Source organism: Muntiacus reevesi, chromosome 17 (assembly GCF_963930625.1).
Source record: "Muntiacus reevesi chromosome 17, mMunRee1.1, whole genome shotgun sequence".
In the NCBI taxonomy this organism is placed as follows: Eukaryota; Metazoa; Chordata; class Mammalia; order Artiodactyla; family Cervidae; genus Muntiacus; species Muntiacus reevesi.
In genome coordinates, this window is record NC_089265.1 from 36,390,265 (window position 1) to 36,678,622 (window position 288,358).

The 288,358-nt window shown below is 38.7% G+C and overlaps 2 protein-coding genes, 1 non-coding gene and 1 pseudogene across 6 annotated transcripts; 1 reads left to right on the forward strand and 3 right to left on the reverse strand.

Moving 5' to 3' along the window:
- The first annotated feature begins 30,840 nt into the window (after positions 1-30,840).
- On the forward strand, positions 30,841-97,903 carry ERMP1 (endoplasmic reticulum metallopeptidase 1). The gene is made up of 15 exons (XM_065908327.1): positions 30,841-31,236; positions 32,567-32,868; positions 36,580-36,707; positions 37,334-37,439; positions 58,220-58,366; positions 59,046-59,138; positions 61,504-61,716; positions 64,222-64,442; positions 67,251-67,425; positions 67,797-67,987; positions 72,007-72,159; positions 74,249-74,451; positions 75,045-75,160; positions 94,884-95,047; positions 95,173-97,903. Exons 1-15 carry the CDS (start codon positions 30,890-30,892, stop codon positions 95,335-95,337), a joined length of 2,724 nt encoding a protein of 907 aa, XP_065764399.1. The 5' UTR covers positions 30,841-30,889; the 3' UTR covers positions 95,338-97,903.
- On the reverse strand, positions 68,406-68,560 carry LOC136148811 (U2 spliceosomal RNA; annotated as a pseudogene).
- Positions 97,904-98,053: 150 nt separating the features above from the next.
- Positions 98,054-242,735, reverse strand: RIC1 (RIC1 homolog, RAB6A GEF complex partner 1). Of its 4 annotated transcripts, none has more exons than XM_065908324.1 (26): positions 242,359-242,735; positions 200,942-201,049; positions 181,786-181,865; positions 165,969-166,076; positions 157,931-158,073; positions 157,503-157,636; positions 151,441-151,532; positions 146,118-146,206; positions 139,981-140,125; positions 139,267-139,315; positions 137,501-137,653; positions 135,493-135,696; positions 130,874-130,912; positions 130,457-130,567; positions 129,413-129,502; positions 120,652-120,812; positions 119,536-119,671; positions 113,768-113,884; positions 112,566-113,294; positions 110,233-110,391; positions 110,004-110,143; positions 108,082-108,368; positions 106,897-107,088; positions 104,179-104,356; positions 103,837-104,025; positions 98,054-103,053 (listed from the first exon to the last, which is right to left on the reverse strand). In XM_065908324.1, exons 1-26 carry the CDS (start codon positions 242,500-242,502, stop codon positions 102,765-102,767), a joined length of 4,266 nt encoding a protein of 1,421 aa, XP_065764396.1. In that variant the 5' UTR covers positions 242,503-242,735; the 3' UTR covers positions 98,054-102,764. The 4 variants fall into 4 exon arrangements, with proteins under 4 accessions (XP_065764396.1, XP_065764397.1, XP_065764395.1 ...); XM_065908325.1 differs by having other exon boundaries at positions 151,441-151,529; positions 157,503-157,639; XM_065908323.1 differs by having other exon boundaries at positions 157,503-157,639.
- Positions 242,736-281,776: 39,041 nt separating this feature from the next.
- Positions 281,777-281,883, reverse strand: LOC136148792 (U6 spliceosomal RNA). The gene has a single exon (XR_010659563.1). It is a non-coding gene; the product is annotated as a U6 spliceosomal RNA (small nuclear RNA).
- Positions 281,884-288,358: the final 6,475 nt, after the last annotated feature.

Here is a 288,358-nt window from a genome sequence, read left to right on the forward strand (position 1 = left end):
CTTTGTGACCCCCATGGACTGCAGCACACCAGACTTCCTTGTCCTTCTTCACCATCTCCCAGAGTTTGCTCAAACTCATGCCCACTGAATTAGCGATGCCTTCCAACCATCTCGTCCTGTCGTCCTCTTCTTTTCCTGCCTTCAATCTTCCCCAGTATCAGTGTCTTTTCCAATGAGTTGGCTCTTCACATCAGGTAGCAACATATTGGAGCTTCAGCATCAGTTCTTACCACTGGATGTTCAGGGTTGATTTCTTTGAGAATTGACTGGTTTAATCTCCTTGCTGTTCAAGGGACTCTCAAGAGTCTTCTTTAGCACCACAGTTTGAAGGCATCAAGTCTTAAGTGCTCAGCCCTCTTTATGGTCCAACTCTCACATTTGTATATGACTACTGGAAAAATCATAGCTTTGACTATAAGGACCTTTTTTGGCAAATTGATTTCTCTGCTTTTTAATGTACTGTCTAGGTTTGTCATAGCTTGTCTTCTAAGGAGCAAGCATCTTTTAATTTCATGGCTGCAGTCACCATCTGCAGTGATTTTGGAAAACAAAAAAATAAAGTCTGTCACTGTTTCCATTGTTTCCCCATCTATTTGTCATGAAGTGATAGGACCGAATGCCATGATCTTCGTTTTTTGAATGCTGAGTTTTAAGCCAGCTTCTTCACTCTCCTCTTTCACCTTCATCAAGAGGCTCTTTAGTTCCTCTTTGCTTTCTGCCATTAAATGGTGTCATGTTCATATCTGAGGCTATTGATATTTCTCCTGGCAATCTTGATTCCAACTTGAGCTTTATCCAGCCCAGCATATCACATGATGTACTCTGCATATGTTAAATAAGTCGGGTGACAATATACAGTCTTGATGTACTCCTTTCCCAATTTTGAACCAATTTATTGTTCCATGTCTGGTTCTAAGTGTTGCTTCTTTACCTGCATACAGGTTTCTCAGGAGGCAGGTAATACAGTCAGGTATCCCCATCTCTTTAAGAATTTTTTCCACAGTTTGTTCTGATCACACAGTCAAGGGCATTGACATAGTCAGTGAAGCAGAAGTAGATGTTTTTCTGGAACTCTCTTGCTTTTTCGATGATCCAGCAGATGTTGGCAACTTGATCTCTGGCTCCTCTGCCTTTTCTAAATCCAGCTTGTATATCTGGAAATTCTTAGTTCATGTACTGTTAAAGCCTAGCTTGAAGGATTTTGAGCATAACCTTGGTAGCGTGTGACGTGAGTGCAATTGTGCAGTAGTTTGAACATTCTTTGGCATTGCCCTTCTTTGGGATTGGAATGAAAACTGACCTTTTCTAGTCCTGTGGTCACTGCTGAGTTTTTCAAATTTGCTGGCATATTAAGTGCAGCACTTCAGCAGTGTCATCTTTTAGGATTTGAAATAGCTCTGCTGGAATTCCATCACCTGCAACTGGCTTTGTCTATAGTAATGCTTCTTAAGGCCCACTTGACTTCACACTCCAGGATGTCCAGTACTAGGTAAGTGATCACACCATCATGGTTATCTGGGTCAGTAAGACCTTTCTGTACAGTTCTGTGTATTCTTACTATCTCTTCTTATTATCTTCTGCTTCTGTTAGGCCCATACCATTTCTGTCCTTTATTGGTCCCATCTTTGCATGAAATGTTCCCTTGGTATCTCTAATTTTCTTAAATAAATCTCTAGTCTTTCTCATTCTATTGTTTTCTTCTATTTCTTTGCACTATTCACTTAAGAAGGCTTTCTTATCTCTCCTTGCTATTCTTTGGAACTCTGGAGTCAGATGGGTATATCTTTCATTTTCTCCTTTGCCTTTGGCTTCTCTTCTCTCAGCCTTTTATAAGGCTTCCTCAACCATTTTGCCTTGTTGCATTTCTTTTTCTTGGGGATGGTTTTGGTCACTGCCTCCTGTAAATAAGTAGCCTCCATTCTGTTTTCCATAATGGCTGTATTCATTTACATCCCCACCTCATGGGCAATAATTTAATCCAACTTGACTATATAATGAAACCTCCATAAAACTGCTAAATGATGGGGTTTGGGGAGCTTCTGGGTTGGTAAACACAGTGCTGGGAGGGGATGCTTCTAGAGATAGCAGGAAGCTTCAACCCCTTTCCCCATAGCTTGCATCTCTTCCATTTGGCGGCTCTTGAGTTGTATCTTTTATTTAAAAAATCAGTGAATTTAAATAAAGTGCTTTCCTGACTTGTGTAAGCCACTCTAGTGAGTTGCCAAACCTGAAGTGGGGGGTCATGAGAATCTCAATTTAGAGCCAGTTAGTCAGAAGTTCAGGTGGCAATCTGGGACCGGTGACCAGTATCTAAAGTGGGGATGGTGTTAGAGCCCTTAACCTGTGGGGTCTCTCCTAACCCTGGGCAGTTAGTGTCAGAGTTGAACAGAATTGTTGGATACCCAGCTGGTGTCCAAAGAACTGCAGAACCAATCACTGTTGGGAAAAACACCACACATTTGGTTAGAAGTATTGGGAGTAAAAACAGCTCATCTTGTTTCCATGTAGCTGAATCAGAATGTTTATTTATGATCTACCTGAATGGCTATACATGTAGCTAAGCAGCCTGTGCCTGATAACTAGTAGTCACTCAATAACTGTGGTACTTCTCTGTACTGAGCATCAACTTTGTGCTAGGCTAAGGGAACTAACAAAATTCTTCATTAAAGTAAGAGATAAGGCTTAGAAATAGTTAGGTTAGGTTGGGTTAGCAAAAACGAAGCCCATGTGCCTCCATTTACCTATTCCCTCTCCGACAGCAGACATTACTAATCAATTAACAGATATCTTCTCCTTGGAGCCAGAACATAGCCTCAGAAGCCTTCTATTTGTCAGAGATTTAGCCCATTTGCCATTCTCATCCTCAGTTCAGTTCAGTTCAGTCGCTCAGTTGTGTCCGACTCTGCAACCCCATGAACCGCAACAGGCCTCCCTGTCCATCACCAACTCCCGGAGTTCACCCAAACCCATGTCCATCGAGTCAATGATGTCATCCAACCATCTCATCCTCTGTCGTCCGCTTCTCCTCCTGCCCTCAATCTTTTGCAGCATCAGGGTCTTTTCAAATGAGTCATCTCTTCACATCAGCTGGCCAAAGTATTGGAGTTTCAGCTTCAACATCAGTCCTTCCAGTGAACACCCAGGACTGATCTCCTTTAGGATGGACTGGTTGGATCTCCTTGCAGTCCAAGGGACTCTCAAGAGTCTTCTCTGTGGTGTTGGAGAACACAGTTCAAAAGCATCAATTTTTCAGTGCTCAGCTTTCTTCACAGTCCAACTCTCACATCCATACATGACCACTGGAAAAACCATAGCCTTGACTAGATGGACCTTTGTTGACAAAGTAATATCTCTGCTTTTTAAGGTGCTGTCTAGGTTGGTCATAACTTACCTTCCAAGGAGCAAGCGTCTTTTAATTTCATGGCTGCAATCACCATCTGCAGTGATTTTGGAGCGTAGAAAAATAAAGTCTGACGCTGTTTCCACTGTTTCCCCATCTATTTGCCATGAAGTGATGGGACCAGATGCCATGATCTTAGTTTTCTCAATGTTGAGCTTTAATCCAACTATTCACTCTCCTCTTTCACTTTCATCAAGAGGTTCTTTAGTTCTTCTTCACTTTCTGCCATAAGGGTGGTGTCATCTGCATATCTGAGGTTATTGATATTTCTCTTGGCAATCTTGATTGCAGCTTGTACTTCCTCCAGCCCAGCGTTTCTCATGATGTACTCTGCATATAAGTTAAATAAGCAGGGTGACAATATACAGCCTTGACGTACTCCTTTTCCTATTTGGAACCAGTCTGTTGTTCCATGTCCAGTTCTAACTGTTGCTTCCTGACCTGCATACAGGTTTCTCAAGAGGCAGGTCAGTTGGTCTGGTATTCCCATCTCTTTCAGAATTTCCCACAGTGTGTTGTGATCCACACAGTCAAAGGTTTTGGCATAGTCAATAAAGCAGAAAAAGATTCTCATTCCTAGGCTAGGAGAAAGAGACTAAGAGTCCAGAGAGTCTACTTTTTTTAATCTCAGTGTAGGGATGCACGACTTTGAGGTAAGTCATTAAATTCCTCTGAGCATGTATTAATATTTATTCATCTGTAGAATGGAGACCATAACTTCCCCTATAGACCACTGAAGGTTTAAATGGTGTGAGGGATGGGAAAGTGCTTAAAAGGTTAAAAGAGCAAGGTTCTCCTAAGAGGGTAGCAAGAGCACCCAGAATTCACAGAAACAAAAATAGCATCTTTGCCAGGTGACAAAGCTCCATTAAGGTCTGTTTAGAACAGAAAAAATACTGTTTCAAAAGGATTTTCTTCTTATGAACAGAGAAGTAAAGGAGAAGAGGAAGCAAAATAGAAAAGGAATAAGGAAAGAGGACATGAATTGGAGACAGAGGCTTAGCTTCCAGTCTCAGTTCTGCCTCTGACAGAGCATGGAGTTGGAAGATGTTACTCAGCTTCCTTGGGCCCCTCATTCCTCATTCAGTGAACGGAGGAAGCAGCGTCTCCCTCTCAGGGTTATTGGAAACCTGAAGTGAGTCCATTCCTGTGTGAGGGCCTGACCCTGAGCCAGGCACACAGGACCGGCTTGGTGAACTCACCTACCTGATGAGTAGAAAGAACCACAGCTTGGAGCCGGCTCAGTGCCCCAAGTGTAGAGAATGTTAGGTTTTACTTGTTACCATTCATCCATCAATTCATCTTCTCTCCCTCCCTTCCTTCCTTCCTACTTCTACGAGTGCACTCACTTGAAGCTGAGCAAGGAGAATCCATGCAACGTTGTTGAACAATTTATGGGGGTAAAGAAGACCCTTTTGCATGATGTGATTTGAACATTTCCCCAGCATCCCAATTGCCCTGCAGTTTTACCCCTTTTAAGTTTTTGAGGCTCTCTTTAAGGAACTTTGCTTACAACTCTGATGTTTGAATTCCAGAGGGGGCAGTGGCCTGCCCTGGGCAATTCAAGGCAGCTGCAGGCTGGAAGAATAAGTACCATCAGTGCTGCCCTGTGCATCCTGTACGTGGCGGGCACAGGGGACAGGTCCTTGCTTTTAGGAAATTATTACAGTGAGCTAGGAGCTCTAGAATAACTTGCCTGGTGCTCCAGCCTCCTGAGTCCTCATGCTTTCAGGGCCAGTGCAGTGTGACCTTGCCTTCCTGTGAGCTCTGACAGCATTTTATCTCTTGCTCTCACCAGCACTTCTCAGCATTTCGACACACGATGTAATCACGTTTGTGCACAGACATGGCTTCACTTCTCGCCTGTCTTACTTCCTCTGCTCTAGGCTCCTGGCAGTGACTCAGAGTCCGTTAAAACACTCATTCTTGCCTTTAAAAAGCTCTCCCTGACTATTCCACGGTCATTCTTTCTGCCCTAATTAGATCCAGGGCCCTCATTGTTCCCTTGACAGTAGAGACTTCTCTGCTCCACTTAGGATCCCAGAGCAGGGTCCTTCACTCACGTGTCTTTCCCCTTTCCTGGTCTGTAAGTTCTATCAGGGCAGGGATGTTTCTTGGGTCCTGCTATATCCTGGGCACCTAAAACAGGGTCTGGAATGTAGGAGATGCTTAAATAGCTCAATGGGAACTGTATCTTTTATTTAGTTATTTGTAGTATTGTATTAGTTCCATATGGGAAACTATCTTCTAACCTTTTTAACCTTCTCCTACACAGATCAGAGTGTATAGCCTAGTGCTCTGTGCTCAAAAAAATCCATAATGAATGAATGAGAGAATGAATGAATGAATGGCTTATAAAATAGTCATATCCCTTAGGGTTTCAGCCAAGTCTGTAAATAATAAGAGATGATGCACTAATATTCTCTAGGTCCTTCCCAGAACTGCTCACCACTTTTTCCTCATCCTTCTCAGTATCCTTGAAAATTGACCTTTATAAGACTGTATCAAGGGTCCTTGTGCCCTCTGGTTGGGTTCGGTCAATGGGAGGCACCAATGGATTAGAGGGAGGAGAAGAGTGAAGTATATGTGGAGTTGATCCTTCTTATTTGTAGATTCTACAGCTGCAGATTTGCTTACTTGCTAAAGTTTATTTGCAATCCCCAAATCAATGCTTGTGGTGCCTTTGTGGTCATTTGTAGACACGCTCAGAATGGTTAAAAAAAAAAGTTTGCTGCCCAATGTGCACATTCCCAGCTGAGGTCAGACAAGGCAACTGCTCTGCCTTTTTGTTTCAGCTCTCATACTGTGAACAAGCATTCATTTCACAGTCCATTAACACCATGTTTTCGCACGTCTGTGGGTTTTTTGCTGGTGATTTCAGTTTTAAATGGTCCCCAAGCATACTGCTGAAGTGCTATATAGTGTTCCTTATGGAAAAAATATGTATGTGTGTTTTATAAGCTGCGTTCAGGTGCTCATGGCTGCGAGTTCAAGGTTAATGAATCAACAATTTATATGCCAGGTGACTCAGTGATAAAGAATTCTCCTGTCAATGTGGGAGACCTGGATTTGATCCCTGGGTTGGGGAAGATCCTCTGGAGAAGGAAATGGCAACCCACTCCAATAATCTTGCCTGAAGAATTCCATGGACAGACGAGCCTGGCGGGCTACAGTCATGGGGTCTCAAAAAGTCAGACAGGACCTAGAAACTAAACAATAACAACAACAACTTACCTTTGAAAGAAACAAACATTAAACAAGGATATGTATTGATTGGTTGATGAAAATGTTGTGGCAGCACCCTAACTCTGGATCTCCCCTGGGAACGAAGTTTCAGTGCTCACTAATTCGGTATTAGCAGCTACTTCGTGGAGCATAACTGTCTTGAATTATGAGAATCAGCTATTTACTCCCCAGGCGGTTTCCTGCCTGCTCTGTTGACATGAGGTTGATGCCACCCATCTGTCAAACGTCATGGCTCCCATCCGGGCAACTTCTTTGGAGCTACACTGATTGTTTTAGACTTCTGGCAGCAGCTGCCTCTCCTTGCTCCTTTAGGTGCCTGGGGTGGAGACACATCCCCACTGCAGCTAGCCCTAGAGTGCTTCACTGTCCCTTGCTGAATTCCCTGCATCCTGCCCACACCTTTGTAAACAGTCCCTTATTAAACTTCCTTCCTATCCCGTCTAAGTGTACCATCCTGACCAATACTCAGTTGATGGAAAATCCCAGCTGTTTTCTTTTTAGCACCTAGATATCCACAGGAGCGTGGCCCCCTCTCCTCCCTCCAGTCTGGAGGGGATCTTCACCCACAACAGCCCCTGTTTCCCCACATCATCCTGACTGGAAGGTCCTACCTCTCAGGCAGTGATACTGAGTGGGATCCCCTGACCAGCATCTCTTAGGAGCTTGCTAGAAATGCAAATTGCTGGGCCTCCTAGATCTATTGGAGAGAGCCCTGGAATTTGATTTTAATAAGACCTCCAGATGATTCTTATGCACACTCAAGTTTGAGACCCACTTCCTGGAGAACTGGGGGTGAAGAGTGCTGCTTCTAGGACCCCTGCCAGGGCCTCTGACGCCCACCTACCTGGCTTTCCAAGGCTTCCCAACCCTTGTTTCTCAAGGTTGAAGCACAGTTAGGAAGACACACAAGCTGGGGTGCGGAATCCTTTGAACCCCATGTGGTGGCTGTTTCTTAGCTGGCAGAGTGTGATTCCTTACAGGACAAATAAAACAATCCTGGGAGCTCAGCCCTGAAACCTCAGGTATCTCTGAGCGACAGTCACAGGGCGAGAGGGAAGACAAGTGATGTGGTTCCAGATAAGCTATGCCAAGAATGCCATTTTGGCATGCTAATTATCTTGAGCTGAAGCAGTTGAGAAATAGCAAATGCAAGAGCTCTCTGCCCTTTCCTCTTTATAAAGCAGAGCATAAATTTCCCTCTTGAAGGTAGCAATAATTTTTCCCACTTCTTGTACTAGGATGGGGAGAATGATACTTATCATTGTAGGCGGAAGGCTGGCACCAAGATGTGTCTGCATAAATAGACCTTACTAAAATAACCCTACCTTCTACCTTCTAGTAGTTTCCTCCATGCATTTCCTAGTCACTTTCCCATAGGTTATTGCCCCTAGAATAGGGGCAAACCCTCTTTCCTTTTTCTAGTCACTTCTCCACTATTTATCACTTTGTTGAAATAATATATAAGTCTAGCTACTTTTTTGAGTTTTCACTTGTTTTCTGTGAAGCCCCTGTGCACATAAAATTTGTATGCCTTTTCTTCTGGCAGTGTTGTTGTTGTTGTTTGGGTGCTTTTGTTTTGTTTTTATATTTTGGCTGGCATATGGGATAGTTCCCTGATGAGGGATCAAACCCAGACCTCTGCAGTTAAAGCACCAAATCCTAACTGCTAGGCCACCAGGGAACTCCCTCTCCTGTCAGTTTAATTTGCAGGTCTGAGTGACTAAACTGGAGAATAGAGGGAAAAGTTACCCCTCTTCCTGCTTCAGTGGAAAGAACTGACATGTGGCATGGCCCTGTGGTATTGAAAGAGGAAAAGATTTTCATCCCACTTATAAAACACTTCTCTGTGGTGAATGGATTCTCTTCTGTCGCTGTTATTTTTTGTAATCTCCCTTATTTCAAAATGTGGATTTGAGGCAGTATATATATATCTATAAAATTATATGTATATTAATATATATATATATAGTACTATATGTATATATAGTACAAGGCTAAAAAATAGACGACAGAGGGGTTTTCAAATTGTTCATTTAAAACATTCTTAAAATGGTTGGCTGCTTTGCTGGAATGCTAGCAACCAAAGGTTCCAGTGTTCGAGCATATGAAAGCCTCTGCTAGTCACCTGTGCTGGAAATAGCATCTAAAGTAAAGACTTTAGAAAAAGTTAGTGACTTTGAGATTATCCTTCTGGTTCTGCGCACTCTATGTTGTTCTTAGCTATTAAAAAGCACTATGTTTTTATGTTAAAAAGCTGTATGTTCTTGGCTATTTAAAAGTTCTATGTATTACACACTCTATGTTGTTCTTGACATATTTATTACTGAAATGTAGTTAACATCTTACCACTGAATTATGTATGTCACTTAGATAAATATAATTGCTATAAATATCTATATGGTCTGGGATTCAGTTTTTATTTTGAAATGGGAGCTTTTTTGTTTACAGGATCGTCAAAAACTAAAAAATGTTTCTGTAAGGCAATGAGTATCTTTAAATGATAACAAAAATGCCTTGTTGACTCACTATGTAAGCAAAATCTCCCTAATTTGTTATCTGACTACTTCAGGCCACTTGTAAAGAAAACTTCCTTTGCAAATCATTTTAGATGTAGTGTTATAACTTTTTCTCAATTTTTTTTATTTTTTAATTTATTTTTTAATTGGAGGACAGTTGCTTTCTAATGTTGTGTTGGTTTCTGCTGTGCAACAACACAAATCAGTCATAGTTATACATCTATCATCTCTCTCTTGAGCCACCCTCCTCTGCCCCCACCCCACTCTTCTAGATCATCACAAAGTGCATGGCTGGGCTCCATGTGTTATGTAGCAACTTCTCACCAGCTATCTATTTTACACATGGTAGTGTCTTTATGTCTATGTTACTTTTTCCTTTTGTCCCACTCTCTCCTTCCCCCATTGTGTCCACAAATCCACTCTTTCTATATGTGTCTCCATTCTTTCCCTGCAAATAGGTTCAAAAATAACATTTTTTAAGATTCCATATATATGCATTAATATACAATATTTGTTTTTCTGATTTACTTCACTCTGTATAGCAGGCTGTACATTGATCCACCTCGTAGAACTGACTCAAATTTCCTTTTTTTTTTTTTTTTATAGCTGAATAATGTCCCATCGTGTGTATGTACCACATCTTCTTTATCCATTCATCTGTCAGTGGATGTCTAGGTTGCTTCCCTGTCATAGCTATCAATTTTTCATTTTAAAATAAGTTTTTATGTGTGTATGAATAAGCAAAAAGGAAAGACATTCATTCTTGTCCTTTTTTAAATAATTTTTTAAAGTACTTATTTGGGCATTGGGTCTTAGTTGCAGCAAGCAGGATCTCTGTTGCATCATGCAGGATCTTTCCTTGTGGTGCACAGGCTCTATGGTAGTACATGGGCTTCAGAGCATTCGGGCTCAGTAGTTGCAGCACATAGGCTTAGCTGCTCTGCATGTGGGACCTTAGTTCCCAGACAAGGGAGTGAGCCCCATGTCCTCTGCATTGCAAGGCAGATTCTTAACCACTGGACCAGCAAGGAGATCCATGTCATGTTCTTTTTTAAATGACTCATAATACCTATTTCCCAACTGCCAGGCCTTGATATTGTAAGTCCTACTGCCAATGATGCAACAAGTGGCCTGATTTTAAATAAGAAGGAAAGTGTGAAAGGGTTTGACCACAGAAGTTTTAAAAACCCTTGTTAAGTGGCTCTGAGCAGATTAACTCTCACTCTTGGAGGGCATCACACTGTGCAAGGTTCTCACGGGAGCCTCTCTCCCTACCCACTTCCTTTCTAGTATTATTTGCATGCTCTTTTATTTTTCTATGACCTAAGAGAAAGAAAAACTGTATTGATAATAGCTCTTTAAATAGTGATTTACTCACTTATAGCCTGTCAGAATAAATTAAGAGAACACTTGTCCAAGGGAAAAAATGGTAAATGCAGAAACAAGGGATGAAAAAAAACCAAAGAAGGGAAATAAGTGGCTCAGGGCTAAGAAAATACACAGAGCATGCCATAGGTGCTGTATTATTGCTCAAGGTGAGTCTCAGATTTGGCTCTGAGTTTCAGAGGAGAACAAAGGAAAAAACAATTATAAGATTCACTGTGTCCACAAAATGGAAACAAACACTCCAGGAGCTTTGCTTGGTACCAACAAAAAGGGAACACTGGGGGAATCTTTGGGAAACATCATTAGGGAAAGACCTAAGGGTTTGAGCAGTTCTTTCCTCACTGATTTGGGAATGAGATGGGCTTCCCTGGTGGCTCAAATGGTAAAGAATCCACCTGCAATGAAGGAGACCTGGGTACGATCCCTGGGTCAGGAAGATCCCCTGGAGAAGGGAATGGCAACCTACTGTAGTATTCTTCCCTGGAGAATCCTGTGGACAGAGGAGCGTGGCAGGCTACAGTGTAGTGGGAATTCCTAATAATGTCCTTTCACAGCCTTGAGAAATTCCACAGAAATAGCACCTGGCAAAACAGCATATATTAAGAAAATGTATTAATAATTATCTTTCATGTTTTTCTGAAGAATAATCTCCTTGTTACAACCCCCAAGGCCAGACCCAGAAGGGAGTATGACTGGGATCATGAAAGCATGGTCCTTGGAACACTGGGGTCAGCGTCAGGCATGAAGCTGCCTACACACTTGCTGCTTGTTCCTGAGATTAGCCCAAAAGGGAACGGCCTGGGATAAAAACAAGGAGGAGTAGTCAGTGTAGTGTCTTGGGAAAGATAAGATCAAAAAAAGTCTTGTGGTCTGCAATTAGGAATAAAAGCTGGACTCAGAGTGGACTCTGCAGCTCAGTCCAGTAGAGGCTGCAGGTCCCCTGACCTATTGCACCAGGTTTCATGTTCTGTCTTTATTCTCCTCACTCGCTCCCGGGCCATCAGGGCAACGCTACAGTCCGTGGGGTTGCAGAGAGTCCGACACAACTAAGCAACTAGCACTTCTACACTTATTTCTGACCCAAAGCCCTGGTCTTCTCAGGGGACCCAACCTTGCTCCTCATTCCTTCTCTATTCTCTCTAAACCCCCACTTCCTCTTGGGAGCCTGCAAGCCAGAACACAGCCAGAAGGATAGGGTTGACTTCCTTGGGGAGTTACCTTGACTTTGGGGTGTAGTATTTGTTATCACTGCTCACAGAGTTGTGGATTTTGAACTCTGCACATTAGAATCATTCTGGCAACTTTCCAAAATTATGTAATTGCCTAGGCACCACTCAGATGAACTGGATATAGGCCTCTAGGATTCAGCCCAGAATTCATATATATTTTAAATGTTCCAGCTAATTCTTATGTATAGCCAGTTGAGTAGAGACACATAGACAACTGGGTATACTTGGAAGTCTACAAACCTGAGGGTGTATCAGTCCCCTGAGGAGCTTGTTAAACATTAAAATTCCTCAGTCACAGTATGCCTCCTAATCCTCCCAGCCTCTGAAGGCTGAGGAATTCGACATTTTCAATAAGAACCCTAGGTAATTATGAGGCAGCCTATTCACAGATTCACACCAGCTTAAAGGAGGAACACCCTGGGGTCTAGTCTGCTCTGAAAACAGCAGGCTGTGTGACCTTGGGCCTATTAATAAGTACTCTAGTTTTGCTCCTCATTGGTAAAATGGTTATAGAAATAATCTGCTGTACCTACATCTATTAATACCTAGCTCCACCAATCAGGGACTGGGGTGTTTTGATTTTTGTATTCCCCGCCCCAAACCTACATCGATTCCTGGCACACAGTAGGGACTCAACTAAATTGAAGATGTGCTCCTATATAGGAAAGCAGATTTTAAAAGGATTAAGTATGTCTGTGGCCACCAGGTATGCATTTTTATTGGGTGGGAAGGTGTGTGTGTGGCAGGGGGGTTGATATGTGTACAGAAGACTAGATTGAAATTCTGGAAATCTAGGTCTCTAGGTTCATTCATTTAATCCTGTGTGTGTGAATTTAGGGCATGGGTGGAAGGGTGCCCTTTGGCCTGGTTTCGCCTATCTTATGTTAAAATTTGCATGAATTTAGATGTAATCCTACAGCCGCTGCTGACATAGGCACTCCTACAGGAATGGAACTTGCAAAAGACATGTTACACTTCAATGATTTTGTAACACCTGTGGCTCTGAAATAAACCTGTTAAAAAGCAGCATGGGTTTTATTGGACAAGTATAATAGGACAATTTATTGAAGTATGAAAATTTCTTATTGATTTAAGACAGTGTCTACAAATACTGTCCTCTAAACAGTGACCAAACTGTGAATGTTTTTATGTGAAATGCCCAATTAGTGTACAAAAACTACACTACGTGCCAAGTCAGGGGAGTGGGCAGAGCAAGAGACTGGATCCAGGAGCCAGGTCTGCGCTCTAGTCCTGCCCGAGGATTCACTGTGTACCTTGGGCAGGTTGGCTCTCCTCCCTGGGATTAAGTTCCTCTTCTGTAAATGAAGTTTTGGATAATTACCTTGAGGGTCCCTTCTGTCCCCCACAGGATATGGCTATCTGCTTGCAAGACTGAAGCACTGAAAGTCTTCTCCATTCGTTCTCTCTGCTCAGAATCACCCCATGTGATCAGAGTAAACCAAGTGGGTCTTTCTGTCCCTTTCGGCCATTCAACCTGCATTCAAACTGACACCTCTATAAACCAGTCCACACTATTCACTCTTAGAAAGGTGATACTCAAGAAGTCTACCAGTAATTTCCAATGTAAATAAACTTGATAGTCTTTATTTCTTTAATACTCTGTATTAAACCAGAATTCTAGCTACACACAACCACTTTCAAATAATAAAAGGCTTGCTTGGGGGTGGAGGTGAGGAGAGGCTATTTCATTCTATGGTTAATAGTTCAGGATCTGAGCATTGAAAAATAATTACAGTTCCCTAAATCTATATGTAAAACTAGAAATGTCTAACAGCAACATACATATGACTCATTGAGAAAACCAGACTTTTCTTTCCACTCTTCTTCCTGTTGGTACAGGAAGACCTTGATTTATTGAGCTTCACTTTATTGCACTTTAGAGAGTGCACTTTTTACAAATTGAAGGTTTGTGGCAATCCTGTGTCAAAGCAACTATTTTGACACCATTTTTTCAAAATGTTTGTTCACTTCTGTGAATACTTCTGTGTCACATTTTGGTAATTCTTGCAATATTTCAAACTTTTTCATTCTTATTTGTTATGATCTGTGATCGGTGTTGTTGATGTTGGAAACAGAATACCACTCACTGAAGGTTCAGATTGTTTTTAGCAGTAAAGTATTTTTAAACATATATGTAATACATGTACATTTTTATATTTAATGCTGTTATTGTTCAGTCGTTAAGTTGTGTCTGATTCTTTGTGACCCCATCAACTTTAGCATGCCGGGCCTCCTTATCCTTCATTAACTCCCCGAGTTTGCTCAAACTCATGTCCATTGAGTCAGTGATGCCACCCAAACATCTCATCGTCTCTCACCCTTTTCTCTTCCTGCCCTCAATCTTTCCCGGCATCAGGGTCTTTTCCAAAGAGTTGGCTCTTTGCATCAGGTGGCAAAAGCATTAGAGCTTCAGCATCAGTCTTTCCAGTGAATATTCAGGGTTGATTTCACTTAGAATTGACTGGTTTGATCTCCTTGCTGTCCAAGGGACTCTCAAGAATCTTCTCCAACACCACAGTTGGAAAGTTTTCATTCTTTGGCACTCAACCTTCTTTATGGTCCCACTCTCACATCCATACATGACTACTGGAAAAACCATAGCTTTGACTATAAGGACCTTTTGTTGGCAAAGTGATGTCTCTGCTTTTTAATACACTGTCTAGGTTTGTCATAGCTTTTCTTCTAAGGAGCAAACGTCTTTTAATTTCATGGCTACAGTCACTGTCTGCAGTGATTTTGGAGCCCAAGAAAATGAAATCTGACACTGTTTCCACTTTTTTCCTGTCGATTTGCATGAAGTGATAGGACTAAATGCCATGATCTTCATTTTTTGAATGTTGAGTTTTAAGCCGGCTTTTCACTCTGCTCTTTCATCAAGAGGCTCTTTAGTTCCTCTTCACTTTCTGCCATTAAAGTGGTATCATGTATGTGCATATCTGAGGTTATTGATAATTCTCCTGGTAGTCTTGAGTCCAGCTTGTGAGTCATTCAGCCCAGCATTTTGTATGATGCGCTCTGCATATAAGTTAAATAAGCAGAGTGACATACTTCTTTCCCAATTTTGAACCAGTCCATTGTTTCACATCTAGTTCTAACTGTTGCTTCTTGTCCTGCGTACAGATTTCTCAGGGGGCAGGTAATGTGGTCTGGTATTCCCATGTCCTTAAGAATATTCCGAAGGTTGTTGTGATCCAGTCAAATGCTTTAGCATAGTCAATAAAACAGATGTTATTTTTTTTTAGTTCCCTTGCTTTTTCTATGATCCAGCGTATGTGTATATGTAGTACTACCGTCATCCATTAAGTGCATAGTAATGTAAATGTAAATCTAACTTCTTTATGCATTGGTAAATGAAAAATTCATGTGACTCACTTTATTGCCATATTCATTTTATTGTGGTGGTTTGGAACAAAATCTGCAGTATCTCCAAGAAACACCTGTATGTGTGTTAGTTTCCTATTGCTGCTGTAAGAAATTACTGCAAATGCAGTGGCTTAAAACAACCCAAGTGTATTACCTTATCGTTCTGGAGGTCACCTGTAGCTGATTCATGTTGATGTACGGCAAAAACCACCACAATATTGTAAAGTAATTAGCCTCCAATTAAAATAAATAATTTCTTTAAAAAAAAAAAAAAAGGCCAAAATGGCTCAGCTGGGCTGTTCTTCTGGAGGCCATAGGGGAGAATCCATATCCTAGCCTTTTCTAGCTCCAAGAGGCTGTCGGCATTCCTTGGCTTGTAGCTCTGTGTCACTCCAACCTGTCCTTCTGTCATCACTTCTTTAATTCTCCCACCTCTCACTTTCCCATATAAGAACCCTCATGTTTACATTAGGCCCATCCAGATAATCCTGGATAATCTCCCATCTTAAAATCCTTAATTTAAGCAATCTGCAAACTCCTTTTTGCCAAGCAAGGCAATATATTCGCAGGTTCTGATATTAGGGTGTGGACATTGTTGGGGGCTATTATTTTGCATAACATGCAGATTTACTTTCAAATCCCACCTTAGCCACTATGTGACCTTTGGTAAATTATATCCTTTCTCTGGGCTTCAGTTTCTTCGTCAATTAAAGTGGGTTAATAACCAATCACTGTATGGTTTTTTGTTTTGTTTTAATTGGTTGGTTTTTTGAGGATTAAATAAGAAAATGCTTAAGCCCGTGGCATACTGTCTACTGTGTTATACTTAAGAGGAAGAAAATTTGTTATACTGTCTACTGTGTTATACTTAAGAGGAGAAAATTTGGAACTTTAGTTTAAAAACCAGTCTGGAGCCTGTCTGCAGTCATCTACACCTTAGCATCATGTGTAATCAGTGATGATATTCAGGATGATGACTCAGCTGCTGCAAAATCGTAATCTTCAAAAGCTTTAATTGTTTGAGATATTCTCCTAATTAAGGTAGTAAATTGGAGAGTACTGTCTTAGAGAAATTTTTAATTATAAGACTTGGGGAAGGGACCTTCATATTTTCTAGATATAATGGTGAGTTAAACAGAAAATTCTATTTGCCAGAGTCTCTTCCCTTCTCCCCTTGGTATTTGTGGTCCTGGAGGCCTGCCTAGGTGGGTGCCTATGCATTGGTGCTGAGGTTGTGCCCCAAGGAAGGTACTGAATCTGGTGGGAGGGGCCCCGTCACACTGTTTGGCTAGCTGGGAAGAAAATGAGCCCTGTTTTCAGGAGAAGTATTTGTAACACATCTTTGTGGGCTACTCATTTGGAGTTTCCTAACGAAAGGGTATCTAGTTTCACATCAAACAGGAAAATCAACTTTTGCCCAAGAGTGTAGGTGAAATGTGAGACAGCCCAAAATAGAAAAGAGAAGTCTCCATCAACACAAACACTTCCTTCATCTTTTCAGAGAGGACTAATCATCCAATGAAACAGATGAAGTGATTAATATTGAACCAGAAGGATAGCAAAGGCCTGGACATGGACCAGTGAACATCACAAAGGCTTTGAAGGATGATAAAACAGATACAAGTTCCTCTTTTCCAGTCTCATGGGAATAAGTGCTTGTCCAGTGCTCTGAGAAAAGTAGTTAGAGTTAATGTTAATCATATGTGGGTGAAACTTTGCAGTGGTATCAGCATAATCGTAGGTTACATTTGCAAAGTACTTTGGGGTCTATAAAGAGTTTCCTTATATTTATTTCATGTAATCCTTAGGGTAACCCTGGAAATTGGCCAAAGCAGGTTTTACTATCTCCACTTTTACAGATGCAGAAACAGAAGCACCAAGAGATGAAATGATTTCCTTAAGGTCAGACAGCAGGGTAGTGGCAGAGCCAGAATGTCAACCTACATTGATCTCCACTGGCTGTCTTGTTCTGCTCTTGGCTGCCTCACTGGAAGGCTGTCCATCTGTTGCCTTCATAGTGAAGTGGTAGCAGACTTCTTTTTGTTCTCTCTTGCCTCTACCCCTCACTGCCCCTCACCTTTATGCTAGTCCCTAGTTCCCAAAATACTCTATCATTTTGCTTCTAAAAGAGTAGCAAAGTAGCAACACTGGCATTGTCAGGAAGCCTGTTAGAAATGCAGAATCACCCTCCCCTTCCCGCAGACCTCCAGACTCAGATCCTAGGTGTCTCCTACACACAGTCAAGTTCAGGAAGCCCTACTCTTCCATATCTGTGTACCTGGTAATCCAAAACGACTCCTTCTCTTCCCTTTTTTCCTGTCCCAAACACCACGAGGGTTGTAACAATGGAATTTCACTGATTTCCTCTTTCCTTCTGGAACTTCCGCCTGTACCAGTTGATGGCTTTATGGCCTCAAAAGAACTTCGTAGGCTTGTTCATTCCCCACAGTTTTTTCTGTCAAGCCCTTCCACTTTGAAGTCCTGGCTCACTCTAGCAAGAAGTTCATTCTAGGACGTTTTCTCACAGAATGCTCAAAGGGCTCTCAGTAAGATGTACTCCCTGAGAGGTGAGAGCAGACCCCATTATTTGCTTTAAGAGAGATCAAGATAAGTCCTGGGCCCCACAAACATCTCTTGGGTAATCAAAGAGAACTAATTCGAATTTTTTCTTTTTCCTCTTCCTTAGCAGAAACAACAAAGATACTTGGCAGTGAAGGGAAGGGTGAAGTATTGGTGGCGGGAGGCAGGGAGGGCATGTGTGATTAACCTGCAAGCCAGGAAGAGCATAGATAATCAGTCAATTAGGAGTTGGTTTTGCCAGACAGAAGAGAGAGAAGATAAATAACTTGAACAAATTAGTTTCTTTCACACTTTCTCCTCCACACTCCTCCAAAGTTTAAGAAACTTCTTTTTTTAAGAGCACAAAAAATTGTCAGATTCTCTCAGGGTCATAGGTCAGGGGCATTACAGGTTTAAAAATAAACAATATTTTTTTTAAGCCAATACAGAAAGGGCACTGAAGGTCACCTGATGAAACAGAAACAAGCAAAATACCAAGATATAGGTTTTAGGCTCAGCAAGTGGAGTTATAAAAGATTCAAAGGCCAGCCAGATGCTGTTCCTGGGGAGGGGGCCGGCCAGTGGAAAGGGGCATTTCCCTCTGTTCGTGTCAGCAGGAAACCCAGCTAAGCCGCCAGTGGGGCCAGGGAACAGCTAGGACTCCGGAGAAAACCAGAAGGCTGACACGCTCAAACCGGCCATAATTTATGATAGACCAGTTGGAAAAAATGTGATATTTGTTGAATTTTATCTCTAGAGTCACGATGGTGTCTCTGGAAGGAAGAACTGGGGCTGACATAACCAGAATGCATGAGTGTCAACTGGAGTCTATTTATGGTTTCCTGCAAGGCTATAAAGCTGAAAAACCCACTCAGTATACACAAAATCAGGGGAAGAACAGATGCAGGTAGCTTGCCTGGGTTTCTTCAAGAGAGGCAAGGGCCTTTCAGCATGACCCAAGTGGCTTTTTGTTAGGTCTCAGCAAGACGGACTGCAGAGGTTTCTCTTTAGCTCTTACAAAAGTTGAATTTAATCTCTCCTGTTGGGTCCACTTATGTCCGAACCTGGAAAAAAAGAGCTCGAAGTTGCAGGAAGGAAGGTGCTGGGATGTAGGATGGCAGTCTTTTTTTAGGACAGGGATCTAGTTTTAAGAGGAAAGTGTTTTTGTTTACATCAGAACTGATTTGTAGGTTTGACTGAGTCTCAACTCCTGGAAGTTCCCTCCTACTTTACAGAGGATTCCACTTCAAATCAAAAGTCAGGGACTTTCCCGGCAGTCCAGTGATTAAGACTCTGCCTTCCAACCTATGGGGTGAGGGTTCAATCCCTGGCCAAGGAACTAAGATCCCACAGCCATGTGGCATGGCCAAAAGATTAAAAAAAAAAAAATGTTGCTACTGATATTGGCCACTCTGTGGAGAAATGCTGTTTCCCACAACTATGGGCTTTATCCTAGACCCACTCACTCTCTGCTCTTCCCTCCCGTCCTTCCCATGGGACACACGGAAAGTAAACACAGTGGCATAGCCCCAGCTTGGTCCAAATCTAAGAGGGTGGAACGGGGCTGTAACTGCAGACCAGTTTCATGCTCCAGTGTGTTGAAAGCAAAATAAAGTTGGGTGTGGTGAGGAGTAGAATGGGGAAGCACTAGACAGGACTCACCTGTCACCTGCAAAGAAAAGAAAGAGGCCTAGCTACACTGGCTCCAACTGATCCACTCTAGCACTATAAACTTTACCCTCAATTGAGAGCTAAGAATTCAGTGTATAATCTGATTCTTACTCAGGGAAATATTTATCTTTGGTAAGGGTGTCCTTGAAGGCTTAAAGATAAGGGTTCGGAGGTTCCAAACTGGCAGCTGGCAGGCGGGATCATTTACAGACCTTTGTTTGGTGTGCACAGTGACCTTCTCTTTTTAAAATTAGTTCTTGACATTAGCAGAGCAGAAACTTTCAAATAAATATCTGAATTTCTGCCATTTCTTGAAAGATTAGAAGACCTGGCTGTGCTGGGCTTCCCAGTTCCACAGAGCAGTCGTCACAGATTTAGATGGGGCTTGGGGGTCACAGTTCACCCCAGTTCCTACCACTCCCTGCAACCATAATCTGAACTGTTCTAATCTTACCTTATCTACCCATATCAGAAAATAGTTTATAAATGCTCTGTTCTGTCACCCCAAATTAGTCGAAACCATCCTGTGAGCACAACAGCACAAAACCTTGTGGGTTTTTATCTCTGAATCTCTCTACTTGGCCTCCCGATCTTACAGGGGTCCCTTAAAAATTAGCGTTACCTCTGACCAGGGTATTTGGGTAACTCTTTCTGTTAAGTGAAATTAGAACCTTGGAGGAAATGGTTTTAAAAATGAGGCCATGAATTAAGATCCTTTCTTTGTTTCTCTGAAAAATGAGCATCTCTGCCACAGATCTGTCTGCTTATCTTAGAAATAAATTAATAAATAATCCTTGGGTGAGAAATCCTAGTTTGAGTCGCTTGGAAATAAGAGGCTATCGTAACCCACAGATTTTATTATCATCACAATTTATAACAATAGCATTGATGTAGAAAATCATTGTACTGTAGCTTTGAACTTGGACAAGCATCTGTTTCTGGAGCTAAGAATTCTTTTTAATTCCACTTACTATCTGGTCAGCTGTGTATAATTTATAGTGAATATAACTTTATTATTACTGAAGTAAAATTCACATAGTATAAGATTAACCATTTTTAAAGTGTACAATTTAATGGCATGTGGTACATTCACAATATTGTACAAGCTGCCACTTCTGTCTAGTTCCAACATGTTTTCATCACCCCCAAAGGAAACTTTATACCCATAAAGCAGTTGATTCCATCCCCCCTCCTCCCTATCCCTGGAAATGATCAATCTGCATTCTCTCTGTATGAGTTTACCTATTCTGGATATTGTGTGTGAACAGAATCAGACAAAAGGCAACTTTCCGTGTCTGGCTGCTTTCGTGTAGCATAATGCTTTCTCGGTTCATCCGCATCGTAGCATGTATCAGCACTTCATTTCTTTTTATGACTGTATAATATTAATAATAATTTAATGACTGAATACTCTTTATTATTAAAAAAAAATAGAGTACCTATTCTTGGTACTTCTGGTTTTTTGCTCATTGACTGCTTTGTACCATAGAAGACGAAGACTTGAGACAAGAAAGGAAAATAGTTTTTCCACAAACCCTCTCACCAAGAAGGTGGAGATAGAGAAAAATGTACAATACTTGCAAGGATGTGAATGCCTGTATTTCAAGGTTAGGCGAGTTTCCCTCAGGCTAAGATTGCAAACTGCCTTTCACAACTTTGTTGTCGTTGTTCAGTGACTGCAACCCCATCGGTTCAGCACGGCAGTTAGCCCCTTTTAAGAACCTCATCTCTGAGGTTTATGCCAAGATTCCCTGTCCTTCACTATCTCCCAGAGTTTGCTCAAACTGAGTTTGTCCTCTGAGTTGGTGATGCCATCCAGCCATCTCATCGTGTGTCGTCCCTTTTTCCTTCTGCCCTCAATGTTTTCCAGCATCAGGGTCTTTTCCAATGAGTTGGCTCTTCACATAAGGTGGTCAGATTACTGGAGCTTCAACTTCAGCATCAGTCCTTTCAATGAATAGTCAGGGTTGATTTCCTTTAGGACTCACTGGTTTGATCTTGCTATCCAAGTGACTCTCAAGAGTCTTCTCCAAAACCACAGTTTGAGAACATCAGTTTTTCCTTGGGTGCTCAGCTCACTCTTCTTTAAGGACCAACTCTCATATCCATACATGACTACTGGAAAAAACATAGCTTTGACTAGAGACCTTTGTTGGCAAAGTGACGTCTCTGCTTTGTAATACACTGCCTAAGTTTGCCATAACTTTTCTTCCAAGGAGCAAGCACCTTTTAATTTCTTGGCTGCAGTCACCATCTGCAGTGATCTTCAAATTTAAGTTTCTATAAAGGGTATATCCGAGTTCTCTCATTTCCTTTCACTCACATAGCCACCAGCAAAAGAGTGACCTGGAGGTTTTGGAAACCAGGTCAGAGACCCAGAGATGTCTCTTCATCTTGTGAATGTCCTGCAGAATAATTTCAAACCACAGAAAAGAAGCAACAACTCTCACACCTTGAGCTCTTGCCAGGTCTCATTCAAGGCCCTCAAAATAGCCCTATTAACCTTCTCAGTTGGAGAAACTGAGGCACTGCAAGGGTAAATAATCCACTGGAGGTCACACAGCAGGCTGGTAGTAAAGAGCCCAAATGGAAGCCATTTGAGTGCAGAACCCGTGCTCTTAACCAGAACACCTTCTGGGCCTGACATTCCTAACTGCTAATAAGATGTGACAAGTGCTACACTGTCCTTCTGGCCATGGCAGTTTGGGAGACGGTGGCAGCAGTGATGCTGACCCAATCTTCCTAAAGGTGAGAGAAGGGGCATCTGGCCCAGGCTCTGCTCACAGTTGGCCTATGTGCCATCTTGGGCTTGTGGACCAGAGATGGAAGGCCCTTGACTGCACCATGGTTTATCATTTCAGTGTATGCAGGAATCACAATTCCAGGGCTCTACCTGCAGGGAGTCAGATGGAATAGGTGGGGAGGGCACAGGAGGATGTTTTTTTAGCAGGTACCCAAGTGATTCTCATGACACGTGGTCCTCAGACCACACTGGGAGAGAGATTTGTTATTCTCATCCCAGATCCGTTGTTGTCCCTTTTCTCCTTTGGGCGTCTTGGAGAAGCACAGTTGCAGAGGTCCCAGCGGAGGTCACAGGCCACATGAAATGGGCCTGGGTCAGAGCCTGCAAGAGGGGTTCTGGAGGCTGCAGGTGAAGTAGTTGCTTAGAGATGGTGGTCTCTGGGCGTGCTTTCTTAGTTGCACTGAACACTGGCAACATATATGAACATTAATTTTGTTACACGTTCAAAACAGCTGAACTTCGGCCTGGAGTCAGCTTCTTCCACCCCCTAAACTGCTGAGTCACCCACCTCTGTCTCGGCTCTCCTGCCCCTACAGCCCAGGGACAAACGCAAACAAAGCCCTGGGCATGTGGCCCTCAAGTAAATTCCTAGAGACTTCCAGCTCTCTGGGTTCTTTTCCTCTAATACAAGGAATGTACTATGGATGAGCGAAGAGAAAATGCAAAATCCAAAGCCATTTAAAAGTCTAAGCATGAATTCTTCTCTATTGAAAATTCTCCCCTAATTTTTTTTAATTGGTTCAGCTATTCATTAATTGTTGAATCTTTACCCTAAAACCTTTTAGTCTAGAAATGTACTTGTGCTTAGGTCAGAGATGAGGTTTTGACATTGCATTCCCCTGTTGGATCACATCAATGCTGGAATCAATTTAAAAACTGCCTTCTAAAGTGCAGCAGATTTTAAAGTGTCATCCTAGGCACAGGGTTGAGGAGCCTGACATCACAGTCGGAGGCTCTGAAAGGGAACACTGAGATCATGATAGGAAAGGTGGAAGAGAGAGAAATGAATGAAGAAGAAAAAAATCACCCACAGAAAACCACTGTCATTGTATCCATGTATTTCCTTCCATGTATTTAATATTCTTAAGTATATCCTTTATTCAATTTTGACTATATATTTCCTTTCTGTTAGTATTTACATGAGCATTTCTCCTACATTATCAGATAGACTTTGGCAATGTTGTATTTAATACTGCATGATGTCCTACACTCTGGATGTACTATAATTTATTGGACTTGATTTTTATATGCTGAAGTCATTTCCACATATTTGACTTTAATAGATGAGCAATCCTTTTGCATTTAAGAAAATCATTATTTATTTTTGGCTGTGCTGGGTCTTCATTGCTGCACAGGCTTCTCTCTAGTTGTGGTGCATGGGTGGGGCACGTGGTTCATTGTGTTGGTTTCTTTTTGTTGTGGAACACAGGATCTAGGATGTGCAGCTTCATTAGTGCTGGCACCTAGGCTCAGAATTTGTGACGCCCGACTCTAGAGCACAGGCTCAATAGTTGTGGTACACAGGCTTAGTTGCTCTGTGTCCTGTGGAATGTTCCCGGATCAGGGATCAAACCTTTGTTTCTTGCATTGGCAGGTGGATTCTTTACCACTGAGTCATCAGGGAACCTGCATATTTCTTTTTTTTCTTTCTTTTAAAGTTTATCACATCAACACATTCCTTCATATGAAAATACTACATCAAAAATTGTGAATTCTTTTAAGGCTCCTGGTACATCTTACCAAATTGTTTTCCAAAAAGGCATTCTGATAGTTATTCCACCTACATCATGTAAGTGCTTATCAACCAAATTTTTGCCAGCATGCATATTGTAATTAAAAGTAGAATGCAAGAAGCTTTTACCATGTGATAAGTTTAAAATGCTCTACATTTTCACATGTGTTCCTTTGATACAAAGGGTGAATGGTTTACATATTTTTCTAATGAGGCATTGATACTTTTCTTGCTGACTTTATATATATTAAGTTAAATATAGCTATTAATTTATAATTATATATAATAATATATAATGAAATTAGAGATGTACATTGAACCTCTCAAGACAGAGGGGATGAGAGACAGAGTACACAACATATTAGTCTCTTGTTTTAAAAACTTGTTTAAAATAATGTTTCAGGTTTGTCATTAGACTTTTCATTTTTTTGGTGATTGCTTTTGATATGCAGAAATTTTAAATTTTATTTGCTCAACATGTGATTTTTTTTTTTTTTTCACTTTGTGATCTCCTCTAAATCTTTTTTGATTAGAGTCCTTGGCCATTTTAAATCTTAATCATAATTTTAAAATTATGTTTACCTTATTTTTTATCAGTCAAAAAGTTGTTCATATTCTGATTTCTACTAGATTTTGGGGGAGTGTAATGTGGCACAAGTTTCCAATTTTATATTTTCCTCCAAAAGAGCCAATTTTCTTACCCCGTTGGTTTCCAGAAGGTCTTTTTTAAAAAATTATTTTTTATTGAAGCATAGTTGAATTACAATGTTGTTAATTTCTGCTGTACAGCCAAGTCACTCAGTTATACATAATACACATTTTTTCACATTATCTTCCACTATCTTATCACAGAATATCAAATATACTAATAGTTCCCTGTGCTATACAGTAGGACCTTCTTGTTTATCCATTCTCTATACATATCAGTTTGCAAGTGCTAATCCCAAACTCCCACCCACTCTTACACTCTCCTATTTCCCTCCCCATTGGCAGTCACCAGTCTATTCTCTATGTCCCTTATTCTGTTGCTGTCTCATAGATAGGTTCATTTGTATCATATTTTAGGTTCCATATATAAGTGATATCATACAGCATGTCTTTTTCTTTCTGACTTATTCACTTAGTATGACAATCTCTAGTTGCATCCATGTTATTGTAAATAGCATTATTTTGTTCTTTTTTATGACTGAGTAGTGTTCCATTGTATGCATATGCCACAGCTTTTTCATCCATCCCTCTTGCTGATGAACGTTCAGGTTGTTTCCATGGCTTGGCTATTATGAATTGTGCTGTTATGAACATAGCAGTGCATATCTCTTTTTGAGTCATAGTTTTGTCTGGATATATGCCCAGGAGTGGGATTGCTGGATCATATGATAATTCTATTTTTAGTTTTCTGAGGAGCCTCCATACTGTTTTCCACAATGGCTGCATCAACTTAGATTCCCATCAATTCCCATCAATTCCCATCCCTTTTCTCCTTCTCGCCAGCATTTATTATTTGTAGACTTTTTAAGATGGCCATTCTGATGGGTGTAAGGTGATACCTTATTGTAGTTCTGATTTGCATTTCTCTCATAATTAGTGATGTGGAGCATCTTTTCATATGTCTATTGGCCATCTGTATTTCTTCTTTGGAGAAATGTCTCCTTAGGTTTTCTGCCCGTTCAAAAGGCCTTTTTAGTCAGATATAGGTTCTTCCAAAATTAGAGCATCTCCTTTCCAATTGGCCATGGAAAAAAGTAATTGGACATGGTGGCTTCAGCTATAATGCAACTGGACTGGTTTTCTCTCTCCTGTGTGGCCACCAGTGACAGGACACTAAGGAACAGGAGGGACCGGCCTGGAGCTTGAAGGGGAGGTATGAGTGGTGTACTATCACCCTCTTCCTAGGCTTCAGGGACAGCTCAGCTCATGGGGGTAGAAAAACTCTGAACAAAAGGGAGATTTGCAGATCTGGCTTCCATGCCTTTGAGAAAGCTCTTTTCCACCAGCACTGTTAGCTCCCAGGCTGCCTGACTTATTGCAGGTGCTTCCTGTAGCTGACCATTGTCATCAGCTCTCAGATGCTCCCTTGCAGAGTGGCATAATTGGGAAGACCAATCATCTGTTAGCACCCTGAGGCCCTCTCTTAAACCTGATGGGACCTAAACCTGCCCTCTGAGCCCCAAATAAACAAACCAGAAAACAAACTAATGGTGTCTCCTGAACCTTGGCATAGCCCTATTCCTGCATGTTTAAACATAGTTGACCCATCCTCACACCACCTCGAGTACATCTAATCCTGTTGCTGTAGCAATAGGACCTGTCTACAGTATTTATCAAAGATCTCTTTTGCCTTTGGAATCACTGTTCTTGATTTCTCAGTCTTTGATCCTGTGTTAGCCTCTGACATCTGCTCTGTCTTTTGCAAATAGTTTGGATTCTCTTTTCACCTCTTGGCTTGGCACTTCCCTTGATGTTAAAGTCAGTCCCAGAGAACTTCTACCATATGCCCCCACTAACCCCTCTTCCAAGGAAGGAGGCACACAGGCCATGAGATGACCTCTGTGGAAGACAGAGACTGGCAATTCACCTGAAACCTGACAACTGGCATGCCCTTCCACTCGCCTTGGCCAGGTTAATAGGAAATACTGGAGAGATGGCAAAATGGGGACTTGGGACTCTCAATGCCCGTCAAGTTGGTTTAACTCACTTTGTCATAAAGGGACACATTAAGAAAAATAACATAACTGTCTGTCGGGCCAGATGAATTGAGTCAGCTCCACCGATCAGTTCTATTTGACTGACTAACAGGCCTTTTTTTCCTACTATGGTACATTGCCTCCCATGGAATATTGTCAGAAATGCTTAGCAAACATTATGTGTTCAGAAAAAGAAAGTTTGAATGACTTAAGTTGTAACACATCTCCTGAGAGGTAGAACTTATCCCTAGGTTTTCTGACATCCACCCAGCTCAGCAAGTCACAGTGTAAAGTTTAAAAGACCAGGAGACATTTGAGCCCTACCCCTAGGAACTAGAGATCTTCACATCTTGTCATTCTGCATTGGATAGAGGCACTTCTGAGGTTTTACCTTCGAAAGACAATGGAAGTGCTGACTTTTTAGAAGGAGACAAGACAGCAAGAGAAGTGGTTCTTACAAAGGACAATATATACTCATTTCCTCATTCCGTAAACATGTATTGAGCAATGACCATGGGCTAGGCACAGGGCTAAGCACTGGGGACACAATAACAAAGAAAAAAAATAGACATTGTCTTTGGTCTCATGGGTCTTAAAGACTAAAAAGGATCTTATTGATCTAAAATTATGCTTCTGCCATAAAACTGTTTTGATTTCATTTATTCACACAATCAAGAAATATTTATTGATAACATACTACGTATCATGTTTTGTGTTAAGAGAAGGAAATAAAATGGTGAGCAAAGCCAGATGATTCCTGCCTTCATGGAGCTTACAGTATAATGAGGAAGATACTAAATAATTACATGCATACAGGGAGCTATTTAGTTTAGTTCAATCACTCAGTTGTGTCCGACTCTTTGTGACCCTATGAACCCCAGCATGCCAGGCCTCCCTGTCCATCACCAACTCCTGGAGTTCACCCAATCTCATGGTCATTGAGTCAGTGATGCCATCCAACCATCTCATCCTCTCTCATCTCCTTCTCCTCCCGCCCTCAATTCTTCCCAGCATCAGGGTCTTTTCAAATGAGTCAGCTCTTTGCATCAGGTGGCCATTGGAGTTTCAGCTTCAGCATCAGTCCATCCAATGAACACTCAGGACTGATCTCTTTTAGGATGGACTGGTTGGATCTCCTTGCAGTTCAAGGGACTCTCAAGAATCTTCTCCAACACCACAGTTCAATTCTTCGGCACTCAGCTTTATTTACAGTCCAACTCTCACATCCAAACATGACTACTGGAAAAACCATAGCCTTGACTAGATGGATCTTTGTAGGCAAAGTAATGTCTCTGCTTTTTAATATGCTCTCTAGTTTGGTCATAACTTTCCTTCCAAGGAGTAAGTGTCTTTTAATTTCATGGCTGTAGTCACCATCTGCAGTGATTTTGGAGCCCAGAAAAAGTCAGCCACTGTTTCCACTGTTTCCCCATCTATTTTCCATGAAGTGATGGGACCCGATGCCATGATCTTAGTTTTCTTACTGTTGAGCTTTAAGCCAATTTTTTCACTCTCCTCTTTCACTTTCATCAAGTGGCTCTTTAGTTCTTCTTCACTTTCTGCCACAAGGGTGGTGTCATCTGCATATCTGAGATTATTAATATTTCTCTTGGCAATCTTGATTCCAGCTTGTGCTTCCTCCAGCCCAGCATTTCTCATGATGTACTCTGGATAGAAATTAAATAAGCAGGGTGACAATATACAGCCTTGACGTACTCCTTTTCCTATTTGGAACCAGTCTGTTGTTCCATGTCCAGTTCTAACTGTTGCTTCCTGACCTGCATACAGGTTTCTCAAGAGGTAGGTCAGGTGGTCTGGTATTCCCATCTCTTTCAGAATTTTCCCCAGTTTATCGTGATCCACACAGTCAAAGGCTTTGGCATAGTCAATAAAGCAGAAATGGATGTTTCTCTGGAACTCTCTTGATTTTTCGATGATCCAGCAGATGTTGGCAATTTGATCTCTGGTTCCTCTGCCTTTTCTAAAACCAGATTGAACATCTGGAAGTTCACAGTTCATATATTGCTGAAGCCTGGCTTGGAGAATTTTGAGCATTACTTTACTAGCGTGTGAGATGAGTACAATTGTGTGGTAGTTTGAGCATTCTTTGGCATTGCCTTTCTTTGGGATTGGAATGAAAACTGACCTTTTCCAGTCCTGTGGCCACTGCTGAGTTTTCCAAATTTGCTGGCATATTGAGTGCAGCACTTTCACAGCATCATCTTTTAGGATCTGAAATAGCTCAACTGGAATTCCATCACCTCCACTAGCTTTGTTTGTAGTGATACTTCCCTAAGGCCCACTTGACTTCACATTCCAGAATGTCTGGCTCTAGGTGAGTGATCACACCATCGTGATTATCTGGGTCATGAAGGTCTTTTTGTACAGTTCTCTGTGTATTCTTGCCACCTCTTCTTAGTATCTTCTGCTTCTGTTAGGTCCATACCATTTCTGTCCTTTATTGAGCCCATCTTTGCATGAAATATTCCCTTGGTTTCTCTAATTTTCTTGAAGTGCTCTCTAGTCTTTCCCATTTTATTGTTTTCCTCTATTTCTTTGCATTGATCGCTGAGGAAGGCTTTCTTATCTCTCATTGCTATTCTTTGGAACTTTGCATTCAGATGCTTATATCTTTCCTTTTCTCCTTTGCTTTTCGCTTCTCTTCTTTTCACAGCTATTTGTAAGGCCTCCTCAGAGAGCCATTTTGCTTTTTTGCATTTCTTTTTCTTGGTGATGGTCTTGATCCCTGTCTCCTGTACAATGTCACGAACCTCCTTCTATAGTTCACCAGGCACTCTATCAGATCTAGTCCCTTAAAACTGTTTCTCACTTCCACTGTATAATCATAAGGGATTTGATTTAGGTCATACATGAATGGTCTAGTGGTTTTCCTCACTCTTCAATTTCAGTCTTAATTTGGCAATAATAAGGAGTTCATGATCTAAGCCATGACATCTTACAATTAGAGGAAACTGGATTCATTAGATTAGGAGGTTCTTGCTTGAGGAAGTTCCACTTAAGCTTAGACTTGAAGGAGAAACAGGAGTTAAAACAAGGCAATGAGGGGAAGGAATAACATTCTAGACAACTCAGCATGGGAAAAGATCCTCTTGCGGAAGGAAAGATGGTGAGCAGGAAGGACTTTGAAAGGTCAGTGTGACTGGAGAATTGGGAATAAGGAGTGCCCTGGTCTCAAGTGGGCCTAAGCGGCCAGCAGGAGCAGGCCAGTCAGGTACTGCACCTTCCCAGTTGTTCTCTAGGTTAACAATCAGGATACTGCAGCAACTCCATGTTGGAGATGTGGAGCTCTGAAGCAGACAGGCTCCTTGCAGCAGTACGCAGGAAGAAGACTAGATGCTCACTAGGATCTGCTCTAAAACCAAGCTCTACCTCATCCCCCCGCAGGGTGACATGGAGAGAGGAATACTTTTCTAAACCTTCCTTTCCAGAGTGCCATAAGCAATAGGTTGTTTTGGGAGCCCACTAAATTAGATTTAAGCCCTTCATCTGTTTACCTGTAAGTTCTTTAGCTAATAAGTGGGAATAAAAATACTTTCTTTTCAGGATTCTTCTGAGAACCAAATGAGATAGTGTATTAAAGCACTTAACACATTCCTTGGCTCATGGCAGGTATTCAAGAAATAATAGCTATTATTTTTCTTAGTCTGTTAAATGGAGACAGTGGCTACCTCACATGGTTATGATGATCTGTGATTAGATCACAGTACGTGTAAGCACGAGGCTAGGCCTCCTCTGTGCAGTCCTATTTCTAGTCAGAAGAGCCAGGAGCCTACTTTTTTCAGAGCCTGTCCAGAGCCTGTTCTAATGCTCCCTGCGCAAGCTGGGCCATTGCCTTCATGAAACATAAATGATGACCCTCGTGCAGTCTTTTAATTCATGTCAATGTATGACAAAAACCACTACAATATTGTAAAGTAATTAGCCTCCAACTAATAAAAAAAAAAAAAAGCAGTCTCTTTTCTCACGTTTCCAAGTTTATGGTTATCTTTCCATTTATTAATCTGTGTCCCAATACCAGGCAGGGAAGCCCTGCATAAGAAGGCACACCCATCACACCCAGTGGGGTGTGGGCCCTGCCGCTGAGCCTCAGGCAATCTGCCCAAAGAACCTGAGGCGGGCGCCGCGGGACCGGCCAATCAGAAGAAGTTTGGCCCTCTGCAGTTTCCGTCCGCTCACTAGGAGGCGCTGCGGCCGCCGCGGCGGCTCCCAGAGCTGTCGCGGGCCGGGGCGGTTGGACTGGCTGCTGATTCTCGTGGCCATGGAGTGGGGTTCGGAGTCGGGGGCCGTGAGGCGGCACCGCACCGGAGGGGAGCGCCTGGACGGCCCGGCGGCCGCGCAGCAGCCGGAGAGGGAGGCCCTGGCGCAGGAGCCCCTGGCGGACGCGTGCGGCGGCGGCGCAAGGACGCGGAAGCGGAGCGGGGAGGGGAGCGGCGGCGGCGGCGCGAGCCGGGGCGCGGGGACCGGACTGTCTGAGGCGCGCGCCGCGCTGGGGCTAGCGCTCTACCTGCTCGCGCTGCGGGCGCTCGTGCAGCTCTCGCTGCAGCAACTCGTGCTCCGCGGGGCCGCTGTGGGCCGCCAGGGAGAGTTCGACGCGCACCAAGCCAGGTACTGCCCCTCTCATCAGGCCGGTGCTTTCCTTTTCGGCCCGGGGCACCTCACCTGAGTGTACCTGCTCCAGCGGGACCGCCCGGGCTCGCCGGCCCTGTCCGGCTGCACGTGGGGTGGAGTGAGGGTGGCCTCGCGCATCCCCTTTCTGGAGGTACAATTTAAGGGACGCGGGGCTCGCGTTGTACCCTGTTAAGCTCGTGTTGCTGGTAGTCAGGGCGATTATGTCGGCTTTTCCACCCACTTTCTGGTTGTTAGTCGTCCCCCGTGTCTCAGAGCAACTTACACTTTTTACTTGGCCTCCTGCTATACAAACGAAAAGCTGTGAAATTTGTGAACCCAGTTAGGTTTTCGGGGAGGGTTCGGAAGGGAATAATGCAGTGATCTAAGTTTTTTAAGGTTCACAGGTCTCAAATCTGAGCGCTATGGAGGCTTTCTCTGGAACACTGCACATTCACAATTTTACAGTTCCAGAAGTTCTGAGATTCCTGGAGCTTGTCCTTGGTGTGTCAGGTTTTTTTGTTTGTTTGTTTTAATTAAAAACAAGTTTTAACTAAAACTTTGCTCATTGGTTTCTTTTAAGTATGCCAGAAAACGTGAATTAAGTCAAAGGCAGTGTAAAAACCTAAGTGTAAAAACGAAAGCTCATAAAATCATATGCTTGCAGAGTTTTAAACAACTATTGTGTTTCAAAAAACTTAAGTACAAAGCACTGGAAGCTTATTTTTTTAAAGGCTTCCTGAAACACACCTCTGCCCCATGCAATGAAAAGACAAAAAAAAAAAATTGTTTGTTTTAGGGGTAGAGTTGGTTTACCCTGAATTGAAGTTACTAGGCCCTCTGTGCACACTGGGAAGACTGAGTCCATTCTTCAAAATCAAAAGTTTTTCTTTGCTTATTTAACCTCTTGACTAAATTGTCTTTGCTCATTGGTTTCTGCTGCTTAGAATCAGTAACCCAGAGTCAGTAACCCTCCAGAGTATGACAAAATAAAGTTGTATGCTTTCCCATCTAGCCATCAGCAGTTACCCATTTTGAATAAACTTCCTGGTCCTTGTATTGATTCTGTGTGGGTGTTGGGAGAAGTTGGGAGTGGTGTGGGTGGAGAAAACTGAAGGGATGAATTCATGGAAGGCAAAAAAAGTGATGGAACTTAGCAAGTGATTTTCACATGTTACCTGAAATACTAAAGGCAGCCTTTTTTGTGTGAGAAGAACTTGTTTTATGTCAAAGAACTTGTCTTTTGGGTTGGGGGAGTGTGGAGGGAAAGTTGCTCTGTTAGTTTTCAGCCAGCACGCCCTGTCATCATGCTTCTTTTCGTTGCTTTCAGGGATTATCTTGAACATATAACATCCATTGGCCCCAGGACTACAGGAAGTCCAGAAAATGAAATTCTGACGGTACATTACCTTTTGGAACAGATTAAACTGATTGAAGTTCAAAGCAACAGCCTTCACAAGATTTCAGTAGATGTACAACGGCCCACAGGCTCCTTTAGCATTGACTTCTTGGGAGGGTTTACAAGCTACTATGACAACATTACCAATGTTGTGGTAAAGCTGGAACCCAGAGATGGAGCCCAGCATGCTGTCCTGGCTAACTGTCATTTTGACTCAGTGGCGAACTCACCAGGTATGTGCCTGTTTTTTGGTCATTTTGAGGTCCTCATAGCCCAAAAAGTTGGTTAACTCCAAACTGCTTGAGCAATTGTGGGACACCATTTTCTGAGACAAACCCTTTTTTTCATTGTGGTGGAAGACAGGATAATTAGAATAGTATAATTTTATTTAAGATTCTACCTTTTAGGATTCTCTCAAGTGCTTTATTTACTTAATTTTTAAACATTAGTGCCAGCAGCCCAGCTACAGGGTATCAAGTGTTTCTACCAGACTGAAATAGCCTTATCATTGTTACCAGTGTGTGTTCTTGAGTCCTGGAGTTAGGTTTTGCCCCTTCAAGTGTTTACTCAGCTAGGTGTTGTGCTAGGCTCTAGGGATATGGATGGGATTAAGGAACAGTCTTGGCCTTCAAGGGACGTGTAATTGGAGACTCATTCTCCTAGCATTTTCTTTCTTTCTTTGAGAATTTTGGTCCATTGGGGATGCCATACTGTTAGAGCACTTTGATTATTAATCCATAAATCTTGCCCTGAAAATAGTTTACCAAAATAGAGTACTTGATGTTTAGGACAGGGCCTGAAACAATAAATATTTGTTGAATGAGTATCTCCTAAATTCAACCTCAATTTTTTAAAGTAAGATACCTCTGAAAAAGGTTTTCAGTAGCAAGGGAATGTACATAGGGAAGAATAGAAAATAGCATTTTACAGTGAGATGGCGTCTGGTTCAGTCCCCTCATTTAACATAGGAATACACTTAGCTGACACCACTGATCTTAGACAGGGCCTGGACCTGGGTTTTCTGACTAGTCAGTTCTTTTAGCTGTATTTGAAAGAAAAGAGAGTATTAGGATGTAATTAAATCTCCCTTTGGCAAACTACTTAACCTCTTCTTTCCTCAGTTTCTGATCAGAAAAATAGAGATATAATAGTACTTTCTTAATGGTATTGCTTAGAGGATTAAGTGAGGATTAAATATGAGTGAAACAGAAGACTAGCAACTGGCATGAAAAATCCTTTTTTTGTCATTAGTATTTATTTAATATTAGGTTCTTCCAGAATGTTTAAACTTAAACCAGGCTCAGTGTAAACATGCAGAGTTATACAAAGTCTAAACTAAAATTTATGTGCTTGATAAAATTTTTCAAACTAGGATATCTTTAGTTGGAAATCTTGCCAGGTGCATTTAGAATGTAACATGCTTTTTCAAAAATCAGCGTGCACTCATGTTTTTTACAAAATCAGAAATACCTTTTTGTGTTGGGGAAATTAGTGGTCTTTTATGTCCAATTCAAAGCAGTAATAAGCATCACCCTTTGCTTACTGTTGTGATGCTTAAAATCTATGAAGGGACAAATTAACACCATGATTATTTAAGAGCATTATATAAGAAAGGTGTGTATACAAGTGTCAGAAACAGTGCTACATGTTAGAAATCATATATGGAGTCCAGGCATAAGGATGGGATCAATTGGTTACTGGAACCCATTTTTAACTAAAATTTTGTAAGGATACCCATGCCAACAATCTCAAGGAAATTTCTGTCATTAATAAATTGTTAGAGATAGTTTTAAAGACATTGTATAAAATAGACTATCACCTAAATTTTTTTGGTGGATGAACAAATTGAAGTATGAGTATTTTTTAAGAGTACTTCTCAGCGAGATATCTGAAACTTAGAAATTGGTACCAGTTAGGAGTAATGTTACCCACAGAGAGGCCTATTTTAAATACCTTGTTGGGTTTGCATAGTTCCAGGCTGTTATTCTGGAGGTGGCTGCAGTTTCAATGTTAATTCTAAATGGAAAGGGATGTTGGTTAAGCATCCAGCCCTTTTGATACTGTCCTCTAACTTTCCTTGTCTTTCTTAAAGATGTCTGACCCTTCTCTAGGTTTGTTCTCAGACACCAGAGCTATTAAAATAGATGATGAAAGTACAGTTTAACTTTTAATCCACCCTATAGAGATGTGTATCTTTCAACTTCCATTTGTCTTCCTTTGAATAAATAAAACTTTTACTGCTTTTTATTTTAAAGTAAGTCACAGTCTCAAAGACCATTTATTTCATTTGGTTCTTGAAAGATGGCACTTTTTATTGATAGCTATGTGTACTTCCTGCTCGATAGTAATGAGGTAATTATTACTTTGTTTCACTTTGATTAAATTACAGTCCAGTAATCACTACTAAGACAAGCATAGCTAACAGGTAGTTTCTTCTCAAGCAGGAATGAGGTCTTGAATTGAATAGCACCAAAACAAACACTTTAGCTGGCTGCAAAGCAGTCCATAAATGTGTAGAGAAAAGAAGGGAAAACTGACACTGAATGCCTACCACACACACACTAGACACTCTACATTGCTTTGTCATCCTCACAGCACATCTGTGAGTAGGTGTCATTAATTTGCCCTCCAGTCCAGGAAGGAGAAAAGGGGCAGAGCTAGAATTTACATCCAAGTCTTTCTTACTCCAAAACCTACTCTAATCTCTGTAGCACCCTGCCTCCCAGTATGTAAACCCAGAAATGCTGTTGCCTGGGTTATTACTGTGTCTGTTTACTTTGATTATTCTTTAAACTTTTCATTATGGAAAATTTCAAGTGTATACAAAAAGAATAGTTTAATGAACCTGAGTGTTCCTGTCACCCAGCTTCGACAGTTCAATCTTGTTTTTTCTGTACTCCCCCCACCGCCTCCCCTTGACTATTTTGAAACAGATCTCAGGTATATCAGCTCCTCTGTAGATATTTTGAGCTGTATCATTGAAAGATAAGAACTCTTTTTTTGACATGCTCATAATGCCATGAATTACCTCACTGAAAAACTTAGTAGTAATTCCTTAATACCAGCAAATTGGAGTAGGAAATGGCAACCGACTCCCGTATTCTTGCCTGGAAAATCCCATGGATAGAGGAGCCTGGTGGGCTTACAGTCCATGGGGTCACACAGAGTCAGACATGACTGAGCATGCTAACAATATCAGCTAATATCCAGTTAGTTTTTTTAATTACCTCTTATGGTACTTTTAAAAGTGTCTAAGTACAAAAGTCACCTTTATAGTCACCTTTGATTAATATCTAAAGTTTCTGAATCAAAAAGTTAAGTGATTTGATAAGGTCCTCTGTTTTATCAATTCTTAGACCAGGGATATTATTAATACTTTGATCATTAATCCCCTTTCCTGTTTCTTATTAGGTGTCTTTATATTTTTCCATCACATGATCCCCTTGGAGAAACTTTTAAAATATTGCTACACTATCCAAACTGACCCCTCTAAATGTGGAGTGATCTGCAGCTTTTATGATTTTGGCAGAAAAACTAGCAGGAAAGGAGTAGGTGGCAGTTGGAGATGACATAGGAAACCAGAAGTGAAGGTACTACAAAGGATGTAGAATAAGGATAAATTAAATTGCTTTTGGTGATGAGCATGCCAGTTTTCAGTATTGCTTTAGGTCCCCTCTAGTTGATTAGTTAGCAAATGCTAATTGAGCAACTGCTGTGGGACCAGGCAGAGTTGGAGATACTGAGAGTAAGTCAGCGAGCGAACCAAGGATCGCTGTCCTGGAGGTCACTGCTGGTGGGTGCAGTTATTACCTGACGACGGCAGAGCTCTGCTACTTCAGCTGTTGTGCTGCTGCCTTGGTAGGAAAACTCCATTTCTTGCCATGATGGTTTGTGCTGTAAAGGTTTTAAACTCTGAGAAGCAAATCTGTTTTTCTGATTTAAAGGTGCCAGCGATGACGCAGTTAGCTGTTCAGTGATGCTGGAAGTCCTTCGTGTCTTGTCGACATCTTCAGAAGCCTTATATCATGCGGTCATATTTCTCTTTAATGGTGCTGAGGAGAACGTCTTGCAAGTGAGCTTTCACTATTTTAAAGACTAGGCTTGAGTAATAGTGGCAATGAGAATAATAATAATAGCTAACACGTGGGTTTTGATGGAGTAGTAGAAAATGACATGCGAAAGAAATACTGTACAGACAGTGCTTAAAAAAAAATCAGTAGCCACTTATGTATGCATGCTTAATTTTGAAAACTTAGGACAGATCATCTTGTCAGTGTTTTATTCATTAAAGGGCTCTCTGATGGCATAATTATTTGCCTCAGGTTTTCTAGAGTTTCAGAGATGGTTTGAGGCAGGCACACGTCACGAGTGCCCAACCATAGGAATAGTGCCTTCTTTTGTTTTGCGTTTTCTTTTGCTCAGGCTTACACTTACTAAAGATCCTATTTGGCTTCACTCATGGAAATGAGGCCGCCTTCTGTGATGAGTGACTTTTCACTGAGCAAACTGCACTCGGCCGTTAGGCAGAGGGAGAGAAACAGAGGATGTCTTTAGATCCTGCCTTTGAAAAAAATGATTGTTCTATTTTTTTCTTTTTCTTTGCCTCATCAACATAGACGTTCCATCTTTTAAAACAGCAAAATAAAGACTTCAGTAATATAAGATTCTGTAACCAATATTTGTTTTCTTCTCATTCAGGCCAGTCATGGTTTTATTACCCAGCACCCCTGGGCCAGCTTGATCCGTGCATTTATTAACTTGGAGGCAGCAGGTGTAGGAGGGAAAGAACTTGTATTCCAAACAGGTATGTGAGGCTATGCATTGTATATTGTAATGCAATTTTTGTTTTTATAAAAGTGAAAACTTTCTGAATGTAAATAATCTAATGACATGAACATTCTCTTAAAGCATGAGATAGTTTTAGCTTGTCTTTTTAAAGTTTTAAACAAAATAATATTTAATGTCGTAAAAATCCGGTAAATGATATTAGAGTTCAGAACTCAGATTTGTTTAGTTAGGAGATATTGAAATCTGCTGTTGGTGGTTTCATGCTATTATTTTTCCGCTCTGTTAGAAATGTGTGTAATGGATTTTAGCCAGAGATGTCACATTCGTTAGAAACTTAATAATGAACAGTATCTTTAGGCATGAGGTGGGCTAGGGGAAGTGAATAAGGTGAGATGGGAACTTTTTTATATTTTTAGCACCTTTCACAGACATGGTATTGTTTACGTTATAAAGATATGCTAAGTGTGTCTTCGTAACCTAAACAATACACATTTTAATATTCTCCATCCAACTTACTTTAGACTTTTTCCACTGAAAATAAATGTATATTTTGACTTCAGTTAAACCTTTGAGGATCTTAAAGTTGCATGGTCAGAAGCAAGGTTCTCCCTTCAACTCCTAGCTTTCTGCTTACTCTTCATCTGAATAGTGAGAAGCAGCTGGTATGTAATGTCTGTGGGGGTAAATGGATGACTCACTATTAACCATTTCCCTCTAATTCTTGGATATTGGTCAGGATAGGAGAAACACTTGATTATAATAACCACCAGATCAAAAAGCAGCAGGAGAACATTCTGTAAGCAGAGAGGACTGTGTGTTTCTTTTCTCTGAAAATATCTGGACCACACATGAGCAAGAAGAGTGTGTCTTTTTATATTTTCTCTCCTGGAAGTATACTATAATTTAATCCATGCTTTAGTTAGTTATTTTTGGCTGTGGTGGGCCTTCATTGATGCATGCAGGCGAGAGGGGGTACTCTTCATTGCTGTGCATGGGCTTCTCATTGTTTTGGCTTCTCATTGCAGAGCACAGACCCTAGGCAAATGGGCTCCAGTAGTTGCAGCATGCGGGCTCCGTAGTTGTGGCTCATGGGCTTAGTTGCTCCACGGCGTGTGAAATCTTCCCACGCCAAGGAGCAAACCTGTGTCCCTTGTGTTGGCAGGTGGATTCTTATCCACTATGCCGCCGGCGAAGTGCCACATACATTCTTTTTGTCATCACAGGACCCTGCCCCTGAACTTCTGTAACCCGGAGAAGAACCAGTTTTAAGGTTTAGTCTGTGCCTTTCCTGAATTTTTTCTGTGCATATGTATTAATGCATGCATACATATTCTGTGTGTATATATTAATATATCTTTCATACATATAATCCAGAGAAGTTCAAACACATTTATCTAACTCCTGGGTATATATCAAAAAAACCCCCCAAAACCCCATTAATTCAAACATACATGCACTGCAATGTTTCTAGCAGCATTATTTACAATTGCCAAGATATGGAAGCAACCTGTGTCATCAACAGATGAATGTATAAGAGTGTGTGTGTGTGTGTGTGTGTGTGTGTGTATGTACAATGAACTACTATTCAGCAATACAGAAGAATGAAATTTTGCCATTTGCAGCGCTGTGGGTGGACTTAGAGGGTATTATGCAAAGTGAAATAAGACAAAGACAGATACTGTATGATATCACTGATATGTGAAATCTAAAAAATACAACAAACCTAGTGAATATAACGAAAAAGGAGCAGACTCACAGAACAAAACTAGCAGTTACCAGTGGAGGGGGAGCAGCACTACAGAGGTGAGGGAGGAAGATGTACAAACTATTGAGTGTAAAACAGGCTCAGGGATGCATTGTATAACATGGGGAATCTAGCCCATACTTTGCAGTAACTTAGATGTAGTAACCTTTAAAAATTGTGTTAAAAGTTTTTTAAAAAGAAATACATTTACCTAGAGTTAGGAAGGCCAAGACACAAGTCGTTTCATCTATTTCTTTACATTTATTGAGTACTCACTTTACCGGTTTAATTTATAGTCCATGCTCTTTTTACTAAACGCAGACAGTTAAGCTCAAGAATCCTATAGTTTACATTTTTAGATATATTGGCATTATTTAGAAGGATATAAACAAACTGTTAATAACAGTCACCACTGGATGGTGGACATTGCTGATGGAGCTGTGGTGTGAGTGACTAGAGGGGAGGATGGGGCAGACTGTGAAAAGCCAATTTGAATTTTCCATTGCTTCATAAACTTAAAACCAGAATTGCCATTGCAGCTTTACTTATACTCTTTATAGTTTTCTGTACTGTTTACATTTTTGCATTTCATATGGGCTTCCCTGGTAGCTCAGCTGATAAAGAATCTGCTTGCTATGCAGGAGACCCTGGTTCGATTCCTGGGTCGGGAAGTTCTCCTGGAGAAGGGATAGGCTACCCACTCCAGTATTCTTGCCTGGGAAATCGCATGGACGGAGAGGCCTAGTAGGCTACAGTCCATGGGGTCACAAAGAGTTGAACACAACTGAGTGACTTCACTCACTCACTCACCCACTCCAGTATTTTTGAGCTTCCCTGGTGATTCAGATGGTAAAGAATTCACCTGCAATGTGAGAGACCTGGGTTCAATCCCTGGGTTGGGAAGATGCCCTGGAGAAGGGCATGGCAACCCACTCCAGTATTCATGCCTGGAGAATCCCCATGGACAGAAGAGCCTAGTGGGATATAGCCCATGGGGTTGCAAAGAGTTGGACACAACTGAGTGACTAAGCACACAGCACATGATTAATAATAAAACAAAATCAGACTTGTTACTAGTTAGCAATATATATGGCTTAGCAGGTAAAAAATCCACCTACAGTGCAGGAGACACAAGAGACGTGGGTTCAATCCCTGGGTTGGGAAGATTCCCTGGAGTAGGAAATGGTAACCCAGTCCAGTATTCTTCCCTGAAAATCCAGTGGACAGAGGAGCAATATATATACAGTTTAAATGTTTTACTTACTCTAGAATAAAATCCCCATATTTCAAAATTAATTTTCTTTGTGAAGGGGTAGTCTACAAAAGATTTGTAAAGAATGTTTTTCCCTTTTCTTTGAGTCTTTGTATGCTGTTTCCCCTCTAGATTTTGGTAGTTTATTCCTGTGGCTAAATGCTATACCCCAAAGCTTTCTGGGCATTTTCTGATGGTCCAATACCTTTTTCAGTATATCTCTCACTTCCAAATGTTCTTGCTACAAAACACTGGCTTTCTCATGGGCATTGCTTTCAGAAAGCTAGTTAGTGTTGCTTCCGTGTCTGCAGAGGCAGGCGGAGGCCCCCTGGGTCTGCAGTCCTGGGGAACACTGCCAGACCACTCTGTCCTCAGCTTCTGTAGCAGGCGCTTTTATCCTGCACAGTAGCGTTTGTCCTGCCTGGGAATGTTTCAGTTAAAACAGCTTGTAGAATAGTAGTGGTGAGAGTGGGCTTTTGGCCACAGCAATCAGAGCAGAAAAAGACATAAAAGGAATCCAGATAGGAAAAGAAGAAGTGAAACTCTCGCTGTTTGCAGATGACATGATCCTCTACATAGAAAACCCTAAAGACTCTACCAGAAAATTACTAGAGCTAATTAATGAATATAGTAAAGTTGCAGGATATAAAATTAACACACAGAAATCCCTTGCATTCCTATACACTAACAATGAAAAAACAGAAAGAGAAATTAAGGAAACAATACCATTCACCATTGCAACAAAAAGAATAAAATACTTAGGAGTATATCTACCTAAAGAAACAAAAGACCTATACATAGAAAACTATAAAACACTGATGAAAGAAATCAAAGAGGACACAAACAGTTGGAGAAACATACCGTGTTCATGGATTGGAAGAATCAATATTGTCAAAATGGCTATTCTACCCAAAGCAATCTATAGATTCAATGCAATCCCTATCAAGCTACCAACGGTATTTTTCACAGAATTAGAACAAATAATTTCACAATTTGTATGGAAATACAAAAAACCTCGAATAGCCAAAGTAATCTTGAGAAAGAAGAATGGAACTGGAGGAATCAACCTGCCTGACTTCAGACTCTACTACAAAGCCACAGTCATCAAGACAGTATGGTACTGGCACAAAGACAGAAATATAGATCAATGGAACAGAATAGAAAGCCCAGAGATAAATCCACGAACCTATGGACAGCTTATCTTTGACAAAGGAGGCAAGGATATACAATGGAAAAAAGACAATCTCTTTAACAAGTGGTGCTGGGAAAACTGGTTAACCACTTGTAAAAGAATGAAACTAGAACACTTCCTAACACCATACACAAAAATAAACTCAAAATGGATTAAAGATCTAAATGTAAGACCAGAAACTATAAAACTCCTAGAGGAGAACATAGGCAAAACACTCTCCGACATAAATCACAGCAAGATCTTCTATGACCCACCTCCCAGAATATTGGAAATAAAAGCAAAAATAAACAAATGGGACTTAATGAAAATTAAAAGCTTTTGCACAACAAAGGAAACTATAAGTAAGGTGAAAAGACAGCCCTCAGATTGGGAGAAAATAATAACAAATGAGGAAACAGACAAAGGATTAATCTCAAAAATATACAAGCAACTCCTGAAGCTCAATTCCAGAAAAATAAACGACCCAATCAAAAAATGGGCCAAAGAACTAAACAGACATTTCTCCAAAGAAGACATACAGATGGCTAACAAACACATGAAAAGATGCTCAACATCACTCATCATCAGAGAAATGCAAATCAAAACCACAATGAGGTACCATTACACGCCAGTCAGGATGGCTGCTATCCAAAAGTCTACAAGCAATAAATGCTGGAGAGGGTGTGGAGAAAAGGGAACCCTCTTACACTGTTGGTGGGAATGCAAACTAGTACAGCCACTATGGAAAACAGTGTGGAGATTTCTTAAAAAACTGGAAATAGAACTGCCATATGACCCAGCAATACCACTTCTGGGCATACACACTGAGGAATCCAGATCTGAAAGAGACACGTGCACCCCAATGTTCATCGCAGCACTGTTTATAATAGCCAGGACATGGAAGCAACCTAGATGCCCATCAGCAGATGAATGGATAAGGAAGCTGTGGTACATATACACCATGGAATATTACTCAGCCGTTAAAAAGAATTCATTTGAATCAGTTCTAATGAGATGGATGAAACTGGAGCCCATTATACAGAGTGAAGTAAGTCAGAAAGATAAAGAACATTACAGTATACTAACACATATATACGGAATTTAGATAGATGGTGGCGATAACCCTATATGCAAAACAGAAAAAGAGACACAGAAATACAGAACAGACTTTTGAACTCTGGGGGAGAACGTGAGGGTGGGATGTTTTGAAAGAACAGCATGTATATTATCTATGGTGAAACGGACCACCAGCCCAGGTGGGATACATGAGTCAGGTGCTCGGGCCTGGTGCACTGGGAGGACCCTGAGGAGTCGGGTGGGGAGGGAGGTGGGAGGGGGGATCGGGATGGGGAATACATGTAACTATATGGCTGATTCATGTCAATGTATGACAAAACCCACAAAAAAAAAAAAAAAAAAAAAAAAAAAAAAAAACATAAAACAGCTTGTACTCTCCAGTGTCCTGTTGTCACTTCAGAGAGACATTCATTTGGGGAGTTTTTAGTGACTAGAATAATCACTACTACTTAAGTTTTTTAAAAGGGCCAGAATGCATGAAAGAATGGCATAATTTATCAGACTGATGATATATATCATGAGTCAAGGCTTAATTTAATAGTTTTGAAGGTGTTATAAAATTCATTGTTTAAAATTTTAAAGTGACTAAACCAGTAACACATGTTCCTTGTAAAGAAATTATATGCTATCAACCTTGAGTAGAAGAAAGCCCATAAACAACGGGGTCAGTGAAATCTTTTTTTTTTTTTCTTCTTGTGAAAAATATCCATGGCCCTGTAATCTTACAACCCAGAGCAAACTATTGCTGTAGTTTAGTCTCTATCCTTCTGGGATTTTTTTTTTTTTTCCATTCATCTATATATAAATATATACTATATGTAATCTTGAATTTGACTTGAACAAGTCTTTATTGAATTTGTTACAATACAGCTTCTGTGTTATGTTTGATTTTTTGTTTGTGAGGTATGTGGGATCTTAGCACCCTGACCAGGGATCAGACCCACACCCCCTGCATTGGAAGGTGAAGTCTTCACCACTGGACCACCAGGGAAGTCCCCAGTAGTTTTTAGGTATATTCACAGAGTTGCACAGTCATCGCTACAATCAATTTCAGAATCTTTTCATCTCCCACCCTTTGGGGTGATAACGCCAAAGAGAAACCCCATACTCATGAGTGGCTTCTTTTACTTCTTACAGTATTCTTTGATGTTCATGCATGTTGTAGTGTGTATCAATACTTCATCCTCTTTTAAAAATTATTACTACTGTTATTTTTTTGCCACACCACATGGCTTGCAGGGATCTTAGTTCCCCAACCAGGGATTGAACCTACACCTTTGGCAATGAAAATGTAGAGTCCTGACCTCTGGACCACAAGGGCATTCCTGAGTACTTCATTTTTTTTTATGGCTAGATTATATTTCATGTAGGAATATCCTGCATTTCATTGATCCATTCATCAGTTGATGGACATTTGGATTGTTTCCACTTTTATCCCATTGTGAATAATGCTGCTATGAGCATTTGTGTGTAGTTCTCTGTGTGGACATGTGTTTTTATTTCTTTGGAGTGGATTCCTAAGAATGGAATTACTGGGTTATATGACAAGTTTATGTTCTAACTTTTTGAGAAACTATTAAACTAAGTTTTATTTTAGAAGAAATGTAAATTCAAACAACAGTAAGAACTTTTTAATAGTTTTGCAAAAGGTAAGTAGAATGATAATGCCCAATTCTGATGAATAGAGAGGAACAGGCATTTTTATACATTATTGCTAGAAGTATAGATTGGTGCAGTTTTGGGGCAGTTTGGCCATAAATATCACTTTAAAAAATGTACAGATCCTTCTTCCAGCAGGTCTCCCTGTAGGAATTTATTCTGTAGAAATAGTTGCACATAGATGCATAGATCTAAGTCCTGCATAGTCTTCTTGTTTTTTTTTCTAAGGATGAAAAATTGAAAAAACCTTTCAGGTCCATGCATACGAGACTGTTTATATTAATGGTGAGTTTGTTGACATTGAGATCTGCCTTCCCTCAGTATCACACATGTGCATAACTTTTGCTTTAAGGAAGATGGGCTTCATTCTTTAAGAAGAAATTAATGCACAAGAAACTGGGAGCATCATGGGATTTAGATGATGTTAGGAGAAAGACTATAAGGTGAAAATATTTCTCTATGAGATAATTAAGATAAGAGCTTTCTGGGGGAGGCAGGGTAGGTGGTGTTACAGAGCACAGGCTCTATAGTCTGCTGATCCAAGTTCAGATCTCAGCTGTAGCATTGCAACCTTGGACAAGTCACACAACTACTCCATACTTCAGTTCCTCATCTGTAAAACTGGGCTAGTATTGGTGTGTACCTTTTAGGATGAATAACCACTTGGTAAAAACCTCGAGTCTGTACTTTCTTGTGTAAGAGCTCCCAGAAACTACCTTAGCCTGGAGCTCATCTGCCTTCCTCATCCGTCTCTGCAGTTTTCCCTTTGACACCATCACTGGACCTGTCTGTGACCTGTAGGCCTCTGTGGACGATCAGTGAGAGCCTGGGTAGGGCTGGAGCACTGCTGGACAGCCATGGGGTCTGTAAGGGGTCGAAGGCCAGGTAGCAGCTACTCAAAACCTTTTCCTATTGATGGATCTTATGGTTTTCTCAAATATTTTTTATGGTATAGTGCATAAAATGAACTTAAACTTTTATCTTTAGGCGTCTATTTCATCATTGATTGGCTGGGTTGGATCTTAGTTGCAGCAAAAGGGATCTTTCGTTACTGTGCATGGGCTTAGATGCTCCGTGGCATGTGGCATCTTAGTTCCCTGACCAGGGATTGAACCCGAGTCTCCTGAATTGGAAGGTGGATTCTTAACCACTGGATCATTAGGAAAGTCCCTGTCTCATCTTTTATTATAAGCTAAGAAAAGTGCACAGCTCTGAATGCTTAGCTTAATGAATTTTTATAGACTGAATAAGTAATGTAACTAGAACCCAGATCAAGATTGAGAGTATTTTGGTTGCTTCCAGAAGCCTCTGCTGTGGTCCCTTCTCAGTCATTCCTTCCACAGGATCACCGTATTTTAACTTGTGTCTTGGTAGATTTAATCTTGCTTGTGTTTAAACTTTAAATTGACTCATACGTAGTGTTTCTTTTGTGTATGGCTTTTTTTCCTCCTCAGTATTATGTTTGTAAGATTCATCTGTGTTACATTTAGTTCATTCTTTTTCGTTGCCAAATAATACTCCATTGACAAGGATATCCACTCGACTGGTGATCTTAGATTGTTTCTAGGCTTTGGCTCTTATGAGTGGTCTTATGAACATTCTTAATGAGTGTCTTTAGTATACATGTTTGTGTATACACATTTCTTAGTGAAACTACTAGTCATAAGGTGTGTGTAGTCTCAGGTTTGGTAGATAGTTTTGGTAAATAAATGCCATGCTGAGATGCAAAAATCCTAAAAAAAAAAAGCCAAACTGAATCCAGCCATGTATCAATATGTGTATTTATATGTATATGTGTGCATACAAAAAAGATAATGTTTCCAACCAGGTTAAGCTTATTTCAGGAATATAAGATTTTTCAACTCTCAGGTGTACAACATAGTGACCCAGTATTTGTATGTATTGCAAAATGATCACGTATTGCAAAATTAGCATCCATTACCATACAGATGCAGATTTTTTTCCCTTACGTTGAGGTTTAAGATCTGTTAGCAACTTTGTTAAAAATTAAAAAAATTTAATTGGAAGATAATTGAGAGTGTTGTGTTAATTTCTGCTATACAACAACCTGAATCAACTATAAGCATGCACATACCCCCTCCATGTTGAGCTACTTCCCGTACCCCATCGCACCCATCTAGGTCATTACAGAGCCCTGCGCTAAGCTCCCCGCGTTACACAGCAGCCTCCCACTAGCTGCTTTGCATGCAGCAGTGTGTACCTGTCAGTGCTAGCCCCTCACTGTCTCCTGCTCTCTCCTTCCCCTGCTGTGTCCACAGGTCTCTTAGCAGCTTTCAGGTATGCAGTACAGTATTATTAAATTTAGTCCCCATGCTGCACACACATTATGTCCCCGTAACTTAACTTACTTTGTGACTGGAAGTTTGTACCTTTTGACCACCTTCATCCATTTCCCCCATTCCCCTCCCCCTATATTTGGCAACCACAGTCTGTTCTCTGTATCTGTGAAGTCCTTTTCTCGGGGGGAAGGGTCAGGATTCCATGTGAGATCAAATGGTGTTTATCTTTCTCTTTCTGACTTACTTCATTTAGGATGGGCTGAATGATATTCCAGTGTGTGTGGAAGAAAAAAATTTGCAACTATATGATAATGGGTGAGTGTGTGTCACACACACACATGTTTTCCTTATCCATGCATCTGTTGATGGACACAGGTTGTTTCCATGTCTTGGCTGTTGTAAATAATGTTCCAGTGCATATGGGCGTGCAAATATTTTTTTTAATTCGTTTTTGGTTGTTTTTTTTTTTTTTGGATAAACACCCAGAAGTAGAACCATATAACTTTTAATTTTTTGAGAAACCTCTATACTGTTTTCCCTCTTGGAAGCACCAATTTACTTTCCCACCAACAGTGCACAAGGATTCCCATTTCTCCACATCCCTACAAACACTTATTTCTTATCTTTTTGATAACAGCCGTGCTGACAGGTATGAAGTGATATGTATGTCACTGTGGTTTTGATCTGCATATACCTGATGATTGATGTTGAACACCATTTAAATACATCTTAGGCATCTGTTTATCATCATTAGACAAGTGTCTGTTCAAGTCCTGTGCCCATTTTTTAATCAGATTTTTGGGATTTTTTATTTGGCTCTTGATTTGTATGAATTCTTTATATTTTAGATATTAACCCTTATATATATGGTTTGCAAATATTTTCTTTCATTCAGTACACTGCCTTTTCACTTTGTTGATGATTTTCTTTGCTGGGCTGAGGCTTTTTAGTTTGATGTAGCCCTGCTTGTTTATTTTTTGCTTTTGTTGCCTTTGCTTCTGTGAAATCCAAAACATCATCACCAAGACCAATGTCAAGGAGCTCACTACCTATGTTTTCTCCTTGGAATTGTATGATTTCAGTTTTATGTATTCAATCTTTAACCCATTTTGAGTTAATTTTGTGTATAGTATAATATAGTTGTTCATTTCCATTATTTTGTGTGTGACAGTCCAGTTTTCCCAATACCATTTGTTTCAAACACTGTTCCTTACCCACTGTATATTCTTGGCTCCTTGTTGTGAATTAATTGACCATATATGTATGGAGTTCTGAATTCTCTGTTCTGTTTCATTGATCTGTGTTTCTGTTTTTATGCCAATATCATACTGTTTTCATGACAAGAGCTTTGTCATACAGTTTGCAATCAAGAAGTGTGATGTCTCCAGCTTTATTCTTCTTGCTTAAAGTTGCTTTGGCTATTTGGGGTCTTTTATGGTTCCATACAAATTTTAGGATTGTTTGTTCTAATTCTGTGAGAAATGCCATTGGCATTTTGATAGGGATTGCATTGAATCTATAGATTACCTAGTGTAGCATGGATATTTTACCAATACTGATTTTTCTAATCTGTGTTGTTGTTCAGTTGTCAAGTTGTGTCTGACTCTTTGGGACCCCATGGACTGCAGCAAACCAGTCTTCCCTGTCCCTCATTATTTCCCAGAATTTGCCTAAGTTCCTGTCCAGTGAATCAGTGATGGCATCCAACCATCTCATCCTCTGTTGCCATCTTCTCTTTCTGCCTTCAGTCTTTCCCAGTATCAGGGACTTTTCCAATGAGTTGGCTGTTTGCATCAGGTGGCCAAAGTGTTGGAGCTTCAGCTTTAGCATCAGTCCTTCCAGTGAGTATTCAGGGTTGATTTCCTTTAAGAATAACTGGTTTGATCTCGTTGCTTTCCAAGGAACTCTCAGGAGTCTTCTCCAGCACCACAGTTCAAAAGCATCTATTTTTTGGTGTTCTGCCTTCTTTATTGTCCAGTTCTCACAGCTGTACTTGACTACTGGAAAGACCGTAGCCTTGCCTATACGAACCCTTGTTGGCGAAGTAATGTCTTTGCTTTTTAACACATTGTATACGTTTTGTCATAGCTTTCTGGCCAAGAAGCAATTTTCTTCTAATTTCATTGCTGCAGTCACCATCCGCAGTGATTTTAGATTCTAAGGAGAGGAAATATGTCACTGCTTCCATCTTTTCCCCTTCTATTTGCCATGAAGTGATGGGACTAGATGCCATGATCTTAGTTTTTTTAATAGAGTTTTAAACCAGCTTTTTCACTCACCTCCTTCACCCTCATTTAAGAGACTCTTTAGTTCCTCTTTGCTTTGTGCCATTAGAGTGGTATCATCTATATATCTGAGGTTGTTAATATTTCTCCTGCCAGTCTTGATTCCAGCTTGTAACTCATCCAGCCTGGCATTTTGCAGCTCTGCATATAACTTAAATAGGGTGACAATAAACAGCCTTGACATACTCCTTTCTCAATCCAGAACCAGTCCATTGTTCCCTATAAGGTTCTAACTGTTGCTTCTTAACCTGCGTACAGGTTTCTTAGGAAACAGGTAAGATGGTCTGGTATTCCCATCTCTTGAAGAATTTTCCACAGTTTGTTATGATCCACACAGTCAAAGGCTTTCGCGTAGTCAGTAAAGCAGAAGTAGATGTTTTTATGGAATTTCCTTGCTTTCTCTATGATCCATTGAATATTGGCAATTTGATCTCTGGTTTCTCTGCCTTTTCTAAACCCAGCTTGAACATCTGGAAGTTCTTAGTTCATGTAATGCTGAAGCCTAGCTTGGAGGATTTTGAACATAATCTTACTAGCATGGGAGATGAGTGCAGTTGTCCTGTGGTTTGAACATTCTTTAGTGCTGTTCTTCTTGGGAGTCGGGATTTGGATTAACCTTTTCTAGTCCTGTGGCCACTGCTCTGTTTTCCAAATTTGCTGACATATTGAGTGCAGCACTTTAATAGCATCATCTTTTAGGATTTTAAATAGCTCTGCTGGAATTCCATCTCCTCCAAGCTTTATTGACAGCAGTGCTTCCTATGACCCACTTGACTTCACACTCCAGAATGTCTGGCTCTGAATAACAGACTACACCAATGTGGTTATCTTGGTCATTAAGGTCTTTTTTGTACAGTTCTTCTGTGTATTCTTTCTGGATATTTTCAATCTCTTCTGCTTCTATTAGGTCTTTACAGTTCCTATCTTTATTGTGCTCATCTTTGGATGAAATGTTACTTTGATATTTCCAATTTTCTTGATGAGGTCTCTAGTCTTACCCTTACTGTTGTTTTCCTCTGTTTCTTTGTATTGTTCATTGAAGAAGGCCTTCTTGTCTCTCTTTGCTGTTCTCTGGAACACTGCATTTAGTTAATCTATGAGCACACAATTTCTTTCATTTATTGGTGTTATCTTCAGTTTCTCTTATCAGTGTCTTAAGGTTTTCAGTGTATTGTGTCTTTCACCTCTTTGTTCCTTGGTATTTTCTTCTTTTTAATACAATTGGAAATGGGTTTGTTCTCTAAATTTCTTTTTCTGATACCTCATTGGTGTATAGAAATGCATCTGGTTTTGTGGAGTGATTATACATCCTAAATTTTTTACTAACGGTATATAAAGATGGCTTAATATTTGAAAGTTACTCTGTGTAGTTCATCACATTACCATCTCAATTGAAAATCTCAATGTAATCATCTCAGGATATAAAGAACAAGGTTTATGTTCCTTCAATAACAGTACATTTATCATATTCAGAAAGTATGATATTAATATAAAACTGTCAGTGAATAAACTGCATATTCAGATTTCTATTGTTCTGATAACATTTTAGCTGTTTTTAATCTGAGTTCCAATTCAGGATCAAACAGCAGAGATATTTTGATGTATCACAATCATCACATAACACACACAAGTAAAAACTATATGCGAACGTAATTATTATAAAGTCAATACCTCTCTAACTTCAATATGTGAAAGAAGATAGACTCTGGCCACACGCTCCCAGAAGTTTTCCACCTGCCCTTTCTCAAATACTAGGTTGGTGTAGAAGTAACTGTGGTTTCGGACCCTGAATTTTAAATCAGTATAATTAGGCTAAAACACATCTTTATCAATAAAATAGGAACCATCACAGTCAATACATTTTTGCCAACAGGAAATAAAAATAGGAACCATCACAGTCAGTACGTTTTTGCCAATAGGAAATAAGTTTATTCCTGTAGCATAAAAATTTGCTCTTTTGAATTCAACAAACTCTTGGAAAGCATTTTCTGTGTACTCCTGGTTGTGGAAGCATTTTCCCTGCAAAAAGTTGTTGAGATGCTTGAAGAAGTGGTAGTCGGTTGGTGAGAGGTCAGGTGAACAGGGCAAATGAGGCAAAAGTCTGTAACCCAATTCGTTCAACTTTTGAAATGTTGGTTGTGCAATGAGTAGATAGGTGATGTGGTGGAGAAGAATTGGGCCTGTTCTGTTGAACAGTGCCAGCTGCAGATATTGCAGTTTTTGGTGTATCTCATCAATTTGCTGAGCATACTTCTCAGATGTGATGATTTTGTTAGGATTCAGAAAACTGTAGTGGATCAGACAGGCAGCAGACCACCAAACAGTGACCATGACCTATTTTTCATGCAAGTTTGGCTTTGGGATGTGCTTCAGAGCTTCATTTTGGTCCAGCCACTGAGCTGGTTGTCTCTGGTTGTATAAAATCCACTTTTTGTTGCACTTCATAATCTGATTGAGAAATTGTTCACTGTTGCTGTATAGAATAAGAGAAGACAACATTTCAAAATGATGTTTTTGATTTGCAGTCAACTCAGTTCATTCAGTCTCTTAGTCATGTCCAACTCTTCGCAACCCCATGGACGGGAGCACACCAGGCCTCCCTGTCCATCACCAACTCCCGGAGCTGACCCAAACTCATGTCCATTGAGTCAGTGATGCCATCCAACCATTTCATCCTCTTTCATCCCCTTTTCCTGCCTTCAGTCTTTCCCAACATCAAGGTCTTTTCCAATGAGTCATCTCTTCCCATCAGGTGGCCAACGTATTGGAGTTTCAGCTTCAAAATCAGTCCTTCCAGTGAACACCCAGGACTGATCTCCTTTAGGATGGACTGGTTGGATCTCCTTGTAGTCCAAGGGACTCTCAAGAGTCTTCTCCAACACACAGTTCAAAAGCATCAATTCTTTGGCGCTCAGCTTTCTTTATAGTCCAACTCTCATTTCCATACATGACTACTGGAAAAACCATAGCCTTGACTAGACGGACCTTTGTTGGCAAGGTAATGTCTCTGCTTTTTAATATGCTGTCTAGGTTGGTCATAACTTTTCTTCCGAGGAGCAGGTGTCTTTTAATTTCATGGCTGCAGTCACCATCTGCAGTGATTTTGGAGCCCCCAAAAATAAACTCTCTCTGTTTCCATCGTTTTCCCATCTATTTGCCACGAAGTGATGAGACCAGATGCTATGATCTTAGTTTTCTGAATGCTGAGCTTTAAGCCAACACTTTAAGCTTTTTCACTGTCCTCTTTCACTTTCATCAAGAGGTTCTTTAGTTCTTCTTCACTTTCTGCCATAAGGGTGGTGTCATCTGCATATCTCAGGTTATTGATATTTCTCCTGGCAATCTTGATTCCAGATTGTGTTTCATCCAGCCCAGCATTTCTCATGATGTACTCTTCAAATAAGTTAAATCAGCAGGGTGACAATATACAACCTTGACGTACTCCTTTTCCTGTTTGGAACCAGTCTGTTGTTCCATGTCCAGTTCTAACTGTTGCTTCCTGACCTGCATACAGGTTTCTCAAGAGGCAAGTCAGGTAGTCTTGTATTCCCATCTCTTTCAGAGTTTTCCACAGTGTGTTGTGATCCACACAGTCAAAGGCTTTGGCATAGTCAACAAAGCAGAAATAGATGCAGTCAACTCATGAGGCACCTAATTACTGAGTTTTTTCACCTTTCTAATTGCTTCAAATGCCAAGTGATCGTAGAATGGTTGACAGTGAGTTCTTGGGCAACTTCTTATGTAGTTATAAGAGGATCAGTTTCAATGATCTTCTCAGATGGTTGTTGTCAACTTCTGACGGCCAGCCGCTGTGCTGCTTACTTTGAAGACTCTCGTTTGAAGAAGACTCTCGTTTGAAGACTCTCGTCTTGTTTGCACACCTTCTTGAAACACCACTGTACTGTATGCTCATTAGCAGTTCCTGAGCCAGATGCGTTGTTGATGTTGTGAGTTGTCTCTGCTGATTTATGACCCATTTGAAGTCAAATAAGAAAACTGCTCAAATTTTCTTTTTCTCTAACATCATTTCCATAGTCTAAAATACATAGAAAATAAACAGCAAATAATAATTTATTAGGAATTGACTGTCTGTAGTCCAATGCTGGACTGCAGCACGCCAGGCTTCCCTGTCTGTCACCAACTCCCAGAGCTTGTTCAAACTCATGTCCATTGAGTCAGTGATGAAATCTAACCATCTCATTCTGTGTCTTCCCCTTCTCCTCCTGCCTTCAATCTTTCCCAACATTAGAGTCTTTTTCAGTGAGTCAGCTCTTCGCATCAGGTGGCCAGAGTATTGGAGTTTCAGCTTCAGCATTAGTCCTTTCAATGAATATTCAGAATTGATTTCCTTTAGGATTGATTGGTTTGATCTCCATGCTGTCCAAGGGACTCTGAAGAGTCTTCTCCAGTTCCACAATTGAATGTATCAATTCTTTGGTGCTCAGCCTTCTTATGGTCTAACTTTCACATCATATATGACTACTGGGAAAAGCATAGCTTTGACTTTATGGACCTTTGTTGGCAAAGTGATGTCTCTTTTTATACACTGTCTGGGTTTTTCATAGCTCTTCTTTCAAGGAGCAAGCCTCTTTTTAATTTCTTGACCGCAATCACTGTCCACACTGATTTTGGATCCCAAGAAAATAAAATCTGCCACTGTTTTTACTTTGTCTCTCATCTATTTGCCATGAAGTGATAGGATCAGATGCCATGATCTTCATTGTTTGAATGTTTAGTTTGAAGCCGGCTTTTTCACTCTCCTTTTTCATACTATATAAGAGGCTCTTTAGTTTCTCTTTGCTTTCTGCCATTAGAGTGGTTCAGTTCAGTTCAGTCACTCAGTCGTGTCTGACTCTTTGTGACCCCATGAACCGCAGCACGCCAGGCCTCCCTGTCCATCACCAACTCCCAGAGTCCACCCAAACCCATGTCCATTGAGTCAGTTATGCCATTCAACCATCTTATCCTTTGTCGTCCCCTTCTCCTGCCCTCAATCTTTCCCAGCATCAGGGTCTTTTCAAATGAGTCATCTCTTCCCATCAGGTGGCCAAAGTATTGCCGTTTCAGCTTCAACATCAGTCCTTCCAGTGAACACCCAGGACTGATCTCCTTTAGGATGGACTGGTTAGATCTCCTTGCAGCCCAAGGGACTCTCAAGAGTCTTCTCCAACACCACAGTTCAAAAGCATGAATTCTTCGGCACTCAGCTTTCTTTATAGTTCAACTCTCACATTCATACATGACCACTGGAAAAACCATAGCCTTGACTAGACGGACCTTTGTTGGCAAAGTAATGTCTCTGCATTTTAATATGCTGTCTAGGTTGGTCATAACTTTCCTTCCAGTGAGTAAGCATCTTTTAATTTCATGGCTGCAGTCACCATCTGCAGTGATTTTGGAGCCCCCAAAAATAAAGTCTGACAATGTTTCCACTGGTTCCCCATCTATTTGCCATGAAGTGATGGGACCGGATGCTATGATCTTAGTTTTCTGAATGTTGAGCTTTAAGACAACTTTTTCACTGTCCTCTTGCACTTTCATCAAGAGACTCTTTAGTTGCTTTTCACTTTCTGCCATAAGGGTGGTGTCATCTGCATATCTCAGGTTATTGATATTTCTCCTGGCAGTCTTGATTCCAGCTTGTGCTTCCTCCAGCCCAGCGTTTCTCATGATATACTCTTCATATAAGTTAAATAAGCAGGGTGACAACATACAGCCTTGACATACTCCTTCTCCTATTTGGAACCAGTCTGTTGTTCCATGTCCAGTTCTAACTGTTGCTTCCTGACCTGCATACAGGTTTCTCAAGAGGTAGGTCAGGTGGTCTTGTATTCCCATCTCTTTCAGAGTTTTCCACAGTTTGTTGTGATCTACACAGTCAAAGGCTTTGCTGTAGTGAGTGAAGCAGAAGTAGATGTCTTTTTGTATTCCCTTGCTTTTTCTATGATCTGATGGATGTTGCAATTTGATCTCTGGCTCCTCTACCTTTTCTAAATCCAGCTTGTACATCTAGAAGTTCTCAGTTCATGTACTGTTGAAACCCAGCTTGAAGGATTTTGAGCATTACTTTGCTAGCATATGAAATGAGTGCAATTGTGTGGTAGTTTGAACATTTTTTGGCATTGCTTTTCTTGAAATTGGAATGAAAACTGACCTTTTCCAGTCCTGTGGCCACTGCTGAGTTTTCCAAATTTGCTAACTTGTTGAGTGCAGCACTTTAATAGCATCATCTTTTAGGATTTTATTTAGCTCAGTTGGAATTCCACTACCTCCAGTAGCTTTATATGTAGTAATGCTTTCTAAGGCCCACTTGACTTCATAATTCAGGATGTCCGGCTCTAGGTGAGTAACCATACCATTGTGTTTATCTGTGTCATTAAGACTTTTTTCGGGTAGTTCTGTTTATTCTTGCCACGTCCTCTGCTTCTGTTAGGTCCTTGCCATTTCTGTCCTTTATCTTGCCCATCTTTGCATGAAATGTTCCCTTGGCATCTCATTTTCTTGATGGGATCTGTAGTCTTTCCCATTCTGTTGTTTTTCTCTATTTCTTTGCACTGTTCACTTAAGAAGGCTTTCTTATTTCTCCTTGCTCTTCTCTGGAACTCTGCATTCAGTTTGTATATCTTTCCTTTTCTTCTTTGCCTTTCACTTCTCTTCTTCTCTCAGCTCCTTGTAAGGCTTCTCCCTTATGTGTGTGTGTTTATTTCAGTGTTTTTCATGTGTTTTATTTTATGGATTTCATATTCTGTTGTAACCATTTTAATGTATGACTTGATCCAGTTCAGGCCAATGGCAGCCCTTCAGCTGGTGCCTGTCCATTTGACACGTCTCTGACGTGTTTGAGCACTTTGTTTCTGGCACAAGATGTTCCCACTTTTGAGTATTTTCCTAGCCTCAGTTTTGGAATTCGGCATATCTCTAGGGAGAACTGGTTCTTTAGTGGATAATGGCATTCAAAAGCAAAGAGCCTGATGCTGAGTATGTTTTTCTTTATGTTTATCTTGTTTGGGCTTTCTAGGGCCTTTTGAATTTATAGCTTGGTGTTTCCTGTAAGTTTTCAGAAATTATTGGCCTTAACTTCTTTTAAATGTTGCTTCGATTCCCATTCTCCCCTTCCTCCGGGATTCCAGTTACTCATGTTAGACCTTTTCACTCTATCCCATATGTCTTTTTTTTTTCTCATTTATTTTTATTAGTTGGAGGCTAATTACTTTACAGTATTGTAGTGGTTTTTGCCATACATTGACATGAATCAGCCATGGATTTACATGTGTTCCCCATCCCCATCCCCCCTCCCACCTCCCTCCCCATCCCATCCCTCTGGGTCTTCCCGGTGCACCAGCCCTGAGCACTTGTCTCATGCATCCAACCTGGGCTGGCGATCTGTTTCACCCTTGAGAGTATACTTGTTTCAATGCTATACTCTCAGACCATCCCACCCTTGCCTTCTCCCTCCCACAGAGGAAGCTATGGTACATATACACAATGGAATATTACTCAGCTGTTAAAAAGAATTCATTTGAATCAGTTCTAATGAGATGGATGAAACTGGAGCCCATTATACAGAGTGAAGTAAGCCAGAAGATAAAGACCAATACAGTATACTAATGCATATATATGGAATTTAAAAAGATGGTAACGATAACCCTATATGCAAAACAGAAAAAGAGACACAGATGTACAGAACAGACTTTGGTCCCATATGTCTTATAAGCATTTTTGAGTTTTCTTTTCCTATTTCCTTTTGTGCTTTAATTCTCTGGATCTATCATTTTTTCTTCTGCTGTTTTTACCTTTGTATTAAGCTGTATATGTATTAAAATTCTTAACAGCAGTTATTGTTTTCAGTTCTAGGGTTTCTATTTCACACACTCTTTGTTAATAGTTTGTACTTCTCTAGTGATACCATTGCTATCATCTGTGTTTATGAATAATTAATAATATTTATTTTAAAATTCATGCCTGGTAACTCCAGTATCTGGGTCACCTAGATATCTGATTCTGCAGTGTTTTTTCACCCCTTCTATCCTCCACCATTTATGTTGGTTTTTTTTTCTGTAGGAAAGCAAATTGATTATCTGGTTATAAAGTTAAAAAAATGTTCTTGGATTCTCTGAAAGGGAGTTACTTGATCTGTCAACATCAGATAACTTTTTGCTAAATTTAGTTGTAATATACAACCCCTGAATCTCAGTGGATTACAGCAGCAAAGGTTTGTTTGTTGCTCATGTTACATTCTGGTTCTTGGGTAACTGCAGCTACATCCCCTGGTTGTTATGTTCCATGTGTCTTATTCATCCTGGGATCCAGGCTGAAGAAGCCCCCAATCAGGGACATAGCGATCTCAGGGCCAAAGTTAATGGGAGAGGTGGACCATGTGATGGCTCTTCAGGGTCCATGTCTCTCCCATTCACAGTCAGTTGGCTGAAGGAATTCATGTATGTGCTGCTTCCACAGGAGGCATTGTAAGTTATGTGAGAGGGAGGAGTGAATAATTGGGGACAGTAATATAATTTATCTTGCTATCCAAAAGAAAAAACTCCTGTATTTGAAAACTGTATATGCATGGAGATGTTAATGTGAAATTATTAATAATGATAAAAATTATGTGTAATAATAAGGAACTTTATGATATATTCAGTAATTATGCAGTTATTAAAATGATCATTTAAAATTATTTGGCTGCGTCGGATCTTCATTGTGGCAGGCAGCATCTTTTCACTGCAGCGTGCAGGCTCTTTAGTTGTCGTGTTCGGGCTTAGTTGCCCTGAAGTACATGGGAACTCAGTTCCTTGACCAGGAATTGAACCTGTGTCTCCTGCATTGAAAGGTGGATTCTTAACCACTGGACCATGATCACTGCAATATCTGAAATAATCATTGTAATAACTGGCAACATAGGAGTGTGTTTAGTACAATGTTAAGTGAAAGAGAAATGTCAAGATTATACATACCCTATTAGTACATCTGTGTACACACATACATTTATAAGTCATACATAAGTCGAAGACATAAAAATGATAATAGTTATCTTTGGATGATGGGCTTGTGAGTGGTTTTTCATTTTTAAACTTAAACTTTTTATAGTGCTGTTGCTATTAAAAGAAATTTTGTTTCCCACAAGGTTATTTTTCATTTTAAAGAATCATACACATTTATCAAAGAAATGTTGAAACATACAGAAAAGAGGATTAAAAAAACAAAACTCTTGACTTGTCTCCCCAGATCACCGTAGTAACTAGTTTATATATGTTAAAAAAAAAAAAAAATCCAGATTAGCCTCATTTTGTCGTCATGTTTCATTTCAGGTCCTGAAAATCCTTGGCTGGTCCAAGCTTATGTCTCAGCAGCTAAACACCCATTTGCTTCAGTGGTGGCTCAGGAGGTTTTCCAGAGTGGAATCATTCCTTCAGATACTGACTTCCGGATCTACAGGGATTTTGGGAACATTCCAGGTATTGTCAATTGTTATGAACTTTTCTGTGACAATGCTTAATCAAAAACAAGTCTTTTTGGAAGTTTGTGAGTAAGCAGCGTTTTCTGAGAGCAGATTTTTATGTGAGAACTGTATATTCTGACTCGCTGAAAGAGAGCTCCTGATCTTCTCCTTTTCTTTTAAACTCCAGTTTACTTTATTTTTCTTTTTTTTCCCAATTTACTTTAAATGCTTCCTTTTTCTAGAACATGTCATCTTGGCCCACAGTGTGACAGAAGAACAGGGGAGAACTGTTTAGCACTTGATTCCCAAAAGATGGTAACAGACCCTTCAGGGATCGTTTTCATTACTACCTTGCTTTGCCAACTGCCCTGGGGACTTGTACAGCTTATTTATCGTGAAAATTTGGCTCTGACCTGGGAACGATGTAGATGGCAAAGTTTTGATGGCCTCACATGCCAGTATTCCTACTCCTTGCTGTGTGACTTGTAATGCCCCAGTCATTATATATGGAATTATGTATCACAGCTATAGGTTCTGTGAGAATTTCATCATTCCTTCAAGAATGTGACAAAGCAGTCATCGTACTGCTTTGATGTCTTTTAGGAATTTAATACATTAAACAAAGAGGCCTTAAATTGAGGTAGATCTTTAAAGTAAAATGACTTTTGTTTTTTTTTTTTTCCTGTATGTCTTAGGAATAGACTTAGCCTTTATTGAGAATGGATACATTTATCACACCAAGTATGATACAGCGGACAGAATTCTAACAGATTCCATTCAGAGAGCAGGTTGGTATTCTCATTTAGACTTTTGATATTAAGATGGGATATTATGGGTGACCTGTGAGCCTATAGATACTCTGTGTCCTGTGCATTAGGGAGGCAGTGTATGGTGTGAATGAAGTGGGGCTTTGGAGTTGGACGAGGCTTTGAATTTTAGCCTCGAAGTCTAGTTTAGCAGTTAAGAACAAAGACTATTCATTATGAGGAATCTGAAAGGGAGCTGACCTCGGGTTATGCACACATTGCTGAGTATTGAGAGTGTAGCCAAAACGGAAGCAGTACATTGGAGGTGGCACAAGCACATGTTTGGGCAACTTGCCCAGGTGTGGAAAAGTTACATTGATCCAAGGTTGGGTGGTGAGGACAGGGGAGCCAGTTATATAGGACAGAGGAGTTAAAATGTTTTCCAGAGACATCAGTAGTAGTCAGGGGAGGTGAGCCTGAGGCTGAGCTTTGCAAAGAGTTAGGATTTGGCACAGCGGGAAAGAGCCTCTTCGAGTAAGAGCTCTGCGTGAGTAGGGCTTGTTTGTGGCGAGGACTGTTAGACTACAGTGTGAATGGAGGCTGCATTTTTCAGACATAGAGGGAAATGAGGCAGAGGTGTATGGAGGTAGAGAAAGCTGTGGAGGGCTTTAAAAGTCAGCAAATGGATGCTGTAGGAATAAGAAATCATTTAAGGCCTGCATATGTGAATGAATGATGGTTTAAAATGCTGTCAGTCTGGTGATGCAGTATGGAGTGTATGGGAGAGAAGGGGAGAGAGCCAAGAGTCAGGGCTGTGCCAACAGTGATTTTAGTGTGGAATACGGAGGACCTAGACTGTAGTGCTGGCAAAAGATAGACATGAAAGCAAGGGTGGAAAACTAGGTACATTTTGAATGAAAACTCAGCAAGACTTGATAGCTTACATAGCAGGGATGAATCAGATGAATGGCAGCAAAGAAGACCTCAGAGGGTAAAGCCTGGCTGGCTGGGGAGAGATGACACCACTGACCATAATTGGACATGGGAAGGTGGCTCTTGCCCAGGGCAGTAGTGAGGAGGGGAAAGAGGCTGTGAACTCTGTCAGACACGAGACAGGATAGCTGTGAACTGACAAGATGAAAATGTAGATACGCCATTAGAGACCATGGCAGAACTGGGCATCTGGGTTTGGAAATTAAAGGCATAGTCAAAACCACAGAAGTCTGGAAAATGGAAATGGTTTTTGGAAGAGTGAAACAAACCGGAGCTTAGGGGAAGACACATTTGAAGGCAGCAGGAGAGCCAATGAAAGAGACACTGTGGTGTCTTCAGTGAAAAGAAGAGAAAGTCCAGGATGGAATGAGCATCAGGAAGATACACCAACAATTCAAAGCTTCTTAAAATTCTTCATTGTAATTTAAACTCAGTCATTGATTGATGTAACAGTTACTTATGACGGCCTCTGAGGTGCCAGCTTCTGCCTGACAGTGACTCAGGCCACTCTCCAGCTTCATTGCAAAAGACTCTCACTTGTCATTCTGAACACTTTTCCCCTCCTCGGGGCCTTTATCTACACAGGTCTCTAAACAAAATCTCTCCCCCGTTATAGCTCCTATCCATCCTTTAGCTAGAAATTCACTTCCTCAGGTGCTTCCTTGATTTCTCCAACTCCACTAGTCTCCCTGATATGTTCTTAGGGCACTTTCTCCATACTATTTCTTTTTTTAATTAAGATATTATTGATGTTCCCTTTTTTTTTTTAATATTTATTTATTCGGCTGCATTGGGTCTTAGTTGCGGCACACAGGGACCTTTGACTGGGGCATGCAGGCTTCCCCAGTTGTGGGCGCAGGCTCCAGAGCGTGGGCTCAGGAGAGTAGTTGCGGCACGAGGACTTAGTTGCCCCATGACATGTGCACCCTTAATTCCCTGAACAGGGGTTGAACCTGCATGCTCTGCATTGCAAGGTAGATTCTTAACCACTGGACCAGCAGGGAAGCCCTTATTAATTCTTAATATGTGTGTAAGAACTTGTTTGGTGTCTGTGAGCTTCTTGGTTCCCCACTGAATTCCTATGTCAGAGCAGTGTCCGCTACATTAAGTATATGTTAAATGAATAGAGACTGAGAAATAGCTATTGGGTTTGTCACCAGCAAGGGTACAGTTGATCAGGGAGTAGCTATAATAAATAGAAGACAAAGGATGAAGACCAGGTCACTGAGCTTCAAAGCAGAGAAGAAACAGCATAGAGGGCATGGACCTTATAAGAGATATTTAGCAAGAAAAATTGGGGAGAACAGTAGGATAGTAGAAAGCTGTTTTTGTTGATAGTCTTTCTAGGTACTCCCTGAGCCAACAGTGGATGGTTTATTCAACTTTGTTACCTTTCATTTCTTTTTACTAATAGGTGACAACATTTTAGCAGTTCTTAAATATCTAGCTACATCTGATATGTTGGCTTCTTCTTCTAAGTATCAACATGGAAACATGGTCTTCTTTGATGTGCTTGGCCTGTTTGTCATCGCCTACCCGTCTCGTGTTGGCTCAATAATTAACTATATGGTGGTAATGGCTGTTGTTTTATACCTGGGAAGGAAATTACTGCATCCCAAATATAAAAGTAAGTATTTTCCTCTAAAACTACAATACTGGATGGGTATAGAATTTACCTAAAGTTTTTTGGCACTTTTCTTGTATCTTTCCAAGAAGTTACAAATCTTAAGAAAAATAACATTTGATTTACACTGTTGTAAGAAATTTCTTACATAAAGGACAGAAATGGTATGGACCTAACAGAAGCAGAAAATACTAAGAAGAGGTGGCAAGAATACGCAGAAGAATTATACAAAAAAGATCTTAATGACCTGGATAACCACGATGGTGTGATCACTCACCTAGAGCCAGATATCCCGGAATTGAAGTCAAGTCGGCTTTAGGAAGCATAACTACAAACAAAGCTAGTGGAGGTGATGGAATTCCAGTTGAGCTATTTCAAATCCTGAAAGATGATGCTGTGAAAGTGCTGTACTCAGTATGCCAGGAAATTTGGAAAACTCAGCAGTGGCCACAGGCCTGGAAAAGGTCAGTTTTCATTCCAATCCCAAAGAAAGGCAATGCTAAAGAATGTTCAAACTACTGCACAATTGCACTCATCTCACACGCTAGCAAAGTAATGCTCAGAATTCTCCAAGTGAGGCTTCAACAGTATATGAACTGAGAACTTCCAGATGTTCAGGCTGGATTTAGAAAAGGCAGAGGAACCAGAGCTCAAATTGCCAGTATCCGTTGGATAGAAAAAGCAAGAGAGTTCCAGAAAAACATCTACTTCTGCTTTATTGACTACACCAAAGCCTTTGACTGTGTGGATCATAACAGATTGTGGAAAAATTCTTCAGGAGATGGGAATACCTCTGCCAACCTTACCTGCCTCCTAAGAAATCTGTATGCACATCAAGAAGCAACAGTTAGAACTGGACATGGAACAACAGAGTGGTTCCAAGTTGGGAAAGGAGTATGCCAAGGCTGTATATTGTCACCCTGATTATTTAACTTATATGAAGAGTATATCATGCGAAATGCTGGGCTGGATGAAGCACAAGCTGGAATCAAGATTGCTGGGAGAAATATTAATAACCTCACATATGCAGATGACACCACCTTTATGGCAGAAAACGAAGAGGAACTAAAGAGTCTCTTGATGAAAGTGAAAGAGGAGAGTGAAAAAGCTGGCTTAAGACTCAACATTCAAAGAACCAAGATCCTGGCATCTGGTCCCATCATTCATGGCAAATAGATGGGGAAACGATGGATCAGTGACAGACTTTATTTTCTTGGGCTCCAAATCACGCAGGTGGTGACTGCAGCCGTGCAATTAAAAGACACCTGCTCCTTGGAAGAAAGCTATGACAAAGCTAGACATCATATTAAAAAGAAGAGACTTTCCTTTGCTGACAAAGGTCCATCTAGTCAAAGTTGTGGTTTTTCCAGTAGTCATGTATGGATGTGAGAGTTGGACCATAAAGAAAGCTGAGCAGCGAAGAACTGATGCTTTTGAACTGTGGTGTTGGAGAAGATTCTTCTGCTGAGTCCCTTGGACTGCAAGATCAAACTAGTCAATCCTAAAGGAAATGAGTCCTGAATATTCATTGGAAGGACTGATGTTGAAGCTGAAACTTCAATATTTTGACCACCTGATGCGAAGAGCTGACTCACTGGAAAAGACCCTGATGCTGTGGAAGACTGAAGGCAGGAGGAGAAGGGAACGACATCCATCAGATGGTCGGATGGCATTACCGACTTGGTGGACATGAGTTTGAGCAAGCTCTGGGAGTTGGTGATGGACAGGGAAGTCTGGCATGTTGCAGTCCATGGGGTCGCAAAGAGTTGGATATGACTGAGCAACTGAACTGAAGAAATTTCTAAATGAGTATCAGGTTTATATGCTTATTATACTTTTAGTCTTGGTGAGGCATGCAGTTTTTATGTACTTATGCACTTCATGGAAGTACTTCAAAAGCTTGTAGAAAATGGTTTGTAAGTATTGACTTTTAGTGAAGAGTCCCATTAAAAAATGTCCACATTGCAGGCCAGTAGCACCCTGTTCTGGAGTATGAATGAACTGCTTGTGGTTAAATTGGTCTGCTTCTGCTTGAACTATTTTATAGTCTTAAGTTAGTGTGTGCTGTTAGCTGGTCAGATATTTAGCAGCGATTTAAATACTCCTTAATCACTGGTTATTTTTTCATGCTGCTTCTCTTCCTGTGTTAGTTTCTTTTGGTAAGATTTTATATATAACTTTGCATTCCATTTTTGCTGTTATTTCAATACACAAAGCATTCCAGAGGTGATAAAAACCCTTTTCCAGTCAGGAATATATCTGAACTTCTCCTGAAGACTTACCTCTTTGGGTCTTTTGTACCCACAGACTCTCAGCAAATGTTCATACTTGAATTTTATTCACTGATACTTTCCTTGTTGTAATGTTTAACAAACCTTACCCCTAGGAAATTTTAATATTTTCAATTATAGTGGTAAATTTTGTTTTAATGTTTGCTCCTTTAATTTTACTAACTGCTTGCGAAATTGATAAAGGCAGTGATCACTACTCTTATTTTCTCTCCGACAGCTGCTACCTACACAAAGGACTTCTTCTGTGGACTTGGCATCACTCTGATAAGCTGGTTTACCAGCTTGGTTACAGTTCTCATTATAGCAGTATTCGTCTCTCTTATTGGACAGTCCCTCTCATGGTATAACCACTTCTATGTCTCCGTTTGTCTGTATGGAACTGCAGCTATAGCCAAAATAATATTCATACATACCCTTGCAAAAAGATTTTATTATGTGGTAAGTGTTGGGCTTTTTTATTGATTTCTTTCTGCCACCTTTAAGGATTGAAGACAAACTCAGGTGGGGTTCCTTATGTTTCACCTTTTGTGACACCAAAAATTGTTTGGCATGGTTATGGAAAATTGACTCCCAGAACCATGTTGACTTTCTGGAAAGCTTCTTATTCTGAGGGTTGCAGACTTTAAATAAATGAGTTTATATGGCTGGCAAACAGTGTTTGGGGTGTTGGTGACAGCAAGGCGTGTTAGCATGGTCTTCTCCTTCTGCTGACAGGGGCAGTTTTTGTAACCATGATCTTTAATCTGCCAACCTTCCCTGGGGCCACCAGTTATTTTTATTTGAATAGCTCTGTTCTCCATTGGACTGTCAGCTCCTTGAGGGCAGGGATGATGCTGTTCACTCTCCCCCATGCTGAGGCAGTCTCTGGCACAGAACTGACACTATTTTCTGCCTGGATGAGCACTTTATCTAATGCTGCACTGAACATGTTCAGTCTCCTTTACTTTTTTTTTCAACCTGTATGTTGTTGATACAGATTTTGTCAGCATGCTAGGTGGTCTGGGGGTTAATGACACATTGCTGAAGAGAGAAAGGGAAGGGAGATAGAGTTCCAAAATGACATATGCTGTCGTAGAGAAATAGCCGTGTTTTCATGGTTTCAACTGTATACATTTGTTTGGTAAAAACAAAGTTAAGTATTAGGTTTGTGAGAGAGCAGGGCTAAAAACTGAATAATTAGAGAGCAAGCCATTCTCATGTTCTGGTTTTCTAAGATAATAAAAGGGAAAATCTTTCTTTCTTCCATCATTTTCAGTATGGCATGTGCACACCTGTTTATTTCAGTTTTTCCTGCTGGGGATTAGACTGGAGACATGGAAGATTATAAACAGCATACTTTGACTAGCATGTCTTCAGGAACTGAAGCTTGGTCTCAGTTTAGTTCATGTTGGGATATGGTGTAAGGAGCCCTTCTGTGTGGCAGGCCCTACTGAAGAGATACATTGAGGTTAGTCATCTGTTTATGGTTGAGCCAATACTTATATCTTCATGACTTCAGTTTCCAAAAGAATTACATGATGCGGCTCAATTTCAGGTATTTATTCTTGCTGCAGTGGGATGTAACCAGAGTGTGGCTGACTCTTGTTGATATGGCTTTGGGGTACAGTAGAGGGTAAGACAGAAATGCTTAGTAACATTCTGTCTAATTTCAGTTGTCCAATTATGAAACTTGGGGCTGAAGGCACAGTAGAAAGAGTTATATTTTCATTTTTGTCTGACATCGTCTTTGAGTACCCAGTGGGTTCCCATCCTCGGACCTGGTACAGAGATTGGGGACATAGTCTTTTCTTTGAGAAGGTCACAGTCTCAATTCGGGGATGAAATGATGGGGAAACCACAGTGATTTCAGTGTACTGGGATGAAGTAAAATAGTGATAGTTTCACAGTGCTGTAGGATTGTAGGGCCAGGAGAGATGAATTTTGTTTGTGAAGTCAGGAAGGCTTCATGAAGGGGGTAGTGACATTTGAACTGTGTTTTTTTGTGGCCTGAGTAGAAGTGTACCAGGGAACTGGTTGATGGGCAAAGGTCAGAATATACAAGATGTGTTTGGGTCACAGGCAATAAAAAGTTCAGTGTGGTGAAGATAAGGTTGATAGTTAGAGCATAACCCTAAAAATCACTGGGGCCACAGTTTAAACTTTCTAAGCAGGATATTGAATGAGAAGATTTGTGATTCAGCAGGAACACACTGGTAACAGTATACTTTACCAATGAACTGGAAGGGGAAAGGGTGATAGAGGTAGGGAGAAGGGAACTAGATTTGAGGGATGTTTGAACTTGGTACAAAGTGGGAACAGTGTAAAACATCTTCAGTTATTACAGTCTTCATTGTTGATGTCTTTGTAAATATCTGAGTGGAATTCTGCTTCAGATTGAATCCTGAGAACTATTTTATTCTTTCTAGAGACCATGACTCTTGATTAATAGTGTTGAACATCTAATATTTTACCGACAATAGCCTTTCATTGTCCAAGGAGGTTTGCCACGTGACCTTTAGTTTGTTTTGAAACACGTGTGACTGAAACTCTTTTGCACTTTTGAAGTAGGGGCTCTTTTAACAAACATGCCCTGGACTGTATAGAAATGAGAAGGCAGAGGAGAGAGAAAAACTTAAACATATGTATTTCTGTTTTGGTGTTTGTGCACCGAAATTACAACTTTCATGTTTACACTAATAGAATCACTGGTGTAGAAGTTAAGATGTATAAAATTCATAAGGCAACTTTCCCCTGAAGAACTCAAGGTGCTGTACGGGAATCCTCAGACTTTCAGACTTCAAAGCTCAGAAAGTGTTGATCAAACGCCCCATGGCCCTGTGCTCTAAGGGTCCTGCAGTTCTGGAGGTGTGCTGTTGGTGGCGCTGCAACAGCTTATACTGTTCATGTGGGTTGTTTCTCTGGTTTGCTTGACATTCTTTGAAAATTTCATGAATAAAAGAGCTTATAGAAGTGAATGTTTTAAGGGAAGTGCTTTCTTCTACTTTAGAACACTTCCAAAGGTCTCCCGGCCCAGTGGAGGGAAAGCTTATATATGAGTAATGATGTTTTTACCCCAACTTGTTAAATTCTCCTTTCCAGTGCAGCAGTTTGAACTTATTGCTTCATGAGAGGAGGTAGCTTTGTCAGTGTTTACTTCATAGTCTAAAGGATAGACCCTGCTTAAGACAAAATGTAGCTTTTCTGAGCAGTGGAAATTATACTGCAATAAAAGATCTTGATGAGTTGTCTGTATATTCTTTCTTTCAGAATGCCAGTGGCCGGTATCTGGGAGAAGTATTTTTTGATGTCTCGTTGTTTGTACACTGTGGGTTCCTAACAGCTCTCACTTACCGGGGGCTCTGCTCCGCATTTATCAGCGCTGTCTGGGTGGCATTCCCAATGCTCACAAAGCTTTGCGTGCAAAAGGACTTGAAGCAGCATGGTAGGGTATTTTTGGTTGCGATACAAACGGGAAATGCCTTAAAATACATTAAGGCTTCCAGAGACTTGTCTCCTTATTTGATTTTCTTGGGTAGACTTTCAAAATTATTGCTGTTTTAAGATCACACAGATGTTTATCTTATATCCATCATTCTCACATAAATGAACACATGGTAATATATTACATTTTTTGTTTTCTTATTTGTATTTTACCGTCTCAAAGTGTTTTATCTCTCTTTATAACATGTACCAAAAGGCCAAGTCACTGCTAACCTAATTTTTGTTAGGTGTAAAGATACACTGTTGCTATAAAAAGCTATTATCTCACTGGAGAATTTCAGAGATGTATGTTTTCTTTCTCTTTTTCTCTAGGTGCCGGAGGAAAATTTATTGCCTTTTACCTTTTGGGGATGTTTATTCCATATCTGTATGCACTGTACCTCATCTGGGCTGTATTTGAGATGTTTACCCCTATCCTTGGTAGGAGTGGTTCGGAAATTCCACCTGACGTTGTGCTGGCCTCTATTTTGGCTGTTTGTACCATGATTCTCTCATCCTATTTTGTAAGGAAAAAGTTTTTGTTTTTTTTTTTATTTCCTTCTTCAATTTATATATAAATATATGATGAGTTTAACTGTGCTAGATCTTATGAAATAGCATTGAAGAGCTTCCCTGGTTTCTCAGACTGTAAAGAATCCGCCTGAAATGCAAGAGATCTGGGTTCAACCCCTGAGTCGGGAAGATCCCCTGGAAAAGGAAATGGCAACCCACTCCAGTATTCTTGGCTAGAGGATTCCATTGACAGAAGAGCCTGGCGGTCTACAGTCCATGGGGTTGCAGAGTCGGACACGACTGAGTGGCCAACACTTACTTTCTACTCTTAAGCAAAAGAAATGGTGCATATTGTAGGTTTGGTGTGGTCGGAAAATGTAAAAGGGGAGTTTTGTTGTTATTTTTGCCTCCTCATGCTCCCAAATCCTCTGATGATACTTCTTTTCAGATAGCTATCAAACCACCTGAATGTGAATGTGTGGAATGAATATCAAGTGAGAACTGGTAGACTGTTTGGTGGTGAATTTTTAAACTGATAAGAACAGATACTACACTTGATCTTAGCCAAAAGGCCGAGAAGCGATGGTGGTGAATTTTTAGAATGTGTTTTGAACTTACTGACTAGAGGCAAGTGTTAAAAAATACGTGGTAGTCTCACTGTTGCTGTTAGAGCTAGTGAAGGGAGACTAATTCTGATGAGGACTTTTCCACTGTCATTCACCTGCCTCACTGCTGGCACCACCAAGGTCCTTAGTGGAGTCTGTGTCCTTGAGTGACATGCTTACAGCACCCAAACATGCCTTCATTTACCGAGTAATAAGGACGTGTCACAGGCCTTGTTGTTTTGCTCTGTCAGTGTTCCGCCCTCGGGGAGAGAGTCCTGCCTCTGCTATGCCTGCTTCTCTTCTCAGGGACTCTCCAGAGGGGAGAGGGGGGAAGAAATGGTGCAGAGTGGATAACACCCACCCTGCTGCAGCAAGCTGCAGGCGGAGCTCTGCCCTTAGCGTGGTGTCAGCACTCCCCTGTTCTGTGGTTCTTTTCATTGCAGTTCCTAAGAATAAGACATACCTGTCTTACTTGAATACCTGTAGTTATACTCTGAGACTTGAGGCTAGGGGACAAAACAGAAAAAGTAGTTAGGACTCTTAGAATTCTTTCCTCCATGGAGATAATAATGAGCTTTTCACACAGATACAGTAAAAGGCATCTCATGTGAAGACTAAAATCTCGGAACCAGAGATACGGTCAGCACTATCCATGGAAGGCCCTTCAATAGAGTTTGTCCTTGTTTAGTCGCTAAGTCGTGTCTGACTCTTTGTGAGCCCATGGCCTGTAGCCAGCCAAGTTCCTCTACCCATGGGATTTTCCAGGGAAGAATACTGGAGTGGGTTGCCATTTCCTTCTCCAAAATAACCAATAAATAGCTGTGTATGTGACTGTGTCTATAGCCCTGTAGAGTAATTCTTATACACAGAACTTTTTTTTTTTTTTAACTATTAATACTATGGTTAAGTCTTTACTGGTATTTGCAGGGATGGATGGAAAATTCTGAAGTGCTCTTTGTTCTCTTCAAAGTTTACTTCTCTTGGTTTTAATGTTAAGCCTTTAAATCCTCTGTGATTCTTGATAGGTTGGCTGTTGTGAAAATTAAAGGAGTTTGTAGTGTCATCACATGGAGATTAGGTTTAATCTAGAGTAAGCAAAGTTATGAACTGGATCCTCCAGCCCCCAAATCATCGTCTGTGAATGAAGGCTTTTAATACTCATAAAAGATGATCAAAATGTGGGGCATTTCAGATCAGTTCAGTATGAACCGGGGACAAAAAGAACCCTGAAAACTGGGAGTGACTCCAAAGCATGTAAATCTTTGAAACCATAAGCAACTAGATTAAAGTTATTATCTATCTTCTAAATTATATTTTATTTGGAAAGCTTTTGGACAGTGCCTCTTGGAGTATTTTAAGCTCGAATTTGATTGTCATTACACTGAGATAACTCTGCTGCTCTTTGATGCTGTGGGTTACCATTCTCTTCACTTTTCTTGTTTGTGTGTACCTGTGTTATAGATAGTGGCTTTTTAATAGAGTGAGCCTTTTCTTCTTGGGTAGTGGAGAACTGAACCACGATGCATACTTCTGAGAGCTTTTCTCTTAGTCTATGGGGATTTATTAAATATATTTGCTAGGAAGCAATTAAATTGCTGTCAAATGACTGGTTAGGTTTCTGGGAGTTATCTTGTGCTGGGGCCGTCGTGGTTATATTGATTACATAAGACTACTGATAGGAGTGGGATCAGGAGGAAACTGTCAGAGAGAAACAGAAAAAGCCAGTACACACTGGACATTGCATAGTGCCTTCTCATGGTTCTCTTCATTTTAATTCACACCCATTTTGGGACCTAGAGTGGTATCAGATATAATATTTAAGACAAAAGATAGTGACATTTAAGACAGTGGGATCCAGATACATTGTTATTTAGGTCATTCTCTTCTTCCTTCTCTTCCTCTGTGATCACCTTTTCATTTGTCACCATTACCAAACCTCTTCCAGGAGGTGGACACAAGAGGCAGAAAAGATGAGCCTCATAACATGGAGAAGAGAGAATGTGGATGTGGGAACTGTAGCCTAACTGAAAGCTGTAGGACAGCTCTAGGTAGCAGCAGGGTGGAGAATGGCAGGAACCACAGGGAGGTTTTATCTGGACCCACACGACTCTGTACCAAAACCTAACCAGCCTTCCACTGGAGGTGAAACTCATTACGTGGCAGGATATTTGATACTGTTCTAAGGAGCCACATTTTAAATATTGTGACTCTTAGGAAGAAGAGGGACAGACAGGGCAACAAATTGTGTTTTGCTAACTCACTACCCTAAATCCTTGGGTACTTTTTCTCCTTTCTGGCTCCAGTGTGAAAACATAAGGCCAGTACTCCTTTGCTGGAGATTACCCTGGATGGCATATGTTACACTGTAGATATAAAATCTTTTTATTAGTTTCATATAGTTGAATACTTGGTATGAATAATTTTTCGTTTTCATCTCAAAAACATATTTTCACCTTTATGTTCTTCACTTTTCTTCTTATTGACCCTAGGAGAGTAGCCGATAAGGGGAGCAGGGATTAGGTCATTGTTTCTTGGAGTGGCTCCTTCAGAACCCCTAGGGGATCTGTGGACATATTCTATGAGTTGTGTGTCCTCCAAAACTTTAATCCAATGATTTCATTACAATTAAGAAACTAATATAAGTATATTTAGGACGTTCAGGATGCCCATCTTGAGACTGAGCCACTTGTTTTCCTGCCCAAGTTCAGATTTGTTGTTTTGTTGTTGGCTTTGGTTAACTTGGCAGTGAAAAGAGCAGAATGACTTTTATTTTCCCAGTTTGTTTCAGTTTTCACAGTTTTGTGTGTTTTGCAATTGAACTAAAAGTTGATTTATGATACTGTGTAAGTGTCAGGTGCAGAACTACTTTTATAACAGTTTTTCTTTACATGCAGGGCAGTCTTGAGTGTGCATCTAAATGCTCATTTAGGTGAATCTAGCACCTGGACATGTTATGAAAGCATTACGAATAGAACTTGAGTTTTGTTTTGAAATAGGCCTGCTTACTTGCATAAAAGGTTACCCCTTTAATAAAAACATGTCATGATGTCTGGTATAGTTAAATAGTTGTCTGCTGTACAGTGTTGGCTGCAGAGTACTGATAGAAATAAAATTCGGTCACTGTTTGACTGACAGGTGTACATGCTGTAATCTCTTGAGTGAGCAGAGACCCTGTCTCAGTTTCCCTGTTCCCCCTTACTGTCTTGCTGCCTGCCAAGAAGTCTGCATACTGTCTCCATGATGGTGGCATCTCTCATTTATTTAGACTCTTGACTTGTGGTGGAAATCCCTTATAATGAGTGCTTGGTGTGCCGGAAGCTGCAGTGTGTTAGCACATGTCCTTCATTATCTGCTACAATGCCTGTTAGAAAGTCACTGAAACCCCTTTCCTGCCAATGGTAAATTTTCTGTTTTTGTGTTTTTAGATTAACTTCATCTACCTTGCCAAAAGCACAAAAAGAACAATGCTAAGTTTAACTTTGGTATGTACAGTTACATTCCTCCTTGTTTGCAGTGGGACTTTTTTCCCGTACAGCTCCAACCCTGCCAGTCCAAAGCCAAAGAGAGTGTTTCTTCAGGTAAGAGTGATTTTGTGTGACCTATTTGAGATTCTGGACAGGAAAGGCTTATGGTATTTTGAGTTTCACTGGTCAACAGTAAAGCTCAAAACACATAAGTGACTTTTCTACTGTTGACCTGTTAATTGTACCTTGACTGTTTTGTGTAAGGCAGTGAGGAAAAGATAGACCATCAAGAGGCATTCTGATCAGCTAGAAACCCTTCTCCCAAGGGACTGAAAGGAAACCTGTTTGTTTTTACTACTGTTCATATTACAAAAATGTACTTAGAAAAATGAGCACATATATGTATCATGAAGTAATGAACTGTTAGAAATACAGATTGTAAAGCTGTTTGCAGACTGAGTAAAAATATGAACTCCTATCAACTGGCAAAAGGAAACAGATTCTTTAAGAATCTGCTAGTAAGACTGATCTTAGGTAATATTCAAGGTAATACGGGATAGTGAAAGTATAACAACTTAGATATTAATAGAATGAGATTTGCAACTTTCTTAGATTTCAGGTTTTTCTGCAAACTTTTTGGAGCTGGTAAAAAACAGGAAAAAGAACTTAAGTTATCTTATTTTCAGTCTTCCTGTAAGAGAGAATGGAGTGGCCAAACAGAAAAGCCAAGAGTCATAACCTAGATTACTATTCAAAGACTTGAGTAAGTTAATAATAATATGTTTGAACTTAAAGATCAGAGGAGAGGAGATTTTGAGGAAGAGCCAACTATTCCTTGTTTACAGACCTGTAGAACACAGTGATCCATTTTATGTGACAGATGTTACATCAGTAATCATTAGGAGAAGCTAGACTTTTATTATTTTTAAAAAACTCCTGTCCTGATTTGTTTTGGGGTTCTCTTCTTCCCCAGCTTCAGAACTTGGCAGACATTTCCTATAAAGGGCCAGGTAATAAATATTTCAGGCTCTGCCAGCCGGTCTCTGTTTTAGCCACTCTGTTTTTACAGAGTGAAAGCTGCCGTGGACAACACCAGCAGATGCATGTGGCCGTGTTCCAGTAAAGCTTTGTTTATAAAAATAGTAGCAGGCCATTTGGCCTGTGGGCTTTGGTTTACCCCTGCCCTTTGTACTGTTTCTTTTCGAATTTGATATTCTTCAGGCTGGTTTCTGCTGTCAGTAGAGCTATTCAGGATGGAGCAAGGTGCCTTTTCATTCTGTTAGGCACAAGTCTGTCATCTAGTGGTGAGCTGTGATTTCTGTTTTTCTTTTGCCCTTGAATTAGCTTCATGTAACAGACTGAAAGGGAAAAGGGGGGTGTGTGTGTATGTGTGTATTTCTTTTAAGTAAGACCTTTTAGGAGTTTTAGTGTTCATGTGTTTTAACTCTGAAATAGTTGGTTTTCAAAAAAACTTGTATGAAATACAAATATAGCAGTATATTTGTAAGAAATAGTAAAACAATCATCTTGAATTTAAAAGATCATTAGTTGCACCTTAGAAAACCCTTGTGTTCCCTTCTTAATCCCAACTCTTTTGCTCCTCTCCTTCTTACCACCCTCCAAAATACTATCTTAAAGGTTGCAGTTAACCATCACTGTACCACATATGTATGAATCTCTAAACAACATATAAGTCTTGCCTGTTTTTGAGCTTCTTATAGATAAAGCCAAACCAAAAATACTCCTTGGTAACTTTGCTTCTTATTGCCCAACAGCATGTCAAAGTGTTCCAGGATGAATTGTATCACTGTAGTTCATTATTTTTCATTGCTGCATAGACTTCTGTTCTAGGATGACACCCTAATTTATTTGTCCATTCTGCTATCAGTGGACATTTGGGTTGTATCCAGCTTTTGCTAATATAGACAGTGTGGAACCAACACTCTTGTACCCTGTTCAAGTTTCTCTGAGGTCCACACTCAGGAGTGGAGTTGCTGGCGTGCAGGGTATGTGCATGCTGACTTTACTAGGTGATGCTAAGCAGTCTCCTGAAGTGTTGGTGCCAGTGGTATGTGAGGGTCCCGTTGCTCGGTAGCCTCTTCATCTCTTGGTATTGTTACTTAGTCATTTTCGTTCATGTGGGGCAGGGATGTGGGTGAAGGAGTTTAAACAGTGCTTTCCTCATGAGGCTTGTTCTTCTCAGCATATAACCAGAACGTTTCATGGTCTGGATGGAAACGTAGTTAAACGGGACTCTGGAGTGTGGATCAATGGGTTTGATTATACCGGCATGTCTCACATAACACCTCACGTTCCCGAAATCAACGACACCGTCCGAGCTGACTGCGAGGAGAGCGCCCCACTCTGTGGCTTCCCCTGGTATCTGCCTGTGCACTTCCTCATCAGGTCGGCCCATCACTTCTCTCCTCTGAGATGGGGGTAGTGTGTTCTCAGTTCCTGTCACTATGCCGCTACTCTGTTATTTAAACTGGTTAATGTAGAAGTTGAGTGCTGTTTATATTATTTTTTTATATCACTACAAAAGCTCTGACATTACTACAGATAAAGCACTCAGAAGGTTTTTTTTTTTTTTTCTTCCTTCAAAATTCTGCTTTTTCAAATTTAGGATGTCTTTCCTCTAGAAACCTGAATAGTTACAAAGGGTAGCCCTTTTAATTGGTCTAACAGATAGCAAGCAGCTAAGCATCAGTTTCTAATTGTTTTATTTCTGGGAAGTTTAATGGTTTGGCAGTGAAGGAATGGAGGAAAAGAATAGTATGGGTATTAGTATGGGTAATGGAACTCAGATCACCTGGGATCCTTGTTCTTAACTTCAGGAAGGGTTTACTATACAATAATAACCTGGGCTTCAGAGAAACTGACGTTGTTTATCATCATTTCCATCAGAGTTTGTGTTTATTATATTCTGAGTGTGTCTAGTTATAGCTAGAAGTTAATCAATAAAGCAACCTAAATATTGAAGTTACCTTTCCAAATAGGAAAAACTGGTATCTTCCTGCCCCAGAAGTTTCTCCAAGAGAACCTGCTCATTTCAGACTTGTATCCAAAGAACAGACACCCTGGGATTCCATAAAGCTGACCTTTGAAGCAACAGGTAAGTCAGATGATAGGTTTTTTCTTCTATCACTTCTTAAAAATTTCAATACTCACATTTAGTTTTTCCTCAAATTTATAATAGTGACCAGCAACTTAGGAAGAACTTAGCATTTTTAAAAGCAATTGAAGCTGGTTATGATTTTTAAAATAAAATGTAATACTTTATTTTTTTAGAGCAGTTTAGAAAATGTTTACAGAAAAATTTGAGCAGAAAGTACAAAAATTTTACATGTCTGCCCCCCACCCTCCAGCTTCCCTTATTATTCTCCTTTTAAGTGTGGAACATATCATTGATGAGCCAATATTGATACATTATTAATAACAAAAGTTCTTAGTTTATTGTTTGTGTTGCTTAGTTCTGTGGGTTGTGACAAATGCATATTGTCATGTATTCACTATTACAATATCATACAGCATAGATTCACTGCCCTCAAGTCCCCTCAGTGATCCTCTCTGTTCACTGCCTCTGGCAACCACTGACCTTTTACCATATCCACTGTTTTGCCTTTTCCAGAATATCACATAGCTTGGAATTTTACTTGGTACCCTTTCCAGATTGGCTTCTTTTATTTAGTAGTTTGCATTTAAGGTGCTTTTATGTCTTTTAATGGGTTGATAGCTTATTTCTTTCTATTGCTATGAATGTACCACAGTTTATCTGCTGATCTGTTGAAGAATATCTTGGTTGTTTCCAGTTTTTGGTAATTCTGAATAAAGTTGCTATAAACATGTGCAGATTTTTGTGTAAAATAAGTTTTCAACTCATTTGGATAAATATCTAGGAGTGCAATTGCTGGACTGTACAATAAGCCTATATTTACCTTTGTAAGAAGCTGCTGAAGTGTCTTCCAAAGTATGAATTCCTACCAGCAATGAATGTGAGTTCTTGTTGTCCTACATTCTCACCAGCATTGGTGCTGTTAGTGTTTTGGATTTTAGCCATTCTCATCGATACATAGTGGGATCTCATTACTGTTTTGTCATTCCCTAATGACATATGTTGTTAGCATCTTTTCATACTTATTTGCCATATGTATAACTTCTTTGGTGAGGTGTCTATTCTGATCTTTTGTCCATTTATTAATTTACTGTTGAGCTTTAAGAGTTCTTTATATATGGGTCTAAGTCCTTTATCATGTGTTTTGCAATTATTTTCTCCCACTTTGTATTTTCATATCTTAGCAAGGGTTTTTCATAGAGCATAAGTGTTTTAAATTATTGAAGTCAACTTACTTTTTTTAATGGAATGCACTTTTGGTGTTGTATCTAAAAGTCATTGCCAAACCCAAGGTCTCTAAGTTTTCTCTGATGTTACCTTCCAGAAGTTTTAAAATTCTGTTTTTTACACTTATGTCTGTGATACATTTGCAACTAAATTTTTGTGAAAGGTCTACGGTCTGTGTCTAGATTCATTTTTTTGCATTTGTTCCAGTATCGTTTGTTGAGGACTATCCTGTCTCCACTGAGTTGCCTTTCTTTGTGAAAGATCCCTTGACTATATTTATGTGGGACTATTTTGGGCTCTATTTTGTTCTCTGTTTCTCTCTTCCCATCACTGCACTGTCTTGATTTCTGTAGTTTTATAGTATTTCTTGAAGTTGGGTAATGTCAGTGTCTTGACTTTACTTTTCTTCGGTATATTGCTTATTGCCTGTCTTTTGTCTTTCCATGTATCAATTTGGCAATACCTGCAAAATAGCTTTTTGTGATTTTGATTGGAATGGCATTGGACCTACAGATCAAGTTCAGGAAAATGACATCGTTATTGACTCTTTTGATCCATGACATGGAATCTCTCCATTTATTTATATCTTACTTATGTAGGTTCACACTTTTGCTCATATCTTGTGAGATTTATACCTCAGTGTGTAATTTTTGAGGCGCTAATGTAAATAGTACTGCTCACTGCTGGTATATAGGAAAGCAACTGACTTCTGTATATTAACTTTGTATCCTGTAGCCTTGCTATAATTGTTAGTTCCAGGATTTCTTTGGTTGATTCTTTTGGATTTTCTACATAGATGATCACATCATTTACAAAGGCAGTTTTGTTTCTTTCTTCCCAGTCTTTATGCTTTTTATTTCCTTTTCTTATCTCATGGCATTAGATAGGACTTCCCAGTTTGATTTTCAAACTGAGTGGTAAGAGGAGGTCATCCTTGCCTTGTTCCTGACTTTAATGAGAAAGCTTTCTTACCAACTGAGTATGATATTAGCTGAGTATGCTATTTCCTGTGGATGTTCTTTATCAGGTTGAGGAAGTTCCTATTTGTTTTTAGTTTGCTGCTAGTTTCTATTGTAAATGAATGTTTGGACTTTATCAAATATTTTTCTGTCTCTTTTAGCCTGTTTTATGTGATGGATTACATTACTTGATTTGTTGAACCAATCTTGTATACCTGGAATAAATTCCACTTGGTCGTAGTGTATAATTCTTACACATTGTTGGATTTAATTTTCTAATATTATGTTGTGGATTTTTACATCTGTGTTTATGAAGGAATACTAATTTTTAAGTTTTCTTGTAATGTCTTTGTGTGGTTTTGGTATGAAGGTGATGCTGGCCTCAGAATTAATTAGAAATTATTTCTTCTGCTTCTATATTCTGGAAGAAATGGTAGAGAATTTGTATAATTTCTTCCTTTAATATTTGGTAGAATTCACTAGTGAACTCATTTGGGCCTGGTTCTTTCTGTTTTGGAAGGTTGTTAATCATTCAGTTTTGTTTAAGAAAAGACTTTCAGATCCTCTGTTTCTTCTTGTGTGTGTACTGACAGATTGTGTCTTTGAAGGAATTGGTCTATTTCATTTGGGTTATCCAAGTTTGGTGCCTACGGTGTTCGTAATATTCTTTCATTATTCTTTTACCATCCATGGGCTCATCGTATAGTGTTGTCACCTCTTTGATTTCTGAGATTAGTGATCCGTGTCATCTCTTTTTTTCTTAGCCTGGCTAGAGCCTTATTGGTTTTACTAATATTTTCAAAGAACCAGTCTTGACTTCCTATTACAATTTTATGAATTTCTGCTGTTTTTAATTACTTATTTCTTCTACTTAGTTTAGAAAAAGAAGAGTAAATTAAATCCAGTTTATTAAAGTGGAAGCTTAAGAGTATTGATTTTAGATCATCTTTTCTAATATATGCTTTAAATGCTGTATTTTTCCCACTAAGCACTATCTTGGTACATCTCATAAATTAAAATTCTGGTTCACCTTACTTTGTTACCAATTGTTTTTCAGTATTGATTTCTAGCATAATTTCATTGGGGTCTAAGAGCATATTTTGTATTTCTATTCTACATTTATTGAAGTGTGTTTTATGGTGCAGGATATGGTCTCTCAGTGAATGTTTCATGTGAGCTTGAAGGTGTATTCTTGTGTTGAAGTACTATGAATATTTTTGGTGGTGGTGGTTTCCAGCTAGTTCGCAGAGTCTGCTTAAATTCATGTTCATTGAATTGGTGATGCAATCTAACCATCTCATCCTTTGCCCCCTTTTGCCTTCAGTCTTTCCCAGCATCAGGGTCTCTTCCTATGAGTCGACTCTTCACAACAGGTGGCCAAAGTATTGGAGCTTCAGCATCAGTCCTTCCAATGACTATTCAGGGTTGATATCCTTTAGGATTGACTGGTTTGATCTCCTTACTATCCAAGGGACTCTCAAGAGTCTTCTCCAGCACAGTTCAAAAGAAGCAATTCTTCAGCACTCAGCCTTCTTTAAGGTCCAATTTTCACACACATACAAGCTACTAGAAGAACCTTAGCTTTTTTTTTTTTTTTTCATTTATTTTTATTAGTTGGAGGCTAATTACTTTACAATATTGTAGTGGTTTTTGTCATACATTGACATGAATTAGCCATGGATTTACATGTATTCCCCATCCCGATCCCCCCTCCCACCTCCCTCTCTACCCGATCCCTCTGGGTCTTCCCAGTGCACCAGGTCCGAGCACTTGTCTCATGCATCCCACCTGGGCTGGTGATCTGTTTCACCCAGGATAATATACATGTTTCGATGCTGTTCTTTTGAAACATCCCACCCTCGCCTTCTCCCACAGAGTCCAAAAGTCTGTTCTGTACATCTGTGTCTCTTTTTCTGTTTTGCATATAAGGTTATCGTTACCATCTTTCTAAATTCCATATAGTGTAATGTTTCGATGCTGTTCTTTTGAAACATCCCACCCTCGCCTTCTCCCACAGAGTCCAAAAGTCTGTTCTGTACATCTGTGTCTCTTTTTCTGTTTTGCATATAAGGTTATCGTTACCATCTTTCTAAATTCCATATAGTGTACTTTATCTTTCTGGCTTACTTCACTCTGTATAATGGGCTCCAGTTTCATTCATCTCATTAGAACTGATTCAAATGAATTCTTTTTAATGGCTGAGTAATATTCCATGGTGTATATGTACCACAGCTTCCTTATCCATTCGTCTGCTGATGGGCATCTAGGTTGCTTCCATGTCCTGGCTATTATAAACAGTGCTGCGATGAACATTGGGGTTCATGTGTCTCTTTCAGATCTGGTTTCCTTGGTGTGTATGCCCAGAAGTGGGATTGCTGGGTCATATGGCAGTTCTATTTCCAGTTTTTTAAGAAATCTCCACACTGTTTTCCATAGCGGCTATACTAGTTTGCATTCCCACCAACAGTGTGTAAGAGGGTTCCCTTTTCTCCACACCCTCTCCAGCATTTATTGCTTGTAGACTTTTGGATAGCAGCCATCCTGACTGGCGTGTAATGGTACCTCATTGTGGGTTTGATTTGCATTTCTCTAATAATGAGTGATGTGGAGCATCTTTTCATGTGTTTGTTAGCCATCTGTATGTCTTCTTTGGAGAAATGTCTGTTTAGTTCTTTGGCCCGTTTTCTGATTGGGTCATTTATTTTTCTGGAATTGAGCTGCAGGAGTTGCTTGTATATTTTTGAGATTAATCCTTTGTCTGTTGCTTCGTTTGCTATTATTTTCTCCCAATCTGAGGACTGTCTTTTCACCTTGCTTATAGTTTCCTTTGTTGTGCAAAAGCTTTTAAGTTTCATTAGGTCCCATTTCTTTATTTTTGCTTTTATTTCCAATATTCTGGGAGGTGGGTCATAGAGGATCCTGCTGTGATTTATGTCGAAGAGTGTTTTGCCTATGTTCTCCTTTAAGAGTTTTATAGTTTCTGGTCTTACATGTAGATCTTTAATCCATTTTGAGTTTATTTTTGTGTATGGTGTTAGAAAGTATTCTAGTTTCATTCTTTTACGGGTGGTTGACCAGTTTTCCCAGCACCACTTGTTAAAGAGGTTGTCTTTTTTCCATTGTATATCCTTGCCTCCTTTGTCGAAGATAAGGTGTCCACAGGTACATGGATTTATCTCTGGGCTTTCTATTCTGTTCCATTGATCTATATTTCTGTCTTTGTGCCAGTACCATACTGTCTCATTGACTGTGGCTTTGTAGTAGAGTCTGAAGTCAGGCAGGTTGATTCCTCCAGTTCCCCTCTTCTTTCTCAAGATTACTTTGGCTATTCGAGGTTTTTTGTATTTCCATACAAATTGTGAAATTATTTGTTCTAGTTCTGTGAAAAATACCGTCAGTAGCTTGAAAGGGATTGCACTGAATCTATAGATTGCTTAGGGTAGTATAGTCATTTTGACAATATTGATTCTTCCAATCCATGAACACAGTATGTTTCTCCATCTGTTTGTGTCCTCTTTGATTTCTTTCATCAGTATTTTATAGTTTTCTATGTATAGGTCTTTTGTTTCTTTAGGTAGATATACTCCTAAGTATTTTATTCTTTTTGTTGCAGTGGTGAATAGTATTGTTTCCTTAATTTCTCTTTCTGTTCTCTCATTGTTAGTGTATAGGAATGCAAGGGATTTCTGTGTGTCAATTTTGTATCCTGCAACTTTACTATATTGGTTGATTAGCTCTAGTAATTTTCTGGTAGAGTCTTTAGGGTTTTCTATGTAGAGGATCATGTCATCTGCAAACAGAGTTTCACTTCTTCTTTTCCTATCTGGATTCCTTTTACTTCTTTTTCTGCTGATTGCTGTGGCCAAAACTTCCAAAACTATGTTGAATAGTAGTGGTGAGAGTGGGCACCCTTGTCTTGTTCCTGATTTTAGGGGAAATGCTTTCAATTTTTCACCATTGAGGGTAATGCTTGCTGTGGGTTTGTCATATATAGCTTTTATAATGTTGAGGTATGTTCCTTCTATTCCAGCTTTCTGGAGAGTTTTAATCATAAATGGATGTTGAATTTTGTCAAAGGCTTTTTCTGCATCTTTTGAGATAATCATATGGTTTTTATCTTTCAATTTGTTAGTGTGGTGTATTACATTGATTGATTTGCGGATATTAAAGAATCCTTGCATTCCTGGGATAAAGCCCACTTGGTCATGGTGTATGATTTTTTTAATATGTTGTTGGATTCTGTTGGCTAGGATTTTGTTAAGGATTTTTGCATCTATGTTCATCAGTGATATTGGCCTGTAGTTTTCTTTTTTGTGGCATCTTTGTCTCGTTTTGGAATTAGGATGATGGTGGCTTCATAGAGTGAGTTTGGAAGTTTACCTTCTTCTGCAATTTTCTGGAAGAGTTTGAGTAAGATAGGTATTAGCTCTTCTCTAAATTTTTGGTAGAATTCAGCTGTGAAGCCATCTGGTCCTGGGCTTTTGTTTGCTGGAAAATTTCTGATTACAGTTTCGATTTCCTTGCTTGTGATGGGTCTGTTAATATTTTCTATTTCTTTCTGGTTCAGTTTTGGGAAGTTATACTTTTCTAAGAATATGTCCATTTCTTCCAAGTTGTCCATTTTTTTGGCATAGAGCTGCTGGTAGTAGTCTCCTATGATCCTTTGTATTTCAGTGTTGTCTGTTGTTATCTCTCCATGTTCGTTTCTAGTTTTGTTAATTTGGTTCTTCTCCCTTTGTTTCTTAATGAGTCTTGCTAATGGTTTGTCAATTTTGTTTATTTTTTCAAAAAACCAGTTTTTAGCTTTGTTGATTTTTGCTATGGTCTTTTTAGTTTCTTTTGCATTTATTTCTGCCGTAGTTTTTAAGATTTGTTTCCTTCTACTAACCGTGGGGTTCTTCACTTCTTCCTTCTCTAGTTGCTTTAGGTGTAGAGTTAGGTTATTTATTTGACTTTTTTCTTGTTTCATGAAGTAAGCCTGTATTGCTATGAATCTTCCCCTTAGCACTGCTTTTACAGTGTCCCATAGGTTTTGGGTTGTTGTGTTTTCATTTTCATTTGTTTCTATGCATATTTTGATTTCTTTTTTGATTTCTTCTATGATTTGTTGGTTATTCAGAAGCGTGTTATTTAGCCTCCATATGTTTGAATTTTTAACAATTTTTTTCCTGTAATTGAGATCTAATCTTACTGCACTGTGTTCAGAAAAGATGACTGGAATGATTTCAATTTTTTTGAAGTTACCAAGACTAGATTTATGGTCCAGGATGTGATCTATTCTGGAGAAGGTTCCTTGTGCACTTGAGAAAAAAGTGAAGTTGATTGTTTTGGGGTGAACCGTTCTATAGATGTCAATTAGGTCTAGCTGGTTCATTGTGTCATTTAAAGTTTGTGTTTCCTTGTTAATTTTCTCTTTAATTGATCTATCCATAGGTGTGAGTGGGGTATTAAAGTCTCCCACTATTATTGTGTTACTCTTAATTTCCTCTTTCATACTCGTTAGCGTTTGCCTTACATATTGCGGTGCTCCTATGTTGGGTGCATATATATTTATAATTGTTATATCTTCTTCTTGGATTGATCCTTTGATCATTATGTAGTGTCCTTCTTTGTCTCTCTTCACATCCTTTATGTGAAAGTCTATTTTATCTGATATGAGTATTGCGACTCCTGCTTTCTTTTGGTCTCCGTTTGCGTGAAATATTTTTTTCCAGCCCTTCACTTTTAGTCTGTGTGTGTCCCTTGTTTTAAGGTGAGTCTCTCGTAGACAGCATATATAGGGGTCTTGTTTTTGTATCCATTCAGCCAGTCTTTGTCTTTTGGTTGGGGCATTCAACCCATTTACATTTAAGGTAATTATTGATAGATATGGTCCTGTTGCCATTTACTTTGTTGTTTTGGGTTCACGTTTATACAACCTTTCTGTGTTTCCTGTCTAGAGAAGATCCTTTAGCATTTGTTGAAGAGCTGGCTTGGTGGTGCTGTATTCTCTCAGCTTTTGCTTGTCTGTAAAGCTTTTGAATTCTCCTTCATATCTGAATGAGATCCTTGCTGGGTACAGTAATCTAGGTTGTAGGTTATTCTCTTTCATTACTCTAAGTATGTCCTGCCATTCCCTTCTGGCCTGAAGGGTTTCTATTGATAGATCAGCTGTTATGCTTATGGGAATCCCTTTGTGTGTTATTTGTTGTTTCTCCCTTGCTGCTTTTAATATTTGTTCTTTGTGCTTGATCTTTGTTAATTTGATTAATATGTGTCTTGGGGTGTTTCACCTTGGGTTTATCCTGTTTGGGACTCTCTGGGTTTCTTGGACTTGGGTGGCTATTTCCTTCCCCATTTTAGGGAAGTTTTCAGCTATTATCTCGAGTATCTTCTCATGGCCTTTCTTTTTGTCTTCTTCTGGGACTCCTATGATTCGAATGTTGGGGCGTTTCACATTGTCCCAGAGGTTCCTAAGGTCGTCCTCATTTCTTTTGATTCTTTTTTCTTTTTTCCTCTCTGCTTCATTTATTTCCACCATTTTATCTTCTACCTCACTTATCCTATCTTCTGTCTCTGTTATTCTACTCATGGTTCCCTCCAGAGTGTTTCTGATCTCATTTATTGCATTATTCATTTTTAATTGACTCTCTTTTATTTCTTCTAGGTCCTTGTTAAACATTTCTTGCATCTTCTCAATCTTTGTCTCCAGGCTATTTATCTGTAACTCCATTTTGTTTTCAAGATTTTGGATCATTTTTATTATCATTATTCTAAATTCTTTTTCAGGTAGATTCCCTATCTCGTCCTACTTTGTTTGACTTGGTGGGCATTTTTCATGTTCCTTTACCTGCTGAGTATTTCTCTGCCTTTTCATCTTGTTTAGATTGCTGTGTCTGGAGTGGCCTTTCTGTATTCTGGTGGTCTGTGGTTCCTTTTTATTGTGGAGGTTTCACCCAGTGGGTGGGGTTGGACGATTGGTTTGTCAAGGTTTCCTGGTTAGGGAAGTTTGCGTCAGTGTTCTGGTGCGTGGAATTGGATTTCTTCTCTCTGGAGTGCAATGGAGTGTCCAGTAATGAATTTTGAGATGGGTCTATGTGTTAGGTGTGACTTTGGGCAGCCTGTATGTTGACGCTCAGGGCTATGTTCCTGTGTTGCTGGAGAATTTGCGTGGTATTTCTTGCTCTGAAACTTATTGGCTCTTGGGTGGTGGTTGGTTTCAGTGTAGGTATGGAGGCTTTTGGATGATCTCTTATTACTTAATGTTCTGTGTAGTCAGGAGTTTTCTGGTGTTCTCAGGTTTTGGGCTTAAGTCTCCTGCCCCTGGATTTCAGTTTTATTCTTCCAGTAGCTTCAAGATTTCTCCAACTATACAGCACTGATAATAAAACTTCTAGGTTAATGGTGAAAAGATTCTGCACCGTGAGGGACACCCAGAGAGGTTCACAGAGTTAAATGAAGAAGAGGAGAGGGAGGAGGGAGATAGAAATGAGCAGGAGGAGAAAAGGGGGACTCAAGAGGAGAGAGACAGATCTACGCAGTTATCTGTGCTCAAAATGTTCTCCGTAGCCCAGACTCCCACAAAGATACACAGAATTGGATTGGGAAGAGAAGGGGAAAGGAGGAAATAGAGGTGTTCTGAGGTAGAAAACAGAAAGTCAAAAGTGGGAGAGAGTAATCAACACACTCTTGAATAGAAATGGGAACTGACTATTGGATTCTTAAATGTCCAAAATTTATATCACATACTGAAAAACAAGGATTAAAAATCTAGCGTAGAGAGAGGTTAGACTCTTTAAAATACAATATTTAAAAACAAAAACACCAAACAAATTTAGAAATATATATGAAGTTCAGTTTAAAAATAGGGCTTCCCTTTTTTTTTTTGCAAGGTTATAGTGAAATGAAAATGAAAATTTAGGAATAATAGAGGAGTATTAGAGGACTTTAAAAGGAAATAAGAGAGAAAAACAAGAAAAAAAAAACAAGAAAAAAAATTTTTTCCCCAATTAAAAATCATAAAAATATATGAAAATGAAAGTTAAGGAGTAATGGGGGAGTAATAGGGAATTTAAAAAAAAAAAATAGAAAAAAAATAAGAAAAGGAAATAAAATAAATAAATATACACACACCTAGGAATTTCTCTGGAGCTGTTGCGGTCAGTGTGGGTTCGGCTCAGGTTCAGATAGCTCCTCGTTCCAGCTTGCACTTCTCGATATCCACAGGCCCTTCCGGTGAAGTCGGTGTTACCTGCAGGGATTTCAGTCTGTTGCACCGGTCCTTTCTGAAGCGGTTCCCTTTGTTTATTTGGCTTCTGTTTGCTGTCTCTTCCGTGTCTAATTTCCACCCTGACACCGGCGGGCGGAGGTGATCTCTTATTTAGGTTCGCTAGTTCAGTTCAGTCCTGCTACGGGGAGGGCGGGGCGCTGCAGACAGACATCGCTGTGTGTGGGTAGCACTCACCGTGTTCCGGCCACACTGGGTTTGCCCCGCTCACGGGTATGTGCTCTCCCCGTCTACACTGCTCAGGCTCCCGGCTGCTCTATAGGGAGCGTGCCCTGCGTTGCGTGCGGTTCCAGTTTTCGGGTACTCCACAAAAGCGCCGACTTGGTTGCGCCTGCGTTTTGTGCCTTACCCAGCCTGAGCGGCTCAGGCAGCCAGAAGCTTGACGGGCGCCCTCTCCCCTCCGCGGTCCCAGCCTCAGTTTCTGCGAGAGCCGGTCGGATGTGTTTGTTCTCAGGAGCTGGCCTCTAGCCGCGACTCTCCTGGCGGCAGGTGTCAACCAACCAGAATCTCAGGGAGTCTTTGGATAGAAACTGGAGGCCTGTTTGCAGTGTGGGAGGGGATGCCGTCTCTGGGGCCGAGTTTGCCCCTTTCCCCTCCCCCCTGCCTCCTACCTCCAGTGGGGATGGGCCGGTCCGCCACAGGCTAGCTCTTTGGAGTTTCTCAGTCCCTTTGCTTTGAGAACGGCCGGCAGTGTGTTCGGGCCGGTTAATTTTCTCTCTTTCTATCCCACAGTTTAAAAAAGCTCCCTCTGATTGCTCTCAGGGCCTTCGGGCCGGTCCTTACCCTAAGCAATGCCGCCTGCTCCTCTCCGTTCTGCCCCCACTTGCTGGTGGCGGATGTGGGCGTCTGGGGTACTTTTCTGCTGGGAGTTGCTTTTAGGCACATAATCTGTGGGCCTTATTTAATTTTTCCTCCCAGTTAGGTTGCCCTCTGAGAAAACTTATCCCAGTCCCGCGAGTGCGAGGGTTTCCTGGGGTTTGGAAACTTCCTCTATTATGACTCCCTTCCCGGGACGGGTCTCCATCCCTAGCTCTTTTGTCTCTCTTTTTATCTTTTATATTTTGTCCTACCTCCTTTCAAAGACAATGGGCTGCTTTTCTGGGCGCCTGATGTCCTCTGCTAGCGATCAGAAGTTGTTTTGTGAAGTTTGCTCAGCGTTCAATTGTTCTTTCGATGAATTTGTAGGGGAGAAAGTGGTCTCCCCGTCCTAATCCTCTGCCATCTTGGCTCCTCCCCAGAAGAACCTTAGCTTTGACTAAACGAACCTTTGTCAGCAAAGTGATGTCTTTGTTTTTCAATACACTGTCTAGGTTTGTCATAGCTTTCCTTCCAGTAAGCAAGCATCATTTAGTTTCATGGCTGCAGTTACCGTCCATAGTAATTTTGGAGCCCAAGAAAATAAAATCTGTTACTGCTTCAACCCTTTTCCCTTCTCTTTGCCATGAAGTGATGGGACTAGATACCATGATCTTAGTTTTTTGAATGTTGAATTTCAAGCCAGCTTTTTCACTTGTTTTTTACCTTCCTCAAGAGGCTCTTTAGTTCCTCTTTACTTCCTGCCATTAGCCTATTAACTATGTACCTGAAGTTGTTAATATAACTCCCAGCAATGTTGACTCCACCTTGTGATTCATCCACCCTGGCATTTCACATGATATACTCTGCATAATAAGAAGGGTGAGAATATACAGCCATGTTGTACTCCTTTCAAAATTTGGAACCAGTTAGTTGTTCCATGTCTGGTTCTAACTGTTGGTTCTAAGGTGGTCTGGCACTCTCATCTCTTTAAGAATATTCCACAGTTTGTTGTGATCCACACAGTCAAAGGCTTTAGTGTAGTCAGTGAAGCAGAAATTTTTCTGGAAATCCCTTGCTTTCTCCATGATCCAATGAATGTTGGCAATTTGATCTCTGGTTCCTCTGCCTTTTCTAAACCCAGCTTGAACATCTGGAAGTTACCGGTTCACATACTGCTGAAGCTTAGCTTGAAGGATTTTGAGCATAACCTAGCTACCATGAGAAATGCACACAACTCTGTGATTGTTTAAACATTCTTTGGCATTTTTTTTTTCTTAGAATTGGAATGAAAACTGACCTTTTCCAGTCCTGTGGCCGCTGCTGAAAGTGAAAGTGGCACTCAGTCATGTCCAACTCTTTGCAACCCCATGGACTGTAGTCTGCCAGGCTCCTCTGTCCATGGAATTCTCCAGACAAGAATACTGGAGTGGGTAGTCATTCCCTTCTCCAGGGGATCTTCCTGACCCAGGAACTGAACCCAGGTTTCCTACATAGCAGGCAGATTCTTTACCGTCTGAGCCACCAGGAAGTTTTCCAAATTTGCTGACATATTGGGTGCAGCATTTTAACAGCATCATCTTTTAGGGTTTTAAATAGCCCAGCTGCAATTCCATCACCTGGAGTAACTTTGTTTGTAGTAATGCTTCCTAAGGCCCACTGACTTTACACTCTAGGATGTCTGGCTCTAGGTGAGTGACCACACCATCGTGGTTATCTGGGTCATTAAGACCTTTTTTGTACAGTTCATCTGTGTATGCTTGCCACATCTTCTGCATATCTTCTGTGTCTGTTAGGTCCTTACCATTTCTGTCCTTTATTGTGCCCATCTTTGTCTTAAGTGTTCCCATGATGTCTCTAATTTTCTTGAAGAGAGCCCTGGTCTTTCTCTTTCTATTGTTTTCCTGTTTCTTTGCATTGTTCATTTTAGAAGGCCTTCTTATCTCTCCTTGCTGTTCTCTGGAACTCTACATTCAGTTGGATGAATCTTTCCCTTTCTGCCTTGCCTTTCATTTCTCTTCTTTCCTCAGCTATTTGTAAAGCCTTCTCAGACAACCACTTTGCCTTCTTGCATTTTTCTTGGGGACAGTTTTGGTCACTGCCCCCTGTACAGTGTTACTAATTTCCACTCATAGTTCTTCAGGCACACTCTCTACCAGATCTAATCCCATTGATCTATTCGTCACTTCCACTGTATCATCATAAGTGATTTGATTTAGGTCATACCTGAATGACCTAGTAGTTTTCCCTACTTTCTTTAAACCTAAATTTTGCATTAATGATATTTAGCATTTTAATTATACTTGTTAAACATTATTTTCAGTGGTTTCAAGCTTTCATTAAGTTAACTTTCAAGTAACATTATACTGCTTCATGGGTAGTTCAGACATTTTCTTTTTTTTTTTTTTAGTTCAGACATTTTATAACATAGTATCTCCAGTTTTTTCCTCCCTGGAATTCTGTCAAGTTGATCTTTGAAGCAGTGGATAAGACAGCAACTTTTCTCTCTCTCTTTCACTTCTTAAGCTTTTTAATGTTACATGTGGGTTTTTTTTTCTCCTCAGACTTATTTTTGATCAGCAACTTGAGTGCTTCAGTTCGGTTCAGTTCAATCGCTCAGTCATGTCCGACTCTTTGCGACCCCATGAATCGCAGCACGCCAGGCCTCCCTGTCCATCACAAACTCCCGGAGTTTACTCAGACTCATGCCCATCGAGTCGGTGATGCCATCCAGCCATCTCAACTTCTGTCGACCCCTTCTCCTCCTGCCCCCAATCCCTCCCAGCATCAGGGTCTTTTCCAGTGAGTCAACTCTTCGCATGAGGTGGCCAAAGTATTAGAGTTTCAACTTTAGCATCAGTCCATCCAATGAACATCCAGGACTGATCTTCAGGATGGACTGGTTGGATCTCCTTGCAGTCCAAGGGACTCTCAAGAGTCTTCTCCAACACCACAGTTCAAAAGCATCATTTTTTGGCGCTCAGCTTTCTTCACAGTCCAACTCTCACATCCATACATGACCACTGAAAAAACCATAGCCTTGACCAGATGGACCTTTGTAGGCAAAGTAATGTCTCTGCTTTTTAATATGCTCTCTAGGTTGGTCATAACTTTCCTTCACAAGGAGCAAGCATCTTTTAATTTCATGGCTGCAGTCACCATCTGCAGTGATTTGTGTTTCTAAAAGTAACTGAAGCAAATACTTTTTAAGGAGCCTTATTAAAAAACTTTCATTGTCACATATAAGAGCATTTGGCCTGGCATTAGTAGATGGTTTGACCTTTCTTGGTATATTTATCATGTTTGGAACTAGTAGTTAGGTCCTTGAGCTTCTCAACTGGTGATCTGGCTGGTAAGTGTTCTAATTTTGTTTTGCAAAATGATCATGTCACTTCCCTACTTAAAAGAGCTTTTCCATGATCTCCTGCCGCTGCAGAATGCACCCAAATTCTCTGGGAAAGCATGTTTGGTCTTCGGTAATTTGGCTTATGGTATTTCAGCTTTTCCAGCACTTCCCTTATGCACTCCTTAGCTGCATCCAAGTGCTCATTTCCATCAGCACACACTCCCTCTTCCTGAGAGTGATGTTTTCTTGCTATCTCTCTCTGGCACTATTTCTTCTCTTGGCAAACAGTCAGTATTATTCAGACCTTTCTCTCATTGTTCTCTAACAGACAGAGCAACTGCTATATATTTTGTGCCTTTTGTACATATCTCTATTGTAGTACTGACCTCTTTGTATCATGGTTATTTAGTTCATGTCTGATTTTCCACTAGCATTCAAGGGAGGCAGACATGGATGTGTTTTTGTTTTTCTCTCTAGTCTCTGTGCCCAGTAAATATTACTAGCACCTAATGGGCACTCAATTCTGTTGAGTTACATTTGGCAATTTTTTTTTTAAGATGGTACCCAGATACAAGGGGAAAAGAAAAAAAAAGCCATGTTAGGTATTTCTAGTGGAGGTATTTTTTGGATAGGATTGACATTTAATTTAAATCAGTAAATTTTGAGTAAAGCAGGCTGTTCTCCGTAACCATGGTGGGCTTTGTTCAAATCAGCTGACAGCCTTAAAAAGACTTGCCTCCTTCAAGGATGGGGAGTTTTGCCAGCATGTCCTGGGGATTCTAATTCTTCCCTGAGTCTCCAGCCTTCCTGCACCTCCTGTAGAGTTTGGATTTGCCAGCCTGTACAATCACATGAGCCAGTTCTGTAAAATAATTCACATTTTCTACATATCCTGTTTGTCTAGAAAATCCTAATACAGGAAGTTCACTTTTCAAAGTTTCTGCTGCTGTTCACTCTGTACCTTAATTACAGAGTTTAAAAAGGTTGACAGAAAGTTGTCTAGGACTTTGAGTGAAAAGTATCTTCAAATATAACTTTCCCTCTTATTTTTATTCATTCATATATAAATAATATATAATATATAATGAATATTTTTGTATATACATTTAAGGTCTAATTTACATACATTGATATGTCCAGATCTTATATAGTTCCATTAGTTTTAATAAAATCATACATAACCCCTATCAAAACACAAAAATTTCCATCTAGTCCCCCTGAGCCTGAGCCGTACCTTTCTGATTTCTGCATTGAGAGATTTGATTTGCCTGTTCTTGAATTTCATATATACACATGGAATCATCCAGTATGTAATAGTGAGTGTCTGGTCAGTTAAGCATAATGTGTTTCAGAGTGAGCTGTGGTGCTTTTAAGTTATCAGTATTTTGTTCCTTTTCATTGCAGACTAGTAGTCAGTGTATCAGACTGTCTGTAGTAGTAGTCAGTGTGTCAGTAAGTCAGACTCTGGCTTATCACTCTCCTATTGATGGATACCTGGGCTCTTTCCAGTTTGGGGCTAATGTGGATGAAGCTGTTATAAACATTCTTGTGAAAAGCTTTTTGGGAATATGTCTTCCACCTCTCGTAGATAAATATCTAGTAGTGGAATTGGTTGGTTCATAGGACAGACTTATGTTTAACCTTCTAAAAATTCTGTTTGCATTTTTCTTTCCCACCAGTATATAAGAATTCCAGTTGCTTTACATTCTTCCTGAATTTGCTGGTTTTTCTTTTGTTTTTTTCATTTTATCATTCCTTATAGGTGTTGAGTGGTAGTATCTCTTGCATTCCTCTTATAATTAAGATGTGGAATGCTTTTCGAAGTGCCTATTGGCCATTCATATGCTGTTTCCTCATGTCTTTTTCTCGTTTAAAAACTGGGCTTGTTGTCTAAGAGGAGTTTATACATTCTAGATAAAATCTTACTAGATACAGTGTTACCAGATTTTCTTGCCCATTCATTTTCTTAATAATGTCTTCTGGTGAGACTTCTATTCCATCTTATCATGTTTTTCTTTTAGGGTTAATGCTTTATGTGTCTTCCAAAAAAGCCTGTTTACCCAGACATTATGAAAATAGACTTTGTTTTCTTCTAGAAACTTTGTAGCTTTAGATTTTTATGTTTAGGCTTAGGATCCACCTTGAATTAATTTTTGTGTATGGCTTGAGGTAGAGGTCAAGGTCCTTTTCTCTTACAGATATTCAGTTCCAGCACCATCTGTTGAAGATTCTGCTTACCGAGTCACTTTGGTGCTCTTGTCAAATTTTTGACTCTGTATCCCTCAGCTTTGCCCACTTCCTTCTGAACTTTCTCTTCTACAAGTAGTCTTTTTGGGTTTTGTATTTTTGGGTGACCAGTGGCCATCCTATCAACTGTGAAAAGTAACTGCATTTATGTGTGAAGGCATAGTTCATTCAGTTTTGACACAGAGGGGACTTGAAAATCTAGTAAATAAGGGAAGCTGGAGGACACAAGATGGTAGTCGTGAAATAGACTAAGATCTGGTTGTTAAGCAGTGGGAGGTAAGGGCCCTAGCTGACACCTCTTATGGTGAATACTTCCCTTTTCTAGGCTTTATCATTTTAATTAGGAATAAATTAATTTTTTACCAACTGGTTTTCTTGTTCATGCAAATAATTGGTTTTTATTTAAACGCTAGCCTGTAGAAAGGAAGCACAGAAAAATTTAAACCTCTCTTCTTCATGCACAATTTGGAGAATTCCAATAAAAATCAGGTCCCTGACAGGGAGATTGCACATCTACTGACCTGTGTTTTGTGATTACAAAGGTTTAAGAAATCATTAAAAAGACAATTGGTGGTATGTATGTGTCTGTTTGTGCACTAGTTACCACATTTTTTAAAATTATAGAAGCTTAATCATTTAATGATTAGCATTTAATCTAATTAGCATTAGATTTAATGAAGATCCTTTGTAGTTTTTGGTTTTCACTGTTTTCCTTGTCATTCTTTGCATGCTATTGTTCCATAATTTTAGTATTTAGAACTTTAGTATCCTCTAATATAAAGTTATTGTAGTTAGGGTCATTACAAATTTATAAATTAAGAACTGACACTGTAATGTTGAATCACCCTATCCATCTTGCTATCTTACTGAATCTTTAATTTTTTTAAATTAATCATTGATATTAATGTTCTCCAGGTATACCAAGAACTTCCAACCTTTAAAGGGCTAGATAGTAAATATTGTAGGCTTTGCCATATGTCTGTTATAGATTTTTTCCTTTTTCTGCTAGCCACTCTTTAAAAGCAAAAAAACCATTTTTAGCCCAAAAGCCATGTACAGTTTTTCATTACCAACTCTTACGCCTCTGATCTGTCTATAAATAGTATATCCTATACTTCTAATATAGAACAGTTGTGGAGATAGTAAGCATTCTTGCCTTGTTCTTGACATTAGAACCACAGTCTCTAGTGTTTTCCTGTTATATAAGATATTGACTTTAGGACTAAAAGAGTGTATATTTTTTATCATGTTAAATAAGCATTCAGCACTTACCATTCCTTGAATATTTTTATAAGGAATGGGTTTTAATTTTCTGAAAATCTTTTTTAGCATCTACAAAAATAATCATGGGATTTTTCTCCCTTGGTGTAATAGGTCATCATGTATTTTCTTAATGTGATGTTGGATTTGGTTAATAATGTTATTATGAAATTTTGAATCAGTGCTTATACATGATACTGGTTTGGGGTGTTTTTTGTGCTGTTTTTAACAATTTAGATATACATTATAAATGTAAACACACTATGACTGTTACAGATCATAGAAACAGTTGGTAAATTTTCCTTAGTTTTCATGTCTTACAGCAGTTTATGGAGCATTAGAACTGTTCTGTTAAAAAGCTGTCTGGAATTCCTCTGAGAGCCCTTGGGCCTGGTGCTTTTTTCTTAGGGTGGTTTCTTTTTCTAGAGAGATTGGCCTGTTTTAGCTTTATTATCTCTGTGTTCAATTTTGATAACCTGTATTTTCCTATCAAAGTACCCATTTCATTCAGGTTTTCAAACTTATGTAGTGATTTTTAAGATTTTTATATATCTTTTTTGTTATTGCTTGTGTCATGTTTAATTCTATTATTGGTACCTTTAAAAATTATTTTAATTGGACGCTAATTACAATATTGTAGTGGTTCTGTCATAAATTGACATGAATCAGCCGTTTGAATCAGTTCTTATTTATCTTTGTGTATACTTGTGTTTGCTCTGCTCTTTTCCCCTGCCTCTTTTCCAGTCAGGTTACCGAGTGGTTGTGTTGTTAAGTTTAAAAAAACAAAACAGGTTTTGATTATTAGGTCTGTTTGTTCCATTGTCTATTTCATATTTCCTTATCCTTTAAAGACTCTGTCCACTTGCCTGAAATAACCTTTCTTTATTTTTACCCTTTCTGAATATCTTGGGATATAGTATGTGGTTAGGTCTAGTTTTGTAAGCTACATTTTTCTTTTAGTAGCTGGCTTGTGTCTATTCACATTTATTTTTATGATCAATACTTGAAGTCGCAATGGTCTCACAGTATTTATAATTACTTGTGTTTTACTTGTATTTGTATTCCTTTTTCTATGATGTATAAGCTGATAAGAATACAGAATACCAGGAAAACAGGTATACAAATAGCAAAAAGTTAAATAGGCAATCTAAACAAAAATATAAACCTTAAGTGCCAGAAACTTTTTTAAAGAGCAAAGCCAACACAACAGTTTTATCTGCTTTCCCCTTTCCCTCTGTGTTTGTTACACGCAGCACTTGCACATTAGTCTTCCATATTTACATTAATATTTGTCTTAATACAATGTACATTAAAATCCTCAGTGCTCTTTTGCTATAGTTTTTGCAGTTATTCTCTAGATTTCTGAAGAAGGTTCTTGTATGTTTAAATGCCTGGGCCAAGCTGTAAACACAAGCTTTCTTATTATGAACGCTCTGCTTTTTCTGCACCTCACTGCTTACCTTTGTCGAGTCATAATGAATGTCCAGACCAGAAGCCCTCCACTAGGTTTGTACTGAGCGTCTTCACTGCTAGTGAAGCATGAACTTCATAGTCTGGTTTGGGTTGCTTTCCTTGTTGCTTTTTTAGAAGGTGGTTTTAACTGCTCTTCCTTTTACCCTACAGGACCAAGCCATATGTCCTTCTATGTCCGAACCCACAAAGGGGCTACGCTTTCTCAGTGGTCTCTTGGCAACGGCACCCCAGTCACAAGTAAAGGAGGGGACTATTTTGTCTTTTATTCCCATGGACTTCAGGCCTCCGCATGGCACTTCTGGATAGAAGTACAGGTGGGAAGCTCCCAGCTTTGCTGGTATCACTGATCAGGTTCCCAGGTAGTAGTTGGCAAGACCCTTGGGATCAGTTGGTATTCTGCCTCCTTAGAGCTAGAGAACTAATCCGCTCTCTCCTGCAGGTCTTGGAAGAACAGCCTGAAGGAGTGGTCACTGTGGCCATTGCTGCCCACTATTTTTCTGGGGAAGACAAGAGATCCTCCCAGCTGGATGCTCTGAGAGAGAGGTTCCCAGACTGGACATTTCCCTCTGCCTGGGTGTGCACCTATAATCTCTTTGTATTTTAATCTTGTGGATGAGCTCTAAGTACATGTCCAGTGGGATTACTCCATGTGGCACAGTTTCTCCTAATGTTGCATGGACGGTTGTATGTAAGTCAGTGAATTTTAACGAGCATATGTTCAAAGAGCTTTGTGGGCTAACACTCTTCAGGGCTGAGCATGATCTATAATGGTTACGCTGTGGAGTAGAGTGCATGGCCCTTTTGACACTTGAAAATACCAGTTTTCTGGCACCTGAGCACACGTGGGTACTACACACACATGTCATTTTATATGACCTAACGATAAAAGCTAGCAAACCAGTTTTAATAGTTGAGCCCTTAGGATCAAGAAAGATGCAGAAGGTACTGTAAATCCCTTGTTAATGAGAGAAATGACATTTCCAGTTGAAGCCCAAGGCCATTTTTTGGTGTGTGTCAGTAGATGGTAGGTAAAGTGTCACAGGAGTTAATGATGGGTCATAAGAAATTGAGAGGAAGACTAGCTTCTGAGGCCCCAGCCTGTGCTGGGAGCTGTGCTGCTCTGGGCCAGCCTTGTGGGCAGTCTTTGGAGTGTGCCTGGTACTAGGGCTCTGGGGCCCTAGTACTCCAATATGGAAACCTGTATTGAAGTGGTGGCTCCTGTCCTTCAGACACGTGGTTACTAAGATCCATTATTGGGATGCTTTTCTGAGGTGGTTTTCAATACCTGTTTCCTTCTGGGGTTTCCAGGCTCTTTTGGTTTAGAATACTGTTTGTGAACTTCCCTCCTCAGAGCGCTGAACGGCCATGGTGGCTGTTCTGGGGGCAGGAGGAGAGTGGGAGTAGCTGGGCATTTTATATTTATTCTGCTCATTTCTTTTTTATAAGAATCTTGTTATCCAAGGTTAATCCTTCAGGGCATAGTATTATTGATGCACTGGGTCCTTGTTTTCTAGCCAATTGAACAGGTTAGTTTCTCAGTAACTTACTGTGTCTGGCAGAGCTGGCTTTCCTGAGACCCGAGCCTGTGGCTTGCACTGGAGTGTCCTTCTGTAACTGTCCTCACAGCTGTTGGGGTTTAGGTCCTGCACAACAGCAGCTCTAGGACTTAGAGGTGCTTTTCATGTTGAGGAGGATGGCTGTTGGCTCCAGCAGTGGAAGAGTTTGGTGAGAGCAATGGTAAATTCTGCTGGCTTTCTTTTTTTCCATTAAAAATATAAAAAGCTAGTTTTTGTCTTTAGCAAGTCTAGGCTAAAAAGACCTTTAAAGAAAAGCCATAGTGAAACAAACAATACAGTGGCACTCAAATCTACCTGAACAGAAAGAGCACAGTAGTATGCGTCTTTGAAATTACTTCTTACAGCTGCTTGTCCGATGTATACAGTGCACATTCTGAATCATGCTCCTCATATGTCCTTAAAAGCTGAGCCCACAGACAGCAGGGGTACAGCCAGAGCTGAACGGTGGTACCATGCTGTCACACACATGGACACTGGACCCAGTGCTTTTCCTGGACCTCTGTAAGAACCGTAGAGTTGACCCTTAAACAACACAGGGATTAGGAGTGCTGACCTCTGCATGCAAGGTTTTGCATCTGTGGATTCAACTATGGATCATGTAGTACTGTAATATCCATTTAATGAAAAATCCCTGTATAATTGGACCTGTAGCTCAAACCCATGTTGTCAAGGTTCAGCTGTATCACTAGTCTTAGATAATTCAAGTGACACACAAAGTCTGCACTGCTGATAGCCTTTATAGACTCACAATTGTGGACAAAAATAGTATCTAAATGAATTTCAAAATACAGGCATATTTTCTGTTCTTGTGGTTAATCTGAAATAGATTACTGGAAATTATTTATAGGGAAAAGCAAAGTAAACTTCCAAATGTGGAGGAAGGGCATTACCTGAGTTCCCTGTGATTCCCGCCCACCCCCTCCTCCCCACCTCCTTGGGAAGCATGTTAACTCCTTAATGATGATCATGGTTTTCTTTTTGCCTTTATTTTCCTACGTGGACAGTTCGCTCTTGTTTTGGTTTTCTGTAGCATTATAAAGCTCTAATGTTGTAGAAGGTCAATAACAAGCACATTAGACCCAGGGCGTGCCTAATATTCTGGGTGACTGCTTTAATGCCAAAAATCGTTAAATAATTGCACACAATACTCATGGCTCTTAATATGCACACCGTCAGGTCAGCAATCTGTTTTTGCACAGCACTGCACATTTGGGGAAAGTGTGAAGGATTGTGATTTTGGAGAAATTCTTAAAAATTTACCTAAGAATGACAGTTGCATGCAGTACTTCTGTTTCCATACTTTAGCAGATATACATAGGCATGAGCGGATTTCTAAATCGTCACCACCACTTAAGAAGCTAGCCTGCGGACTCAGGAAGCTGTAGGAATAATGAATATGTCCATTTCTTTTCACTGGCTTGCTAGGGATGAATTGTTGCCTTACAGTTTAACTGAAATAAACATGTTAAATACTAGTCAGTATCATTAACAGAGAAACAGAGCATCATTGTTTATATTTTCCTGTAACCCCCTCATCTGAAGAATTATTTTAAATCCATAAAGCCTTTTAAAGCTTTAAAAAAAAAAACAAAACTTTGCTGTTAGAAAGACTTGTTGGCTCCTGTGGGTATAATTGCTATTTTAAAGGGTCATGTGAGCAAACAACTCAACATGGCTTCAACTGGAATCCATTTCACTGTGGAATGAAATTGTGCATTTGCATTTCACAGAAATTAAATGTTGAGCCCTTTTTAGCAGGTTTATCATCATTGTTGGCAAAGAAAATCACTGAAGGGCTAATAAAGGATGTTCTTTCATTGGGGGATGTGGGGCGGGGGGAGAAAATACTATCTTTCGGCCAGAGTGACCCGCTGCTCACAAGGAAGGCACCACCCCCAGGCCCCCAAACAGAGAACCCACTTGTGAGCTCCAAGAGCTCTGTGCAAGTTACCTCCCTTTTCAACTGAGTTCCCTCAGAGCAGTTCAGCACAAGGTGAAGCAGCCAAATAACTTATGTTCTTAATAATACTTTGTCTTTTAGGGCCAATAAAGCCAAAATGCATCTATGCCTCCTTATGTCTGTTTTTATTTGAAAAAACATCTTGGGCATTTTTGAAGTGCATCACTACTTTTCTTTTGATAGTACCATTTCCTTACTTGATTAGTGAAAATACAACAAGTATATTGATAATTGTTTTTCTTCAACTTTGGCCTATATCATGACCAAAATGAGATTTAGCCCAGGAATGGAATGTGGGTTTAGCACCTAAAAGTCAACATAATATATACCGTATTATTAGAATAAAGAAGAACAATATAATCATCTCAACAGAAGTGATCTTTTTTTGACAAAGTTAACACCTCTTTATGATAAAAAATTTAATAGAAGGGAACTTCCTTAGCCTGATAAAGGTCATCTATGAAAACTCAATAGCTAACATCCTAATGTATATGAAACACTCAATACTTTCCCCCTAACATCAGAAAGACGAGGTTATCTACTTACTGCCACTTTAATATTGTATTGGAGGCTTTAGTCCAGACTCTAATTATAGATGACATGATTTTCTATATAGGAAATGCCAAGAAATCCACACAAAAAACTACAAGTAGTAAGTGAATTCAACAGTGTTGTAGGATGCAATTGCAACATAGAGAAGTCAGTTACTTCTACATACTAACAAACAATAATCCAAAAATAAAACAGTTCTATTTGCAATATCATCAAGAATAAAATACAAATAATCTTATTCAAAGTACCTATAAAACCCTCCTGAAAGAAAATGAAGCCATGAATAACTAGAAGGACACTCTAGTTCAAGGGCTGGAAGGCATATTATCAAGATGGCAAGATTTTCCAAAAATTGATCTGAATATAATTCTTATCAAACTTTTAGCTGCCTTATATGTGTGTCTGGGTGCACACAAAAACTGACAAGCTGATTCTGAAATTCATATGGAAATGCAAGGGACACAGAAGAGCCAAAATGGTCCTGAAAAAACTTAACATCTCTCACATTCCAAACTTCCTTCTTCTAAGTAGCAACAGTAATCAAGACAGTGTAGTACTGGCATCAAGGAAAGACCCAGAAATCAATGTAATACAACTGACAGTTCCAGAAATAAACCCATTCATTTGTACTCAATTGATTTTCGACAATAGGAAAAAAAACCTTTTCAGTAAATGGTAAACTTTTCAGTAAATTATAACAACTGAGTAGTCACATACAAAAGAACAAAGTTAGACGTCTTCATGCCATATACAAAAATTAACTCAAATGGATCAAATGGATCAAAGACCTAAATGTAGGTGCTAAAATATACAACAGAAAAAAACATAAGCATAAATCTTCATAACCTAGGATTTGGAAATGGTTTCTTGGATATGACACCCAGAAGCTCAAGGAACCAAAGAAAAAGTTAGGGACTTCACCAAAACGAAAAAGTTTATGTCTCAAAAGACAGTATCATGAAAGTGAAAAGCCCTCAATGAAAAAATATTTGCAAAACGTAACTGTCTAGTATCTAAAATATATAAAGAACTCTTGCAAATCAACAATAAGATTAATGAGCCATCTGTGAAGTGGGAAAAGGATGTGAATACAGTTTTCTCCAAAGAGATGTGAATGGCTAATGATATATGAAAAGATGTTAGTCATCAGGGAAATGTAAATCTAAACTATAAGATGAAACTTCATACATAACTCAGATGGCTAGAACCAAAAGTACAAAAACAAATGTTGACAACAGAAACTTGAACCCTCATCCACTACTAGTGGAAATGATTTTTTCTTTTAAAATGGTACAGGCACTTTGTAATACAGTTAAGCATTCCCCGCTGCATACCCTCCCCCCAAATTAACCAGTTACCATGACCCAACATTTCCACTCCTAAAGAGAACTGAAAACTTATGTCCACACAGAAACCTGCATATCAGTGTCATTATGAATGATGGTCCAAGTGGAATCCATCCAAATGTCCCTCAACTGATGAGTAAAGAAATATATCCATAAAATGGTATACCCATATACATTTTAAATATAAATTTCTAGTTATAAGGAAAATTCTAAAAGGTGGAATTATATAATGAAAGTATGACTTTTAATACATACACTTTTTGCTGTTAACTTGATGAATAAACAAAAAGTTCACGTAATGGTTTTATTGCCCTTTACCGAGTTTAAAAAAAAAATACACATTACAGAAGTAGCAGCAACTTTTAATTACAAGCAAAGGTTGACTCTACCCCCAAATAACTTCTTGTTTTGGTATCAGCAAATAATTTAAACTTCAAATAGTTATATTGAATATTTAAATTCATTGGTTAAATATGGCTTAAACAGTCAAATACGTGATCCAAACAAGGCAAAATTAAAATATGATTTAAAAAATTAAAGTATATAACAAACTACCAAAGAAAAGTTTTTCTGTAAAGCTGCCAATCTTTTTGCCTTGGGGCCACCTATATCTGTTGGTTGCAAAACAAGTATTTTATACAAGAAAAGTTTCGGTCATGGCATTAACCAGAGGAATACGGTTAACTTAATGGCGTCCTGCTTTTAAGAGAGCAAGATGAACCCAGCAGCACATTAGGATATCTGAAAAGATCATGGCTGTTTACAATGGCGAATCATTTTTATTGACTAAATACTCACACCAAACACAAAAATAATGCTAGTCCTGTTCTCATAATGGACTAGGACAGGAGAAGAATTTCTTCAGTTTCTTGCTGGGCTGCATGGACTCACATGGGAAATATTTTCTATCTTAAGATTCAGGGAAAGGTGGTTTAAAACAAAGGCTTAAATAAACATAGCACCAGAAGGGCCAGGTACCAGTAATCACATATTCCACCCATTCAGAAGTTTTAGTATGTGAAAGTATTGCACTTGTAATGTGAAAAGTGAGTGACAGGTAAATTATCAAGCTCAGTAATTTAAAACCGTTGATGACTTTTGAACAAACATTTTTCAAATTTGAGTTTCCCTTCAAAGGAAACCTGGCTAGGACAACTAAATCTAGCCATTAATTTTAAAAAGCAAGGATAGAGGACCAAGTTTTATTTCTAAACTGTAACTGCACTATGAGAGGAGAGGCTGTTTTACATAGTGGTATAATTTGGTCCACATCAAATACGTTGTTATTATAAAAATAAGTTTGTTTTTGTAAAAAATAACATTGCATTCCTTTGTTCAAATTGCACAGTACAAACAAGCTATCTAAATTAATACTGTTATAAGGTAATTGATATACATACAGTGGATATGTGTTTAGTCTGAAGCAACTGAGTCTGCAACTGTGTTTTCATAATGTATGAAAACTAAGATTTAAGTCATATCTAGAAATACATAAAATATTTAAAAAGTTATGATGAAGAATGCATTCTTTACATACTAATTTTTAGTAGCCGTGATAATACAGGATTCAGCAGTCTATTTACATAGAGTTCATTTTTATTCAATTTACAAAAGCAATAAATAAGAAACTACATTAATTTGCACAAAACCTGTTTCATTTCATGATCAGTGTGACCATTTCTGTTACCTTATGACCAAGCCAATAAATCTGTCTTCCTCTATGAAGAGTGCTTATATCTGGAAAGAAGAGCAAGCCCTGTCTTTGTTCTAAGAGTGAGTATCTATAGCCATGCAGAATCCAGCATAAAACCTTACAAATTATAGTACAAGCCCTAAAAAGAGGAACAGTGCCTTTGGGTATATTTACACAAAATTATTCACAAAAAGATACGATTCTTTGATACAAAATAGTTTAGTGGTATCTAATAGCATAATTGATAAGAACTCCTCAGGCCTCTGCCTACACTCACCTAGTAGGAACCAAGCTAGACAAAAAGCAGGCACACTGACACAGGTAAATAGCTTCCATCAATTGAGGACCGGGATTAACGGGCTAGAAGAGGAGCATCTTACAGGTACCTGTTATACCGGGGCAGGCATCTATTCAGAGGCCCAATTAGGGAGTCCAGTGCTCTTGATCCAGGGGGCATACAGGCAGCTCAAGTACTTGATGAGCTACAGCAAGCACCTTAGCATTTATTTTTAAAATGCAGTCTGGAACACATGTTGAACCAGAAAACATAGGAAGCTTTAAGTAGTGAAAAAGTAAGCTCATCTGGGGCAAAACAATCCCTGTGGTTTAAGAGCTACCAATCTTTAAGAAAACCAAAATGTTCGCATGTACATCTGTACAATATTCTGTACAACGTTCCACTGCAGCTTAAAAAAAAACTTTTATGAAAGATGATATTTTTTTTGATGTCACATTTTTATGAACTCAAGATTTCATAGAGGAAAAAGTTAAAATTTAATAATACCTTACCAGAGTCTCTGAGCTGTGTTCTCTCCCTGGTTAAATTTTCCAGCTAGGTCACAGTGTCCTCAGCTGCATGCTGATGCTAATTAATACTGCCCGTGGTGATGGTACTCACTGTTGTTAGGACACAGAACAGTCGTAAGTCCCGTCTTGAAAAGGTTCCTCCTCCTCTGCTTGCGTTGTGTCCTCTTCTTTCCGGCTGACCAAACTGCTGCCTCCGACCTCGCCCTGGGGGATGCTCCCATGGCCCGAGGAGCTCCTGTTCTCCTCTGCCCGGGGACTAGTCTGTTCAGGAGTCTTACCCACAGTCATTGGCTGGAAGGCTTCAGGCTGGACCTGCTCTTCTGTTATTTCACTAAGCTTCTGCAGGTGTGGCTTAATGATGTTTAAAAATGGCTTATATCCAGGACTACACAGAAGAAAAAGGAAATTGGCTCTTATCAGCCACATTCAAAAGGCTCCATAGCATGTTATGGATAGATTCTTCCTAAGCATTGATACAGCAGAGTCACTGATTTATGGGGTACAGGAGGAGGCACAGAGGTGATAGGAAGGGAAAGGCCCCCATGGAGGGGGCTACACGTAATGTGTGAGCATAAACAGCAAAGATGGATATTCTTTATCCAGTATTGCAATTAAAAAGCATATTCTATAATCATAAACACCATTAATAGGATTTTTAGACTTGAAAAACAGAACTTTCAGAGAACATTTAACCTAAATGAATTTGCCAATTAAGGAAGACTAGACCCAAGTGAGGGAAACCCCAAATCCACAGGTAACTGGTGACAAAGGGGGCAGATTCCAGGCTCTTCTAACTTCCATTCACTATTCTTATTTTGGGCTTGTCAGTAACTACCATGGAATGTTCAACTCACATGGACCTTAAATTTTTATCTTGTTTTTAGGTTATCATTTTCAATTCCACAGAAATAGAAATCTCAAGTTCCACCCTAGTTCTGAGGTCATTTGTCCTCAGTGACACACATTCACTGACAACAACGGATATGACTCATTTAAAAGAACGGTCTAAAATGGTAACTAAAGAAAATAATCTTAAAGATGAATATACAAAAGGAGTTTTTATTTCCAGCAACCTATGAATCTCCAAATAAATGAAACAGAAGTAAGCCTTAATGTGAAAGGGGAGGAGTCTCCAGAGGAAGTCAAGGTAGTGAGCCTAATAACTTACCAATCTGTGGAGGCCCATCGGTCCACAGCATGCAGCCCTGTCTTTATGTTCTGTAACATCTCTCCATCTACCTCTGAAGACTGTATAATAACCAAAATCTGGTTGATTATTGAGGATTCTCTAAGAATCAGGCCTATAACAATGCACCAGTCCAGACATCCTGCCTCCATGAAGATGTGCAGCAAATACCTATATACAGAAGCAGAAACACAGTGACTCATGCTAGGAAGAATCTATGGATGAAGAGAAAGGCAGTCATTATCAGGAAAGCAGCCTACATACCCAATTTGCCCAAACACCCTGAGGAGGCATTCTATGCTTCCAAAATGCTGAGAAACTCACCGAAGCTGGACCTGGGATTTGTGAGGCCCTTTACTCGCCAACTCCATGGAGATGTGCTCCAACTCTGACTGGGTTAGACTGAGTGTGGAGAAATTTTCATCCACCATTGTCCAGTCTCCGTCCACCATGGAGCTACTTTCAGTCAAGTCTGTGGCTGAACCAATACTGCATTCATCACCTGATGAAGAATTGTCAAAAGTTACAAAGTAGCTTAATGTATGTTTTCCTTTAATTAAAAATATTCGCTGTCTCTCAGATGTTGCTCCCTTTTTAGGATTTTGAGACCAAAACATTAAATTCACTACTAAAATTCCCATGTTAAATAGTAGAAGATATTAAAAAAAAAATCATCAAGAGAGGTAACCAGGCATTATGTGCCATGGAAAAGAAAAATACACTACTACCTATTAAACAGTCTTGCCCACCTCTGGAAATAACAACAAACCTAGCTATAATTTGTTCAAGTCTTTTTTGGGGGAGGGAGGTGCCACACAGCTTATGGGATTTTAGTTTCCAGGTCTTTGAAGCACTGAGAATACACAGTCCTAACCAATGGACCACCAGAGGATTCCCAATCAAGTCTTTAGATTCAATCACCAATCTACAAGAAATACAGAAACTGTTTAAACCATGAAGATGCAATCAACTAATATCCAGTCACAAGAAAATCCACAGAAGCAAATCTCTTCAATGAATAAATTGCAAGAAGAAAAAAAAAAAGATGGCGAAGGGGAACAAGCACTAAAAATGAAATTTATGAAACATAATCACTGTGTATGAATCTTATTTGGATCTTGATTCAAAGTATTCTTGGGCTTTCCTTGTGGCTCAGCTGGTAAAGAATCCACCTGCAATGCGGGAGACCTGGGGTCGATCCCTGGGGTGGGAAGATCCTCTGGAGAAAGGAAAGGCTACCCACTCCAGTATTCTGACCTGGAGAATCCCATGGACTGTATAGTCCATGGGATTGCAAAGAGTCAGATAAGACTGAATGACTTTCGCTTTCTTTTAAACCACAAAAATATTCTGACATTGTAAAACAGCTGGAATTTGAATACTTACTAGATATTTGATGGTATTAAGGAATTACTGTTAAATTTTTAGAGAGATGTGACATTATTTTTTTTTTTAAAAAGTCCTCTTAGAAATATATACTGAAACATTCGCAAATAAAACATACCATATCTTAGATTTAGCTCAATAATACAGGAAGAAGAAAGTGTTTTATCAACAAATTTATTCATGAGTAGGTAATAACTGAAGTGGGGGTTGGAGGGAAGGTGCCCATTATAGTATTATTTCTCCTTTTACAATATGTTTGAAATGATCTCTTTAAAAAGTTTTCTAAAGAAAAGCAGTGATGCCACTCAGGTCCATTAGGATGCTACTATCAACAAAATCATCAAAGAAGTGTTGGCGAGGATGTGGCAAAACTGGAATTCTTGCCAGTGCTGATAGGAATGTAAAGTGGGGCTGCTGCTACGAGGAAAAAGTTAAAAACAGAATTACCACATGAGCTGACAATCCCCAGAAGAATTGAAAATGGTCTCAAAGAGACTTCCCATATTCACAGTACTCCCCCGTTCTTTGCAGCATAATTCACAATAACCAAAAGGTGGAAGCAATGCAAGTGGCCACTGATGCATGGATAAACAAAATATAGTCTGAAAACACAATAGAATATTGCCAAACCCAAAAAAGGAAGGAAATTCCCATGCATGCTACAACAAGGATGAACTTTGAGAACATTATCTAAGTAGAATAAGCCAAACACAAAAAGACAATTACACAGGGACAGAAAACAGAATGTAGTTGCCTGGAGTTGGGGGAAGGAGAGATAGGGAGTTTTCTTTAATGGGTATAAAGTTTTGCTTTTGCAACATAAAAAAGAGTTTTGCGGGTTGGTTGCCCAAGAATATAAATGAACTATACACTTAAAAATCCTTAAGGTAGTAAATTTTACATGTATTCTACTACAATAAAGGAAGCCATGACTTCTATATGCCTCCCTACACAGCAGCAGCTCAGGTAAGTGATGACATCCTGATAATCAAACACCAGGCAAATGCCTGGCCATTAAAAACCTGCAGAAAATCAGACCAGTTGCTGCTTAAGTTCTTACATAAACCTAAACAACATTAATCACTTTAAAGCTTCTTCAACTTGTAATTCATCTATTACTATAATTGCAGAAGACACACATTTTTTTGGTAAAGGGTCAGACAGTAATAGCTTAGGCTTTGAAGGCTGAGGTGCAAAATTAAGGGTATCATGCAGGAATTTACAAGAGAAAAAAATTTTCCCATAATTTTTTAAAGCTGAAATAAGAAACAGAAAATAATTGGTAACAATTTTTTACAATACAGGTGCACCTATGAGAAGAATGGAATTCTTTACACATGGATAAAGTTTTGTTTACTTGAAGTTCAAAGTTAGTGTTTCTGTATCATCAAAATTGATTACAAAGGTTCATTAGTGTTTAGCTGTAGTGAGGTTTTACCTGTTTCATTTATGTAAAATAAACACGGCAAAGTGTATAATCAAGGTCATTTTGGCCTTGTGCTAGTAACTATTTACCTCTCCAGCAGATACTAATGCTAATTCTCACGGACACATCTTGAAATGAGTGAAGCTCTTTCTGAAATGCTACATACGGCATATAAACTTTCCTTCAAAGAAACTAATGAGGAGCTAGGATTTAAAATGATATCTATCTACCTTTATTAGATAAAGGTGACAGGAAGGCATCTTGCATCTGTGGCCCGTGAGATGAAGCTGTGTCTATTTCTTGATGAGCAGGGCCAATGTTGCTGAACCAGCTCTGACTTCGTTGGACGTTAGAGACGCCAGCATCTATCTCGAGGTTTAAAAATGGGTCAGTTGACTGTGACTTTAACAGCTGCTCTCCCACTGCAAGGTAGGAAACAAAGAAAAAAAAAAGGGAATTAAAGGCGCACACACTGCTATTTCCAATTCAGTTCTTTCAGCTTCTCTTCCCCCACCAACCCCAAATACTAAAAGTTCAAAGCCAATTAATGTCCCTACACAGCATCACTCATCCATGAACCAGGGAAGTTGGACTGGAACAGAATGGACTGACTAGATAATGCCACCCAGGAGTCATCTTCTATTATTGTTTAACTTACCAGAAACTAGGCAAAACCTTATTCATCCTTAAATGATTTTCCTTGGTTTTAAAATGACATGAAACTTCCAAATGCCATAATAAAAAGGTTTCTGATTGAATTTTCATAAGTAATAATAACCTGAACTAAAAAACCTAAAAATTCTTTTTACCAAAATACAGTTCACTTTGCCCTCTCCAAATTTAGAAGATGGCCCAAGCTCTCAAAGACATATTTTTACCATTTCTCTGGAATGAATCCTGTCAGGTAAGTCACAATTTAGCTTATTTTGAGATCTGGGACTAACCAATGCCAAAGTGAAAGTCGCTCAGTTGTGTCCAACTCTTTGCGACCTCATGTACTATACAGTTCATGGAATTCTCCAGGCCACAATACTGGAGTGGGTAGCTGTTCCCTTCTCCAGGAGATTTTCCTGACCCAGGAATTGAACTGGGGTCTCCTGCATTGCAGGAAACTTCCTACAAAAAAAAAAAGTGTGGTAGCTTCTATATTCAGTCATGCTCAACTTGTTGATAATCTGAGAAAACAATTGGTTGGATTTATAAATTAAACTTCAAAGTCATAAGACCTAGAGACACATGATCTAGTTTTATTTACATCCTTAGTCAAATGGTGACTGTTCCAACTGATCTACAAAAAGTCAGCTTTTATCTAAGCTTGGAATGAAAAGACTTCCTTGAATATCAACTAACAGAAAAATGTCTAAACATTTGGAGCAAATACAATACTTGTCTAAATAACACAAAGCCTGTATCACCTGTTCGGTATTTTCCGTTTCTGAAAGGAGAACTGACAGAAGCAGCTGGGGTGATGGGAAGTGGCCAAAGGAAATCTTTGTGGAGCCTCTTCAGGGCCAACACGAAGTTGTCTACTCGGGCAGCACGGGTACGCTCCCTGCACAGCCAACTAATGAGTTCAAAGCCCAACTGGGCTGCAAAGCAGCCGAGATCCTTTAGCCGAACTTCTTCTAAGAGACGCCGAGCGTGTCTCCAGAGCATCATATCAATATACATGTTCTCAGCACAGTCACTGTCTTTGCTCCATCTGTAAGTGGGAACACAAGTGAGCGACAGAACACTCTTCACATACTTCTTATGAAGTAGCACTGAAAATGGTGACAAGGAGGTAGGAGATTTGAGGGAAGAGGAAGATCAAGTATCAGAGCTTCTCCATGCGATAGCACACCTGTTGAGCAATAGCTGGAACACAGAAAGCAGCCTCTTAAACATGTCTGTAAAATAAAAGTACAGAATAGAAAACAAACAGGAGACTGACAAAGCCAAACCAGGAAGAGGATAGTGACTGGATGAAGTAAAGAAAGGAAGCAAATAAATGCTGTATTTGGAAAGAGGGAAGGAGATCAGATCAAGAAGACTAAAGCAGCAAAGTGAAATGTAGTCTCTTAATGTGAGTTATAGACACATAAGAAAAAAACAGATTTTAAAAAATGAATGACTGAATATTGTCTATCATCCCTTACTCCTATGAACTGATGTGTCACCACTGTTTGGTACCAGGGTGAGGGGGGCCTTCAGAGGGCAGTACCGGAGCAGGGCTACCTGCATTCTGAACTTGGCTCTGCCACACAGTTTTGTGACTATAAAGCAAGTTTATTTTTCTGGGCCTCTGTTTTTCACCTGTATAATGTGGATAACAACAGTATATTTACCCATATGGAGCTGTTACTGAAAAACCTATACATGGAAATGTTTGAATTGTGCCTGGCGTGCAGTGAGCACTTAGTATATATTAAACACCACTTGCATTCAGGGTACAGCTGAGTAGCTACTGTTTGCCTGGCACTTGTTTTATAGTCTTTCACGGTTGCATTTAACTTGTTTATGGCGTGTGTCTGTGTGTGTGTTTGCCTGGCAACTGTTTTACAGTCTTTTACAGGTGCATTTAACTTGTTTATGGTGTGTGTGTGTCTGAGTGTGTGTGTTGGGAATGCAGGTGTATTAATGGCTCTGATAAGAAAAAGCTGCAAAACATCACAATACAAATGTTCAGGAAGCTGTCATTCTGTGTCAGGCGCTGTAGTTAAGAATATACACGGAATATAAAGAAAGGACTGGGGAGAGAAAGAAACCAAGAGCCAAGACCACGTAACAACACAGGAAGGAACACAAGGACCTCACAAAATAGGAAAATCTGTTTTACAACGTTCAATATGAGTTCAGAGCTACCCTTCAGGGCATTGTAACCCATCTATGTGTAATGCAGGTTTCAGGCTCCAGGATACACTTTTTTGCCATGAACTGTTTAATGACTTCTCCACTCAAAAGAGTCACAAGAGAGTCCAGTACATGAGGACTAAAATTTTCTTTTTGTCAAAAGGTACACTGGGAAAGAAGGAGAAAACTGTTGACTGTAAGAAGGCTTTTGAATTATTTGCAGATCTATCTTCCTTTTTATTCTGGTCCTCTATTATTAGAGGTAATTTAATGTTAGTCACATTTAGAATGGGCACATCAAGACCTATTCTAGTACAAAGGGCAAAAACTGTACAAAGAATAAAGAAGTGAATTTAGGAGAAAGAAAAAAGGGAAGCCTTTTGGGAATGTAAAAAGGAATTGCAATCGGATCAAATAGTTTTTTCCTAAGATCCAATTTTACAAATACTCTGAAATGCAATGTGTTATAGAATGCCCTAAAAGTAACAGTTCTTCATTCTTTTACCTTTTTCCAGAAGGACCAGATGGCATACTTAGTGTTTTCTGTAAGCTGAATTTACTAGCAGGAACACTGTCAGCTGACTGGGATAAACTGATGCTTCGATTCCTGAAGAACTCAAATCCGCCACCACTTGAACTGGGTTCCTGTGATCACACACAAGGTGCACAGAATGGTTAGAGGAGATGCCACGTGGGTGTGTGGCCGAGCAAAGCTGTGCGATTCTTCACCTAACCTGAGCTGTAGGTGTGGGTGGGGGCGTCTCAGACTCTCCAGAGCCAATGGCTTTCAGAAATCGAATCATGTGTCGACACAGGTCCCACTTGCCTTGTTCCAGGGCTGTGTTGAAAAGAAGGGTGGCATGTTGCCTACTTACTGCTGGAACTTCCATGTTCTAGAAAAACAACCAAGAATTCCTTTTATACTGCAAATGATTTGAGAAGATATGAGTAATTCTCTATCTCCACACTTCCCTAAACCCAGACAAGTAATGCAGATATAGCACTGTAAGGAATAATTTACTAGTAAAATCAAAAGAAGCATTAAAAAGTACCATACAAGAAGAAGTGAGGCAAATATTTCCCTGGTGTAATATAATTTATGATTTCTTTCACTCCCATTAGTGCCAGATATCTTAAACTTTACATACATTCTTTCTTTTCATTTCTCCTACTGACTCTCAAAAGAGGTATATCATTCTCATTTTACACATGAGAAAACTGAGTTAAACAACTTGTTGAAATTATGCATTTAAAACTTTTCAAAAATTGTAATTGCATGGCAATGCAGAGTGTAGAAATAGAAGCACAGGATAAAAAGGTAAATAGTATCTTAGTATTAATATGAAAATTAGTTTGATTCTGAAGTCTTCCTGAATATGTCTCGGAAATCCCCAGAATTCTGTAGACCACACACTGAGAATCCTCTGCCCTCAAGAGTGTTAGAAATCCAAAATGAAAGAAATCTGGTTGCCAAAAACAGGACTGTTAGATGAGAGAGAAATAAAAATATATGTTCTAAACAAAGAAAGAAATAACTTGTTGAAGATCACAAGAAAAGCAGGAGTATAAATTTGTCTTCCTGACTCCAAAAAAGCTCTGGTCTATGTCCTATGACAGAGCTTTCTGAGGATGTGACTTAATAAAAAACTTTGCTTTGGGCAACAGTATATAGTACTGCTACACAATGGGCATCCACAGTGGTTCTTTCACAGATGTAATCTTGCTGCTTGCCCTGGCCATCATGGAGAGGCACCTAACAGGTAAGTTCAACTATAATTATTTAGCTGTCAGTCACAACTTAGGAATCCTGATAAAGTTTCTAATTCCATTGCTTGGGAGATCACTGAAATCTAAGCAGTGACCTAAATTAAACAAACAAACAAAAAACTGCATTTATCTTGTTTCTATGATTATGTGGCCTTTTAAGAATAGCCAGAATCTCAGGGTCACGCACCTTCTGCCACAATATCTCCTCTGACTTCAGTCAGCTGCCATGAAGCAAATAAGCTAACAGGAAAACTGCTTCAGGCAGAAGCTCAAACCAGGTTTATGGTTTATGGTTAGCTTCTTTAAACAATAAAAACAACTCTGCAGTAATTTGAAAGAACTTTCACCTCTCAGCAATTCCATGGTACAAGGAGAGAAATTATTGTGGAGGGCTGAGATAAACCCACTAATATTCAAAATAATTATTTACTAGTATGTTTCTTATATAATATTTTGATAATCTTATGTAATATGTGCATATTATTATGTATAATAATGCATTATATGTATATACATACATGGGCTTCCCTGGTGGCTGAGACAGTAAAGAATCTGCCTGCAATGTGGGAGACCTGGGTTCGATCCCTGAGTTGGGAAGATCCCCTGGAGGAGGGCATGGCAATTCACTCCAGCTTGGGGAATTCCCATGGAGAGAGGAGCTTGGGCTATAGTCCATGGAGTCCACTGATTGACTAAGCACAGTGTATATATCTATATGTATACATAGAAGACATTCCTTTAATATTATTCAAAATAATACTGTAAACTCATTAATTTGTTTTAGGCCTATTTATGGAGAAACAGGATTTAAAAAAAAAACCAACTTTGCAATGCTGCTTTTTAATAGTAATTTTCTGCCATCATATACTAAGATTGAGTTCTTCAAAAGTAAAGATAAAAACTGAACAGAAAACTTGACTCTAATAGTTCTTTTTTTTCTATTTAGTATTTGTTTATTTGGCTGCACCGAGTCTCAGCTGCAGCACGTGGACTCTTTAGCTGCAGCACGCAGGATCCAGATCCCTGAGACAGGGACTGAACCCAGGCCCCCTGCATTGGCACCGAGTCTCAGCTGCAGCACGTGGACTCTTTAGCTGCAGCACGCAGGATCTAGATCCCTGAGACAGGGCCTGAACCCAGGCCCCCTGCACTGGGTGCGTGGAGTCTTAACCACAGGACCACTAGGAAGTGCCTGTACTAGTTCTTTAATCACGATCACAGTGCCAACCAAGGACATTTGCTTTCTTTTTCCTCTAGGTTTATGCTAATTCTTATACATTTACAAGAAGAGAATTGTTACCTGTAAGATAATAAGGTAAGACGCAGCAGTATCTAAATCCTGAGCCATCAAACATTCTTCAAACAAGTCCTTGGGGTTTCCAACAGCTGCAAACAGGTAGTTCCACAGGGCATACTCAGTCTTCCTGGCACAGTGAACAACTGTCTGCAGGAAGAGGGGGAACTCGGTGATAAATTTTGCCACCGTGGGAAGCAGAGGGTCGGGAATGGGCTCCCGTGAGGTAGCTTCTTCTTCCAGCACTTCATGGAGCATGAGCTCCAGCACGTGGGGAAAGTAAGGCAGCGCGGCACAGGACTGGGCTAAGAGCAGAGCTTGCTCCCCGAGGTTCCTCACCAGCAGCTGACGCAAAATGTGATGGAGGTAGATCTGAGAGGTTCTCTCCACGACACAGAAAGGGAAGAGCACCTCCAGCTGTTCCCTAGCACTGTTCCGAGAATACAGAGAATCGTAGAGCAGAGTGTCATTGACAGCACCAAGGACCAATGCATCTTCAAACAGAACAGCCAGGGGGTAGATATTTATGTGAAAAGGTAGCATGATCCGCTGGGACAAGAAGGAATGGGGCTTGCGGTGATCCCTGGGGAAAAGAGGGAGCCAGACTTTCATCCCGGCACCACCACAGCTCAGCCAGAGGGCCTCCAACAGGTGACGCTTCTGTTTATTTGCGCGACACGTGGTCCAGACATTTTCAACAGACTGGGCTAGTACAACAGGAGGACAGAATGGCAACTGGAGAAGAAGAGACTGAAATCAGTTCTTTTCCCATTTAATTTGTAGATGAAGTTTTCCTAGGTACTAGTTTCTCAAGTCTTTCAAAATGATAGTATAAATTCTGGGGAGAATTAGAGGAATCTGTTTAAAGTTAATAATACTGCCCTGCCTTTCAAAGTGAGTGTACTGAAATCTAAAAACAAAACAACCCCCCTCCCCCAAGGAACTTCACCAATTTATCCCGTTTTTCCATTAGAATTATTCCAAACAATAACACCTAACCAGTAACGTCTGGCATACAGAACACTTTATTATCATTTTAGGGTCTCATTCTCCACTTTTCACAGTCTTGCATCCAAAGGCTTACAACTAATTTTATATACTTTCTCAGTATCCAAATCACAAGACAATACTCTGCTCTTAAATTCTTTTATTCCCTCATCCTTCTCCCAGACATTCTTTACATTTTAAGTGACTCGCATTTAACTCACAAGTTTCCTTTGGTTAGGGTTGCTGTCCTTCTCTCGGATCTGAGGGCCGGACCTGTCCCTCTGCATCATGATGAGCTGTCCTGCCAGATTTAGCATAATGCTCTCTGCATCACGAGCCTGAAAGGAAAATAATTGGATTCACATGAATTAACAGGTATATTTTCAGCATTTCCCCCGCCAAGGCATAATGCTTACAGGTTAAACAAACAATACTGAGTGTGTATTATGGTCAGTCATTCTGTTAGACTCTGTTGGAGTCAAGGAGCTGTCTGGCTCCAGTAGTACAAGCTTAACACAATGCAATTAATAATTAATTAGTGAAAAAGTGAATTCAAATTGATGGCAGAGTTGAATTACCCTGAAAAAACTAAGAGACTTCCAGAAATTCATAAATGTGAGACATTGCTTCAGTGACCTGGTTGGCATAGCTAGAGAAGGCTTAAGGATGAAGTGGGACTTGAAGGGTGAGGATGACATACATGGGTGGGAGAAAAACATTTGGTATTTTAGTTGAAGAATGAAATATAAATGACACAAGAAGATAAAATAGTTCTACTGGGAAAATGAGAACAATCTGGCTAGATTAGGGATATTACGAGAAAAAATACTGATGGTAATAGACCTTCAAGGAGGGCTTGGAAAGTCAAGTAAAAATATATCAGGAAATAAGCCACTACTTATGGTCCTTGAATAAAAGAGCTATTAAAAATTCTGAGTTATTCAGGATGGATGACTAAGCAGAGGAAGATATCATCGGTGGTGACTTCAGAAATGAAGTAAATAGTCTGCATTTTATTAAGGAAAATTTCAACCAAACCCTAAAGTAGAAAACCTAGGACTCCCAGCTTTAAGTTTGAGGAGCACTGCTTTAAAGTTTATTTTCAGCTATCAAGTCATTTTCATTTGTAAAGAGGAAGAACATTTTGACTAAACAAACCAAAAGCTTACTTGTAGTCTAGACATGAAGGGTAAAAAAACAAAGCTGAGTCAAAGATGATTTCAGAGTGCTGAATCTAGGTGAGGTGCTAGAGAAGTTGTGGTCTTCATGGACAGAAGTTAGAAGGAGATAATAACTTAGGAAAGGGAATCTGAAGAGTTTCCTTTCAGTTTAGTTCAGTCGCTCAGTCCTGTCCGACTCTTTGCGACCCCATGAATCGCAGCATGCCATGCCTCCCTGTCCATCACCAACTCCCGGAGTTTACTCAGACTCATGCCCATAGAGTCGGTGATGCCATCCAGCCATCTCATCCTCTGTTGTCCCCTTCTCCTCCTGCCCTCAATCTTTCCCAGCATCAGGGTCTTTTCAAATGAGTCAGCTCTTCACATCAGGTGGCCAAAGTATTGGAGTTTCAGCTTCAACATCAGTCCTTCCAATGAACACCCAGGACTGATCTCCTTTAGGATGGACTGGTTGGATCTCCTTGCAGTTCAAGGGACTCTCAAAAGTCTTCTCCAACACCACAGTTCAAAAGCATCAATTCTTCAGTGCTCAGCCTTATAGTCCAACTCTCACATCCATACATGACCACTGGAAAAACCATAGCCTTGACTAGACGGACCTTTGTTGACAAAGTAATGTCTCTGCTTTTTTAATATGCTATCTAGGTTGGTCATAACTTTCCTTCCAAAGAGCAAGCGTCTTTTAATTTCATGGCTGCAGTCACCATCCACAGTGATTCTGGAGCCCAGAAAAATAAAGTCAGCTGCTGTTTCCCCATCTATTTGCCATGAAGTGATTCATTCTTTCATCAAGAGGCTCTTTAGTTCTTCTTCACTTTCTGCTGTAAGGGTGGTGTCATCTGCATATCTGAGGTTATTGATATTTCTCCCGGCAATCTTGATTCCAGCTTGTACTTCCTCCAGCCCAGCATTTCTCATGATGTACTCTGCATGTAAGTTCACTGCCCATTAAATTAGAAAGAATCTTAAGACTTCCAGATAAAAATGTGAGAGATGACTAAACTGGAGATGAATACCAGAATCGTTGAACTATAATGGTAAGGCTGGTAAACTGAAGGAAACAGATAAATTTTCTGAAGCAAAGTACATGGGAGCAACAGAGCAGAGGGCCACTGGCTAAGCTTTTGAAGGCAAGAAGAGAAACAAAGCATGATGCCACTAACCAAAGAAGGAAAGAGTTTTAGGAAGGAAAGGATGATTATTAAGATGACATGGATTGTGTCCTAGCTTTGACTCCTGCTGGCTGGATGAATTTAAGCTCCAATATCATTGTGGGTTCAGTCAGGAAAACAACCATCACCCTATGTATTACTTGAAAAAATAATCAGATATATGAAATGCTCATTTGTACCACTCTAAGAAACAAGAGATTGTGTGTAAAGAAATGGCAAAAGGGTGCTGAATACTCATGGCCTTGGTCACTCATTTTTGCTCTATATCATCCAGGTAGGTAATAAGCATGCTAATTTAAAAAGCAGGAATTTGAAAAATTACTCCCACAAAAATCTGTAAGCAACTGTCACAAAGCTCAAGAATTTTACTTGGAAATGAGTCTTCCATTCCCAATTTAGCACATAAACTAAAAATTTGAACATCTGTCCATAACATATGAGAAACAATAAATAACTTAAGAGTCAGGAGAAGGAAAAATGGAATTGAAAATCTGTGTGAGAATTATAAGAAATAGAGAGGAGAGGAAACCCAACATGCAATCCCAAGAATCAAACAGTATACTGTTCGGAGACTGGCATAGGGCTTCCCTGGTAGCTCAGATGGTAAGAATCTGTCTGCAATGCAGGAGACCCAGGTTCAATCCCTGGGTTGGGAAGATTACCTAGAGAAGCGAATAGCAATCCACTCCAGCATTCTTGCCTGGAGAATTCCATGGACAGAGGAGCCTGATGAGCTACAGTCCTGGGGTCATGAAGAGTCAGACATGACTGAGTGACTAACAGACACACTCCATACTCCCACAGTGAGAACTCCTCAAATACTTCCAAAGACCCGAAGAACATTCACTGCAGTTCTCTAAAATATGTTAATGTTCATAATGACCACTTTTAAGTTTTCAGATAGTAAATTCACCACTGTATTTTATACTATTTCATTAAAAAACAAACAAAAAACAAACAGGGCTTCCCTGGTGACTCAGTGGTAAAAACTTTGCTTGCTAATGCAAGACATGGGTTCGATCTCTGGTCTGGGAAGATCCCAGATGCCCCACACAGCAACCGAGCATGTGCTCTAGAACCTCGGAGCTGCATCTACTGAAGCCCACACACCCTAGAGCCAGTGCTCTGCAACAAGAGAAGCCATCGCACTGAGGAGCCTGTGCACCACAATTAGAGTAGTCCCCGCTTGCCACAGCTAGAGAAAAAGTCTGCTCAGCAATGAACAACCAGCACAGAAAAAAAACCCCCACAAAATTCTCTATTTTTCCCTTCAGCTCTATCCACGCAGTCAACATTTTTTACTGATAATATCACAGTACATAAGGACAGGTGACCATTACAGCCCTCTCAAGCAACTCTGATGAATTTTTCAGAAACTGAGTGTAACATAAAAGCTGGGACTATGTATCCTCAAGACCCTAAATCTGAAGGAACCCAACAAACCATCTCTTACCCTAAAAAATCCCTGGTAGGTAATTCTCATTGGAGCTTCAGAGACAAGGAGCTTACCTGTTTCCTGAGGGAGGCCATCTTACTGTTGAACAGGTCTCACTGCTGGTTATTATTATTGTTAAATCAAGACTTGCTTTGCTTTTTAAACCTTGGCCTTCTCTCTGTGCAAGATGTAATCTATTTCCTCTTACCTTTCAACTTCTTATTCTGCTCTTTGCAAAGTTAAGTATCTCCTCTTTGTAAAAGGGCCTCTTAATTAAAATGGGGCACCCAGCGTTATTCATCTTCTGACTGCCTACTCTATCTAGAATATTCAAGAAGCTTTTTTCTTTAATATGACTTCAAACGTGATGAAAAGTACATAAAACATACACCACCCTATCTTATTCTCATTATTCAGATTGACAATTACCAAGGTTTGTTTCACCTATCCCTTTTCTCTTTTTATTAATACTTATTTTGCCAACATATTTAGGATATCATGCCACTTTACTCCTATACATTTAATAGGCATCTCTCAAATATATGGACATTTGATTATATAATTACAATGCTAACATCACATCTAAATTTAATAAAATTTAGAACTATTTCTCAGTGTCATCTCTCAGTCAACATCGCTAATTGTTTTAACAGTGTCTTTTTGTAGCCTATTTGAATTAAGATACAAATGACCTTATGCATTGCATTTTGTTGTCATAGCTCTAAAGTCTTATTTAGAAGACTCTTCTTTTTTCCCTCCACATTAATGACTTGCAGTTTTCCTATAGAATGTTATTAAACTAAACCTCTATCCCTGTATTTTCGATGAATAGAAGATGACTCAAGAAGCTTGATTCAGTTCAGGCTCAATGCTTTCGGCAGTAATTCCTCATGTGAACCTCAGGCTGCATCACCCCAGGAAGCATGCATGGTTCTCCTACTTTTAGTGCTGCTAAGATTGACTAATAAGGCTTAGGCATGACAACTTGATAGGCTTAGGCATGACAACTTCATTGTGAAGTTCCCATCAACCTTTCATTGGTTTCAACTGAATCCACTCATTTTTTCAAAGGCTGCAAAACTCATTCTTAATTCTCAAATTCCTTCCGTATCTTTTAGCTAGAGACCTTCTGTAAAACATTCCTTTTTTTTATTAACTAGGACTATCTGGTTACATGAAATATGAGTTTGCAGAGAAAATGGAACCTGTATTTTAAAGGCACTCAGTGGAAGTGCCTTAATAGGAAGTTTTAAAAAGACTAGAAAGACAGGGATGACAAGTAAATCCACACAGAACTTTTCTCTGAAGATGGGTTCCACATTGACATGAAGTTTGGAAACATAAGTTATGCAACCTGGTCCTGGTGGCAATGCTACCTACACAATTACTTTAATCAGAAACTATGGGGGTATGCCTTCTCTTTGCTCATAATTAACTAATCATGGAGTCTTCTATATGTCATATTCCCTCTACTTCTTTCTATCTTCTTTTCACTACCAAGTCTGGACCACAAATACCATTCACCTAGATCATTGCAATGGCATCTTAGCTGCTCTCCCTTCATCCAGTATTGTCCAACTCTGGTTCATTTTCCTCCTTTGTAATGTTTTCTCTAATATTACACAGCTTATATCTAATAATTTCCAGCTTAAAACACTTTAGACTTTAAGACAAAGTCCATAGTATCAATAAGACTCTCATACTCTATGTTCCAGTCACTGTGAAATTTCTTCTAATTCCCTGAATGTGTCATGTTCTCTCTTATCTACAGGCCTTTGAACTGTTCCCTCTGACTGAAATTCCTCTTTACTTAGATAACTACCACTTGTTCTTCAGGTTTCAATTTAAATGATAGAGAAACCACATGTGATTGCTTAGACTACTCCAGGCTTTCGTTACACACGGTATAAGTTTTATACACAGTATAACGTTATAACACAGTATCACTTTCTGGTATACACAGTAACCTGTATTACTTTTTGGTATACACATCACATTTGTAATTAATTATCTATGTAATTATTTCTTTCCAGTATTAGCAAAAACCATGTTTGTTTAGTTGGCACTGTAACCCAGCATCTTCATACAAGGCAAATTCTAGATATTTAGTATGTATTTTCTGAACAAATGAATAGTTCCTAATATCAAATTAAAACACAAAGAACCGAAAACTGTAAAGAGCTCTGATAACAGAATGGTACCTGCTGTGGCATTTTCAAGGTGATTCCATTCTCTGTACTCACTGATGTCAGAGTGACAGATACCACTAGGAAAGGGTGAGGAATGTAGCGTGACATGGATACTTCCTGAAGAACCTGAATACCAGCAGTATTTGGACTGTAAAAGAGAAAGAAACCATATACCTCAACAATTCTAATGAGGTTTTTTTTCCCTCCCCATTTCTACTACAAATAGTATGACAGTTTATGTTTATAGGGGCCCCAAATACTTTCTACCTACCATTTCTACCTCCCCAAGTATCCTTTAAACAGCAGACTGACAAGGCTGTGGCACCCAAGAACACAAATGGGAGATAAGGGGAGGGGAAAAAAGAGAGTAAGACATAGAAAGAAAAAAGAAATTGGGAAGAATGCTACAGGAATAGCTTAGTCAGCTGAGACGTAGTTGGCTGAGGAAGGAAATGGGTTCTATCTAAGGTGATCTGTTAATTTTTATCTTTATAAAAGATATCCTCAATTACTAAGCTACTTCAGCAAACACGCACTTCATAGCTTTTTTATAAAAAGAAACAAAAGTCATCTGAGAGCAAAATAAAACTCAAGAAGTGTGGCCTAAATGCTGCAAGTGGCCAGAAGCAAAGAAGAACATAGCAACACACACAAACAGCAAGACGACGGTCGGTTTTTCCTTTTCCAGACTTCAGCCATCTAGGCCAGTGGAAATGTACAAGAGTCTGCTAAGGCCATGCTTCCCAAGCCCCTGAAGCTGTAGAAACACTATAAATTTCCCCAAGTTTCTAGAGCGCTAGGATAATTAGTAACAACCTGTTATCAAGATGTGTAAAAAAAAAAAAAATTAATATTTAAAATTTTACTCCATCTCAAACTAGCTTTTTTTCCAAATGATTCCAGTAAGATTAGCTGAAAAAATTGGTAAAGCTTTATATTTTATTTCTTTTGGTAGCTAAAAGATAACTACCATATGAAGATCACTAATTAAAATTCCTTGCTTTATGAAGCTCCTAAAACAAAGGAAACCAAATATAAAATTAGAGTAACTGTTTTGAGAAATAAAACTATAGAGGAAGCATGATAAATAAGAGCAAAAAAATGACTCTGTATATTTTATATACTTACCCATCAGATTTTCTTTCAATACCATAAAGGCATATTGAACAGTCTGCTCTAAAAACTATTACCATGTCCCGGAAGACACTAAGCAGTAATGTTTCTGCTTGTGTTTTGGTGACATGAGCAAAAGCATTGTCCAGATTTGAGGTTCGCAAATACACTCTGAGCTGTAGAAAATAAAAATAAAGACAACTGTAAAAAGAAGATACCTACCATGGATGACTAAATACTTTAGACATACTGTTTTTTAATCTACTTTTTTGCAAGTAAAAGGAGCTAAAGACTAATTTGAGCATTCATAATAAATGGATATTTCTATTTTGACAAAGTAGGCTCATTCTACAAATAACTAAAAGATGAGTGATCAAAACTGTGATGTATTATTATGAGATATGCCTTTTAGACCTGCACATTTAGACATGACATCAGGAGGTGTAGTTTCTCAAAATATAAATATATCAATCAATCAATATATCTCTAAGGACAGACATTCTTATAAACTTTTCAATTTTTAACTATTTTTTATTGGTTACAAACTTTATAGAGAATGGCTAAAATCATTAGAAAAAGTAATCATGGGAGTCCTGATTATTCCTTTAATTTTTTTTTTTTAAACAGTAACTTGAAATGAAAATCCTATTAACTAAAAATGTGGAATTTTTGATTAAAAGGAAAATGTCTCATGCATTTCCAGTCGGTTATTTTTATACAGATTAAACAATGCTTGTGAGAGGAGGAGCTAAGATGGCGGAGGAATAGGACGGGGAGACCACTTTCTCCCCCACAAATTCATCTAAAGAGCATCTGAACGCTGAGTAAACTTCACAAACAACTTCTGATCACTAGCAGAGGACAGCAGGCGCCCAGAAAAGCAGCCCATCATCTTCGAAAGGAGGTAGGACAAAATATACAAGACAAAAAGAGAGACAAAAGAGCTAGGGACGGAGACCCGTCCAGGGAAGGGAGTCATAATAGAGGAAGTTTCCAAACACCAGGAAACCCTCTCACTGGCGGGTCTGGGGGAAGTTTTTGAATCTTGGAGGGCAACCTAACTGGGAGGAAAAATAAATAAAACCCACAGATTACAAGCCTAAAAGCAACTCCCAGCAGAAAAGTATCCCCAGACACCCCCATCTGCCACCAGCAAGTGCGGAACAGAGAGGAGTGGGCGGCATTGCTTAGGGTAAGGACCAGGCCTGAATGCCCTGAGGGTAATCGGAGGGAGCTAATATGAGATAGCAACTTAAACTGTGGGGTAGCAAGAGAGAGAGAGAAAATTAACCGGCCGTAACACACTGCCAGCCCGTTCAAGAACAAAGGAAAAACTGAGTGATCCCAGAGAAGAGCTAGCTGGCGGCGGATGGGCAGGAGGCAGAGGGGAGGGAAAGGGTCAAACTCAGTCCCAGAGACAGCAGACCCTACCAAACTACAAACAGGTTTCCAGTTTCTAACCAAAGACTTCCTGAGATTCTGAATGGTTGACATCCGCCGGGAGGGTCGCAGCTAGAGACCAGCTCCTGAGAACAGACACAAGGCGCACGCACTAGACTGGCGCGCGCGGAAACTGAGGCTGGGACCGCGGAGGGGATAAGGCATACCGCACCCAGGGAGAGTGTGCTCCTCAAGCTCCTGGCTGCCTGAGCTGCTCGGACGAGGAAGGCACAAAACGCAGGCCCAACCGAGGCCGTGCTTTTGTGGAATACCCAAAAACTGGAACTGCATGCAACGCAGGGCCCGCTCCGTATAGAGCACCCTGGAGCCTAAGCAGTGTAGACGGGGGAAGCACACACGCCCACCGCGAGCGGGGGCAAACTCGGTGTGGCCGGAACACTGCGAGTGCTCCCCACACACGCCAGTGACATTTGTCTGCAGCGCCCCTCCCTCCCCGCAGCACAACTGAGCAAGCGAACCTAAGCAAGAGACCACCTCTGCCCGCTTGTGTCAGGGCGGAAATTAGACACTGAAGAGACTGGCAAACAGAAGCCAAATAAACAAAGGGAACCGCTTCAGAAGTGACAGGTGACAGTGACAGATTAAACTCCCTGTAGCTAACACCAACTACACCAGAAAGGGCCTATAGATATTGAGAAGTTTAAGCTGGAACAAGGAGCTATCTGAAACTGAACTGAACCCACACTGCCCACAACAGCTCCAGAGAAATTCCTAGATATATTTTGACTTTTTTTAATTAAAAAAAAATTTTTTTTAATTTTTTCTCTTTTATTTTCTTTTAAAATTTCCTATTACTCCTCTATTACTCCTTAACTTTCATTTTCATATATTTTCACTATTTTTTTAATTAAAAAAATTTTTGTTTCTTTTTTTATCTTTTTCTCTTATTTTCTTCTAAAGTCCTCTATTACTCCTTAAATTTCTTTTTTCTTTTTTCCATTTATTTTTATTAGTTGGAGGCTAATTACATTACAATATTGTAGTGGTTTTTGCCATACATTGACATGAATCAGCCACGGATTTACATGTATTCCCCATCCCGATCCCCCCTCCCACCTCCCTCTCCACCCGATCCCTCTGGGTCTTCCCAGTGCACCAGCCCTGAGCACTTGTCTCATGCATCCAACCTGGGCTGGTGATCTGTTTCACCGTTGATAATATACATGCTCATTTTCATTTCACTATAACCTTGCAAAAAAAAAAAAAGAGGTCCTATTTTTAAATCAAACTTCATATATATTTCTTAAATTTTTTGTGTTTTTGTTTTTAATATTGTATTTTTAAGAGTCTAACCTCTACCCTATATTTTTAATCTTTGCTTTTCAGTATTTGATATCAATTTTGGACATTTAAGAATCCAATGTTCAGTACCCATTTTTATTCAGGAGTGTGTTGATTACTCTCTCCCACTTTTGACTCTCCATTTTCTCCCTCAGATCACCTCTATTTTCTCCCTCCCCCTTCACTTCCCAATCCAATTCTGTGAATCTCAGTGGGTGTCTGGGCTTCGGAGAACACTTAAAGAACAGGGAACTGTGTAGATCTGTCTCTCTCCTCTTGAGTCCCCCTTTTTCTCCTCCTATTCATCTCTATCTCCCTCCTCCCTCTCCTCTTCTTCATTTAACTCTGTGAACCTCTCTGGGTGTCCCTCACGGTACAGAATCTTTTCATCATTAACCGAGAAGTTTTATTATCAGTGCTGTATAGTTGGAGAAGTCTTGAGGCTATTGGAAGAATAAGACTGAAATCCAGAGGCAGGAGACTTAAGCCCAAAACCTGAGAACACCAGAAAACTCCTGACTACACGGAACATTAAGTAATAAGAGATCATCCAAAAGCCTCCATACCTACACTGAAACCAACCACCACCCAAGAGCCAATAAGTTCCAGAGCAAGAAATACCACGCAAATTCTCCAGCAACGCAGGAACATAGCCATGAGCATCAATATACAGGCTGCCCAAAATCACACCTAACACATAGACCCATCTCAAAACTCACTACTGGACACTCCATTGCACTCCAGAGAGAAGAAATCCAGTTCCATGCAACAGAACACTGACACAAGCTTCCCTAACCAGGAAACCTTGACAAACCAATCGTCCAACCCCACCCCCTGGGAGAAACCTCCACAATAAAAAGGAACCACAGACCACCAGAATACAGAAAGGCCACTCCAGACACAGCAATCTAAACAAGATGAAAAGGCAGAGAAATACTCAGCAGGTAAAGGAACATGAAAAATGCCCACCAAGTCAAACAAAAGAGGAGGAGATAGGGAATCTACCTGAAAAATAATTTAGAATAATGATAATCAAAAGAAATGAGGACAACCTCAGGGACCTCTGGGGCAATGTGAAACACCCCAACATCCGAATCATAGGAGTCCCAGAAGAAGACAAAAAGAAAGACCATGAGAAAATATTCGAGGAGATAATAGCTGAAAACTTCCCTAAAATGGGGAAGGAAATAGTCACACAGGTCCAAGAAACCCAGAGAGTCCCAAACAGGATAAACCCAAGGTGAAACACCCCAAGACACATATTAATCAAATTAACAAAGATCAAGCACAAAGAACAAATATTAAAAGCAGCAAGGGAGAAACAACAAATAACACACAAAGGGATTCCCATAAGGATAACAGCTGATCTATCAATAGAAACCCTTCAGGCCAGAAGGGAATGGCAGGACATACTTAAAGTAATGAAAGAGAATAACCTACAACCTAGATTACTGTACCCAGCAAGGATCTCATTCAGATATGAAAGAGAATTCAAAAGCTTTACAGACAAGCAAAAGCTGAGAGAATACAGCACCACCAAGCCAGCTCTTCAACAAATGCTAAAGGATCTTCTCTAGACAGGAAACAAGAAAGGTTGTAAAACGTGAACCCAAAACAACAAAGTAAATGGCAACGGGACCATACCTATCAATAATTACCTTAAACAGAAATGGGTTGAATGCCCCAACCAAAAGACAAAGACTGGCTGAATGGATAAAAAAACAAGACCCCTATATATGTTGTCTACAAGAGACCCACCTCAAAACAAGGGACACATTCACACCGAAAATGAAGGGCTGGAAAAAAATATTTCACACAAACAGAGACCAAAAGAAAGCAGGAGTTGCAATATTCATATCAGATAAAATAGACTTTCAAATAAAGGCTGTGAAAAGAGACAAAGAAGGACACTACATAATGATCAAAGGATCAATCCAAGAAGAAGATATAACAATTATAAATATATATGCACCCAACATAGGAGCACCACAATATGTAAGGCAAATGCTCACAAGTATGAAAGGGGAAATTAACAGTAATACAAAAATAGTGGGAGACTTTAATACCCCACTCACAACTATGGATAGATCAACTAAACAGAAAATTAACAAGGAAACACAAACATAAACTTTAAATGACACAATGGACCAGCTAGACCTAATTGATATCTATAGGACATTTCACCCCAAAACAATCAATTTCACCTTTTTCTCAAGTGCATACAGAACCTTCGACAGAATAGATCACATCCTGGGCCATAAATCTAGCCTTGGGAAATTCAAAAAAATTGAATCATCTTTTCTGACCACAGTGCAGTAAGATTAGATCTCAATTACAGGAAAAAAATTATTAAAAATTCAAAAATATGGAGGCTAAATAACACACTTCTGAATAACCAAAAATCACAGAAGAAATCAAAAAAGAAATCAAAATATGCATAGAAACAAATGAAAATGAAAACACAACAACCCAAAACCTATGGGACACTGTAAAAGCAGTGCTAAGGGGAAGGTTCATAGCATTACAGGCTTACCTCAAGAAACAAGAAAAAAGTCAAATAAATAACCTAACTCTACACCTAAAGCAACTAGAGAAGGAAGAAATGAAGAATCCCAAGGTTGGTAGAAGGAAAGAAATCTTAAAAATTTGCAGAAACAAATGCAACAGAAACTAAAGAGACCATAGCAAAAATCAACAAAGCTAAAAACTGGTTTTTTGAAAAAATAAACAAAATTCACAAACCATTAGCAAGACTCATTAAGAAATAAAGGGAGAAGAACCAAATTAACAAAATTAGAAATGAAAATGGAGAGCTCACAATAGACAACACTGAAATACAAAGGATCATAAGAGACTACTACCAGCAGCTCTATGCCAATAAAATGAACAACTTGGAAGAAATGGACAAATTCTTAGAAAAGTATAACTTTCCAAAACTGAACCAGGAAGAAACAGAAGATCTTAACAAACCCATCACAAGCAAGGAAATCGAAACTGTAATAAGAAATCTTCCAGCAAACAAAAGTCCAGGACCAGATGGCTTCACAGCTGAATTCTACCAAAAATTTAGAGAAGATCTAACACCGATCTTACTCAAACTCTTCCAGAAAACTGCAGAAGAAGGTAAACTTCCAAATTCATTCTATGAGGCCACCATCACCCTAATTCCAAAACCAGACAAAGATACCACAAAAAAAGAAAACTACAGGCCAATATCACTGATGAACATAGATGCAAAAATCTTCAACAAAATTCTAGCAAACAGAATCCAACAACATATTAAAAAAATCATACATCATGACCAAAGGGGCTTTATCCCAGGAATGCAAGGATTCTTTAATATCTGCAAATCAATTAATGTAATACACCACACTAACAAATTGAAAGATAAGAACCATATGATTATCTCAAAAGATGCAGAAAAAGCCTTTGACAAAATTCAACATCCATTTATGATTAAAACTCTCCAGAAAGCTGGAATAGAAGGAACATACCTCAACATTATAAAAGCTATATATGACAAACCCACAGCAAGCATTACCCTCAATGGTGAAAAATTGAAAGCATTTCCCCTAAAATCAGGAACAAGACAAGGGTGCCCACTCTCACCACTACTATTCAACATAGTTTTGGAAGTTTTGGCCACAGCAATCAGAGCAGAAAAAGAAGTAAAAGGAATCCAGATAGGAAAAGAACAAGTGAAACTCTCACTGTTTGCAGATGACATGATCCTCTACATAGAAAACCCTAAAGACTCTACCAGAAAATTACTAGAGCTAATCAATGAATATATAAAGTTGCAGGATATAAAATTGACACACAGAAATCCCTTGCATTCCTATACACTAACAATGAGAAAACAGAAAGAGAAATTAAGGAAACAATACCATTCACCATTGCAACAAAAAGAAGAAAATCCTTAGGAGTATATCTATCTAAAGAAACAAAAGACCTATACATAGAAAACTATAAAATACTGATGAAAGAAATCAAAGAGGACACAAACAGTTGGAGAAACATACCATGTTCATGGATTGGAAGACTCAATATTGTCAAAATGACTATACTACCCTAAGCAATCTATAGATTCAATGCAATCCCTTTCAAGCTACCAACAGTATTCTTCACAGAACTAGAACAAATAATTTCACAATTTGTATGGAAATACAAAAAACCTCGAATAGCCAAAGTAATCTTGAGAAAGAAGAGGGGAACTGGAGGAATCAACCTGCCTGACTTCAGACTCTACTACAAAGCCAGTCATCAGGACAGTATGGTACTGGCACAAAGACAGAAATATAGATCAATGGAACAGAATAGAAAGCCCAGAGATAAATCCACGAACCTATGGACACCTTATCTTCGACAAAGGAGGCAAGGATATACAATGGAAAAAAGACAACCTCTTTAACAAGTGGTGCTGGGAAAACTGGTCAACCACTTGTAAAAGAAGGAAACTAGAACACCTTCTAACACCATACACAAAAATAAACTCAAAATGGATTAAAGATCTAAATGTAAGACCAGAAACTATAAAACTCCCAGAGGAGAACATACGCAAAACACTCTCTGACATAAATCACAGCAGGATCCTCTATGACCCACCTCCCAGAATATTGGAAATAAAAGCAAAAACAAACAAATGGGACCTAATGAAACTTAAAAGCTTTTGCACAACAAAGGAAACTATAAGCAAGGTGAAAAGACAGCCCTCAGACTGGGAGAAAATAATAGCAAATGAAGCAATAGACAAAGGATTAATCTCAAAAATATACAAGCAACTCCTGCAGCTCAATTCCAGAAAAATAAATGACCCAATCAGAAAACGGGCCAAAGAACTAAACAGACATTTCTCCAAAGAAGACATACAGATGGCTAACAAACACATGAAAAGATGCTCAACATCACTCATTATCAGAGAAATGCAAATCAAACCCACAATGAGGCACCATTACACGCCAGTCAGGATGGCTGCTATCCAAAAGTCTACAAGCAATAAATGCTGGAGAGTGGAGAAAAGGGAACCCTCTTACACTGTTGGTGGGAATGCACACTAGTACAGCCGCTATGGAGAACAGTGTGGAGATTTCTTTAAAAACTGGAAGTAGAAGTGCCATATGACCCAGCAATCCCACTTCTGGGCATACACACCAAGGAAACCAGATCTGAAAGAGACACGTGCACCCCAATGTTCATCGCAGCACTGTTTATAATAGCCAGGACATGGAAGCAAGCTAGATACCTATCAGCAGACAAATGGATAAGGAAGCTGTGGTACATATACACAATGGAATATTACTCAGCCATTAAAAAGAATTCATTTGAGTCAGTTTTAATGAGACGGATGAAACTGGAGCCCATTATACAGAGTGAAGTAAGCCAGAAAGATAAAGACCAATACATATACATGGAATTTAGAAAGATGGTAACGATAACCCTAAATGCAAAACAGAAAAAGAGACACAGATATATAGAACAGACTTTTGGACTCTGTGGGAGAAGGCGAGGGTGGGATGTTTTGAGAGAACAGCATTGAAACAAGTATACTATCAAGGGTGAAACAGATCACCAGCCCAGGTTGGATGCATGAAACAAGTGCTCAGGTCTGGTGCACTGGGAAGACCCAGAGGGATGGGGCGGGGAGAGAGGTGGGAGGGGAGATCAGGATGGGGAATACATGTAAATCCATGGTTGATTCATGTCAATGTATGGCAAAAAGCACTATAATACTGTAAAGTAATTAGCCTCCAACTAATAAAAATAAATGGAAAACAAAAACAAAAACAAAAACAATGCTTGTGAAAGTGAAAAGTGTTAGTCACTCAGTTGTTTCTCTTTGTGACCCCATGGACTGTAGCCTGCCTCTGTCCATGCAATTTCCAGGCAAGAATAGTGGAGTGGGTTGTCATTTCCTTTTCCAGGGGATCTTTGGCAGGCAGATTATTTACTGTCTGAGCCACCTGGAAAACCCTTAAATAATGCTTAATATTTTTAAAATATAAAATCTATTATTTCTGAGAGAACAAAAACATACCTCTTCTTGACGATCACTTATGTTATAACATGCAAGGACAATAAAATCATTCCACCAGGCTAAGCCACCTGTCACAATCATATTCTGCTCCTTAAAAAAAAAAATATATAAAGATATAGATTTATTCCTGCCAGTAATACATTTGTAAAATATTCCTAATCAGACAATGAAAGCTCTAGTTATTTCTGTCTCCTCTCTATTCCTCCCTCCCCACAACATAAAGTGTTACTCGAGGGCCTTTATTAATGATTCAGATCCTATTTTGAAAAAAGTGTGCACTTCTGTAAGACAGAAAATAAATCATTCAGAGTCACTGGGAACCGTGTAGCATCCTTATTCCACATTCAGTACATCCTGGTTTACATTCTGGCTTTATCATTTACCAACTGCCTGACTCTGAATCCTACATAAAATGGTAATAGTAGTGCCCTCACTGGGTTGTTACTAAGTCAGTGAGATATATGAAAAGTGTCCGGTACATAGTAGGCACTGAGTAAATGTCAACTTCCTTTTCTTTTCCTCCTATTTGATTCTTGCAAAATCCAAATGCACATTTGTATGCTACGCAGATGTTTATTGTACATAGACAAGCAGGGAACAACTTCAAATTTGTGGAGATTTATTCCAATCATATTTGATGAACTCTACCTGAAATGGAAGAGTAAATTTTCAATTACAGGATTAGCGTCTGATCTTAACAGTCTGATCTTAACAAGAATTAAAAACAAACTATCTATCTCAACGGACATGAAGTTGGGTGAACTCCAGGTGATGGTAAAGGACAGCGGGGCCTGGCATGCTACAGTCCAAGGGGTTGCAAAGAGTTGGACACAACTTAGCAACTGAATAACAATGATCTCAATACAAAATCCATTATCAAATACCAAGTAGCTTATCAGACCTGACCCTTGGACACAATTCAGTCCTTTTGTAATGTCTTGATTTTACTTTTTAGTAAGTAAGCAGTGGTTTACTCTATACTTAATTCATATTGTAGTTCTCCCACACTTTGAGAAATAGGTTTTTAATTTCAAAAAGACTAACCTGGGTAATGTTTCCAAAAAGCTTCCATTTTTTGGTGAGTAAAGAGTAATGTGCAAAACCAAACTTGCCAACAACAGCAATATTCTGGCCAAGTTTATCAATAGCTGAAAACTGAATTAAAAAAAATTAAGATCTCTTCTTTGAATTTTTTATTTAGACATAAAGAGCTAAGGATTATGTCAGGACAGCAGACTATTAATAAACATTTGCTAAGTGAATTAAATGTAAAATGCTAAATTCAAAAATCATATTTAAATTATATTTAACAAAATTATAGATTTACACTAACTATGTACAAGGAATCAAGCACTGAAACTTCTATCAATGCACCCACTGAAAAGCTCAATCCCCAGAATACCTCTTGCAGCACATGCCATCCAATGAAAGTTAACACCAACAAAGTAACAAATAACTCACCCGTATAGGCCAATTGCTCTCTAGATAGGTGCTGGAAATCTAGGAAATAACACATCAGTTTGTAAGACTTTTGAAATGTTTACTATATTTAAATGTAAAGCATTAGCATCATAATATGAGATTAATTTTCCTGTAATGTTTAAAGTGCTCCCAAATAATGAGTATTACTAGCAGCCAATATTGCATATCTCCTGTCTCATCCATTTCGTTATATGTTTCTAGACATCAGGCTTTCCTCTTTTTCTCTATACTGTTTTTGTTTGTTTGTTTTAAATATTGAACACTCAATAAATAACAGAATGACAAAAGATATTTAGAGAAGCATCTACAATGGTAGCCAAGAATTGTGTAGATGAACAGTCTGGTTTTGCTCATATGAACCATCCCTAAAATCTCATCTAATAAAATCAGAGCCTCAGCAAGAGTTTTGTTTTTTTTTTTTAATAAAACTTTCTTATTTTTATATTTTTCTGATTAAAAAATCAATGCATGCTTATAAATTTTAAACAAAATAATAGTACACAAAGTACAAACTGAAATTCTTCTCTTACATCACTGCTCAAGGGAAACAACTGGTTAGTTTTTATTCTGTCTCTAAACAGCTATGTACATGTAAAGAGTGTGTATAAGTCACGGCTATTTATTCACCTATAAGTACTTCATCTGCAGCATCAACAACAGATTATCTTTCCATGCTGTCTGTCTCAGTTTTGTACATGGTGTCATTTTATTACTCTAATGAGAATTTTAAACTTAGAAAACCCTCTGTGAGATATCAATGCAGATTAAGTCAAGTCTAGCTTTATTGAGACTGTGACCTTTCTCTTAGTCTGCTGATTAAATAGTTTCATGAGCACATGATGAATGAAGGGTGAAAATTAACAGAACAACAGAACAAAGGAAAAATCTTCTGTTCCGGAATAACTATAGAACCTTCAATTTATTTATTTGCCTTTTACTCAAATAAAAATTATTACATATTTAAAAAAGGAAAGCCAAATGAAAAAACCAAGTAAATGCAATCAAAGCCAATAAGCTTCTTTGTGTAACGTGAAGACAAAACCAAAGTCAAGCAAAAAAAACCCCCAAAACTCTGAAAACATCTGTATTAATCTTGATAAAATTTATTCATAAAACTGTTTTTGTTAGACTTCACTTACTATCCAGTTAGTCAGCCTAAAATCTAAATAAATTAATAGCTTTTAGTACATTAGGAAGTTCTTAACCCCAGAACTGCTGATGTGTGGATGCCTACCTTACAGAATTAAGTGACAGATATACTTGAAGAATGCTTAACTTGTATCTTAACAGATAATGCTGCACCATTCAGGCCAACTAGTAAAATTCATTATGATGGGTGAAATTAGTTCAGAATAATGATAGTCTGAGGTAATGATCAGGTGGCAAAGTAAAATTTGAAAGTAGTTTTGTAGCTATAAGTGAAATTCTTTTTTTGAATGAAGAAAATAAAAATAGTCACTTGACGAAGGATGTTCCTGGAGTACAATTGAGCTAGCACTCAAGACACTGAAAAAACAAACAAAAAAAATGCCCCACTTCCCCCAAACCTTGGTATTTCATAGTATTTATGAAACGTGTGAGTGGGTAAAGTGGGAAGTGAGATCTCACTGCCAAAGTGGATTCCAACATGAAGAGTTTCTAATCATAGGAACCAAGGTTAAATCTTATCATTTGATCAGACTCTGATGAATATCTAAGAGAAAACAATTTATTCTTCTATCCTCCAAAAGTGTATGAGATGCCACAAATGGTTTGCTTTCAAAACTTACATTGAAGCTTTATTTATACAGTTTTATGTCTTGAAGATGCTATGAAATAAGAACAAAAAATTTTCCCCAGGAGATCTACATATTACCTGAACTTTGAGTTCCACCCCTAATACTGAGAACAGAAAATGGCAAAACTAAGAAAAGAGGTGGCTAATGAATGACGAAGAAATTCAGGTCAGGACTGCATACTCAGGGCACAAAAGTCATGTCACACCACTGGGAAATCTAGTGCTAAGCTACAGAATCTCTACTCTTAACAACTTAGGATTTTTCCATCTCTCACAGAACCTAAATCCACCTTTTTTCCTTTAAAGTCATTCTGCTAAAACCCTGTCTTCTCCTCAGATTTACTTCTGTCTGTATCTGGTGAGACTGTGAAAACCATCATCCTAGGAGATCTGATCTGTGCCAAATACCTGGAACACTTGATTCACATTGTAGGAATGAGCAAATCATTTATAAACTAAATAGCCTTTACAATATAAAATTTATAAATTTGTAAATTACATGGCAATTTATAAATTACAATAGCCTTTGCTGACCTCCCTAACAAAGTGCCTGATACATTACCCTGCTTCTGACAAGTATGCATTTGTGTTATTTTTGTTAAAGGAGGAAACATAATTAACAAAGAATCTTCTGACCAGGAAACTAATGAGTATAAGGTAAAAAGCTTAAACAAACAAACAAAAAACCTAGGAGTCTAGATGGGGAACAGACAGAGCAGCAGAATTAGCTGAGCTCATCTGATGAACTCTAAGCTGTACAAGAAGCATACAAAATATTAATCACACAAAGCAAGCTACTTTGATGGAGGATGCAGGCACTCTCCTGGACAAGAGAATGTGCTGAAGGCGGAATTAGACAGGCACCCGTGTTTCTTCAGGAAATACTTACTAAAGGCTAAAATGTCTGGAAGGTAAAGCATTAGCATCACATGGACACTAAACCACACTACCAAACACACACCACCAAAACACTGCATTGACTCTTGTGGCTGGATTACCAGCAAACATAGCATAGGGCAACTCAAAGTAAAAACAATGCCAAGTAGGCACATGCTAGGTTTTATTACTAGATCTAAGTCAGCAGTGTATTATATGCTTCAACATTTAGTACCTAGGTTTTAAAATAGGTTCTATTATTCCCTTAATTTGTATCATGATAAGGATCAAGTCTGCCACTATTCTGCCGTGTGACCTTGGGCAAGTCACCTAACTTCCCTGAGCTTCAATTTCCTCATGTATAAAATCTAGTTGGACTACATGATTGCTAAGGTCCTTCCAGCTCTAAAAATTCTATGAGTCCATTATAACTTAATTTGGGGGGAATACAACAACTCTAGCATTATTTTTATTAGTTTTAAGGAAATGGAAACCATTAGGTAAAGCTAGAGTTAAGTTTATCTTTCTGAATATTTTAGATATCTAAAGAACAGAATGACAGAAGAATCTTGCTAGTACCTATTTGTCTGAAGTTGTAAAAGCAGTGTTATATGTTTCTAACACAGGATACTTCATAAATGGCTATGAATCACAGAATCACTGAATTTTTGAGCTGGAAGGAAGTTCCGTTTTTGTTATTGCCTGATGGATTTTTGAGTTCCAGACCTACCTTCTTCGATCCTCTGCTCTACTTGGCTCTCTGGCAACACAGACCTGGCTAGGCAGAACTGGCATTCATGCTAGGTCAGTGTAGAATGAATAGTTCAAAGTATGGGGGAATGAAAATAGCAGAGAAATGGCTATAGGAGAGAAGGGAGCAGTGGAAAATTTTAGTCAAGGAAGTAGCTGACGCAGTTTTATTTAATAACTGTTACTAATTATAAATTGGTATGCACATTGTTTGATTTTATGAATTTATCAATGTAAGTTAAATACATTTTCTTTTAGTGTATACCACATGTCAATGTAGGAGATATTCTTCCTTTAATTTTTCACACAGTGACCATTCTTCTATCTCTCATTATCTCCACTCAAAGTCAATTGAAAATAACATGGGAGGTGAAGTAAGCTAGTAAGGTAAAAGTATAGAATGTAGAAGACAAAGAATTGTGGAAATAGACAATGACTAAAAGAAACTAACTCAAGAGTAGATTCTGATGTACCTAAGACACTTTGGTGACAAAACTGGGAAGAAAACACTCAGGACTCTGAAATATGTATGAAAGTTTCTTTCAAGAAACTTCAATTTACTAATTTGTCCAAATTAATTTTGTTTTCAAAACTCAGTATTAATTTCTATATTAAATGTCAATTTATCAGAATTATTAAAAGAAACCACTAATTTGAAAGTTATATCAGAATGAATAAATAATCTGGAGTAAGACCAAGTAACAGTAAAATTATTAACAGTAACGTTCTAGACTAATCACAAGTCTTCAACTTGGGTCCAGAGTCAGGCAATTAACCTCAATGTGCACCCATTAGGACTACAGGGTCATCTGGACAAGGGACTGACTGACTGTCACTTTTCATGAAATTATCACACTTCCCCCTCTGCAAATCTAGAGCCAAATTTGTACCAAAAGTAGGCTGGGAGTAAAATAAACAGTCCTGCACAGTAAAAGGGCATAGAATACACTTGTAGTTTTTCAAACTATTCACTTACTAATGGACTTAAACCAGGTGGGAATACAATCTACATCAGGGGGAAAGAAAGGAGAAGACAAGAGGACAAGAGCACAGAAAAGCAGAAGAGAGTCACAGTCAAAAAAAGGTTAGAAAGCTCCTCAGTTCTCTAAAGCAGCAAATGAACTACTTAAACATCTGTTTTAGGTGCTACCTTAGCAAGGACTAAGTCACTAGTCAACAGCATCTGAAGACTTACCTGTACTACATGCCAATGCCGATGACCAAGTAAAGTGCTTAAACTCTGAGACTCTAAACTGCCATCTGCAAAGGGGCTTTTTTCCCGACGGGTTTTGTGATCAGAGTGAGCTGAAGAACTCCTGGGATTCTGGCTCTGTGAGGCCTCTCCACAGTTCAAGTACAATCGATCCTCCCCCTGAAGCAACACTTGCTCTTGGTTACTCTAGATGAGGGAAAAGGAAGCAGAGCGAAGGAAAGCAAATAAAAACAAGTCAATATAAGGTGGTGGAAAGTCAGTAAAATGTCAATTTAGTTTTATTGCTGGAAATATACCATACATTTCAATCTTGATTTTCCTCACAGAGGACAAGACTACATAAAAATTGCTCACACTGTTATATTTAAGACTAACAGGCAACATTTTAATGATTTCTTCCCAGTGTAAAAAAATCTTTATTAAAGTTTATCATATAGATTCCAAAACATGCCCAGGGTTACAACTGCTGTAGCAGTATCTTTCACAACTACTTCAAAATGGCAATGCTATGAGAGATTTTCCATCTGAAAACTGAATAAAACTACTCAATGTCTACAGTTTACAAACCAGTTTTATATAAAGTATCTCATGAATGGTGATAAGAAAACCCGTGTCTGGTCAGACACTTTGTGTATATGCTCACCCATGTGCCCACACGGCAAGGAGTGGATTAGACACAGGGATAACACAGTGGATTAGACACAGTGGATTAGATTCTGGAGGATCTTTTAAATCATGGGGAGGAGGAAGAGTAGCCTACATCTGTGGTCCTGGTTCAGAACAATTCAATAACTGCTTGGTGAATGCTTGCTTAGTACCAAGGGATATGCCAGGCTCTGAAGACATTTAGACAAAAAGTTTTTACTGTTGTGAAAGGCCAGTGTTTTCAAATGTAGGCAGATGATTCACTCACTGTTTTTTATAAATTAGACAGATCAGCACCCTGACCCCTCATCATCCCATTGTAGTCCAAACATCATCTTAACATAAAACTCAGGGTGTTTTTATATTATTATTTTGGATGAGGGAGCAGAGGAAGAAATCCTCTACCCTTGTTTTTCTTATTATTCAACTACAGTAGTAAGGTCTGAGATCCACAGTATTTTCATTCTTTCTCAGTGTGTTGTAAATTTTAATTAGAAACTGGTCACACCATATATTTAAAAACCCATTGATGGCAGGTACTAAGACATGCATTTCTATCATGCAACATATACTATTCTTACATATAGCATATTAATATCATATTTCAGACTGATAAAAATGAATTTATGTTATAATTTGGGGCAGTGTTTCCCAAAGCAGGATTCTAGGCTTATTTTCTTGCAGGTCTTCCTTAAAAATTCATAGGTAAGTAAGCTTGGGAAATATTGCTTTTTATATACCAACTCCTGGACTTTTATGATGCACATTAGTGTATTAAAGACTAGATTCCTATGCTAAAAAAATCTCTACAGCTTTGTTTAACTGCTTTATTTCACACAAGACAACAGAACTTTTTCTTATTCTATGTAATTGCTATTTATATTTCTCACAAATTGTGCCTGGTGGAACACACTTTGGGAAATGCTATTAACACTAAATTTTATTCAAGTTATTCAAGTAAATCTGTAAACACTGCTTTTCCTCAAGTTGCTTATGATCCTACTTTAAAAAAAAAAAAGCATGGGACTTCCGTGGTGGTACAGTGGTTACAACTCAGTGCATCTACTGCAGAGGGTGCAGGTCTGATCCCTGGTCAGGGAACTAAGATTCTGCAGCCTATCCCATCTAAAAGCTAATCCTGCTCAGAAATAAAATTTGGGGGTATTATTTAATATAAAATAAAAAGAAACCTAATACTCACAGAAAATATACAAAAGAAGATCATATGCCAATTTTAGGAGTACATGCAACATATCCGTGTCATAAGGGCATATCTGTGTCTGATATTCTAACATGAAAGCCATTAAAAACAAAACAAAACAGAGTTTTAATTAAATAAACTTACCATACAAGGGTTTACAGTGAGTGCACTCTTGATAAACTGAAACAGTAGAATACCAGGCTGTTTAACTATACTCTTGGAGTCAGACTCATTTTCAGTATTTTGAGAACCAAATCCACTGATTACCCAGAGGTGATAGCCTTCAGCACCCCAGCTCTTAAGGAAAGAGGGGGGAAGAAAAAGAAGAGGGGGGAAATCAAAGCAATAGAAAATTAGTTATTTTTCCTGGTTTTAAATATTTAAATTCTCAAATAACCAACAATAAGCATTATTAATTACTTCTGAAGGCTGGAGATACCATGGCAAACAACACAGACAAGAATCATATACCTACATCTACTACATCTTAGATCGCCAGTAGAAACCCTCACTGCTTTCCACCTAGAATAGTGAAAACACTATGTACTAATTCTAGCTACAAATCCTAAGAAATGCCTACTGCTCTCTGTAACTTCTCTATTAATTTAACTGCCTCTCAAATACAAAGAACTTCCTCACAGGAGACAGGATCCACATTACATAGCTGAAGCTTGAAAAACAAGCACTGCAACAGATATAGTCTTGTACAGAACAAAGGAAATGGACTGGCTACTGTGAGACCAGGGTTTCCACTGCAGTTTGCCTACCATTTAGTTGTACTATCTTGGCCAAACTATTTGGTTTTACAGGGTGTAAGTTTCTTCCTCTATAAAATGAGAGAGTTCAAAGAAATTAACCAGGCCCAGTCAATTTTAATATTCTATAACTAGACTTCATGATTGTGAAAATCACTTTAAAAAAAAAAAATCATGGGAAGAGTAGTAATTCCCATCCTGCAAGGCCAAGAAAATACTATTGAGGGGAGGAGAGGTCCATGAATTGCTGCGAAATTTCACAAGTTCTGCTTTCCCTTGAAAAGTTTCAGTTGCACATGTTAACTAAAATGCTTAGATTCTTAGTTTGTGATTAAAATATCAGCTTAATGAGGCAACAACACCAGTTGTTGCATTTGTTGCATGCCATTCAGAAGCACTGATGGGCAGTCACAGAAACGGTGATTGAAAACTTAAAAGTATGAAGGTGTTGAGAGTCATCAGATGGGATCCTTGGTGATGAAAGGTTGGAAACCCCTGTTCAAGTCAACCACAGCGGTTTAAATTCTTCGAGAAACCCACGATCAGAAAATGCCTTCCTCTTTGGAGCAGGGGAGAAAATGAGTGATAAGCCTGAGCCTCACAGTCACGAACATCACAAATGTGGTACGGAGGGGGCTATAGTCAGAAAAAGATTTTATGTAAAGACAGAGTAGTTATACCTTACTGCTTTCTACAGAAGCTGTTGAAAATTGATTGTAAAAATACTATTACAACAAGGACTGCAATTCTTTTGATATACAATTCTTTTGATATAATGTACATGTCCTCCAGGAAAAAGACCCAAAGAGCACTTCACATTAAAAGGAGGCTACGGGAAGTGGGTATTGAGTAACATAAAAAATGCAGGTATGTTTTGGAAAAACAAACGCCTGATCTGAACAGTCACTGTGTTCACAGAGATGACAGGCCTTGCTGGACACATCAAAACAAAATAAAAATCAAACACTGAAAATTAGATAGTCTGTTAAAGACAGACTGTTAAACGTAACACTTTCATTAAAGCAAGAACTGTGTAAGAAGAGTCTCACGAGACCAGAAGAGCTTTTTAATTTTATTAGGTCAGTATGAAGGGAAAACAGGAAGGAAAAAACCAAGTTTTCCACACAGTGTCAATATTTTATAGAAAGAACTTACCATGGAGTTGATCTTAAGGGGATCTTTTTTGGTACCATCTGACCTATAACTGAAACAGAACAGAAAATTAGAAAGAATCTTCTAATTGCATAAAACATTTAGCTTTAATTTAAAAAAAAAATGATTTTCTTCCTTTGAAAGAGAAATACACAATACTGTGTGAAATATGAGACTCCTGGTCAATATACCTATGTCACGGAGATACAGTCTTCCAGGTACTAAATAATTTCTTGACAGGGTCATGCAGTTTGGGCAGGTGTGCTCATTATGTCAGGACTAAAGTTCAGGGTAGTACATGAAATAGGCAGAGTATTAACCCACAGAGAACCTATATTAACTCAATGAGATAATGTAATTTTTCACTTTCTACTGGCTACTTCTATAAATAGTTTACAGCTCTTATTAGATAATAAGCTCTTTGAACATAGATTCATGTGTGATTTAGCCTTGAATCAAACATTTATCACATACACAACAGGGGTTAGATAAATAAATGCATTTTTATTGAAGGAACAATCAACTGAAAGAGGATGGATGGATGAAGAATTGATACATTCTAAATAAATTAATTTTGAACCTTATAAACTGTTATGGGGTAAAAATCAAATAAGGCAAACTGGTACCTGTATGACAAAGTTTGCATGCGTGTGTGTGTGTGTGTATTGTCTCAGAGAAAATGTAGTTATTTTGTCCAAAATTTCTTTACTGACTCACGCAAAATCTCCTCCAAGTGTACAAATCAGCTGGGCTCCAAATACACTCCATAAAGAAAGGCCTCCATATTCCCAGGTCACTACCACAACACTATTGTCAGGAGACCATCTGACCAACTTAACAGCTCCTGTTTTGTTCCAAATGTCTGTTAAGAAACCACAGAAAAGTTAAGAATAAATGACTGCTTCATACTTAATGCTTTTTACAGCCTCTATCTTCAACTTGAAATAAGCAGAAAGGCATGTCTGCTTCAATGAGATGAATTTAGTTCATTTAGGGCTATTTAAAATCAGCATGATCATTAGCCTGGGCTTGATCTAATCAGAACAAACTCTGTACCCAAGGATTCGTAAGAACCCAGAACCATTTCTGGCCACTATTAGCTTAAATAACTATTGATACAACTGTGTGGTCTTAAAAACTCTTTGGCTTTGGGAAAATCAGTTTCTCTAAGATTGGAATAATATTTCCCTTGAATAATTCAATATAATATCAAAGTACTCTACAAAGTATGAGGTGTTTCAAAACAAAAAATATTTTACCATGATCTTCATGTTTTTTCAGTAATATCAAAGGGACTCAAATTAAATTGAAGTTTAACCTTATATTAGGATTAAGTAGGTAAACTCCAGCTTCAGCACTATAGATGCTTATATCTTCTTTTAACTAATAATACTTCTTCTAAACCTATATATAATTACTAAAGGAGAAAATTTCACTGCATAGTAAAATCCAAATTTCTTTACTGCAGAGTTAAATGAAACATACCAGCATTTCCCATCAGGAATTCAAACAGATCTGTATGACCTTCTTTACAATTACAGTTCTTTACATCTGCAGTATTAATAAATTTTTGTTGTAAATATATCTGCTGCAAAGGGGTGGTATACAGATATTAGCCTACAGAAGACAGGCTTGGTTAACAGAGTAAAAACTTTTTCCCTCTGCCTATGTTTGAATCCTCACATTAGCATTTCCCAGCATAATTCAGGTATATGAATAACTTTTATGTATATAAAAATAGGAACATGTATAAGAAACATCTTATTAGTATACTTTACACACCTAGGAGATAAATTTAAAACCAAACCAAGAAAAAAATACAAACTCAAATCAAAGCTTACAAAATGAAAGTAATTCCACGTGCAAGAAAAAAATAAGGTTTAGATGTATATTTACTATCACAAAAAGCTGCTAGTGTTTTAGCTTATAAATAGTATTCCTATTATCCCAAGTAAATATATATAATATCTGTATCTATATCTACATACACACATACGTACATATTTTCCAAGCATTGTACACATGTTAACAAAATCTAGGTACAGAGATGTACAATAAAATAGCAATAATGTTTAACCTAATTTTCAAGTGGCAGGAATACAGAAAATTAGCTAGCTGGTAACCTGTCATAAACTTAAGATTGTGATAATCTGCATAATGAGAAAAATATAAAAATAATTCCCAAACTTGCTGTTACAGTTGAATTTGCAAGACAGAAAGGATGATCTCCAGGAGCCAAAAGAAAAAAAACAAAAGTGAGACCAGTTAGTGTTTGAATTAAGGCACCCTAGGTGTGAAGAGTGGGAAGTGATGAGATGAAAACAGTTGGAAATACAGGGACAGAAGGTTGGAATGGGACCTAGCTGTGACTAGGGAGTTGGGGGTCTCACATCTTTATACAAAGACAAAAAAAGGGGTTTCAGGGTAACGTGAGTCTGAGAATCAGAATGGAAACTGATGATCATGTAAGGACTCCTGATCTGCTGTCACCTGTAAAACTCAGCCAGTGAAGCCAGAAGAAAATGTAGACGCTTATGTCTGTTCAAGAGGCAGAACAACACAAGTCTCCCAACATTTTAAGCAGCTTTATAGCCAAAAGTTACATAATCCAAAAGGGCAGCCCTCTCCCATAACAAAGACCACAAGAGAGGGAGTTAGCAGATAACTAAAGGGAGAACCGGCATTCCAAGAACCTGAGAAAAGGAAACAACCTGAAAAATTCAGTACAGTGTTGTCAAACGATCAACAGAAGGGTCAGCAGTACTTCCTGAAATGATGTAAACATTCTACATTTGCTTGGTCTAACAGAGAGCCACTAAGCTACATCAGGCTATTTAACATTTAGGTGTAAACACTAATCCCAAAGAAGGTGAAGCTGAACGGTTCTATGATGACCTACAAGACCTTCTAGAACTAACATCAAAAAAAAAGATGTCCTTTTCATTATAGGGGGCTGGAATGCAAAAGTAGGAAGTCAAAGAGATACCTGGAGTAACAGGCAAGTTTGACCTTGGTGTACAGAATGAAGCAGGGCAAAGGTTAATAGAGTTTTGCCAAGAGAACACACTGGTCACAGCAAACACCCCCTTCCAACAACACAAGAGACAACTCTACACATGGACATCATGAGACAGCCAATATCGAAAACAGATTGATTATACTCTTTGCAGCCAAAGATGGAGAAGCTCTATACAGTCAGCAAAAGCAAGACCGGGAGCTGACTGTAGCTCAGATCATGAACGCCTTATGGCCAAATTCAGACTTAAATTGAAGAAAGTAAGAAAAACCACTAAGCCATTCAGGTATGATCTAAATCAAATCCCTTACAATTATACACTGGAAGTGACAAATAGATTCAAGGGATTAGATCTGACAGACGGAGTGCCTGAAGAACTATGGATGGAGGTTTGTAACACTGTACAGGAGGCAGTGATCAAGATCATCCCCAAGAAAAAGAAATGCAAAAAGGCAAAATGGTTGTCTGAAGGGGTCTTACAGATAGCTGTGAAAAGAAGAGAAGCAAAAGGCAAAGGAGAAAAGGACAGATATAACCATCTGAATGCAGAGTTCCAAAAAATAGCACCGAGAGATAAGAAAGCCTTCCTCAGTGATCAATGCAAAAAAAGAGGAAAACTATAAAATGGGAAAGACTAGAGATCTCGTCAAGAAAAATCAGAGATACCAAGGGAACATTTCATGCAATGATGGGCACAATTAAGGACAGAAATGGTACTGACCTAATAGAAGCAGAGGATATTAAGAAGAGGTGGCAAGAATACACAAAAGATCTTCATGACCCAGATAACCATAATGATGTGATCACTCGCCAAGAGCCAGACATCCTGGAATGTGAAGTCAAGTGGGCCTTAAGAAGCATCACTACAAACAAAGCTAGTGGAGGTGATGGAATTCCAGTTGAGCTATTTCAAATCCTAAAAGATGATGCTGTTAAAGTGTTACACTCAATATGTCAGCAAATTTGGGAAACTCAGAAGTGGTCACAGGACGGGAAAAGGTCAGTTTTCATTCCAATCCCAATGAAAGGCAATGCCAAGCTACTGTACAATTGTACTCATCTCACAGGCTAGCAAAGTAATACTCAAAATTCTCCCAGTGAGGCTTCAATAGTACGTGAACCAAGAACGTCCAGATGTTCAAGTTGGATTTCGAAAAGGCAGAGGAACGAGCGATCAAACTGCCAACATCCGTTGGATCACAGAAAAAACAAGAGTTCCAGAAAAACATATACTGCTTTATTGATTAAAGCCTTTGCCTATGTGGATCACAACAAACTGTGGAAAATTCTTAAAGAGATGGGAATACCAGACCACCTTACCTGCCTCCTGAGAAATGTGTATGCAGGCCAAGAAGCAACAGTCAGAACCAGCCATGGAACAATGGACTGGTTCCAAACTGAGAAAGAAGTACATCAAGGCTGCATATTGCCACCCTACTTATTTAACTTATATGAAGAAAATCATGCAAGATGCCGGGCTAGATGAGGCACAAGCTGAAATCAACACTGCTGGGAGAAATAAAATAACCTCAGAATGCCATCCTCATGAGGATGACACCATCCTCATGGCAGAAAATGAAGAAGAACTAAAGAGCTTCTTGATGAAAGTGAAAGAGGAAAGTGAAAACACTGGCTTAAAACTCAACATTCAAAAAATGAAGATCATGGTATCCAGTCACATCACTTCATGGCAAATAAATGGGAAACTGGAAATAGTGACAGACTTCATTTTCTTGGGCTCCAAAATTTCTGCAGATGGTGACTGCAGCCATGAAATTAAAGGACGATGGCTCTTTGGAAGAAAAGCTATGGTCAACCTAGACAGCATATTAAAAAGCATAAACATTACTTTGCTGATAAAGGTCCGTCTAGTTAAAGCTATGGTTTTTCCAGTAGTCATGTATGGATGTGAGGGTTGGACCATAAAGAAACATGAGTGCTGAAGAATCGATATTTTTGATCTGTGGTGTTGGAGAAGACTCTTGAGAAACCCTTGGACTGCAAGGAGGCCAAATCAGTCAATCCTAAAGGAAATCAGTCTGGAATATTCATTGGAAGGACTGATGCTGAAGCTGAAGCTCCAATATTTTGGGTCACCTGATGCGAAGAAATGGTTCACTGGAAAAGACCCTGATGTTGGGAAAGACTGAAGGCAGGAGGAGAAGGGGAAGATGGAAGATGAGATGGCTGGATGGCACCGCAGACTCGATGGATATGAGCTTCAGCAATCTCCGGGAGGTGGTGATGGACTGGGAAGCCTGGTGTGCTGCAGTTCACGGGGTTGCAAAGAGTCAGACATGACTGAGAGACTAAACTAACTGAGGCAACTGAGAAACGTTTTGATTTTCTTTTAGTTTCATTTAAATGACAACATGTGGCTGGTAGCTATTGTACTGGACATCACATCAACAGTATGGATAAAAAAGAAACAGATAAAAGGGCTAGAAAATACAATCAAAATACACAGCACCCTGTTCTTGCCAGCTGCAGCAAAAACTCTTTAGGAAATAAGAAAAAAAATGCAATCTTTAAAAGCTATGCAATAAGAGTGATAAAAATTTAAGGAACTAATTTCTATTTCTGGCAATATAGCAAATTTGATAGCTGGAATGACTCTCCACACTGCAATAAGTAAACTGTTAAACAGAATACTTAAATATTTCAAAATATTAAAAAACACTGGGAGGTAAGTGAGTGTACAAACTGCTGTTGCTCTGCATTTTTCTGCCAAAACCTAGAGACCTGACTTTCATCTATGACGACTCTCAGCATATGAGGAACAGAAGATAAAACTCAGAGCTTGGCCAAGACGGGGAATAGAAGATACCCATGTAATCTTGAGAATACAATTCCATGTTCAAGGGAGAGTGAGAAATAAACTCTACCACATAGAAGGTAAAAAAAATAGCAAGGAGCACTTTCCTGTTTTTGCCCATGGTATTGAATGGAAAATAAAGAAGCTCCTGTGAGAATCTGCAAACACAAGCCAGTCCTTAGGCTCATCTATAATCTGTGTCACTTGTACGATTCAAAAAAGAAAAAAAATCTCAAACAGAGAATATAATGCAAAGGCTTCCAGACTAATGTAGTTTTCCCAGGTGACTGGAAGAAACAAACAGGTATCCTCTCTGCAAGAATTCATTTCAATCTAGTTTCTGCTTTCCTGATCAGAAAACATATACGCTTTCTTTCCTCCTTTCTTCTTGACTCAAGAAGTGATGCTTGGGCCTTAGGTTAACCTGTGACCATGGAAGAGAAGGCCAAATGGATGCCAACAGCAGCCTGCCTTTGGATTTCTTGCCATTATAGAGGATAAATGCTACCTGTTTAAGGGATAGTAACTTGGGTTTTCTGTTAGTTCCAGTCAAAAACATTTTCAATAATAACAGATTTTACACTTATTCCAGTGGACAGAATTCACTTAAGAGTCACAAAGGGAGTTCCGAGAGAGGCTTTCTGTTTTGTTCACTACTGTGTACCAGCATTTAGAATAATGTCTGGCCTACAGTATGTACTCAATAATTACTTGTTGAATGACTGATTGGAAATGAAGGCATAAAACAACAGAGGCAATGAAATTAGGAAAGCGTCTAAAGCAAAGCCTAGACAAGTAACATAGGGGCTAGAGCTAAAGGGAGGATAAAGAAAACTAAATGGAACAGATTGAGAGGTCTCCCAGGAGCCTCTAGTAGAAATCCTTGAGTCAGAGAGAATTGTTGCTACACGTTTTAATAATACTTGGCCTTTGGCATTCATCATCTAATTCAAATCAAAACTCACTACACATATTATCTGTAATTAAGAAGAAAGGGGGGGAAAAGAAAAGAAGAGGACTCACCAGGATACTGTTTTGCTGTTAACTCTAGTTTATGAGACAGCTGCATGGCTCCAGTGGTGTTATCTATTGTATAAACCTGTACAGAACCACTGTGAAAACCAAAAAGACTTTCAGTGTAAAAAGACAAATACAAATATAAAAAACATGACTATGGAAAAATATTCTACTGATAGGAGTGTAAACTAGAACACAACCATTTTGTAAATAATTTACAGTCATCTCATAACCTGAAACAAATTCATATTCTATAGTCTAGTGATTTCACCTAAAGATATATCCCAGAAATATCCTTGTCTTTGCCACACACAAAATGTTCAGTGCAAAGAAATGCCAACCATCCACATGTCCAGCAATGAGAAAGGGAAGAGAAACTGTGGTATATTCACATAATAGTATACCATATAGTACTGAAAATGAATTTTTGTCCTATACCTTAAAATGGACAGCATGTCTCTCTACCCACCCATCTATCTATGTATCTATATAAACAGTATAGTTTCATTTCTATACCATGAAAAACATCCAAAACATAGTAGTGAAATACATTTGTGGTAAAAATACAACAAAGAGCTAGTGCACACAAGTTCCAGGTTAGTAACTGCCCTGGTAGAAAAAGAGGAATATGAAAGAAGAGGAGGAAGCAGGGGCTTCATCAGTTCAATGCTGGTAATATGCTATTTTTCATTTTATATTATTTTTTGTATGTATACATTATATATACTCTCATATCTATGGTATGAGTTATGATTCTGTTAAAAAAATTTTTTTACAAGGGTTACACTTATAAAGGGTTAGAAACCAAAACTGAGTTTGTATATTACATCTAAGCTACATTTCAAAATTGAACTATAATAATCATAAAAAACACCATTTCTGCTTACATGGCTCTTCTCAGATCAAAATTTAACATCAATGTTGTTTTTAAAATGATTTAAATCCAAGGCTGCTTCTGCACACACTAGGATGACACCAAGCATATGAGAATGTTCTGACCGTAATGTGTACTCCTTCAAGGTAGAAGAAGTCAGATGGTCTCCTCATAGCATCTTTGATCAGTTTCTAGCCAGGCCTAACTCTTCACAGGGATCAGAATGGGACTAAATAAAACTTGCAATAACAGGCCGCTTAAAGCTATCCCACAGCTCCCTGATGCTCTGTTTTTAAATTCCTTTTTTTTCTGTTTCATTTTGTATCATTTCTCTTGCTATGTTCTTCAAGTATATTAATCTTTTCTTCTGTAATATTTGATTTGGGTCTTTCATCTTTCATATTTCAATTTAATACTCAAAAGAAACCCTTTATAGCTTTTTGGAGTTCTCTCTTTGTGCCACTCTCTCCTTTCTGGTGTCTGGTCTGTGATCCCCTGCTGCTTTGGTTTCCCAGATTTTCATTTGCACACACTCAGTCCAGGGAATCTGCCAGGCCCTGTCTCCCCATCCATGTGCTGGAAACTCTCTAAGAAATTAAAACTGGGCCAGTTGAAGAGTTTGTTTTTTGTTTTTTTTTTTAATTTAGATTCGCATCTCTCAGGGATCACTGTCCTTTGTTGCCTGATGTCCTATGTCTTGAATTCGAAATATCTGTTTCATCTTTTTGTCCATTTTCTTGACTATTTCAGGTGGGAGAGAAAATCTGATCTGCTATTCCAACCTGTCAGAAGACAAATGCCTGGAACATATATCTATCTAGACTATCTGCCCAATTAGATACCTTTCGGAGAGACGGTACTAAGTGGCTAGCAGGTACTGTTTTTGCTTTGCATCTAAAATTGTCAAGTGCTAACTCTGGGTTGCTGAGCTCTAACAAGTCAGTGAGGAATCCAGATATCTCTAATATAAGAAACAGATGCTATGTCAATAGTTAGAAAAGACTGACAATTTAAGTATTTATAGTGCCTATATTATTTTCTTTCCATTTCTCATAAGCCCATCATTAAAGTATTTTTTTTAATTAAAAAACTACTTACTAATCTCAGAGCAAAAAAACTTTTATAATAAAGATACATACAGCTATTATCACTATAAGTAATCAAATTTAGCTCATCAATATTGAGACAGCTTGATGTTATTGCTTCATGATGCCGTAGGAAGTACAAAACATCACCTACGACAAAAATGTTTAACTAGAATCTAATCAAACCTAAAATACAAGGGTAAGAATAAGGTTTCAAACTGGTATCCTAAAAGAAAGGTGACTTTCTAGAGAACTCTAAGGATACCAGCTACAGATTAATTGTTCAAGGTAATTCATCCTGGTAATTGCTGAGAGATCAAGGCTAGAAGCCACTAGTCTGATATGTCACGTAGCTATAATCACAAAACTTTCATCCCAACCCACGATCATGCCGTAAGAAGGGCTGATTTTGCCCCAACTCATGAAAACTGACATGACTAAAAGGCTGAAGGCCAAGATTCTATTTTCATCTTGGAAGAAGGGTTGAAAGCCTGGATTCCAATCTGGCCTTGCTAGATCCCTGGGTGCTAGCCCTGAATGTAGATTATGTAGAAGTACACACCCACCACAGCTCCTGTCTGTGAGCTTCCTACTCATTTGACGGTAATGGCTCAGTAAGAACCGCCTTCAAGGTTCAAACAGGTGTTACAGAAAGTAATTAAATGCCATTATGAGAAAACATAACAAGACACTTTAGAATGTAGAATATTCGTAAACAATTGACCGAGACGCGTAAAAAAAAAGTTAATGTCATAAAAACAACAAAGGCATTACAGGTTGATACAAAAGTAACTGAGGTTTTGCACTGCTGAACTTTGCTGTTTGATACTGGAATATATTCTTAAATAAATGTGGTTATGTTATACATCATTTTAATGGGCATTTCTCGCTTTATGGTTTTTTTGCTAAAGACTTATTACTTGCTGTTTATATTTATTTTAGACTAGGGAAATGATGTTAGACAAAAAACAAATTCAAGGAATTTTCTTATTTAAGTTCAAAATGGGTCATAAAGCAGCAGGGATAACTAGTAACATCAAAAACACATTTGGCCCAGAAACTGCTAATGAACATACAGAGCAGTGGTGGTTCAATTAGTATTGCAAACGAGATGACAGCCCTGAACAGAAGTGCAGTGGCCAGCCGTCAGAATTTGACAACAACTAACTGAGAGGATCATCGAAGCTGATCCTCCTGTAACTAGAAGCTGCTGAAGAACTCAACATCGACTGTTTTCGGCATTTGAAGCAAACTGGAAAGATGAAAAAGCTCAAGTGAGTGCCTCATAAATGAAGTGAGTGAAGTCGCTCAGCAGTGTCCAACTCTTTGCAACCCCATGGACTGTAGTCCACCAGGCTCCTCCATCCATGGGATTCTCCAGGCAAGAATACTGGAGTGGGTTGCCAGCTGACCACAAATCAAAAAGTCACTGTTCTGAAGTGTCTTCTTCTCTTATTCTATGCAACAATGAACTATTTCTAGATCATATTGTGACATGTGACAAAAAGTGGATTTTACACAACTGGCGATGACCAGCTCAGTGGTTGAACTGAGAAGCTCCAAAGCACTCCCCAAAGCCAAGCTTGCACCAAAAAAACAGTAATGGTCACTGTTTGGTGATCTGATCCACTACAGCTTTCCAAATCCCAGCAAAACCATTATATCTGAGAAGTATGTGCAGCAAATCAATGAGATGCACTGAAAACTGCAGTGCCTGCCGCCAGTACTGGTCAATAGGATGTGCCCAATTCTTCCACATGTCACACAATCAATGCTTCAAAAGATGAATGAATTGGGCTACTAAGTTTTGCCTCATCCATTCATCTGACCTCTCCGCAACCGACTACTACTTCTTCAAGCAGCTCAACTTTTTGCAGGGAAAATGTTTCCACAACCAGCAGGACACAGAAAATGCTTTCCAAGTGTTTGTCAAATTCTGAAGCACAGATTTTTACACCACAAAATAAACTTATTTCTTACTGACAAAAATGTGTTGGTTGTAACGGTTCCCATTTTGATTAATACAGATGTGTGTGAGCCTAGTTATAATGATTTAAAATTCATCGTCCGAAACTGCAATTATTTTTGTACTAATCTAAGAATTTTTATAGGCAAAAGGTAACTAAAGAGAAATGATAACCAAATATAATTCATGAATTTTGAATGATTCTGACTAAAGAAAAAGAGATATAAAGGAAATTTGGTGGTAATTAGGTTAGTCTGAATATGAAAGAGTTTTAGATCTTATTGAGGATTTATCATTAATTTACCCATGCATTTGATTAAAGATTGTGTGTCTAGGTGAGAGAAAATGAGTTAGGAAGGGACTGGGAGTCATGATTAGGAAGTAGGAGTGATAAAATTTATATTGGCTAGCAATGTTCTATTTCTTGACCAAGTTGTGAAAAGATGGATGCTTGTATTATAATTATTTGTAAAACTGTGACTATCTTGATTACACACTTCCACATTTTTTATTTTACAATATGAAAATTACAAAGGGTATTATAACTTCTATCAATAAATTTGACAGTGTATATAAAAGAAATCAATTCCTAGAAAAATATAACTTGCCAGAATGACTGAGGAAGAGAGAGAAAAATATGAATCTTCTATAAGACTATTTTTAAAATGAATTGGTATTCAATTTTACTTTGAAAATCTGCATTATTTGAATCAAGGCAAGAAAAATGATTTTACAAATGAGCTTTAAATTTGCTTGTTAACTAAGGCACACTCACTAATTCAAAGGCAAGTCAACACTGATGTCTTAAAGAGAAAGGATTTAGGGGCTTCCCTGGTGGCTCAGAGGTAAAGAACCCATCTGCAGGAGACACAGGTTTGATCTCTGGTCCACGAGGCTTCCACATGCTGCAGAGCAACTAAGCCCATGTGCCATAACTCTAGAGATGAGGAGCCAAGGCCTCGAGCCACAGCTATTGAAACTTGTGCACCCTAGAGCCTGTGCTCCACCCAAGAGAAGCCATCTGCAGTGAGAAGTCCAGTGGCCCCACTCACCACAACTAGGGAAATCCTGCATAGCAACTGACCCAGCACAGCCGAAGATAAATAAACCCTCCTCCTGATGCTATTTAAAACAATAAAGACCCTAAATTTTAACTGATTTAACCTTAACTTGTGACTCAATTTCCTACCACTGAAAAAAGCTCACAAATTAAAACACCCAATCTCCAAAATTTGCCCTTTGTATTTGTTTGCTTCAATTAAAATACTTTTACGTTTTATATTAAGGTTGATTCATAAATTATGAAAGGCACAACAAAGTTCCTAAGTGTGTTAATAAGAACATCTTATGTTTTTAAAAAAAATTATTTTTGGCAGTAAGTCTTAAAATACAGGCAATAATTACCTCGCACAACCAAATGCCATCAGTCGATACTTGTTATTTACTGCTACACAAGTTCCATCAACAACATCTTGTGGCCAAACTCCATGAAGCTGCTAAAATTAAGAAAAATAGTTAAGATTTAAAATGTGTTCTACAAATATACTTCAATTAACATAATTCCCCTTCAGTAAACATAATTTCATAAGGTTTCATATGGTTCTTTATATGGTTTCGTCTGGATAGGAAAACATCCCATCAGGACTACCATCTGGATTTTTCCCCTTAAAATCTCAATTTCATTAACTGGTTTGATAAATATTTCCAGACGAGCTCAGTCCAGTGCTAATTCATTTATAAAACACTAAAAGATGGATATCTGATCTCTAAATTCAAATTAATTGAAGACAATTTTCCTGTTAAAAAGTAAACCTCTTGATGGTAGAAACTGCATCTAACTTGCTCACTATTATTCTTCTTCCCACTTAGCACACATAGTGTTTAACTTTCCCAATCAATGGGAATTAGTCAATTTTATTTGGTCTATCTTGTCTCTTGAGAAACCTGTATGGGGGTCAAGAAGTAACAGTTAGAACCCTGTACAGAATAACTGAATGGTTCAGGATAGAGAAAGGAGTACGACAAGGGTGTTTATTGCCACCCTGTTTGTTTAACTCATACACAGAGCACAGCATGCGAAATGCCAGGCTGAATGAATTACAAGCTGGAATCAAGATTGTCGGAAGAAATATCAACAATCTCAGATATGCGGATGACACCACTCTAATGGCAGAAAGCAAAGAGAAACTAAACAGCCTCTTGATGAAGGTGAAGGAGTAGAGTGAAAAAGCCAGCTTAAAACTCAATATTAAAAAAAACTAAGATCATGGCAACCAGTTCCATCACTTCATGGCAAATAGAAGGGGAAAAGGTGGAAGCAGTCGCAGATTTCCTCTTCTTGGGCTCTAAAAATCACTGCAGACAGTGACTGCAGCTATGAAATTAGAAGATGATTGCTCCTTGGTAGGAAAGCCATGACAAACCCAATCAATATGTTAAAAAGCAAAGACATCACTATGCCAACAAAGGTCCCTATAGTCAAGGCTATGGTCTTTCCAGTAGTCATGTACCAATGTGAGAGCTGGACAATAAAGAAGGCAGAGTGCTGAAGAACTGATGCTTTGAATTGTGGTGCTGGAGAAGACTCGTAAGAGTCCCTTGGAAAGCAAGGAGATCAAACCAGTCAATCTTAAAGGAAACCAACCCTGAATACTCTTTGGAAGGACTGGTGCTGAAACTGAAACTCCAATACTATGGCTACTTGATGCAAACAGCTGACTCAATGGAAAAGACCTTGATGCCGGCAAAGACTGACAGCAGAAGGAGACAGAGGATGAGATGGTTAGATGGCATCACTTGTTCAATGGACATGATCTTGGGCAAACTCAAGGAGATGGTGAGGGACAAGGAAGCCTGGTGTGCTGCAATCCATAGGGTCTTGAAGAGTCGGACATGACTTGGGGGCTAAACAACAATGACATTCTTTAGAAGTGACTAATGATTTGTCAATTGCTTACTATTCTCTATTATTCCTTTGCTTTATAGTATAATGGCTAATAGCATGGTATACGGCATCCTAACATCACATCTCAGATCTACCACTCACTTGTAAAAATGGCTTTGTGACATTTTCAAGCTTCAGTTTTCTTTTCTGTAAATTACCTCTTAAGAGTGTTTTGAAGATTAAATGGGAGTAGATATATTCAATATATATAACCCACTTAATATAATGCCAGGAATTCAACAAGTTAAAATAAGCTTCAATGACTGAATGATATTATTATTAAGCTTTATATGCTACTTAATTTTGAATACAGACACAGAATAGATTCAACTCTATTGTATGTTTTTATCTGTCAAATCAAGGGCATCTTAGATCATATATTCTAAGGTAAAGGTCACCATGACTGCTAGTTTAGTAAGTACAAAAATTAGCCAGCATGCTACAATACAGCATTTTATTTTTGGATTATCACAACAGTAAACATTAGATGATCATTTGATATAATTAAGCTGTTCAAAATATAATACTATAGATTTTTTAAAATTCCTAAATAAACTATATAATCTACTATCTAAATATGAAATGTGTGCTTCTTTGTAGGAGTTTTATTTATTTTACTTTAATAATAAAACTATACATTACTTCAGATAATGGAAAATGGCAAAAGATAGCAATGAGCATTATTTCTTTGGACTATTGTCTACACTGGAATTCATTCATGCATCCCTACCATAAAAGTCTTCCAGGCATCCACTACTCACCAGATGCTGCTCTAGATACTGAGGATACTGCAGATATTCAAACATACCAAAATCCTCAGCTGTATCCCTGCCTTACATTTGTTAAAGAGATTGACAAGTTTAAAAAAAATTATACAGTATTACACAGAAAGATCGTAAATGCTACCCAAAAAATAAGGCAATTATGGAGAAGAGAGTGTATGGGGGAAGGATGTAAAATTAAACTATTTTCCCTATGATGAAGGTGCCTCATGAGGAAAGTACAAGAGATGGAGCAAGAGAAAGGCCCTGTCATAGCAGCATTTTTGGCATGTTCAAAGATAAAAGAAACTTGTGTGGCTGGAGTAGAGTGGAATAAGGGAAGAAGTAGTAAAGGAGGTAACAGATGAAATAGCAGGCCAAATTTATAGGGCTTTGAAAACCACCATGAGATCTTTGACTTTTTCTCCATTTCATATATGGGGAGTCATTTGGAGAGTCTTTAATTTTTTAACCCTTTCTATTATGAATTATGATACATTGAAGAAAAATACCAAAACCAAAAATGTACATCATCATAATGTCACAAAGGAAACACTTGGTGAAATTACCACTCAGCTAGGAATTACCAGTACCAAAAATCTCCCAAGAGTGTCACTCCTGATCAATATACCCTTCACCCCAACCACAAAAGTAACCAATATCCAGACTTACACGGTAATCACTTTCTTCTTTTCCTTTAAACTATTAACACTTAAACATGCACTCATACAAACCCTAATTCAGAGCTGCCTAGGTTTTAAGATTTCCTTCTGTTTTATGTAAAATAGAATCACAGCACGTACTTTTTTTGTGTCTAGCTGTTTCTACTGAATATTTCTGTGAGATTCATCCATGTTGTTGCATACAGCCTTGTTTGCTCATTGCTCATTTTAGCTCACTGGGCCTCTGGCCTCCCCTAGACTCTTAATTCCTTACTGTTTTGTTAGCTCTCCAAAGCCTCTAAGCACATTAAAAAATTTTTTTCTTCTCCAGCTTTTCTAGTTGTCCTCAGCAGGTTTTGTCCTAAAAATCTAGTTCTACACTAAAGGGTTCTTGAGCAGACGAGTGGCATAGTCTGACACATTTTAATAGATGTGTGTACTGTATTTTTACAGTGTACACTGTGTATACTATAAGTTATAAATAGTGTGTATATATATATATATATGATGTGTATATAGATGTGTATACTGCTTAGTGGCTGTACAAATTTACAGCTGTGCAAATTTGTACAGCCACTATAGAATGCCAAACAGGAGTTTTTATAAGGCACTTAAATAATGTCTAATATAAATACACTATTAGAGTATTTCCCAATTACCAGTAATACATATGTAATGTTTTCATGTAACTTATATTTTCTACTTATAACTTTCTTAATAATGTCCATCTACTTTTCATTATTTAAATCCTTAAATTACTAGAAAATTTTCTTTAACCAAATACTAACAAAAGCTGATATTCAGAAATGAGTCAATCACTTTCCAGCTCTAACATGTTTATTTTCAGTAAATAAATTTAAATCCCAAACGTATGTCAACAAAATGAAAAGGCAGTCTACTGAATGGGAGAAAATATTTGCAGATCACATATGTGACAAAAGGTTATATTCAAAATATATGAAGAACTCATGTATTTAATAGCAAAAAATTTGATTAAAAAAATGGGCAGACGATCTGAACAGACATTTCTCTAAAGAACAAATAGGGATGCCCAAAAAGTACCTGAAAAGATGCTCAATACCACTAATATCAGAGAAGCGCACATCAAAACCACAATGAGATGTTATCTCACACCTGTCAGAACGGCTATTATAAAAAAGACAAGAAATAATTAAGTGTTGGGACAATGGGAGAAAAAGGAACCCTTGTGCACTCCTGATGGCAATGTAAATTTGTACAGCCACTACAGAAGAGCTTTCTCAGAAAAAGTAAAAACAAAACTACCATATAATCCATATATATGTGGGTATTTATCAAGAAAAGAAAACACTAACTTGAAAAGATATCTATACTTCCATGTTCTATGCAGCATTGTTTATAAAAGCCAAAATATGGAAACACTTAAGTGCTCACTGATGGATGAATGGATAGAGAAAATTTGGTATATGTACATACAAGCACACAAAATGGAATACAGTTGACTCAAACAACATGAGGGTTAGGGGTACCTACAGTAGAAAATACACACACAACTTTACAGCTGGCCCTCCATATCATGGGTCTGCATCTGTGGACTCAATCAATTGCAGATTATAGAGTACTACAGTGTGTATTTATTGAAAAAATCCAGATGTCAGTGGACCTGTGCAGTTCAAATCTATGTTGTTAAAGGGTCAACTGTATTTAGCCATAAGGAAGAATGAAATCTTGCCTTTTGCGACAATATGGATGGACCTTGAGAGCATCGTGCTGAATGAAATAAATTAGACGGAGAAAGCTGATACCATATAGAAAAATATGCCCTTAAAAACTTAAAATTCTTTCCAGTTAGAGAGAGTAGGCTGAACATGAATATTTAGTTTCTCTGACTCTTAAAACCCCAAATGTGTAAGTTGGCAAGGACAGAATGGGAGAGGAGGCAGTATCAGAAAATTTTCTAAGCTGGGAAGCAAGTGGATGAGTAGAGTCCTTAACTAGCAGTTAGGAACACTTTGAAAAACAGTCAAATTTGCATTACAGGTTACACAAAAGGCTTGGGAATTAAAATATCTCAAAAGCTGAACTAAAAGCAGCAGGACTGGTTCAGAGACTGTTTATTCAGTAGCTGGGTCTGCCTAGGCTACCTCACACTCTAAGCCGCTAAGGAATATTCTGTCTCCACTCCAAGAGAAAACTGCAATTTTTCTTTAGACAAAAACAAGACAAAAATCTCAGTGGTCTCTAAACAACACTGAAAATAGGGATATGTGGGAGTTTACTTCCTGAATTTAGAATCTCTAGTCTAACTCTTTCATAACTCAAAATCCCAAAATACTGGGCCGGCCAAGTACACAGTCTTTGGAGAAGACTGGATACAGCGTGGGGAGGAAAAAAATAACCCAGTTAGCTCACGTTATGAAGAGCACAGTCAACCAAACCCACCAAACCCCACACAGCTTTCAGTGAATCTAAATTTTTATTCTGGGTCTCTGTCACAACCAAATTCATACAATAACTAATCAAATATTTACCATTAACTCTGAAAGGATCTAAGAGTAAAGGAATACAGGGAATCCATAGGATGATGATGATGGACAGCCCCAACATGCAGCTGTGTTAAAGGTATGCATAGCAAGCAATCCATCCAGAAGGATCCAAGAGAAATTTCTTCAAGACGATGAAAAGATACTAATATAATAAAAACCACATTATCTATCTTGGGAAGATGGAAAGAACTTACAGACATTGTGGGACCAGGGAGGAGGGAAGTAAATGGTCATTTTCCACAACAGCAAGTCAATAAACACAGCCTAAAAACTAAAAATTACAGGAAATACTCAGAGTAGTGGAGATAAACAGCAAAATAATCAATAAAGGAGTAAAAAGTAGTTGCCTCTGAGAATGAACACTGGGCATGAAAAGAGGAAAGGAACGGTCATTTTTCATTAACATGTCAAAGACTTCTTTGTCTCTTTATACTAGTTGTATGTATAGCTTTGATAAAAAAAAAATTAACAACCACTCCTAAAATCTTAAATAAGGAAAACTGGAGGGGGATTTGATGAAGATTAAAATTAATAAACGCAAAATTGAAAAACAAACATTGAAAGTAAGTCCTACCTCTGCAGTAAATCTACTTGACACCGGTGTAATAAATCCAACTTTACCATCATTAAACACAACAGCAAATCCATCAAGTGTGGCACAGTATTCCATGTCTCTAATGTGCACATCTGCAAAACCCAGGAATGAACCTGCTGATGAAAAAATAAGTATTTGAAATATGAATATAAATACAGTAAATTAATTCTGTTACACTTTTGCTTACAAACCATGTAAGAACAGTTAAAAGGTCGAAATTTAAAGACCTAACAACACTAAACAGTTAAACTACTCCTTCCTACACACACACACTCACTCAACTCACTCAACTCACTCAACTCACAATTCCAAAGTAGAAAAATCAATGTTCATCCATAGAAAATATCTAACTAGATTATATAAAATATTAAACACCTGGTTCTATCTCATGTAAAAAGTATTACTACCTCTAGATGACTGCAGGTCTACTGAAAAGGGTACTGTACAAAGATTAATAGCTTTCCTCCCATTTGTCATTCCTTCCCAGTGAATAAGATGAAGAAGTCCATCAGAAGTAGCAACCAGGAGATCTTCCAGCACAGACTGCAAACTGTAGGGAAGCAATAAGCAATTTATCAGTTATCGTTTGGAAAAGCATACTGGGAAAGCAATGAATATAACTGCTCTGGAGAATATTCAAGCAAAGATCATGAAACCACTTTTAAAACCGCCATTTATCAACAATTTCACTATACAGGAGTTTATCTATGTATAATTCAATCTAGATCAGATATTCTGGGGGAGAAAAAAGACCATAGCTGCTGTTATTACAAACCTGATAGATTGAGTTTAAAAACTAGACACACTGAAATGACAGATTAGAAGATGGAAGGATAAGTGAAGCTGACAAAAAAAGAAAGAGGCAGAGAAACCATGAAAATGAACTAATGACAGAATGACAGTAGGGAGCGTAGTGGAACCCATTCTCTACCCCTGTCCAAGAGAACTTTCATCAGTGATGGAGATATTCTGTTATCTATACTATTGAACACAGTAGCCATTAGCCATGTGTGGTGACCGCACATTTGAAATACCGAACGAGTGTAACAAAAACACTAAATTTTAAGTTTTATTTAACCTAAAATTAACATTTAAGTCACTTCACTTGACTAGTGGCTACTGTCGTGGAAAACACAGTTCCAGACCACAGTATTTCTAAGGTATCACAGAATCTCATGTTGTACATTCATTCAACAAATATTTATTGTCTGGGCTCTGTGACAGGCGCTATGCTTGTTGAAGATCAAAGGTGAAGAAAATATAGTTTCTCCCTCCAGAAGACCTCTCAGTTAACTAAGTACTGAAAATAAATTATGTAGTATGATCTCAGCATTTATTGATACTTGCAAAATGCTTTAACAATTATGGTTTCCATGGCAATAAATGCCTAATTTGCTTACTCCTATAATGCCAAGCCTGGAGGGCAGTGTTATTTACATCTGGTACCAAATATTTATGGGAGGAAGGTCAAGAGGGAGGAGTAATCCAAAAGTGAAGCTACAAAGATACTGGCAGAAAGAAAGAAAGAAAGAAAGAGAACCAATGGAGACTGGCATTAAGAAAGCCAAGGGAATAGTGAAAGTCAAAGTGTCAGTCGCTCAATCATGTTTGACTCTTTGCGACCCCATGGACTATAGCCCGCCAGGCTCCTCTGTCCATAGGATTTCCCAGGCAAGAACACTGGAGTGGGCTGTCATTTCCTTCTCCAGGGAATCTTCCTGACCCAGGGATCAAACACAGGTTTCCTGTATTGCAAGCAGACTCTTTACCGTCTGAGCTACCAAGGAAGCTCTCAAGAGTATCAAATGCTATAAAAAAAAATTGAGTATAAGAAAGAATGAAAAATGTATGTCTAATATACACTCTATTATATACTATTAAATTAGCTTTCATACTTAAGAGGTTAAAAGTTTATTTCAGAAATATTTTAATTCATAATGGTGAAAACAATGTTTTTCAATGTTTTCTTTAACCTTCAATTCTTTGGAGTCCAATGACTTATTCCACTATATAGTTCAGATAATTAACAATTTACTGTAATTTCTTCCGAACTATAAAAATATTTCAAAAGATCAGAATAACACGTCCCCTTACTGAGCTCCATCTCTTGAACTTCAGAGCATTTGTAATCAATTACAATTTCCAGTTTAAAGAAAGTTCATCTTTTAAAATATTATATATTCTTTTATTTCAAATTTATATTTTAATGGTAAAATTTATGTGTAGCATGTGATGGCTAGAATATAAAAACTTCATGTTTTAGACCTGCTATTGCAAGGAGATCAAACCAGTCAATCCTAAAGGAAATGAACCCTAAATAGTCATTGGAAAGGCTGATGCTGAAGCTCCAATACTTCAAGCACCTGAAGCAAAGGGCCGACTCACTGGAAAAGACCCTGATGCTGGGAAAGACTGAAGGCAAGAGTAGGAGGTGGTAGCAGAGAATGAGATGGTTAGACAGTGTCACTGACTCTACAGACATGAATTTGAGCAAACTTTGGGAAACAGTGACGAACAAGGAAGCCTGGTGGACTGCAGCTCACAGGGTCACAAAGAATCGGACACGACTTAGTGACTGAACAATGACAACTGCATGTCAAAATAAGTAATTTAGTGGAGTAGTTCACTGGGCTTCCCTGGTGGCTCAGTGGTAAAGAATCTGCCGGCAATGCAGGTCAGAAAGATACGCTGGAGACGGGACAGGCTACCAGCTCCAGTATTCTCGGGCTTCCCTGGTGGCTCAGCTGGTAAAAAACATGCCTGCAGTGTGAGAGACCTGGGTTTGACCCCTGGGTTGGGAAGATCCCCTGGAGAAGGCTACCCACTCCAGTATTCTGGCCTGGAGAATTCCATGGACTGTATAGTCCATGGGGTTGCAAAGAGTCGGACACAACTGACCAACTTTCACTTTCAGTCACTGGTTTACCAATGATCTTCATTCAGTAGGAGTCACCCTAGGTTTATTTCAAATTGCATTCTTTCTCTTCCTTTCTCATATCTCCCTAGAAAAATCACTGCATATGATGGTTGAGAACAAGATCAAGGTTAACCTCCAGTAAGTTAATTGCTTGTCAGACAAAACTCAACACTCCTTTGATAAAGTTAACAGAATTCAGACTCTCTACCATCATTCACCATGCTGTGACAGAAATGATCTGGCATCTGAATAAATAGGAAAACATGATCCAGAGTTAAGAGGAAAATCCATCAATGTAAACTGACTCAAAAAAAATCCTGATGTTGGAATTAACAATGACTTCAAAATAGCTGAGACAAACATGATAAACAATCTATACAAAAAGATAGACCCTTCTTGTTTAATTGAAAGTAAACAAACTTTCAATTTAAAGCTGATGTCAGATGTTAAAGTACTGGATATTTCCATAGTTTAGTAAACAGGTCTGGTTCCAAGTCACCCAAGTGTTTTCCCCCACCACTGATTCCTGTTCTCACAAAGATTTAAGAACTAAAGGATTGATTCTGGGCATCTGGGGGATGTCAAGATCCTGTACAAATCATCAATATCTTTGGGAAGATCCCCTGAAGAAGGGAATGGCTACCCACTCCAGTATTTGGCCCTGGAGAATTCCAAGGACTGTACAGCCCATGGGGTCGTAAAGAGTTGGACACGACTGACTTTTACTTTCACTTTTCTTTCACTTATGTCTTTGCATGTCGCACTGATTTTTATTGAAAATCACCTTGGGTGTTAAGTAAACACAGAATACATTTAAACATACTCTAAGTTATGCCTTTAGAGAGAGGCTCTCCAATCACTAACTTCTATGGGCTTTACTAACAGCTGTGTGATATCACAGGGGTGTCTGTTATTGCTGTTGTTATTTAATTAAGGATCTTAGAAGCAGAATAACAGGATTTTGGGAACTTATTAGTCAAATATTCTTAATAGGAAATATATAATTCACAATTACCAATTCTCAAATATGTAAATATGTTTGTTACCTAATTAATATTAAACACTATATATACTACACGGGGCTTTCTATGTGCCTGGGAAGAAGGAAGATAGAGAATAAAGTGTAAAATTTATTAGCATTTATTATTAGTTAGAAATACAGTAAGAGCTTTAATTCTAAATTATATTAGTACTTTTTTCTTTTTTTAAATTAAAAAGAAAAATTTGTACTGGGATATAGCCAGTTAACAATGTTGTGACAGTTTCAGATGAACAGAGAAGAGTCTCAGCCATACATACACTGTACCCATTCTCCTGCCAGCCCCCCTCCCACCCAGGCTGCCGCATAACACTGAGGAGAGTTCCATGTGTTATACAGTAGGTCCTTGCTGGTTATCCATTTTAAGTATAGCAATGTAGTACTCTTTACTTTCTAAACATACTCTACCCTTAATTAATAACAAGAAAAAGATGTTTAACATTTAACCCTATTCCTTCTTCAATCAAAAATTAAAGATGGCACTACTCTTGCCATCTTATGCCTATAAGCAGCAGTCTGTCCCTACCTTTATTTGACTTAGTTTCAGCAGTTTTCAGCGAGAAAACAGAAAGCTAAAGCCCAATTTTCATACCTCCTCACTCAATTCAAAATTATATAGGAATTCTCCAATTAAATTTCCAGGAGGTACATGTTATAGGTGCTAATAATAACACTGCTCTGAAATGCAATCATTTTACTGAAGTTTTGAGAGAAACCTTAGAGATTTCCAATCACCTAAATAAGTAGGTTAAAAACTAGCACAAGTTACACTTGTACAAGCTAGCAGGAATCCTTTTTTTTAAAGGCTTTTTTCTATCCCATCTCCATGAACTGTATGTGTTCCGCCCACCAGGTGGAGGCAGAAAGCCATGCTTGCACAGTTTGGTTCCTAGACATTCAAAATTCCTCACACAAGTTACATTCTTAAACAGAATCTCTATGCTGAAATAAAATCTGAGACGAAGTTAACCTGAACTTTTGCAGCCCTCATCACATTTGAAAGTGAATAAAAACACCAAAAAGGCACTCTTTTTCTCTGAGGAGAATTAGAGTGAAAAAGGATAGAATAAACAAGGCAAGACAATAGTTAGCCACTTGCACACAATACTATTTAGTATGTTCTAGTATCTGTACTGTATTCTAATAAGAGAAACAATAAAAGAAGCCTTTCATTACAACTGTGAATCAGGAGGATTTAAAAAACATAGGTACCGCATTCATATCCAATAGCTTAATGTATTCACATATTGCATCCATATAGATAAATATTTTTTCCGAAACCTATCCCCCGGCCACTCAGTTCTCAAGCCCAGTTTCTTATGTATTCTTTCAGAACAAGACCTATTCTACCACCATCAGCTTTCTTTAAAAAGAGGGATAGTAATGTTAGCATTATTACATACAACATACATTGCTTTCATTTTTTTTTTTATCCAACAACATATTTGGGAAGTTTTTTCAAGGAAGAGTGCCTTCAATGTTTGTACAAAAGCAGAAATATCTTTTTAAGTAATACAGACTATGCTATACCATTTGAAACGAAGAAATGAAGTAGCCTTCATAGTCAACAAAAGTCAGACAATTTGAGTCAGTGCAATCTCAAAAACGACAGAATGATCTGTTCATTTCCAAGGCAAACCATTTAATATCACAGTAATCCAAGTCTATGCCCCAACCAGTAATGCTGAAGAAGCTGAAGTTGAATGGTTCTATCAAGACCTACAAGACCTTCTAGAACTAACACCCAATAAGATGTTCTTTTCATTATAGAGGACTGGAATGCAAAAGTAGGAAATCAAGAGACACCTGGAGTAACAGGCAAATCTGGCCTTGGAGTACGGAATGAAGCAGGATGAGAGCTAACAGAGTTCTGCCAAGAGGACGCGCTGGTCACAGCAAACACCCTTCAACAACAAGAGGCGACTCCACACAGACATCACCAGACGCTCAATACTGAACTCAGACTAAGTATATTCTTTGCAGTCAAAGATGGAGAAGCTCTATACAGTCAGCAAGAACAAGACCAGGAGCTGACTGTGGCTCAGATCATGAACTCCTTATTGCCAAATTCAGACTGAAATTGAAGAAAGCAGGGAAAACCACTAGGCCATTCAGGTATGACCTAAATCAAATCCCTTACGATTATACAGTGGAAGTGACAAACAGATTCAAGGCACTCTGATAGACAGAGTGCCTGAAGAACTATGGAAAAAGGTTTGTGACATTGTACAGGAGGCAGTGATCAAAACCGTCCACAAGAAAAGGAAATCCAAAAAGGCAAAATGGTTGTCTGAGGAGGCCTTACAAATAGCTGAAAAAAGAACAGAGGTGAAAGGCAAAGAAAAAAAGATATACCCATTTGAATGCAGAGTTCCAAAGAATAGCACTGAGAGATAAGAAAGCCTTCCTTAGTGATCAGTGCAAAGAAACAGATGAAAACAACAGAATGGGAAGGACCAGAGATCTCTTCAAGAAAATTAGAGATATCAAGGGAACACTTCATGCAACGATGGGAACAATAAAGGACAAAAATGGTATGGACCTAACAGAAGTAGAAGATATTAAGAAGAGGTGGCAAGAATACACAGAGAACTGTACAAAAAGACCTTCATGACCCAGATAATCACGATGGTGTGATCACTCACCTAGAGCCAGACATCCTGGAATGCGAAGTCAAGTGGGTCTTAGAAAGCGTCACTAAGAACAAAGCTAGTGGAGGTGATGGAATTCAAGTTGAGCTATTTCAAATCCTAAAAGATGATGCTGTGAAAGTGCTGCACTAAATATGCCAGCAAATTTGGAAAACTCAGCAGTGGCCACAGGACTGGAAAAGGTCAGTTTTCATTCCAGTCCCAAAGAAAGGCAATGCCAGAGAATGCTCAAACTACTGCACAACTGCACTCATCTCACATGCTAGCAAAGTAATGCTCAAAATTCTCCAAGCCAGGTTTCTACAGTACATGAACAGTGAACTTCCAGATGCTCAACCTGGATTCAGAAAAGGCAGAGGAACCAGAGATCAAATTGCCAACATATGTTGAATCATCGAGAAAGCGAGAGAATTCCAGAAAAACATCTACTTCTGCTTTATTGACTATGCTAAAGCCTTTGCTGTGTGGATCACACCAAATTGTGGAAAATTCTTAAAGGGATGGAAATACCAGACTACTTTACCTGCCCCCTGAGAAATCTGTATGCAGGTCAAGAAGCAACAGTTAGAACCAGACATGGTACAACAGACTGGTTCCAAATAGGGAAAGGAGTACATAAAGGCTGTATACTGTCACCCTGCATATTTAACTTATATGCAGAGTACATCATGAGAAATGCTGGGCTGGAAGAAGCACAAGTTGGAATCAAGATTGCTAGAGAAGTATCAATAACCTCAGATATGCAGATGACACCAACCCTATGGCAGAAAGTAAAGAACAACTAAAGAGCCTCTTGATGAAAATGAAAGAGAGTGAAAAAGTTGGCTTAAAATTCAACATTCAGAAAACTAAGGTCATGGCATCCGGTCCCATCAATTCATGGCAAATAGATGGGGAAACAATGGAAACAGTGACAGACTTTATTTGGGGGGAGGGGGGAGGCTCCAAAATCATTGCAGATGGTGACTACAACCATGAAATTAAATGACGCTTGCTCCTTGAAGAAAAGTTATGACAAACCTAGTCAGAATATTAACAAGCAGAGACATTACTTTGCCAACAAAGGTCCATCTAATCAAGGCTATGGTTTTTCCAGTAGTCATGTACTGATGTGAGAGTTGGACTATAAGGAAAGTTGAGTGCTGAAGAATTGATGTTTTTGAACTGTGGTGTTGGAGAAGACTCTTGAGAGCCCCTTCAACTGCAAGGAGATCAAATCAGTACATCCTAAATGAAATCAGTTCTGAATACTCATTGGAAGGACTGATGCTGAAGCTGAAGTTCCAATACTTTGGCTATCTTATGTGAAGAACCAGAAAAGACCCTGGTTCAACCCTTTTCCAATCATGATCCTTGGAAAAGACCCTGATGCTGGGAAAGACTGAAGGCGGGAAGAGAAGGGGACAACAGAGAATGATATGATTGAATGGCATCACTGATTTGATGGACATGAGTTTGAGCAAGCTCCAGGAGTTGATAGGACAGGGAAGCCTGGCGTGTGCAGTCATGGGATCACAAAGAATCGGACACGATTAAGCAACTAACTCAACTATACCATTTGAATACTTCTAGATCTTATAAAAAAAAATTTCTAAATAAAATTATAGTTGATGTACCCCAATAGTGGGCTTTATTACTGTAATTTATATATAATAATGTACCATCTTGTAAGCTTTTACATTTTTTATAAGGACTAATCAAGAATTTCTAGGGCTAAAAAGAAATGATCCTCAATGACAAGAAGTAAAATCAACTTTCTTATTGCTCGTGCAATTAACAAACCATACACTATATATTGTCATCACAAAATGCAAAGTTTAATAACCAAAGTACTGTACCTCATGATGGGTGCTTGCAAATCCAGTATTTTCCTCATCTCTAAATTTAATGCTGGAGCACACTGTTCTTCCTTAAAATGGGGTGTACCTTTCATTTGTGGGCTTCCTCTAAAAAAAAAGAATACACAGGATTACAGAGAAAGATATTTAATTCAATCGTATGTACAAATCAAATGTTCATCCTTTAGGTTCTCAAGTAAAAAACATATTTAAATTCCATTTTAGCAGACAATATCTATCAATTAGAAATTAATGTGTTTGACCAATGTAACCTGTGTTGGGGAGGGGTTGGGAGTGGAGGGAGAAAAGCAAAGAAACTAAAACACAAACACACACACACGACAGGATAAAAGTGAACTCTCAGAGGAAGCAAGAGATAACTTATTTAAAATGACTGATTGCCTTTTTCTGAGTTGGGCAACTATGGAACTTACATACCATTCTATCATATAGTGCACATCCGAAGTGATCCAAATCGTCACCTCATCTTACCTTAGTCACACCTCACTCTTGCTTTTTATCCTTTAGGTGCGTATCAGACAGAAAGTCAGATTCAGGAATACAATTAGGAGATGTTCTAAGTAAGTGGTAAAAAATGGCAAAACAGCTAAATGTGAAAACTTCCTGGCACTAACGGCTGCACTAGAGCAGCTAGGCCAATGCCAATATAACTGAGCTGTCACATACAACTCCTCAAAAGGACTATAAAGCTGTTTTGGAATCTTTATAACCATATGGCATTGGACCATTCTTTCTCAATGCCTGTGCTAGGATTTAATAGCTATCTGTCTATTCTCCTACTATCAGCTAACTCAAGGCAACAGTTTGTCTGCCTCCATCATCTTTCCATCTTGTTAGCTATAATCCTATAAACCAATTTGTCAATATTACTAAAATTATGTACAAAGAGTCTAACAAATTAAACAGCTTTTAGGAGTCCTAGCTTTGAGAAAATTATCTGGATGCTAAGAAAATTATTCAGATACTTTTAAAATTTTAAGTTATTTCCCATATTGAAGCCTGGTGGGGCTTTATTATCATCCAGCTACTGCCATGTGCTGGAATATCTGATTCTTTCTACATGTCTGAATGGCTAAACTGGCTAATGTTTAACCAAACATGTTCATGTTCAATTAGTATATCTGACTGATATGATACCCTTAGAAGGCCACTATGACCTATTATCAATAATTTACAGGAATCACACCTGACTAATCACACAAACCACTGTGATGAATTTCCTGAGACATCCTCCACATACATCTAGTTTTAAAGTTACTTTTCAAAGTAATACATACACGTATTGATAAAAAGTTAAACAGTGCTAGAAGGTTTATGACCAAGAAAACTACAGAAGTAGTCTTTTTTTCAGTAACGAAGCAGCCAGCTTGGATTCTTTGAGCTGTTGTCTTTTTTTATTTACTTGCATATTTTTAAACCATGTGTTCACACTGCTTTAGCATCATTAATTTTAGACATTATTAACTTTCTATTCTCATCTACCCATTTTTTCCCCCCATCCTCCCAACATAATTATACCAAATGTTTTCATTATGATGATTATATAAATATGTTTCACTTCTGGGTCAAGTAGTGTTCAGTAATTAAATTTCTTTCCTTATATAACTTGCTAATATTCTTGAAGTTAATTTTACCACATGCCTCTATTTGCTTGATTTCCTTTAAACTTATACCTAATTGTCTCATACTTCTTAACAGCTCTGACAAAACAACTCTCTATATAATCTTCTATTTGGTCAAACCTGTTACAGAACTTACCATTTCCATCCCCTGCCCCTGCCTCTGAGGTCACCACTCATTATGCCCAATGGCCTACTGCCTAAGTCTAATGCATAGCTATCAAATATGATATTTACTTTGTCATCATCCTTATGATTTCTTTGCTTCTTTCCTATGGTGAATCCTTTATTTTATAGATCCCGTATCTTCCTCGGTTCACATATTCTTGGGGCTTCCTGGAAAGGTGCATGAGAAGTAAACTTAGAACTCTCAAGTCCGAAATGTTTCTATTTTATTATGACACTTGAATGAATGCTTGTCCCTCCAAAAAAGAGTATGATAAAGTTGTCTGAAAAGGCATTTCTTCTGCCACTGTTCTACATCCTAACAGGGTCCCACAAATGTTTCTTACAATGCTTTTACTGAATTTAAAATTTCTGCTATTATAATTCTCAATTCCAGGAACTTTCTCACCAATTTCCCCTTTTTTCTTATACCATCAATTTTTTAAAATTAGGCAATACCTGTTTAAAGTTGATTATTATTATCTCCCCAAAGTGTTTTTTTTCCCTGCACTATTTCTTTTCCATCATTTGCATTTTTTAAAAAGGTTAATTTATTTATTTGGCTGCACTGGGTCTTCACTGCAATGCACAGCCTTTCTCTAGTTGTGGCACAAGGGCTCTAGAGGGTGCAGGCTCAGCAGCTGCAGCAAGCTGGCTCTCTAGTCGCAGTACACGGGCTTAGTTGCCTCATGGCATGTGGGATCTTCTCCAGTTAGGGAGCAAATCCACATTCCCCGCACTGGAAAGCAGACTCTCAACCTCTGGACCACCAGGTCCATCTATTTCCTGTGAGTTTGCTTTTTTCTGTCTATTTTACATTGAAAACTTTCTTAAGATGGTTAACAATCCTTGACTAACAATATTTCTTCATGTTTAACAGGTTAGTATGAAAAAACAAATCATAAGCTCTGTGAGTTTAAGCTGGGTTATCAACGGAGAACTTCAGTATACTGGCCAGAAGTCTTCCAATATGAGAGCCTGTTGGGTCATTCATCTGGAGTGACTTAATTTCTCCAGGAAGAATCCCTCAATCCTGTCTGGGATATTTAAGTATGGAGGCCAGATGTCTGGAGCCAAGTAAGGGAAGAAAGTTTGACATCATATCATTCAGCACAACAACTTTCACTTAATCCCCATCTTAGGTTAGCACCTCATCCTTGCCCTATTCTGTGTCTGGAATCCCTGTGGTTTAAACAGATAGTATATTTCCTGTCTCTTGTGAGGTAAGAACATAGAAATTCCATTCCTTGTTCAGATTTTTCAAACAATCCCCATTTATGGCCCCCTATATTCTGTGATATTAGTGCCTGAACCATTCTAGAGTTCTGATCAAACAAGTTGCTGTTCATCAATATCATATATGCAACCACAGGCTCTCAGGTTTGATATTCTTCTTGAGTCATTTATTCTTATTCTTCCAATTTTTTGGTTATTGGTTAGATATTTCCAGCTGTCATTAAAGGTGAAAACAGTATTTCAACTTTTCATTCTAATTGGTGATTTTCAAGAAAAAAGCAGAGGTCTTCCCTGGTGGTACAACGGATGTGAATCCGCCTGCCAACGCAGGGTACACAGGTTTGATCCCTGGTCTGGGAGGAGCCTACATACTGAGGAGCAGCTGAGCAGGAGCGCCCCAACTATTGAGTTCATGTGCTACAACTACAGAAGCCTGGGCGCCTAGAGCCTGTGCCCCACAACAAAGAGGAGCCACTGCTTGCCACAACTAGAGAAAGCCAGCACACAGCAATGAAGATCCAGCGCAACCAAAAAAAGAAAAGTGGAAACCTCACTGCTAAGCTATGCTAAGTCACTTCAGTCGTGTTTGACTCTGTGCGACCCCATCCGTGGGATTCTCCAGGCAAGAACACTGGAGTGGGTTGCCATTTCCTTCTCCAATGCATAAGAGAAAAGTGAAACCTCATTACCCATCTTTAAACTGGAAATTATTTTCTTTTTTATAAATACTATCATTTAGTAAAGCTAAAGTTATTAAGAATTTTATGGCAAATTTAAGTAAATTCTGACTTCTCAGTGACTTTCACTGCAAAATTAAGACATATTTCACAGTATAGTTTCCATTGCTTCCTCTAAATGTACTAAAATGCAGTAAACTGTTAAAATCACAATAACAAAAAAATTAACTTTCTGATCAAAAATGCTATAATTTATAACTCAACAATAATTTGAAAGTACTGCATCAGATTTTTGAAAGGGCGGGCTTCCCTGGTGGCTCAGATGGTAAAGAATCCGCCTGCAATGTGGGAGACCTGGGTTCGATCCCTGGGTTGGGACGATCCCCTGGAGAAGGGAATGGCTACCCACTCCAGTACTGTTTCCTGGAGAATTCCATGGACAGAGGACTCTGGCGGGCTACAGTCCATGGGGTCATAAAGAATCAGACATGACTGAGAAACTTTCACTCATGCATGGAAGATGAGGAGGGAAGGGTAAGTTAAAGCCTAACTATGAAGAGCACTGAATGCCAGCAGGAAAAAAAGGCAGTAAATTGAGCATCCACTAAATATGAGTATACAATAAGTTCTGCAGACATTACCTAAATCGACTGATTACCATCCTTTGAATCAGGCATTATTATTTCTCTGTTTCCATAAAAGAAACTGAAGCTTCAGTTTCTTATTAAGAATTCTGTTTATGGTCACACAACAAGTAAGTGAAGGAGCTGACATGTGAGCCAGTGGCTTCAATACCAGGTGCTAAGAAACTGAAAACTAGTAGAATTAAAGAGGTTAATAATAACCTTTGTGTACACAAGGAAATATTACAATGAATGCCAAAGAAGGGATTAGGGATACAGTGGGGAGGAACAGTCTGTAGATTACTTAGGAGACTATTAGTAAGAGTACACAAAGGCATCTACTGGCAGTGGCAGTAGAATATCTTTTCAGACAACTTTATCATAATCTTTTTTGAAAGGTGATCATAAAAGCATATTGAAAATTTTAACTCTCAGTAACAGAGGCTTCTCAGAGACAGACACAATCACACTGTATGCACACCTGGTTGTCATTTAAGCTACTGAAAAATAATGTATTTTTCATTCTTGGGCACATAAAATTGTGCTTTTCTGACCACTGAAAATAAGGTACGACCATGTGACCTGTTTTGGCCTATAAAACACAAGGGGAAGGGATTTGTGTTACTTCTGGACAGAGGATTTAAGAGATAACACTTAGCACATGATGCTCTGCTTTAATCCTCTATCTCAGGGACTTAGCTGTCATAAGCTTCGCTGATGACATATAATACAGCGGTATCTTGGTGTCTGGAGAGGTCTGGTTTCAGGACCCACCACGTATACCAAAATCTACTGATACTTAAGTCCCACAGTTAGTCCTCTTTATCTGTGGTTCTGGATTCACAGATTCCACTAGCCATGTGTCGTGTTGTACTATATGTTTATTGAAAACAATTCACTCATAAGTGAACCTGCATACTTTGAACCCATGTTATTCAAGGGTCATCTATATACTATGTCAAATAACTATAAGAGTTATTAGACTGTGGTCCAATAAAACCCAGCAATAGTCTGTGATTATCATTCATAGGTGATTTTATTAAGTATGCAGTCTGAAGAGCAGAAAGAAAGAAGAATGAAGAAAGATGAACGTAGCTTAAGAGACCATGGGATGCCACCAGGCATACCATCACACATATAATGGGGGTCCCCAAAGGCAAGGAAAGAGAAAGGAGGCAGGAAGAATAACTGAGGAAATAATGCTTAAAAATGTTCCAAATATAATGAAGACATGAATCTACGATGCAAGGAACATAGCAAACTCCCAAGAAGGATAAATTAAAAAAGATTCACACCAAGATACATAATCTGTAAACTACTGAAAGACAGAATCTTGAAAGCTACAAGGGAAGTGACTTGTCATATACAAAGGATCCTCAGGACTTCCCTAGTGGTCCAGTGGTAAAAAATCCATTGTGCAATGCAGGGGATGTGAGTTCAACTCCTGGTTGGGGAACTAAGATCCCACATGTCACATAGCAACTAAGCCTGCATGCTCATTCATGAACACCTTATTGCCAAATTCAGACTTAAATTGAAGAAAGTAGAGTAAACCACTAGGCCATTCAGGTATAACCTAAACCAAATCCCTTATGATTATACTGCAGAAGTAACAAATAGATTTAAGGGATTAGATCTGACAGACAGAGTGCCTGAAGAACTATGGATGGAGGTTCGTAACACTGTACAGGAGGCAGTGATCAATACAATCTCCAAGAAAAAGAAATGCAATAAGGTAAATGGTTGTCTGAGGAGGCCTTACAAATAGCCAAGAAAAGAGAAGAAATGAAAGGCAAATGAGAAAAGCAAAGGCATACCCATCTGAATGCAGAATTCCAAAGAACAGCAAAGAGAGATAAGAACAATTTCTTAAATGAACAATGCATAGAAACAGAGGAAAAAACTAGAATAGGAAAGACTCGGATCTCTTCAAGAAAATCAGAGATACCAAGAGAACATTTCATGCAAAGATGGGCACAATAAAGAATAGAAATGGTACGGACCTAACAGAAGCAGAAGATATTAAGGAGAGGTGGCAAAAATACACAGAACTATACAAAAAAAGGTCCTAATGATCCAGAAAATCACGATGGTGTGATCACTCATCTATAGCCAGATATCCTGCAGTGGGAAGTCAAGTGGACCTTAGGAAGCATTACTACAAAGAAAGCTACTAGAAGTGACGGAATTCCAGCTGAGCTATTTTAAATCCTAAAAGATGCTGCTGCTAAAGTGCTGCACTCAATATGCCAACAAATTTGGAAAACTCAGGAGTGGCCACAGGACTGGAAAAGGTCAGTTTTCATCCCAATTCCAAAGAAGGGCAATGCCAAAGAACGTTCAAACTACTGTACAATTGCACTCATTTCAGATGCTAGCAAGGTAACACGCAAAATCCTTCAAGTTAGGCTTCAACAGTATATGAACAGAGAACCTCCGGATATTCAAGCTGGATTCAGAAAAGGCAGAGGAACCAGAGATCAAATTGCCAACATCCAATGGATCATAGAAAAAGCAAGGGAATTCCAGAAAAACATCTACTTCTGCTTCATTGACTACACTAAAGCCTTTGACTGTGGATCACAACAAACTGTGGAAAACTCTTAAAGAGATGGAAATACCAGACCACCTTGACTGTTTCCTGAGAAATCTGTATGCAGGTCAAGAAGCAACAGTCAGAACCGGAGGTTTAAAATTGGGAAAGAAGTACGTCAAAGCTGCATACTGTCACCCTGCTTATTTAATTTCTACACAGAGAATATCATGCAAAATGTCTGGCTAAAGCTCAAGCTGGAATCAAGATTACTGGGAGAAATATCAATAACCTCAGATATGCAGATGACACCACCCTAATGGCAGAAACTGAAGAGGAACTAAAGAGTCTCTTAATGAGAGTGAAAAAACTGGCTTAAAACTCAACATTCAAAAAATGAACATCATGGCATCTGGTCCCATCACTTCATGGCAGCTAGATGGGGAAGAAATGGAAACAGTGACAGACTTATTTTCTTAGGCTCCAGAATCACTATGGATGGTGACTGTAGTCATAAAATTAAAAGATGCTTACTCCTTGGGAGAAAAGTTATGACCAAGCTAGACAGCACATTAAAAAGCAAAGATATCACTTTGCCTACAAAGGTTCGTCTAGTCAAAGCTATGGTTCTTCCAGTAGTCATGTACGGATGTGAGAGCTGGACCATAAAAAAGGCTGAGCTGAGCATCAAAGGTAGAACTGCTGCTTTAAAACTGTGGCACTAGAGAAGACTCTCTCGATAGTCCCTTGGACTTCAAGGGACTTCAAAGAGACCAATCCAGGGTTAGGGTTAGGGTTTTCCTTTCCAATCCTCAAGGAAATCAATCCTGATTATTCACTGGAAGAACTGATACTGAAGCGCCAATATTTTGCCCATCTGATGCAAAGAGCCAACTCACTAGAAAAGACCCAAATGCTAGGAAAGATTGAGGGCAAAAGCAGAAGGGGGCAGCGGAGGATGAGACGGTTGGATGGTATCATAGACTCAATGGACTTGAGATTGAACATACTCAGGGAGACAGTGAAGGACAGGGAAGCCTGGCATGCCGCCATCCATGGGGTAGCAAAGAGTTGGACACGACTGAGAAACGAACAACAACAATGAGTAAAAAGATAATTCTAAATCTACATTATGGGCTCACAATGCATAATGATGTAATGTGTGACAATAAGAAAAGTTGTACAGGAATATAGTTTTGGTATTGAAATCAAGCTGTTATTAATTCAATCTAGGTTGTTTAAATGTAAGATGCTAAGTAATTCCCAAGGTAACCACTGAGAAAAACAAAATATACAGAGAAAAGGAAATGAAAAAGGAATCAAAATTAAACACAAAAGAAGACAGTATGGAGGAACTGAGGATCAAAAAAGATATGACACATGAAAAACAAATAGCAAAATAGAATTCCTTTCTTATCATCAATTACTTTATATGTAAACAATTAAAAGACACATTGACTGAACAGATTAAAAAAATATATATGATCCCACTTCTAAGTATTCTATAAAAAACTCATTTTAGAGCAAAAGAAATAAGTTGAATATGAAAGGATGAAAAAAAATATTTCATGTAAATAGTTACTAAGACAAAGCTGGTGGTTGTAGTAATATCTGACAAAATACCTTAAACCAAAAACGGTTATAAGAGATAAAGGACACTGCATATTGATGAAAGAGTTGATCCAGCAAGAAGATATAACTATTATAAACAGATAAAACTTTTAATAGCAAGAGTCTGAAAACATCGAAACATGTATATTATCTAGGGTGAAACAGATCACCAGCCCAGGCTGGATGCATGAGACAAGTGCTCGGGCCTGGTGCACTGGGAAGACCCAGAGGAATCGGGTGGAGAGGGAGGTGGGAGGGGGGATCGGGATGGGGAATACATGTAAATCCATGGCTGATTCATGTCAATGTATGACAAAAACCATCACAATATTGTAAAGTAATTAGCCTCCAACTAATAAAAATAAATGAAAAAAAAAAAGAGTCTGAAAACTTATGAAGCAAATACTAAAGCAACTGAAGGGAGAAAGAGTTCAAAAATAACAACCGGACATTTCAATACTCCACTTTCAATAATGCACAGTACAATTAGACAGAAGATTAGTAAGGAAATAGAGAATCTGAACATTATAAACCACTCAGACCTAAGACATATACCAAACTACCAGGTGACAGCAGAATACACATTCTTTCACAAATGTACATGAAACATTCTCTAGGATAGAACACATTAGGTCACCAAAATGCCTCAATACATTTAAAAAGACTGAAATCATGCAAAGCATCTGATCACCATGGAACGAAACTACATAGCAACAACAGAAGGGAAATTAGAAAATATACAAAAATGTAGAAATTAAACAAGTCTCAGAGACAGCCAACAGGTTAAAGACCAAAAAAAAATTAGAAAATCCTTTGAAACTAAAGAAAATGAAAACACAACGTCATAGGGGGCAGTAAATGCAGTCATCAGAGGAAAATTTACAGCCAAGATGCTTACACTTAAAAAAGAAGAAAAATCTCAAATCTATAACCTAACTTCACACCTTAAAAGGAACTAGAGAAAGAGCAAACTTAAAAGAGTTGGACATGACTTACCAACTGAACAACAACAAACTCACAGAAGGAAGGATATAATTAAGACTGGAATGGATATGAACAACAACAAAAAAACCCAGAAAACTGGAAAATAATAGAGAAAATCAAATAAAGCACAAGTAGTTCTCTGAAAACATCAACAAAACTGAAAAACCTAAGGAAAAAATATTCAACTTACTAAAATTAGAAAGAAGGGGCATTACTACTGACCATAGAGAAATAAATGGATTATAAGAGAATTCATATATTTAGTGAACTTGAATTTCCCTCTTTTCTGGACACACACATTGTCAAATACCCAATGGAAGTAGATTATGTTTAGTAACTCAAAAGGCAACCCAGACAATAACAACTGCAACTTACTAAAGACCTACTAACTCACTGTTCTTATCTTACAGATGCACAAAAACAGAAAATAACCGAACAAGCAGCTTTTCCAAAGTCAATGCCTGCAAAAAGTAGGACACAGATTGAAACCCAGGTGTCTCCAATTTCAAATTCTATTCTCTTTCCCACATCTCTAAACTGCTATGTATTTATTAGAAGTAATAATACCAAGTCCAATATCATAAGAATGAAAAATGAAATTAAGCCAGTTTTAGAGTTTTGTTTTACTGATATATTTTTCATGAATTAAAAGCAGTTTCACTATGCAATTAAATAAGGGCTTCCCAGGTGGCGCAGCGGTAAAAATTTCACCTGCCAAAGCAAGAGACAAGGGATCCCTGGGTCTGGCAGATTCCCTAAAGAAGGAAATGGCAACCCATTCCAGCATTCTTGCTTGAGAAATTCCATGGACACAGAAGCCTGGTGGGCTACAGACCATGGGGTTACAAAGAGTCAGACCCAACTGTGCACATGCACGTGCACGCAATTAAACTCAACAGGCATTTATTTCAACAAGGTCTATTTGTGCAGGAAATTTCAAATACGTTAAATGCCAGCTAAAGAAAACAACATGGCAGATAACCTGATAAATCTTGTGGTAGAGCGGCAAGGAGGGGTATGGAGGACACAATACCACAGGAAGATGGGACAGGAATTTCAAAAGTACAGTTTTCCCAGCAACGTAACTCACCCAAGGCCTATCTTTCCTTCTAAGTATAGCTCAAATGTCCGTATCTACAAAACTTTCCCTGACAGTTCAAGCATCTTTGCCTGAAATGCTATTATCACTTTACGGGAAGTTCACTTGGCATTTGCCATTTTATACTGCCGTTAAATACTTTTTTCTTCATTAGCATTTATGTCTATCCAGCATCAGGACAGCTAATGTCTTACAAATGATACTATAGCACACAGTAAATGTTTGATGATAATAATGAAAATGAATCTAATTTCAGATTTTCACATCTTTTTTTTTCCCCCCGTTTACTGAAGTGTAACTGACATAGTATGAGTTTAAGGTGCACAACAAAATGATTTACATATATATTTTAAAATAATTACCTCAGTAAGATTAACATCCAACACCTCACATAATCACAATTTTTTTTCCCTTGTGATGAGAACTTTTAAGATCTACTCTCTTACAACTCAGATTACCAAGTTTTAAAATGTCTGGAATGTGTTAGACTTGATCCAGCAAGTTCTGGCAGTCCGAGGTGAATTCTGGACCAAAAGGCTTTGATTCTCCAACCAGAGTTCTGGTAAGGCTCAGGATGTTTTCTTTCTTCAAACCCCATACCTCATATGGCATCATTCTGAGTCAATCTAATTGTTTACCAGAATGTCAATAATGAAAGCGTTTTGGGATGAAATAAAATGATGATATCTTAAATGTGCTAAAACATACCCAGTTAAAAAAGATCAAAAACTGTTCAAGTTGACTGACAGGGACATAGATGTTCAATCACTTTATTACTATAATAACAGAAAACTGGTGCCAAATTAGCCCTCCAGATACAATTGAAAAAAAAAACTGGACAAAATATAAGAAGCAGTTTTCAGACACTGCATAACAGAGCAGCACAGGACTGTACTCCTGAGTGAAGGGAGGCAAACAAAGCTTTCTGGTAGAAGTCACTTTCGAGATTACCATGTAAGTTAGGAGAACACAAGCATAATACAGCAGTCTTGTTAAGTTGAGGAGAAAAAGATTAAAGTTTAGGGAAGCAGAAGCAGTTATTTGTGGAACAGAGTACAAGAGAGGCAGGAAATACAGAAAAAGAGTTCTGGAAACCAACATAGGTTCCCCTTAAATGCTGCTAAATACTAAGCTATGCATGTATATAAGGAAACTCCACAAGGTCAGCCAAAGAAAAACTTTCAGAGTTTCAAGTTGTACCTCTCATAGAGGGCTTGGGGAAATTCTAGTTCTGACCAGATCAAACAGACCTGTTTAAAGACCCAGGACATTAGTACAGAGCTCAGAAGTGCTAATGTAGCCTACAGGTTGGATCCACCCAAAAAATATATAAATAAGCTCCAAAAGGATCAAGAAGATCTCCAACTTAACTGCTTTCCAAGACAAACCTCAGCATTCTTTAAAGCAAAAGAATAAAAATCAGACACTCGATATGTAATACAATGTCCATCCTCCAATCTTAAATCACTAGACATGTGATATCCCCCAGCAATTCAACTCCTAGGTATTTATTTACTCAAATCTAAAGCTAACTGGAGAGTGAAATGAGACTGGAATCCGAAAAAGCAGACTAGGTTCACAATTTCACTTTTTAATGTTTATATGTCTCTCACTATTTGTGCATTTAATATAATTTTTTAAAGATGATACTCCATTTACAGTTTTCACAAAATACTGGATAAATTTCCTGTGCTGTTCAATATATCCTTGAAGTCTATCTTACACTCAATGGTTTATCTACTACTCTCTCACGCCTATATGGCCCCTCTCCTCACAGGTAACCAGTAGTTTGTTCTCTGTATCTGTGAGTCTACTTCTTTTTTGTCATATTCATTAGTTTGTTATTTTTTTTTAGATTCCACATAGAAGTGATATACAGTATTTGTCTTTCTTTTTCTGTCTTTCTCTGTCTGGCTTATTTCACTTAGCACAATGTCCTCTAAGTCCATGACCTCTAAATCCGTGATCTCTGCATGGAGATCAAACCAGTCAATCCTAAAGGAAATCAATCCTAAATATTCACTGGAAGGACTGATGCTGAAGCTGAAGCTCCAATCCTTTAGACACCTGATGTGAAGAGCCGATTCATTAGAAAAGACCCTGATGCTGCGAAAGACTGAAGGCAGGAGAAGAAGGGGACAACAGAGGATGAGATGGCTGGATAGCATCACCAACTCAATGGACATGAGTTTGAGCAAACTCTGGGAAGCCTGGCATGCTGCAGTCCATGGAGTCACAAGATGTCAAACGTGACTGAGCGACTGAACAACAACCTGTTCTAAGTTAGAGCATGGCTCCCCTGGTGGTTCCGTGGTAAAGAATCTGCTTGCAATGCATGAGACATGGGTTTGATGCCTGGGTCAGGAAGTTCCCTGGAGAAGGAAATAGCAACCCACTTCTGTATTCTTGCCTGGGAAATCCCATGGACAGAGGAGCCTGGGAGGTTGCAGTACACAGGGTCATAAAAGAGTGAGACATGACTTAGTGACTAAACAACAGCAAAGATGGAGCAAATGAGAAAAGATAGGCAGTCTGAGAGTTAAGATACTGTCACATAATTTGACAATGCTGAGATACTCTAGAAAAACTCAGGTGATAAACTCATGAGATTCAGAGACGAGAAGCAAGAGACAATAGCATTTCTAAAACTGAGAAGAAAATGATTGACTACTGGCCTCAACTATGCTGCCTCTATTCTTTAAGACTATTATAAACCACTCCAGATCATTTATCCTTTTTTTTTTAAATTCCTAACTCCCCAAATAAATCCAAGAGTAACAGACAACTAGATGGAAAGAGAGGGATGAGGTAGTGTAGTACTGGTGGTTAAATACACAGATTTTGAAGTTAAAACATTTAGGTCTGATCCTGAGTGTGTCATTTACTAGTGTGTGACTCTAGGTGGGTTACTTGGCCTCTCTGCTACAAGTAACTGTCCATAACTACCTCATCTGGTTGCGACAGGGATTAAATGAGTTTGAAAAGTGCTTAGAACAGTGTCTTGAACTGCATTAAGTGTTTACAATGGCACAGATGATAATAATAATACACTCTTAAAACTAAATTTTTTTCATTTAAAAATTTTATACAATTTTTAAAGGTTACTTTCCATTTATAGTTATTAGAAAATATTGGCTGTATTCCCTATGTTGTGCAATACCTCCTTGAGCCTATCTTACATCCTATAAAAACTAAGTATTTCTTTAAAAACTCTCCTCAAATCAGATTTTAAAAGCCTAAGCCATATAATCCTGCAAAGGCTAAAGAAGAAAATATTTTTATTCCCATTTTATAAACAGGTTCTACTAGAAAAACTAAGAAACCTACTAGGCTAAAAAATCCAACTAGAAACTAGTCTAGCACACAAATATTGGATCAGTCAAAAAGTTTGTTTGGGCTTTTCTGTCACATATTTTGGCCAGCCTAATACATAATAGACTGACTAATTTGCTCTGCAAAACTATTCCCATATAAGAGATTTTATTTGATTTTATGTAGCAGTTACTAGAAGTCAGACTCTAAAAAAAGTATACTATCAACTCAAAAGCAAAAAATGTACAACATATAGTATTCTTGCCCGAGAAATCCCATGGACAGAGGAGCCTGCCAGGCTACACTCTATGGGATCACAAAGAGTCGGACACCACTGAGCAACTAACACAGACAGAAAACATGAGACATGAAGTTAAAATCTGGTGAAGGAAAAGTGTACAAATAATAGCAGTTGTCCATATTTCTTTTTCCATCTACTAAGTGCTTATCTAAACATTTAATATGCATGATCTCATTTAATCCTTAAAATAACTGCAACTGCTATCTCATTCTACAGATGAGGAAACTGAGGTTTTAGAGGAATTAACTTGATAGAAGTCATACAGCTGAAAAACAGCAGAACTGACATTTAATTCCAGGTCTATCTGACATCAAAGGCTATAATCCCTTTCATTATTATTCATGCTGCTCTAAGGCAAAACATATTTTATTGAGGCTCACGTACTAAAAAATCTTCATTACAATGAAGATCATCCAAGTCAAAAAATAATAAAATAATGCTCTTTATTTCTCTAACATACACAAACAGCAAAATTCATGCATTGTTGGAATACTACTTAGTAATACAAGGTAAGAAACTTTTTAAAACCTCTGGAAAACAAAAAATGAATCTCAAAATACTATTTCAAAACACTGTAAATATATGTAAATCATGTTGGAGAAATGAAGTAAACTGTATTTTTCACTGTTTCCAGAGATGTCATTTACCTCCCCTGCCCATCTAGAAGAGAATATTAATAATAATAATCACCTATAAGGTGATCCTGTTTATTGCTTTTTATTTACAGGAGCATGTCTAAATTGAGAATTAAAATGGATTACATTTCCTCTTATAAGATTGCTTTTACCTATTTTTGAAATCTTTGAGTTTCTTAACAATTTATATGACTCCTTCATATAAAAAATAGTAAGCCTTGGTCCTATTGACTGCATGATTTTCCCCCAGTTTGCTACTTTTAATGTTTGTCTGTTTTACCATTGTTAATTTTCAGAAATTTAAACTTTCATATAATGAAATCTATTTCTCTTTCACTTCTTATATAACCAATAACATCTGTCTTCCACCATCTAGAAATGTGATAAATAATTCATTTGTACTTTCATCCAGTTTTAATGGCTTGATCGTTTTTAAAAGGTGTCATACTTGAAAATTATGTTTATTTCAAAAGTTCTTTCAATAAAATGTTCTTATTTCAAAAGGCAAACAACAACAGCAACAACAAAACAATATAAAACATACTGAACAGCATAAAGATCAAAAGTCCAAGTTTCCTCAAATTCTTTCGGGATGCATGCTTAATCTATGCATATACTAAAGTATACAGGAAAAAGTACCTATAGCTTACTGACATTTTATCTCTTCTCTTCATAATCTCTTAGCTCATACATCCCCAATAAAGACTAAAGAATGCTAAAACTAGAGTATATTAATAGTAATTCTGAATGTACAAGAAGGGAGATAGTATTGGCTTGACCAAAATGTTCATTTGGGTTTTTCCATAAAACATTATACAGAATATATTCATCCAAGATTTCCAGACCTACTATAGAATTTTTTTATTCAAGTGACAGTACTTTGAAGACCTGGTAATTTCTGAAACAGTGTTTTTGGAAATGCTGGCTCAGCACTTCAGGCAGACCTAAACTGCAACAGTACGCAGATCAAATATTTAAAAAATAAAAGATAATGAACTTACTTGGGATACACTGGTTCATAAAGGTACTTGTCCCCTCTTGTAGATGTTATGTGAAAAAACAAGATGTAGCCATTTGCCGTCTGAAAGATAAATTTTATTTACCATGAATTAAAGGGTAAAGCTATGATGTAACCTTAATTTTATTTAAAGTATTTATTTCAAAGTATTTCCTTCTTTGAAAACATTTTACTCTTAAGAATATTCTTTTGAAGACCTACAGCTAAATTATGCAAGTAAACGAATCACTTTGTTTCAGTATAATCTATCTTGTTTATAAAGTAACTCATGAAAGGGATTTTTAGGTTTCAAAATATTCCATAGGTAATTGAAATTAATTTATAATATGCTGTAGACATTAGTATTCTAAAATAACTATTATTCAGGTAATAGATGGTTAATTTGCAAAATATACAGAATGTTCTGAACTCTGGAATAATATGGCAAAATTTTTCTGAGTTTTTAAAGCAATGACATCACCAAATGCTAATAGTATGATGAAATTCAACATACTTTATACATTTCAAAATCAATAAATCAACCTGATTTATTACAAAATATACTCTTGAGACAGAAGAAAAATAGAGAACCTTCAATTTCAAAAGTTTGAACATCAGCTAATTTTTCTAAGTTAGCAAAATGCTTCAAACTGTATTAAGTAGGCCAGAAAGTAAAATACCATACAATATAACTTATATATGGAATCTAAAATATGACACAAATGAAACTTATTTACAGGACAGAAACAGACTAACAGACACAGAAAACAGCCATGGTTGCCAGGCTTGGAGTTGGACAGACTGGGAATTTATTAAGCAGATACAAATTGTTATAAAAGGAATGGACCAATAACAAGGTCCTATTGTACTGCACAGGGATCTACATTCAATATTCAATATCCTGTGATAAACTATAAAGGAAAAGAATATTAAAAAGACCACGTGTGTGTGTGCATATATATGTATAACTGAATCACTATGCTGCACTGCAATCAACTACACTTCAATTAAAAAATTATAAATTGTACTAAAACAGTGTCATATGATCATGGCAGATATCTACTTGTGAAGTTTAACCAACCATTTTACATTTATATAAATATAAAAAAAACTATATTTAGCTTTTTCTAAACAAACAAATACTTTCAGACATAACAGAATCAAGTGGCAATGTTTTACCCAAACTACTTTATATTCATACTGAATTCTTGGCATTTTAGTGGCAGGACAGCTTTTACCAAAAACAGAACTAAAAAAAAAAATTTTTTTTAATTATTCAAGGTTTCAACTTTCTTTCCAGTACAAGTTTTCTGTTTTTCATATAAAGGAATGCAAGAGGAAATACTCAACTTCTTCAGCAAAGCCGGGTGTTCTGTTTTTAAGCTAAAAACTTAAATATTTCATGATGTTTTCCAAAACTCTAATTCAACATACTAGGACACAGGTAAAATCCTCCAGACAAGATAGTCATTCTAATTCCTCATGTGCAATTTTACATTATTCTAATGTGAAAACTATGAGATCAAAAAGAAAATGGATGCAAATCAAACCATAATGAAATACTGAAAGTTTTACAGATGTCACGACCCCTATATAGATTAGTGGCTGTTTAAAATGTGTAAACTCTACTACCACATGGGCTAGAAAAGTGAAAGAACATAGTACAATACTTAGATAAATAGCATACATACTTTGTCTGGAATATCAGTCACTCAGTGTCAAAAGTTTAACATTTCACAACATCAAATGCTAATAATATACTGAGAATTTTAACAATTGCTTAGAAGACTATAATGCCAGGGAAAATACAGCATCACTTTGCCCCAGCAGTTAGAAACTTTACATAGACAGTATACTAGATGAAATTACAAACATGGCTTGATTTACTATTTTGGTATTCTGTATCAATCATCTCTACTAGGTAAAGTTGGCTTTGCACGTATGTTAAATGCTATATATTTCCAGATATTAATGATATTCATCAGTAATAATTTCATAAACATGCCTGCCTTTGAACAACAGAAGTTTTGGTGGTAAACGACTGTTCTTAAAAAAGAGCATTATGGTGAATCTATACCAAAGCGGTTATTATTATGTTGTGAGACCATAGTTAGACGGTCCTTCTCTTCCTATCCCCAAATACTGCCAAGTGAAGTATATAACTCAATAAGTATATTGCTCAATCTACATGCAACAATTTCAAAACCTTCTTCTAGTATACATAATAAACATAAGTACACCCTCTAAAGCCAGCTTTTCTAAAAAGTTAATGAAAAGACAAAATAAAGACTTCAAACTTCTCTTTCCTGTTATCATCCCTAATCTTAAAATAATTTTTTCTTTCTCCAAGGCATATTATTGGATTATATGGCTTTAACTACAGAGGTCCAGGAAGCAACAGTTAGAATTGGACATGGAACAGACTGGTTCCACATTGGGAAAAGAATACGTCAAGGCTGTATATTGTCAACCTGCTTATTTAACTTATATGTAGAGTACATCATGAGAAACGTGAGGCTGGATGAAGTGCAAGCTGGAATCAAGGTTTCCGGGAGAAATATCAATAACCTCAGATACGCAGATGACACAACTTTTTTTTTTAATTTTTAAAATTAATTTTGTAATTTTAATTGGAGACTAATTACAATATTATAGTGGTTTTTGCCATACACTGACATGAAATCAGACACAGGTGCACATGTGTTCCCCATCCTGAACCCCCCTCCACCTCACTCCCCATCCCATCCCTCAGGGTTATTCCAGTGCATGAGCAATGAGCACCCTGTCTCATGCATCGAACCTGGACAGGTGATCTAATTCACATACAATAATATACATGTTTCAATGCTATTGTTTCAAATCATCCCACCCTCACCTTCTCCCACAGAGTCCAAAAGTCTGTTCTTTACATCTGTGTTTCTCTTGCTGCCTCGCATATGGGGTCATCATTACCATCTTTCTAAATTCCATATATATGCATCAATATACTGTATTGGTCTTTTTCTTTCTGACTTACTTCACTCTGTGTGATAGGCTTCAGTTTCATCCACCTCATTAGAACTGATTCAAATGCATTCTTTTTAATAGCTGAGCAATATTCCATTGTGCATATGTACCACAGCTTTCTTATTCATTTGTCTGCCAATGACATCTAAGTTGCTTCCATGTCTTAGCTATTGTAAACAGTGCTGCAATGAACACTGGGGTACACGTGTCTCTTTCCATTCTGGTTTCCTCAGTGTGTATGCCCAGCAATGGGATTGCTGGGTCATATGGAGGTTCTATTTCCAGTTTTTTACAGAATCTCCTGACTCTTCTCCATAATGGCTGTACTAGTTTGCATTCCCACCAACAGTAGCAGGGTTCCCTTTTCTCTGCACCCTCTCCAGCATTTACTGTTTGGAGACTTTTTGATAGCAGCCATTCTGACTGGCGTGAGATGGTACCTCATTGTGGTTTTGATTTGCATTTCTCTAATAATGAGTGATGTTGAGTATCTTTTCATGTGTTTGTTGACCATCTGTACGTCTTCTTCGGAAAAGTGTCTGCTTAGTTCTTTGGCCCACTTTTTAATTGGGTCATTTATGTTTCTGGAATTGAGCTGCAGGAGCTGCTTGCATATTTTTGAGATTAATTGTCAGCTGCTTCATTTGCTATTAATTTCTCCCATTCTGAAGGCTGTCTTTTCATGTTGCTTATAGTTTCCTTTGTTGTGCAAAAGCTTTTAAGTTTCATTAGGTCCCGTTTGTTTAGTTTTGCTTTTATTTCCATTACTCTGGGAGGTGGGTCATAGAGGATCCTGCTGTGATTTATGTCAGAGTGTTTTGCCTATGTTTTCCTCTAGGAGTTGTAGAGTTTCTGGTCTTAAATTTAGATCTTTAATCCATTTTGAGTTTATTTTTGTGTATGCTGTTAGAAAGTGTTCTAGTTTCATTCTTTTACAAGTGGTTGACCAATTTTCCCAGCACCACTTGTTAAAGAGATTGTCTTTTCTCCATTGTATATTCTTGCCTCCTTCATCAAAGACAAGGTGTCCATAGGTGCATGGATTTATTTCTGGGCTTTCTATTTTGTTCCATTGATCTATATTTCTGTCTTTGTGCCAGTACCATACTGTCTTGATGACTGTGGCTTTGTAGTATAGTCTGAGGTCAGGCAGGTTGATTCCTCCAGTTCCATTCTTCTTTCTCAAGATTGCTTTGGCTATTTGAGGTTTTTTCTATTTCCATACAAATTTCACATACAAAAAATTGTGAAATTATTTGTTCTAGGTCTCTGAAAAACACCACTGGTAGCTTGAACGGGCTTGCAATGAATCTACAGATTGCTTTGGGTAGGATACTCATTTTCACTATATTGATTCTTCCGATCCACGAACATGGTATATTTCTCCATCTATTTGTGTCCTCTTTGATTTCTTTCATCAGTGTTTTACAGTTTTCTATATGTAGATCTTTTGTTTCTTTAGGTAGATTTATTCCTAAGTATTTTATTCTTTTCGTTGCAATGGTGAATGGAACTGTTTCCTTAATTTCTCTTTCTGTTCTCTCATTGTTAGTGTATAGGAATGCAAGGGATTTCTGTGTGTTAATTTTATATCCTGTAACTTTACTATATTCACTGATTAGCTCTAGTAACTTTCTGGTAGAGTCTTTAGGGTTTTCTATGTAGAGGATCATGTCATCTCCAAACAGTGAGAGTTTTACTTTTTCTTTTCCAATCCGGATTTCTTTTATTTCTTTCTCTTCTCCGATTCCTGTGGCCAAAACTTCCAAAACTATGTTGAATAGGAGTGGTGAGAGTGGGCACCCTTGTCTTGTTCCTGATTTTAGGGGAAATGCTTTCAATTTTTCACCATTGAGGATAATGTTTGCTGTGGGTTTATCATATACAGCTTTTATTATGCTGAGGTATGTTCCTTCTATGCCTACTTTCTGGAGGGTTTTTATCATAAATGGATGCTGAATTTTGTCAAAAGCTTTCTCTGTATCTATTGAGATAATCATATGGTTTTCATCTTTCAATTTGCTAATGTGATGCATCACACTGATTGATTTCCAACTACTGAAGAAGCCTTGCATCCCTGGGATAAAGCCCACTTGGTCATGATGTATGATCTTTTTAATATGTTGTTGGATTCTGTTTGCTAGAATTTTGTTAAGGATTTTTGCATCTATGTTCATCAGTGATATCGGCCTGTAATTTTCTTTTTTTTTGTGGCATCTTTGTCTAGTTTTGGTATTAGAATGATGGTGGCCTCATAGAATGAGTTTGGAAGTTTACCTTCCTCTGCAACTTTCTGGAAGAGTTTGAGTAGGATAGGTGTTAGCTCTTCTCTAAATTTTTGGTAGAATTCAGCTGTGCAACCGTCTGGTCCTGGGCTTCTGTTTTTTGGGAAGATTTTTGATCACAGTTTCGATTTCCATGCTTGTGATGGGTCTGTTAATATTTTCTATTTCTTTCTGGTTCAGTTTTGGAAAGTTATAGTTTTCTAAGAATTTGTCCATTTCTTCCAAGTTGTCCATTTTATTGGCATATAGTTGCTGATAGTAGTCTCTTATGATCCTTTGTATTTCTGTGTTGTCTGTTGTGATTTCTCCATTTTCATTTCTAATTTTGTTGATTTGATTCTTTTTTTTCTTGATGAGTCTGGCTAATAGCTTGTCTGTTTTATCTTTTCAAAGAACCAGTTTTTAGCTTTGTTGAGTTTTGCTATGGTCTCCTTTGTTTCTTTTTCATTTATTTCTGCCCTAATTTTTGTGATTTCTTTCCTTCTACTAACCTGGGGTGGTTCTTCTTTTTCTAGTTGCTTTAGATGTAGAGTTAGGTTATTTATTTGATTTTTCTCTTGTTTCTTGAAGTAAGCTTGTATTGCTATGAACCTTCCCCTTGGCACCGCTTTTACTGAATCCCATTGGTTTTGGATTATTGTGTTTTCATTTTCATTCATTTCTATGCATATTTTGGTTTCTTTTTTGATTTCTTCTGTGATTTGTTGGTTATTCAGAAGCAAATGACACCACTCTTATGGCAGAAAGTGAAAAAGAACTAGAGTCTCTTGATGAAAGTCAAAGAGGAGAGTGAAAAAGTCGGCTTAAAACTCAACATTCAAAAAACTAAGATCATGGCATCTGGTCCCATCACTTCGTGGCAAATAGAGGAGGAAACAATGGAAACAGTGACTGACTTTATTTTTTTGTGTTCCCAAATCACTGCAGATGGTGACTGCAGCCATGAAACTAAAAGATGCTTGCTCCTTGGAAGAAAAGTTATGGCCAACTGGACAGCATATTAAAAAGCAGAGACATTACTTTGCCAACAAAGGTCCATCTAGTCAAAGCTATGGTTTTTACAGTAGTCATGTATGGATGTGAGTTGGACCATAAAGAAAGTTGAGTGCCGAAGAAATGATGCCTTTGAACTGTGGTTTTGGAGAAGACTCTTGAGAGTCCCTTGGACTGCAAAGAGATCCAACCAGTCCATCTTAAAGGAAATCAGTCCTGAATATTCATTGGAAGGACTGATGCTGAAGCTGAAACTACTATATTTTGGCCACTTGTTGCAAAGAACCGACTCACTTGAAAAGACCCTGATGCTGGAAATGACTGAAGACAGGAGATGAAGGGGAGGACAGAAGATGAGATGGTTGGATGGCATCACCGACTCATGAGTTTGAGTAACCTCTGGTAGTTGGTGATGGACAGGGAGGCCTGGCATGCTGCACTCCATGGGGTCACAAAGAGTTCTACATGACTGAGCTACTGAACCAAACAGAGGTCCAATGATCTGCAGGCAATTTATATGACATTCTTTATGTTCATGTCTTTTCTATATCCATGCATTAGGGCCATAAGATCATAAGGATAAACAGTATTAAGAGGATGAAAGAAGGAAATCATTACTTAAATAAAGCATAGAAGAAACACACTTGTCTCCATTAATGCCACATAGAAGAAAAAGAACTACAAACAATAACATAAAAGATATCAACAAGGCAATAAACATTCAGAGAAGCATGGATATTAGGCTTCATTTTTTTTTAATTGCAAATCTAGTAATAGACATTTTAAAAAATCATGCAAATTACCTCACTTAATTTCACATTTTAAAAAGAAGAGACTGAATTCTCTGGTTGTGGTAGTTGATATGGTTATCATTAGTATTAATTGCCTGTTTCTATTCTGCTGTGTTTGGGCATTTGGGAAGTTTCACTAGCCACTCCAAATTAAATGTGTTTTTAAATTATTTTATGATTGATGAGTGATATATATAATAGAAATAGTAACATTCTGTAAACAGGAAGAATTTAAATCTAACTGTGAACTAGTACAATACTGTAAAGCAATTATCCTCCAATTAAAATAAAACTAACTGAATAATTAGACAAATCAACAGCTACATATAACTAATGCTTAACCTGTGGGCAACATTGCAATACTTTCCTCTACCAACCAAATGCTTTTATTACACATGAATTCACCAGATACTTCAGAATTTCGAGTCACAGGGCATTTCTTCCTTTGCATATACCATTTTTACCATCAGGGATAGAACAGATTTATGCATCTGGCTCCAATGACTTGAATCATGGAATCATAAGGATTTCTATAATAATTTAAGAGATATGGATTTGATGATTTAGAGCTTTATCGTTTATCCCAACATATGGTCATATTAGGTTTCAAATATGGCTGACAGAAAAACATTTTTAAATTCTTTACACTGATTCATAAATGGTGTTTTCTGTTTTTAGCTATATTTCTTTATTATACATGTTGAAGTATATAAAATTCATACCTCTAAGAGAATGATTTAACATTTTGAATACTTTCACACTTTGCACATACACATGTATATATTTAAATGAAAAATAACAAAAAGTTGTAAATAGCACATTCTCTCAAAGACAGGTAATGAATATCTTTTGATACAAATAGTCATCACATCATTATTCCTAGTTCTATAACATTGTTTTACACCACAGCACTTGAAGACTTCTGGTTCTAACCAAGATGGATTAAGCTGAAGACAGTTTATGCTCCCATCTGAAATAAACAACCCAGAACCAAGCAAAATATACGAAACAATGGCTTCAAAACACTGACATCAGCAGTAAAAGGCCAGTGATCCCTGAGAGATGGGAAACTGAGCTGAGTTCTATTGTTTCAGCTTACTCTCTTGAGAGTTCTCAGGTCACAGCACTGAGAAGGGGAATGGAGACAAAGCCTAGGAGACTCCCTGTGTTGAGAAGATGACGCTGAGAGTTCAGGAAGAACAGGCACTTACAATTTGTATAACAGAGTACTACCAGAGACAAGAGAGTTCTATGGAGAAACAATCAAAGAGCACCAATAACCATATGCACGTGAAGACACTACCAATGCAGAAGAAAACCAAAAGGATCAGAAAAGGGAGCAGTGTGTGGTGCTCCAACAGTCCTGAAAACAGTCCCTGTCCCATCACCAAGAATGAGAAAACTCATAATGCACATGGCATTGATTAGTTGCTCATAACAGTGTTTTCAGGTATGGCTGTGGTAAATCTTAGAAAGGTATTATCTCAGTAGTAGGGAATAATTAGCTCTAGATTGAGTATTGTTCCAAAACTGCAATACAAACCCACAAAACAAAATATGAACACACCAAACTGCCTCCAAGTAACATAAGTACTTCCCAGAATAAAGCTAAAGATTTATAGGACCACAAAAATATCCAGCAAACAACAAAGTAAAACCATAATGCCTGGCATCCAATTAAAGATTACCACACATGTAGACAGGCAGAAAAACACAAGACACACAGTAAGAAGAAAAATCAACCAATCAAAAATGATCCAGAATTCAATCTGTTAGAATTAGCACAAAAGGACACTGAAAACAGTTATAACTGTGTTTGATATGTTCAAAGGCTAGGCAACAGAGAAAACCCAAACCAAACTCTAGGGATAAAAAAATCTAAACTATTTGAGATAAAAATACACTAAAAGGAATTAATGGCAGATTAGACATTAAAAAGTTTACTGGTCATGAAAGCATAGCAATAAAGATTACCCTTAATGAAACACACACAAAAAGAATAAAACTGATAGAGTATCAGTAGATTGTGGCCTAACATACACATAGACAGAGTTCCCAAAGGAGAGAGGTGAGAGGGGGAAAAAAAAAAGTTGCATTAAATTTAATACAAATTTCATTTGTTTCACTTAAACTTCTTTAAAAGATAACTGACTTTTAAAACAAGAACAGCAGAAATGCAGGCTGGGGTCTTACCATATATTAAAAATAAAATGTGTATAATATATGTTCCTTGACCCCAAAAGAATTAAACTAGAAATTGATGACAGAAGCTTGCTGAAGAACTCTCAAATATATATGCTTCTAAGTAATTCACAAAAGAAGAAATCAAGACAGAAATTTAGAAGAACACAGGAATTAGTGGGGCATTATTACAGCAATGCTTAAGGGAAACTTTATAGATTCAAATGCCTGTATTAGAAAAAAAGAAAAATGCCATATCAGTGACCCTGGATTCTACTTTAAACTAGAAACAGATGAGCAATGAAACCAAAAGTAAGCAATTTTTTAAAATAAAGAAAATAATACAGATCAGCATGGAAATCAGTGAAACAGAAAAGAAAATTAAACTAATATCTGGGTTTTATTTTTTAAAAAAGATCATTAAAATCTTCTATACTTCTAGTCATAGTGTCCAGGAGAAAAAGAAACAGGATAAGCACTATAAGAAATGAGAGAGATCTGACATCACTAGATAGTTTACACATATTTAAAAATAACAAGTGAGTACTGTGTGAATTTTATGACAGTAAATTTACAACTTGGATGAAACAGATAGATTCCATGAAAGACATAAACTATCAAAACTTGCTTGTATCTACTAAAGAAATTAAATCCTTTCCTCAAAACAAAACTCTAGGCCCAGATGCTATCACTGGTGAATTCTACCAAATATTTAGAAAAGAGATAATATCGATTCAACACAAACTCATCTAAAAAACCAAAAAGGATGGAAAATTTTGATCTCATTTTATCAGATCAGCATACCGTCACACCAAAACAAGACAGAGACATTTTGAGGAAAAGAAAGTACAAACCAATATCCTTTATTAACACAGATGTAAAATTTCTAAACAAAGTTTTAGCAAATTAAATCTAACAATGTATTGTCAGAATAATAGATCATGTTTACTCAGGAATACAAGGTTGGTTTAACATCCAAAAATCAATAAGTGTAATTTACAATATTAACAAACTAAAAAAGAAAAATTGTATGACAATCTCAATAAATGCAGAAAAGGCATCAAACAAAATTCAATATAACACTACTAATTAACAATTATCAGCAAATTAACAAGAGAGGGTTAAAAATACCTATAACATTATTCTTAATACTAAAAGATAAACACTTTCCTATTCAAAATTGTACTGGAGAGTCTTACCAATAAAATCAGTAAAGAAAAAGGAATAAAAAGTATCCAGATTGATATCATAGTCTTTTGAGAAAATATGATGAGATCTACAAAAAAAGTAGTAGAATAAGTGAGTTTAGCATGGTTGTAAGATACAAGATCAGTAGAAAAATCAACTGCATTTCTATATATTAGATACGAACAATTAGAAAATTAAAGTTTCCAAAAAAACATCAAAAAATATAAAATACTTTGGGATAAATCTGGCAAAAGATGTGAAATACTTGTACACTAATAACAAAACATTGATGAAGTTAAAAATATCTAAATAAGAGATATAACTTGTTTACAGGTCAGAAGATTCAAGACTGAAAAGATGACAACTCTCCTCAAATGGATTCACAGATCCAATGCAATTCCAACCAAAAGTCCAGCAGTCATATTCATAGAAACCAACTAGGTGATTCTACAATTCATATGGAAACAAAAGGTCCTACAACAGTGAAAGCAACTTTGAAAAGAAAGTAACACTATATGATTTCAAAAATAATTACAGAGCTAGAGTAATCAAAATAATACTGTATTAACATAAAGACGGACAAACACTTCATGGAACTGAAGAGAATGAAGGCAAAACCCCACATACACAAGGACAACTGATTTATGACAAAGATGCAAAAGAAATGCAGTGTAGAAAGGATAACGTTTTCAACAGACTGTGCTGAACAACTGAGTATCAACAGGCAAATAATTAACTATGAACCATACCCTGCACCATATACAAAAGTTAATTCAACATATAGCACAGACCTAAATATAAAACCTAAATCAGTAAGACTTTTAAAAGAGACCACAGGTATAAGATATGACACATTTAAAAAAAAAAAGAATGAAGTGGACTTCATCAAAATTAAGTACTTCATTGGAAAACCACTGTTAAGAGAATGAAAAGACAAGTAACATACTAGGTGAAATTCTTTGTAAAAGCATATGTGTAATAAAGGACTTTTATCCAAAATATACTAAGAAGTCTAAAAACTCAAAAAGCAAGCAAAGAATAAAGAAATAAAATGGGTAAATGGCAAATAAACAAATGAAAAGATGTTCAACATCATTACAGAAATGTAAATTATAACGATAATTGGATACCACCACCCACCCATCAGAATAACTAAACTTAAAAGGCATACCATAAACTGGCAAAGAGGAGTGAAAACTGTACACTGCTGGCCGGGATGTAAACTGGTACAATTACTCTGTAAAAAGTTTAGCATTTCCTTAAAAAGTTAAACATAAGGTTCCTATCTTTTGATCTAGCTGTTCCATTCATAGTTATTTACTCAAGAAAAAAGGAGATGTATATCCACATAAAGATTTGTACTGGAATGATCACAACGTTTTACTTGAAATAGACAAGAACTGTAAACGACTCAAATGCTCACCAACAGATAAATGGATAAACCAATTGTGTTATATCCATGAGATGGAATACTACTCAGCACGAACTACTGATTCATGACAACATGCTTGAATCTCAAAATAACTGTGCTCAAATTACATCATGTCAATGTATGACAAAACCCACTGCAATGTTGTGAAGTAATTAGCCTCCAACTAATAAAAATAAATGAAAAAAAAAATAAAATAAATAAAATAAAATAAATTGAACATCCAACATCAGCAGAGGTTGTTCTGAGCCACCATTTTGAAGTTAGATATTAAATGTGAAAAATAACAACTCTAACAAAAACAGTATAATTTAAGGATGTATATAATTTAAGGGAATATAAATAGTATAATTTAAGGACACCAAGTTATAGAAATAGCAAAATTCAAAGACATCCAGGAGAAGAGCAGAGTAATCACTTCAAAACAGTGTTTGGTCAAAACAAGATGAAAAGGAAAGAAAAGAGAGATGAATGAGTACTATGTAGAACACTATATTCCTCTACAACTTGCTATAGTCCACTCTTTGCTTTCGGCTGTTGTTTGGTGACTCAACATGTTAGCAAGAGGGGGAAAAAGCTCGACAACAAAACAACAGGAATTCTAAGTTAAACTGATGTTTTTCCCTTATTCAAAAAACAGTTATATTCTAATACATGTTACAGTAATTCTCATGTTGGGGCAGAACAATGTACACTTCCCTTTATCTAAGTGTGAAACAGAATATCAAGGGTAACAAGGAGAAACAGAGTTGGAATGGCAGGTTGAGGCCAGATCACAAGATGCCCTGAATATCAGACTAAGAGGTTTAGAACACATTTTGGACACAAGGAGAAGTCACCAAATGGTTTGAAAGTAAGAATAAGGGCTGTGATTTAGAAACAGCTCAGAGTCGGACACAACTGAGCAACTGAACTGAACTGAACTGATGCATAATTTAGGGGCATGTCAAGTAGACAAAAAAAAAAAAAATAGCTGAAAGTTTTGAGTTCTAGGCATTCTACAAAATATACTAAAGGCTTGTGTTAAGGTAATGCCAATGAGAATAAAGAGGATGTCAATACACTAGAGTCAGGAATTAGCAAAATACTGATGACTGGAAGACAATGCAGAATCAAGAGATTCCAGGTTTTTTCCTATTATAAGCAAAGCCTAAATAAAAGTATTAATGCATATGCCTAATACATTGGTGCTACTTGCCATATAGAATACTAGGAATGAGACAGCACTTAAAATTCATTTTAATGTTCCTTGAGCACATATATATATAGTAACTGTCTGAAATTGAGGAAAACTGGAGGGATATTTATGGCCTAGTATCATATCTACTAAAATGATATTCTACTTTTGATATTCAGAGAAAACACTCTCCTAAATACTATGGGCCAATTCTTAAAATGATAAAGGATTTTCTTTTCTCACGCTTAAAAAATAGTGTCAGTGAGATTTCTTTCTTATCAAGGTACAACTTGATAAGGAGGTGACTGTGGTTCTGTTGATGATACAGTAATAGAATTTTTAATATAAATGACATGCCAGAGCACACAATGACTATTCTTGGGGATTGGGGGAAAGGCCATAAAAATTGCTTTGAATTTGTCTTAAAGTGCAGAGAAAGACTGATGCTGTATTGCCCTACAGGTCATACAACTGTATATGCTTCTCACATAGTCTATCGATGTTTTTGTAAAAGCAAATTGCAAAATATCAAATAGATTCAGTTTTATTCCATAATAGCTAGTAGCATTAAACAACCATGCTAACAGTGAAAGGCAGTAAAGCAAAATTATTAAGACTTTCAAATTCTAGAACCAGGCTTCATCAGCAGTGTGATCCGGTTCCAAATAGGAAAAGGAGTACATCAAGGCTGTATATTGTCACCCTGCTTATTTAACTTATATGCAGAGTATATCATGAGAAACGCTGGGCTGGAAGAAGCACAAGCTGGAATCAAGATTGTCAGGTGAAATATCAATAACTTCAGATATGCAGATGACACCACCCTTATGGCAGAAAGTGAAGAAGAACTAAAGAGTCTCTGGATGAAAGTGAAAGAGGAGAGTGAAAAAGCTGGCTTAAAGCTCAACATTCAGAAAACTAAGATCATGGCATCCGGTCCCATACTTCATGGCAAATAGATGGGGAACCAGTGGAAACAGTGTCAGACTTTATTTTTGGGGGCTCCAAAATCACTGCAGATGGTGACTGCAGCCATGAAATTAAAAGACACTTACCCCTTGGAAGGAAAGTTATGATCTACCTAGACAGCATATTAAAAAGCAGAGACATTACTTTGCCAACAAAGGTCCGTCTAGTCAAGGCTATGGTTTTTCCAGTGGTCATGTATGAATGTGAGAGTTGGACTATAAAGAAAGCTGAGTGCCGAAGAACTGATGCTTTTGAACTGTGGTGTTGGAAAAGACTTGAGAGTCCCTTGGGCTGCAAGGAGATCTAACCAGTCCATCCTAAAGGAGATCAGTCCTGGGTGTTCATTGCAAGGACTGATATTGAAGCTGAAACTCCAATATTCTGGCCACCTGATGCAAAGAGCTGACTCATTTGAAAAGACCCTGATGCTGCGATAGACTGAGGGCAGGAGAAGGGGATGACAGAGGATAAAAATGGTTGGATGGCATCACTGACTCAACGGACATGGGTTCGGGTAGACTCCGGGAGTTGGTGATGGACAGGGAGGTCTGACGTGCTGCAGTTCACAGGGTCGCAAAGAGTCCAACACGGCTGAACTGAACTGAGTGTGATCTAAGGTACACAGTATTGATGTAATCTGGGGCAGGTGCTTTAACCTGTCTACCACAGCTCAACTGTATGGTGGAAGTAACAAAATTACCTATCATCAGAGGGTTGTTACAAAGAATAATTTTAATACACATAGGCACTTAAATAGTGCCTAGCACATAGCAGACACCAAAAAAGTTAACCATCATAATAATTCAATTTTTTAATAAGTAGTTAATTCACAATCAATGGATTCCTACATGAGGCTAAGAAAATGTAAATTACATTTCAGACAAATGACCATCAAAACTATAAAGCTCCAAAATTCAATTAAACTTCAAATTATCTAGAAAGTTCACTTATACACATGGCATGGCAATATACAATTTTTAAGATTATTTTTATGTGTCCTTTGATTTAGTACCAATGACTGCAAAGAAGAGTGATTGCTCTGTATTGTGTGTGATTAGTTATGTTCAACTCCTTGTGACCCTGTGGAGGCTGCGCCAGGCTCCACTGTCCATGGAATTTTCCAGGCAAGCATAATTCCTGCTTCAAGTGATTGCCTCACTGAACAGATAATACAAAAATACCAGTGACCTTACTAAACTATTATCAAATAACTAATAGTTCTCCATCTGTATTATTATATATTATTGTACATTATAATATAAAAAATGAAGATAAAATATAACCTCTTTTGCAGGCAGAGGCAAATAAAAGTTGAACAATGGGATGAAATGGTTTACTTTAAGTTAGCTTCTACTAAGATGGAAAGACTGAACCCACATTCCTAACTTTCTTCTTTTCTCAGATGCTACTGTTCTTACTCGTTAAACGGTGCCTGACTCTCTTGCCACCCCATGGACTGTGGCCTGCCAGGCTCCTCCGTCCATGGAATTTCCTAGGCAAGAATACTGGAGTGGGTTGGATCTTCCCAACTCAGGGATCAAACCTGCATTTCCTGCGTCTCCTACATTGCAGGCAGACACCTTACCTGCTGAGCCATCTGGGAATACAACACAGTTATCAAAAAGCATGCTGTGACTGCTCCCAGAAGTAAATGCTGACAGGGCTTGCTCCTTGGAAGGAAAGCTATGAGAAATCTAGACAGCGTAACAAAAAGCAGACACATTACTTTGGTGACAAAGGTCTGTATAGTCAAAGCTATGGTTTTTCCAGTAGTCATGCACAAATGGGAGAGTTGGACCATAAAGAAAGTTGAATGCCAAAGAATTAATGCTTTCAAACTGTGGTACTGAAGAAGACTCCTCACAGTCCCTTGAACAGAAAGGAGATGAAACCAGTCAATCCTAAAGGAAATCAACCCTGAATATTCATTGGGAAGGACGGATGCTGAAGCTGAAGCTCCAATATTTTGGCCACCTGATGTGAAGAGCTTTACTCACTGGAAAAGACCCTGGTGCTGGGAAAGACCAAGTACAAGAGAAGAGGGCAACAGAGAATGAGATGGTTAGATGGCATCATCACTCAATGGACATGAGTTTGAGCAAACTCTGGGAGATAGCACGGCATGCTGCAGTCCATGGGGTTGCAGAGTCAGACTCAACTTAGGTTGCTTTCCTGTCTTTGTTGTTGTTCAGTTGCTAAGGGTCCATCGACAGATGAATGAATAAGAGATGTACATGCAGTGGAATATTACTCAGCCATAGAAAGAATGAAATAATGCCCATTTACAGCAACATGGACGGACTCAGAGATTATCATAAGGAAAGTAAGTCAGATATACAAAGACAAATATTATGTGATACCACTTACATATGGAATCTAAAATATGATACAAATGAACTTATTCACAAAACAGAAACAGACTCACAGACATAAAAAACAAATTTATGGTTACTAAAGGGGAAAGGAGGTGTAGGAAGGATAAATTAGGAATTTGGGATTAGCGGAAACAGACAACTAAATATATAATAAATAACCAAAGTCCTACTATACAGCACAGGGAACTATATTTAATATCCTGTAACAAACCACAAAGGAAAAGGATGTAAACAGATATATATATAACACTGAATCACTTTGCTGTACAACAGAAACTAACACAACATTGTAAATTAACTATATTTCAATTAAAAATAAACGTAGTGTTCCCTATGATCAAAATTGATTCCTCAAAGTTTCCTCAATGCTAATCTGTAATTTTACAAATTTCATGTGAAAATGTCTTTTCAGACCCATACTGCCAAATACTGATATCAATCCATGAGCATGATTTTAATTGAATACATTCATCACTTGATAGGCAATTATAAAGTCTATTAGATTTCTTCTATGTTTGCATGTTGACAAGTCATTACATTGTAATCACTTCCAATTGAAGGTTAGGTGGAAGCACTCCTCATTTGTATAATTAATAAGTTCTGAAATACGGAAATTTCTTCCACAACAGCATCAAAGTTAAAAACAATACTATCAGGACCATGGTTTGAGTTCAGAAAAAATATCCGTTGCTAATTTTTCTTAGAGATTTCACTTCTTGCTAACTTTTGACAGCATTGGAAGTATAAAAAGCAGCCTGACATTACTTTTAATTCAAACATTAGTTGTCATCAAAATGGCTTAACCACATATAAATTTCTGACTGCTAAGTCATTGAAAGGCTTTGGGTTTGGGCAAGTCAGAATATTCAGCTTCTAACAAAAAATATAACCATCTGTTTTATAATGCTTACACCAGGATTAGTTCTGTAAATTTGTCCAACTAAAGCCTTTTTCTGCTCCATGTTTTCACCACCATCAATTAAAACACGTTAGCAGATTCTTCTTCATGTTATACTGAATTAGTGCTTTCTCAACCTTTTTGAAAATTTTTTCACCTGTTGTTTCACACATGCTATTCATGGGGAATAATTCATAATCATTTCACACTCTGCCTTAACTATTCAAATAAACAACTGAGCAGAATTAACATCTGTCAATTCATCACAAGAACCAAGCAAACTTACTTTGATTGCACCTTCATTTTAATTTTTTATGTTTGTGAAAAAAATTCTGATGTGATAAGACAGTCTATTTTAAATTTTCTAACTTTTCCTGACTACTAATTTCAGTTAGTTGAGAATACTATGATGAGTACTTAGCTGGGTAATGTCAACTTATAATGTATTCTTTTCACATCATTATAGTCATTCTAAAATAAACAATATGTTGCCATCTAATTCTATAATAAAATAATGCACACTCCCATGTGCTTTAAAAGTATGACATTAAAAATTTATTTTTCTCTTCTTTCATTCTGATACGATTTCATTCCTTATGCACTAGTAATAAAAATAAAATGAAATGTCACAGTATAGCAATATGCATGGTACTTGAAACACAAAATTTATAAATGCTTCACTATAATTTATAGTACACTGAGCGGAAGAGTGATGAGATGAAGCACCATATATGGTCACTGTCGGGATTACTCAACTCAGATGCTGTCACTTGAAAGCATCCATAAACAACATGTAAATAAATAGGCATTTTCAAGGAAATGTTATTTATGGATAGTAAAATTTAAATTTTAAATAATTTTCAACTGTCAAAAGTATTCTTCCTCTTTGATTGTTTTCAATCATTTAAATATGTAAAACTATTCTTAGTTTATAGTCCACATACCAACAGGAAGCAGCTAGTAGATATGATACTGCAAAACCTTTCTATAGGAACTGAGTAACTACTCAGTACTTTTTATTTTTATGGAGGCATTTTCGGATGATTTACCCAGTCAGTATTATACAGCATGAACAGGAAAAGGACTGAAAGCAGAGAGATAAATTAGTGTAGTAGTTGAAAGGACAGTAAACGGAATCTAAGTACCTCATTTTAAAGTCCTCTCTAATATATACTATCTGTGTAACTGTGGATAAAATTTAATTTCTCAAACCCTCAATACACTAATCTACTAGAAAGGGCAATTGTATTTTCTTTGAAGTGTTCATTTAAAGATTGAAAGAGATGATGCACATAATCTGATTTTAACAACACTTACATAGAAGGTGCTCAATAAATGTTAACAATGCTAATTCAAATTAACATTGCTAATTCAAATTAGGTGATGATGAAAACCCAAGAGATGACAATGAAAAAATAGAATTTGGAAAGGTAAGATCAACCAGATCTAAGCACATTAATGGACCAGAGAAGAGATGCAGAAATAAATTCAAATGGATATGAGAATGTTGTATGACACAAACACAAAATTTATCATTTCTGTGACACATCCTTGGGAATAAAGGGAAGGATTCATAATATAAATTTGAGAATACCATGTGAATATAGATGAAAGCTTATAAAATCTGGATTAGACTTTAAGGAAAGTGAGAGGAATAAAAAGAAAAGGAGGTAGGCACCATTTAGGGATGGGAAGAAGTAGAAGAATCAAGAAAGAAGATACAGTAGGAGGAGTAACCTAAATAGAACAACTGCTATCACAGACAGTAATACTAAAGGGTGTGAAAGAGTGAAAAGATTTATCCAAGAAAACCCAATTTAGATGCAATGTAATGATTTCATAAGAAAACACCATTAAAATCTACTTACTGACACAGCTATCATGGTACTATCTGGCCTCCATTCAGCTTGCTTGTAGGACCCAAACTGAGTAGACGATTTTGCAGGTTCCTTGTAGGTTACAATTAATACACTGGGCTAGAAGAAAAAAGGTGTATTTTATTAATGTCTCATAGTAAGTAAATCTAAGATAACATCATGAAGTACTGACAGTATTTTAATAATTTTAGAAGTATAACGAAAGATAACAAAACCTTTTCTAACTCAACATTAAAAAACCAAGATCATGGCATGCAGTCCCATCACTTCATGGCAAATAGAAGGGGAAAAAGTGGAAGCACTGACAGACTTTATTTTCCTGGGCTCCAAAACCACTGCAAATGGGTTCAGCCATAAAATTAAAAAATGCTTCCTCCTTGGAAGGAAAAAGCTATGACAAAACTAGACAGTGTATTAAAAAGCAGAGACATCACTGTGCCAACAAAGGTCCATATAATCAGAGCTATGTTTTTTCCAGTAGTCATGTATGGATGGGAGAGTTGGACCATAAAGAAGGCTGAGGGCTGAAGAATTGATGCTTTTGAATTGTGGTGCTGGAGAAGACCCTTGAGAGTCACTTGGACTGCAAGGAGATAAAACCAGTCAATCCTAAAGGAAATCAACCCTTAACTCGTTGGAAGGACTGATGCTGAAGCTCCAAAACTTTGGCCACCTAATTCAAAGAGTCAACTCACCGGAAAAGACTCTCATTGTGGGAAAGATTGAGGGCAGGGGAGAAAGGGGTGGCAGAGGATGAGATGGCTGGATGGCCTCACCAACTCAATGGACAAGAATATGAGCAAACTCTGGGAGATAGTAAAGGACAGAGAAGCCTGGAGTGCTACAGTCCATGGGGTTGCAAAGAGTTAGACACAACTTAGCAACTGAACAACAATATTAATTCATAAGTTTAAGCAAATCATATAAAAAGAACCATAAATAAAAACAATCTAAATAAGCCTATATCTACTAAAGAAACTGAACTTATAATTAATAAGGTTCAAAGACAGAAAGGACCAGACCAGATGGGTTCACTGATGGATTCTACCAAACACTTAAGAAAAAAATTATACAAATTTTCTACAATCTCTTTCAGAAGATAAAAACAGAGAATACTAACTCATTCCTTGAGGCCAGTATCACCCCAATACTAAAACCGGAAAAGGCATTATAAGAAAATGACAAACCAGTATCTCTCATGTACACAGATGCAAAAATTCTGAACACAATATTAGCAAATCAAATCCAACAATGTATAAGAGAATTATATACCATAGTCAAACAGGATTTACTACAGGTCTTCAAGATTGGTACATGTGAAAACTAATATAATCAACCATCAAATCAACAGGCTAAAGGAATCAACAGATGTAGAAAAAGAATTTGACAAAATTCAACACCATTCAGGACAAAAATTCTCAGCAAACTAGGAACAGAGGGGAACTTCTTCAAACTGACAAAGAAGATCTATAAAAGCCTATAGCTAACAGCATACTCATTGGAAAAAACTAGTTTTCCTGATAAGATCAGGTAGGTACACCCTTCTTTTTCAAAATCATACTGAGCTAATGCAATACACAAGAAAAGGAAATAAAAGATACACAGATTGAGAAGAAAAATTCAACTTGTTCTTAGATGATATGGCTGTGCATACAGAAAATCAGAATGAATGAACAAAAAAACTTGTGAAAATAATAAGTGATTACAGCAGGGTTGCAGGATAAAGTGTTAATAAATAAAAATCAATTGCTTTTCTATACACTAGCAATGAATAAGTGGAAGTTTCAACAAAAAATACTTAGGTACAAATTCAAAATATGTGTAAGACCTATGTGAAGAAATCTACAAAGTTTCAATGAACAAAAGAAAAATCTTCAATTCTTCCCAACTTGATCTACAGATTCAACACAATCCCAATCAAAATCACAGCAACTTATTTTATAGATACTGACCAACTGGTTCTAAAGTTTACATGGAGAGGCAAAATATCCAGAACACCCAATTCAATATTAAAAGAAACAAAGTAAATTGAAAGACTGACACCAAACTTCAAGACTTACTATAAAGACAAAGAAATGAAGACAATGTGGTATTAGCAAAAGAGTAGAAAACAGGTCAATGCAACAGAATAGAGAGCCCAGAAACAGACACACAAAAATACAGTCAACTAACCTCTGACAAAGGAGCAAAGGCAACAGAATGGAGAAGAGATGGTCTTCTCAACAAATGATGCTGGAACAACTGGACATCCAATTTCTGGCACTAAAAAAAAGCTCCACAAGGTCATCTGGTACTTTCTCTGCCTTTGCTCTAGAATCAGCAACTTTTTCAGAGATTCCTGACTCTTTTAATTAAAAACAGTATTTAGAAAACAAGACCTGAAAACAAGATGCTTACTGCTAGTGGGATGTGATTACCTTTAGATTTTCTCAGAAAATACAGTGGGAAATATATGAACCTATACTAACCCACATAGGCCCACATATCTATAAATACTTCTAATATATGCAAATGCTTATAAACAGAAACATTTGTGACAATAATCAAGTACACTGTGCTTCATTCTAGACTTCACCCTTACTTCGAACTTTCTTCTGACAGTGAGTGCTTGGCTATCATTTCATACAACTAATTTAATTCTCTGTTCTATATAAGTATACAGTATTTTGGAACTGCTAAATATATTCCCATAAAAAAACAATTTTACCAAATAGAATACAGTTGTTATGGATAACTTCCTTTAATTTAGCTTGAGAATAACCAGTTACAACACCACTTTCCAAAGCTACATAAGTCATTCCTTCAGAAGTTTTTTTTAATCTCTAAAAGTGAAATACAGAAGTTTCTAAGACACTGACAAAGCTCTGAACACATTAAAACTGCTAGTCATTAGTATTTGCACTTCAAATATCAATTAAAAGTTAAAAACAAATACCTTGGCGAGAAATGACATTAGCAAAATGTCAGAATAAGTACTTCTGGATTCTCTCCTCAACCCCTAACAATTCACAGACAGATCCCCTTTTGCGAGGAATACAGAAACGAATTGAAAAGCACCTGAATGCTAGATGAATGAGAGAGAAGGGTCATTGAAACTGGTAGGGAAACTCAGGACACCTTCTCACCAGAATTCCTACCACCAACACTGTGTCATACAATCAGGATGAAACCCTCCAGCCCACAGCTAATCCCTACAAAAGAAAAGGAGTGGTCTGTGTGTCCAATGCCCCAACCTTTCCATGGGGGGAGGACAGGCTTCTATCGTGTCAGTCCTGCATAAGATACTGTCAAGACTGGCATAATCAAGCTACCTAGGAGAGGACAGAGACAGTGGCGTGGAACAGTAGTCACTGTCACTGTTCTCTACTGCTCAGCACAAGGTTAGCAGAGAAGAAAATTCTAGTTCTCAGCTTCCCCTGAAGAAAGAAAGAGTTGGTCCACATGTCCAAAACCTCAACATTATGCGGTCTACTCAAACGAATGGGTTCTGTCTTACCTGTCTCAGAGTGCTGACAGGACCTGGAAATGTCTAACTGTCTGGGGGCTAGTGAGCACAGAGACAGAGGTTTGGGTAGGCAGTTGCCATAGCTGCTCCCCCTGGCTAAGCATAGTCAGTCAGTTCAGTTGCTCAGTTGTGCCCAACTCTGCAATTCCATGGGATGTAGCACGCAGGGTTCCCGATCCATCATCAACTCCCAGAGCTTGCTCAAACTCACATCCATTGAGTCAGTGATGCCATCCAACCATCTCATCCTCTGTTGTCCCCTTCTCCTCCTGCCTTCAATCTTTCCCAGCATCAGGGTCTTTTCCAATGAGTCAGTTCTTCATATCAGGTGGCCAGAGAATTGGAGCTTCAGCTTCAGCCCTTCCAGTTGACTGGTCTGATCTCCTTGCTGTCCAAAAGACTCTCAGGAGTCTTCTCCAACACTACAGTTCAAAAGCATCAATTCTTCAGTGTTCAGATTTCTTTATGGTTCAACTCTCACATTCATACATGACTACTGGAAAAACCAAAACTTTGACTAGATGGACCTTTGTTGGTAAAGCAATGTTTCTGCTTTTTAATATGCTGTCTAGGTTTGTCATAGCTTTTCTTCCAAGAAGCAAGCATCTTTTAATTTCATGGCTGCAGTCACCATCTGCAGTGATTCTGGAGCCCAGAAAAATAAAGTCTGTCACTGTTTCCACTGTTTCCCCATCTACTTGCCATGAAGTGATGGGACCTGATGCCATGATCTTCGTTTTCTGAATGTTGGGTTTTAAGTCAGCTTTTTTACTCTCCTCTTTCACTAAGCATAGAGTGAGTGGATAACCACTGCCCCTCCACAACCGTAGTTTCTCCCTGTGGAGCTAAAGAATTAGTCCACAACTTCAACGCCTCAACTTTTCTGGGGGCTGCCCAGAGTGCAGAGCAGGGGTGGGGGTGGGGGGTCTGTCTTGCCTTCCACTGAGCAGTGATGATACTGACATAATTTAGCCACCAAGGAGTTTATGAGAATAGAGACCAAGGTTTGGGCTAGTGCTGCTTCTCCTCCAGCTCAGCACAGAGCAAGGGGATTAAAAAGTCCAGCTCTTAGCTTCTCCCAAGGAAGGGAAACAGATGAAGCATCAAATAATCCAACTTTTTTAGAGGAGGCCTGAGAAATGGCTTCAGTATTACTAGTTCTGATGCTCTGAGGGGATCCAGCATAACCCAGATATTCGGGGGCTGTAAAGAACAAAGTAAGCATGTGGGACTAGCATAAAGTTTTGAGATGCCATCGGAATCTCTGGCTGGGTTGACTGGTAGGGATCATCTACTATATGAGGTCAATCCATTAAGAATGGAGAGTTGCCTGCTTTGTCTAACACACAGATACCAACAAAGAGAGTCAAGGAAGATGAAGAAACAGGCAACTATGTTCCAAAGGACACAGGATAACTCTCTAGAAAGAGACCATAGTGAACTAGAGATATATGACTTACTGGACAGATTCAAAATAACCATCACAAAGGTGTTCACTTAAGTGAGGAAAACAATGCATGAACAAAGTGAGAATTCCAACATAAAATACTAAATAATTATTAAATATATACATACCCACATATGTATATGTATACACACCCACACACATATATATGCCTGCCAAGCAAAAATCATAGAGCTAAAAAATATAATAACTGAAATAAAATTTCACTAGAGGGGTTCAATGGGTAACTATCAAGCAGAAAGGTCTAAGAAAAGTGATCAGGAATCATTCAGTCACAAAAGCAATGGGACTTCCCTGGCGGTCCAGTAGTTAAGACTGCACTTCCAATGCAAGGGGCATAGGTTTGATTCCTGGTTGGGAAACTAATATTCCACATGCTGTGTGGCACAACCATGAAAGTTAAAAAAAAAAAAACACAAAAGCATAAAGGAAAAAAACGGTAAAAAAAAAAAAAAAAAAAAAAAATCTAAGGAACTTGTCAGACATCAACTAGCAGACCAATGTATGTATAGAAGAAAAAATGACCAGAAAATTTATTCAAAGAAATAATGGCTGAAAGTTTCCCAAATCTGAGGAAGAAAATGGATTTCGAGATCCAAGAAGCCCAAAAAAATCCCAAAGAAAAGGAACTCAAAGAAATCTCCAATAAGACAAACTAAGATTAAACTATCAAAAGTCAAACCAAAGACAGAATTTTGAAAGCAGAAGCAAAAGGCAATTTGTCATGTACAAGGGAATCACGTGAACTTCTCAGCAAAAACTTTGCAGGTCAGAAGGTAGTGGGATGATATATTCAAAGTGCTAAAAGATAAAAGCTGTCAACCAAGAATACTACAATGGTAAGCTATCTTTAAAAAAGGAAGGAAAACTAAAGTCTTTCCCAAATAAACAAAAGTTGAGGAAGTTCATTGCCACTAGACCTACTCACCAACTCTTCAGGTTGAAATGAAGACTCACTAAACAGCAACATAATAGCATAAGGAAGTATAAAATTGGCTGGCATATGTACAATAAGTACATATGAACATTCAAGTTGCAAACTTCCAACAATATCAGGTAAATTGTAGCTTGCCCTCCATCCCTCATCTCCCACCTTCTCCCCCTCCTCCCATCAATAACTCTTCTTCCCTGTTCACTCAAAGCCAGCCTCTGTATGCCAGCTGTTGTACTATGCTACGGTACTTCTCAAGGCACCGTACCGTAAAATTAAAAATGCTTTATTTTTTGTTTTTTACATAGTCCTTGTGTGAAAAGTACTATAAACATATTATAATGAAGTCAGTCTGAAAGAGAAAAACAAATATGATCTATGAACACATATATATGGAATCTAGAAAAACAGTACCGATGAACCTATTTGCAGGACCTGAGTAGAGAATGGACTTGTGGATGTGGTGCGGGAAGGAGAGGATGGTATAAATTGAGAGAGTAGCACTGACTTACATACTACCATGTGTAAAATATACAGCTGGTGTGAAGTTCTGTATAACACAGGGAGCCCAGCTCGGTGCTCTGTGATGACCTAAAGGGGTGGAATGGAGGGGGTGGGAGGGAATATATGTATACTTATAGCTGATTCACATTGTTGTTCAGCAGAAACTAACTTAACATTGTAAAACAACTATCCTCCAATTAATTTTTTTAATTAAAAAAAGTCTATTATAGTACAATACTACACAGCCAATTGTGTTAGTTGGGTACCTAAGCTAAGTTTGCTGGATTTAGGACAAACTGAACTTATGAACTTGCTTTCAGAACAAAACTCATTTGTATGTAGGGGACTTAGGCTATCCACTCCAATATTCTTGCTTGAAGAATTTCATGGATCGAAGAGCCTAGCAGACTACAGTCCATGGGATCATAAAGAATCAGACATGGCTAAGTCACTAACACTTTCACTACTATAAATATATAGATAAATACAGAATACTGTAATGGTGAGAGGTAAATTTCTTTTAATCCTAGTATAAAAGTTAACAGACAAAAGTATTAAAATAAGTATAGCTAAACCAGACCACCTAACCTCTCTCTTGAGAAACCTGTATACAGGTCAGGAAGCAACAGTTAGAACTAGACATGGAACAACAGATTGGTTCCAAATAGCAAAAGGAGTACATCAAGGTTGTATATTGTCACCTGCTTATTTAACTTATATGCAGTGTACATCATGAGAAACGCTGGGCTGGAGGAAGCACAAGTTGGAATCAAGATTGCCGGGAGAAATATGAATAACCTCAGATATGCAGATGACACCAATCTTATGGCAGAAAGTGAAGAACTGAAGAGCCTCTTGATGAAAGTGAAAGAGAAGAGTGAAAAAGTTGGCTTAAAGCTCAACATTCAGAAAACGAAGATCATGGCATCTGGTCCCATCACTTCATGGTAAATAGATGGGGAAACAGTGGCTGACTTTACTTTTGGGGGTTCCAAAATCATTGCTAATGGTGACCGCAGCCATGAAATTAAAAGATGGTTACTCCTTGGAAGGAAAGTTATGACTAACCTAGACAGCATATTAAAAAGCAGAGACATTCTAGCTCAGCCACTATGGAGAACAGTGTGGAGATTCCTCAAAAAACTGGAAACAGAACTGCCATATGACCCAGCAATCCCACTTCTGGGCATACACACAGAGGAAACCAGATCTGAAAGAGACACGTGCACCCCAATGTTCATCGCAGCACTGTTTATAATAGCCAGGACATGGAAGCAACCTAGATGCCCATCAGTAGACGAATGGATAAGGAAGCTGTGGTACATATACACTATGGAATATTACTCAGCCATTAAAAAGATTTCATTTGAATCAGTTCTAAAGAGATGGATGAAACTGGAGCCCATTATACAGAGTGAAGTAAGCCAGAAAGATAAAGACCAATACAGTATACTAATGCATATATATAGAATTTAAAAAGATGGTAACAATAATCCTATATGCAAAACAGAAAAAGAGACACAGATGTACAGAACAGACTTTTAGACTCTGTGGGAGAAGGCGAGGGTGGGATGATCTGAGAGAATAGCACTGAAACAAGTATACTATCAAGGGTGAAACAGATCACCAGCCCAGGTTGGATGCATGAGACAAGTGCTCAGGGCTGTTGCACTGGGAAGACCCAGAGGGATGGGATGGAGAGGGAGGCGGGAGGGGGGATCGGGATGGGGAACACATGTAAATCCATGGCTGATTCATGTCAATGTATGGCAGAAACCACTACAATATTGTAAAGTAATTAGCCTCCAACTAATAAAAATGAATGGAAAAATTAATAAATAAATAAAAAGCGGAGACATTACTTTGCCAACAAAGGTCCATCTAGTCAAGGTTATGGTTTTTCCAGTAGTCATGTGTGGATGTGAGAGTTGAACTATAGAGAAAGCTGAGCACCAAAGAATTGATGCTTTTGAATGGTGGTATTGGAGAAGACTCTTGAGAATCCCTTGGACTGCAAGGACATTCAACCAGTCCATCCTAAAGGCAGAGAAGGCAATGGCAACCCACTCCAGTACTCTTGCCTAGAAAATTCCATGGACGGAGGAGCCTGGTAGGCTGCAGTCCATGGGGTTGCGAAGAGTTGGACACGACTGAGCGACTTCACTTTCACTTTTCACTTTCATGCATTGGAGAAGGACATGGCAACCCACTCCAGTGTTCTTGCCTGGAGAATTCCAGCGACGCCGGAGCCTGGTGGGCTGCTATCTATGGGGCTGCACAAAGTTGGACACGACTGAAGCGACTTAGCAGCAGTAGCATCCTAAACGAGATCAATCCTGGGTGTTCATTGGAAGGACTGATGTTGAAGCTGAAACTCCAGTACTTTGGCCACCTGATGCAAAGAGCTGACTCATTTGAAAAGACCCTGATGCTGGGAAAGATTGAGGGCAGGAGGGGAAGGCGATGACAGAGGATGAGATGGTTGGATGGCATCACCAACTCAATGGACGTGAGTTTGGGTAAACTCCAGGAGTTGGTGATGGACAGGGAGGCCTGGTGTGCTGCGGTTCATGGGGTCGCAGAGTCAGACACGACTAAGCAACTGAACTGAAATGAAAAGATATATTAATACATACACATTAATTAATATAGTTAATTCACCTATTATAGACCTATATGTAAGACCTGATCCATCAAAGTTCAGGAATACAGGAGAAAATCTTCTGTGGTCTTGGATTAGGAAAAGATTTCTTAGATAAGATATAAAAATCATGACTCACAAAATAAGTATTATTAAAACTGACAGAGTGATCCTTATAAACATTAAAAAAAAAAAAAACTTTAAAATACTTTGGAAAACACTACTAAAAAAATAAAGACATGCTACAAACTGAAATTAAAAAAAGCAAATCATATCTGCATCAGTGACCTGAATCCAAAACAAAGGAAAAATTCTTAAGAGTAAAAACAAAATTTAATTTTTTAAATAGTCAAAAATTTAAATAAAATTAGCATTGTATTTTAACATATATATACAAAAATATACTGATATAAGATACTGAATAAATGAAAGCAAAAGGACAGCTCTTTCTTACATTAGAGTTCCAATTAAAAAAATGTAAAAGGCAACAGGGATGCAAAGAATCATCACTAGATAAACACCACATAACAGCATAATAGCTGCAGCCAAGATCCAACAGTGGATACTAAAGTCAGCAAGCAAAAATTGCAGGAAAAACAGGATATGCACAGTATCTTCCCCAAGTTACAGTAACTTTACAGTAGAGAAAACTGGCAGACAACAAGTGATCAAGGTAAAAGTCAACAACAGAAAGACATATGAACATCATGAACTCTGATATAATACTGAGAAGGACATTTTCGTGATATTTCTGCCAAAAATACATAAGCACAGTCCATTCATGAAGGAAAAAAAAAGAACAAACAAGCTGATTGATGCTATAAATAAACTGACCAATATTGTTCCAAAGGATCATAAAAGACAAGGAAAACTGAACAACTGTACTGAATGGAAAAGACTTACGGGAAATAAAAACTACATGCAATGTGAAATACAAGTCTAGAATAGAAACAAATCATCAGTAAAAAAAAATTGGGGAAAATGTCAATGAGATTTATACTTACTGTACCAATGTTAATTTCCTCTTTACAATTATGCTAAGTGAAAGACACATAACAACCAAAAAACAAGTACATATGAGTTCATTTATATAAAATTTTAGAAAATGCAAACTAATCTACAGTGAGAGAAGCAAGCAGATGAGTCACTGTCAAGAAGCAACTATAAAGAGACAGGAGGAAACATCTAGTGATACAAGATGTGTTCATTATCATGATTACAGTGATAGTTATATGGGTATATATGTGTCAAAAAATCAAATTTAAACTACAGTTCAGTTCAGTTGCTCAGTCAGGTCTGACTCTTTGCGACCCCATGAACTACAGCACGCCAGGCCTCCCCGTCCATCACCAACTCCTGGAGTCTACCCAAACCCATGTCCATTGAGTCGGTGATACCATCCAACCATCTCATCCTCTGTCATCCCCTTCTCCTCCTGCCCCCAATCTTTCCTAGCATCAGGATCTTTTCAAATGAGTCAGCTCTTCGCATCAGGTGGCCAAAGTATTGGAGTTTCAGCAATGTTCACTCTTGTCATCTCCTGTTTGACCAACTTCCAATTTGCCTTCATTCATGGACCTAACACTCCAGGTTCCTATGCAATATTGCTCTTTACAGCATTGAACCCTGCTTCCATCACCAGTCCCATTCACAACTGGGTGTTGCTTTTGCTTTGGCTCCATCCCTTCACTCCTTCTGATGTTATTTCTCCGTTGATCTCCAGTAGCATATTGGGTACCTACTGACCTGGGGAGTTCATCTTTCAGTGTCCTATCTTTTTCTTTTCATACTGTTCATGGGGTTCTCAAGGCAAGAATACTGAAGTGGTTTCCCATGCCCTTCTCCAGTCAAATATGTACAATTTATACATATGTCAATTATATCCTAAAAAAAGTTGTTTCAAAGTTAAAAACAAGTTATCTTATACGGTCTTTTGAAGAACTAATTAAAGGGAAAACATACTTAGGTCTACTCAGAATCTATTGCAAAAGCCTAAAGAGAAGCATGAACTATGGCAAAAGGTAGGAGGGACAGAAAGAAGACAAAAACAACAAAAACTGTTTGTTTCACAACTAAAATACATGTAAGATACAAGTTAGCATACATTTTTGATGATTTATGGATCTTTGACCTATCTGAAAAATTGTTTAATATTGATTACAAAGAAGACATTAACCAATGAGAGGGCTTTGAAAACAAAAAGGTTTCTATTGTCATAATCAGCAATGACAATAATTTGCCTATTGGATTAATAAACATAAAAGAGTCAGAGTGACATTTAATCACTAAATTAAAATCATAGTTATGTTTTAGTATTTGCTAATTTTTAATTTCTATCTCAGTGTTTAAATATTTCATAAATTTTTCAATTCTCAAAATGAATACTTCTCTAACTTGGAAGTCAGAAAGCAAACTAAACCTGAAGGTTTTTTTTTTTACTCTTTTTTTGGATCCATACTGAAACAAAAGAATAATGTACAATAACATGGGCTTATGAAACTACCAAGTTTTTATGTAAAGCAGACAAGTAGCAGTCTTCAGTCTCATCTCTCTTCTAATGACTTACATTTTGCATAAATGTAGTAAGTAATAAATGTTATTTATAAGTAACACTCTGACTCTGTAGATAGCAGAAATCAACATGTTTAAAGGCCCCCCAATTAACTGTTGACTTTACTGAAAAAAAAAAAAAAAAAAAAACCCAATTCTTTTTTTGGTACTGGGGTTAGGACATTTCTTGGGAGACATGATTCAATCTATCATATTCTCTCTTCGTAATGCTCCATAATAACTGAAAAGTAGAATACTAAGAGTAAATTAAAACATCCTATGACTGTGTTGTCTTATTGTATTACCTATAAACTAACACTTCCCAGTCAAGCTTTCAGCAAGAAGAGAAATGTAGGGTCCAATATAATACATATTAGTAACATGTGACTACTGAGCACTTGAAATGTGGCCAGTTTAAGGAATAAATTACCTTAATTCTTAATAAACTAAGAATTTTAACAACGTGACCAGCGGTTTCCATGCTGGATATACCTAAGTAGCTTCTGTAGAAACTAGTGATTATTTAAAGGACTAGAGATCCATTCAGCTGCAAAAATCCTGTGTTAAAGTTGAACATGTGTCTTTACCACAGAGCTTTAGCAAATGTACACTATCAATCTTCAATAGATATAGTATGTATATTTCCTAAGTCTATTTGATTAAACAACTCACCTTTCCCCTAGATTATCACACAGTATAAAGAGCTCCTTATACCAGCCTTCAGGGAATTCTAATCTACTTTTCAAATAGTTATAAATGTATATTATGTCTGATAAACTAAATATTATCAACTTTTAAAGTCTATTTTTACTTTTATGGTGTCTAAATTTACCAGGTTTCTGTATATTCAGAGTTGTGCAATCATCTATATAATTCCAGAGTATTTTTAATCACTTTAGTAAGACACTCTGTAACTAGCAGTCATTCTTAAATCCCTCCCTATTCCCCAGCTCCCAGCAACCAATAATCTACTTTCTGACCTATGGATGTGCCTATTCTGGAGATTTCATACAAACAGAATCATGATTTGTGGCCTTTCAAATCTGGTCTCTTTATTTAGCATAATCTTTTAAAGTTCCTCCATGTTGTAGCATGTATCAATACATTATTGTTATATGACTGAATAATATTCCCTTTTATCTATATACCATATTGTGTTTATCCATTCATCTACTGATGGATATGTGGACTGTTTCCACCTTTTGGCTACTGTGAAAAGCGCTACTATCAATGTTCATCCACAAATTCCTGATTGAACACCTGTTACCAATTATTTTGGCTACATACATAGGAATGGAATTGCCAGGCCATATGATAACTGTGTTAACTTTTTGAGGAACTGTCAAACTGTTTTCCACAGTGACTGCACTATTTCACATTTGCACCAGCAGTCCATGAGAGTTCTAATTTTTCCACCTCCTTGCCAACACTTGCTATCTTTTTAATGGTATCTGTTCTAGTGAGTATGGTAGTATCTTGTAGTTTATTTACCATTTCCCTAATGAATAAATCATTTTGAGCCTCTTTTAATGTGCTTATTGGCTATATATATTACACCATTTTGGTGAAACATCTATCCAAATCCATTTTTTTAACTGGGAACTACAACTTTCAAAGAAGTAATGTTCCAGTATCTGTCTTAAATTGATTATTGGGGTCCTATAGGAAAACTCACTATAAATGGTGATTAGATTGCTTCATCAGCTCAAAAATGTCTACTCAGACCACATATACTAACAGGTAACATAATACGGTGGTTAAGAATATAGGCTCTGAAGTATGAACACAAGGTTCAAATATCTACTCTGCCATTTAATAGCTTTGTGAGCTTAAACAAACTAGTTTCTCCTATGCTTCAGTTTCTGTATCTTTACAATAAATCCAACAATAGAACCTACTTCATTGGTAGGTTCTGCAAAAATTGAATAAATAATATGGCACTTGGCAGAATGTTTAGCACTCAATAAGCAGTGTGTGTGTGTGTGTGTGTGTGTGTGTGTGTGTGTGTGTGTGTGTGTGTGTGTGTGTGTGTGTGTGTGTGTGTGTGTGTTAGTTGTTCAGTCGTGGCCGACTCTTTGCGACCCCATGGACTGCAACCCACCAGGTTATCTGTTCCTGTTTCATTATTTTAATGTTTCAAGATTACATTATTAAACATACTACAGAACAAAACTCCCAACTGCTTCGTTGAAATAGTTTACTTGACACACCTACTTAAGACACCAACAACAACACTTTCTGCTACAGCTTAGCTTAATCAACAATGACACCTGGAGGAGGGCATGGCAACCCACTCCAGTATTCTTGCCTGGAGAATTCCATAGACAGAGGAACCTGGTGGGCTACAGTCCAGTCCATAAGGGTCACAGAATCAGACACAACTAAAGTGACCTCACATGCCCGCATGCAGTCAAGAAAGATAAGATCAGTTCAACTTTCTGGCAATACAGGGCTTGGACCACCTGAGGGAACTTTCTGGAGTGATGAAAATACTCTGAATCCTGACTGGAATAATCATTATATCAGTATATACACCGGTCAAAATGTACTTAAGATCAACACTTCACTGCACATCAAAAAAAAGTCCAAAGGTAAGTAAATAGGCCACCATTTAAGTATATTTAATGCTATTTACAAAAACAGAGACGATTACAAATGTGTTTTAGATGATTTTCAAAAAAAGTTTTTCTGGTTAACTACTGACATTCCATTAGGGTAGACACAGGGCACTTATATCAGTAATATGCTACTTCTTCTATTGATACCATGTCAGTACTGATGAGTAATTAACTTCATGCTTCAACCATTCCTCAAATTTCAAAGTGCAACTTTCCTTAAGGGCAGCACTGTGACTGATGACCCAATGTCAACATCAATGCTCTTGGCATCCAACTAAGATGTTCACATTCCTGCACAGTGGCAATAAATGATGTTTTTGCCAGGACTGTTCCTCTCCGCTGAAGGAAACTTGGTAGGCAGTAGTGCCACCAGGGTGGTGTTGCTAATGAAAAACCAGCAGCTTTGTTGCTAAAGGTAGGCTGCCTGATATGGAGCAGAGTGCACTATACCCTTCAGCACTGTTGATAAAAGTGGCAAGTTCTTAGAAAATAAACAGAAAAAGCTGACAGCGCTGCTAAGCTAGAGTTTGCAGACTTGCTTTGGGCAAGTAGCATATCCCACAACCAGCCAGAAATTTAACAGGAATATCCTGAAAACCAGCAAGTCAAAGAGGGAACTGACAAGATTGCCACAGATCCTTGGCTCAATGGGAGGGGGAACTTAGTAAGAGGAAAAACTCTTAAGCACCCAAGCTCTACACTCATCCCTGTCTGTCACCGAGGCTGTGTACATGCACAGATAAACAGTATCAATAGGCTAATAAGTTCCCCATACAAGACAAACTCACTAAGAGGCTGTTTGCAAAGAAGTTCCTAAAGGGCCAGACAGGAAGTAAAAGCTGAGTCAGACATAAAAATGTCCTAAACGTTGCCTACACTCCCTAACTCATTTATCAACCGATAATCAACTCAGCTTTACTGGCTTAAGATGTTTGAACATCTAAACACTCACTATGCAGACATGGAGGCAGCTCCTAGAAAGCCAGGAAATGAAAATAAGAATAATAACCAGAGATGTTAATCAGTTGCTGCACTTGCAGGGGACATAAATTTTGCAGATTAAATCCAATTAACTTAGTAAAACACAATACTAAAACAAAAAATCGGCAACAAAGACTCTTAGGGAAAAAAAAAGAGAGACTTTAGAGCTATAGTAATAAATTAACCAAAATTACTGTTAGTGGACCCAGAACACCAGGCAAATATACCAGTCATGATAATATAGTAAAGGAATAAAGCAAAGTATGTTTAAATAATGAAAAGAAAATATGATGACACCCAAACAACTTGGGAATCTCAAAAGAGTAAAACCAATAAAACAGAACCCACTCTAGAAATTTCAGTTTAAAAGTACAATAACTGAAATGAAAACTTCAATATATAGACTCAGCAGCAGATTTGAGATGGCAGAACAATAAAAAAAAACCACGAAAATAGTTCAATAAAACTAAGCAATCTAAAAAACAGAAAATAAACACTGAAGAAAGCCTCTGAGATCTGTAGGACATCAAGTGCACTAATATATGTATAGTGGGAAGTTCGATAAGATGACACAACGGATAAAAAATAACAAATAATGACTGTTAATGTCCCAAGTCTGGTGATAAATAGTAAACCCCAGATTTGGAATGCTTGGCAAAACCCCAGTGGGATAAACACTTGTATACAAACATCATAAACTACTTACAGTCAACAACAAGAAGATGTTAAAAGAGCATGTGTAGAACAGGTAACCATACACAAAAGAACAAAAATACAATTAATGGCTGAGTTCTTGTCAGAAGTAATGGAGACCAGATGGCATTGAAAGTACATATTTAAATGCTGAAAACAAAAACTGTCAGCTATGAATACTATATCCAGCAAAATTATCCTTTGAAGCTGTAGGCAAAGGAAAGTCATCCCAGACTAAAAAAGAATAATTTGTTCTTAGCAAGCCTGCTGCCTTATGAGAAATACTAAAAGAAATCCCTCAGAAAAAAAAAAAAAGGAAATGTCATCAAACAGTATGCAAAAAATAGTTAATCTAAAATGTCTAAGACTGCTGTGCTTGGGGAAAAAAAAAAAAAGCCCACATACAATGTTGGTCCTGAGTTGGCATATGGGAACCTGGATTTTGGGAGGGTTCCACCATTCCTTAACTGATCAGAGTGGCTGACTGTGCCTAAACTATTTACACAAACCTGTTTTCTTTCAGAGAACGTGAAATCTGGTATGCACTGGGCGAAAAGCTCCAAATAAAAACCTTGGGGACTAGGTCTATAATGAACTTCCTTGGTGTTTAACACTATACAAATGCTATCACAAAATGACACTGGAGAAAATCAGCACAACCTACATGACTTCATTGAAAGAGGACTATCAGAAGCTTACAGCTAGTTCCTCCAGATTTTGCTCACTAAACCTTTTCCCTCTGGCAAATTTGCTTTGTATACTTTTGTTGTAAAAAAAATCAGTTATGAGTATGACTATATGCTGTGTACTGTGAGTCATCAAAGCAAATCACTGAACTGGGAGTGGGGGATGATCTGGGAGACTATTGACAAAGACGGTAACTCAAATCCAAACGAAGAAACATAGACAATAGGAAATGTTAAGTGGATAAGTGCAAAAGACTGAATAAATGTACTTTTATCTTTCCTCCTAATTTTTCTAAAATATATCACTCTACAAAATAACTTTTAAAAATAAAGTATACTGTACTATTATGGGGTTCATAACATATAGACATTACATCAGTTCAGTTCACTTCAGTCACTCCGTCATGTCCGACTCTTTACAACCCCATGGACTGCAGCACGACAGGCCTCCCTGTCCATTACCAACTCCCGGAGTTTACCCAAACTCATGTTCATTGAGTCAGTGATGCCATTCAACCATCTCATTCTCTGTCATCCTCTTCTCCTCCCACCTTCAGTCTTTCCCAGCATCAGGGTCTTTTCAAATGGGTCAGTTCTTCACATCAGGTGGCCAAAGTATCGGAGTTTCAGCTACATCATCAGTCTTTCCAATGAACACTCAGGACTGAGGATGAGGATCTCCTTGCAGTCCAAGGGACTCTCAAGAGTCTTCTGCAACACCACAGTTCAAAAGCATCAATTCTTCGGTGCTCAGCTTTCTTTATAGTCCAACTCTCACATCCACACATGACTACTGGAAAAACCATAGCCTTGACTAAATGGACCTTTGTTGGCAAAGTGATGTCTCTGCTTTTTAATATGCTATCCGAGTTGGTCATAACTTTCCTTCCAGGGAGTAAGCGTCTTTTAATTTCATGGCTGCAGTCACCATCGGCAGTGATTTTGGAAACCAAAAAAAATAAAGTCTCTCACTGTTCCCTCTTTCACTTTCAGCAAGAGGCACTTTAGTTCTTCTTTGCTTTTTGCCATAAGGAGGTTGTCATCTGTGTATCTGAGGTTATTGATATTTCTCCCGGTAATCTTGAGTTCAGCTTGCAATTCATCCAGCCCAGTGTTTCTCATGATGTACTCTGCATATAAGTTAAATAAGCAGGGTGATAATGTACAGCTATGACGTACTCCTTTTCCTATTTGGAACCAGTCTGTTTTTCTATGTCCAGTTCTAACTGTTGCTTCCTGACCTGCATACAGACTTCTCAAGAGGCAGATCAGGTGGTGTGGCATTCCCGTCTCTGTCATACATGACAATAACACCTCAAAAAAAGCACCTGAGAACATAATGGCCAGACAAAAAATCAGTAAGAGGGAACTTGAATAACACTATAGACTAATTAATTTCACTTAAAACATTTTCAAAGATAACTCCACACAACAGAAAAATATACATTTTTCCAAGCACACATATAATATCTTCTAAGACAGACTATAAATTAGGCCACAAAACAAGTCTTCAGTTCAGTAGCTCAGTCGTGTCCAACTCTTTGCAACCCCATGAATCGCAGCACACCAGGCTTCCCTGTCCATCACCAACTCCCGTAGCCTACTCAAAATGTCCACTGAGCCAGTGATGCCATTCAACCATCCCATCCTCTGTCGTCCCCTTCTCCTCCTGCCTTCAATCTTTCCCAACATCAGGGTCTTTTCCAATGAGCTGGTTCTTTGCATCAGGTGGACAAAGTATTGGAGTTTCAGCTTCAGCATCAGTCCTTCCAATGAACATTCAGGACTGATTTCCTTAGGATGGACGGGCTGGATCTCCTTGCTGTCCAAGGGACTCTCAAGAGTCTTCTCCAATACCACAGTTCAAAAGCATCAAGTCTTCCATGCTTAGCTTTCTTTACAGTCCAACTCTCATATCCATACAAGACTACTGGAAAAACCATAGCTTTGACTAGACGGACCTTTGTCAGTAATGTCTCTGCTTTTTAATATGCTATCTAGGCTGGTCATAGCTTTTCCTCCAAGGAGCAAGCGTCTTTTAGTTTCATGGCTGCAGTCACCATCTGCAGTGATTTTGGAGCCCCCCCAAAAAAGCCTGTCACTGTTTCCATTGTTTCCCCAACTATCTGCCATGAAGTGATGGGATCAGATGCCATGATCTGAATTTTCTGAATGCTGAGTTTTAAGCCAACTTTTTCACTCTCCTTTTTCACTTTCATCAAGAGGCTCTTTAGTTCTTCTTCACTTTCTCCCATAAGGTTGGTGTCATCTGCATATCTGAGGTCATTGATATTTCTCCCGGCAATCTTGATTCCAGCTTGTGCTTCAACCAGTCCAGTATTTCTCATGATGTACTCTGCATATAAGTTAAATAAGCAGGGTGACAAAATACAGTCTGTGGGATCTAGTTCCCTGACCAGGGATCAAATCAGGACCCCTGTGTTGACTGCATGGAGTCCTAGCCACTGGATCACCAGGGATGACTCCAAACAAGTCTTAAGAAACTTTAAAAGACTGAACAAAAATACAAAAAGAAAGTTGTTTTTTTTTTTCTGATTACAACAGAATGAAAGTAAAGATGAACAGCAAAAGGAAAACAGAAAACTCACAACATGGAAATTAACATACTCTTAACACATAGAAAATTAAAAAAACAAAAAATCATAAGGGAAATCAGGAAATATCCTGAGACAAATGAAAACAAAAACAATACACTAAAACATACAAATGCAACAAAAACAATGCAAAGTGGGAAATTTACAACTAAATGCTTACATTAAAAAAGAAAAAGGTCTTAAACCAATCTTATTTCACATCTTACAGAAATACACAAATAATAAATTAATCCAAAGTTAGATGAAAGAAGAAAATGATAAAGATTAGAGCAGAGAGAAATGAAGAACACACACACAAAAAAAGAAAATCAAAGAAACCAGGGGTGATTCTTCTCAAAGATCAACAAACCTGAAAACCTTTAGCTAGACTGATTAAGAAGAGAAAAGGGTATAAAAATTTTAAATAGCTAAAATCAGAAATGAAAAAGGGAATATTACTAGTTCTACAAAAATAAAAATTATAAGAGTGTACTCTGAACAGCTAGCTGTATTCTAACCAATCACAAAACTTAGGTAAAATGGACAAACTTTACAAATGAATAGTGAAATGAATTTTCTATTTAGAAAATCTGAATAAGTTTATAAGATTAAATCAGCAATAAAAAGAATCTCCCAAAATGAAAAGTCTCTATGGTTTCATTAGTGAATTCTATCAAACACTTGAAATAAATTCCAATCCTCCTCAAATTCTTTCAGTAAAGTGAAGAAGGACACTTAGTAACTCATCCTATGAGGCCAGCATTATCCTGATACTACTTAAAAGCCAAAGACTTGCAAGAAAGGAAAACTACAGGTCAATATCCCTTAAGAATACATATGCAGAAATACTCAACAAAATACCAGCAAGCCAAATTTAGCAACATTATGAAAATAATTGTAAGTCAGTGGGACTTCTTCCTGGAATGCAAGGATAGTTCAGCACAAGAAAAACAACTGTAATAACCACATTAACAGAATGAAAGAAAAACACCACATGATCATCTCAGTTGACTCAGAAAAAAACATGTGACAAAACTCAGCACCTTTCCATGAGAAAAACACTCAACAAATTAGGAATAGAGGGAACACACCTCAATGTAAGAAGGGTAATGTATAAAAAGACTTACGGTCAACATCATACATGATGGTGAAAAACTGAAAAGCTTTTCTCTAAGATCAGAAACAAAACAAGGGTGCTCACTTTCACTAATTCCATTCAAAACAGCACTGGAAATCCTGCCCAGAGAAATCAGTAAAGAAAATAAAAAGCACCCAACTCGAAGAGAAGTAGAATTATCTCTCTTCTCTGAAAATATGATCTTCTATGTAGAATACCCTATAGATTTCACACAAAACTGTTAGAAGTGATTAACAATTTAGCACAGCTGCAGGATGCAGTATTAGCACACAAAAATCTGTTGAATTTCTATGCAATAAGGAACATGTACAAATAAAATTTTAAAAATCACTATTTACAGTAGTATTAAAAACAATAAAATATTCAGAATTAAGCTTACCCAAGGAAGTGAAAGACCTGTATGCTAAAAACTACAAGATACTGCTGAAATAAAGAAGATGCATGTAAATAGCAAGACTTCTCATGTTCATGGGTTAAAAAAACAAAGTTAAGATGTCAGTAATACCAAAGCAATTTAGATTCAAAGTAAGCCCTATCAAAATTACAACACCAGTTTTTTGTTTTTTGCAGATATTGTGAAAATTCATCCTAAAGCATGGAATCTCAAGGGACTTCAATAGCTAAAGCAAGCATAAAATAGAAGGTTGGAGGTCTCACACTTTCTGATTTCAAAACTTAATACAAAGCTATGGTAATCAAAATAGTACCACACTGGCATAAAGACTGACATGCACAACAATGAAATACAACAGAGAGCCCAAGATTAATAGTAATATCATATATGTGGCTAAAGGATTTTCAACAAGTGCCAAAACCATTCAATGGGGGAAAAGAATAGTGTTTAACAAACTGCACCAGGAAAACTGAATATCCACAAGGAAAAAAATAAAATTTGATCCTTATCTTACACCATATACAAAAATCAACTCAAAATGGATCACAAATCTAAAGATAAGCTAAAACTATTAGTCTTAAAAGAAAAACACAGGACAAAAACTTCATGATTTTGGATTTGGTCATCATTTCTTGCATATGACACCAAAAGCACAGGCAACAAAAGAAAAAACAGTTAAGCTGGACTTCATCAATATTAAAAGCTTTTGGACATTAAAGGACACTATCAACAGAGTACAATGGCAACCTACATAGTGGAAGAAAATGTTTGCAAATCATATGTATAAAGAATTGATATTCAGAATACAGTTGACCCTTGCAATGCAGGAACTGACCCTCTGTCAAAAACCTCAGTATAACTTAACAGTGGGCCTTTCATCACTGTAATTCCACATCTGAGAATTCAACCAACCATTGATAATGTAGTACTATAGTTATTTTACTAATGAAGAACATTCACACGTTTGGGTCAGGCCAGACCCACGTTGTTCAAGGGCTAACTGTGAATACAGAATGCCAAGAACTCAACAACAAAAACAAAGTCACCTGATTTTAAAATGGGCTAAGAATCTGGAGAGACAGTTCTCCAAAGAAGATACAGAAGCAACCAATAAATACATTAAAAGGTATTCAATCCAAGTGGGTCACTGGTAAACAATTCACCTTCCAATGAAGGAGCTGCAAGAGACTCAGGTTTGATCCCTTGGTCTGGAAGATCCCATGGAGGAGGAAATGGCAACCCTCTCCAGTAATCTTGCCAGGATAAATCTATGGACAAAGGAGCCTGGCAAGCTACAGTCCATAGGGTCACAGAGTCAGATATAACTGAGCATACACAATGACAAGTGATGTCATGTGCAACTCTTTGTGACCCCATGGACTACAGCCCTCCAGGCTCCTCTGTCCATGGGATATTCCAGGCAACAATACTGGAGTGGTATGCCATTTCCTACTTTAGAGGATCGTCCCAAACCAGGGATCAAACTCACATCTCCAGCGTCTCCTGCACTGCAGGCTGATTCTTTACCACTGAGTCACCAAGGAAGCCTGGGAGATACAAATCAAAACCACAATGAGATACCACTTTGCACTCATCAGGATAGCTACCATAAAAAAAAAAAAAAAAAAACAGGAAAAAGAAAGTTTTGGCAAAGATGTGGGAAAATCTGTTGGTGGAAATGTAAAATGGTGCAGCCACTGTGAAACAACAGTATGACAAAACAAAACAAAACAAAACAAAACCCCAGCAATTTCTCAAAAAATTAAACAGAGAATTGCCATATGATCCAGCAATTCCACTTTGGATATATACAAGTGAATTAAAAACAGGGACTGAAACAGATATTTGTGCACTAGTGTTCACAGCAGTACTATTCACAAAAAGTGAAAGCAACCCCCACAATGGATGCAATTCAAATGTTCATCAACATATGAATGGATCAACTATAATATACACCTACAATAAAGTATTATTCAGCCTTAAAAAGGTAGCATATTTTGGGACATGCTATGTAACATGGAAGAACCTTGACTACATTCTAAGTGAATTAAGTCTATCACTAACAAACATTGTGTTTCTACAATAGGTAAATTCATAGGGAAACAAAGTAAAATGGTGGTTGCCAGGGGTTGGGAGGAGGGGGAAATGGGGAATCACTGTTTATCAGAAATGGAGTTTCAATACGAAAAAGTTCTAGAAATGGATGAAAGTAATGGTTGCACAAATGTGAATATACTCAGGGCCACAGAATTGCATATTTAAAAATTATTAAAATGGTAAATTTTATATTATGCATATTTTACCATTTTAAAAGCATTAAAGTAAAAAGCGGGATGAAACATTTTCTATACTTTACTGGAGTTAATTCAGAATCAACCTGAAATATATTGTAATAAGATTCATTTTTAATTGCTAGAGCAACCATTAGTAAAATAACTCAAAAAGTATGTTTAAGAAATCAAAGCAATTAAAGGCATAACAGATAAACAAAAAACATCTGACGTATAGAAAAGAAATAGTAAATTCTCTAATGTAAACCCAACCACATCAACAATCATATGTGAAATAGACTAAACACTCCAATCAAAAGGCAGAAGCTGCAGCAGACTCAGGTTTGATCCCTTGGTCAGAAAGATCTCCCGAAGGAGGAAATGGCAATTTCCTCTCAATTTTATTGTAAACCGGAAAATGTTCAAAAGAAAAAAATTATGGAATACAACTAATACAGTGCTTACAGTGTAAGCTCTTAACATTTTAAGAGCTTACAATGCCTACATTAAAAAAAGGAAATGCCTCAACTTAACCTAGGTTTTCAACCTAGCAAAAGTAAATCAAGCTAAACCCAAAGCAAGTTGAAGAAAATAATTAAAAAAAAAAAAAATCAATGCAGAAATCAATAAAATAGAAAACAGAAACTTAACAGACTAAGGTCAGTAAAAACAAAAGTTGGTTCTCAGTAAAGATCTAAAAAATTGATAAAATTTCAGTTAGACTGAACAGGGAAGTCCCTTGTGCTTCTGTATCAATTTTAGAATGGATTTTCATATTCCTGCAAAAAGCACTGGTGGGACTGCACTGAATCTGTAGACTGCTTTTGGCAGTACAGTACTGACATTTCAACAACATTGTCTCCCAATCCATAAAAATGGGATGTCTTTCCATTTATTTGCATCTTTTTCTTTCAGCAATTTTTGTAGTTCTTAGCATATGTCTTTAGCCTCTTTAATTAATTTTCATTCTAAGTATTTATTCTTTATTAATATAATTTTTTTAAATTGAACTATAGTTAATTTAAAAGCTGTGTATTAGCTTCAGGTATGCAGAAAAGTGACTCACTTATATCAGTGTACACACACACATACTCTTTTTCAGAGTCTTTTCCATTATAGGTTATTACAAGACATTGAATACAGTTCCCTGTGCTAAAGAGTAGCTTCTTGTTGTTTATCTATTTTATACACAGTATTGTGTATATGTTAATCCTGAACTCCTAATCCATTTCCCCTCACACTCTGTATTTGATTCCTTTTGATGCTATTGTGGAATGGAACTATTTCCTTAATTTCATTTTTGGATGTTCACTGTTTTTGTATAAAAATGCAACTGAATTTTGCATCTTGATTTTATGTCCTGCAATTTTGCTGAATTCATTTATTACTTCTAACTACCAAAAAAAAAAAAAAAATTCTACTGAAGCAAACAAATTTTGGCAAGGCTGCAGAATATACAAAAATTAATTTCATATCTATATGTCAATAATGATCTGAAAATGAAACTGATTACACTCACAATAGCATCACAGAAGATAAACACAACTTAGAAATAACCTTAAAAAAAGTAACAGATCTGTACACTGCAAACTAAAAAAATACTGCCAACAGAAACTTTTCAAAATCTAAATAAATGAAGAGACACACATGTTTATGTCTGATTTACTGTCATTTCCTGAAAAATCCAAACAAGGTTTCTCCTTTCTTCTGTAGAAACTGACAAAGACTCTAAAATCTATATAGAATTGCAAAATATCTAGAATAGGCAAACTAATTTTCAAAACCAAAAGTAGGACTTTCACCAATTTGCTATAAAAGCTCCAGTGTGATGACGCTTGTACAATGATAGACATACTGATCAACAGAACAGAATATATAGAAATAAACCCTTACATTTATGGTCAATAGATTTCTGACAAATATGCCAATACAATTCAATAGTGAAAGGAGTTTTTCTAACAAATAATGCTAAAGCAATTGGATCTATATGTAAAAAAAGAAACTGATCTTAGATCTCTACCTGAACCATACATAATAATCAACTCAAAACATTTGATAGACCTATGTATAAGAGTTCAGATGACAGCACTTATAAAAGAAAATACAGAACATGTCTGATCTTGTACTGGCAAAAGGTTTCTTAGATAAGACACAAAAAGCATGACTCATAAAAGAAATGATAATCCAGACTTCACCAAAACCAAATCTTTTCTCTTCAGAAGGTCCTATTAAGAAACTGAGAAGAGACAAAGTGGGCTTTATACCAGGAATGCAAGGATTCTTTAATATTCGCAAATCAGTCAGTTTAATACACCACATTAACAAATTGAAAGATAAATACCATGATTATCTCAATAGATGGAGAAAAAGCCTTTGACAAACTTCAACATCCATTTATGATAAAAACTCTCCAGAAAGCAGGAATAGAAGGAACATAACTCAACATAATAAAAGCTATATATGACAAATCCACAGCAAACATTATCCTCAATGGTGAAAAATTGAAAGCATTTCCCCTACAGTCAGTAACAAGACAAGGGTGCCCACTCTCACCACTCCTATTAAACATAGTTTTGGAAGTTTTGGCCACAGCAATCAGAGCAGAAAAAGAAATAAAAGGAATCCAGATAGGAAAAGAAGAAGTGAAACTCTCACTATTTGGAGATGACATGATCCTCTATATAGAAAACCCTAAAGACTCTACCAAAAAATTACTAGAGCTAATCAATGAATATAGTAAGGTTGCAGGACATAAAATCAACACAGAGAAGTCCCTTGCATTCCTATACACTAACAATGAGAAAACAGAGAAATGAAGGAAACAATACAATTCACCATTGCAACAAAAAGAATAAAATACTTAGGAGTTTATCTACCTAAAGAAACAAAAGACCTACATATAGAAAACTATAAAAGAGTGATGAAAGAAATCAAAGAGGACACAAACAGATGGAGAAACATACCCTGTTCATGGATTGGAAGAATCAGTATTGTCAAAATGAGTATGCTACCCAAAGCAATCTACAGATTTAATGCAATCCTTATCAAGCTACCAATGGTATTTTTCACAGAACTAGAACAAATAATTTCACAATTTGTATGGAAATACAAAAAACCTCGAATAGCCAAAGCAATCTTGAGAAAGAAGAATGGAACTGGAGGAATCAACCTGCCTGACTTCAGACTCTACTACAAAGTCACAGTCAACAAGACAGTATGGTACTGGCACAAAGACAGAAATATAGATCAATGGAACAAAATAGAAAGCCCAGAGATAAATCCATGCACTTATGGACACCTTATCTTCGACAAAGGAGGCAAGGATATATATACAATGGAAAAAAGACAACCTCTTTAACAAGTGGTGCTGGGAAAATTGGTCGACCACTTGTAAAAGAATGAAACTAGAACACTTCGAAACACCATACACAAAAATAAACTCAAAATGGATTAAAGATCTAAATGTAAGACCAGAAACTATAAAATTCCTAGAGGAGAACATAAGCAAAACACTCTCCAACATAAATCACAGCAGGATCCTCTATGACCCACCTCCCAGAATATTGGAAATAAAAGCAAAACTAAATAAATGGGATCTAATGAAACTTAAAAGCTTCTGCACAACAAAGGAAACTATAAGCAAGGTGAAAAGACAGCCTTCAGAATGGGAGAAAATAATGGCAAACAAAGCAACAAAGGATTAATCTCAAAAATATACAAGCAACTCCTGCAGCTCAATTCCAGAAAAATAAATGACACAATCAAAAAATGGGCCAAAGAACTAAACAGACATTTCTCCAAAGACGACATACAGATGGCTAACAAACACATGAAAAGATGCTCAACATCACTCATTATCACAGAAATGCAAATCAAAACCACAATGGGGTACCATTACACATCAGTCAGAATAGCTGCTAGCCAAAAGTCTACAAGCAATAAATGTTGGAGAGGGCGTGGAGAAAAGGGAATCCTCTTTCACTGTTGGTGGGAAAGCAAACTAGTACAACCACTATGGAGAACAGTGTGGAGATTCCTTAAAAAAACTGGAAATAGAACTGCCATACGACCCAGCAATCCCACTCCTGGGCATACACACCGAGGAAACTAGAACCAAAAGAGATACGTGTACGCTAATGTTCATCGCAGCACTGTTTATAATTGCCAGGACATGTAAGCAAACTAGATGCCCATCAGCAGACGAATGGATAAGAAAGCTGTGGTACATATACACAATGGAATATTACTCAGCCATTAAAAAGAATACATTTGAATCAGTTCAAATGAGATGAATGAAACTGGAGCCCCTTATACAGAGTGAAGTAAGCCAGAAAGATAAAAACCAATACAGTATACTAATATATATATATGGAATTTAGAAAGATGGTAATGATAACCCTATATGCAAAACAGAAAAAGAGACACAGATGTATAGAACAGACTTTTGGACTCTGAGGGAGAAGGTAAGGGTGGGATGATCTAAGAGAATAGCATTGAAACATGTATATTATCAAGTGTGAAACAGATTGCCAGTCCAGGTTGGATGCATGAGACAAGTGCTCAGGCCTGGTGCACTGGGAAGACCTAGAGGGATGAGATGGGGAGGGAGGTGGGAGGGGGGATGGGGATGGGGAACACATGTAAATCCATGGCTGATTCATGTCAATGTATGGCAAAAACCACTTCAATATTGTAAGGTAATTCAGTTTAGTTCAGCCACTCAGTCGTGTCCGACTCCTTGCAACCCCATGAATTGCAGCACGCCAGGCCTCCCTGTCCATCACCAACTCCTGGAGTTTACTCAAACTCATGTCCATCGAGTCGGTGATGCCATCCAGCCATCTCATCCTCTGTCATCCTCTTCTCCTCCTGCCCTCAATCGTTCCCAGCATCAGGGACTTTTCCAATGAGTCAACTCTTCACATGAGGTGGCCAAAGTATTGGAGTTTCAGCTTCAGCATCAGTCCTTCCAATGAATACCCAGGACTGATCTCCTTGTAGTCCAAGGGACTCTCAAGAGTCTTCTCCAACACCACAGTTCAAAAGCATCAATTCTTCTGCGCTCAGCTTTATTCACAGTCCAACTGTCACATCCATATGTGACCACTGGAAAAACCATAGCCTTGACCAGACGGACCTTTGTTGGCAAAGGAATGTCGCTGCTTTTTTAATATGTTATCTAGGTTGGTCATAACTTTCCTTCCAAGGAGTAAGCGTCTTTTAATTTCATGGCTGCAATCACCATCTGCAGTGATTGTGGAGCCCAAAAAAATAAAGTCTGACACTGCTTCCACTGTTTCCCCATCTATTTCCCATGAAGTGATGGGACCTAATGCCATGATCTTCGTTTTCTGAATGTTGAGCTTTAAGCCAACTTTTTCACTCTTCTCTTTCACTTTCATCAAGAGGCTTTTTACTTTCTGCCACAAGGGTGGTGTCATCTGCATATCTTCTGCCATAAGGGTGGTGTCATCTGCATATCTGAGGTTATTGATATTTCTCCCAGCAATCTTGATTCCAGCTTGTGCTTCCTCCAGCCCAGCGTTTCTCATGATGTACTCTGTATATAAGTCAGGGTGACAATATACAGCCTTGACGTACTGCTTTTCCTATTTGGAACCAGTCTGTTGTTTCATTTCCAGTTCTAACTGTTGCTTCCTGACCTGCATACAGGTTTCTCAAGAGGCAGGTTAGGTGGTGTGGTATGCCCATCTCTTTCAGAATTTTCCACAGTTTATTATGATCCACACAGTCGAAGGCTTTGGCGTAGTCAATAAAGCAGAAACATATGTTTTTCTGGAACTCTCTTGCTTTTTCGATGATCCGGTGGATGTTGGCAATTTGATCTCTGGTTCCTCTGCCTTTTGTAAAACCAGCTTAAAGTTCTCAGTTCACGTATTGCTGAAACCTGGCTAGGAGAATTTTGAGCATTACTTTACTAGTGTCTGAAATGAATGCAATTGTGCGGTAATTTGATCCTTCTTTGGCATTGCCTTTCTTAGGGACTGGAATGAAAACTGACCTTTTCCAGTCCTGTGGACACTGCTGAGTTTCCAAATTTGCTGGCATATTGAGTGCAGCACTTTCACAGCATCATCTTTCAGGATTTGAAATAGCTCAACTGGAATTCCATCACCTCCACTAGCTTTTTTCGTAGTGATGCTTTCTAAGGCCCACTTGACTTTACATTCCAGGATATCTGACTCTAGATGAGTGATCACACCTTTGTGATTATCTGGGTCGTGAAGATCTTTTTTGTACAGTTCTTCTTTGTATTCTTGCCACCGCTTCTTAATGTCTTCTGCTTCTGTTAGGTCCATACCATTTCTATCCTTTTCGGGTCCATCTTTGCATGAAATGTTCCCTTGGTATCTCTAATTTTCTTGAAGAGATCTCTAGTCTTTCCCATTCTGTTGTTTTCCTGTATTTCTTTGCAATGATCGCTGAGGAAGGCTTTGTTATCTCTCCTTGCTATTCTTTGGAACTCTGCATTCAAATGGGACTATCTCTCCTTTTCTCCTTTGCTTTCCGCTTCTCTTCTTTTCACAGCTATTTGTAAGACTTCCTCATACAACCATTTTGCCTTTTTGCATTTCTTTTCCATGGGGATGGTCTTGATCCCTGTCGCCTGTACAATGTCACGAACCTCTGTCCATAGTTCATCAGGCACTCTTTCTGTATCAGATCTAGTCCCTTAAATCTATGTCTCACTTCCACTGTATAATCGTAAGGGATCTGATTTAGGTCATACCTGAATGGTCTAGTGGTTTTCCCTACTTTCTTCAATTTAAGTCTGAATTTGGCAATAAGGAGTTCATGATCAGAGCCACAGTCAGCTTCCGGTCTTGTTTCTCTGACTGTATAGAGCTTCCGCATCTTTGGCTGCAAAGAATATAATCAATCTGATTTTGATGTTGACCATCTGGTGATGTCCATGTGTAGAGTCTTCTCTTATGTTGTTGGAAGAGGGTGTTTGCTATGACCAGTGCATTCTCTTGGCAAAACTCTATTAGCCTTTGCCCTGCTTCATTCTGTACCCCAAGGCCAAATTTGCCTGTTACTCCAGGTATTTCTTGACTTCCTACTTTTGTATTCCAGTCCCCTATAATGTAAAGGACATCTTTTTTGGGTGTTAGTTCTAAAAGTTCTCGTAGGTCTTCATAGAACCATTCAACTTCAGCTTCTTCAGCATTACTGGTTGGGGCATAGGCTTGGATTACCGTGATATTCAATGGTTTGCCTTGGAAACAAACAGAGATCATTCTGTCGTTTTTGAGATACGAAATATACCAGATACTCATCCTAAAAGACTGATTTTTCCGGGACTTCAAATGCCATTACTCGTACTCTTTTGCTGTGGCTGCTACTACTTGTTTACCATGTATATGCTATCCAAACAGCTGCCAGCCACTACTAAAACTTAAGTTGTATTACATCATACTAAAACCCTTCAAATGGCTCCCCATCTTGCTTGTTAAAAGCCAAGTCCTCACAATGGCCTATAATGCCCTGCATCATCAGTGCATGTCCCTTCGCCCCACCCCCAACCTTGTCTCTGACGTATTTCTTAAAATCTTCTTTACTCATCTTACTCCAGCCACACTGACTTTCGACTCTTCTACTACACTGGTGTCACAGCATGCAGTTCCTTCCTCAGGACCTTTGGACTTGGCATCACCCTTACCTGAAAAAATTTCAATCCAAGATGCCAGAGTACGGACATGTGCTCATCTTCTGCGAGAACTCCAACATTAAAACTCACTGCAAACAACTGTTGACAGGAGAATGCTGGATCCCACCAAAAAAAGATACCCCATGTCCAAGGGCAAAGGCAAATACCCAGCAAGACAGTAGGAGGGGCAAAATTGCATTTAGAATCAAAACGCATACCCACTAGAGAAGCTCAGAGGGCTCAACCAAAACCTTGTGCACACCAGAAGATGTCACAGAGACTGAGCCAGACCTGCCTTTGAGTGTCTGAGTGTCTCCTGCAGAGGTATGAGTCAGCAGTCGCCTGCTGCAGGCACAGGGGCTCTGGGTGCAGCAGACCTGGGCATGGCATAAACCCTCTTGGAGAAGGTCGCCATTAACCCCACCATACAGCCGCCAGAACTTACACAGGACTGAAGAAAAAGACTCATGGAGGGCACAAACAAAACCTTGTGCGCACTAGGACACAGGAGAAAGGAGCAGTGATGCCATAAGAGACTGACCCAGATGTGCCCATGGGTGTCCAGCAGTCTCTGGAAGAGGTGTGGGTTGATGGTGGCCTGTTGCAGGGTCAGGGCAGTGTGCCACCATTATTTTCATTTCTTTCACCATAGTTTCGCCTAAGGTCAAACATCAGGGAGGCAACACAGCCCCAAAACAGAAAATTCGATTAAAGATTTACAGAGCAGGACCCCGCCCGTCAGAACAAGACCCAGTTTCCCCCCAAGTCAGTCTCTCCCATCAGGAAGCTTCCGTAAGCCTCTTATCCATCAGAGGGCAGACAGAAGGAAAACCACAATTACAGAAAACTAACCAAACTGATCACACAGCCTTGTCTAACTCAATGAAACTCTGATCCATGCCATGTAGGGCCACCCAAGATGGACAGGTCACAGTGGAAAGTTCTAAAAAAACATGGTCCACTGGCAAAGGGAATGGCAAACCTCTTCAGTATTCTTGCCCTGAGAATCCCATGAACAGTACGAAAAGGCAAAAAGATAGGACACTGAAAGATGAATTCCCCAAGTCAGTAGGTGCCCAATATGCTACTGGAGATCAGTGGAGAAATAACTCCAGAAAGAATGAAGAAAACAGAGCCAAGGCAAAAACAACACCCAGTTGCAGATGTGACTGGTGATGAAAGTAAAGTCCGATGCTCAAAAGGACAATATTCCATAGGAACCTAGAATGTTAGGTCCAATCAAGGTAAACTGGAAGTGGTCAAACAGGAGATGGCAAGAGTGAATATCAACATTTTAGGAATCAGTGAACTAAAATGGGACTGGAATGTGTGAATTTAACTCAGATGACCATTATATCTACTACTGTGAACAAAAATCCCTTAGAAGAAAAGGAGCAGCCCTCGTAGTCAACAGAAGAGTTTGAAATGCATTTCCTGGGGGCAACCTCAAAAATGACAGAATGATCTCTGTTCGTTTCAAGGCAAACCATTCAGTATCACAGTAAGCCAAGTCTATGCCCCAACTAGTAATGCTGAAGAAGCTGAAGTTCTATGAAGTGAAAGTCAAAGTCACTCAGTCGTGTCTGACTCTGCGACCCCATCAACTGTCCATGGAATTCTCCAGACCAGAATACCGGAGTTGGGTAGCCTTTCCCTTCTCCAAGGGATCTTCTCAACCCAGGGATGGAACCCAGGTCTCCCGCATTCCAGGATTTTTTACCAGCTGAGCCACAAGGGAAGCCCAAGAATACTGGAGTGGGAAGCCTATCCCTTCTCCAGAGGATCTTCCGTACCAGGAATCGAACCAGGTTCTCCCACATTGCAGGCGGATTCTTTACCAACTAAGCTATCAGGAAACGGTTTTATGAAAACCTAAAAGACCTTCTAGAACTAACATCCCCCAAAAAATGTCCTTTTCATTATAGGGAACTGGAATGCATAAGTAGGAAGTCAAGAGACACCTGGAGTATCAGGCAAATTTGGCCCTGGAGAACAAAATGAAGCAGAGCAAAGGCTAAGAGAGTTTTGCCAAGAGAACACACTGGTCATAGCAAACATCCTCTTTCAACAACACAAGAGAAGACTCTACAGATGGACATCATCAGATGGCCAATACTGAAATCAGACTGATTATATTCTTTGCAGCCAAAGATAGAGAAGTTCTATATAGTCAGCAAAACAAGATGAGGAGCTGACTGGCTCTGATAATGAACTCCTTATTGCCAAATTCAGACTTAAATTGAAGAAAGTAGGGAAAACCATTAGACCATTCAGGTATGACCTAAATCAAATCCCTTACAATTATACGGTGGAAGTGACAATATAGGTTCAAGGAATTAGATCTGATAGACAGAGTCTCTGAAGAACAATGACAGACATACTGATCAATAGAACAGAAAATACAGAAATAAATCCTTACATTTATGGTCAATAGATTTCTGACAAATATGCCAATACAATTCAATAGTGAAAAGAGTTTTTCTAACAAATAATGCTAAAGCAATCGGATCTATACGTAAAAAAAGAAACTGATCTTAGATCTTTACCTGAAACCATACATAATAATCAACTCAAAACATTTGACATATGTATAAGAGCTCAGATGATAACATTTATAAAAGAAAATACAGAACATGTCTGATCTTGTACTGGCAAAAGGTTTCTTAGATACGACACAAGAAGCATGACTCATAAAAGAAATGATAATCCAGACTTCACCAAAACCAAACCTTTTCTCTTCAGAAGGCCCTATTAAGAAACTGAGAAGACAAATCACAGACTGTGATAAAATACATGCAAGCCATATCTGATGAAGAATTTGCACCTAGAATATATAAAGAGCTCTTACAACTGAATGAGACAAATGCTCCAATGATGAAAGTGAAAGAGGACAGTGAAAAGGTACATTCAAAACTCAACATTCAAAAAACAAAGATCATCACATCCAGTCCCATCACTTCATGGGAAATAGATGGGCAAACAATGGAAACAGTGAGATACTTTATTTTTTTGCTTTCCAAAATCACTGCAGATGGTGACTACAGCCATGAAATTAAAAGACACTTGCTCCTTGGAAGAAAAGCTATGGCCAACCTAGACAGCATATTAAAAAGCAGAGATATTATGTTGCCAACAAAGGTTCATCTAGTAAAAGCTATGGTTTTTCCAGTAGTCATGTATGGATGTGAGAACTGGACTACAAAGAAAGCTGACCACTGAAGAATTGGTTTTTGAACTGTGTTGTTGGAGAAAGCTCTTGAGAGTCCCTTGGACTGCAAGTAGATCAAACCAGTCAATCCTAAAGGAAATCAGTTGTGAAGATTTATCTGAAGTACTGATGCGGAAGCTCCAATACTTAGGCCACCTGATGCCAAGAGCTGACTCACTGGAAAAGACCTGATGTTGGGAAAGACTGAAGGCAGGAGGAGAAGGGGACGACAGAGGATGGGATGGTTGGATGGCATCACCAACTAGATGGACATGAGTTTGAGCAGGCTCCGGAAGTTGGTGAAGGACAGTGAAGCCAATGTATTGCAGTCCATGGGGTTGCAAAGTGTTGGACACAACTGAGCAACTGAACTGAACTTACCTGAAACGTGCTTCTCTCAGATACCTACGCGGCTTGGTCACTTAGTTCTTTAAGGTCTCTGCTGAAATGCAACCTCCCCAAGAAGGCCTTCTCCAACCATCTTTGGCTAAAATAACAATGCTACATGAACATTCCCTGACACTCTTACTCTGCTCTTCTCCATGGCACTCATTATATTGACATATGGATGTGTTTGCTGCCTGTCTCCCCTCACCAAAGCAGAAGCTTCATGCAGGCAGGGAATGTTTCTGTAGACTGTTGACATCCTGGCACCAGTGTCTGGCAGATTTGACATTCTGGCACCAATGTCTGGCAGAGTAAGTACTTAAATGTTCATTTTACTGTGTTTGCATAAGAAGTTTTCAAACTTTCCTTGTAGTGTCTGTATAGTGGGAAGTTAAACAGGGACTCAAGGCTTCTAGAAATGTATATTTTCCAGCTTTCATGGATTGGTACTAGAGACTCCCAACAAGTAGCTCCACATTAGGTCTACATTCCATTCCACTAGGATCTGAAGTAAAAGGGGGGGAATCCAGTCACTAAAATCTCTTCCACTACACTGAGGGAACTGACCATGAGCACTGAACTCCTTCCTTTCCATCTCACCTCAAGGTCCTCTTTTCTCACAGAAAAGTCAGGGGTCCTTGTAATACTGTGCCATAACTTGCACAGAAGGTTATGGGGTTGTAGTTAACCCAGGCTTACTACATTTCAGTCTTAGAACCAAATCTCTTCAGAGTGCATGTGATAACCAGAAAAGAAAGCCTTCTCAATCACAGACTTGAATCTTATAGAAGCTTTTATTTCAGTGATTAAAAGATGTAGTAAATGGAAACTACTGATTGACATTAAGCATGCACCTCTACTGGTACTGATATTAGTTTCTGACCGGCCCAAATCTTAATTTTTTTCATTTGGGAACATCATTATTTTGAACCCTGATATACAGGGTAAGTTAACATCTTCCTTGTAGCAGTTTAGTATGAAAATTATGTTCACTGGCTAGATACCTTTAACTAAAGGCCGCTAGACTCTCAGGCAACTTGTACTAGTTTGAGACCATACTTTAGATAAATAAGTGAATCACAGTATAAAGGAGGGAGATAATCTAGAAAGCTGAAATGTAGTGTATGAATAGTCCATACATTTTTTTTTCCAGCACTGATAGTCAAACACTAGACAAGGAGGCAAACACTAGATAAGGAGGACTATAGTGAAGAACCAAATTACTCTTCCCCTACTGCTGCCCTTTCTGAGACACACATAGATGTATATTGATCTCTTCAGAAATCTGAAATGAATCCACACAAATAACAGATTACCTATCCCCGGTGGCTCAGTCGGTAAAGAATCCGCCTGGAATGTGGAAGACCTGGGTTCGATCCCTGGGTTGTAAAGATCCCTGGGAGAAGCCAATGGCAACCCACTCCAGTATTCTTGCCTGGAGAATCCCCATGGATACAGAAGCCTGGCGGGCTGCAGTCCACGGGGTTGCAAAGAGTCAGACACGACTGAAAAACTAAAAGCACACACATGTGGTCCCACTAACAAATTATAGATCACATCAATATAAATACACACTGGGAATAAGGAGTTCAACTGGCTATATATAATACTGCACAGTAATTTAAGTTCTGGCAAGCTGCAGATTACCTAATAACTAAAGAAAGACCCTTTATAAGGTAGCACTTCCACCACCACCCTTGCCCAGCTTTAATGAGATACAATTCACATAAAACACTGTTTAAGATGTACAACATGTTGATTTGATGCCCTTATACACTGCAAAAAGATTACCACCAGTCTTAGCTAACACATGCATCATGTTACATAATTACCTTTTTTTTTTTTGTAGAGAAAACACTGAAAATCTACTCTCATCTAAGCAACTTTCAAGCATCTAATACAATATTATCAACTATAATCATCATGCTGTACCTGAACTTATTCAGTTTACAGCTTGAAGTTTATGCTCTCATATCAAAATCTACCCTTTCCCACCACTCCCCAGACCCTCATATCCACCATTCTAGTACGTTTCTATCCATTTCACTTTTTTAGATGGCATATATGTAAGTGATATATACGTAATTTGTCTTTGACTTATTTCACTTAGCATAATGCCCTCTAGGTCCTTCCATATATGCTGCAAGTAGTTTAAGATGTCCTTTCTCATGGCTAAACAATATTCCATTATGCATATATACTATATCTTCCTTATCCATTCATCCATTGACAGATACTTAGGTTATTTCCACATCTTGGCTATTATGAGTAACATACTACTTTTCTAATATAATTTGGGCTGGGTGTAATAAAAAAGCACTTAATTCACCTTAACTCTTATAACCCTAATACAATTTTTTCTGATTTTAAGTTGTAATTTAGTATCATCACATTTTTAAAGTTACATGTCAACATTTAAAAATCTTCAAATCATTAAAACTTGAAAAAAGTATGTTATGCATAGGACAGTTATCTTAAATTCATTATTTTTAAAATGCTTATTAAACATCTTTGTGCAAAACAATACAAAATAAGATTACTTGTAAATTAACATAATATTGTAAATCAATTATCCTTCAATTAAAAATAAATAAGATCACTTCTGCCCTCTAGAAACTTATAAACCAGTTGGAGAAATAAACCAAGTGTGAAAAACTACACTACAAACAGTACTGTTCATTAAAAACAATGATCTCAATGAAAAACAGTGTTCGTCAAAAACAATTACAGTAAATAAAGAATGACTTGAAACAGGATTTCAATAGAAGCTAAGGTTTGGGTAATATTCTGATAGGCAGAGACAGGGCAAGAGAGCATTTCAAGAGAGAAAAGTCTCTGATATTAATCTAAGGAGTTTGAACCTTATCCTTTAACCAACAGTGAACCCTAAATGACTTCCAAGCAGTGGGTTTTTAAGGGAGGCTCTTTGGAGGCATTAACAGAATAGGGTTGAAAGCGAGAGATATGAGAGAGCTGGAAAAAATACAGGTACAAATTGTTGGGTTAACCAAAAAGTTTGAGTTTTTCCATGACAACTTAACCTATACATCTGATTGAATATCTGTCTCATTGTTTTCCATTATTAGTACACAGCAAAAAGAGGATAAGTTTTCACTCAGGGTTGCTCAAAGACAATTTATTATATTTCATAAGTCCAGTAATTCTAACTATTTCAGCTTTTTATTAGCAGTGATAACTCACAAAATTTTCATTAACAGACTAGCATCTTTGAACAGAATGGTTTTCTCTCACATACAATATGTCCCCTTAATCCTTTTCATACACTGCCTATTAATACTATCTTTTTCACAGAAAGTGTTCATATATTTAAAATAATCAATGACCTGAAAATTAAGATAAGATTAATTTAGAATTATAGCATTCTAAAGTATCATTTTGTGGTTAACAGAGACTTTTATATTCAGTTAAGTAGTATATTAAAAGAATAATTCTAGGCTCTCTGATACAGTACAAAACACAATTTATCTCATACAACCCCCATGTCAATCATAAATCATAATGTGCTTTAAACAGTAGCTTCATCTTCAAAGCCGAAATCAGTCCTTTTACAACACCCTTGGCAGAAATACATCATCAACTGCTCCACCAAGTAACTCGCACCTCTAGCGCCCCAATCTAACAGACATACCAAACCTTTTTGGAGTCCCCTTTTTTGGTTCCAAAATATATGAAAATGATCTCTGTTGTAAATTCAAGTAGTTTAAAACTCCTAAGTATAATCACTAAGTAGAGAAAGCAAATTTACACCAACACGTTACAATGAAAATGAGTCACACCCTCAGACTAAAAATGAAATCAAAAGCAAAATGACTATCAACAGAAACTCTTAGTTATCGACACATCTAAAAAGCACTTACTACACTTCTCAAATTGGAAGTCAGGAAAGAATTTTGAAAAGATATGACGATAACACTTGGATCCCAAACAGCTACGTAGGGTATACAACAGTCACTATAAGAGGTACATAAAAGCTCACTAGAAGACCCACAAAATGCACACATTATTCTTAGAGATTTTATTTTACTGTTTTCATAGCCTCATCTCTAATCAACATTTTCCAGGCAGCTATTCTTTTAGACATTAAAAAAAATAAATAAATAAACAGCTAAAGTATTAAATGCACGTTCCTCCCACAAGGCTAGTTTTCTCTTTTTAAAAATGCATTCCTCCTAAGTGAATTTAACTTACTAAAAGAGCCCTAACAAAATTTTAAGAAAGCAAATTGTGTTACATCCTCACATCTTTTTGAGCATGTTTCTCCATGTCTCTAAATGCCCTCAAGCTGCTTTTAAGACCTCAAATTCCATAAAACCCTTCTTCAGATCTTCAAAATTCGCTTTATTCTGTAAAATTACTTGCATATACAATGTCTCCAAAATCAAAGCTTTCATGTTCTCATGCAAACATTTTAAACCCATTCACTCTAAATTACACAGGAATGACTGATAGCTACTCAATTTAGCTAGAGGTCTTTTCACTTTTAAAAGAAGTTTGTTAACGTAACTTACATAGGTTTAACTTACATAGTTTAAGTTTAGAAATTTAAAAAATCAAAATAAACACTGGAGTCTCGCACCTGTTTCCCCATTCACCCAGTTACAGACTTTAAAATCATCTCGTCCAATACTTGATTTCTAAAGTGACGGTGATGTCAGAGTTCAAAGTTAACCATAAGTGAACTTACAGTACCATGGAGCCTCCTCTAAGGTATTCCTGAATTTCCTTTCACATACTTCTGAACCCATACACTCTGTACAACCTAAATTTTTGCACAATTTTAATGATAGTGACCCCAGCATTTCTATAGAAGGTAGTTATCTGTGTGCATCATCAGAATTTGAAGGAAAGGAGTATGACAAGTTTTACGTTCCAGGATTGCCGTAGATTTGTTTAGTATCTCAGTCCAAAAGAAAAACAAAACACAAAAAAACCCCTGATATTCTCAATATCCACAATATCCCTAATAAAGTCAAGGAACATTCTTGTTTCTTTTACAGATAAATAAAGTAGCCTACAGGCTTCTGGTCTATTCTTCTTTCATATTAAAGTTATGCTGTGTACTGCACTTAGTTGCTGTTGTGTCTGACTGTCACCCCATGGACTGCAGCCTGCCAGGCTTTTCTGTCCATGGGGATTCTCCAGGCAAGAATATTAAGAGTGGGTTGCCATGCCCTCCTCCAGGGGATCTTCCCAACCCAGGGATCACACCCACATGTCCTGCATTGCAGGTGGATTCTTTACCGGCTGAGCCACCAGGGAAGCCCAAGAATATAAATGTGAGTAGCCGATCTCTTCTCCAGGGGATCTTCCCAACCCAGGAATCAAACCGGGGCCTCTAGCACTGCCAGACAATTCTTTACCAACTGAGCTATGAGGGAAGCCCATATTAAGTTTAGTTATGCCTAAAATTAAGTTGTGTTAGTCGCTCAGTCCTGACTCTCTGTGACTCAATGGACTATATAGTCTGCCAGGTTCTGCTGTCCATGGAATCCTCCAGGCAGGAATAGTGGAGTGGGTACTGGACATTCCCTCCTCCAGGGGATCTTCCTGACCCAGGGATCGAATCCGAGTCTCCCGCATTGCTAGCAGATTCTTCATCGTCTGAGCCACCAGGTGTTGGGTGATAAAATTAAGTTAGGCCTTTTTTGGAGTTAAGGAAAGTTATATTTCAGGCTTTACAGTTTGTTACATTAGAGTGAAATTATGAACTAAATTCAGAAGGCAATTTAAAATTCACCTTCTAATTATTTTTTTCTTTATATGCCTTAAAAATAATATATACAAACAAAAAAAGAAATTACTCAAGTGGCATACATGATGTAAATGAATCAGTATCTCATTTAAGAACCAGATGATATGCAATACATAAAAACATGCAATCAAGCACCAGACAGAAGTGTCACATTGTTGTTTGTGACAACAAAACAACACAAAGCCCTGTTTTGTTCTGAGATGTATTTAAAAATTAAATCAGCCGAAACTTTATGGCAAACACTATAATTTAAAACCTAACTATTTCAGTCATATAAAAGATACCAGAAATACCTAAATCTCATCATTACTTTTACCAGGGCTGTGTGTGAGGATAGTCAAGCGCCTTACAGGCATTCAAACAGTCACACAGATGTGACAGTTTTAACTAATTTGATTAAACCCAGTATTTCACATGTATCTAACAAAGCTAAGGTCGAAACCTATTTCCACCTGGTAAAAATCAGCTTTCAACGGATAACAACTTCACTCTGACATAGATTAGCACCGCCTTCTCTTGGGAGGGTGGGGGGAAATTTTTATCCTCTATTCTGTTGCTTATAAACAGACCTGTAGCAGCGTTCAAGAAAAATAAGGAAATCCAACACTTATTTTTTAAGTTATTCTTTCAACCACTCACTAATTAGATACAAGAAATAAAAAAGCACGATTCACATAAAGCAAAAACATAACACCGGTTCAAGCGCTTCCCAAATCTTATTACTTCCAGGTGCGAGTACCAGGAGGCTAGCGGACAGATTGAGTCCCACTTCCGCTCCTACTAACCCCCCTATAATTCTCTACAGAAGAGTCCAAGAGCTGCAGAGAAAATAACTGACCTAAAAGTGGAGAGAAGTTGGGGTAAAGCGAGGAATTGGGTTACCAGACCTTCAGTTAAAAAAAAAAAACAACTCTGGCTGTAGTTGCTAGAAATGTTATCACCGCATGTCAAGTCTGGCACTGACTGGGTAAAGCCCAACAGGCTTTCCCCAACTTCAAAACAATGGCCTTTAAAGCAAGGTAGGACTAGGAATACAACAGCGACCAGATTCCTAATTGTGGAAAGTTTAAACAAATTTGTTCCTCGGCGAATGGGGGAAGAGAGAGGAAGGAAAGTCTGGACTCGGCCGAAGGAGCGCGTGGGGTCCGCACTGTGCGCGGCCGCCGGCCCAACGCAGGGAGGTGCAGGGATTTGGGGCAGCAGCGACGGCATCCACTCCGGAGCCCTGGCCAGAGGACGTGTCCAGATCCGGGGGTTCGCGCAGCCAAGGGGGTGGAACAAGGACGGCGAAGACGAGTGGGTCTGGTGCGAAGGGGCAGGGGTCCCAGACTCTGGGTGGAAGTTGGGGGCGGGATTGTGCCGGGAAGCCGGGAGGAAGCGGCGAGAGGCTCTACTTACCCGACTGTACCAGATGCTGAGGCGAGCTGGGGCCAGTACGGCGAAGAAAGTCCTCTGGGGGTCGGACTGAACGTGGAAAGGCGCCTCGGCCGGGCTCCCCAAAGGGCAGAGCAGCCTCTTGGGCCAGCCACTCAGGAAATACATGGTCCGCGCGGAGCCTCAGACGCCGCGGCGCCAGGCGGCCCCCGGCCCCGTCCGTCACACTCAGCGGCCCAGGGTCGGACGCCCGTCTCCCACACCGCCACCGGCCGAGTCGGCGGCGGCGCCGGTGGCAGCTCCGGGCATCTGCCCTCTGGCCGGGCCGGGCCAGGCCGACACTACGCTAAGCGACGAAGGCAACCCAGCGCAGACGGGGCCCAGTGTCGGGGTAGGAGGCGGAGGGAGAGTCTGGATGGAGAGGGGGCGGGAGGAGCTGGAAGTCCCGCCCCGGCCCTGGCCCCGCCCCTTCCTCGGGCCGCACTGGCGTCACCACGCCGCGCCGCGTGTGTCTTGCCTGGGAGGGCTGCTGCGCGCGTGCGTACTGGAGGTATCTTCGCTCCCCTCTGCTGTCTGAAACTCCGCCTTGGGCTTCAGCTCAACACGCATGCGCTTTGCCCTCCTCTGGCTCCTCTGCGCCTCCCAATTGCCATGTAGGGTGTATAGTCCGGGCTGGCAGGCAGGACTAGTGCCTGAGACTCGGCGACAAGTGGGCCGAGCTGGCAAGACGCAGCTACTCGGCGACTACGATCTGGGACCGCCCCTTGCCTGGCCAAATTTAACTTTCCTTCCGTGATTGGTGAAGTCTCTGGTGGGAGTGGGTCCGGAGCTGCTTCGCCTGGGTCAGGGGGCACGTGCAGGGGAGGGCGACTCACGTGACGTTTGCTGCTCCAGTTCCTGTCCTGGCTTGTGGGCCGCGGTCTCTGTGCAGGGTTGTGGGGTCCCCCTCGTCCAGTGAACCCTTGTTGTATGCCAAGATCTGCAATGAAAGCTGGTGGTGAAGTTCCTGCCCTCATGGAGTTTACACCCTAGAGGGGGCCTTTATTTCAAATCATAAATAAACCACTTGCCGTGAAAGTGCCTGAATCCTGTTCTCTGTCCTTCAGGAGTTGTAAATGTAGTGTATATTTTTAAATTCGGTTTGCAATCTTGTGTCCATTTACCAACCATAATGTTAGACAAGGCAAGGCTTTCTCTTTTGCACTCTCAATAGAGTATGTGATTTAATATTGGAACTGGAACCGCCTTTAGCGATTTTGTAGTTCGATGTTTAATTTTTTGGACCCCAGGGATCACCTTAACAGTAAGAGTTCCTTTACGCGTTGACCCTGGGATTACCTCTGAAAAGGAGGATGCAGGAGTGGCGAGGGAATGTGGAGTAGGGGAATGGGGTTCTGGATTAAAAGACTTTTTTATCATTATCTGCGTCTTTGTACAGTCTGAATTTTTCCCTGTGTTTCAATTAAAAGTTTGGGTTTTTTTAAGAGTTAGCTCAAGTGTTTTTTTTTTAAGTTAACTCACATGAATAAATAAACAGCAAGAAAGGAAAAAAGTAACTTAATCCATATCAGATGTAGTATTTTAGCTGGTACTCATAGCAAAATATGTAACTTTCCATAATTTTCCTAAACATTCACTGCATTCCCCAGAAGGTGATCAAAGAATCCAGGATTCCTCAAAGCAAAGTTTAAACTGGCTCACCACTCACCAGCCTTTTGTGGCCAGACTGTGTCTCCTTCCTGGTGTTTTTTTCCCAACAAACAGCATAGCAGCCTGGAACATATTAAATAGTAAGGCTAGTAAACTGAAAATATTTGTCAAAGGAAGTTTTGGATGAAACCCTGATAAAACTAAACTGCACCATTAGACAAATAAAGAGGCCCAGAGCAGTTTCTTGACTTGCTAATATAAAATTGTAGAAAAATAACACAGATGCATCATACAGTCATCTAACATTCTCAGATTCAGTTATGCATTTGGCAGAAAGAGAGAGGAAATTAAAGTTAAGTTAGAGGGCACGAATTCCACTTGAAAATTTCCTGAGGGTGTATTTCTCCCAGCTCTCCTTCAGAGGGTCTTTGTTCTCACGTGCCTCCTAAATGTTAGCATTTAACTGCACTCACACACAGTTTAAGGAACTTGTAAGTACTTTTCATTGCATTCAGTTTTAACTTTATTTGCTGATTTATAATATAATTTCCCTAACACACTCCTTTGTAGCATTTAAGGATTGCAAAATATTTTCAAATGCATGACTTGATTTTGTTCCACAGCTAATCTTCAAGGTAGGTAATATTGGTGTGATGTTAACAGGACCAGAGTGGTGGACATGCCTAAAGTCACCAGTTCTGAAAAGAACTGGTCTTCCTTCTACAGATCTAGTGATCTCTAGATTGAACTGACCTGTGGTAGTTGCTCCAGGCAGTGAGATCCAATAGCCCTTTCTCCCTGTCAGGGGAGAAGTGAAATATCTGACTCTCTCTACAACCCCCTTACTTAAGAGTCCCCCCTCCATTGTGATAGAAACCCTATGAATGGGATTTTCCAACTTTCAGATATCACAGTCTAGCATTAATCTGTAAAACACACTAGCAATTCCTATGCTCTGGATGTACCTTCTCTTCCTTTCCGCACACCACTGTCACTTTCAAGTCAAACTTATTGAACTCTATTCTGAGCTAATACTAAAGTGTTCAGTTCAGTTCAGTTCAGTCGCTCAGTCGTGTCCGACTCTTTGCGACCCCATGAATCGCAGCACGCCAGGCCTCCCTGTCCATCACAAACTCCCGGAGTTTACTCAGACTCATGCCCATCGAGTCGGTGATGCCATCCAGCCATCTCAACTTCTGTCGACCCCTTCTCCTCCTGCCCCCAATCCCTCCCAGCATCAGGGTCTTTTCCAATGAGTCAACTCTTCGCATGAGGTGGCCAAAGTATTGGAGTTTCAGCCTCAGCATCAGTCCTTCCAATGAACACCCAGGACTGATCTCCTTTAGGATGGACTGGTTGGATCTCCTTGCAGTCCAAGGAACTCTCAAGAGTCTTCTCCAACACCACAGTTCAAAAGCATCAATTCTTCGGTGCTCAGCTTTATTTACAGTCCAACTCTCACATCCAACCATGACTACTGGAAAAACCATAGCCTTGACTAGATGGACCTTTGTAGGCAAAGTAATGTCTCTGCTTTTTAACATGCTCTCTAGTTTGGTCATAACTTTCCTTCCAAGGAGTAAGTGTCTTTTAATTTCATGGCTGCAATCACCATCTGCAATAATTTTGGAGCCCAGAAAAATAAAGTCACTGTTTCCACTGTTTCCCCATCTATTTTCCATGAAGTGATGGGACCGGATGCCATGATCTTTGTTTTCTGAATGTTGAGCTTTAAGCCAACTTTTTCACTCTCCTCTTTCACTTTCATCAAGAGGCTCTTTAGTTCTTCTTCACTTTCTGCCACAAGGGTGGTGTCATCTGCTTATCTGAGGTTATTGATATTTCTCTTGGCAATCTTGATTCCAGCTTGTGCTTCCTCCAGCCCAGCGTTTCTCATGATGTACTCTGTATATAAGTTAAATAAGCAGGGTGACAATATACAGCCTTGATGTACTCCTTTTCCTATTTGGAACCAGTCTGTTGTTCCATGTCTAGTTCTAACTGTTGCTTCCTGACCTGCATACAGATCTCTCAGAAGGTAGTTCAGGTGGTGTGGTATTCCTATCTCTTTCAGAATTTTCCACAGTTTATTATGATCCACACAGTCGAAGGCTTTGGCGTAGTCAATAAAGCAGAAATATATGTTTTTCTGGAACTCTCTTGCTTTTTCAATGATCCAGTGGATGTTGGCAATTTGATCTCTGGTTCCTCTGCCTTTTCTAAAACCAGCTTGAACATCTGGAAGTTCTCGGTTCACGTATTGCTGAAGCCTGGCTTGGAGAATTTGAGCATTACTTTACTAGCATGTGAGATGAGTGCAATTGTGTGGTAGTTTGAGCATTCTTTGGGATTGCCTTTCTTAGGGATTGGAATGAAAACTGACCTTTTCCAGTCCTGTGGCCACTGCTGAGTTTTCCAAATTTGCTGGCATATTGAGTGCAGCACTTTCACAGCATCATCTTTCAGGATTTGAAATAGCTCAACTGGAATTCCATCACCTCCACTAGCTTTGTTCATAGTGATGCTTTCTAAGGCCCACTTGACTTCACATTCCAGGATGTCTGACTCTACCACTGAAGTGTAAGGGAAATCTAATAGGTACAAGGTTTCACGTATCAAACTAATGGACTCTTTTTAATTACAAGCAATAGTGTTGAGACACAGGAACAGAGGTACATTTATACACTGTTGCTGGAAGAATAGTTGGTGCAGTTTTTCTAAAGAGTAGCTGGTGTGCTGTGTGCTTAGTCGCTCAGCTGTGTCCGACTCTCTGCGACCCCATGAACTGTAGCCTGCCAGGCTCCTCTGTCCATTAAGATTCTCCAGGCAAGAACACTGGAGTGGGTTGTCATGCCTTTCTCCAGAGGATCTTCCCAAACCAGGGATAGAGCCCAGGCCTCCCACACTGCAGGCAGATTCTTTACTGTCTAAGCCACCAGGGAAGCTCAAAGAATAGCTGGTATTACATTTTTAAAAAGAGAGAGAGAGAGCTTAGAGATATGCAACCTTTGGAACCAACAATTTCTTTTCCTTTGGTGATTTTCTAAGAAATAAACACCAGTATGTACAGAGTTTAGCTTTAAGAATGTACCCCACAAAGGTGTAGCTAAGAGGAAATAATCTAAATGTCCTTCAAAAGACATTAGTTATAGTCCTTCCTTACAATGAAATGTTTTGCAAAAATAAAAAGTTATGATGGGGAAGAAAATTTAATCACATAGAAGTATATTCAGTATATATTATGAACTAATGAAAGCAGAAAAAAAAGGCGGTATATAAAATATCCCATGTTCATGAAAAAAATGTTTAAAATTGCCTAGGAGATAATGGAAGAAAATCACTAAAATATTGGTGTTGACCCCTGATTATGGGAGCTTTTTTATATTCTTTGGGAGGCTTTTTTGTGTTTTCCAAATTGTCTATAAAGAATACATATTACTTTTGTAACGAGAAAAAATTCCATAAGACAAGGTTAAGTTGCTAATGATTGATAATGCCCCACTTTTCAGCTTTAAGTGAGGCCTACAGTACAGGCAAATCAAAGAGAGCAATGTAGTAATGTGGAGCTTCAGGCACTGTCGCAAGACTGGCGAGAGAAGGATTAGGAGGAAAAGCACTCTGAGTCATCAAACTAAAAGTAGGCTCTCTGCTCTTCACACATTCACAGACTTCTTATGACGGTACATAACTGACTGGATTCTGATTCTGCACACACCACTCCCAACTTGGTGGGACCTCTATAAGAGCCTATCACAATATTCATTGAATATGATACTGCTTTAGTTTTGGATTGTTTAATATGCTTTAAACATTCAACTTTATGATATTTTTGTATATGCATTTTTGTATTTTTGTATGATAATTTTGGTGCTCACTTCAGGAGCACATATACTAAAATTGTATGATATTTTTGTATTTATATTTGCTAATGTATTTGCTTCTGGGATGGATTCTTGATTAGCATTTATGCCCTCCTGAAGATTGATAATATCTCAGCTGAAATAATACGATGCCTGGGTTGTGCTTCAAGAAAATCTGAGGGTGATAGGAGAAGGTGGAAGTATGTATGAAACAAATTTGGCCATGACTTGATTATATTTGAAGCTAAATGATGACTACTAGGGAACTCAACATGTTATTCACTCTACTTTTCCATATGGTTGAAATATTGATTTAAAAAGTAAAACATTTAAAGTTTTTAAAATTTCAGTAAATGAAAATGTGATTAACCAGTCTACCTTGTCCAAAGTCCTTCTCACAGTAAACAGTGTTAAATTTTGCTAAGAATCATTTAATTAACCATAAAGCCAGAATGGCTTATTATTAATAAGCCTTAATGGATGCAATCATTGCAGATGGTGATTGCAGCCATGAAATTAAAAGACACTAACTCCTTGGAAGGAAAGTTATAACCAACCTAGACAGCATATTACAAAGCAGAGACATTATTTTGCCAACAAAGGTCTGGCTAGTCAAGGCTATTGTTTTTCCAGTGGTCATGTGTGGATGTGAGAGTTGGACTATAAGGAAAGCTGAGCCCCGAAGAATTGATGCTTTTGAACTGTGGTGTTGTAGAATATTCTTGAGAGTCCCTTGTACTGCAAGGAGATTCAACCAGTTCATCCTAAAGGAGATCAGTCCTGCATGTTCATTGGAAGGACTGACGTTGAAGCAGAAACTCCAATACTTTGGCCACCTGATGCAGAGAGCTGACTCATTTGAAAAGACCTTAATGCTGGGAAAGATTGAGGGCAGGAGAAGAAGGGGACGATAGAGGATGAGATGGTTGGATGGCATCACTGACTCGATGGACATGGGTTTGGGTGGACTCCGGGAGTTGGTGATGGACAGGGAGGCCTGGCATGCTGCAATTCATGGGGTCGCAAAGAGTCGGACGCAACTGAGCGACTGAACTGACTGAACTCAATAGATGCAAATAAGATTCTCCAAGCTAGGCTTCAACAGTGCATGAACTGAGAATTTCCAGATGTTCAAGCTGGATTTGGAAATTGCAGAGGAACCAGAGATCAAATTACCAACATCTGTTGGATCATAGAAAAAGCAAGAGATTCCAGAAAAACATCTACTTCTGCATCATTGACAGTGTAGATCACAACAAACTGGAAAATTCTTAAAAAGATGGAAATGCCAGACCATCTTACCTGCCTCCTGAGAAACCTGTATGCAGGTCAAGAAGCAACAGTTAGAACCAGATATGGAACAACAGAATAGTTCCAAATTGGGAAAGGAGTACATCAAGGCTGCATATTGTCACCTTGCTTACTTAACTTATGTGCAGAGTACATCATGCAAAATGCCGGGCTGGATGAATGACAGGGTGGAATCAAAATTGCGGGGAGAAATATCAATAACTTCAGATATGCAGATGACACCACTCTTATGGCAGAAAGTGAAGAGGAACTAAAGAGCCTCTTGATGAAGGTGAAAGAGGAGAGTGAAAAAGTTGGCTTAAAACTCAACATTCAAAAAACTAAGATCATGGCATCCAGACCCATCACTTCATAGCAAATAGATTCGGAAACAATGGGAACAGTGACAGACTTTATTTTGGGGGGCTCCAAAATCACTGCAGAGGGTGACTGCAGCCATGAAATTAAAAGATGCTTGCTCCTTGGAAGAAATGCTATGACAAATCTAGACAGCATATTAGAAAGCAGAAACATTACTTTGCCAACAAAGTTCTGTCTACTCAAAGTTATGGTTTTTCCAGTAGTCATGTATGGGTGTAAGTTGGACCAGAAAGAAGGCTGAGTGCCAAAGAACTGATGCTTTTGAACTGTGGTGTTGGAAAAGATTCTTGAGAGTCCCTTGGACTGCAAGGAGATCCAACCAGTCAATCCTAAAGGAAATCAGTCCTGAATATTCTTTGGAAGGACTGATGCTGAAGCTGAAACTCCAATACTTTGGTCACCTGATGTGAAGAATTGACTCATTGGAAAAGACCCTAATGCTGGGAAAGATCGAAGGCAGGAGGAGAAGGGGACGAAAAACGATGAGATGGTTGGATGGCATCACCGACTCGATAGACATGAGTTTGAATAAGCTCCGGGAGTTCTAAGCTCCGGGAATTCGTGATGGACAGGAAAGCCTGGAGTGCTGCAGTCCATGAGGTCACAAAGAGTTGGACATTACTGAGCAACTGAACTGAACTATTTTTAGTATATTCACCCTGTCTGAAACAGATCACCAGAACTTTTCCATTTTGCAAAACTGAAACTATATATCTTGTCAACAATAGCTTCTCTTTCCCCCTGCCTCCCAGCCCCTAATAACCACCATTCTAATTTCTGTTTCTGTGAGTTTGACTAGTTTAGTTTCCACCTCATATAAATAGAATTATACAATAATTGTCTTTTTCGCAACTGGCTTGTTTCACTTAGTATGATGTCCTTAAGATTCATTCATGTTGTATGTAGCATGAGATAGTATGTCATTCTTTTTTAAGGCAAATAGCCTATTGTATAAATATATTACACATTCTGTTTATCCATTCATCCATATGTGGATGCTTGGGTTGTTTCTACACTTTGGCTACTGTGAATAAAGCTGCTGGGAACTTTGGTGCACAAACATCTGTTCAAGTTCCTGCTTTCAATTCCTTTAGATATATACCCAGAAATGGGATGACTGGATCATATGGTAGTGCCATTTGTAATTTTTTGAGGAACTTCCAATACTTTTTTTCATAGAGGTTGTACCATTTTTCAATCCAGACAACAGTGCACAGGGTTTTAATTTCTCCACATCCTCACCAACACTTGCTATTTTCTGCTTCTTTAATAGTAGCTATCTTCAAGGATGTGAGATAATATCCATTTTGGGTTTTGATTTTAATTTCTCTGATGATTAGTGATATTGAACAGCTTTTTACATAGTTGTTGGCATGTGTATATCATCTTTGAACAAATGTTATTATTATCTTTGATACAATGTCACATCAGCAGATCTGTAGAGAAAGACAAAGCTCAAGAGCAAATCTTTGAGCTTACATTTTGGAGAATGTAATTTTAGATTCTGTATCAAGTTTGAACAGGGTTAGTTCTTACACTCAAAGAATTACACGAATCTCACAAGTATGAGATCAGAATGGGTCTGAAATATTATCTAGTCCGATCTCCAGCCTCGACAAGAATATAAATAGATTTCATAGAGTAAGTTTACATATATTTAATACACAAAATTAATTTATAAAACCACTAAAGACTTAATATAAAAGGAACATATCTATGAAACCACATTTAATACACTTGATTATAAGTACTACAGGATATGAAAAAGTGGCTACACATTAAAAAATAAAACTAAAGAGAAAGTCACCAAAATACTTGCAGTACTCATCTCTAGAAAATATAATTATGCATAGATTTCTTTTCTTTATCATTCTTGGCATTTTCTGGTTTTTTTTTTCTTTTATAAGCAGAAAAATAGTAATATTTTTCTTTTTTAATCAGAAAAAATAGCTATTTTGTATGTTAATTTGTTATTGAGGAGATCAGTATTCCCAAATTGTGGTCCACTTATTACCTTCATCAGAACTGTCTGGAGATACACTTAAAATGCAGATATCTATAAACTATTATATATAAAATAAGCTACAAGGATATATTGTACAGCACAAAGAATATAGCCAGTAGGTTATGATAACCATAAATGGAGTATAACCTTTAAAATAGTGAATCACTATATTATACACCTGTAACATGTAATATTGTATATAACTATCCTTCAATTTAAAAAAGAAAAGAGAATCTGCCACACACAAAACAATACAAAATGCAGATTCCATGACCAAATCCCAGGCTTCCTGAGTCAGAATCCCTTCACGGTGTGCCCCAAGAATTAACATTTTAAATAAATACCCACAGGATTCTCATGCATATTAATAAGAGTTAATAAAGGGTTGATTAGGAGTTAAAAGCTAAAGTGCCTTCTGTCTGTACTCTGTATATAGGCTAGAATCTCTATACAGTTCCCCTATCAACATACAAACAAGTCAAAATCCTGGTGCACTGGATTCTCAGGAAGGGTGGGCATGAACCCTCTTCCAGCAAATCTGAATTTTCTTGATTTCCTGGTGAAAGAGCTATCCAACGGGTGTAACAACTCCACTGTAGAGGCCAGAGGATACCAAGAGGTTGAAGTAACCGTAGGTCATTCAATAGTGGTCCTCATGAGTGAGTGGAGCCCATGTTTATGGACTACTTGGCCCTGTTCATCACCTTTGTGTTGCCTTGCTAGTCCTCTAAACTACGTTTAACTGTTCCTCGTCTGTGGGGTGGAGATGCTAATATCTATCTTATCAGATTCTTTTTTTTAATGATGCTGGAGACTGAAAGGTCAGAGTAATCTATGCCCTTAGAAGCATATTTTGCATTAGACACAAAGAACTTCCTAATGATTAGTGCTATTACACTAATAATAATGATAATTACACTAATAATAATAATAAATGATAATAATAATAATAACTAGTATTCAGCTCTCATTATGTGCTAGATACTGCTCTAAGCCTTTATAATACTTAATGTTTATCATCCTAACAATCATATGAGGTAGCTATTATTATCCTTATTTTACAGATGAAGAAACTAAGGCTCAGAAAAGCTCAAGGTTCAGAGTAAAGAAGGAAGTGGTGGAGTCAAAACTTGAACCCAGAACATGAACACTTAACAACTTTAGGATGGACTGGTTGGATCTATCCAAAAGGTCATGTGAAACTATTAATAAGCAGTGGATGGAAGAGAGGGAAGAAGGAATTGCATCACTTAGGTAGGATGTTGAATCTATAAAGTGAATCAAGGAATTAGCCTTTTAGCAGTTGGATAGTATTTCAACAACATTAATGCACCACATCATTCAATACATGATTCACCAAAGGAAGACTCTCCCCTGCCTGGTGGGCATTTTTAGAAAGTGAGCAAATGCAGGTTATTTCCTGTGAAAGGCCCTTGGGATTTGATTGTGTGTGTGCTGCACTGTCTGTTGCTTCCCAGCAGAGAGCAATTTCTGCAGGACCCTGAGGAAGGGAGCATTATAATTTCTCCCCTCAACCTACACTTTCCCAATTCCAAGCAAGTTCACTGTTCTCAGAGGTTGTCCCCTCTGTAATAAAGACAAGAAAACTGACAAAGGTGGCAAGAGCTCCCTCCAGGTTTTTCCCTTAACCAGGTAGAAGGAAACACCTTCTATCAGCCAGGTGTATTGGAAGAGGCTGGCCACTGCCTGTATATATTTGTTATTTAAGCCCACATCCTTCCATGATCAAGGAAATAAAAAACAGTTTACCTGTTGTGCGTTTGTGCTAAGTCGCTTCAGTTGTGTCCAACTCTTTGTGAACCCATGGACTGTAACCCCCAGGCTCCTCTGTCCATGGGTTTCTCCAGGCAAGAATACTGGAGTGGGTTGCCATTCCCTTCTCCAGGGGATCCTTCCAACCCAGGGATCAAACCCAGGTCTCCTGCATTGCAGGCAGATTCTTTTACCATCTGAGCCACCAGGGAAGTTTCTCTTACTTCCAACTAAAACGCTAGGCAAATGTACACTTAAAAGCAGTGGAGCAAAAGAGACCTCTGACAAACATCCCACCGACCGAGCCGTAGAAGAACCATCTGGCGTGTCAATATTCAATAATCCTTTGAAACCTTTCTCTCATGTCTCACAAAGACACTGTCACCTTCAAGAGCAGGGAACCTACGAGGCTGCTTTCTACAGAAGCAACCCCGTGCTCTTTGCAGAAATGCAGCAGCTCCTCCACCTGCCTTCTCCTTCTTCACAGACCCTCCTTTCCTTTACTCCTTGTCTTCGTTTTGGTTCCCCTAGAAGCCAACAAGAATACACATGCCAATAGTTCATTTGGGTGTTGGTATTAGGAAATGCCCAGCAGGGAAATAAGCAAGGATGGGAAGACAACCAATGAGGAGAGTGTTTTCAAGCACACGAGCAATATGGGTAACGGGTGCTTAGTCCCTTTGGGGAATTCTGGGAAAAAGTGTCGATCCCATACTTCTGAATTACTGCATCTGAGAAGCAAGGGCGCCGGAGATTTATAAACCAGCTCCTACCAATCATTAGTTAAGGGCTGCTTCTGGGAGGCATTAAATCTCCACACACCCAGCCTTCATACTCACAGCTGGACCTCTAATCACTAGAGAAAGTCACTGATGGGTGGTGCAGTTGCTGGTACAGCCTCAAGGAGACATGGGCAGGGCACCAATAGCATCTGCTACACTGGTGCCTGAGATTCCAGTCTAGTACATGGAGACCCATTAATAAATGTCAGGGCTCACAAAATAGGGAAGAAGATCAAGAGCTCTGGAGACAGGCTGATTGGTTTCAAACTCTGGGTTCTTAAGCTTCCCTAAGCGTCAAATTCCACAAAGGATTGTTGTGGGGATTAAATAAGGTAATTCACATTAGAAAACAACAACAACAACAACAAACACCCAGTATTGCGACTGACACATAGTATATATTCCCCAAAATGCTAGTTATTAATATTATTCTTAGCACTGGATCCCCTTAAACCTAATCAGACCTTAAAATGTTCTGCCTGGCCAGTTTGCCCTGCAGGAACCCAGAAGTTCTAGTCTTGCTACTGGCACAGCATTTACGCTGGCGTCAGCAACTAGAACAGTGAGCCAGCTAGTCTTGAAGACCGGGCCAGAGGGAGCCCTGAATTCTCATCAGAGGGGGAAAGGGTTATCTGAAGCTGAGTGGGACTCAGTAGATCCCACAAAGTAGATACAGATCTCCCAAGGAAGGCATAGGTTTCAGGACAGAACATGGTCCGAATCATCCCCTCCATATTATTTTTCTGCCCAGCCACTCAGCTTTGATTTTTTTTTTTAGGTTTATGAGAAAAAGTAGTGGAGGAAAGAACTAGCATTTATCCTTCTCCATAACAAGTTTAAACACAAAAACATAACTGTATTTTCAATAAGCAAGTATTTTTGGAATTCCTGAGTTCAAATAAAATTACATGGTTCACATGCTGAAGGCTTTTTTTTTTCCTTTTCCTCCAAACTGGTTTTCCTCCCCAGTCAGTGAAGACCAGACTTTTGGAAAAACTCAAACTTTCATTAAAGTTCAACCATGCAGGATATAAAAGCTGGGTGGGTCCTGCTTAGATTTTTCTTTGTTGCTAAATATCTCTACCTGACAGCAAGAACAGATTTTGGAAAGTGATACACTGGGTATGGAGAGAGCTATGAGGGGCATAAGGCAAAAACAAAAGGAAACTTTGAGAAGAAAATGTATCGTATTTTCCAAAAAGTAAAAACCACCAGTTTTTTAATTCTTAAGACAGTGTCTGGAAAACATAGTAAATTTATTTCAGTAACAATGCTGTGTTTTTCTAAATCACTCGTTAAAAATGAAGATTGTGATTGAGTTTCAAATTTTTGAAAATGTTTAGCCACTAATATTTATAGGCCCTTGATTAAAAAAATGTTGCCTTCTTTAATAAAAATAAACACATATCCTCCAAAATCAACATTCAAAAGAGAATATCCACATGGAAAGGAACAGCTGGATCTTATATCCCCCTGTGTCTTCAGCCCACACTCTGCAACAAGAGAAGCCACTGCAGTGAAAAGCCCATGTATCGCAATTGGAGAGTAGGCCCCTCTCAGCAACTAGAGAAAGCCAGCACATAGCAATGAAGACCCAGTGCAGCCAAAAATAAATTAATAAATAAACAAAACAATAATATTGGCCTAGTCCAGAGCAATAGATTGGTTTGATTCCAAAAGCACTTCCTAATAAACTTTCTTACCTTAATCTCTGTCTTGAACCCAGTTCTCAAGGCAGGTACCCAGAGCCCAGGTACAAACATCTAGATACCTTAACTCCTCAAGTCTAGACCCAAAGGAGTAACGAAAGAGAAAGTCAAAGCAGTCAATTATTTCCTGTATGTAGAACTGTCTCATGCTCTGTTGACAGGTGGTTTTAGCGATCAATGGCTCCCTTGCAGGAGGAACTTTGTCTCTCTCTCTTTTGGGGTTTCTGAATAATAACCATACCAGAATATAACTCAGTAAGTACCATATTTATAAAAAATTATCTTACAGTAAAAATAAATTAGTAAAAAAGAATAGAGAAAGAAATTTAGAAATGAAAGAAATACTAACATATCTCACTTTGTACAAAAAAATGCATCTCTGAAAAACTGGACTATGAATCGTATTTTGGTGAGTTAAATTATATTTTAAAGTCAGTAGTAGAACTCACCATATGAAGACTTTTATGACAAATAATTTTACAGAGAAAAGAATTGCAACTTAAAATCACTAACTTCCAATTTGTTACTTTACTGAATCAGATTTTCACTCACTGAAATGATTTAAACTAAAATATTCGTTATTTAAAATCTAAAGCCACACCAAAACATCTAATATAAAATTGCATTCACTTCTGATTAATTACCCTTGGCCCAATGCTTTTATATACAGAGGGAGAAAAAGGCACTTCAAGTTAACATATTGTGATATTGTTCTTAAGAATATTAGCCAAATTCTTTTCCAGTACTGGGACTTTATTGTATTATTATTGCTCAAAATAAATGAATTGGCAAAGACTTAGTCTCTCCCTTAAATAATTTTAATTCTATTGCTATGTTTTGGTAATGGATTTAAACTTCATCTGGATGTCTCTGAGAATAGAGAAATGACAGCTGGGAACTGACTTCCTCTTCTGCCAAAGAGTGCTTCCCCCACTAGATTAGTAGTTGCAGAGTAACCATGGATAATTTGGTACCAGATTTGGACAGAGGTTTGAGAATTTGTTCTTAGTTCAAAGCCAGCAATTCACATTTAAATAAAATGTACATTTGGATGCACTGTTCAAATTTAGAATAAGATTATGTTATTCGGGAGGAAATCAGTCCTAAGATGACATCTATTTTCAGTGGAATAAGGAACTTCCTTGGAGGCTAATCATATAAGTAGATCTGTTTTTACAAAGCTACCTAAGCCTGCTTATACGGTATCATGAGAGGCAACAGGCACAAGAACCTGTGTCAGGAATGTCCTTTGGAGAGGAGGAATAGCAGGTATTCAGATCCAAAATATTGAAATGAGCTCTCTTGAGAAGAAATGCAGAAAGATGCAGAAAGACATTGCTTAAAAGTAGGCTTCTATAGGTCACTTCACTTCTCTGGGCCTCTCAGGGTTATGTGAAAAAACAGAGACATTTTGTGCTCAGTAAAGAAGGTAGCAGTGAAGGAGTGGCCCTATTTCCTTATATGGAGGAAGTCCTTGCAGGCCCATAGCTACCCAATTCCTTTCAAATTGTCAGCTTCAGCTTCTCCAACTCTTGGGCCAGGTATGTGTTTAACTCCACAATGAATGTCACCAGGGGTTTGGGAGGAGGGAAAGACTGGTATAGATTCCAGTCTACCCTTGTGGGTTCTAGTATGTCTTTGCTCCCCCCACTTCACATCCTGTCTTCCTGTCCTGTGGACTTTAGCTCTAGTATCAGATATAGGAACAACAGCTTCACATAGACAGTGCAGCCAGCTTCTGCAATTGCATACAGTTAAATCCCCTATAATAAATCCCTTATTGCATTAATTTCTCACAGTGGTTCTGCTTCTTCAAACAAACCCTGACTGATACATTTGGACTGAATTTTATGTGTTTGTTTTCTACTATTATAGAAATGCCACCATGAACATTCATGTTTGTGCTTTCTGGTATATTTGTGCTAAAATCCCTCTAAAATAGATGCCTAAAGAGTACATATTTCTGGATTGTAGGGTATTCAAATATTCAACTTTTAAGATAATAAAATTTTAAAATTCTTGAGTAGTTGTGCCAATTTATACTCACAGAAGCATTGTTTAAGAGTTCCTCTTGGACTCACAGACTTAGAGAATGAACCTGTGGTTGCCAGTGGGAGGTATTGGGGGAAGGGATATTTAGGGAGTTTGGGATATGTACAGAGTGTACATGTACACTCTGCTATATTTGAAATGAATAACCAACAAGGACTTACTGTATAACACATGGAACTTGGCTCATTGTTGTGTGGCAGCCTGGATGGGACAAGAGTTTGGGGGAGAATAGATACATGTATATGTATGACTGAGTGCTTTCTCTGTTCACCCGAAACTATCACAACATAAATCAGCTACACCCCAATACGAAGTACAAAGTTTTAAGAAAAAGAGTTCTCTCAATCCAAGTCTTTGCAATTTCTTAGTATTAATGTACTTCTTAGTTTTAACCCACCTATAGAGCATATATGGTTTCTTATTGTAATCTTAATTATCACATTTGTATGATTATTAATGAAGGTGGAGAATCTTTGTATATTTCTGTTCTCCACATTTTCTCTTCTGTAAAATGACTATTCATGTCTTTTACCCATTTTTCTATGGCATTGCTTGATGTTTAATTATTGATATACAGAAAGAGTTCTTCGTATATTCTGGAAACAAATGCTTTAATGTAATACGCAGTGGTGCACTGGAGCTGGCTTGCCCAGTCTCATAAGAGTAATTTTGTGCATCTCTTCCAAACTGTGTGTAAGACATTGTTTTGGTAGTTCGAAATAGGCTATGGTGGGATTATTTCCTCCACGGTAAACCTCAAACCCTACAAATCATGGCTTTTTCCCCTGGAAATTTAGTTTTAAAACATTTACAAGCACACCACTAGTTATATATTTTGCAAATATCTATTCTTGGTTTGTGATTTGTCTACAAATTCTTTTGTGGGGTCTTTTGAAGAACAGAAATCTTTTAATTTTAGTAGAGTCAAATTTGTTGATCTTTTCAGTTGTCAGTTTTGGATAAGATTGTGTGTGTGTTTTAAGAAATTCTTCTCTACCCCAAATGCATAAAGATACTATTCTTTATTTTCCTTTTAGACGTTTAAAAATCAGCTTTCCCATTCAAGTCTTTTGTACAACTAGAATTCACTTCCTATATACCCATGGGGTAGGAATCTGCTTTTTCCCCCTGTATTTCCCCAGCACCACTTATTGACTAATTCTTCCTTTTCATAATATGTTCAATACCACTTCTCCTTTTTATTTATTTGTTTTTGGTGGTGCTGGGTCTTCGGCGCTGTGCACAGGTTTCTCTAGTTGTGGTGTGTGAGCTTCTCATTACGGCAGCTTCTCTTGTTGCAGAGCACTGGCTCTAGGCATGCAGGCATTCGCAGTTGCAGCACTCAAGCTCAGAAGTTGCGACTTGCAAGCTCCGGAGTGCAGGCTCAGTGGTTGTAGTGTGCGGACTTAGCTGCTCCACAGCTTGTGGAATCTTCCTGGACCAGAGATTGAACCTGTGTCCCCTGCAGTGGGAGGCTGATTCCTATCCACTGTACCATCAGAGAAGTCCACCACTCCTCTTTTATATTATGTCCATAAATACATAGATCTGCTTCTGGAATCTCTACTATTCCATGAATCCACTTGTCTACTGCAGCATCAGTACCACACTCTCTTCGTTCTTAAGACTTTATAGTTAAACTCTTGAAATCTGATACAAGTCCTCCTACCTTATTCTCCAAAAGAGTCTTTGTTATATATCAACTTTTGTTTTATCTGTACAAATTTTAGAATCAGCTTATCAGTTTTAGTCAGGGTTGGGGGATGGGAATCCCATGGGATTTGGAATTAGATTACATTGAATCTATAGGTCAAATTGGGGAGAACTGGCAACTTCACAAAAGAGTCTTCCTATTGAACATCTTCCACCATGTATTTCTTTTTTTTTTTTTTTTTAATATTATTTTATTAGTTGGAGGCCAATCACTTTACAACATTTCAGTGGGTTTTGTCATACATTGACATGAATCAGCCATATAGTTACATGTATTCCCCATCCCGATCCCCCCTCCCACCTCCCTCCCCACCCGACTCCTCAGGGTCCTCCCAGTGCACCAGGCCCGAGCACCTGACTCATGTATCCCACCTGGGCTGGTGGTCCGTTTCACCATAGATAATATACATGCTGTTCTTTCAAAACATCCCACCCTCACGTTCTCCCCCAGAGTTCAAAAGTCTGTTCTGTATTTCTGTGTCTCTTTTTCTGTTTTGCATATAGGGTTATCGCCACCATCTATCTAAATTCCGTATATATGTGTTAGTATACTGTAATGTTCTTTATCTTTCTGGCTTACTTCACTCTGTATAATGGGCTCCAGTTTCATCCATCTCATTAGAACTGATTCAAATGAATTCTTTTTAACGGCTGAGTAATATTCCATGGTGTATATGTACCACAGCTTCCTTATCCATTCATCTGCTGATGGGCATCTAGGTTGCTTCCATGTCCTGGCTATTATAAACAGTGCTGCGATGAACATTGGGGTGCACGTGTCTCTTTCAGATCTGGATTCCTCAGTGTGTATGCCCAGAAGTGGTATTGCTGGGTCATATGGCAGTTCTATTTCCAGTTTTTTAAGAAATCTCCACACTGTTTTCCATAGTGGCTGTACTAGTTTGCATTCCCACCAACAGTGTAAGAGGGTTCCCTTTTCTCCACACCCTCTCCAGCATTTATTGCTTGTAGACTTTTGGATAGCAGCCATCCTGACTGGCGTGTAATGGTACCTCATTGTGGTTTTGATTTGCATTTCTCTGATGATGAGTGATGTTGAGCATCTTTTCATGTGTTTGTTAGCCATCTGTATGTCTTCTTTGGAGAAATGTCTGTTTAGTTCTTTGGCCCATTTTTTGATTGGGTCGTTTATTTTTCTGGAATTGAGCTTCAGGAGTTGCTTGTATATTTTTGAGATTAATCCTTTGTCTGTTTCCTCATTTGTTATTATTTTCTCCCAATCTGAGGGCTGTCTTTTCACCTTACTTATAGTTTCCTTTGTTGTGCAAAAGCTTTTAATTTTCATTAAGTCCCATTTGTTTATTTTTGCTTTTATTTCCAATATTCTGGGAGGTGGGTCATAGAAGATCTTGCTGTGATTTATGTCGGAGAGTGTTTTGCCTATGTTCTCCTCTAGGAGTTTTATAGTTTCTGGTCTTACATTTAGATCTTTAATCCATTTTGAGTTTATTTTTGTGTATGGTGTTAGGAAGTGTTCTAGTTTCATTCTTTTACAAGTGGTTAACCAGTTTTCCCAGCACCACTTGTTAAAGAGATTGTCTTTTTTCCATTGTATATCCTTGCCTCCTTTGTCAAAGATAAGCTGTCCATAGGTTCGTGGATTTATCTCTGGGCTTTCTATTCTGTTCCATTGATCTATATTTCTGTCTTTGTGCCAGTACCATACTGTCTTGATGACTGTGGCTTTGTAGTAGAGTCTGAAGTCAGGCAGGTTGATTCCTCCAGTTCCATTCTTCTTTCTCAAGATTACTTTGGCTATTCGAGGTTTTTTGTATTTCCATACAAATTGTGAAATTATTTGTTCTAATTCTGTGAAAAATACCGTTGGTAGCTTGATAGGGATTGCATTGAATCTATAGATTGCTTTGGGTAGAATAGCCATTTTGACAATATTGATTCTTCCAATCCATGAACACGGTATGTTTCTCCAACTGTTTGTGTCCTCTTTGATTTCTTTCATCAGTGTTTTATAGTTTTCTATGTATAGGTCTTTTGTTTCTTTAGGTAGATATACTCCTAAGTATTTTATTCTTTTTGTTGCAATGGTGAATGGTATTGTTTCCTTAATTTCTCTTTCTGTTTTTTCATTGTTAGTGTATAGGAATGCAAGGGATTTCTGTGTGTTAATTTTATATCCTGCAACTTTACTATATTCATTAATTAGCTCTAGTAATTTTCTGGTAGAGTCTTTAGGGTTTTCTATGTAGAGGATCATGTCATCTGCAAACAGCGAGAGTTTCACTTCTTCTTTTCCTATCTGGATTCCTTTTATGTCTTTTTCTGCTCTGATTGCTGTGGCCAAAACTTCCAACACTATGTTGAATAGTAGTGGTGAGAGTGGGCATCCTTGTCTTGTTCCTGATTTCAGAGGAAATGCTTTCAATTTTTCACCATTGAGGGTGATGCTTGCTGTGGGTTTGTCATATATAGCTTTTATTATGTTGAGGTATGTTCCTTCTATTCCTGCTTTCTGGAGAGTTTTAATCATAAATGAGTGTTGAATTTTGTCAAAGGCTTTCTCTGCATCTATTGAGATAATCATATGTTTTTTATCTTTCAATTTGTTAATGTGGTGTATTACGTTGATCGATTTGCGGATATTAAAGAATCCTTGCATTCCTGGGATAAAGCCCACTTGGTCATGTCCACCATGTATTTCTGTGATAGGTCTTCCTTGATGTTCATCAAATAGAGTTTTGGAATGTATTGCATATAGGCCTTATGAAAGAGGTAGTTTATGTTTTTTTAATTGTTATGTCAAACTGCATTTTTTTTTTTCAAAATTGTATTTTCTAACTCTTTTTTGCAAGTGCTTAGAAGTATATTTGATTTTGTATATTGGTCTTCTATTCAGCCATGTTACTGAGCTCTGCTACCATTACTAATCATTTGCCTGAAGATTTACTGGAATGTAGAAAACTATATTTTTATGAAAAAAGGCCATTCTAATACTTTTACCAGCTACTGCTTCTCCTATCTTTGTGCTCTGTTATTTCTTTTTCTTGTCTTACCACACTAGTTAAGAAATGCATTATAATACCAAATAGAGGTAAATGGACTTACATTGTTCCTGAGCTTTTTAGAGTTTGCTTCTCATTTTTCCATCATTAGGGATATTACTTGCTGCATATTTAGGATGATCATATGTTCTTTCCTGTTTAATTTTAATGTGGTGAATTATATTTATTTTCTAGTATTTAACTTCCCTTGCATTTCTAGATAAACCCAAAATTGCTCCAGATATTTTATCTTTTTAAAATAAACTTAAAATTAGCATTTGGGATGATATGCTGGACAAAGGGATGATTCACTTTCCAAGTGGGATGAAGCGGGTGGTACAAGATTTCATCACACTACTCAAAAGGATGCATAATTTAAAACTTATCAATTGTTTTTGCTGGATTTTTCCATTAATGTTTTCAGACTGTGGTTGCCTACAGGTAATTGATAGTATGGGAGGTGAAACCATGGGTAAGAGGGGACTACTGTATCAGACTTTTTGATTGTTGTCAATTTGATAAATAAAGAGAATACTGTATAAATACATTCATTTTCTACTGAGAAAAAAATAATAAAAGTTATTTTAAAATCTTCAAGGATTCAAAGGGGGAAGAGACAGCTGTTTGGGAATGTGGGGCAGGGGAAATCTTGGAGGAGGTAGCCCTTAAGCAGTGTCAGGGATAATAAGTAAAACTGTGCCAGCAGATGCAGGCAGGGGTGGCAAAACATTCAAGGCATGAGCGGTGCAGAGTGGGTGGCATGAGCAAAAAATGGAGAGTGGAAAACTGTCTTACATGTAACCTAGTTTGCCTCAAGTGAAAGGAGCATAGTCTGGGTAGTGAGGGAAACACACCTCATAGACAGCAACGAATCCTTAAAGCCGGGACTCCCAGCCTGGTGGCCCGTTACACCCACTGTGGATTTTGGAAACAAACAAAAGATCAATGCCTGAGTCCCAGACCTCAAACCAGTTAAATTAGAATTTCCAGTAAGATCTTTCTAAAACTCCCCAAGAAATAAATTTTTTTTTTTTTTTTTGTAGCCAGGGTTTAGAATTACTGCACTAAGGACTTATGACCAGAGAAGTGACAAGCTCAGAAGTGGGCTTATGGAAGATTTACTATCTTAGATCACATGCTGTTTGCCTCTAATTTTATTTAACAGTTTGAAATATGGGGAAGGGGAATCTTAACTATTTAGTTCAAAATTGAATTAAAATTCAAGCTTCACTATCTCTCTAAGAGAAATAACAACAAATGTTCTGTATCTCAAAATAATTACTTTCTACTTTCAGGGGATAAGATCATTCACCAAGTGGGTATAAAACACAGTGAAGACTACTTACACACCAGTGATTGGGGGCAGTCAGCATGTCCGCCCCAGAATCCCTCCTAGCGAAACTGCTCAGAATGCAGTGAAGCGCTGCTTTGACACTAGGTGGAGCCCTGGATTGTCATTAGGTGAAAAACTCACACATCAAATAAATAGAATTTGGAGGTGGGGGAGGAGATATTGCAACCATCTACTCTAACCCACTCCTGTATTCATGCCTGGAAAATCCCATGGACCGAGGAGCCTGATGTGCTACAGTCCACAGGGTCGCAAAAAGTCAGACACGACTGAGGGACTTCACTTCACTTCACTTCACTCTAATCTCTAATTTTATGTTTTATTTTTAATTTATTTTTTATGTGTGCAAAATTTATTACTTTCAAACAAGTTGTATATTCACTTGTTTCTAAACATACAAGGTCAAAGGCTATGCATGCCCTTTCTGTGATGAATAGTCTCTGCCCTCCAGACCGAATGCCACTTGCCTCAGCCCCCGAGAGGCTCTTCTGTGAGGATGCACTTACAGCGTCCTCTGCCCTCAGTTGATGGTAGGGTTTGCCCTGGCAAGAGATAGGAGGACAGGAGAAGAATGGAGTCAGGGTCTTTATTTAAACCCCAGTGCCTTCTCTGCGGGACTGTGGGTTCAAAGTCTGTGGCTTCTGTGCCCTGGCTTCTTCTATACCTACAGCTCCCTCTCTCTCTCTCTGAATTCAAGTAAGTATTATTGCCCTTGTCCCTTAGGGCCCAGGCATGATAATGACTTTTCCTCTGTAGCTAGTCCAAGGGTGGACACACCACCATCCTTTGTTGGGTGCTTACCCCCGTTCACACCTTTGTAACTCATTCTTTCACTCAACTCCCTTTTGAGTGTACTTCTGCTGGTATTCTGATAGGTACAAGCTTCCTCTTCATATCTCTGTCCCCCAGCCACCCAGTTCTCCTGAAGCAATCAATTCTACAGGTTTCCTGTATGTATGGGCTTCCTTTGTGGCTCAGCTGGTAAAGAATCTGCCTGCAATGTGGGAGACATGGGTTTGATCCCTGGGTTGGGAAGATTCCCTGGAGTAGGGAATGGCTACCCACTCCAGTATTCTGGCCTGGAGAATTCCATGAACTACAGCCCACGGGGTCGCAAAGAGTTGGACACAACTGAGCGAATTTCACTTTCACTTTCACCTGTATGTATTCACATACAAGCATAAATGAATGTATATGCATGTGTGCTAAGTCACTTTAGTCGTATTTGACTCTTTGCTAACCTATGGACTGTAGCCTGCCAGGCTCTTCTATCCATTCTCCAGGCAAGAATACTGGAGTAAGTTGCCATGCCCTCCTCCAGGGGATCTTCCCCACCCAGGGGTCAAACCTGCGTCTCCAGAGTCTCCTGCATTGCAGGCAGATTCTTTATCACTCAGTCACCAGGGAAGCCCATATAGCCCTATCACAATTATATACTTAAATTGTAGCATACTCCTGGAGTACCCAACCTCCGGATCTAATGCCTGATGATCTGAGGTACACAATAAATGTAATGCACTTGAATCATCCCCAAACCATCCCCTCCACCCACTGGTCATGGAAGAATTGTCTTCCACCAAACCAGCCCCTGGTGCCCAAAAGGTTGGGGACTGCTGGCATACTGCATTGTTCCACAACAATATATACTAGAAATCACTCTATAACAGCTTATAGACCTCTACCTTACTCTTTTTTATGGCTGCATTATATTCCATTTATAGGTATACAATCCTTTTCTTTTTTAAGCCAGTCCCCTCAATAGACATTTAGGTTGTTTCCAGCATCCCTATATGCTGCTATAAGGAATAACCTTTTACATATGTCATTTCTCCTGTGAGGAAAATGAAACTGAAAGAGATTAAGTACATTGCCTAAGGTTAATTCTCGGCAGAGCCCATGTCATCGTGGTCATCCGTTTGAAGGATGAAACTGCAGTGAGCTGCACAACGGGATCTGAATCTTACTAGGGTCCCTCCCCTGAAAAATTTACTGCACTTTTCCACTCTTCTTAAACTTCCACCATTATACTTTCATTCCCAGTATACTGGTTACCAGAATGGATTCCAGAGCCCCAACACCAGGGTAGTTTCCTACTTTATTATTAGTAGGCCATGGGACCTTGGGCAAATCAATTAGCCTCTTGGTTCCTCAGTTTTCTCTGAAATGATTCTTGCCTCATGGTGTTGCAGCAGGGGCTTGGTGCAGTGCCTGGGGTACACGAAGAGGCACATGAGCACTGCCTCTTACTGGTTGTGTTACTATCATTTCTTTGGTTTGAGGCTGTGCTCCCATTCGAGCGTTCCAGTACAACCTGAGGAACTAACTCACTGTGTTTCATCAACAGTTTGTCTTCTAAACTGAGATCATCGAGATGATCAGATCACTTCTTAAAAACAGACGTAGATGAAGAAAAACAGGCAAAAAATTAGGGAACTTGGGGCCTTGCAATGGGTCCTAAAAGAGAAGGGACTTTCTAAAGACAGCTCTTCCCACCTCACAGTTTGATTTTGGTTTTCCTGTTCACATGTATTTAAAATAGTGAGACCCACAGATATATCTGCCTGCTGCACATGCTCCCCAGATGCCTTACAGTTTCCCAACTAGACCCACTGTTCCCAGGCCCTTCATCAACCTCCATTCTTTACCAACAAAACCAACCCAGTTCTCCCACAGTCCCAGAGCACATTTAGGTAAGTTCATTTAAAAAACCCTCAGGATAAGGGCTTCTCTGGTGGTCCATTGGTTAAAAATTTACCTTCCAATGCAGGGGACATGGGTTCGATCCCTGGTTGGAGACTAAGACCCCACATGTTTAATGTGCTACAATGAAGCCCCAGTGCAGCAAAATAAGTAAATAAAACCTCAGAATCACCCATGACTGCTGTATGTCACATATTTCAGGGCAAATTTGTTATCAAACCCTGTAAATTATTTCTTCCTAATAGTTTTCAACTTCATTCCCACTCCTTCCTCTTTATGTCCTCTAAGACTACCTTGAATCAGACACTTGTTATTTCAGTACCGCCGTTATTTCAACTTGTTATTTCAATACCACTGTAGTAGCTTCCCCCCTTTCTCGTCTCTGAAAATATGTGCTGAGTGACTATTATTTATCAGGCCCTGAGCTGGCAGAGGGGAGGCAAAAAAGAACAAACAGAAGGATCCTAAGTCTCACTCTAACTTTAACTTGATCCTAATCCTCAATTTCATTCTCTCTTCATAATCTGAAGAGAGTCAGACATTAAACAGACATTACACAAATAATGGGTTCAGGATAACAGGGATCTTGCTTTCTACTCCAGCAGGTCAGAGCTTCCTAGTCTGAGGGTTGCATTATAACCCTTACTTTGGAAAGTGTCTGGGATGGTAAGAACTGGAGTTGTGCAAGAGGAGGGGAAAGGAAGTGGGCAGACCCTAAGGAGAAGGGAGAAGGCACGAGACTGGCATGGATAGGCTGCTGGGAGGAGCAGATGTGCAGGAGGTTCTGTGAGCGCAGGGGATCTGATTGCAATTGTGCACAGTACTCCAAAGGGACTGAGACCTCTGGTGGGGGAAGCCTGGATGCATGCCCGTGGGAGCCTGGCTTGGGCCCTTCAGTCTCAAGGGCAGTGGCAGGAATTCCTTGTGGCAGACCTGTCATCAAAAGAGAGGACCGTTTTGGGAGTATCTCTGCAAACTGCCGAGGGCAAAAGAGCCCAACAGAGGCTACAGGACCAGCCAGCAACAGAGAGTAAGAGGCACAGTAGTTATGTGACCAAACGCCAAGACACTTCTCCATTTTCATGCCAGTATGTAGTCCCTAGGGCCTAAACTGAACCATTTTGGGATGGGAGGCAATAACTGCAGTTTCCTTCGTGTAAGGCAATAAAATGCTGACTTCATGTCATGAGCCTTATGCCATGAGCCATTTCTAGAAGGTCAAACGGCTAATTAATTTGTTCTTTTTTTTTAAAAAGAAAATAATCCAAAAAGAAATATATATATATAATTTTTAAATCACAAATTAGTTGTGTTATCACCAGCAGGCCAGGAGTTCCCTATGGGTCTCAGTTTCCCTATCTTTAAAATGTGGGGGATGATGCTAAAAGAGTTCCAGCTCTACCATCCCAAGGTTTTTTATGATGTCTCCTCCAAAGAACAGAATTGTTAATACAATAACTTAAGAGTTGCTTTCTTGGCTTTAATCATGTGGGTTGCCCTCCCAGCTGAGAAAATAAAAGCTGATGAGGTTTGTTTACGTCATCAACAGAGTTTTTATAATTCCTGCTCGTTCCCCTTACACTCTTCCTGTAGATGCAACCTGCAGTTAGCAGAAAAGCTGAGGTGAGAAGTTGCCGTGTTCTTTGAGAGCACATGACCTTTCTTTACATGTTGCAGATCATGTGAAATATACCCAGGAGACCTTCTTACCTGTAGCTGTCGGCAACAGAGAGGGGGAAGGAACTCTGTCAGTTTAAGAGGTTTTTCACGCTAAATGAACAAGAAAACTCACCTTTCTCTCCCCAGTGACAGACAGAGTTAGTTTCCATTAAAACCTTTCAAGGGCTTCCCAGGTGGTGCTAGTGCCAAAGAAACCAGCTACCAGGGCAGGTGACATAGAGACGAGGGTTTAATACCTGGGTTGGGAAGGTTCCCTGGAAGAGGGCACAGCAACCCACTCCAGGATTCTTGCCTAGAAAATTCCATGGCCAGAGGAGTCTGGCGGGTTACAGTCCATGGGGCCGCAAAGAGTCAGACACGACTGAGCAGGTGTGTACATACACAAACCCTTTCAGACAGGCTTCCCCGGGCAAATAGCCAGCTTCTCCCATGGACCTTGGGGAAAGGGGTTGTTGAGAGAATGCGGCTTTACTGAACTTGGCATTCAATGACTCAAGTGGGTTTAACGTTGGAGGAGGGTGGCTAGAAGGAGTCAATGTAATTTTCAACTGGTGTGGGGGTGGATTGCTAGATGAGACTTAGAGGCATAGACTCCGAGACAGATGGCCAGTTCCTATCACCAGCTTGGCCACTTAACAGCTCTGTGACTTTGGGCAAATTGCTTTCTGTTCCTCATATATAAAATGGGAACAATAACAGTATCTGGTTCATAGGATGATTGTGAGGATTTTATTATGAAGCTTAAGTGTGAGTTAGTTACAGTGGTAAAGCATAAAGAATAGGTCCTGACACTCTGTAAGAACTTTGTGGTTGCTACTGTTGCTTTTTATATGACAAGCAACACAGTTTGGCTGAAATATCTTTGGTGCTTAAACCAGAGTTTGAAGTTTACAGCCTCAAAACTCAGCTTAAAAGCAGTTCTGAATCACTGAGTAAGAAATTTAGCAGCCTACTGTGTGGTTTCCAAAGGTGTTAAATCACTTCAGATTTCCTCTGAGAACTGGGTAAATAACACCCCCCCCCCCAAAGAGCTATATAAGGAGTAAAAATGTTATGGACACTCAGAAGAAATGTCTTATAGGGGACAGTATAAGTAATAAAGTCTGCAGAGTCAAACTTTTTCAAAGGATACACCTGAACTGCTTGATAAATAACATTCTGGGATTTCTCTAACTTTCCTGAAAGGAGTTTTTTGGTGTGTGCCAGCCAGTATCTAGAAAGGTGCTTTCAGCTTTTCTTCAAGATGTGGAAACAGCAAACAAGGATGTCAAAAGCTTTCCTGTTTGGTTAAAAAGACAGCCATGTGACGGATCAGGAAATCTGCACTGTCATCCATTGAAAGAAGTGATCAGTAGTCATATATTTTCTTACTTTTTGAATTTGACATTTAAGATGTCCAGAATATTTTTTACTTGCACAATTCAACTGAACTCAGAGTGTAAGAGCATAGCCTACATTTGGTTTACCCACCAAGCGTGAGAACAGTTTTCAGGCACTGATTTTCTCCATGACTTCAAAAGTTACAGTAAGACATCGGTAACGTTGTGCTGGGCTTCCCGGGTGGCTCCGTTGGTAAAGATCCACCTAGCTGGTGACAGTAGGTGGATTGCCATAACCTTTCTCTCTCTCTTTTTTTTTTTTGGACTTCTTTAAACTTTAATTTTTTTTTCCCCTAAAATGAGAATGAGTTTTTTAAAAACTGAAAGTCTTTTTAAAATGAGTATTTGCTATTTGGCTGATTTTCTTAAGAAAAAAAAGTTAATTAGCTTGCCTTCCTTTTAGAAATGCCCCAGGGAATAAAGACATGAAGTTAGCATTTTTTATGCCTTAAAAAGAGGAAACTTTGTAATTGCTCAATTCTCAATTCCAGCATTGTCCATGGGTCCTGGGCAGTAATCAACGGTAAGTCTCATGATGGTGATGTGTCAGAAAGGCCTCATTTCTACTCTTTTTGATAGTGACTCTTTATCACACTGATCACAAGTGCTGGTGCTAGATAACTAGACCAGAAAACCCCTTAGATGAAAAGATAAGGCCCCAGATGCTCCAAACACCTCCAATTTGTTTGTTGGAGATCTGAGGTTAAAACTTGGTGAGAGGTACATGTAAGTTTGACGATCTTATCCTACATTCCTTTGCGTGTGTTTAATTTAGGTTTTGTTTTGAATAACATTTTATCCTGAAGTCACATGGTAGCATACAGTATTTAAGATTCTCAGTTCCCCTTACTACAGAACCACCAGTTGTATCTTCAGAAACTGGCCTTAATGAAAATAAGATGATGTAAGAAAGCAAAGCCCAGGTTGGGTTTTTGCAAGGTATCAGGTTGTTTCTCAAAGGAATCTCTTTATCAGTGCTGAGGTGAAATTGCTACTTCGGCGGAGGATGACTAGCACTTCTGCACTTCCTTACTTTATGGTTATTGACAGCTGTAAACTCCCTGCATATCTGGCACCTACTTCATTTCACAGAGTATCACACACTCTCAGGAAGATAAAAGGTGTCCAAGCCTTGGTCTCAACTTCCAGAAGCTTCCAGTCTTATTGGAGAGACATTCTGTGGAAACACCTGAGGAGCTCATGCAAAGCAGATTGAGTGGACCCCATTTAAAAGATCCGTATCAAGATGCTTCTTTATCTGGGTTGTGCCTCTCTCAATAAAGCCCAGGCTCCTAGCAGTTGTGGGAATCTCATTTTCACAATCTAATGCATTCTCTGTTTTGTTTCTGACTTCAGCCCCTCTGTGCATGATTTTTTGTCATCACTTCTTGTTCTCAGGACCTTCTTGCTGATTTTAGGAGTCTCTAAATCTTATGACCAAATAATATCCTCAGAATCTTCCTCATATTTCCCTAGGTCTGAAAAGACATGACCATTTAGCTCTGATTCTGGGCTGCCTATTTTTTTTACTGGTTCTGATGAGTCTTTTAAATGCGCTGACTGTAACCTTTATATCTTTTCAGTAATACTTATGACCATCCTTTTTGGCAAAGTGGAGTTTTGAAGTCCTTGCCTTTTTATCAGAAATTAGCAAATTCCAGACCTCTTGTTTACAATTCAGTTAATTTTAGAACTGAGTGAAATTATTGTCTGTGCTTTGCTTTCAGTAGTTCTTCATTTCTTTTTCTTATCATTTATCCATTCAACAAATATTTCATTAAAGACTGAACTGTGACAGGCACTACGCTAGTAAATAAAAACATAAAGGTGAAAGAGACTTGATTCTTTCCTCAAGGATACCACATCTGGTAGAAAAGACAGAAAATCAGCCCATATGGTACCTTTGTGTGAAACAGAAAAAGTCATCCCTGCCTCCTAGCAGAGGCAGCTCTGCACTAGACCTGCACTGATGCAGCAAGCAGAGAACAGGATGGACTTCAGCCCCTCTTGCTTTCTTGACCAGGGATCCTTATCCTTGGGCACAATCTGAGCAATCCTGCGCAATAGCCCTGGACATGGAAGCACCATGTTATACTACAGTGTGATGAGCACAGAGAAGAGAGGGCCTGAGCATCTGGTAGGATGGGAATCGGGGAGGTTTCATAGACGAGATCAAGGATGAGCTGAGACACAAAGAAGCTCATTCAGTGAAGGGGCTGAGGAGCAGAGGGAAGATGTACAAAGCCATGCAGGTTTGAAGAGCACGGCATGTTTGAGGCTCTATGAGTCTCAGACTCATAGATGGCAGAGTACCGAGTCGGGGGATGAGGATGGAAGAGATTTGACAAGAATTGAAGCTGGAAGACACTATAGCAATGGTCTAGGTCCTTACTACTCAAAGTTCTAGACTCCTGCATAGGGCAGCTTTGGCATAACCAGGCAACTGGTAGAAGTGCAGAATCTTGGGCCTCATCAAGACCTATTGAATCTGAACCTGCATTCTAACAAGTGGAAGTTAACAGAGTTAAAACTGTCTCCCTCTGGAGAAAAGGATTAAAGCGGAAAGAATAGAGCTTTTCAAATGAATTCTTTTTAACGGCTGCGTAATATTCCATGGTGTATATGTACCACAGCTTCCTTATCCATTCGTCTGCTGATGGGCATCTAGGTTGCTTCCATGTCCTGGCTATTATAAACAGTGCTGCGATGAACATTGGGGTGCACGTGTCTCCTTCAGATCTGGATTCCTCAGTGTGTATGCCCAGAAGTGGTATTGCTGGGTCATATGGTAGTTCTTTTTCCAGTTTTTTGAGAAATCTCCACACTGTTTTCCATAGTGGCTGTACTAGTTTGCATTCCCACCAACAGTGTAAGAGGGTTCCCTTTTCTCCACACCCTCTCCAGCATTTATTACTTGTAGACTTTTGGATAGCAGCCATTCTGACCAGCATGAAATGGTACCTCATTGTGGTTTTGATTTGCATTTCTCTGATAATGAGTGATGTGGAGCATCTTTTCATGTGTTTGTTAGCCATCTGTATGTCTTCTTTGGAGAATCAGTTCTAATGAGATGGATGAATCTGGAGCCCATTATACAGAGTGAAGTAAGCCAGAAAGATAAAGAACATTACAGTATACTAACACATATATACGGAATTTAGAAAGATGGTAACAATGGCCCTATATGCAGGGCAGAAGAAGAGATGCAGAAGTACAGAACAGACTTTTGAACTCTGTGGGAGAAGGTGAGGGTGGGATGTTTCGAAAGAACAGCATGTATATTATCTGTGGTGAAACAGACCACCAGCCCAGGTGGGAGGCATGAGACAAGTGCTCGGGCCTGGTGGGCTGGGAGGACCCAGAGGAATCGGGTGGAGAGGGAGGTGGGATGGGGGACCGGGATGGGGAATTCGTGTAACTCTATGGCTGATTCATATCAATGTATGACAAAACCCACTGAAAAATAAAAAATTAAAAAAAAAAAAAGAAAAAAAAAGAATAGAGCTTTTCCTTGTAACTGGATTGTTTTGCATTATTAGCTCTTCTGTGTGATCTCGCTTTTTAAACCAATGCACATGAAACATCTGGGGAAAAAATTAAGAGAGTAATTAGGAAATAGGAAAAGCAAAGTGGCACCACTATTTCTAAGGGTGAAGAGCAAAAAAGAAAAAGGATAACTGCTGTGCTTCCCTGGTGGTCCAGTGAGGGACACACGCTCAATCGCTGGTCTGGGAAGATTTCACATCCCTCAGGACAGCTAACTCTGCGAGCCGCACTACTGAGCCCACAGGATCCAACCACTGCAATGAGAAGCCCTCGCACTGCAACTAGAGCGTAGCCCCTGCTTGCCGCAACTAGAGAAAGTCTGCATGCAGCAGTGAAAACCCAGCACAGCCAAAGAATAAAATAAACAAATAAAAATCTTAAAAAAAAGAGCCCAGGAAGGAAGGCAAATGAAAGTGATCTGTGAAGCGCTGCTTCATCCTCTCCTCTGGTTTTTTTTGCCCATTGATTCATTGAACCATTCAACTATTCAGTGTATATACTGAGCACCAGTTATTTGTCAGGCATGGATATCTACATTTTCCTGGTAACTGCAGGGATTTCTACATACTTTCAGATCTCACGGGAGAGCCCAAGAGATCCCTTCCCCAAGAGATCTAAAAGCCACTCTCTTCCCTGTGCTAGATCTTCCTCTCTAACCCTCGGAGGCTCATCAGGACAGTAGGAACAGTTGAAGCTGGAAGGCTCTGGGGTTTCTGTTCTCTGCTCAACCCTCTGCATGTGGTTTCCCTGATTCTTTTTCTCCAAGGGGAATCCTAAGGGGGGAAAAAAACCCAGGTCCAAGTATGGCTGCAGGGTCTGTGGAAGATCATGATTGGACCTGACTGAGTGAGGGGCCAGTTCTGGTTTTGGTTAGCCACTGAGGTAAGAGCTGGGGTATATCCCTATGAGCCACTGACTAACTTCCCCTCAAAAGGAGAAGACTAGGCTGAAGCGTTTGAGGTACACAGAAGGGACCTTTGGGGTAGGGGAAGCAAAAGAGAAATAATGCTTTTCCCCCAAACTCTGTCTGGGAATTCATCACAGAAACCACTTAAGGCAAGAGTGTCATCATTCTGTGATAGAAAACCATGTTACCACAAAACATGGATGACAAAAGAAAGGTGAAGTGGATGGCACGGTGGTGTCTGGTGTGGTTTTTTAAACAGATTCCACAGCATGACTATAAAAAGACCAGTTCAAATGCTTGGCATGAGTAAGTCGCTCAGCTTATGTGTTCTTTCTGTGTGTGGGTACAGGATCAGGAGACGGGGAAAACAGGGAAGAAATGCACAAACATCAAGATCCTACCCTTGTGCTGCCAGCGGCAACTTTAATCTAATCTTTGAGATGAAAAAAAAAAACAGTCTTGCTCAGATTAATGCAGCAGTCACTGGAAAGAAAATATAATTGAGACCTCCTCGTGACTCTCATTTCTTTCAGAAAGTCTGTAGGAACTAAAGACTTCTTTGAAGCGGCCCCACAGATGGTTTGAGTTTAGAAAAAAAAAAGAAAGAATTTGCTATTATTTGATATGTGGAGATCATGTTGAGGTTTAAATGTTTGGATTTTCCTTTGACTAGCCCATGCTATGAGTGTTGTAATTGAAAGTGAAAGTGTCATTGCTGTCAAAGTGTGGTTCGTGCATCTGTGCCCACCCACCAACTGTTACTGGTCTACAAAGCCCTGTGTGGTTGGTGCTTTATAAGAGGGCTGCAAATGATCAAGCTGTGGCCACAGATGTGCCTTTATACGTCAACATGATTTTGCATGAATGAGGGATTTTTTTTTTAAGCTTTAACTTTTGGGGCTGTATATATAAAACAACCTGTATTTTAAACAACAGATTTACATTAACCTTGGAGGCAACTGTTTGATTCCCCAGGACAGATGGATACGACTCCTTTACTCCTATCACCCAAGAAAAATTAGTTGACTTTGTCATGATCTACCTGAAACTGCTTTTTACCACTTCTTTTTCCTCTGTGGCAGTTTTCTGGGTGGAGAGGAAGTGTCTGAACCTGTGCCCCCTGTGTCTTGGGTTTTAGTTACAACTGGAGGTCAGCGTCCACTTATATGTAATTACGTTTGCTTGGAAGTAGAAACGTTATCTCCCAGTATGTTTTCCATTTTAATTATGTTTCTCTCCCAACATACATTTTCCTCTGTGGTTTGGCGTAAAAAATTTGTTGTTACATAAACCTGTACTTGGACCCCAGGACTGCTACCTACTTGCTGGTTGTGTTACTTTGGACATAGGACTCTCAGCTTCCATTTCTCATCAGACAAAGGCGATAACCTTACTTATTTTGCCAAACTGCTGTAAGGGCTTATGTATGTGTTCATGCTCACTAATGTCTGACTCTTTGTGACCCCCTGGGCTGTAACCTGCTAGGTTCCTCTGTCTATGGAATTCTCCAGGCAAGAATACTGGAGTGGGTTGCCATGCTCTCCTCCAGGGGATCTTCCGGACCCAGGTACTGAACTTGTGTCTCCTGCACTGCAGGCAGATTCTTTATGCCTGAGCCACTGGGGAAACCCCTGCAAAGGATTAAATGATATAATTTATGCAGAACTGGGATCTTCCTGACCCAGGGATCGAACCCATGTCTCCTGTGGTTTCTGCATTCCAGGCAGAGTCTTTACCGCTAAAGCCACTGTGGAAGCCCAAAACATTTCCTATCCTCCTCTCAAAGGAAGGGTATCTCTCAGTCCCTATCCTGCTGCCATGTTGGAGGGACCAAGTTTCCTATAGAACAGAGTCCATTAACCAAGCTTCTCCTTCCAGACCCCAAGGAAACACAGGTTCAAGACTGTAATTCTACTCACTACAAAGACAACCTTTTTGCATAATCATTGCTTTTTATGTTCACTAACTTGTGCAATATATGTAGCAAGTACTCAAATATTTGCTGAGTGAATAAAGCAGGGGTCTCCAACCCCCGGCCCTGTTAGGAATCTGGCTGCATAGCAGGAGGCGAGCAAGTGAAGCTTCATCTGCCACTCCCCACTGCTTGCATTATAGCCTAAACCATTCTGTGCCCCCCACCTTTGCCACCTAGGTCTGGAAAAACTGTCTTCCATGAAGCCAATCCCTAGTGTCAAAAAGATTGGGACTGTGGGAATAAAGGAATGAATGGTCTCAAACTTTCTGTTCCAGATCAGGATCTTGGCTTTACCTTTACATGATTAAAAACAATTTATTAATCTTTTTACCCTGAAATAATCCATCTCAAATGTAAATTTAATATCTTTCTTCTAGAAAAACTAAAAAAACCCCAGAAAACTAAAATCACAAGGAGCTTCTCCCCATTTCTGCACCTCAACTTCTTATTTCTAGCAATTAAGATTTCATGAAATATTTGCCCCCAGCCTAAGCTGTCATACCTCATTATAGAGGGCACTTACTGTTAAGAGCATATTTTCTGCAAATCCCAGGATTTTCACTTCTGCATGAAGTCTGGCTAAGCAGACTCTGTTATCCCCCAATCCAGCTTTTAAGACAAATTACTTATACTAGTAGCTAAGGGTTCCTTAAGTTCTGGCTCTATGGTTATATACTAACTGTGATAGGAAATTCAATGTATTATCTTTAATTCCTTCAAAATACAGCCAGATAAGATTCATTATTTTACATAGGAAGAAACTAAGGCTGAGAGAGCATCAGCTGCCTCTGGTGATGTAGCTGGTTAGTGGTGGAGTTGCCTTCAACCCAGGTCTACACCTTCTCTTAGCCTTAAGGCTGGTTGTAAAGGAACAGACAGACTCAACTAGGCCTTTATGAAATTACTCCCCATTTCCCGCTTCTCCACAGCATTCTGCCCCATACCCCTAATGGTGGTGAATATCTACCCAAGCCATTGTTATCACAAATGGAGAGTGTTGCATTATCCTTCAGTGTTTTGAGGTTAGGAGCCTGAGAACCACAACACGCTATTTCCCTCATCAGCCTTCCTCTGTCTGAAGCTCCACAAGAAAGTTCCTGAGAATTCTAGTTCTTCACCCTGACCAGTATTGCCCAGAGGGACTCCTACTTAAATCTGTAAATGATGTCTAGAAAACATAAAACCTTACAGCAAAAATTCGCAGCTCCACCATCTGGCTGAGAGGTTGTGTTTGACTTCCTTCTAGTTCTTACAGAATTACCACTTTTCCCTCCCTTGATTTGGTGCCCTCATGACCACACCAGCGGGTTCTGGCCATTCCCCTTAGTGACTGAAGGTAAACTCACTACCAGGGTAGTCATTATCAGAGTAAAAACGTGGGCTGTTCCACCCACACATACCCATTTTAGTCATCTTGTAGTATCTTATTTTTACATACGATGTCGCCTGTGTTAGAGAGGCTTCTGTGACCTTCTGTGTCCTGTCTCAGGACAGGGATGGTGTTTTATTATCTCTGTATCCCTAGTGCCCCGTACAGTGCTTACGCCAAATCAGTGGTAAAATAAATAAGAAAGGATAAGAGTCCAGTTTTCCCATGACTTCACCTTCCAAACATCGCTTTAGACTCTAACAATGCTCTTTCTCTCAAGTCTTGGTATATTGCCCTGGTTGAGCTAAATAATAGCTCCTAAGGAGCTTATTGGGCTTCCAGGTAGTACTAGTGTAAAGAACCTGCCTGCCAATGCAGGAGACATAGAGATGTGGGTTTGATCCCTGGGTTGGGAAGATCCCCTGGAGGAGGGTACGGCAACCCACTCCAGTATTCTTGCCTGGAGAATCCCATGGACAGAGGAGCCTGGAGGAACTATGGTCCATAGGGTTGAAAAGAGTCAGACACAACTGAAGCCACTTAGCATGAACAAGGAGATTTTTAAAGTCTTAAAAGACTTTGTGGCCTAAATGAAATTATTTCTAAAGACAGAAAGATGGAGCAATGGGGAGGTATACATGTAGGGGAAAGGGTAGGGACTTCCCAGAATCCCTCAGAACAGATGCAAACACAGCCACCTACTTTTCCTACAGTGACTGATCCTGTCTGGAGGCAAGTCTTTAAGATGATACTCCTAAGACTTCTAGTTACTGCCTTAAGGTCAAGCCCAGAATTTCACATCAGTCCTTCTCTACTTCTGACAACATCTACCAATCAAAAGGAAGATATCTGTTACCCTTTACAAGTTTCTCATCCTTTGTCATCAGCCCCACTATGTTCTTAGATACAAAGAGTGTTGAAAGCAGGATGTTTGAGTTTAACAACAGAGTTTAGGAAAAAAAAGAATAATGCTAAAGGAATATGGCAAGGTGACATAGTTATTAAGGAACCATACCAATTAAGCTTGAAAAGCTGATTCACTTGATGATAGATTGACTAGAAGATTTTAAGAACATATTTCAGTTGGTAGTGCTAAGTTCATTTTAGGATAAGATCTTGAGAGTCAAGCTGAAATGAAAGATTCCTGTCTCTGATATCACTGTGAAACACAAGTGAGGCTGAACTTTAGAATGAGATACTTCATACGAGAGAGCAAGAAGGGAATTTAATAACTGTTTCATTCTAAGTCCACTCCCACAAGAGAAGTAAAGTGGCTAGTCTGAGAAATCATAGGGTTTTAGAGCAAGAAGGAGACCTTATAAATTTACCTCCTAAAAGAAGAGTGCCTTCTAGAGCATCATGAAAAAGGCATTTCCAGGCTATGAGACTATTTCCAGGAACTGGGAGGTTAACTTTTGATGAGTATCTCAAGTTGTGAGCAAGTCCTTTTCAGTTCTGGGTGAAACTCTACTTAAATGTAACTTGTACTCATTGAACTTGACTTTTGTGTCTTCCCTTAATAACCCTTCTTCAGGAGAAATACACCCAACTTTTAAGGTATTACTAGGTAATGGTGGTTTCCAGCCCCATTACCATCTTTGGTGCTTCCTCCAGATTTATTTCCACATATCAGTGTTCCAGTTAACAGATAGATCCCAGAATAGACCAAACATTCTAGATGCAGTCAGGTGTAGACATAGTAGGAAGACAGCAAGACTATTTTCTCCCGGCTTTGGACAATATCCTGCTATTGGTGGTTCTGAAGTTCTCCTTAGTTTTTGGCAACTGGATTTCAATTCAGCTTGCACTTGTAGCTGTGGCACAGTTATAGTTTACAAGTATGGTATCAGTCATATTTTTTCATATTAAGCCTCCAGAAAGAAGTCAATTTCTTAACAGTTGCTTTGTCAGCCTGACTTCTTCTCCAATCATATTAATTTATTCACATGCATATAAATGTAATACTTTATTATATGCTATGCTACAAATAAAGATATTCTGTGTCCTTGGCACTTCCCTGAATTACCAAACTGGTAATGTTACTAAAAAAAGAAATGGAGTAAATTGGACAAGTTATTTAACATCTCTGAACCAAGTTTCCTTATCTCTGAAATAGGAGTAGTTTGCCTACTCCCTTACCTGTTAGGAAGGCTGCTTCTCAGGTGGCTTAGTGGTAAAGAACCCACCTGCCAATGCAGGAGACACATGTTTGATTCCTGGATCAGGAAGAGTCCCTGGAGGAGGAAATGGCAACCCTCTGCAGTCTTCTTGCCTGGGAAATCCCACGGGCTATAGTTCATGGGATCACAAAAGAGTCAGACACGACTTAGCTGCTCAACCAGAATCAAAACACATTTAAAAATGCTTGTCAGGGAGTCCATTGGTAGTCCAGTGGTTAAGAATCTGCCTGCTAAAGCAGGGGACATGGATTGGATCCCTGGTCTGGGATGATTCCACATGTTGCAGGGCAACTAAGCCTGAATGCCGCAACTGCTGAATCAGAGTTCTAGAGCCCACCATCCACAACTGCTGAAGCCTGCACACCCTGGAGCCAGTCCTCTGCAACAAGGGAAGACGTGGTGATGAGAAGCCTGAGCAACGCAACTAAAGAAAGTCCATATACAGCAACAAATACCTAGTGTAGCCAAAAATAAATGCATATTAAAAATCTTTTGCAAATTTTAACTTGTCACAGGAATCTAACTTAGAATGATGATGATTTGTCACTAATGTTGATAGAATTAGTTTGTGTTTTATTTGCTCCCTTCTTACTTCTGTTCGTAATGCCTGGTGATTTTTTTTTAATATCAGCCTTGCTCCCATTCCTCCTCACTCATCATGAAAAATCCTCAAGGCCCAGTGCATTTCTCATCTCCCCTCAGGTCTCCAGTGCTTCTCCCTCCCGTAGAAGCTCCCATCCACTCTGAATTTCATTGCTTTATGGTCTGTTCCACACATCAGACAATTTTATGTGATCTTGTTTTTTATACAACTTTTCCTATGTATGATGTATTCCTCCCACTTCCTATAAAGTCCCCAGGGTGAAGCATACCTAATACAGACTTTGTATCTCACACAATGCTAACTGAGGTTCAGACTTTCAAGACTTTCAAAATGGATAGATCCTGGGAACTAAACCTTTCCTCCCAGCAGCTCAGAAAGGGAGGACATGCTGTCCGGGTAGTCCGATGAATTTCCCATCGCGCTGATGAACATTCAGAAAAGTAGGGCCTCTATCAGCCTGAGCTCGAACTTTCATTTTGACTCGGGGGGATATAGCTGGAGTTGTCAGTCTGGCATTTTTCCTAACACTTTCAAATGTCACATTTTAGCATCTAGTAATCACTGTTCTTTCCTCCTCTTCATTTTTAGAACACTCAGAAGAGTTTTTGTGTTTTGGAAAGACCCCTCTCGCTCCCCAGCCCTGTATTTTCTGCCTTTAGGACGGTGGTTCTTGAGGATGACTCCCCAGAGGACCACTCGGAAAGAACTCGAGCAGCTCGTGCTGTCACATGAGTGTCATGTGCTCTGTCTGCAGCCCAGCCATGCAGTGTTTGCAGAGACCAATGTGACGTTCAATTAAGCAGGCAGGATGTTGGCAACCCCAGAACCTTCTCAAACTTTCACTTAGCAAATTTTCCTTTTAGTTTCTCTTTAGAGTCTCTTCAAAACACAGGTGAAAGTTTGTATCAGAAAGGGAAAAAACATGACAAAAGACTTTTGTCAAACATATCTTCATACTTTGGTATGTGTGCCACGTTTTGATTTTCAATAAATACAGAATTTCTAAAATTTCAAAAATACTTTTAAACTCTTTCAAATTTAATAATTTAGAATCCTAAGTTTAAAGATAATTTTTCAGATTTAAATTGTTAAATGTGTTTTTCAAAACCATTCAAATACAGGAAGACTATAATGAAAATAAAATTGCCCCTGTACTTATCACATAAACAGAGAGAGTTACTATTATCACCATACCACACAACTTTTACAGTTAAAAAAGCAAAGGAAAGGAGAGTAAGGGAGTAAAAACAAGGAAGGAATATCAGCTTTTAGATTTTCTTCTCAAACCTGTTTTAAAAAATAGGACTCTATGGAAAGTAACCCCAAGAATTTTGAAAAAAATGACAGATATACTGTATTCTTAATAACACTTGCACCGCCAGGAGTACCATTGCTGTTTCTGAACATGACAGCGTTTCAATGATCAGTAAGTTTTACGGAGCTCTGGTTTCTGTATCACAGAGGACAGATGTGTGTGTGCGTGCGCATGTGTGTGTGTGTGTGTGTGTGTGTGTGCGTGTGTGTGAGATGCTTTATGAAATTGTGTGTCATCCCTCTGCAAGAGCCATACTATCTTTCTCGGTATCTTTCGAATTTTAGCATATGTGCTGCTGAAGTGAGCATTTAAAGTATTTTTCAGAAGTCTTATGTGAAGTGTGAAAGTCACTCAGTCGTGTCTGACCCTTTGTGACCCCATGGACTGTGGCCTGCCAGGCTCCTCTGTCCATGGAATTCACCAGACAAGAATACTGGAGTGGATAGCTGTTACCTTCTCCGGGGGATCTTCCCAGGTATTACCAGGCAGTATTCTTGCAGGCAGTATTCTTTACCATCGATCAAGGATCGATCCCAGGTATTACCATTGCAGGCAGATTCTTTACCATCTGAGCCACCAGGGAAGCCCAAGAATACTGGAGTGGGTAGCCTATCCCTTCTCCAGGGGATCTTCCCAACCTAGGAATCAAACCTGTGGCTTCTGCATTGCAAGCAGATTCTTTACCAGCTGAGCTACCAGGGAAGCACTATACGTTACCCAAAAATCTTGTAAAATAGAGAAAAGGAGAAAATTACACTGAACTCTACCACTTTAACAAAACTCTATTAATATTTTAGTATACTTCTTTCCAGACTTTTGTCCAATTCTCACTGTTAACATTTTATTTGCTAGTTTGTTTGTACTCAACATTGTAATAGAAGGGAAGCAATTACTATGAGACTATCTGTACCATTGCACCTGGGTGTTCATTGGAAGGACTGATGTTGAAGCTGAAACTCCAATACTTTGGTCACCAGATGTGAAGAGCTGACTCATTGGAAAAGACCCTGATGCTGGGAAAGATTGAGCGCAGGAGGGGAAGGGGACGACAGAGGAGGAGATAGTTGGATGGCATCACCGACTCAATGGACATGAGTTTGGGTAGGCTCTGGGAGTTGGTGATGGACAGGGAGACCTGGCGTGCTGCAGTTCATGGGGTTGCAAAGAGTCGGACACAACTGAGGTGATAGAACTGAACTGAACTGAACACCATTGCTCCACTCTGATTTTCTCTTTTTCTCCATATATGTATATATTATATTTACCTTTGTTTACTACCTTAGGTGTCTAGGGCTTTTATAGCATTTTAGTTAAGGATAAATGGCTTTGATAGCAGTTAACTTTAGTTCTGACTACAAGCTGTGTGAACTCAGGAAAATTATTAAGCAACCTTGTTACAATAGTCTACTGACACTGAGGATAGCACTCTACCTACTTATCAAGTTCTGTGAGCACAAAAAGAGATAATGTATATAAATTGAGTAACAGAATGACAGGCTCATGGTAAGTGTTCAATATATAGAAACTATTTCTCTATTTAAAATTATATCATAGTTATTTCATATTTCTACATAATCTTTATAACTGTCACTTTTATAATTAGATAGTGATCTGTAATGCAAATATATATCACTATGACTAATTCCCTTCTCTTTTGTTTGACAGACTATTTCCAGTTTGGGGTCAGCTAGATAACACTGTATCAGAGAAGGCAATGGCACCCCCACTCCAGTACTCTTGCCTGGAAAATCCCATGGACAGAGAAGCCTGGTAGGCTGCAGTCCATGAGGTCGCTAAGAGTCGGACAGGACTGAGCGACTTCACTTTCACTTTTCACTTTCACTCATTGGAGAAAGAAATGGCAACCCACTCCAGTGTTCTTACTTGGAGAATCCCAGGGACGGGGGAGCCTGGTATGGGGTTGCACAGAGTCAGACACGACTGAAGTGACTTAGCAGCAGATAACACTGTATGGGCTTCCCTAGTGCTTCAGTGGTAATGAATTCACCAGCTAATGCAGGAGACCCGGGTTTGATACCTGGGTTGGGAAGATCCCTTGGAGGAGGAAATGGCAACCCATTGCAATATCCTTGCCTGGGAAGTCCCATAGATGGAGGAGCCTGGCAGGCTATAGTCCATGGAACCACAGAGGAGTTGGACACGACTTAGCGACTAAACAACAACAACAGGTAACACTGTAATATACGTTTTCATGTAATAACGTATTCCACTTCAGTCTATGGATTTCCTTTTTAAAAAACCCTTGGAATGCTATTTTTGGATAAAAGTATGAACATCGACACATGATTCTTGCTATTTATTCAATAATTTTTTCTAGTCCATTTTTTAAAAACTTGAGTAATCAAAGCAAGTATAGAGTTTTGTACCTTTTTTTCTTTCAGTGTTATGGCAAAGCTTTTAAAAAATCATATGTGTGTATATATATATATTTACGTTCGTAATGAACCTCTCCATGTTTATTTGCTTTCTCTGTGTTTTCTTTTCCACTATTTCCTCAGATTAAAATATGTAGAATTCCTTAAGCAAATGGTATGAAAATCTTTAAGAGCCCTGATCTATAGACAAATCACCTTCCTCCCAAATTTGTACCCATTTATATGACCACTAACGACTTGAGTGTGTGTGTGTGTGTGTGTGTGTGTGTGTGTTAAGTCGCTTCAGTTGTGTGCGACTCTTTGTGACCCTATAGACTATACCCCGCCAGGCTCAACTTCTATCAATTTAACAACGTATTCTGGAGCATTATGTGTTAAAATTTAAAATCGTTTTTGCCAATGTAATGATTTAAAAGCCCTACTTATGTTTTGTTTTGACTTGAATTTTAAATGACTTGTAAAGCCTTTCATTTTTTGAATTTTAAAGCAAGGGGAACTGAGACACTAGGATGTTGCGTGACTTGACTAGCAGCCTGATTATATTCCTCTTTGATCTGTACAACACAAAATCTCAGGCATTGGTTGCTTCCTCTGTACTTCTTGCAGCTGTTCTGTTTTAAAATGGAATTCTATTTTTATAGAACAAATAGAACTGAGCAGAAACCATGCTGTTCTCCTTAAGTTTGCCTCTCCTAAGTGGAGCCTGCTTTTGAGAATACACAGTTATAGACAACACGTGTTGTAGGAGGCAGTTGATGACCACCATAAGAGTCCTTACAGGAAAAGTTGACATCACCAAGGTCTTACCGTAAAAGCCAGAAATTTGATTCTGTCAGGACACTCAGAATTAAACTAAAAAATTGGACCATGCTAACCAAATTCCTAGGACTTCAAAATAGTAAGAAATACCATCAACATGCATATCAGAAATTGGTTCACAACATTCTATTTCCATAGAAAAATCTGTATGAAAAATCAGATTATAATCAGTTTGTTCAGGAGCTATACAATTACGATGGGGTGGGAAGAAAGTATGGTGGTTAGGATAATGTTAATGGCAGGTCATCAAGCAATGTGAATCCAATGCATACATCACCACTGGAGGGACAGATCACACAGGTAGTAAGAATGCATGTGCTGGAGGGACAGGGACCTCTTGCCACTGGATGTGTTCGAGATTCATAATTACAATTTTCCACATTGGTATCTTTTCCCTAGACTCTCTGCTTTTGTCCTCAATTCAATTCCATAGTATGTTGTTAAGATCCTCTATAAGCCAATGTTGGTTTGAGTTCTCAGTTTAGTTTCTCAGTCGTGTCCAACACTTTGCAACCCCATGGACTCCAGCATGCCAGGCTTCCCTGTCCATCACCAACTCCCAGAGTTTATTCAAACTCATGTCCATCAAGTCAGGGATGCCATCCAACCATCTCATCCTCTGTCGTCCCCTTCGCCTCCCACCTTCAATCCTTCCCAGCACCAGGGTCTTTTCCAATGAGTCAGTTCGTCGCCTAAGGTGGCCAAAGTATTGGAGTTTCAGCTTCAGCATCAGTCCTTCCAATGAATATTCAGGACTGATTTCCTTTAGGATGGACTGGCTGGATCTCCTTGTAGTCCAAGGACTCTCAAAACTGTTCTCCAACACCACAGTTCCAAAACATTAATTCTTCAGCACTCAGCTTTCTTTATGGTCCAATTATCACATCCACACATGACTACTGGAAAAACCATAGCCTTGACTAGATGGACCTTTGTTGGCAAAGTAATGTCTCTACTTTTTAATATGCTGTCTAGGTGGGTCATAGCTTTTCTTCCAAGGAGCAAGCGTCTTTTAATTTCATGACTGCAGTCACCATCTGCAGCGATTTTGGAGCCCAAGAAAATAAAGACTCTCACTGTTTCCATTGTTTCCCCATCTATTTGCCATGAAGTGATGGGACCAGATGCCATGATCTTAGTTTTCTGAATGTTGAGTTTTAAGCGTATCTTTTCACTCTCTTTTTTCACTTTCATCAAGAGCCTTTTAGTTCTTCTTCACTTTCTGTCATAGGGTGGTGTCATCTGCATATTTGAGGTTATTGATATTTCTCCTGGCAATCTTGATTCCAGCTTGTGCTTCATCCAGCCCAGCAATCCGCATGATGTACTCTGCATATAAGTTAAATAAGCAGCGTGACAATATACACCATTGATGTACTCCTTTCCCGATTTGGAACCACTCTGTTTTTCCATGTCAAGTTCTAACTATTGCTTCTTGACCTGCATATGGATTTCTCAGGAGGCAGGTCAGGTGGTCTGGTATTCCTACATCTTGAAGAATTTTCCAGTTTGTTGGAATCCACATAGTCAAAGTCTTCAGGTGTAGCCAATAAAGCAGAAGTAGATGTTTTTCTGGAACTCTTTCACTTTTTCAATGATCCAATGAATGTTGGCAACTTGATCTCTGGTTCCTCTGCCTTTTCTAAATCCAGCTTGAACATCTGGAAGTTCATGGTTCATGTACTGTTGAAGCCTGGCTTGGAGAATCTTGAGCATTACTTTGGTAGCGTGTGAGATGAACGCAATTGTGCAGTAGCTTGAGCATTCTTTGCCATTGCCTTTCTTTGGAATTGGAATGAAAACTGACCTTTTCCAGTGGCCACAGCTGAGTGTTCCAAATTTGCTGGCATATTGAGTGATGCACTTTCACAGCATCATCTTTTAGGATTTGAAATAGCTCAACTGGAATTCTATTACCTCCAATAGCTTTGTTCATAGTGATGCTTCCTAAGGCCCACTAGACTTCACATTCCAGGATGTCTGGCTCTAGGTGAGTGATCACACCATTGTGATTATCTGGGTCATGAAGATCTTTTTTGTATAGTTCTTCTGTGTGTTGATGCCACCTCTTCTCAATATCTTGTGCTTCTGTTAGACCCATACTATTTCTGTCCTTCATTGTGCCCATCTTTGCATGAAATGTTCCCTTGGTATCTCTAATTTTCTTGAAGAGATCTCTAGTCTTTCCCATTCTAATGTTTTCCTCTGTTTCTCTGCATTGATCACTGAGGAAGGCTTTCTTATCTCTCCTTGTTATTCTTTTGAACTCTGCATTCAAACGGGTATGCCTTCCCTTTTCTCCTTTGCCTTTTGCTTCTCTTCTTTTCACAGCTATTTGTAAGGCCTCCTCAGACAACCATTTTGCCTTTTTGCATTTCTTTTTCTTGGGGATGGTCTTGATCCCTGCCTCCTCTACCATGTCACAAACCTCCATCCATAGTTCTTCAGGCTCTCTTTCTATCAGATCTAATCCCTTGAATTTGATGTCATTTCTACTGTATAATAGTAAGGGATTTGATTTAGATCATACCTGAATGGTCTAATGGTTCTCCCTTTCTTCAATTTAAGTCTAAATTTGGCAATAAGCAGTTCATGATCTGAGCCACAGTCAGCTCCTGGTCTTGTTTGTGTTGACCATATAGAACTTCTCCATCTTTGGCTGCAAAGAATATAATCAATCTGATTTCAGTATTGACCATCTAGTAATGTCCATGTGTAGAGCCTTCTCTTGGGTTGTTGGAAGAGGGTGTTTGCTATGACCAGTGCATTCTCTTGGCAAAACTCTCTTAGCCTTTGCACTGCTTCATTCTGTACTCCAAGGCCAAACTTGCCTGTTACTCCAAGTACCTCTTGATTTCCTACTTTTGCATTCCAGTCCCGTATAATGAAAAGGACATGTTTTTGGGTGTTAGTTCTAAAAAGTGTTGTAGGTCTTCATAGAACCATTCAACTTCAGCTTCTTCAGCATTACTGGTTGGGGCATAGACTTGGATTACTATGATATTGAATGGTTTCCTTGGAAACAAACAGAGATCATTCTGTTGTTTTTGAGACTGCACCCAAGAACTTCATTTTGGACTCTTTTGTTTACTATGAGGGCTACTCCATTTCTTCTAAGGGATTTTGCCCACAGTAGTAGATACAATGGTCATCTGAAGTAAATTCACTCATTCTAGTCCATTTTAGTTCACTGATTCCTAAAATATCAATGTTCACTCTTGCCATCTCCTGTTTGACCACTTCCAATTTACATTGATTCCAGGTTCCTATGCAATATTGTCCTTTAGAGCATCAGACTTTACTTCCATCACCAGTCACATCTGCAACTGGGTGTTGTTTTTGCTTTTTCTCTGTAAATTCATTCTTTCTTCATCTTTGGCTGCATCATTGATGTTTTTGAGCTGTGCTGTTAGAGAAGACTCTTGAGAGTCCTTTGGACAGCAAGGAAATCCAACCAGTCAATCCTAAAGGAAATCAGTCCTGAATATTCATTGGAAGGATTGATGCTGAAGCTGGAGCTCCAATATTTTGGCTACCTGATGCAAAGAACTGACTCATTTGAAGACTC

Excerpts from the sequence above, each read along its gene's own strand:
- ERMP1 (XM_065908327.1), top strand. The coding sequence starts at position 30,890 with ATGGAGTGGGGTTCGGAGTCGGGGGCCGTGAGGCGGCACCGCACCGGA. Across the intron at positions 32,869-36,579 it reads CTCAGTGGCGAACTCACCAG|GTGCCAGCGATGACGCAGTT; the intron begins GTATGTGCCTGT and ends TCTGATTTAAAG. Across the intron at positions 74,452-75,044 it reads CCTGTGCACTTCCTCATCAG|GAAAAACTGGTATCTTCCTG; the intron begins GTCGGCCCATCA and ends CTTTCCAAATAG.
- RIC1 (XM_065908323.1), bottom strand. The coding sequence starts at position 242,502 with ATGTATTTCCTGAGTGGCTGGCCCAAGAGGCTGCTCTGCCCTTTGGGG. Across the intron at positions 151,533-157,502 it reads CAAGTAGATTTACTGCAGAG|CAGCTTCATGGAGTTTGGCC; the intron begins GTAGGACTTACT and ends TCTTAATTTTAG. Across the intron at positions 135,697-137,500 it reads TCACTGTAAACCCTTGTATG|AGTAACCAAGAGCAAGTGTT; the intron begins GTAAGTTTATTT and ends TCCCTCATCTAG.